Source organism: Tursiops truncatus, chromosome 20, assembly GCF_011762595.2.
Source record: "Tursiops truncatus isolate mTurTru1 chromosome 20, mTurTru1.mat.Y, whole genome shotgun sequence".
Taxonomy (NCBI): domain Eukaryota; kingdom Metazoa; phylum Chordata; class Mammalia; order Artiodactyla; family Delphinidae; genus Tursiops; species Tursiops truncatus.
The window spans coordinates 36,841,683-37,097,276 of NC_047053.1; the positions used below are offsets into that span (position 1 = coordinate 36,841,683).

At 47.8% G+C, this 255,594-nt stretch overlaps 10 protein-coding genes, 1 long non-coding RNA gene, 5 other non-coding genes and 1 pseudogene across 26 annotated transcripts; 7 read left to right on the plus strand and 10 right to left on the minus strand.

Moving 5' to 3' along the window:
* Nucleotides 1-19,332: 19,332 nt before the first annotated feature.
* On the plus strand, nt 19,333-40,192 carry MLLT6 (MLLT6, PHD finger containing). 6 transcript variants are annotated; one of them, XM_073798130.1, is made up of 21 exons: nt 19,333-20,202; nt 21,417-21,496; nt 21,985-22,039; nt 22,290-22,399; nt 23,391-23,494; nt 23,738-23,831; nt 26,103-26,258; nt 26,911-27,009; nt 27,159-27,299; nt 29,719-29,857; nt 30,477-31,091; nt 31,548-31,729; nt 31,963-32,071; nt 33,289-33,355; nt 33,561-33,700; nt 34,192-34,389; nt 34,494-34,582; nt 35,713-36,062; nt 36,494-36,584; nt 37,605-37,961; nt 38,564-40,192. In XM_073798130.1, exons 1-21 carry the CDS (start codon nt 20,094-20,096, stop codon nt 38,603-38,605), a joined length of 3,327 nt encoding a protein of 1,108 aa, XP_073654231.1. In that variant the 5' UTR covers nt 19,333-20,093; the 3' UTR covers nt 38,606-40,192. The 6 variants fall into 6 exon arrangements, with proteins under 6 accessions (XP_073654231.1, XP_073654230.1, XP_073654229.1 ...); XM_073798129.1 differs by having other exon boundaries at nt 19,335-20,202; nt 26,106-26,258; nt 29,719-29,938; XM_073798128.1 differs by having other exon boundaries at nt 19,337-20,202; nt 29,719-29,938.
* Nucleotides 40,193-42,900: 2,708 nt separating this feature from the next.
* Nucleotides 42,901-46,052, plus strand: CISD3 (CDGSH iron sulfur domain 3). Its single transcript, XM_033847733.2, has 4 exons — nt 42,901-43,140; nt 43,470-43,505; nt 44,074-44,193; nt 45,697-46,052. The coding sequence occupies exons 1-4, from the start codon at nt 43,102-43,104 to the stop codon at nt 45,874-45,876; spliced, it is 375 nt and encodes a 124-aa protein (XP_033703624.1). The 5' UTR covers nt 42,901-43,101; the 3' UTR covers nt 45,877-46,052.
* A 218-nt stretch (nt 46,053-46,270) lies between these two features.
* Nucleotides 46,271-57,669, minus strand: PCGF2 (polycomb group ring finger 2). 5 transcript variants are annotated; one of them, XM_033847732.2, is made up of 12 exons: nt 57,466-57,665; nt 54,525-54,759; nt 51,536-51,686; nt 50,788-50,884; nt 50,428-50,483; nt 50,287-50,337; nt 49,975-50,083; nt 49,748-49,802; nt 49,562-49,657; nt 48,466-48,546; nt 47,847-47,955; nt 46,271-46,848 (listed from the first exon to the last, which is right to left on the minus strand). In XM_033847732.2, the coding sequence occupies exons 2-12, from the start codon at nt 54,684-54,686 to the stop codon at nt 46,844-46,846; spliced, it is 972 nt and encodes a 323-aa protein (XP_033703623.1). In that variant the 5' UTR covers nt 54,687-54,759; nt 57,466-57,665; the 3' UTR covers nt 46,271-46,843. The 5 variants fall into 5 exon arrangements, with proteins under 5 accessions (XP_033703623.1, XP_033703619.1, XP_033703622.1 ...); XM_033847728.2 differs by having other exon boundaries at nt 46,271-47,955; nt 57,466-57,669; XM_033847731.2 differs by lacking the exon at nt 54,525-54,759 and having other exon boundaries at nt 46,271-47,955; nt 57,466-57,669.
* A 3,479-nt stretch (nt 57,670-61,148) lies between these two features.
* On the minus strand, nt 61,149-61,222 carry TRNAN-GUU (transfer RNA asparagine (anticodon GUU)). The gene has a single exon. It is a non-coding gene; the product is annotated as a tRNA-Asn (tRNA).
* A 778-nt stretch (nt 61,223-62,000) lies between these two features.
* Nucleotides 62,001-72,006, plus strand: PSMB3 (proteasome 20S subunit beta 3). Its single transcript, XM_019924977.3, has 6 exons — nt 62,001-62,155; nt 62,474-62,658; nt 64,779-64,886; nt 68,505-68,682; nt 70,875-70,969; nt 71,900-72,006. The coding sequence occupies exons 1-6, from the start codon at nt 62,153-62,155 to the stop codon at nt 71,946-71,948; spliced, it is 618 nt and encodes a 205-aa protein (XP_019780536.2). The 5' UTR covers nt 62,001-62,152; the 3' UTR covers nt 71,949-72,006.
* A 1,948-nt stretch (nt 72,007-73,954) lies between these two features.
* PIP4K2B (phosphatidylinositol-5-phosphate 4-kinase type 2 beta) lies at nt 73,955-100,796 on the minus strand. The gene is made up of 10 exons (XM_033848412.2): nt 100,526-100,796; nt 90,718-90,815; nt 87,558-87,654; nt 85,292-85,444; nt 84,257-84,403; nt 83,165-83,203; nt 82,513-82,626; nt 79,324-79,582; nt 78,754-78,857; nt 73,955-78,102 (listed from the first exon to the last, which is right to left on the minus strand). The coding sequence occupies exons 1-10, from the start codon at nt 100,682-100,684 to the stop codon at nt 78,022-78,024; spliced, it is 1,251 nt and encodes a 416-aa protein (XP_033704303.1). The 5' UTR covers nt 100,685-100,796; the 3' UTR covers nt 73,955-78,021.
* Nucleotides 100,797-101,724: 928 nt separating this feature from the next.
* CWC25 (CWC25 spliceosome associated protein homolog) lies at nt 101,725-134,926 on the minus strand. 2 transcript variants are annotated; one of them, XM_019924978.3, is made up of 11 exons: nt 134,763-134,926; nt 132,335-132,507; nt 124,613-124,849; nt 121,536-121,605; nt 120,709-120,836; nt 119,984-120,047; nt 119,150-119,361; nt 118,676-118,774; nt 104,396-104,500; nt 103,694-103,855; nt 101,725-103,213 (listed from the first exon to the last, which is right to left on the minus strand). In XM_019924978.3, the coding sequence occupies exons 1-11, from the start codon at nt 134,778-134,780 to the stop codon at nt 103,099-103,101; spliced, it is 1,383 nt and encodes a 460-aa protein (XP_019780537.1). In that variant the 5' UTR covers nt 134,781-134,926; the 3' UTR covers nt 101,725-103,098. The 2 variants fall into 2 exon arrangements, with proteins under 2 accessions (XP_019780537.1, XP_019780538.1); XM_019924979.3 differs by lacking the exon at nt 104,396-104,500 and having other exon boundaries at nt 134,763-134,922.
* Nucleotides 126,323-127,059, plus strand: LOC101331564 (mitochondrial import inner membrane translocase subunit Tim17-A-like; annotated as a pseudogene).
* An 18,795-nt stretch (nt 134,927-153,721) lies between the features above and the next one.
* Nucleotides 153,722-157,877, minus strand: SPMAP1 (sperm microtubule associated protein 1). The gene is made up of 3 exons (XM_004318343.4): nt 156,296-157,877; nt 154,840-154,939; nt 153,722-153,975 (listed from the first exon to the last, which is right to left on the minus strand). The coding sequence occupies exons 1-3, from the start codon at nt 156,500-156,502 to the stop codon at nt 153,818-153,820; spliced, it is 465 nt and encodes a 154-aa protein (XP_004318391.1). The 5' UTR covers nt 156,503-157,877; the 3' UTR covers nt 153,722-153,817.
* Nucleotides 157,878-158,021: 144 nt separating this feature from the next.
* On the minus strand, nt 158,022-163,088 carry RPL23 (ribosomal protein L23). The gene is made up of 5 exons (XM_004318344.3): nt 163,051-163,088; nt 162,409-162,492; nt 161,979-162,107; nt 158,265-158,378; nt 158,022-158,157 (listed from the first exon to the last, which is right to left on the minus strand). The coding sequence occupies exons 1-5, from the start codon at nt 163,061-163,063 to the stop codon at nt 158,075-158,077; spliced, it is 423 nt and encodes a 140-aa protein (XP_004318392.2). The 5' UTR covers nt 163,064-163,088; the 3' UTR covers nt 158,022-158,074.
* LOC117309860 (small nucleolar RNA SNORA21) lies at nt 162,242-162,377 on the minus strand. The gene has a single exon (XR_004524150.1). It is a non-coding gene; the product is annotated as a small nucleolar RNA SNORA21 (small nucleolar RNA).
* A 5,013-nt stretch (nt 163,089-168,101) lies between the features above and the next one.
* Nucleotides 168,102-168,173, minus strand: TRNAC-GCA (transfer RNA cysteine (anticodon GCA)). The gene has a single exon. It is a non-coding gene; the product is annotated as a tRNA-Cys (tRNA).
* Nucleotides 168,174-173,271: 5,098 nt separating this feature from the next.
* TRNAC-GCA (transfer RNA cysteine (anticodon GCA)) lies at nt 173,272-173,343 on the plus strand. The gene has a single exon. It is a non-coding gene; the product is annotated as a tRNA-Cys (tRNA).
* Nucleotides 173,344-174,975: 1,632 nt separating this feature from the next.
* On the minus strand, nt 174,976-175,047 carry TRNAC-GCA (transfer RNA cysteine (anticodon GCA)). The gene has a single exon. It is a non-coding gene; the product is annotated as a tRNA-Cys (tRNA).
* A 412-nt stretch (nt 175,048-175,459) lies between these two features.
* Nucleotides 175,460-216,136, plus strand: LASP1 (LIM and SH3 protein 1). The gene is made up of 7 exons (XM_033847691.2): nt 175,460-175,975; nt 182,983-183,077; nt 192,339-192,423; nt 199,839-199,946; nt 209,864-210,008; nt 210,364-210,467; nt 213,092-216,136. The coding sequence occupies exons 1-7, from the start codon at nt 175,907-175,909 to the stop codon at nt 213,263-213,265; spliced, it is 780 nt and encodes a 259-aa protein (XP_033703582.1). The 5' UTR covers nt 175,460-175,906; the 3' UTR covers nt 213,266-216,136.
* A 2,581-nt stretch (nt 216,137-218,717) lies between these two features.
* On the plus strand, nt 218,718-220,671 carry LOC141277306 (uncharacterized). Its single transcript, XR_012328443.1, has 2 exons — nt 218,718-219,408; nt 219,985-220,671. It is a non-coding gene; the product is annotated as an uncharacterized lncRNA (long non-coding RNA).
* A 3,299-nt stretch (nt 220,672-223,970) lies between these two features.
* Nucleotides 223,971-245,644, minus strand: FBXO47 (F-box protein 47). The gene is made up of 10 exons (XM_019925017.3): nt 245,095-245,644; nt 244,418-244,588; nt 241,471-241,547; nt 240,071-240,148; nt 238,367-238,475; nt 233,380-233,556; nt 231,695-231,841; nt 230,873-231,015; nt 228,399-228,570; nt 223,971-227,746 (listed from the first exon to the last, which is right to left on the minus strand). Exons 1-10 carry the CDS (start codon nt 245,273-245,275, stop codon nt 227,637-227,639), a joined length of 1,365 nt encoding a protein of 454 aa, XP_019780576.1. The 5' UTR covers nt 245,276-245,644; the 3' UTR covers nt 223,971-227,636.
* Nucleotides 245,645-255,594: the final 9,950 nt, after the last annotated feature.

Sequence of the window (255,594 nt, forward strand, 5' to 3'; positions counted from 1 at the left end):
TATTTTATATATAGTGGTTTGTATCTGCTAATACCATACTCCTAATTTATCCCTCTCCTACCTCCTTTCCCCTTTGGTAACCATAAGTCTGTTTTTAATTTAATTTAATTTTTTATACAGAAGGTTCTTATTGGTTATCTATTTTATACATATTAGTGTATATATGTCAATCTCAATCTCCCAATTCATCCCACCACCACCACCCCCACCCTGCTTTCCCCGCTTGGTGTCCATACGTTTGTTCTCTCCATTTGTGTCTCTGTTTCCGCCTTGCAAACCGGTTCATCTGTACCATTTTTCTGGATTCCACATATATGCATTAATATACGATATTTGTTTTTCTCTTTCTGACTTACTTCACTGTGTATGACAGTCTCTAGGTCCATCCACGTCTCTACGTAATGACCCAACTTCGTTCTTTTTTACCATAAGTCTGTTTTCTATGTCTATGAATCTGTCTCTGCTTCGTAAATAAGTTCATTTGTGTCATATTTTAGATTCCACATGTAAGTGATATCATATGGTATTTGTCTTTCTCTTTCTGACTTACTTCACTTAGTATGATGATTTCTAGGCCCATCCATGTTGCTGCAAATGGCATTATTTCATTCCTTTTTATGGCTGAGTAGTATTCCATTGTGTATATATACCACATCTTCTTTATCCATTCATCTGTCAATGGACATTTAAGCTGCTTCCATGTCCTGGCTATTGTAAACAGTGCTGCTGTGAACATTGGGGTCCGTGTATCTTTGCGAATTATAGTTTTCTCTGGATATATGCCCAGGAGTGGGATTGCTGGATCATACGGCAACTCTATTTTTAGTTTTTTAATGAGCCTCCATACTGTTCTCCATAGTGGCTGCACCAATTTACATTCCCACCCACAGTGTAGGAGGGCTCCCTTTTCTCCTCACTCGCTGCAGCTTTTGTTATTTGTAGACTTTTTAAGGATGGCCATTCTGACCAGTGTGAGGTAGTACCTATGAGGTAGATGCTTTTAATTTTTAAAAATTTACATACTATCCAGAGCCCATTTTAAGGTGTCTCAGTGATTTTTAGTAAATTTACAGAGTTATACAACCATCACCACAATTCAGTCTTAGAACATTTCCTAAGGACCCCTCATGCCTACTTGCAGTAAATCCCTGTTCCCTCCCCAGGTGACTAAACTACTTTCTGTCTCTATAGATCTGCCTTTTCTAGACATTTCATGGAAATGGAAAGGCCATATGCAGTCTTTTGCATCTGACATCTTTTACAAAAAGATAATGTTTTGAGGTTTATCAGTGTTGTAGCATATATTATAGTAGTCCGTTCCTTTTTATCTCAAGTATCCCGTAGTATGGATATACCCCATTTGGTTTATCCAATCACATTTGGCTTTTTTCCACTTTTTTTTTTTTTTTTTTTTTTTTTTTTTGCGGTACGCAGGGCTCTCACCGCTGTGGCCTCTCCCATTGCGGAGCACAGGCTTCGCACGCGCAGGCTCAGCGGCCATGGCTCACGGGCCCAGCCGCTCCGCGGCACGTGGGATCTTCCTGGACCGCGGCACGAACCCGCGTCCCCTGCATCGGCAGGCGGACTCCCAACCACTGCGCCACCAGGGAAGCCCTCCACTTTTTGATTAATATAAATAATAATGTTATGAACGTTGGCATACAAGTCTTTGCGTTGACATGTTTTCATTTCTCTTGAATAGATAGCAAAGAGTGGGATTGCAAGGTCATAGGGTAAATTTATGTTTAACTTTTAAAGAGACTGCCAAACTGTCTATTAATATCCATGCCACAAATGAGGAAAGTGAGGGACAGAGATTTTAAGTGACTTGCCCAAGTTCACACTGCCAGCAAGTGTCAGGGGCAGCTGGGTCCCAAGTCCATGCTCATAACCATGGGTCTACCCCGAGACGATGAATCTAAGAGGGAAGCCATTTCTTGGCCGCCGCACCACAGCCACCACCATTTTTATCCATCTTGCTTCCAGAATTCCCTAAGTCAACCTGTGTCAACCAAGAAGTCTGTATCATCCCTTAGCCAACATCCACTTTGGTCTGGAAATTTGCTGAGGTTAACAGCTTAAGTTCTGAACTCAAATGGGTCTCTTCATATTCCAGACTCCTCATTTTACCAGCGGTGTGACTGGGGGCAAGTTACTTAACCTCTGCTTTAGCTTCCTCATCTATAAAATAGAAATGACATCTTCTTTCATGCAGTTTTTAAAAATGGCTTCTGGGCTTCCCTGGTGGCGCAGTGGTTGGGAGTCCGCGAGCCGATGCAGGGGACGTGGGTTCGTGCCCCGGTCCGGGAGGATCCCACATGCCGCGGAGCGGCTGGGCCCGTGAGCCACGGCCGCTGAGCCTGTGCGTCCAGAGCCTGTGCTCTGCAACGGGAGAGGCCACAACAGTGAGAGGCCCGCGTACCGCAAAAAAAAAAAGATTTAAAAATGGCTTCTTATGGAAACTTTCAAACCTATACAAAAGTAAACAGAGAAGTGTAATGAACCTTCATGTACCCAACACTCAACTTCAAAACTTGTTAACTCATGGCCAATCTCATTTCATCCTTCTCTTCACCCATTTCCTTCTCTACTCCCATTTTTAAAAAACCAACTTTACTGAGGTACAATTTACATACAATAAAACGCACGTTTTAAGTGTACAGTTTTCACAAATGAATATACCCATACTAACCACAATTAAGATAGAGAACATACCCTATATTATCTTGAAGCAAATCCCAGGTATCATATCATTTCATTCCAAACTATTTCAATACATATTGTTACAGGATAAGGACTCTTGAAAATGAACATAACCCCAATGCTATTATCAAACCTAAACAGAATTGTCATCCTTTAACTTCATCAAATAGCCAGTCTTCAAATTTCTAATTATCTTAAAATATTTTTTCTCTACAATTTATTTAGCTTATTTGAATTAGGATCCAAGGAAGGGTTTCAAGGGATTGATATGTTTCTTAACTCTCTTTTAATCTATAAATTCCTCCTTTTTCTCTTTTTATTTTCTCTTTGCAACTTATTCATTCATTGAAGATACCCAACTGTCGTCTAGATTTCCCACAGTCTAGAATTTACTGGTTGCAATCCCACAGTGTTACGTAATCAAGCCACGTAAAAATTACTTCTCTGTAATTCAAATTTAACTGAACAACCTATGTTTCATCTGGCAGCCTTATCTATGTGCCTATGTCACGTTGGAGGCACAGTGGTGAGCAAGACAGACAAACTCCACCCCACCTCGAGAGTGTACGTTCTAGTAAACTAGGGGAAGCCAGGTAATGTACCAGCAGACAACATTCCTTCTGGGAATATTGTGAGGATTAAAAGAGAAACTCGTATATTTAGCACACAGTCCGTAGAAGACCTTGATAAATGCAAGTGTCCTTGGCAGTAGCTTAGCCTTGTCCCCTTTTCCTGTTTCTTCCCTTTGCCATCCCTGCTCCACACACCCCACCCCATCCCCAGGGATTACTCTGGGTTTGCCCTCCTCCCTGCAGGTCTGTAGTTAGTTCATTTATCTGTTCACCCAACATTCCCTAAGCACCTCCCTTGCGGCAAGCCCCAGACCAGACCCTGGGGACTCAGAGGCAAAGGGGACACGGTCTGGTGGGAGAGCTGGACATTCTAGGCTAATCTGAGAAGTGACAATAGAAGGATGACCATGGTCCCTGGAACGGTAGAGGCGGGATGACGGTAGAAGAGGGAAGTCTTCACAGAAGGTAGTCTTCCACTTAGGCTCTAAAGGATAGGCAAAAGTACACAAAGGAGACATGGGAGAAGAATTCCAGCTGAGGAAACAGTATGGGCAAGGAACAGAGGCAAGAAAGTGCCTGCCCTTGTGCTGCCAGATACCAGCCGTCACCATCTTTCCCTCCTGCGAAGTAGAGGGGGCCCTGGCATTGGTCCCGTGCCATCTGCCCTCGGAGAGTCATCCCTCATCATTTCCCTTACCAACTCCATCCGCGTGTCTCTCCCATTAAAAAGCCACATCTTCCCTTGACCCCACAGGCTCTAGCCCCATCCCTGTCTCCTCCCCCTCCCAGCCAAACTTCCCCCAAGAGCTGTCTACACACTGTCTTCCTTTTCGCACTTCCCACTTCCTCCTCAACCCACTTCCATCTGCTTCCACCTCCACCTGCCACTGAAATAGCTCCTGCTGTGTTTCCAGTGGCCTCCATCTCATCAAAACTGGCAGGCTCTCATCAGCCCTCCTGTCTTGACCTCTCAGCGGTATCCCACACGATTGGCCACTTCCTCTTTCTAGGAACTTTCCAGTCCCTCGCATTCTGGGCATTGCACTTTCCTGGTGTCCTCCTGCCTCACCAGCTGCTCCCTCTTGGTCTGCAGCCCAGGCTCATTCTTCCCTCCTCTGCCCAGACAAACATCAGGGTTCCTTAAGTCTCATCCAGAACTTCCCTCTTCTCTCTCTGGACACTCTTCTGTGTCCACTGCACAGGTACCATCTGGCCTCTTGGCCTCCACCTCAGGCATTTCAAAAGCCCCACAAACGCAACCTGTCTCAAACCATCAGCGACCTGCCTCCTCTGCGACATGTTCCCGGTTCAGGGAAAACTGTTCCAAGGCATGGCTCCTCCATCCACCCCCTTCCACAGCCAGAAACCCAGGCGTCATCTTGGCACCTCCTAGCCAATGCCTCAGTCGGTCACGTGGTCATTACATCCCAGGTCTTCTTCTCCCCACCTCCATTCTGGCCAACCCAGCCATGCCCTCTATCTAAGCCACAAACTGGATTGTGTTACCCCCTACTCAAAACCTTTTGGTGGCTTCCAATTGCCTTCAGGATGAAGAATGAAACCATCAACTTGGCTCACAGGTAGGTTACAGCAGTAGCCAGACAACCTCCCACAGGTTCTCCTGGGGCGGGGGGACAGGTTCCCTCACCTTCCACCTCCCCTGTGCTGTCCTCTCTCCCTTCAACCACTCAGGCCCCCTTTTAGCACCCAAGCATCCAGCTCCCTCCTCTCCCTCCCTTAGAACATACTGTTTCCTCTGACCGTACACTTTTCCCCCACCTCCCTTCCCCTGTGCCTGGCCCACGCCTGCTTCTATTCGGAGCTCCACTGATTCATTCCTTCCTGGGATAAAGCCGTTCCCCACCCCTCCAGACTGACCAGGTCAGCTTCCACCATCATCCCCCATCAAGATCTGTGTATCTTTCCTTCAAAGCACTCTCATCCGCTTGTCACTGTCCATTTGTTAGTGCAGTTAACTGATTATTCACCTCTCCCCCTGAAACATACCACACTCTGTGTTTCAAGGGCCACATCAGATTTTGCCTTAGCTCTGTGACTAGCACATAACTGGCACTCAAATACATTTTTTAAACACTTTTTTATTATGCATATTTCAACCTAAAGAGAAGTAGGGAATAGTATAAAATGAACTCCCATATACCCATTACCTAGATAAGTAATTATGTTAGTAATTAGTTTAAAGTTTTTTTAGTTGAAGTATAGTTAATTTACAATGTTGTGTTAGTTTCAAGTGTACAGCAAAGAGATTCAGATATATATATACACATGTATTCTTTTTTCAGATTCTTTTCCATTACCGGTTATTACAAGATACTGAGTATAGTTCCCTGTATTGTACAGTGGGTCCTTGTGGTTTACCTATTTTATATGTGGTACTTTATATATGTTAACCCCAAACTCCTAATTTATCTCTCCCCCCTCCTCCTACTATCTCCTTTTGAAACAGTAAGTTTGTTTTCTATGTCTGTGCATCTATTTCTGTTTTGTAAATAAGTTCATTTCTATCATTTTTTTAGATTCCACATATAAGTGATATCATATGGTATTTGTCTTTCTCTGTCTGACTTACTTCACTTAGGATGATAATCTCTAGGTCCATCTATGCTGCTGCAAGTGGCATCATTTCATTCTTTTTTATGGCTGAGTAATATTCCATTGTGTGTGTGTGTGTGTGTGTGTGTGTATACACACACACACACAAACACACACACATCTTCTTTATCCATTCATCTGTCGATGGACACTGACGTTGTTTCCATGTCTTGTCTATTGTAAATAGGGCTGCTGTGAACATCGGGGTACATGTATCTTTTTGAATTTGTTTTTTCCAGATATATGCCCAGGAGTAGGATTGCAGAATCATATGGTAACTCTATTTTTAGTTTTTTAGGGAAACTCCATAGTGGTCTCCATAGTGGCTGCTGTAATTATTAACATTTTACTATATTTATCATTTTTGCTGAAATATTTTAAAGTGGTTTCAAGTTTGCATGACAGTTTAATCCTTAAATACTTCAGGAAGTTTTCTTAGTACCATATTATAATCACCCCTTACAAAATTATAATAATTCCATATATCATCTAATACCCAGCCCATATTCAATTTTCCTTAATTGTCCCCCCAAAATGCTTTTTGGTTTGTTCCAACCAGAATCTAAATAAGGTCCGCACGTTGCATTTGGTTATGTCTCTTCCGTCTCATTTAAATCTAGAATAATCTTTTTTCCCCTTATGCCATTGAGTTGTTGAATTGCTAAAGCATTTTAGGTAAATTATAGACATCATGTCCCACCTTCTAGATTTCTCTGATTGCTTCCTCGTGGTGGTGTTTACCCTGTGTTTCCTGTAAACTGGAAATTAGATGTACAGGCTCCATTGGATTCAGGTTGACTACACTGGCAAAAACACTTCCTGGGCCATGATGCTTCCTCCCTCGGCCACTACATCAGGGTGTCCCCAGTGCCTGAGCTCCTCTCTTGCTGATGGAATGCTGCTGATTGGTAGATCCCACTGGGGACAGCCGATCCCTTTATGGAGAAGTTGCATTTTCTTCCTTTAGAGCCAGAAAGTAATCTATGGGACAATATTTTGGAATGATTGCGTTTTTAATCAATGAAGTAGGTCAGTGTGGCTGAACAGTGGTGAATACAGGAACCAGAATGCAAAGGGCCAAAGGCCTTGATAAGAAATTTGGACTCTATCCTGTAGGACAGGCAATTATGGACCACTTTCAAGAAAAGGAAATCACATGATCAGACTTGGCAACAGGGAGGGGTGAGGAGGCATAAAGGGAATAGGGAACTAGCACTTCCTGAATGCTCAGCTTGAACTGACACTATGCTAGGTGCTTGGCATACTTGACACAAGTGAAACCTTCCCTGTTTTTAAAAGAAAAAGGTTATTTTACAGATGAGGAAAATGGAGGCTCTGACTCATTCAGTCACTCACCCAAGTTCGCAGCAAAGAACTAGTAAAGACCGAAAGGAAGGCAGTGACCATGAGCGTGGACAGGGCTTGAAGGAGAATCATCGGTACTTATAACTAGCTGGGTGTGGGGAGGAGAGGAACTGGGAGCCCTGGCTGAAGCTGAGACTTCCTGCAGGTTGTGGGTGGGATGCCAGAGGGGATGGAGCAGGTTGGAGGGGAAGTTAAGGAGCTCAGACTCCCAGCTGCCCAGAGGTCTCCAAGCCGCTCTCTTGAGAAATGGTGTTTATAACAGGACAATGTCTATATTTGGCTTCCAGCATGACTCGATAATTAGCTTAAGATAGCCCTCATTGGCGTTTCATTCAAAGTAAGGAGACTCTTCCATTCCTTCTGACACGGTCTGTTTTCCGTGAGTGTTACACGGTGAGTGTGAATGCGGAGCTCTTCTCTCTCTCTCTCTCTCTCTCTCTCTGTCTCTGTCTGTCAGTCCAAATGGGCCAGAGACTGATGTCAGGGTGTGTGGGGGCTGTCTGCTCTCTCAGCTACAGTTTATCTGTCTCTGGTGCTGGGGAGTGTGGGCTCCCCCCTGGATAGGGAGCTGCTTTAGGGTGGGGTCCTGGGACCTGCACATTCAATGCCCAGCAGGGGTGTGGTCCAGAGGTTGGTTCCAGGAACCATGTGGAGGGTGCAGTGACAAGGAAGATGGTTCTCAGAGGTCAGTTGGGAGGAGGCTGCCAAGGTTGGCTACAAGGATGCTCAGGGCAGAAAAAGGGCTGTGTTTAGGGGAAACAGGGAAACTCTTCCATTTAAGAGGTGTAGACAAGGTAGATTTTATGGGACTTAGTGGCTGACTCAGAGAAGGAGGAAGAGAAAGAACTGAGAAGGACCCTCGGGGTTTTGTCTCAGGAGAGAAGGTGGAGGCTTTTGACTAAGGGGGGACCTACAAGAGGAGGGGCGGGTCCAGGGATGGTGAGACGTCGACTGAACCAGGAACCAAATCAAAGTGGGTGTGGTCTGAGGAGACCTGAGAAAGGCCGGCTGGGACTGGAGAGCCGTCACAGACCCACGGGGCCAAAGGAGAAACTACAGGCATGAATAAGCATTTCCAGGGAAAGTCATGTGGAACCAGAAGAGGACCCCCTGCCCCTGTCCCTGCCTCGGGAAAGGACCCCAACAAAAGCGGCTGAGAAACATGAGAGAGCGAGACATGCAGGGCGGTCATGGGGACCACATGCCATGGAGAGGTTTCACAGGACAGTGATGGAGGAGCTAACGGCCTTTGTGATTCTCAGATGAACCAGTCAAGGGTCTGGGAAACCGACTTCGGCTTCTTAGCAAAAACGAAGTGGGAGGGATCACCTAGAGATGGAGCCCGAGAAGCAAAAAGCAGAGCTGGCTCTCAGCAGGAACGGACACAGGACATGTCACCTACTGGGCACCAGGAGCAAAGCCACCAAGAGGGGACCACCCACTGCCCGCGCCAGCAGCCTCTGTTCTGGTCACTTGCTGCTCAGAGCAGAGCGTGAAGGCCTTAGACTGGCGAGGCTGTATCACATGCCCACATCTCAGTTCCCAGGGCACCAAGACGGAGGCTCAGAATTCCTTCCTTCAGTTCCTCCAGTAAATATTTACTGAGTGCCTGGTATGTGCCAGGCCCAGCTCTAGGCCCCTGAATACAGCAACAAAATCCACAAAGATCTTTGTCTTCACAGCACTGACATTAGAGGGGAAAGACTGACAACAACAACAGACATAAATATGTGAATAATGTAGAAGGTTAAGGACAAAGAAAAAGTATAAGGAAGATTGGGAGTGGTGGGGGAGGGTGCGGATCGCAGTGTACATAAGGTGGCCACGGAAAGCCTAACTGAGGAGGCAGGACATGCCTGGCGTGCACAGGAACCAGCAAGGAAGCGATGCGGCCTCAGCACGTGAGCCAGAGGAAGAGTGGAGATGAGGCCAGAGGCATGGGGGCAACAGACCGGTTAGGACCTTGTCGGCCCCTGTAAGGACTTTGGCTTCCCTCTGAGCACAGTGGGAACTCCTGGAGGACTTGAAGCCCAGGAGTGACCTGGTACAGTTTAAGGGGATCACTCTGGCCACTGTGTAGGGAACAGATGGCAGGGGCGAGGATGGAGGCAGGGAGACTGCTTAGGAAGCTACCACGAGAATCCCGGGGAGAGAATCATGGTGGCGTGGTGGGAAGTCATGGCATTCTGCGTGTACTGTGAAGGTAGAGCATCAGGACCTGCTGACAGAGTGGATGTGGGAGAGGAACCAGAACCGACCCCAGGCTTTGGGCCTGAACAACTAGAAAGATCGAGTTGCCATCAATCGAGATGGAGAAGGCTGTGGGTGAAGCAGCTGGCATGGGTGGGGTCGCTGGAGAGGTCTAGGGTGGATCACCCAGTGGGGCGTTCCCCTGAAATAGACAGGGGGACACTGGGCAGCCACAGCCTCCAGGAAACATCCGCGACAGGTGGTTGCTGGTGACCTTTGGCAGAGCAATGTCAGCAGGGGCGAGGGGAAGCCAGAGCGTAAATGTGAGTTGTGTAGTGGAGACCGAGCTTTCGGTCCGGCCTCCTGATTTACAAAGCAGAGCACGGATGGGAGACAGAGGGACGGAGAGACAAGGTCAAGGGAGTGGCCTTTCGGATGGAGGTGGCCTGAGCCCATTTGGACGCTGAGGGGAAAGAGGCAGCTGAAGGAGAGCTTGTAGATCAGGATAAAGAATCTCCACAAGGGACTTCCCCGGTGGTGCAGTGGATAAGACTTAGCTCTCCCAATGCAGGGGGCCTGGGTTCGATCTAGGAAACTAGATCTCACATGCATGCCGCAACTAAGAGTTCGCATGCCACAACTAAGGAGCTGGTGAGCCCCAACCAAAGAGCCCGCCTGCCGCAACTAAGACCCGGTGCAACCAAAAAAAAAAAAAGAATCTCTACAAGAAGGAGAGCAGAGGTTCAAGCTCAAGGGGCTAAGGGTCTGGACCAGGGTCAGGAAACAGGGAAGATTCCAGAGACGTCAAAAGAAGAGGTGGCTGGCCAACAGCAGATGAGAGAGAAGGCGGCGATAAGCATGACTCCAGGATTTTGAATCCCAACTCCCGCCATCCTAAAGGCCTTCCGTGTCTATCTCTGAGTCCAGGCTTCCTCATCTTCACACCACTACAGCCCCCAGACCTCACACTGCCCCTGCTATGACCAAGGTCTGCTGCATCCCCAAATCCTCAGCGCCCTGAGCATAGCCTCGTATCTGAACCCAAATACACGCGGCTGCTTTCCCCAATTCTGCCACATTTGGGGGACACTGCCCACTTGCTGGCCCCCTCCCCGCCTAGCCCTTCCATCCCCCAGACCCAAGGGGCTCCTCTCCTGCTTTCCACCTGAGCCCCCATCTCAGCAGTGGCTTTGCTTCCTGTTTCAGAAAGCAAATACAGTGGTGATCGAGGGAAGCTGAACACAGAAGAGAACAGTCTAAGGTTCCACTTTTATGAAGTTCTAGAATCCGCAAAATGAATCTATCAAGATCTATTAGTGATAGAAATCGGATCAGTGTCGCCTGGGGCTGGGGGAATGACTGCCATGGGATATGAAGGCACTTTCTAGGGAGATGGAAATGTTCTATATTTTTATTGGGGTGGTGGTTACACGACTCTATACATTTGTCAAAGGTCATCACTTGCACACTTAAGATGTGTGCATTTGACTACATGTAAATTATACCATAAAAAGCTGATTAAAAAAACAGAAAACTAAAAAAATTTTTTTAAGGAAAAAATACATGCTATCAAGCAGAAAAATCCCACACACACACACTCATCTGTCCCCATCCTTCACTTCCTCCCTTCTCTGGGGGAAGCAATGTGCCCCCTCTCGTCCACCTGAGCCCTTGTGCTGGAGACTGTCCAGTAAGCGGCAGGCCACCCCTCCCTGACCTTGCATCCTCCTCCCCTGCTGTCCTGTCTCTCTCTCGCTCCCAGCCCAGCCCCTAGGAAGGATGTCTACGCTCACACTCTCTCTCTCCCTCCTCACCCAATCTGCTGGCACCTCCTCCACCATGCTGGACCCGTTGCCCCTCTCTGAGATACCTGCCCTGCGGGCCACTCCCTCCCTCCTTCCTCTCTCCTCCCTGGTTCCTATGACACCACTTTTTCTGGAGGTCCTCCTCCATCTCTGGACATTCCTTCTCATGCTCCTTGCCTGATTCCCCCCGTCTACCCCCTCCTAAATACAGGCGTTCCCTGAACCTCTGGCCTTGGCTTTCTGCTCTCTGTACCTGCGCAGATTCCCAGCGTGATCTCACCCATGCCAGGGCTTCAGTTACCATCTATTGCTGACAACGCTCAAAGATATCTCTGAATATTTTTTCAGAGTATCAAGGATATGGCAGAAGAGGTAGGCAGAATATTACATATGCTTCAACAGCATTTTACAATTTTTAAAGTGATAAACATATCCAACCCTCTTCTGGGATGGTCCACTAGACCTCAAATTCAGCAAGCTCAATCTGAACTCATCAACTCTCTCCCAATTCTGCTCCTCCTCCCTTCTTCAGGAGTCCAGTTGTTTGAGACAGAAACCTGGGAGTCACCTTCCCACTCCATGATCACCAACTGTCAATTACCCGCTTCTCTCAATTTTACTCCCTACACATTCCCTCTCGCCATCCCCACCAACACTCCAGTCCAGGACCTCTTCCTCACTCTCAGACACGTTCAAGCACTCATCCATTCACTCATTTGTTCATTCAACAAGTATTAACTGAGCACCTACTATGTGCCAGACACCGATCCAGGTGCTTGAGTTACATCAGTAAACGTAACAGGTAAAAATCACTGCCCTATAGAAGACCTAAGTAGACATTTCTCCAAAAAAGATGTACAGATGTGCCAACAGGCACATGAAAAAATGCTAATTATTAGAGAAATGCAAATCAAAATCACCATGAGGTATCACCTCACACAGGTCAGAATGGCTATCATCAAAAAGTCTACAAATAATTTATAGAGGGAGAGGGTGTGGAGAAAAGGGAACCCTCCTACACTGTTAGTGGGAATGTAAATTGGTGTAGCCACTATGGAGAACAGTATGATGGTTCCTTAAAAAACTAAAAATAGAGCTACTAAATGATCCAGCTACCCCACTCCTGGGCATATATCCAGAAAAGACGAAAACTCTAATTCAAAAAGATACATGCACCCCAAAGTTCACAGCAGCACTATTTACAATAGCTAAGACATGGAAACAACCCAAGTGCCCATCAACAGATGACTGGTTTAAGGAGATGTGGCATAGATAGATAGATAGATATAGATATTACTCAGCCATAAAAAAAGAAATATTGCCATTTGCAGCGACATGGATGGACCTAGAGAATACCACACTTAATGAAGTCAGAGAAAGACAAATATTATATGATATCACTTATATGTGGAATATAAAATAGGACACAAATGAACTTATTTACGAAACAGAAACAGACTCACAGACATAGAAAACAAACTTATGGTTACCAAGTGGGAAAGGACCTGGGAGGGATAAATTAGGAGCATGATACAAACAGATATAAACTACTATGCATAAAATAGATAAGCAACAGGGATTTACTGTATAACACAGGGAACTATATTCATTATCATGCAATAAACTATAGTGGAAAATAATCTGAAAAAATATGTATCACTTTGCTGTACACCTGAAACTAACACAATACTGGAAATCAGCTCACTTTAATAGAAGAAAATCACTGCCCCATGGAACTGATATTCTAGAGCTAGCAATAATTTCAGAAGTCACTCTGTTTTCCACCTTTACCCCTCTGACCACCAATTCTGTTGTGGCTACCGAACTTTGCAATATGTACATCTGCTCAGCATCTTCCATAGGACCTCATGTTCCTGAGGTCAAGTCTGGGCCACAGGTAACGTGTCTTGATCCCTTCCCTCCCACTCCCTTTCCCGCTCCTCCTTCATGGAACACTTGTACCCCTTGAACACAGCAGGGCTCTCACGCTAGCAGGTATATTCGCTCGTCCTTGGCCTGTGATACTCTCCCTCGCCTGGCTATCCAGCAAACTCCTGGTCACCTTCAAGTCACAGCTCAGACCCTGCCTCCTCCAAGGAGCCTTGCCTGATTTCCCCAGGCAGACGCTGGGGCTTCTTCTCCACGGCTCCCTCTGTAAATGGTCCACCCTCCATCATAACACATATCACACTGCATGGTGCAGTTTGCCTGCCCCCACCAGCCAGCTTTTCCTCTCCACCCTGGACGCCTTGCAGGGCTGCAACCCGCTTTGATCCCTTCTGCATCATCAGTGCCTGGCCCACTATCTGGCGCATAGCAGGGGTCAACAAATGGTGGTGGATTAAATAAATGACAGTGAATTCGTAGTAGTGTGACTACTACTAGGGAGATAGGGAGAGGCTTGGTGAGAAGGGGAGAGTGAGTTCTGAGCTAGCCCCAGAGCAGCCCCCTTACTGATCATCTGGACCGCGACCCCATGGTTAAAAGCAGGATTCAGATCCCACTTCTGCACCTTCTGCTTGTGGTGCTCTTTGTGCTCTGAGCTTATTTCCTTCCCTGTAAAATGAGAACAGGAGTCAAATCTATCTCAGGGTTGTTGCAAGGAGGACGGTAGATGCTTAGCACAGTACCTGGCACATCAGCTCTCATCAGAAGTAAGCTGCTGCTGTTATCATTGCAATCGTCATCATCATCACCACCATCACCATAGGTGTCCATCCTTGCCTCCTGACCCACCCATCCCCCTAGTGCTGTTCTCTACTATTTCCTCCCTTCTCACCCCCCAGTCCATGTTTGACCCACTGTGGTCACCTTCCACTCCCACTACTGCCTGGAACTTTCCAGGCGGAAAGTCACCAAGGAGGGACCTCCTCCTCATAGAACACTTTCCTCCCTTGACCTCTCAGTGGCATCACTTCTTCCTTCTTAAATGTCCCTCCCTGACTTGCATGACATGAACTCCCTGCTTTTCAGGACACCCTTCTGGCCTGCTCACTCTGGTTCTCTCCAGCCCAGACTGCTGATCCAGACCCAATCAACTGCCTGCTGAGCATCACCACCCCATGTGTCACAAACACCCGATGTCGATGGCGATGGTACGTCCAAAGCGGCTCCTTGCCAGCTTTACCACCCCACCCTCACTCCTGAGTTCTACTGTGAGTGCAGAGATGAGCTCCAACCAGCAAATCCTCCAGGCTGCACCTCTGGGAGGCATCCTCCCGATCTTGCCTTACAAAACAGTCCCTGTCGTGGTCTTAACATCCCACTTCTTTACATCCTCATACCCTGCCCTTCTCTCATCCCCTCTGCTTCTGCCAGAGTCAAACCCTCATCTCTCAGCTGGGCCCTAACAAGTCTCCTACCACTTGCTATTCAAGTGTGCTCTTTGGAGCAGCAACACAGCATCACCTGGGAGTTTCTAAAAATGCTGGGTCTCAGACCGCCACCCCAGACCTACTGAATCACACCCTGCATTTTAACAAGACTCTCAGGGGATTCACATGCACTTTAAAGGTTGAGAATTGCTGTCCTACTAATCTAGAATCCCCCCACCCTAACCAATCCCAGACTTGGCAACCAGTGTGCAAATAAGGCTATGCACCGCTTACTTAAAAGCCCTTACTGGCTCCCCACTGCCCTCAGGATTAAATCCAAACTTCTTAGCAAAATATCGTAGGTCCCCTTAATCTGGTTTTTGGTCATCCCTCTCACCCTCCCTCCTGTTCTCCTACTACACATACCATCATGGGGTGTCCACAGTGTACAACATCGATACACACTTTGCTGGTTCCTACCTCTGTGCCTTTGAACAAGCTGTCCCCCCTGCCTGGAAAGCTCTACTGCCCCTTATCTGCCTGCAAACCCTCCTTCACTCATCTGGTCCCAGCTCAGGCTATCCCTGATCCCGTAAACATGGTTACTTCCTTCCTGCCAGTGTCAGCACTCTTCTTAGCACTGTCACAGCCCTTACGATCTTGAAGTCATTTCTCTATAGATCTGTCATTCCCACCATCCCAGGGACTATCTGTGTATCTCCTATGGCCTACCCATGATGATTCAATGAAGTGTTTGCTGAAAGATGGAATAATACAGCTTTTTGCAATTCTGTCCTGATGGCAACTGTAACAGGAGGGATGATTAGACTTCAGGAGGAACTAGTGGAAAAGAAGAACACAGCAGGGCGAATGTGCTATTCATCTGTCATCCCTCAGCCTGGAAATTTCCCCAAGAGCAAAATCATCAACCACAGAATGTTAACTCCAAGGGGATTTTCAAGATCCAGTCACCCAACCAAATGCCAGAGAGGGCAACTGCTTTGCCCAAGGTCACACAGCTGGTTAGGGGCAGGGCTGGGACTTGATTCCAAGTAGCTCTGGAAAAAGTTTGGGCAGATGGCTACCTCACCCCATGGACCTCTTCCCTTCCTACCCATTTTAACTCCCTAAAGGAAGTCCCTTATGTCCTAACATGGTCAAAGGGACCATGTGGGCTCAGTCACAGCTCTTAAAACACCTGCTGGGAGCTTGGCTGGCTGGAGTTGCCAAATGGAGGAGGGGATCCAATTATCTCCATTCTCCAGATTGGCAAACAGAGGCAGTGAGACTCTGTGTTACACTGCTAGCTAATTTGACACTAAGCACTGTGCTCTTCCTGTAGAAGGACCTGAAAAGCCAAAAATCCCACCGGGGCAGAGTCACTATTTACAATAATCATGACGACGGGCCTCCTAATGCTTGGGGGAATCCCCTCACTCCCACCAGTTCCTCTTTAAATCGAGCCTCTATCCCTCTTGCACAGGATGTCTGACTTAGGAAAGAACCTGTTCACCCACCCTCGCACCCCAACCAAGCCTACTGTAGAGACCACTGCAGAGTCATAACCTTTGACGGGGAAACCACCCCTCCCGCTGTACCAGGTACCTGACAGTGTCACTGCTCACATCAACCCTGAAGGTGGTACTACGTCCACATTCTGAGATGGGGAAATTGAGGCTCCCTGATAAGGCATTACTAATCCATGGTCAAAGCCAGTAAATGAGTAGGCTGGGTATCAAACCTAGGTCTTTCTGACTCTAGTGCCCGCGCTTTCCATTTGGCCATGCCAGACTCTCCCAGCCGGCAGGTAAACCACCTGAAGCCTCTTACTGGCTGGGCTACCTCGGGAAAGTAACTTAACCTCTCTGAACTCCCCCAAGGTCAGAATCTTTGCTTTCGGGGGAGAAAGTGATATGCAAACGAGACGCAAATAAAATGCAAACCCGCGGGCGCCGGCGTAGTCCTTTACCGGAGCCCGGGGCTTTCTAATGCGGAGGGCGCGCCCCCGGGGCCGGCGAAGCGCCCGGCCAGCTAGCAGAAGCGAAACCTCAACACTCTTCAGCCTCCCCCGCTCAGTTCCGGGAACCAGTGAGCAAGGTTTCGTGGAAATGCGATCGGCGGCAGCCGCCTCGGATCCCGGGACCACCCAGACCACAGCCCACAGTCCCGGGCCGGGAGGTGCGGGGGCCGGCGCGGTCGGGCCCGAGCAGCAGCGCGATGCGCGCTTCCGCCCCGCTCCGCTCCGGCGGCGGCCGCGGCGGCCCCACAATCCCCTTCTGGCTCCGGGGACGGGCGGGGCGGGGCGGGGCGGGCCGAGCGGGCGGAAATAATTTTCTGTTTGGTCCTCTCTGCCCCAGTCCCTTAGCCGCGGGACGCGCAAGGCGGGCGAGCGTGCCGGAGGCGGGAAGCGGGAGCGGGAAGGCGCTGCCCTGGCACGCTTAGAGGGGCGGAGAGGGGACGAGCAGGGGTTGAGCGCCTACTGTGTGCCCTAGTGCTTTACAAAAGGGTTTTCGTTAGATCTTCACTGCAGCCCTTGCTGGAGGGGGTTAACGCCCCATTTAAGAGGGACAAGCTGAGCCTCTGAGAGGTGAAGTCACCCGCCGAAAACTGCACAGCCAGGATCAGCCTGACACCCCAGATCAGTGCTCCGTTACACCAAGGAGAGCGCGATGAACTTGAACCACTTATTGGCCGAGTCCTGCTCTTGCTTGTTTTTCGTGGATCGGCACATAGTAGGTGCTCAGGAAGGTGTTGGAAGATGGAGAAGGAGCTTGACAGCTCAGCCCTGGGAGTACCCCTGCGAATCCAGCCCAGCCTGCGGGGCACCGGGTTTCCCCAGACCTCGGAAGGGAACACTTGCGATGGGCGGACATCCCAGTTCGACGCAGGCATTCAGCGAACACGTGGTGGCGGAGCCCCAGCCCTAGCGGAGGACGGACTGGGTTCAAATCCCCGCTCTGCCGGTTTCAGACAGTGTAGGTTTGGGCAAGTCACTTCACTTGCCCGGACCTGAGTTGCTCCATCAATAAAATGGAGGATATTAACATACACCCCAAAGGGTTGTGGGTGGCTTAAACGAAACAATGTTCCTAGTACACTTAACTAAACGCACAGGTGTGCAGCTACCCGTCCATCCCAGAAGCTTCGGGCGGTACACCTGTACGCGGTGAGAACCCGAACAAAAGTTCCTCTGCCCTTGTCCACAAGTCGCCCACTCCTGGACGGAGGGACGGACGGGTCTTCGAGTGACCCTCGTCCAGCGAAACCCGAAACTACGGTCGGTCACCTCGGCCAAGGTCGGTCGCGAAAGCAAATATTCCAAAACTGGCGCATGGCTAGGGCTAACATGTTTGCGTTTAATTTCCTTGATGTTTTACTCTTGTCAGTAAAGGTTATTCGTTAGAAACTCCTAAGTGAGACTTCTCGTCTGTGTCTTGTTTAACTTTTCGTATGAGCGAAGTTCACAAAGCAGACCAAGTTGCCGGCGCGTGGCAGTCCTTACGGGGATCCTGGCCCTCGGACCGGCCCCCAGCAATACCCTGCTTCTCGGCCCCCTACCCCAGGCACGGAAGCGGCAGAGACAGGCCTCCCCCACCCCCGGCCCAGCCAGTTTATACAGAGCCTCTACGACCTGGCGGCCCTCCGGATTCTTGTGTCCCTACAGGAGCAAGGGGAGTTGGGGACTGCAGCCTAGAACTTAGCTTCCCCGACCTCCCCAAACTCCAGTCTCGTCGGGATTAAGGGAGTAAATCCCTGATGCCACAGACCAGGTCAAGGACAAGTTCTCCCCCGCCCTACTCCCCCCTCCTGGGTGGGAATTCACCCCCCTTCGCGGATGAAAGGTACTAAATAGACGCGAAGGGAGGGGTGGTGGCGGGCCCCGGCCCCTTGATGTTCCGGTTGAACAGGTGCTGGTGAAAAGGAGGCGGACCCGGCGGAAGAGTCGGCCAGGGGGGCCTGCGCCGAAGTGGGGGTAGCCTCTTCCACGCCTCAGTCCTCCGGCCGGTTTTCCCCCCTCCTCTCGGTCAGCCCCTCCCCCGCAGGAAGCGTTCCCGGCCCCGACGCCTTTGAAGTGTCGCTGAAGCCCCCAGGGCTGCTTCTCCCCTCCGCCACCCCGTCTTACTCTGCGGGAGTGTGACCTTTGGTCCCTGCGGGTGTCCACCCCCCTTTAGGAAGTAGGGGGGTCAGGTTTTGTCCCCCTTGCCCACACCGGCCTTGGGGATGAAGCCTTCGGGTTGACGACGCCCCCTCACTTCTTCCCCAGACCCAATTTCAGGGACTTTAATACTTTGGGGTGCTGTGTGTGAGTCTATGTTTTGTGTTTGTGTACATGTATCGAGCTCAAGTGTAAATGCGTTGTTCGTGAGCACTTCCGCAGTAGTGGCTCTCTAACTCGCGTGGGTCTCTAAGCGCGCCTGAATGGCTGGACCTGGGGTGTGCCCCTCTGGGAGGGTAGGGTAGTGTGGCTGGATGAAGCTAAGAGTGAGTCTGTGTGTCTGTGGGTGCCTCGGCGTGCTTCTGAGGAGTCTGAGTCCCTGTGCGTGCGTGCGTGCCTGTGAGCTGGACCGGAAGCTCCCCGAGGGCAGGAACACCCGTTTGTTCACTGCTCTATCTCAACGACTGCACATAGTAAGCATTCAATAAATATTTGTTGAATGAACAAATGTCTGCGTGTAACACTGTCTACCCTCCAGACAGGCCTCCGAGGGAAGAGCCCTCGAGCGGCCACCCAAAAAGACCCCCGCACACCGAGGGGTGAGCAGCCCACGTCGCTCCGTTGCTTCTAGCTCCCCTTCCCCTGATCTCCACCTCCAAGTTTCCTTGGGGTTGAAGAACAGTCGCAGACGAAGACCTGGGCGGAAGGGGCTGGCGAATCGGAGACCCGGGGCCGAGACCGAAGGGCAAGCAGATGGAGGGCTCAGGAGCGCCAACCGAGAGCCATAGAAAGAAAAAGGAAGAGGGAGAATGAGCGCGGAGCGAGCGAGAGAAAAGCTCCCTACCAAGCCAGGCTTTGTTCCCTGAACCTAAGACTTTACCCGGCGGCGGGCGGCGGGCGGGCCGGGAGCGAGCGAGCGGAGGCGCGCGGCCATGGCTGCCGCGGCCGGGCAGGGGGGCCGGGGAGGCGGCGCGTGAGCGGGCGGCGCGGGGCGGGCGGGCGCCCGCGATGTGCCACTCGGCACCTCCCCCGCCGGGCCCGGGCTGCGCGGCGGCCGGGCGGCCCTGGTAGCTGGGCGTGCGGCGCGGAGGGGGCGAGCCCGGCGCGCGGGTCTCATTGTTGGGGGGGGGGGGCCCGTCGGGGCATGAGGGCGAGAGCACGGCGGGGGGGGCGGCCAGACAGAGCGAGCGAGGAGGAGGAGGAGGAGGACGCCGAGGAGGAGGAAGGAGGAGGCAAAGAAAAGAAGCGGCGGCGGCGGAGGAGGAGGAGGAGGGAGCGAGGAGGCGCGCGGCCCCCCGCTCCCTCCCTCCCCCCCTGACCCCCGACCCCCGCCGGCCGGCCCCCCGCCCCAGCCCCGGAGGGAGCTCATGGGAGTATGAAGGAGATGGTAGGAGGCTGCTGCGTATGTTCGGACGAGAGGGGCTGGGCCGAGAATCCGCTGGTCTACTGTGATGGGCACGCGTGCAGCGTGGCTGTCCACCAAGGTATGGGGGTGGCCCTCGGGGGGGCGGAGGGACCCAGGGGGCGGCGTGGGCAGGGAGCCCCCGGCCGCGCCCTCTGGAGACCTCTCGGGGCTCGGGCGCCCCTCCCCCACCCCACCTGAAGAGAAGGGAGGAGTCGGGGGGCTGCCCCCGCCCGGTCCTGGAGGACCGGGTCAGGCATTGTTTTCTTGCCTATTGTTCCAGTCCCGCGCCCCCCACCCCAAGTTGAGGGAGTTTGGGGACAGTCTAAGGGCCAATGAGTGCACTCAACGCGCCCCACACCGTCAGTGTCGGGGCTGCTTGGAGAATGTTTACCTGCGAGGTGTACCCTCCCGCCCGGTTATTTTGGTCCCGGCTCTCGGAGGGAGAGGTCAAGGGGGGGGGGGTCATCCTCCCCTCCAGCTTCCGGATACTGGGAGGAGCGGAATTGGGAAGGGAGGAGAAGGGTCCCAGGGGAGAGGGGACTCCTAAAATCCTCCGGGAAAGAGTTGCGGATAGGAGAGAGGTTGCGCAGGGGGCCGGGAATAGAGAAGAGGGAGGTTTGGAGTTTCCCCCAGCAGCACATGGTTCGGGAGTTAACTCCTTGAGGAATCTTACCGAGGGCGCAGACTGGCATCTCCCGCCTGTCTGGCACAGCCAGCTGCCCCCCCCCTTCCTGGGACAGCCCTTAATCCTGTCGCTGTCGGGTCTTCCCGCCACTCTCCTATTGGTTACCTGCACTGCACCTGCTCTCGGCCTTGACTTTTGAGCTGTACCTATTATAGTTAGTGGCAGAAGATGAGCTCCCTAGACCCCCGACTTCCCCGCCTCTAACATTACTGGCCCTTTAAGAAATGCCCCCCCCCAATAACAACAAAACGCGTTTGTCTATCGTAAATGTTGTTCCGCTGATTTTCTCTTCCTGATGATGAGGACTGGTCCTGGCAGGAGCTGGGAAACAGAAAGCTGGGTACAGAAAGGGCATGAGGGGAGGATCTTCTAGAAGTTTAAGGTCAAGGACTCAGACTTCCCACCTCTGCTTGGAGGACTTGGTTGTGTGGTTGAAAGCTGGCTGCGTGCTGTTGGGCATTCCTTGTGGTCCTGCTGTCTAGTGAGTGCCCCCCAGGCTGGGAACAGCCCCCTGGCCTAGTTCCTTAGAGTCACCCCCTTCCCCCAGTTATTCTGGGAACAGCCCCTGGTGACAGATTTGTTTGGTGATTCTCCTCCCTCATCCCCAGCTTGCTATGGCATCGTCCAGGTGCCAACAGGACCCTGGTTCTGCAGGAAATGTGAATCTCAGGAGCGAGCAGCCAGGGTGGTGAGTTTGAGACTCCTCTCTCCCCTCTGTACACCTGAGCATCCCCCCCCACTCCCCACCGAGCTAGGGGACTCTGAGGCTGAGGCTGGGGTGGGACTGTCACACAGGATTTCCTGTTTCCTGCACACCTATCACCAACCCCATCTGTCCCTCAGCTTATCCCTCACTCTGCGTCACCTCAGGCACCGGGCCTTTTATTTTTGTTTGCTTGTTTGTTTGAGCTTTTTATTATGGGAAGTTTCCAACCTGTACAAAAGTAGAGGGAATGCTCTAATGAACCTCACGTCGATGTGGATCACCCGTCTTCAACAATGATCACTCGTGGTCAATCCTGTTTTCTCTGTACCCCCACCAGTTCCTCCTTAGACATCTTATCATTACATCCTGGGGCCCTCAGAATGTGTTCAGGGAGGGCCCAGCTCAGCAGATCCCCCACCCGCTTTGGGAAAGCCCACCTCCCAAACCCCTGTGCCCCCTTTTATTGGCAGAGGTGTGAGCTGTGCCCACACAAAGATGGGGCATTGAAGAGGACTGACAATGGAGGTGAGAGGGGTGCTGAGCCTCAGGGCTCATCTACTGAGGTCGGCAAGGCCCCTTGAGCAGGGTCTGGGAAGGCAGGAGTGGTCTGTGGGTGGGGGTGGAATGCAGAGGCTGGTTTCCTTTCCCTTCCCTGGCTGGCAGTGGAGTCTGATGGGAAGGCCGTGGAGGAGGGGACCGTCTGCAGTATGGGGTTGTGAGAGGTGGGGGTCTTGGGCTCGCCATCGCAGCTGAGGCCAGCCCCACACTGCCCCAGGCTGGGCCCACGTGGTGTGTGCCCTCTACATCCCTGAGGTGCAGTTTGCCAACGTGCTCACCATGGAGCCCATCGTGCTGCAGTACGTGCCTCATGATCGCTTCAACAAGGTCAGCGGCCCCTACCGTGCCCCATACCAGTCCCTTCCCTAGCCAACCATTCTTGGGTCCCTCCAGCCCTTCCTTCATCCAGTGTAATTTGATTCTGTCCAACCTACACTTTCGGGGAACTCACGAGGAGGGTAGGCACCTTCCACTGATAGATTCACGCTCGTGCTCTGGAACTCAAGTGAAATAGTAGGCTCCCTTGCAGAAGTACTGCCTGAAGGTAGACCTTAGCGAGCAGTTCACTTATTCATTCACTGAGCACATTTTACTGAGTGCCTACTATGTGCCAAAACTGGGGCAAGATGCTAGACACACAGTGTTTAGATTGATCAAGACAGGTGTGCTCCCTGCCCCACGGAACTCACACTTCTGGGTGGGAAGACTATAGATATCAATAAACAGGCAAATAAAGTAAATGCAACTTGTGTTAAGTGCTGTAAAGAAAACAAACAAGGTACTGAAATAAAGGATACCTTGCGGGGGGGCGGGGGGGGGCTTACTTTAGATAAAGTAGTCAAGGAAAGAGACATTTTGGTTGAGACCTGGGGGATGAGAAGGAGCCATCCTTGATGAGGGGGGAGAGTTCCAGGTACCAGGCAGAAGGCATAGCATGTGCAAAGGCCCAGAGGTGGGGATGAGCTCACCGGTGAGGAAGGCAGACACAGTCCCTGGCCTTATCGGGCTCACCGTCCAAGGACTGCACTGTCCAGTATAGTAGCCACTGGCCACATGTGCTTATGTAAATTAATTAAAATCAAATAGAATTTAAAATTCAGGTCCTCAGTCACACTAGCCACATTTCCGGTGCTCAGTAACCTTACGTGGTCTGTGACTGCTGCATCAGACAGTGCGGTAGAGAACAGTTCCATCACCACCAACAGTGCTGTTGGATAGCCCTGACTTAGGATCACGTGGAGAGGATGGAATTGAGGGGGGAGACCAAAGGATCCCTCAGGTGGAAGGGAAGAGGGCACGATTGTACTGTATCCTGCAGACATGTTACATCTGTGAGGAGCAGGGCCGGGAAAGCAAGGCAGCCTCAGGAGCTTGCATGACCTGTAACCGCCACGGATGTCGACAAGCTTTCCATGTCACCTGGTGAGAGCCCCGCCTGCCCTGCACCCACCCTGAACGTTCTCTAGCCAGCTGTACCAACCCCCTCCGAGCTTTGCCATGGGGGGCTGCTAAAGAGGTTCATCCTAGCTGCTGTGTCTTTGGAGATGAGGGCAGTGCTTTCCTTGGGTGGTCTTGGCTTCACCCCCGCAGGGATCTAGGAGGGTGCAGGGGAGGTGGCCGGTCTGGTTTGTGGCCACGCTTCTCAGGCTGACCTTTCTCGGTTAGTGCCCAAATGGCAGGCCTGCTGTGTGAGGAGGAAGTGCTGGAGGTCGACAATGTCAAGTACTGTGGTTATTGCAAATACCACTTCAGCAAAATGGTGAGTTTCATCTGGGCATGAATGGGTCAGTCAGCCATGGTTTAGAGGGTATGGGCTCCAGGCCAGGCCAGTGCCTGGGGCTGGGAGGACAGACGTGGAAGGAACTATGTCCCTGCCCTTGAGGAGCTCGCCACTGGATGAGGAATAATTGAAGCACAGTTGAGGGGTGTGAATCAGAGCCGAACCAGGCTCCATCCAGAGGATGGAGCTCAGGCCCTGCCTGTCAGAGTCTGGGAGGCTTCAAGGAAGAGGCAGCATTTAAGCTGAGCCAACATTTGTGGGGCTCGCTGTGTCCCAGCCTCTGTACTAATCTCTTTATGTGTGTTTTTTTGTGTGATCGTCCCCCAAACCCTAAGAACTAGGTGTACTGCATTTCCCCGTTTCTATGGATGAGTAAGCTCAGACCCACTAAGATTCTGTTATTTATCTCCCAGCTGGTGTGTGGGATTCAGAACAGACAGTCTGAAGCTCCTCAGCAGCCTGCTAAGCAGAGACAGAGAGAAAGGAATCCCAGGCAGAGGGACTGGCGTGGGTAAAGTCCCGAGATGAGAAAGCATTCATAAGCGGCAGAACAGGGTGTGGGGGAGGGACAAGGCAGGAGATGAGGCGAAAAAGCCCAAGGAGGGCCAGAGCTGGACTTGCTTCTGCCCCAGGTTCAGGGGCCCAAGGAGAGGTGGGAGAAGGGGTGCTAACCCATGTTTGTGGAGAGACGTGCATTTCCAGAAGCTGTGGGGTGTCCTGGAGAGGTATGCCGTGGCCTGACTGGGAAGGCAGCTTGGACCTCACCCCCAGGCTACAGGCTTATAAGGCTGCTTGAAAGCAAGAGGGTAACACGATCAGATTTGTGTTTTAGGAAGATTACCCTGGCAGCCACTGTGAAGCCAGATTTGAAGGGCCAGGGCGCGGCTGGGAGACAGCTGTGAGAAAGGGGGGATGGAGGGATGAAGCTGGGTTCTAGAACCATTTCTAGATAGACTTGCCTACATGTCAGGGTAGCTGAGAAGGAGGAGTTGAGGGTGGCACGTAGGATTCAGGCTCTCAGTGCTGGGTGGATGAGGCTTGAGCACCTGAGGGCGCTGTGAACAGGTGGTGCAGTACGCTTCTGTAGGGCTAGCGTATGTCCTGGTCTGCCCCGGAGAGTCCCAGTTTGTGCCTTTTGCCCTGGTGTAATTATTAATAGCTCCCCCTTTCATTTTCAGAAGTGTCCTACTTTGGATCATAAGTCATAGGGTCATCTAGGTGCAGGGTTTGATATCAACTTAAGACAACGTAGGGAGCTCGGTTTGGTTCATAGGAGGTGCCAAGTGGGGATGTTCAGATTTGGTGGCTGTGAGGCCCCCAGGCAGGGTGGTAGTGGCAGCCCCAGGTGTATAAGGCTGGAGCTGGAATCCCCGGGTGCCCATCAGGTAGGGGGCTCAAGTGTGAAGAGAACCATGAGGTGGGGAGTTCAGAGCTCAGCAGAGTAGAAGCAGTGCCCACCGCTGGGGAGGGATGGGGTCAGACGAGGCCTGAAATTAGTGCTTGCATTTGACGGTTGGGAGGTAGTGGGTGGCCTTAGAGGGAACAGCTATAAGCCTAGGACAGGTGAAGCCATCAGCCCAGGCAGTGGGGAGTCCAAGGCCCTGGCGGGGGGGGGGGGGGGGGGGGGGGGGGGGGGGGGGGGGCGGGGGGGGGGAATGGCAGCACAAGTGTTGTCTGGGTTTTTCTTATGGATGTTTACTCCCCCCCCCCCCCCCCCCCGCCTCCGCTTCTTAAGGGCAGCAGGTCCTTTGGGACAAAAGGAACCACTGTGTTTGGTGGAGGGCCAGGAACAAAGGAGAAGGGGTGATGGCTGGAGCAAAGTGTCTGGAGGAGAGGATGGGGTATGGAGTACAGGGGAGCAGGGGCTCCCATGAGGGCTGTCCCGTATGTCCTCCACCCCAGGGAAGGAGGTGGTAGTGGGCCGTGGCCCAGGGCCTGAGAGGGGCCGAGAGGGCACCGTGAGAAGAGGTGGGCGGAGAGTGAGAGGCTGCCTCCATCCGTGCGTTGCTGGGCCGAGACGCCCCACCTCTCTGGGCCTCAGTTGCTGCTGAATCTTGTGCACTGGACAAGCCAGCGGGGAAACCAGGATTCCAGTCTAGGGAATGCACTTCCATTGAGCAGAGTATCATTAAGGACACAGGGTCCTCTTAGTGACGGGCAGTGTGGGGGTGGGGGGTCCCTGATCTTCAGGAACCTTTTCCTAGGCTAGTGGGAGGAGGTTATGGCAGTTCCTCTCGGTTCTCTCCCCAGAAGACATCCCGGCACGCGAGCGGGGGAGGCAGCGGAGGAGGGGGAGGCACAGGGGCAGGCGGTAGCGGCTTTATCGCTGGCCGGAGGAGCAGGTCGGCCTCGCCGTCCACGCAGCAGGAGAAGCACCCTTCCCACCACGAGAGGGGCCAGAAGAAGGTAAAAGTCTTCTCCCTCCACCCCTCCTGCCCACTCACAAACACCTGTTTCTTTCAAGAAGCCACCCAGGTCTCCGGAAGGCCATAGGGCCTACCCCCTTCCTTCCTCTGAGGCCACTGAGGGCAGAGAGGGGGCTGAGGAAGTGACATGTGAGGGTCACGGAGGGTGAGGTGAAGGCTTGGCTTCCCTGGGGCTCTTTGTATCTGTGTGGTTCCTCCGTGTCCTCCCCATGACATGACAGTGTCCCCAACATTTGCACACACGCCACAGTCTAGCCATGTGTCGGTCCAGTTTGTAAGTGCACACGCCTGCGTCCCCGCCACACGTCACGGTGTGCCCGGCCCCCGTCCCTCCGCACAGCTCGGTGTCCCGGGTGTGTGCTCACATGAGCGGTGCTCTGTGTCGCTGGCATGATAATGGGACGGGCTATTTTTAGCAGGCAGTGAGGAGGAGGGGGAAGGGCTGTCGGCTCTCAGAGGAACCTGCCTGGGCCACTCCTGTCCCGCCAAAGTCCCCCAGTCCCTCCATAGGGGGAGATGGTGCCCACAAAGCCTTGTCCTTGAAAGGACCCCACTCCCCACACGCATGTGCTGTGTTTATCCTGACCCAGACTGTTCCCCAACATCAGTTCCAGTCCCTTCTTCCTCCCCAGAGTCGAAAGGACAAAGAACGCCTTAAACAGAAGCACAAGAAGCGGCCTGAGTCACCCCCCAGCATCCTCACCCCACCTGTGGTCCCCACTGCTGACAAGGTACTGCTGCCTACACCCAGGAGGGATGGCCACCGCAGCGGGAGGGAGGCACGGGGCGAGGGGTCAGGGTGAGCACCCCTGGGAACCTCCTCAGCTTCATGTTAATATGCCTCTGCTCCCCACCCCACCCCGCTCTACTCCTCTTCTAGCCCAGGAGGGGCCTCTGCTCCTCAGCCCAACCAGGAGAGGTAGGGGTGGGGTGGGGGGCACCACCCTGCCTGCTGGCTGCCAGATGTTCACATCTGCCTCTGTCCAGACAGAGGGCCTCGGCACTGGGCTCCTGTCTGCAGGTACGGTACTCACGGTGCTTCTCTGATTTTCTGGGGCCCATTTCCCCAAAGAGAGGCAGAGAGGACCCCTTCACTCTCATCCCTCCTCCGCATCAGGAGGCTGCCCAGAGCCTGTCGCCTAACCAAAAGCCCGCTCCATGCAGGCCGGAGGGACTGAAAGTGTGGCCCCTGATGGCTTGCGGGGCAGGCCTGTGGACCACACCCTGAAACCCTCACCGAGCCCACCTTCCCGGTAGGGGCATGGCATGTCAGGCCTGACTCCAGAAACTGGCAACATCTGGATAAGCAACCAGCAGGCCCTATCCGAGGCCAGGGAATGGCTAATCCAAGCCAGAGCAGCCCTCCCTGCCCCTCCTTCCAGCCCGTCCTCCCCATGGAAGGAGAACAGGGGCCTGGAGACGCTGCCTCCTCCTGTCACCATTACTGCCCCATTCACCTCCACTGGCCTCAGGAGGTTGGCAGAGCTCTGGGCATCTTAGCAGGAGGCTCAGGTATCAGGTTTCCAGGGTGATGTTGCTGTGGCAACTGTCCCAGTAACCCTCTCCCCTCCCTGCTGCCCAGGGCTCACCTGGAAAAGCTTGATGTCTGCGCCCTCTGGTCTTTCCCTGGGGTTTGCAGGCAGGGGGAAAGAGAGGGCCAGAGATCTAGGAGTTATCCCAGTGGCTGGGCATCCCTTTGGATGTGTTGGAGCATTCTGCCCATCCCCCTCCACCCACCCCAGCATTTCAGCCACCCCTCCCCCTGGGCCCTCTCCTCCCTTGCTCTCATAACCACATCTGGCTCCCTTCAGAACTCCAGCTGTTGAAAAGAACAAAGAAAAAGACAAGAGACCAGGGCTCCGCCCAGGAAGGGGCAGCACGGGGTGGCTCTCATTCTCCCATCCATCCTCCCTCTGGCATTTGTTCATTTACTGAATACCTGGTCTCCACCAGGAGGAAAAGCCATCCCTGGTAGTAATACAAAGCCCTAACTCACTCACCACATGCCAGGCTCCCTTCTGGAACAGGGGGATGGAGGGGATGCCTGGGGGATTTGCTCATTTAATCCTCAAAATAATCCAATGAAGTAGGTATTTTATTAACCCCATTTAATAAATGAAGAAACTGAGGCACAGAGAAGTTAAGTCATTTGCCTAAAAGCACACAGCTAGGGAGTGGTGGAGTCAAGATTTGAACCCGGGCAGTCGGGCTTGAAGGCCTGTTATCTTAACCACCACAGGACACTGTCTCTGCAGTGTATCACTAGCAGCCATGCCATCAGAATCATCCTCATTATTGACCCCATACTATGTGTCTGGCATTGTGGTCCTCATAATTCTCCAAATAGGCATAATTAGCCCCATAAGGACACTGAAGCTCGGTGAGGTTGAGAGACCACACAACATAACACGGTGGTAACCGGCAGAACCCACCAGGCTAACAGACCCCAGAGACCCCGCTCTTCCAGCCACTGCTGCCACCCTCAGACGTGGGGGACCGTATCTTGCAGTACAGTGTGGCACCTGATGGCTGACGTGGGTGGGTACACGATACCCGGAAATAAGAGGACAGAAAGATTTGTTCCACCCCAGGTAGCTATAGGGTGACTTCACGGAAGAGGGGGCTCTCGAGCTGGCTTTGGAAGGAAAAGATGTTTCCCGGGAAGAGGAAGGCTAGGCTCTCCGGGCAGAGGGCTGGGCATGGAAGCTCAGGTTGTCTAGGAAGGGCATGGAGTGGCCGGGGAGCAGGCTGTCGGCCAGGTGGCTGCTTCTGGGGGTGAGCATGGAGGGAGTGGTGGGGACTGGAGGGCCCAGGAATGAGGCCATTCTCCTTGAAGTTCCTCTTCCCTGCGTACACCAGTTCCCAACACAAGTCCAGCCCTTTAGGCCTAAGTATTTCTTTTTTTTTTTTCTTTTTTTGCGGTACGCGGGCCTCTCACTGTTGTGGCCTCTCCCGTTGCGGAGCACAGGCTCCGGACGTGTAGGCTCAGCGGCCATGGCTCACGGGCCCAGCCGCTCCGCGGCATGTGGGATCTTCCCGGACCGGGGCACGAACCCGTGTCCCCTGCATCGGCAGGTGGACTCTCAACCACTGCGCCACCAGGGAAGCCCCTAAGTATTTCTTAAATGAGTGACTAAGAAGATACGTGCATCAGTACAGACTCTGAGACTGTTTTCATCTCTCGCCTGCCCGAGGTGAAGGACAGACAGTTTCTTGGGTTCAGAGCTCCCAACTCTTCACACCCAGAAGTTACAGAGCTGCCCCCCATCTCCCCGGTCTAGGAGCTCCTGCCACTATCCCCTTGCCCGAAAATCCTTCCTGAAGCTAACTCTGGGCTCCCCCAGTAGAGCCCTAGGTCCTGTGTCCTGCTCCGCTCCCAAGTCAGGGTGAGCCCAGACCCTGGGGGCCGGCCTCGAGCCTTCCTCTCCTCCTTCCCTCAGGTCTCCTCCTCAGCTTCCTCCTCCTCCCACCACGAGGCCAGCACTCAGGAGACTTCTGAAAGCAGCAGGGACTCAAAGGGGAAAAAGTCTTCCAGCCATGGCCTGAGTCACAAGGGGAAGAAGCTGAGCAGTGGGAAAGGTGTGAGCAGCTTTACCTCCGCCTCCTCCTCTTCTTCCTCCTCCTCTTCCTCCTCCTCTGGGGGGCCCTTCCAGCCTGCAGGTGAGTGTGGGCGTCCCGGAGGAGGCTGGGAGCGGGACGGTCTTTGGCCCTGAGCTTTTCTACCAAGGGCCTTTTTATGTTGGTTTGCGTCTCATTTGCTTCCTAAAGTGGTTGGGGTCGGGGGGATCCCCACCAAGTGACTCCCATCCACACCCTCCCCTCAGCCCTCTCCTCTCGAGGTGGAACTCCCCTCCGGTCTCCCTCAGGGCCCACCTCTCCAACCCCCATAACCATATTCATTATCCCCTGCACTTACGCTGTCAGGTACCACGTTTAAAGCACCAACTCTAATCTCCTGTAATCTCTGTAGTCATCGAGTGAGCTCACTAGGGTGGGAGTTATTCTCCTCCTACTTTATCACAGGTGGGAAAGCTGGAGGGCGGGGACAGTGTCCCAGGACACAGACACAGTGGCCGAGCTGGGACAGGAAACTCAGCTTCCCCATCCCCTGACCAGAGTTCTCTCTACTAGTGCACACTGAGTGGGAGGGAGGCAGGGGATCTGGGGTCCAGCTGTAATTCCGTTTCCCCCTCTGCAGTTTCGTCCCTGCAGAGCTCCCCTGACTTCTCTGCATTCCCCAAGTTGGAGCAGCCAGAGGAGGACAAGTACTCCAAGCCCGCAGCGCGCCCCCCTTCAGCTCCTCCCTCTCCCTCAGCCCCCGAGCCCCCCAAGGCTGACCTCTTTGAGCAGAAGGTGGTCTTCTCTGGCTTTGGGCCCATCATGCGCTTCTCCACCACCACCTCCAGCTCGGGCCGGGCCCGGGCCCCGTCCCCTGGGGACTATAAGTCACCCCACGTCTCGGGGTCCGGGACCTCAGCAGGCACCCACAAGCGGATGCCCACACTGAGCGCCGCCCCTGTGCCTGTTGAGGAGGCCCCTGAGACAGGCCTGAAGGAGAAGAAGCACAAAGCCAGCAAGAGGAGCCGACACGGGCCAGGCCGTCCCAAGGGCAGCCGCAACAAGGAGGGCACCGGGGGCCCGGCCCTTCCCTCCCTGCCTGGTGCCCAGCTGGCTGGCTTTACCGCCACTGCTGCCTCACCCTTCTCCGGAGGTTCCCTTGTCAGCTCTGGCCTGGGTGGTCTGGCCTCCCGTACCTTTGGGCCTTCCGGGAGCCTGCCCAGCCTGAGCCTGGAGTCCCCACTGCTGGGGGCAGGTTAGTGACCCTTGGGGATGGAGGGTATCTCAGGGCCCAGCCAGTCTAGTGAGGGGACAGAGGCACAAACATGCAGTTAGAAGGAAATGCGATAGAAACTGCTCCAGAAGACAAAGGATGCAGGTGACAGTCACCTCTGAGACACTCCCCCATACCCATTTTCTGCATGGTTGTAGCGGGAGAGATTGCCAACAGGACTTAACCAAGTTTGGGTTGGGGGATTAGAAAAACTGGGAATTCTCCAGGTTTAGCAGGGCAGTGGAATAAGCAGGCATGGCAAGCAGATGTCACCCAAGCAAGAAGTGACATCTTTGCAGCAAGAGGGTGAGACTGGTGTGTGGCCAGATCCAGGGGAGTGTTCTCCTTGGGGAGAGGCTGCTCTAGCCACCTGACTAAGGTGGGGCGTGGGGGAGGGGTGACTCTAAGCTTCCCTCTGTGTCTGTCTTGTGCCTGTAGGCATCTACACCAGTAATAAGGACCCCATCTCCCACGGTGGTGGAATGCTGCGGGCTGTCTGCAGCACCCCCCTCTCCTCCAGCCTTCTGGGGCCCCCAGGGACCTCGGCCTTGCCCCGCCTCAGCCGCTCCCCATTCACCAGCACCCTCCCTTCCTCCTCTGCTTCTATCTCCACCACTCAGGTGAGGCCTTACTCCTGGGCTCCGCCATCCCTGGGCAGGTGGGGGACAGCCTGCTGAGGACCCCAGCTTCCCATGGGAATTTGAGAGATTGGGCTTGCTCACCACCAGAACTTCTCCCTCTCTCTGGTCCTCTCTCCTCCCCAGCACGCCTGGTCCCCTCCACCCCGGTGCACACAGTTGTGCTCTAGATCCAAGAATAACCACCAGGCTGGACTCTACCTCCTTTCCCTCAGGTGTTTTCTCTGGCTGGCTCCACCTTTAGTCTCCCTTCTACCCACATCTTTGGAACCCCCATGGGTGCCGTTAACCCCCTCCTCACCCAAGCCGAGAGCAGCCACACAGGTATGTGAGTCTCTGACCCCATTCCCCTTTCTTCCCAAAGGCCTGAGGGGCCCCTGTCACCTGCTTGTCACCCCAGAAAGGATGGGAGGGCTTTCTGGCTGCCCGCACCCTCTGGCCATTGCCCACCCTGCAAAAAAACATTCCACACACGACAAACCTACACTTTCACATTAAAACCCCCGTGAGGAGGCGGGACAGGACAGGGCAGAATAAATACTGCTCCATCTCACAAAACAAAAAGGCAGAGAGATGAATGACTTGCTCAAGGCAGTTGGGGTAGGGAAAGGCAGCGCAGCAGCTGAAATTCTGGTACCCTGGCTCCAAGCCTCGTTCTCCTACCGGTGTAGCCTAGCTCCCTGCTGGCCTCTTAGTGAGTTCTTGGGATCAGAGTTTACAGAGATCCCACCAGCTGGACAGCAGCCTCTCTGGGTATTTAGGAGTTAAGGGGGCGGATCACAAGTGCCCCTCCCTCTCCCTGGAGAGTCAACCCAGCCCCAGAGAGCTGATTGGTGCAGCGGTACCACCTGGCCGGCTGGAGGGCGGGGCTTACCAGTTCAGGTAAGCCTTAAGGGGACCAATCTGATTCCAGAATTAAGAACCCTACAGAGTAGGTGACTGTATTTTGCCAAAACGCAAAGTGGAATTCAGTGGCCCAACAGAGGGTTTTGACGTCTAATGTTTTAGTTTATTAATATAAAGGTCATATAAAACTGATTATAATAGCTACAGTAATTAAGGCCTTGCTGCATGCCAGCTAAGCCGTTCAGATTAACGCTTCACATTTACTACCTCATTTTAATCCTCGTAACAATCACTTCAGAGAGGTTAGTTTCAAGCCCACGGTCACACAGCAGGTAAGTATCATATCCAAGTTCAACTCAGGACTGTGTAGGCCCCAAGTTTCTATGACTCTGAAGTTGTAAGTTTTCCAGGAAAAAAATTAGGAGGTGGATCTGAAAGTAGCCAGGCTGCAGGAGCCTTTCTGCCTAGAGAAGGAGGAAGGGACGAGATCTCATGGCTTTGCCTCCCACGGCGCTGGGTTTCCAAGCCAGGGCTCCCAGCGCCTTAAGAACTAGAACTGGCTATCTGGGGTTGGGAGATCCTGGGGAAAGGGGTCTGCGGTACGGTCCCAGATCCCGCACCCACTTCCCAGGCGGGGACTGTGAGGCCGACGGCACCTCTTCCTCGCTGATCCCTGCCCTCCTTCTCCTTCCAAGAGCCAGACCTGGAGGACTGCAGCTTCCGATGTCGGGGGACCTCCCCCCAGGAGAGTCTGTCTTCCATGTGAGGGAGAGAGTGGCGGCTTGGGGGAGGGGCTGGGAGCGGGGTGGAGGGACTGTCAGGGAGGAGAGAGCGGAGAGGCGGGCGCGGGGAAGAGGTTGGGATCCAGAGGGGATGACTGAAACCCCTAAGGCGGGAGGAGGAGGGCAGGGAGACAGGAGTGGGGGAGTGAGGTAAGCCTGAGCTCGGTTTTCCCTTCTGACCCCAGGTCCCCAATCAGCAGTCTCCCAGCACTCTTCGACCAGACAGCACCCTGCGGGGGCGGCCAGTTGGACCCAGCGGCCCCCGGAACGACCAACATGGAGCAGCTGCTGGAGAAGCAGGGCGATGGCGAGGCCGGAGTCAACAGTGAGAAGGGGTGACGTCGGGCTGGGTGACCTGTCCTAGGACACCCCCAGACTCGGTCACCTTTCTCTCCCAGGTCCCCAAACGTCTTTACGGTTCCGCCTGCGGCCCCGCCCCTGCCTTAACTCTGGCCAACCGCTGGCCTTGCCTTTAACCCTCGCTGGGTCCTGCTCCTGGGCCCGCCCCCTCTTCGCAGGGCTTTTGGCGCTCACGACCTCCTGGCCCTTATTTTACTAAGCCCCAACTTCCGCCCGCCCCTTCCCTCCCAAGCACTTGGACTCCACCCCAAGCCTCAGGCCCCACCCGTGGTCCTCGCACCTCTAGCTCCCCAGGACTCACCTGAGTCCCTCGCTAGCCGGCGCCTTCTCTGCTAGGTCTCAGTCCTATTTCCTCTGTCAGGCCCCGCCCCTCCAGGCCCCGCCCCCGGTCACCTGGCCCCGCCCCCAGCCTTTCCAGGCCCGCGGGGCTCAGGCGCTCTCGCCTTCTGTCTGCAGTCGTGGAGATGCTGAAGGCGCTGCATGCACTGCAGAAGGAAAACCAGAGGCTTCAGGAGCAGATCCTGAGCCTTACGGCTAAGAAAGAGCGACTGCAGATTCTCAACGTGCAACTCTCTGTGCCCTTCGCCGCCCTGCCTGCCGCCCTGCCTGCCACCAACGGCCCTGTCCCTGGGCCCTATGGCCTGCCTCCCCAAGGTAAGGGGAATCCCACCCAGCCCGGGGATGGGGGCTTCTGCTGTGCGGTCGGAACTGGCCCTGACTCCAGCCCCTGACCTCCTTCCGTGATCTCCCTCCCTCAGCCGGCAGCAGCGATTCCTTGAGCACCAGCAAGAGCCCTCCGGGGAAGAACAGTCTGGGCCTGGACAACTCGCTGTCCACGTCTTCCGAGGTGGGCGCCACGGGGAGGGGCACCAGGGACGGGCAGGAGTGGGGAGGTGCAAGGGCCTTCTAGTTGCATCTCTACCTTGCGGCTATTGGAGGCTGGACAATGGAGTGATTGGCTGAGTAATTGGTTGACTGACCCATTCATTCTTTCATTAAATAAGTAATCATTATGAGGTGCCTACTTAGCTCCAGGCATTGGCTAAGCAATGAGTGAGCAAATCGGACAGTCTTGCTCCTGGAGACAGGCTCAATCCAAGAAAATCAATAATTACAAATCAGGAAAATTACTAAGATGGAAATAATTTGAGGGCTATGAGAAAGAATGGAGGGTGGGGTTCTTCTCTGAATATAAGGTGGTTAGGGAAGGCCTCTTTGAGAAGTGTTTGTGAAGAGTTTATTATAGTTTGTTGTAGCTGCACACAAAATAATCCCCGTGTAATTGCTGGCGGTTGGGGGAGCCGTTGCTATTGTTATATTGTGGTTGTTTCTGGAAATCAAACAAAGTGGGTTCTTGTTCTCCCTGCTACTTTCTAAATGTGTGACTTGGGCAACAATAGTCATAATAGTAACCGACATTAATTGCATACTTGCCCTTTGTCACGTCTTGTGCTGAGACTTTTAAAGGGTGTGTGTGTTTTGTCTTCACAATAGTTTTATGGAATAGGTTCTCCTCTTACCCCCGTGTTATGAGTGAGGAAACTAAAACAGAGAAGCCACTCAAGCCATTAAATTGTGGACATGGGATTTGAGCCTGAATCTTTCACTCCAGCTGCCTGCAGAGTTGTTTAGCCTGTTTAAGAACCAGTGGTTTCACCCATAAAAAGGCAGTAACGAGTTAGTACAGGTCAGGCACTGAACCCTGGGTCTGGTTCACCAGGTGGTCACTACCGTCATCACTGTTCAGTGTTAAACAAGCATCGTGAGGGATGCTGGGCCCCTAGGAAGTGACTTGTGAAGACTGTTTGGATTCTTATCCTTTATCCCGGGCCTTGCTTCTTCCTGGGTGGCTCTGCCTGGGGGAAGGGGGGGGTGGCTGTGCTCTGTGAGAATGCTGGTGGGTGCCGGGCCGGGGGGCCAGAAAGGTCATGCTGGCCCCCTGCCCCTCTGACCCCTCCCTTCCCCCTCCCTCCCCAGGACCCACACTCAGGCTGCCCAAGCCGCAGCAGCTCGTCGCTGTCCTTCCACAGCACGCCCCCACCGCTGCCCCTGCTCCAGCAGAGCCCTGCTACTCTGCCCCTGGCCCTGCCTGGGGGCCCTGCCCCGCTCCCGCCCCAGCCACAGAATGGGCTAGGCCGGGCACCCGGGGCAGCGGGGCTGGGGGCTATGCCCCTGGCTGAGGGGCTGCTGGGGGGGCTGGCGGGCAGCGGGGCCCTGCCCCTCAATGGGCTCCTGGGGGGGTTGAATGGGGCTGCCGCCCCCAACCCCGCGGGCTTGAGCCAGGCTGGCGGGGCCCCTGCGCTGCAGCTGCCAGGTTGTCTCAACAGGTGAGGGAGAGCTCAGTCTGGGGAAGGGAAGGGGGAGGCTGGCTCTGGGAGGGAATCCCCCCAAACACCCACAGTTCCTCAGAAGGAAAGCTGTCCTCTGATCTTACAGGGTCTAGAATCTAGTCACCCCAGGTTCTCCTTAGATGTTAGATGTGAGTGCCCTCCAGATGGTAGCTCTCCGTGGACAAAGTCGTCTGTTTATGCCTTGTACCCTAGCTAGCCTAGGTTTTCCTTCTGGGAAAGTTCTTCCCTCTGATGTGCCTCCCTCCCACTGTCCTCTCTGAGCTCAGTCCGTTTCGCTCTAGTCCTCTAATATCTCACATCCCTGCCTCTCCCCACCTGGGTCTGAGGGAGTCTGGGAAGTTAGGGGAGCAGGCGAGGAGGGTTCCGCTGTCCCTTCCCATGGTCTGTGATTTGTCCCCCTGCCTCAGCCTCACCGAGCAGCAGCGACACCTCCTGCAGCAGCAAGAGCAGCAGCTCCAGCAGCTCCAGCAGCTCCTGGCGTCCCCACAGCTGACCCCGGTAATGCCCCTCCCTTCCTGGGCCACCTCCCCTCCCCCAGCTCTGCTGGAAGGGCCCTCTCAGAGGGTCTGGGCCAGCCCAGGGAGGGCAGCCCCAGGCTGGGTGGAGGTTGCCCCTAAGGGTCATGTGGGGTCAGAGGGCATAAGTGTTCCTCTCGGGGGGGCCCCTGGGCACTGGGGAAGGGATGCTGTAGTGGCCCCAGATCACATCCTAGCGAGAGGTTCTGGAGGGTGGTGAGTCCTCAGTTACTGAGCATTTCCAATTCCAGCCCCAAGGCTCTTCAGTGGGGAACTTCGGGGTCTGCGTAGAGCGGTGGCCAAGCGGGTGACAGACACCGCTTCAACCAGAGCAGCCCCTTTTGGGTCTTTCTTGTGTGTTGAGTTCTGCTAAAAATTCCTTTGGAGGAAAGGAATTCTTCCTTTTAAAAAGGAGGGAGTTGAAAAAATAGAAAAATATTCATTTTCATATAAAGAAATATGAGAAAGATACATAAGAAACCAATTCAATTGGTTATCTACAGAGGCCAGATGGCAGCAGGGGTAAAAGCAAGATTTCTGAAGATAAGCCTTAATAAATCACTTTGGGTTTTGGAACACTGAAAATGCTTTGCCTATTCAAAGCAAAAATAAATGACTCTTAAGGGAAAAAACAAATGAAAAAGAGGGGAGTTGAAAACTATTGACCTCATTCAGTGTTTCTCAACTTGGGGTCATACCATCCCTGGGGACATTTGTGGTTGTCATAGCAACTGAGGAATTGATTTAGTGAGGGGGGGGTGGGGCCAGGGATGTTAAACCCCCTGCACTTGGCCCCGGCTGTGCCAAGTGCTGACGACGGTGTGCAACCACTTTCTGGTCTGGGTGGGGAGACTGAGGCCCAGAGGAGGGAGTTAGACAGAACCTTGAGTGTCTCCCAGGTCTTTTGCCTCATGGTCCTAGTGTGATAGGATGGTGCCCAGGCCAATGAGAGCAAGATGACCCTGGGGACCACTGGCCAGTAAGCAATCTGGGCCCCTTGCAGGAACACCAGACTGTTGTCTACCAGATGATCCAGCAGATCCAGCAGAAGCGGGAGCTGCAGCGGCTGCAGATGGCCGGGGGCTCCCAGTTGCCCATGGCCAGCCTGCTGGCCGGGAGCTCCACCCCGCTGCTGTCCGCGGGCACTCCTGGCCTGCTGCCCACAGCATCTGCCCCACCTCTGCTGCCCGCCGGAGCCCTGGTGGCTCCCTCGCTCGGCAACAACACAAGTCTCATGGCCGCAGCAGCTGCGGCCGCAGCAGTAGCAGCAGCAGGCGGACCTCCAGTCCTCACTGCCCAGACCAACCCCTTCCTCAGCCTGTCGGGGGCGGATGGCAGTGGCAGTGGCCCCAAAGGAGGGGTAAGTAAGGGGTCCGGCTTGGGGGAGGGGCCGGGAGTGGGGCAGAGGGACCGTCCTGTCTCCCTTCTGGATGGGCAGCGAGGGAGCATTAGAAGGTACATCATCAGATGCATCATCAGAAGGAGGAAGGAAGCGACCCCTAGGGCAGCAGAGTGCCCTGCTCTAGACCCCAGGGCCTCTGCCAGCACATGGGTGCCCTCCTGCAGATCTAAGAAAGATACACTTTGCACATGGGCTAATAGCAAAAGGACCAATTAGAAAACGGCGTTCCTCTGGGGAGACCCATTAGGAAAGGCTGTTTCCTCTCTGATTGGACCATTTAGAAGAAGATGATGCTCTGGGTGGGCCATTTCAAGAAAGGCCCTCCCTTCTCCTTCTGAGGGCAAAGGGCCTCAGCTGGCGCGTGCCTGCTTAGCTGGGTGCCCTATGCAGGGCAACGCCCCCAAACACACACACACACAAGGTGACCCTGGTGTGCAGCCGCCAAAGCCCAGACCCTTACTGCACCCAACGTCAGCTTTCTTGACCCAGGAAGCTATTCTCAACTGGGTGTTAGGACCAGACACCTCCCAAAGCCCCAGTCTTCCTTCCTCTTTTTCCAGACTGCTGACAAAGGAGCCTCAGCCAACCAGGAAAAAGGCTAAAGCCACCCAGGCTCCTGCTGACCCCCAAGTGGAGGGGCAGATCCTGGTCTGAGGGGTCCCAGCCTGGAGCAGGCACCTGCACCCAGACACTGGAGAGCCCCGGCCCAGAGCATGTGCTGAGGCCCGGGGAGTGTGGGGCGCTCCTGGTGCCGAGGACTGAGACCGAGAGGGGAGCCCCTTCCATCTGGCCCCCCTCCCCCTCTGCACTGGCCCCTTTGTGAGGGGCTCAGAAGGAGGACAGGCTCCAAGCCCGCCTAGGAGCCCCCACTCTCAGCGAATGTTTTGAGGTTCCCCAGAGAGCAAAGTGGGCCATGGCATAAGTGGGGGGTTGGTTGAACCCGCCACGTAAAATGGATTAGCACTTGAGTGGGATAAGTGGGGGGCTAGGCCCTGGGCCTGCCCCTGTGCGGAAGTCTTTTATGGAAGAAGGGGTGGCCCTACTTGACCTGCAGTTTCTTCCCAACTTGGGCAGATGGCAAGAGGGCTTCCTTGGACTGTTTCTCGCTGGGCCCCTTCCCCTGCCCCCGACAAGGGTCACAAGCTGAGCTTGTAAAAGCCCACAGACTGGGGGGCCGAAGGGGGGTAGGATGGCATCAAATTTGGCCCAAGCCTCCCTACCTCTGGGGGGTGGGCCCCAGTGATGGGCTGGGGGAAGGCAGGGGGTGGGTGGCCCAGCCCCCTCGATCCCCTGCCCCTTGTTTGCACTATTGGATTTAGGAGTGCCGAGGGTGGGGAGATGGAGCTGCCTGACTCAGAGAGCGTGTATGCGTGTGCGTGTGTCTGTCCGTCCGTCTGTCTGTCTGTCTACCGCTGGAGCCCGGGCAGCTGAGGGCAGGGATAGGAGCAGTGCTCTGACGAGGCCGTATCAGAGGGGCGCTCCCAGCTCTTGTTTGCACCCTCTCACCTCACCAACTTTGGTCTCTCTCTGGGGCCTGAATGGTTAACAAAAACCAGAACCGTACTCCAATACTGGAGAGTAACTGGGGGCTGGGGGCTTTGAATCAGGGTAATATCCTGCCTTTCCTCCCCCAGACTCTACATGGTCTCAGTGCCCCCTCAGCGCTCCCCTTCCCCCACTGATACTTGGTCCTGCTTCCCTGGCAAAGGGGAGCCCCAGGGATTGGGGGATGAGGCAAGGGGGGTAAAGTGCCACTTCTTTTAGTGAAACCTTCCTCCCAGGATTAGCCAGCCTGCCTTCCCGCACCCCACCCCCACCCACCAGGGGAGACTTAAGCTTACGCTGACCTACAACTGTCCCTTCACCCACCAGCTATTTCCCCAGGGTGTAGTGGGCAATTCTCACCTTAAAGAGTCCCCACCTGCCCAGAGCTTTTGGTGGCCAAGGTTGAGGGCCGGTGGGACAGCCAGGAGAGGGGCGAGGTTGAAGCCTGTGTCTGTGTCGGGTGCACTGGGGTCGGAGCCAGGAGGAGCGTGGCCAGCTTCCCTGATGACCACGTCTAGTCAGTCTCTTTGCATGTGTGGATTTGTGTGTGTGTGTGTTTCTGTTTGGGTTTTTGTTGTTGTTGGTTTTGTTTTGTTTTTTAAATAAAGAAAAGAAGATGTGTATATTTTTGGCAATGACAGAAACGTAGTGCAGATATATTTTTGCCTGTGCTGCTCAACTGGTTTTTTTCTGATACTGAAAATAATATTAATATTCCTGTTGATAAGACTTTGTAAGATGTTAGGGAGCTGATAATGGAGGGGGTGGGTGGGATCCTTCAGAGGCAATTTCTTAGGCACTTGCAAGGGCTTGGGGGGGGAGGGGGGAGGCAGTTGTGATGACCTCAGAAATACTCACTTTTTATTAACGCTAAATATCAGTTAGAAAGAAATGATAGAATTCAGCATTTTATTCATCTTCATCTATTAAGCTGTCTAACTCCCTGCCCCCAAACCACTGAAAAGAAAAATAACCTTCAGAGATTCTTAGAAGAGTTGCTCATTCACACCCACACCGTTGCCCGAGGCCGGCCCACTTACAGCCAAAGTCAGCTTCTGTTCTGGACAGTGAGGGAAGTCAATCCACCCCAAGGCCGCTGTGGCAGAGAGTGAGAGGTCCAAATGACTTAGTGCACTGGAACCAAGACCTCCCCTTGCCTCCAGCACCCGAGAGTCTGGGGTTCTCATCTCCAAGAGTCTCTGTTTTCTGACTTTCCCCAGGCTGGGGTGCAGTGGCAGGTAGGCAGGTTAGATTTGAAGAAGGGACCCAGGCTGGCTATGGATTGGTGCTGTGCCTCAATTCGGGGCAGGGGGACAGGAGAGCGGTGGTGCATTTCCTCTTTCGAGGGAGCTTTATAATAGGAAAGGTGTGGAGCGCTTCAGGACGGAGTGGGGTCCCAGCGCAAGGGGTATGGCTACCGAGACCCCCCGCCCGCGCCCCTGCTCCCAGCCTCAGTCCCTTTTTCTAGGATGAATTTGGATGGGGAGTAGAAAGGGATGCAGATTTATATATGGCTCTGTCTAGGGGAGGGAAGGATGTGGTTTGCAGGGCGGAAGTGGAGTTTGAAAATGCAGAGTGGCGCTTAGTACGTCATCCCCCTCAGCGCAGAGGTGTGATTGCAGTATGCATGCAGAGCCGCTGTCTGGCCTTGAGGTCACAACTAGTGCACGAATGTCAGAGCTGGAAGGGACCTGTCTTTAGGTGTCTTTTGAGCCAGCTCCTTGCTTCACAGGTGATAGCTCCAAGCCTAGCAGGGCAGGGGCTCAGGGGCAGAGCCAGGACCAGCCCTCAGGACCTTGGCCTCCCGGTCCTCGGCTCTCCTGTCCCACTGCGCTGCCTCCTTGTGGCTGTCCGTCTGTCCCTGTGTGTGTGACGCGTGGTGTGAGTGCAGGGCTGTGCCGGGGTGGGGGGTATCTGTGAAGCACTGACTGTCTTAGCTCAGAGCTGATGGATCCTCTCCAGAGACAATGACACTTTAAAGGTTGCCTTTTCTTCTCTAAGTTTTTCCGATTTGTTTATGAGTTTTTCCCCTCAGACTCCTAGGTCTTTTGCTGCCTCCAGGCGCCCTTCCCTTGAGGCCGATGAGAGCACCCCTGCCCACTCCTGTCCTGACTTCTAGGGAAGTACTCCTAGGAAGGGAGCCAGAGCCTGGGAAAGAGAAAGAGCCAGCTCTGAGAAAGGGTGACCTTCTCCACACTGCCCTTTCCCAAACTGGAAATGCAGACAAGTTTTCAAAGGCACAGGCTCCCCCTGCCAGCTTCCAGCATCTTCCTTGGTATGTGGTGGGCCGGAGTTAAGGGTAGGCAGCCTGCTTCCAGTTCTCCTTTATCCCAATTTATTTCCTGGGGAGAGGTGCCTGGAGGGATTAAGGTCACTTCAGTTGGGAATTTGCAGGAAAGCGGGGCATAGTACCCTGGCTCCCTCCGGTCACATCAAACCAGATTAAAAGTGTGTCTGGCTCCCAACCACTTTGACTTGATCTACTGAAAAGTTGGGGACTGAGGGCGTGCCTTCATTGCCCTTTGGTCACGTCCTTCAGCCCAACTTGGGACTTAGGTGGTGGGACTGGAGACCCAAACCCTGGCTCCTCGCCTGTCCCCCCCTTTCCGCTCCAGCCTGTCTCAATGTAGTAGACCCTTCCTAGGGGAGCAGGGAGGGGAAGCTACAGTTTGCAAACCCAGGGGCTCCTTTTTAATTCTTTCTAAAGCCTCCTTTATATCCTCAACCCAAAAGGCAATGCCCCTACCCCGTCACCTCCAAGCCTGGAATTGTGCATAACTCGGATCTTGTATCTTTGTATAACGGATGTTATTTGTACGAAGGGCAGTTCGTAAACAGCACTTGTTCTTTTAATAAAAGAATGTTTTACAAAAAAAAAAAAAATCCAAAGAGATCCTGCTTTGTCTGGCTTTACTGAAGGGAAAGGGAGAGGGAGTGCCATCCGTGGGAGCCTTGGGAAGGGATCGGGGGTCGGGGGATGGTCAATGAACATTTATTTAAGCACCTGGAATAGTAGTTCACAGACCAAAATGCACAACGTACCCGAAATACCCTGCATATTGAAAACGCAGATACCTGTGCCCCACCCATAAGAATGTAATGTGTAGGCCTGGGCCAGGCGCGAATCCGATAAAACAAGCTCCCGAGGCGACGAGATGTGTCCGCACCGCGCTTCTAGAAGCACTGCCCTAAGGCTCCGCAAGAGAAAACGGTTCCGGTCAGGGTCCCCGCTCGCAAGTGAGGGGCCCGGGAGGCGCAGGCAAGGAAATGAGCGGCGATGCTCCGCGCGGGTCATTCGCAGACACGCGGGAACCAAAGGGGGCGCCGGAGAGCCCTCCACACCCCGGGGCCCCCTAGGCGGCTGCGGGGTCGGCTCCTCGGCCCGACTTCCGGCGGCTGGGGCTGGTCGGCTTGCGCAGGCCCGCGGCCCGCACCGCGCGAGCCCCGCAGCGTCTTCCGGGCCGAGGCGGGGCCGGGCCGCTGGGAGGCGGGGAAGCGGGAAGGTGACCGGGGCGCGAGGCGGAGCCGGCGCGCTGGCGGCAGCGGGGCCGACATGGGCGGCGCGGGGGCGCTCCTGAGGCCGGCGGCCCTGGTGAGCAGCCGCGGCCCCGCCGGCCGGCCCCCCCGACTCCCCTCCCGAGCCCGCCCCGCCCGCCCCTCGGCTGAGCGTCCCTGAAGCCCCTACGTCGCCTGGTCCTTCGCAGCCCTCCCTGAGCGCCCGCTGGGTGCCAGCACCTCCCCCAGCAATTCCCGTTCCTCTCTTGGGACCCCTTATTCTTACCCTCGTATTTCTCCCACTCGCCTAAGCCCTGTCGTCTCTTCCCTCCCAGATGACTTCCCTCTGGAAGTCTTCCGCTTTCCGTTGACTTTATATTTTTCTGTTTCCAAACCACCGTCTTGCGATGCCTGCTTGCGTTGCAGAAGCTGAACCAGAGACGGGACATCACCTCCTGGCTGGTAAGTACTACCCACCAATACCCCGTTTCCACTTCTCTCTGCCCTAGTCCCCCAGGCCCAGAGACCCCAAAGGTAGAGACCAGAGGAGGGAACCAGAATGGGTCAGCCCTGCTTTGTAGATTTCAGCCTGAGACTGCCTTGTCCATAGCTACCTTCCCGATGGCTCAGGGGAGACAGAGTGGCCAGAGGGCACAGGGCAGGGAGCAGGCTTCTGCCCTGAGAACAGCGGTGCCTGATAAACCCAGCCCTAGGTGCAGTTACCCCCGCCTAGGCTGGCAGGATCCTGAGCCTCCCGTCCCTTGCACCCAGGTGAGAGCCAGGGTTTGAAAGGAAGGCCTGGACCCCGAAACCTATGTGCTTGCATGGCCTTGAAATCTCTTCTCTGTCTGGAGCTCAGGGGCCTTATGGTGTCCTGGGGGGAGTGTCCTTGCAGGGTGGCATCAGATCAGCCTCCTGCAGAGGAAGCCTGTCACCAGCCAAGGCTCTTGGGAAACTGGACAAGGCCACAGGCGAGAAAGTGCTTCCAGGGCATGAGCTGACCCTCACTCCCTCATCTTCTCTGCCACAGGCCCAATGGTTCCCCCAAACCCCAGCCAAGTCCGTGGTGGCCCTGAAAACACCCATCAAGGTGGAGCTGGTGGCTGGGAAAACCTACAGGTGGTGTGTGTGTGGCCACAGCAAGAAGCAGGTGAGAGACCTGGGTCCCCCTTCCCGTTGATATATGACAGCTGTGGCTGGGGACGCTACATGTTGCCCAGGAACTCCCACCCAAGACGTTCCTCTTTTTCCCACACACACCTGAGGGACAACAAGGGAGACTGGTGGGGAGGGATACTCTCAGGCCAGCGCCACTCACAGCCCTGAGCTCACCGTTCTCTGCATCCCTCCTTCAGGATGCAGCCAGAGAGACAGAAACTCAGTCCCGGGGCCGGTCGGGTGGAGCCAGGGTTCTGTCCTCCTCTTCCGGTGCTCCCTCCTTCTCAGAGGCTCCGGGCTCTGCCCTGTCTCTCTCTCCCCTCTCTCCTTCTTCCTCCTAGGAAGCATCTGGGTCAAAGGTTCCCAGGCCTTGGACCCCAGCATTGGGCAGACTTTGCACAGCCTCTCTGGCCCTGTGTGCCCCTTCCTGGCATCTGCTCCTGAAAACCCTCCCTCAGTTTCTGTGACTTCCCTGGTTTCTTGCTGTCTTGTCAGCCTGGCGGCCTGCTCCCAACTCCTTCTCTCTTCTGCTCCAGGAGCCTTTCGTCCAGCAGGAACCTGCCCCATATTCTTAGCCTCCGGGGTCCCTTTCTTTCTTGAGCGGGCTCTGAACTGTGTTCCTCCAATCAGCATGGCGTGGTGTCAGCAGCCCAGGGACCCGAGTCCCGCTTTGCCACCGATTTGCTGTGGACTTTGAGCAGGTCCTCACGGGGGTGGCGCTGTGCAGCCCACGGGTGAGGCCTAGCACAGGAGGGCCCTCTGTGCCTCTCTGCCTCTTGCCCTCTGGGACAGGTTGCTTATTTTTATCTGCACACTTCTCTCATCCATTCTCCTATCCCACCCTGACTCCAAGGCCAAGAGGCCTTGGGTCCAGCTCTGCCATTAACTAACTAGCTAACCACCTCTCTGGGCCTGTTTCCATTACCCAGGAACACCTTCCGGGATGGAAGGGCATAGATGCTCACACCAGGCAGCCAGTTTGCTGTGGGATGTCCCCTTCCCCCCTTCCCAGTTATTTCCTGGAGCCAAACAAAATTGATACCCCAGTCTTAAAGCCCACCCAGAGAAGTTTTTACCCCAAGAATGTGGAGAAGGAAATGAATTTCGTGAACCAGTGGAGACTCAGAGCCATTAAAAAAAAAACAAAAAAAACACCTATCAGCGTAAACATGGCTGATACCTAAGGGCCCATTTCGCCTTGAAAATTGTTCTTGTGTCCTGGTCCTCTGGGAACCCCAGAAACTACTCCTGTAAAGACTCATGCTTACTGAACACTTTCTACAGGCAAAGTGCATGATAACCATAATGTATTTTATTTTCTTGGGATGACGCTACTCTTTTTACTGTCACGTTACAGATGAGACAGGTGTGGTAGCGAACACAGGCAGCATCACTTAGGAGTCTGGGCCCTGAGCCCCGTGTGCTGCTTCTCCCAGCCCTGCCCGGCCTCAGCAGGTGGGGTTGGGTCTCTAACTTTCTTTCTTTCCCTCACCAGCCCTTCTGTGATGGCTCCCACTTCTTCAAACGCACTGGCCTATCCCCACTCAAGTTCAAGGCCCGGGAGACCCGCATGGTGGCGCTCTGTACCTGCAAGGCCACCCAGAAGCCCCCGTACTGCGATGGCACCCACAGGAGTGAGCGGGTGCAGAAGGCAGAAGTGGGCTCCCCACTCTGAGGGGGCGGCTGCTGACCGGCCCAAGAAGGGGTCACCCCAGGGACCCCAGTACCCGTAGCTGGCTCGTGAAGGACTTGCTCCCGTAACCCGAGGTCTCCAGTCTGGGGTGGCTGGAACTGGCCCCTGCCCCAATGCCTGCTGGCAAAGATGGCATTAAATAGGCGTGCCGGCCCAGAGTGGCGTTCTTGTGGTCACTGGTGTGAGGGACGTGACCGGTCCCCCTTCAGGATCTTAACATGGGCTGGGGACACCTGACTGGCCACAGGGAGGGGGCAGTTGAGGTTCACTCCATATAGGGTCCCCCAAGGCAGGCTGAGCCCAGAGACAAGAGGAGGAGGCCAGGGCACCCAGCCACCCTTTCCCTGTCCCGTCTGTCCCAAAGAACTACAGGCTCTGAGAGTACGCAGCATTTATTACAAAGCCAGGAGATACAGATGTCCCAGGAGGAGGATACAGCCATGGCACCTCAGACACAGGACGAGGCGTGAACACAGACAGACCCACTGGGGGACACCTGACCCCAAACACATAGGCTGTGATAGTCTTGCCTCCTCCCCTCGTCCCGATCTGACCTATGTCCATTGGAGGAAAAACTGGTGGGCAGGGGTCTGTTGGGGTCTGCCCCTCAGGGGGAAGACCACTTGACTTCTTGGGATGGAGCTGAGGTCAGATCTCACAGGTTGTGTCTTCTTGTGCTTTTAGATGCCTGTTGTTCTTTCCTGACTTGGCCTCAGCTGCGGGTGGGGAGGGCACTGGAGGACTGTTTGCCTTTGGCAAAATCTGGGGTCTGTGCTTATCTGAGGTCAACACCCCCCCTTCCACCTCTCCACTACAGGCCCCGAGGTGAGACTTCCCCATCCGCCTTGCTAGTGCGGGCTCCTGGGTGGGGGGTGTGGAAGAAGGGGGTGAAGCGGTTTACAATGCTGACACCACAGTGGAAGTTCAAGGGCTGAGGTCTTCTGTGGCCTCAGTCTTCTTTTCCACAAGATAAATGATGCAAAGGCCACACACGCAGGGGAAAAAAAAAAAGGCAGAACTATCTATTACACAAAGTTTCTACTGCAAGAGGAGGAGGTAAGGGAGATGCCCTCTCCACTGCCCACTTGCTCCTCAGAACCAGGGGATAGGCTGCGTTTGTGAAAGGCACTGTCTTAGCAATTCTCTGGACATTCAACAATGGTGGGGGGGAGGGTACTGGTCAGGGTCAGGGCACGACAGCAGCCAAGATGGGGAGAGAAGCAGGGTGGACCTCATACACAGCCAGTTCGAGTCGTGCCTAAAGCTTTGGGGGTTGGTGGGGGCCCCTCCAACACCGCATATGCCTTGGGAAACAGGAGGAGGATGGGGCAGGGCTTCACCGAGCCTCAAGTGGCCCCACCAATCCACCTCTAGGCACCCCCAAAAAGAGCAGAGCAAATTACACAAGACCGCCTAAAATTGAGCACCCCATCCCCCACGCATACACACACACGTCAAGTTTGTTTCCTGTGGCATTTAAATTAATCTGGTTGGTCCATAGAAAATAAGTATGTATATTTGGTTTTTCCTATGTACATATATATATAGATTTATTTATAAAACCCATCCCCGACCCCTAAGGTGGGGGGAGCTGGGGAAAGTAGAAGAGGTGGAAAAGGGGGCCCAGAAAAAGTGGAGGGGTGGAGAGGCATAGCTGGAAAAGGAGGGAGAGGGTCCCTTTCCTCAAGTTAAGGGGGGCACGGGAGCTCCGTTGACAGTCATCTTGCGCCCCCTGCTGGTGGAAGGCGGTGTCTGCAGGCAGTTCGAGGTGCCCCCGTTGGCAGCTGTGGTGGCCCCACTGGCTGTGGCGGGGGGCGTGGGGGAGGTCGGGTGGGGGGCCGAGGGGCCATGGGAGCTGGGAGAGCCATGGGAGGGGGTAGCTGGGCTGGGCAGGGAGGAGGAGGTGGCCGGCAGGGTGGCAGGGCTGGGAGCCTTGTCGCTGACTGACTCACACTCAGACGCCCCGCTGGTATTGGTGCCCTCGGAGGGGGTGGGCGCTGTGGGCAAGGTGAGCCGCTTGCAGGCTGGCTGGACGCGATACTTGAGGGGGAGAGGGCCATTCTGCAGGGAGAGGGGAGGGGAGGGTGTCAGGAGAAAGAGGCTAATGGGGCAGCCACCCACCTTCACCCCACGGCACCCAAACAGGGAGAAGGGAAGGTCCGGGCCTTGGAGAGGAGAAAGACTGGAGAGAGAGGAGGAGACACGCGACGTGGGACTGACCAAGCAAGGCCGGAGAGACAGGGGCACACAGAGACCCAGAGAGGAAGAGAGCGCACGTGAGACCAGAGACAGAAAAAGGAGAGAGGGAGGCCAAAGAGCAGAAGGCAAAGTTCACTCCTCCACACCCAGCTGGGGCACGTGGGCTGCCCAGGGGTCCTTTTCTCCTTCTGAGTGCGGAAAGTCATCAGTGAGAGAGCGTCCGAAGGCGTACCTGGTGTGTGGCAGGCCACCCTGGACATGTCCAGCTCATGAGACGAGGGATAAACTGTGATGAGAGCAGGGTGGCCCACGTGATGGCCCCGTGTCCCCTTTCGGCCCTGTCCCCTTGCTGGTACCACCCCACCCACTCACCCGCCGCCAGGGGTAGATGTAGGCGATATCCATGAGGGTATAGTATTCCTTCAGCGGCTCGTCCTCATAGAGAACCTCAACCTGGAGGAGGAACGGGAGGACACAGCTCAAGCTTCCAGCTGTTTGGCAAAGAGGCTCCAAGCAGGTGGTCCCTCATTACTCTGGGGTTTCATGATGGATTCGACTTCCCTATCAGAGTTGTTCCAACATCACTCCTGACCAGCAGGTGGGAAGGGAAGATACCCACATCATCAACAGCCCCAGCCCCAGCAATCCACACGGTGGTCTGGGTCCCCTTCTATCTCTGGCATGTTCTCCAGAGGAGCTAACAGGCAAAGAAAAGGCCCAGGTGAGAAGGAACTTGTGGAGCAACGACTCTCACCCAGGCTGCACCGTGGAATCACACCAGTGCTTGGATCTCACTCCCAGAGATGGTTTTAACTGGTATGACATGAATCGAGTTTTAATCTCGATAGGCAACCCCTCACGTAATTCTGACATGTGGCAAAGTTTGGGATCCACTGTCCTAGAGCCTCAAGAGTCCATGGACCAACAGCACCGGAAGCACCTGGGAGCTTGCCAGAAATGCAAAATCTACTCAATCAGAATCTGCATTTTGGGACTTCCCTGGCGGTCCAGTGGTTAGGACTCCGCATGCCTCTAGGCACAGCCAAAAGAAAAAAGAACCTGCATCTGCATTTTAACAAGATCTCTAGGGGGTCACATACATGTTCAAATTTGAGAAGCGATGTCCTCGAGCTCCTTGGCAATTTCAAACCAGCATTCCCACAGCCAGCTGGCCCAGGTAAGGCCCTGCATTTTTACACACACGCCTCTGCCATAGTTCTAAACGTGCAAGCATGTACACACACACACACACACCATCTTGGTCTCCTGCACCTCTGCACGCTGGCTTCAGCAGACGCAGACTGCCCCACCCCAATCTAGTTTTCAGTTACCCTTCTACACGGGCTCAGTTACACAACCGTGCAGGCCCTCGGTGACACCCAGCCAGCCCTGAACCGTGGCTGAGACGCACAGATTGTCAGATACATCCACACACGGACGCGTTTTTCAAAAGGGACCAGGGACCCACCTTGTACTTGCTGGGCACGTCCATCTTGTTGCGGAGAAACTTGGCGAGATGCATGACCGTCATGGCTGCTGGGCACCGCAGGAAGCGCACCCCTGTCTGGTGGGGGAGAGGCACCCAAGGGCTGGGGTCCACCCCGGCACTCTCTCCCAGCCCACACCCCGCTCCTGGGCAGGCCCCAGCACTCACTTTCTCCTTGTCACCATCCCCATTTTCCAGGGGGCCCTTCTTCTCTTCCCGGTCCCTGCAGAAGGAGAAGGAATGAAGCAAGGGAGACCCTGGTGTAGGCAGGATCTAACTGCACACATCCGGAAGGCCCTCCTGGAAGCACCCTTTCCTCCCAGGGGAATGGGGATGGCATGGGAGAAGGGACCCAGCCTAGGACCCCAAAAGGACCAGGCACGGGCCAGACTTGCCTGACGCCTTCATAGAACTCGATGGAGAGGCTGACGATCTCATCGTCGCTCAGAGCCCCCTTCTCCTGTTCCAGAACCTCACCACGGTCCTCGTTGGAGCCATTGGGAACTGCGGAAGGAGAGAGCTCTGAGGCGTTGGCCTAGGAGGGGGGGACAGGAGCCCCACCAAGGACCCAGGGATCTCAGAGCTCAGTGCGGTGAGCCCAGCCACCCCTGGGCTGGGGAGGCCGTGTGCGGTGCCCACCGGCCCTCCATGCATCTGGCCCTTATACCTGGGGCAGCACCCACGCACACACACGTGAACACACTCACCTTCTGTCAGGGGGTAGGCTGCGTAGAAATCCCGCCTCCGTTTCATCTCATCTAGAAGAGAGGGAGCAGGCTGAGGCGGGGGGCAACACGCTTGGGCAGTGGGGGGCGGGGGGGTGGCAGGACAACGAAGGGTGTAGGTACCTTTAAAAAGCCCAGGGACCAATTTGTAGACGATGTCTTGAAGGGTTTTGTCAGATCTGGAAAGAAGCACATAGGGGCCTGCTGGCAACCACGTCACACCGACTCTCCAGCCTGGGGCCCCTTCTTCCCACCTCCCTTCCTGAGACCCAGGGCCCAGGCATGGGGGTCCCTAGAGGCCTTGCCTCTACCTCTCTAGAACTTCTCAGCTGGATACACCCCTGAGGGAAGGATGGGGATTCGGTCCATGCCTGGCGCTTCTCCTCCACCTGCCAGCCTGGCTTCAGGAAGCAAGGAGGGCTGGGGGACAGAGGGCAGCTGCCCCAGAGGACGGGCGGGGACAGGAGGACGTGCTGGGCCCACCTGATGCTCAGCAGCGGCCGGGTTTTGTGGACCTGTACGTCGCACATGGGGCAGTACTTGTTGGTCTCCAGGTAGCGCACAATGCAGGTTTTGCAGACTTGGCAGAAGGGTGTGGAGAGAGGAGGAAGAGTCAGAGTCCCCTTCATCCCCCAGGACCAGCCCCCATGCCCCCTGCTCGGGCTCAGGTATCCCCTCTTCTCCACCTTGTTCCCGCACAGATGGCAACTGTGCCCCTTATCATCCATCCCTGGGGGAGGACAGATTGTGTGTGTGTGTGTGTGTGTGTGTGTGTGTGGTGTGTGTGTGTGTGTGGACAGATTGTGTGTGTGGACAGATTGTGTGTGTGTGTGTGTGGTGTGTGTGTGTGTGGACAGATTGTGTGTGTGGACAGATTGTGTGTGTGTGTGTGTGTGTGTGTGTGTGTGTGTGTGTAAAGGTGAGTCCCAAGTCCCAAGCCCCGCCAACCTATTAGACACCCTATCGCAGGGTCCTCGACCCCCAGCCACAAGCCCGTGGTGCACACCAGGGCACCTGCACCTTCCGGGAGCGCAATTTCAGGCACAGAGATGCAAGGAGAGAACTGAGATTTCAGGTAAAAGTTCCCCAAATGAACTTCTGAGCTGAACCCTCCAGTATCCCCTCCAAGGCAGCTTCTCAGGGACCTGGGACCCTCACCAGACACATGGACGTATTTGCTCTTCAGGGCAGAGGCCACCCACCCGAGGAGCAGCCCCTCGACTCAACTCACAGGAATGCAAGCACTCCACGATGGTAGTGGCATCGATGAAGTACCCCCCGCAGAGGGCACACATGAGGTGAGGGTTCAGCTCCGTGATTTTAATCCGTGTGGTCCGATGCATGATGCCGGGGTGGGGGGCAGGGGACTGGGGAGCGTCACCCTGGGAAACAAACATGGAATCAGGAACCCACAGAGCCAAGAGCCCCTCCCACACTCTACTCCACCTGCCCCACAAGCGACACCGCTCCTGGGCCCAAGGCCCTTCCTTTCCCTTTAAGGCCGGACAAGGTGCACATGTGGGGATGGTTCTTTCTGACCCCCTGTGAGTGTTCACTGGGTGCCAGGGGCTCTGGAGATCTCACGACCTTGAGCAACAAGGTCAGGTTCTATCTCAGGACAGCAGAAAGACTGAGGTTAGACCACAGGAAGTACTACTCAACTCTCCAGAGGATGTGGGGAGGCATGAAAATGGAAGAGAATGGAGTTTTAAAAAATCTCCCTGATCCCAAGCCATATTCACTCAAGTGAACTCACTAAGAACTATGAGGAAACTTAGACTCCTGACTGGGTCTTTCTAATCCATCCTACTGTCCTTCCATCCCATCACTCCTTCTCCAGGATGCGTTCCCTGGAAACACTGGGGGCACATCCGCCCTAAGGCTGAAGGGGGCACCCCATAACTCATCCTTGCACTGCTGCATCCAGCCCCAGCCCCGGAGCAGCTCCCTGGAAATGCACCATATGTTGACCATGCAGGCTCTAGGCCTGGTGCTCAAGCAGGAAGTACTGAGGATGGTCCTTATGTGCCCAAAGTTGGGAACACACGGCTTCAACCCGCCCCCTGGCCCAGCCCTGGACTCTGCAGGTTAACTGCAAAGTCTGGGCAAAAAGACTGCTACTGCCCCTTCCACAGGAAGGCCACCACGGGCCCCGACAAAGAGCCTGCTGCACGCTGCCCCTCCCAGGCGCGCAGGAATCTCCCCACGTGGGCACTGCTACCCACCCGCCGTATCCTGTCTGCAAGCCGGCCACAAGCTGCCCGGTGACAGACCACAGGCTCTCAGAGATGCCTGCCAAAGCTATGCAGAAAGTTCTCCCCACAGCCCACCGAGTGCCCAGCCAGGCCCGGGCGGGGTCCGGGGAGGAAAGGCACAGCCCAGGTCTGGACTGGCTGACGTGCTTACTTCTTGGTGTAGAAATCCAGCCTGCGCCCAGGAGCAATGGTACCTCCCTCCTCTTTCCCAGAGTAGAAGCCCAAGGGGCAGGGCTGGGGAGGGCGGCCAAGTCCCGACAGCTCTTTTACAACATACATCCTTCTCTCCTTTCCAGAAAGATTTCTAAAGCCAACACGCTGGGTTTTCTAGGACCCAAAATTCACAGCTGGGAATCAGCAGTTTCTATAGAGACCCCAGAATGAGTTTGGCCAAGACCCAAACAGCCAACAGAGGCTGGCCAGAGACCGAAAGAGATGGAGAGACACAAAGGCCACATGTGAGAGAGACACCAAGTTGCAGGGCAGACGGAGAGGAACAAGCAAGCCCAGAGCCAGTGGAGACGCGGCGGCCAAGACCTGCAGACATGGCCCGAGGAAGGAAAGGGGTTCCCGCCTCCCCTCCGCCAGCTCTCCCTGCACGGGTCCCCTCTTCATAATTGTGTAGAAGCCTCGCTGGCTACTACACTGTTTGGTCGTTCCCATAGTAACCCCTGGCAAGATGCCCAAATATTATTACAACCATGCGGAGGAGGGAACAAACTCCAAGTGGCTGACTCGCTGAGCGTGTGTAATCTCCATCGGATGCGTACATGCTGCTGGACCCCCAACGGTACCTCATGTGACTACTTAACCCGTGTGTGCGCCTTGTCCAGATGAATCTCAGGGTGTGTGTGCACAGCCAGAAACAAAACGTTTGGGGGTCTGATAATGTATGAGGGTCCTGGTTGCTATTGGCAAATCTCATGCCTTCTTTTCTGTCTCTCTCTCTCTCTCTCTCTCACACACACACACACACACACACACACACACACACACACGCTCGCTTCACACTGCCTTAGCCACCTCATTCACATACTCACTGTGTTTTCAAAACAGACACTTGCTTTTAAGAACTCTCATGCAGTTCCTTCCAGGCCAACTGTGGCCTCAACGTGGGAGAGCTCCTAAGCAAATGGCCGTGACCCTCACCCTTTCACTTCTGCAAGCACTCAGACCAAGACTACCCCTCAAGCTCTGTTCTGGATGCACGGGTGAAGGCGAGAGCTGTGGTGCTTACTGGATGAAATGCTCCTCCTTCTCCCTTTAAGAAATGAGCCCCCTTGCCACACTCCCTGCTCCCCCTGCCCCATCCCCAGGGGCCTCAGACCTCTGGGGCTGGGGGTGGGGAGAAGCACTGATTGGTTCCTCACCTGATTGCCATGGTTACCTGCAGGGCCCTGCCAGCAGGTACCAAGAACAACTGTAAACAGGAGCTCTGTTCCCTCACCCACTCACCATCTCTCTCCCCCCATGAGGCCCCAGGGCCCCACACCTCACACTCAGCTCCTCCCCAGCTGCAACTGGCTGGACCTCCAGCTCCCATCACCTTAGGGAAGAGCCTGAGGGTGAAGGAGAGGGAGAGACAAGTCCCAAGAAGCAGAAAAAGGGAGACCAAGGGCCATTTGGAAGTGGCCCTGTGGAGCTCTGGAGGCTTTCACAGGTCAGTACTGACCACATCCCCACAGTGGACCTGAGCACTGTTTCCCACCCACAATACCTCCCCCAACCGGGGGGCAAGTCCTTCAATATCTTCTGTCCCCAAACCACTGTCTTTGCAAAGGCATCATGGTGGAACAGCCCTTGCTCCTGGCCCCTGGTGGCCCGGGTTTCAGCTATAGTGGCAGGAAAGGAGCTTGATCAGCACCCAACCCCAACTCCTCCTTGCCACCCAAGCCTGGCTTGTGTCTTTCCCCATTCTCAAAGCCCCCTACTTATAGAGATCACCCCCCATCTCTCCATTCTTACCAGTCTTTTTCTGGAAGCTCCCCCGTAATTTAGACTTCTCTCAGCGTTAGTTTTTTTTCTTTTTCCACTGCAGAAATAGCCAATCTCTGATAACCCAGAGGTTCCTTTCTGCTCCTTCAGATGCCCAGCTACAGAATTCTTTGCTCTGCTTTCCCTCCACATGAAATTCACCCAACTCCCTCACTAGAAAATCTCCAAGTCTTGGGAAGAGTCACTGAAGGTCACATCCAGACATCTAGAATGGCAGAGGTGGAAGGAATCTTATTAGAAAGCATCTTGTCGAGTCCTTTCATTTTACAGATGAAGAAACTCAGAAAGAAGTGACTCGTCTCAGGTCATGCAGTCACTCAGTGGCAGTTCTAGGACTAGACGCAGCCTGACTCCCGTTCCAGTGCTCTTTCCACACTGGCACCCAGGCCGGGCTTCCTACTCATCTAAGGAACCAGTAAGCCTGGCCTGACTCCATCCAGGCAGGCGGAAGGTAGCAGGACTCCAGGTTCCACAGAAGACCATTCAGTGAGCCATATGGGCCAAAACATCACCAACAGCACACATTCTCGCCTTGAAGTAGAAAGAGGGGGCAGAGGCAAATGGCCTCACCCGACTTTCCTGATACAGATATGGAAGCAGGCTCTGTGGAAGCTCAGTGAGCCAGACTGTACTGGGTCCCAGGAGTTCGGGTTCAGTTGTGCAAGCCTGTGTATTTGTGTGTGTGTAGGGAGAGTAGGGGGTGGAGGTCTGTCTGGGACGCTGTCAAACTCTCAATGTTCCCTGATCCTTGACCCTGGGTGGAGGATCTGCGCCTCCCACCAGCAGCATCAAAAAAGTCCTCTAGTCTCCTGAAGACAGGCTCACCCTACCTTCCCTCCCTTTCCCACCTCTCAGCTTCCTAAGATCAAACAAAGACAAAAATCCAAAATATACACAGATACACACACACATATGCACGCACAGCCAGACACACCCCCTCCGTTTCTCTCTCACATTCACAACACACAAGGCCAGACACTTGGCCAGACACACACACAGACACACCCCATCACACATACAGCCAGACCAGAGTCAGGCCCACGCTTGCCAGATGTACAAGCCGCCCCCACCCACCCCAGGAGCACAGAGTCTGACATCCCTGCCTGAAACCAGAGCTGCAAACACACACCACCCTTCTGCGCATCCCCGGTCTACCGAGGGTAAATTATAACATAAGTCTTCCAGCAACAAAGGCAGTGCAGCTCCCAGCCTTGCTCTGGGGGCCAGAGGCTGGAGGAGTGGGGTGGGCATCCAACCTGCACGAAGATGTCACCTCTTCCTGTTCAGGCTCTCTCCATTCCCATGGCAACAGCTCCATCAAACAAGATCTCCCAGGGAAGACCAGAAGCAGGAGAGAGCACCCCCCACAAAGACTTCAACTTGAACCCCACCCAGCTACACTCTGGATCCCAAGTCCCAAGACTCACCTCAGGCCTGTTTCCTGCCTCATTCCAAAGACAGCTCTCAGACCTCAACCCCCAACTCCAAACCAGGAAACCCCGGGGAAAACCTCCCCACCGAAAAGCTATAACAGAGCTGCCTTTATGCTCCTTCTCCAAGTACTAGCACCTTGGAACAGAGTGGAGAGGGGGAGGAAGAGAAATTATAGAGTTTCAGGAACAGATGCAAACTGCAAGAGGCCCAGAGAAGGAGGCTTAAGAACGGAGTGGGAGACAAGCAGGAGACCCGCCCCCCGCCCCCAGCGACAGGGAGCCCTGGAGACTGAGGCAGCACGGCGGGGGTTGGGGGGGCTCTCTGAGAGACAAAGACCAGGGGCAAGCGCGGGGCAACGCTTCCACAATATTTACAGGCAAATTCACCATCCCCAGGCCTCCTCCTTCCCCACCTCAAGCCATCCGGAGCAATTCTGGGCAGACGGGGGCTGTGGGGGAGGGAGAGAGGCATGCCTGGGCCCCCCGTGGAGACAGGAGGGGCAGGGGTGTCTGCTCGCCGAGGGGTCCCATCCTCTCAGAAATAGAAGCAGGAGGACCTAGGAAAGGAGGGGGCAGCCGGGCTCCCCAGTGGAAGACCGGCCAGTCCGCCAGCCCCCTCCTGCATCTGCGGGCGATAGGAAATATCGCGATAAATCTTCCCCATCTCCATTCTACTCCCTCCACCCCGGCATCCCCAGGAACCTGGGTCAGAAGATCAGAGACCCCAGTCACCGGGTGGCCGCTCCTACCTTCCCTAGAGCCAAACTTTCGGCGGGGCCCGAGGAGGGGTGTTCCGGAGAAAGAGGCTCCGCCGAGGTGGCTCGGGGAGGGGAGGGGGCGGGGCGCCCAGTCCCGGGATGGCGGGGTGAAAGGGACCGACTGGGGGGGGTGCCCGAGACGACCGGTCCCGGCAGGGAAGAGCGCCCTCCCCCGGCCCCGCAGCAATCGAAAAGCTCGTCCCCTTCCTCCCCGCCTCAAGTCCTCGCGCGTCCACGACGCCCCAGTGCCCAACGAAGAAACCGAGAGCGACCCCTCCCCAAACCGAAAGGAGTAGTGGGAGAGGTCCAGGAGCTGAGCTGGCTCGTGGGGAGGGCTAGTGGGGCAGAGATCCGCCCCAGCGCGGAGCCCCAAAGCCCTTGTGGCTGCCTCGGACCCTCCCCCTCGCTACCTCGGGAGCAGGGTCTAGGGGGGCTGAGGCACAAAGAGGTGGTGGTCGAGGGAGACGCCAAATCGTTAAAAGGGGAATGCACTTCGGCCATCTTGGAAGGGAGGAAAAGGAGAGAAAAAAGGGAGAAAGAAAGGCGGACGGGGCGAGCTAGGACAGGGGCCGGCGGGGGTGGGGCGGAGACGCGAGAAGGCCCGGCTCAGAACCTACCCCCACAGGGGTTTGTAAAGAAGGAGGTACCGGCTCCCAGTCCCAGTCCCCAGATGGTTACGGGGTAGGAGAAGGAGGGAGAGGGGAGTCCGCGTCCGCTTACCTGGGTTCGGGGTCCGGTGGGTCTCGGGGAGGGGGGGATGGGAGGGAGGGAGGGAAGGGAGGGGAGGGGGGCCGCAGCCGTGTCGCTCGCTCGGGCGGCGAGAGGGGAGAAACCTACGGTAAGAAAGGAGTTTGTGAAAGCGGTTTGGGGTGGGAGGGAGTGAGGGGAGGGGAGGGGAGGGGACGGAGGGGGGAGGGGAGGGACCAGAGTTCGGAGGCGGGGGGGAGACAAAATGGCTTTTTTCCTCCAGACAAGAGTAGGTCCCGCCCACCACTCACCCACGTGACCTCATTCCTTCAGGGTGTTTGCGGAGAGGGGAAGAGGAGGAGGGGGAGAGGCTAACAAGGCTGCGCCCCCAACCGGGTGCCGGGCCCCCCAAAACTAGACCACGACCTCACCCTTCCTCAACTAACCCCTGCCCCCAAAATATGTGTGCGCCCCCCCTACCCCCTGACCCTGCGATCCTCGCCCCTAGCTGGAGCGCCTGGAAAATGGTGAGATGAGGACTGGGCTGAAATGTGGCTCGCTCTGCAGCCCTCCACCCCTCGGCCGCGACCAAAGGGCAATGTGCTCAGGCGGGGGACGCGACGCTTCTGGCCACGAGTCTGGGTTATTTTCATTCACTTAAGTGACACTCCCTTGAAATTAATAACTGCATGGGTGAGAGCGAGCGTCTCCTCCCCACTCCCCTTGCCCTCTCGGCGGCCCGATCGGCGGCTCTGAAACGCTGAGCCCGAGACCCGGCCCGGGCGCTTCGGGGGAGCAAACCGCCGGGAGGACGGAGGCAGAGGCCTGGAGGACGTCTCGCGGCGAGGGCTCGGTTTGCTGTGGTGGAGGCTGGCGCCTCCGGTGTGCTCGGTCAAGATCGGAACGCAACCTGGACCGGGAGGCAAGCTGAAGACGTCAGCTCAGGCTCCGGGCCCGGGACACAGTAACCCGGCCTAACGCGAGAGGCCCGAATGCACTCGAAAACAAGGCGCCGGGGCTCGGAAGTGGGCCCGCGCTTTTTTCCTGCCGGGCACTTATTCCCGCATTTTTCGCCCGCGCGCCGATTGCGCCCCGACCTCTGCAAGGTTGGTGCGCCTCGCTCGCCCAGGCGGCGGGAGTCCGGCGAGCGCAAAGGCGGCTGATGCCCTCCTACTCCGATCGTTGCTCCGGGCTCCGGTACCCTGTGGCTCCCGCCGGAGGAGAAGACTAGGAGGGAGCTTGGAAAACCTTGGAGCAGCAGCTGAGGCCAGCGCCGGGGAAGCCGATCGATACTACGTTATGGAGACTAGCGTGGGCCCGCCTCATTAGATTAGGACGGTCGATTCGCGTATTCGTTATTCAGTATAGATTAGGGATGATCATTATGTCAGTCACTCCAAAGAGCTCGATTAACCGGCCAGAAGCGCCATTAAGCGCACTGGCGGTGGGTGGCTCAAGTTAGGAAATTAGGAAACGAATCTTCAGCAAGCATCCGACGGCCTTCCTCTTCCTCCTTCCCTCCTCTTTCGCAGCCCAGGCAGACCCGAAGCTGAGGCCACCGTGCTGAATGCTTTCACCCTTTGGCTGGCGACCAGAAGACCTGCGGACACTGGCCGCCAAGTGACCCCAGCTTCAGTCTTTGGCGCACACCCACCGAGTGGGGGCGGGGAGGAAGAGGAAGGGCTGGAGAGATTTCCGCCCAGAGGGGGTGGTCTGAGAACCCGCGGGAGCTGGGCCGGGGAGGATTCGGTCACCTGCTCTCCTTTCCTTCCGTGTGCGGGGAGACCGGGAGTTCGCCGCCCTTCACGGAAAGGGGGCTCTTGGCGTGGACACGCCCACTGTCCCTGGGGCAAGTGTGTTGCTGGCATCCTGGACTCTGCCTGGGAAGGCTAGCGCATCCTCTACGGTCCCCCAGTCACCCTGCGGGGAGGGGAGTGCAGCAGCAAGGACTCCTGGTCTGCCACTTCTTTCGGGCTAGAAGATCCCGGGCAAGAGAAACCTGTAGGGGTTTCGCGAAGGTCTCGGTCTCACCCATGATCCACAGAGGGCACCCAGGGGCTGTCTTGGATGAAGGTGGGAGGATATCAGCTACTGGGAAGAAGGCTGACGTCCCTCTGAGTCCCCACTGCAGCCCTTTAATCCTGGAGTGCTGCCCAAGGGGACGACCGTGCTCACTGGGAATCCGTTCATTTGTTCCTCAGACAGTTATTAAGCGCCAATCACGAGAAAAAACACAAGACAGAAGACCCCACTACCCACTAAAGCTTCATTTTAATCACTTCCATCACTTTCCAGTCCCCATATCCCTGGCCTTCCTGGCTTTATCAGGAGAACCTCTGACCAAACCTTTCTCACTTCTGAAGTTCCCAGGTTTCCCGACAAAGAAGTACCTGTCCTGTGCCATTGTCAAAGACTACACTAAGGGCAGGGAATATAAAGCTGATGAGCCGGGCTTTTGCCCCACAGGGTGCTCACAGGCCGGCGGGGGCAAGCGGGAGGGTTACGCAGCCTGTCCCGTTAGCTTTCATGGGCACTGTGTATCCTTCCGTTTGCCACTTACCGCCCCCCACCCCCGCCCCTGTAAGCTCGAGGTAAGGGTGGGTGAGCACTGGGGAAGGCTTTCAGAGAGGCTTCTTCTGAGCCCAGTCTTGAGGAGGCACCAAATGTGGAAGGGAACTGCTTGAGAGAGTCCTTAGCTTAGCTCCACTTAAAAGCGGAGCCTCCCACTCCCAGCCCAGGGAAGCACCTCTGGCGGACGTGAGATGCCAAAGCTTCCCCTCCATTGGGTTAGTTGTAGTATTTCAGGAGGTCACCTAGCTGACAAACTCTTCATCAGAAGAGTCACTGTGTGTGTCATAGACTAGAAGTTTCCAGAGGGCAGGAACTCAGGAATCTAAGTAATTATTTCCAGCACATATACGAAGAGATACTGCGAGGATAAGATCTCCTGGAAGAGGATGACAATGGTAGGAGAGGGCAGCTCCTCTAGTGATATTATGACTGTCTTTAACTGTGTTCTTTACTCTTCTCTCTCCCCAAAACAATGTCCTTTGTCAGATTCTGCTTCTATTTCCCCATCCGCTTCCCCACGTCTCTGTATTTCTAGAAAAAAACCTGTTTTGTTGTTGTTGATTTATTTTTCCTCATGCTTCTCATATTAACTGCTTCTCTTTTCCCTCTATCCATTTTTTCCGGGTCTTCCTTCCACTCACCCGCCTATTTCTCTGTCGTGTCCCCTCTTTCTGTCTCTCTCCGTATATCACAGCTGTGTTCTTCCTTTCTCACCTTTCTCTTCATCCCTCAATTTGTCGCTGCCTTTGTCTCTCGCACTACTTTATTCCTTTCCAAATGTAATATTTCGAGATTGTAACATTGATTGAAGCAGACAATGTAAAACTGTTCAACCTCCACTGCAAATTCATTCTTAATCCTACGAAAAATGCAACGTTAAACGTATTGCATGGTGAGACAAAAACCTGTCTTTGCCTTTCCTGCAATCCAGCTTGGGGGCGGGGTGGGAGGTAGGCGGAGGAGGGAAGTGCTGGAGACATTATCCCGTCATTAACGGAACAACAACGAATTTTCAGTCACAACGACCCTCTGATTAGCTATAGAAAAAGTGTTGTCCGCTATTTCAATACAAAATTTGGCTTTACAGCGGTTGGGAGAATAATCCATTTAGGTTTTCCTTTTCAGGGTGGAAAAAAAGCAGATAGCGTCCCTGGGTGGGCTCGAACCACCAACCTTTCGGTTAACAGCCGAACGCGCTAACCGATTGCGCCACAGAGACGGTGGCGACTATCTGTGTCGCAGTGAGCCGAGTCAATGGGAGTGAGCCTGCGACAGCGCAGAACTCGGAAATTCCATAACCGGACTAAAGAAGTCAAACCCAAAGAAGGGTCCGGATCTGGGGAGGGGAGCAGGCGGGACGTGCTCGCCTCCCCTCCATTGGCTCGGGGGTGGCGGAAATCGTCGCCTGCCTCCTCTGGATCTTAAAGTTGGGGAAGCCCGTGATGTCCCTCTTTAGGGTGATCTGATATTGGGGATACGTGAAGTCGACCTGCTGAGAGTCCCCCAAAGCAGAACCACCCTCGGCTTCCAAACGTCCCCTTTGCAGCCCAATCCCTGAAGCCGCTGAATACCCGCGACACCCTCCCTGTGCCCCTCCCTCCTCGCAAGAGTAAATACGCACTTTACGGGCACCTCTTAAATACTAGGCACATGCCCAGTGCATGTCCAGAGCCTAGCATGGTGCCTGGCATACAACAGATGTAAGGATTTCTGGAATGAATAAATGAAACAAACTTCATGAGTAATATGCCCGACCCACACAGCGTGCTCTTAACCAACCCCGTGGCCCTTCACTGGAGCCAAAGGGCCTTATCTCGAGTTTCACTAGCCCACGTGGGCGCAGACTCCGGCCGGCGTCTCCTGCGCCCAGAGACTGAGTCCACCGCTATACCAGCTTGCACCGCGACGCCGGGCTCTTCCGCACCGACAGTGACTTTTCACTTTGCGCTTTCCTCACCTTGGTTTTGGCTTCTCAACCAAACTCCCGTCTGATGACTGACAAAGATACAGAGCCAATAGGAAGCCAAATTGTCCCGGAAGGGTCGGCCTCCCAGCCAATAGAGACAAAGCAGCGAGAGTGGTTGCGCAGTGAGGCCCGTAGCAGGTTTCCTGGAATTGTGGCTATTGGAGGTCCTAATACGCCGCAATCATGGTGAGGTGGGGAGCAAGGAGAGGGGACACGGGGTAGGGATTGAGGAATGGGGAGGGGTGTCATGGGGAGTTTGGGAGGCGTAGAGGCCTGGTGGTCGATTGAAGGAAGCGGCTCCAGTTTGAAGGGGGAGCGGACCGCGGTGAGGACCGAGGCAGGGAATGGGGCTCCTCGCAGCCTCCCAGCGTTAATCTCAGAGCTGGAGTTCAGGGCATCCAGGCGCCTCCAGAGTGGAGGACGGTGCGTACAGGAGCCTCCGAATCAGGAGCTGCGCCGGGCCGCGTTTGGCCCCGCGCGCTGAGCCCTTCCGCTCTGTTTCAGTCTATTATGTCCTATAACGGAGGGGCCGTCATGGCCATGAAGGGGAAGAACTGTGTGGCCATCGCTGCCGACAGGCGCTTCGGGATCCAGGCCCAGATGGTGACCACGGACTTCCAGAAGATCTTTCCCATGGGCGACCGGCTGTACATCGGCCTGGCCGGGCTCGCCACCGACGTCCAGACAGTGTAAGTGTCGGGGGTCCCCACCTACACCCAGGCTTCTTCTTGGACCATTCTTGCCTAGCGGCTCGAGTGGCGTGGGTGTTAGTCATCTACTAAACAACATCAGTGAATCTGAGACATTGCCGAACACCATAAGCGATAGAGTGGTATCCTAACCAACTTAGCAGCATTTACTTTGTGCCAGACACGGTGGAAAGCACCTTACATCCATGGACTTTAATCCTCTTAACCACGTTACCATGTTGTCCCATTTTGCAGATGAGGAAACTGAGGGTCACAGAGAGTGTATTGCCCAAGATGTAAGCTAATGAATGACCCCCAGGATCCCAATCTCTGAGGCCAAAGCCCATGCTCAGCCCCTAAAGAACTTCAGGTCTAGCTGGGAGAAAAGGCAGGCATACAGAAAGATAACTAACCCATAATAAGATAACTAACCCTTATTAACTGATAGAGCAATTAACAAATAGAGCAGTTACCTAGTTGACAGTGGTTCTGTGAGAGAAGGGAGAGTCTGGGAGATGAAATAGGTGGCTCTTGTGATGGTCCGGGTGTGAAGGTTGTGGTTCTGATGGGGTGGTGAGGTGGGAAAGGAAAAGAAGGCATTTCTGAGAGTTGTTGCTGACCAACCTTAGTGGCTACTTGGATATTGTGAGGCCAAAGAGTTAACCATTGAAGTCGGGGTTCGTGTCTTTTTTATTTGTTATTAGTATCTATTCTAGTACTTGGCATGTAGGCAATCCAGAAGTGTTTTAAAGGTGATTTCTGTTTTGAGCATGTTGACTGAAATACGGGAATTGGGAAGACTGGTTTTAGGGGAAAGGTGACGACTTTGATTTTGATACCAATTTTAAAGGGACAAGGCAAGCCAAGTAGAAACATCTTCTGAGCAGCTGGGGTCTTGAGATTATATCTCAGGGCTGGATAGGCATTGGTGATTTGTTAAATCTATGGGAACAGATTCTGGAGAGACAGAATACACAGAGGGAAAAAGTAAGCTGCAGCTCCAGAGCTGAACTGTATATTCAGCAGTCAGTTGGGGAAGAAGAGAGGCCAGTGGAAAAGAGGGTCAACGTTTCAAGAGGGAAGATGTGGTCACAGGTGGCCTAAGGAGCAGCAGTTCCTGGACTTTGTTCTTAGAAGATTGATAGTTCACTAAGGTGGGTGGGAGCTTGTCAGAAAGTTTTCTCTCTCATTTCCCTTAAACCTCTCTAAAGTCTCAAGAACATATATTTTGGAAATTCTTCCTGAAATCTAACCCAACCAGCCCTTTTTTTCCATTGTTGGTGGAATCAGAGAATGACGGCTTAGCATTCCTGTCAGTATGAAGGCCCCCATCAGCCTTCCTCTCTCCAGTCACTGCTGTTCCCTTCACACTATTTCCTTTTCTTCAGGAGCCTCTTCTTACCGAGTTTGCATGTTTGTGGGCAGTAATTGCTACCTTTGCTGGGCCTCAGTTTCCTCACCTGTATGATGCTTAGGTTGTGTCTAAGGCTCTTTGTTCTGGTGTCCTGTTACTCATTGCTCTGCTTCCAGCATGTATGTCACTGGTCTGTTCCCTGCAGGGCCTATCCCCGGGCTCTGAGATGGGACTGGAGGAGGTGCGGCCTACTTTCTTAGGCGCCTTTCAGTCCATTAGCAGCAGCTGCTGCTTATTAACACCCATACATTATCTCACAAAATAAGGTGACTTATTTTGTCCCTATCTTAGGGATGGAAAACTTAAGTGGTAAGGTGAAGGCTTAGCCCAGGTCAGCTCTCTCAGTTCACTGCTCTTTCTACTGTAAGCCGCCATCATTATGTCTGCAGGCAGACTCCTACCCAGAGTGTACTGTATAAGCTATTCCTCAAAAAAGTGGGGGGAGAATCCACTTCTTAACTCCCCTTTTCTCACCCTAAAAAAAAGTATGAGAAAAAGGGTTAGCAGAGTGGCATGTTTATGGGTAGAAGTGTTGGACAAGACTGAGAAGCGGATGTGAGGCTGGACTTCTGGTAAGAAAATCAGAAGAAAATCTGGCAGATGGGGAGGAGTCTCGGCAGGGGCTGGGATTGTGTGTCTCCATGAGGCGGACACCAGGGGACATTCAGCAATGACATACTAACTCACTTTTCTCCTTTTACCACAGTGCCCAGCGCCTCAAGTTCCGGCTGAACCTGTATGAGCTGAAGGAAGGTCGGCAGATCAAGCCTTACACTCTCATGAGCATGGTGGCCAACCTCTTGTACGAGAAACGGTGAGTAGAAATGTAGCCTGGGACTCGGGGAATGCAGAGACCTTTGATTGGGCAAGTAGTATGGAGGGGGCACCCAGGAAGGAGATTCCTCCTCCTTGACTCATTTCTTATTTGCTGGATAGTATCCTTATTTTCTGAGTCTTTTCTGTGGACCTAACAACCAAATAGGAAAGAAAGGGCTACTTCAGAAGAAGACAGGGAATGCAAGCAGCAAGTGAAGTTGCTCCCAGGAAACAAAATTAACGCTACCAAAGTGTGCCCTGGCGTCTCCCAGCCACCCTTACCCAAGAGCTTATTCTGTTGTCATTAGATACTCTGGAATACACGGAACCTAGGAATTGGGTATGTTAACTTTTGACATTTGAGGACTTTATGATGAGAAAAGAAGGGGCTCCTAACTGTAGAATTCAGTGCAGAAGCTGGGATGAAATTGAAGGGAGAACCCTGTAGGTACTTTCCCCACCCACCTCTGGGCAGAACTGGGTGGCAAATGGGAATGTAAATTGATACAGCCACTATGGAGAACAGTATGGAGGTTCCTTAAAAAACTAAAAATAAAACTACCATATGAGCCAGCAATCCCACTCCTGGGCATATACGTGGAGAAAACCATAATTCAAAAGATACATGCACCCCAGTGTTCACTACAGCGCTATTTACAATAGCCAGGACATGGAAGTAACCTAAATGTCCATCAACAGAGGAATGGATAAAGAAGATGTGGTACATATATAAAATGGAATATTACTCAGCCATAGAAGGAACAAATCTGTGCCATTTGCAGAGACGTGGATGGACCTAGAGACTGTCACACAGAGTGAAGTAAGTCAGAAAGAGAAAAAGAAATATCGTATATTAAAGCATATATGTGGAATCTACAAAAATAGTACAGATGAACCTATTTGTAGGCAGAAATAGAGACACAGATGTAGAGAACAAACGTATGGACACCAAATGGGGAAAGGAGGGGTGGGATGAATTGGGAGATTAGGATTGACATATATATACTACTATGTATAAAACAGATAACTGAGAACCTACTGTATAGCACAGGGAACTCTACTTAATGCTCTGTGGTGACCTAAATGGGAAGGAAATCCGAAAAGGAGGGGATATATGTATACATATAGCTGATTCATTTCATTGTACAGCAGAAACTAACACAACATTGTAAAGCAACTATACTCCAATAAGAAAAGAAAAAAATGGCCATTAAAAAAAAAAAGACTGGGTGGCAAGAAGACAGGTTAAGCTTTTTTTCTTTCCTTTTTTTTTAACTTTTTATTTTGAAATAATTTTAGACTTTATAGAAAAGTTGCAAAAGTACTCTTTAGCTTTCAAAACTAAGTTTTTGCCATTTCCATACCTGGAGCAATATTACTGTCTTTTTACTATTAAAAAATAAACAAAACAAATGGTTACCTTTTTTTTAGGTTTATGTTAATATCCTCAGCTATGAATTGTCTGCCATATGTAGTAACCATGTTTATCAAAATCCCAAATTGAGAAAGGCTTAACAAAAGATCTTTTTTTTTTTTTTTTTGCGGTACGCGGGCCTCTCACTGCTGCGGCCTCTCCCGTTGCGGAGCACAGGCTCCGGACGTGCAGGCTCAGCAGCCACGGCTCACGGGCCCAGCCGCTCCGCGGCATGTGGGATCTTCCCGGATCGGGGCATGAACCCGTGTCCCCTGCATCGGTAGGCGGACTCTCAACCACTGCGCCACCAGGGAAGCCCCAAGAGATTTTAAAAAACTGGTTCATGGGGGTGGGGGGAGAGGTCTTTATTTTTCTTTCTTTTTTTCTTTTTTAATTTAGGTGTAATCGATTTACAATATTATATTAGTTTCAGATATAGGGAGGAAGTCTTACAAAGTTGTACAGATTAACTCACATTTCGGTATATATTTAATGGCTCATGTTTACTCATAATAAAAATACAGGACATTGAAGCTGACCTGGAAAATTCTAGATTCTCAGCTACTGTAACCAGGGGCTTTCTCTACAAGCCCAACTGAAATCATTGATTTTCCAGCAGGATAGGCTAATGCAGTGATTTGCAAAATTGAGCCATGTACAGACCCTTTTTAAAGTAAATAACTTCTCATGGACCCCAGAGAATCCATCCAAGCACCTCTGTGAAACACTGACCTTTAGGTGGTACCGTGACATCGACACGACTGGAAGTACAAACGCAGGCCCTGAGCCATGTTGTATTTAGTTTTAAGGTTGTTACCCAGATAATACAGGACATTCTTATATTAACTTTGTTTTCAGTTTATTGAGAGGAAAATACAAAATTTAAGATTTGTTAGAGAAATTTGATACCTAGGGATCTGTTTGAGAAATGCCAGATCAAAGCACGCTACTCCAACCTCTTCCTCCACCTTACAATTATTATTTTTTTATTTAGAATTATTTTTTTACAGAGTTGTAACTTAAGATCATGCCCGTAGAAATTACTGAGAGCTGATATAAGACATGGAAAATGTCTGTTTACTTACTGTTTCTGTTGAGGATAGTGGCTATTACTTTTTGAGTATTTTCTATTTTCTATTTAAATATCCCTAAGATTGATTCTTCTTAAAGCTCAGTGTCTAGAACAAGTTTCTGATAAGCTATTATTTCCTAATGGCAAACAATGAAAATAACCCAGCTCACTGAGTATCCTTCTTTGCTTTGTCTGCTGGGAGACTCAGAACAAAACTTTGTGTTTTGTCTGAGTGTCTTGTATTCTTGATTTTGGGGTTGTTTTTTTCTTTAGTTGGTGCATAGGAAGGACTTTTTTTTTTTTTAAATTAATTGAAGTATAGTTGATTTACAATGTTGTGTTAGTTTCTGGTACAGCAAAGTGATTCAGGTATACATATATATACATATTGTTTTTCATATTCTTTTCCATTATGGTTTATTACAGGATATTGAATATAGTTCCCTGTGCTATATAGTAGGGCCTTGTTTATCTATCTTATATATAGTAGTGTGTATCTGCTAATCCTAAACTCTTAATTTATCCCTCCCCACTCCCTTTCCCCTTTGGTAACCATAAGTTTGTTTTCTATGTCTGTGAGTCTGTTTCTGTTTCATAAATAAGTTCATTTGTGTCATATTTTAGATTCCACATAAGTGATATCATATGGTATTTGTCTTTCTTTTCCTGCCTTACTTCACTTAGTATGGTAATCTCTAGGTCCATCCATGTTGCTGCAAATGGCATTATGTTTTAGCTGTTTGGTTTTATTTTTCAGTGCTTTTTCTACAAACTGCTTCAAATCCTTTTTTGAAAGGAGTAAAGGTATAGGTGTATAAATAGAAGATTGAATGGTGATAGGACCTGGATGAGAATAGGGAGAGTAGGTTAAAAAAACAACAACAGAATTCCCAAAGAAAGGAAGAGGAAGAGAGGGTCGGGGTGAGGAGGATATGAAGGTAAGTGTCAGAGAAAAGAAGAAAAAGTCTTAGAGCATTGCTAGATGCCAGGAGAGGGGGAAAGGGGATTGTCCCAAACGGGCCCTCCACTTTCCTCCCTGGGTCTGGGCCGGGGCCTTGTCTGAACAGGCCTGAACAGGAAAGTGAATGTTCTTGAGCTCCACTTTCTCTCTCTGCTCCTGGCCCCCACAGGTTTGGGCCCTACTACACTGAGCCGGTCATTGCTGGATTGGACCCGAAGACCTTTAAGCCCTTCATTTGCTCTCTAGACCTTATCGGCTGCCCCATGGTGACTGAAGACTTTGTAGTCAGTGGTACCTGCACTGAACAAATGTACGGGATGTGCGAGTCCCTCTGGGAACCCAACATGGTGAGTTGGTGGCATGGAGCGGGGCTGGGTTCTCAGGTGCCCGCCCCTTGGCCATCAGGGGAAAATGTGTTTACCTGGCAGGTAATGGGAAGAATGGTGCAGGTAGGAAAGAAAGCCACAGCTGCTGAGCCTTGGAAGGGCATCCAGAAACTCCATCTGCCAGGGCCTTGGCTCCCAGGGAGAGCACCTTCCATGAAGAGACCTCAGTCAGATACAACAACAAATAATTCCCCACGTTGGGTTTACAGGGTTCTCATATCCATTCATTGAACACACATTTAACAAGGTATAGGGTTAGGGGCAGCTCAGGAGAATGGGCTGTGGAGTCAGGTTGTCTGGGTTGGAAACCCAGATCCACCTACCATCTCATTAGTTATGTTCAGGGTAAGTCACTTTACTTCTCTGTGCCTCCACTTCCTTAGCTGTAAAATGGGGATAATAACAGAATCTATTTTATGAGTGGTGGTGTGAGGAAATCACCTGGGAAGATTGGAACAGTACCTGACAGGGTCGGCTGTCGCGCCAGCTCTGCCAGGCTCCGGGGAAGCCAGATAGTCTGTCTTCGAGGGCTTATTGCAGCCTAATGAAATAAGACAGACCCACAGATACCTGCCGAAATGAAGTTTGCCAGGAACAGGAGGAAAGAAAGGGCCTGGCTGGCAGAAGGAGCAGCCTGTGCAAAGGTCAGAAGTACAGGAGGGGCCCAGTGTGTTCAGTGACTGGAGAGAGCTTGCTGTGGCCGCTGGCGTGTGGGCAGAATGTGGGGTGAGAGGAAGGAGGAGAGTGAAATCGGGATGAGACTCGGAAATGCCTTGGATGCCACGCCAAGCAGTTGGAACTTTTGTTTTTTGAATTTTATTTTTTATATAGCAGGTTCTCATTAGTTATCCATTTTATACATATTAGTGTATGCATGTCAATCCCAATCTCCCAGTTCGTCCCACCACCACCCGCCCCCCCACCCCGCTTTCCCCCCTTGGTGTCCATACGTGAGTTCTCTGCATCTGTGTCTTTATTTCTGCCCTGCAAACTGGTTTATCCGTACCATTTTTCTAGGTTCCACATATATGCGTTATTATACGATATTTGTTTTTCTCTTTCTGACTTCACTCTGTGTGACAGTCTCTAGATCCATCCACGTCTCTACAAATGATCCAGTTTCGTTCCTTTTTATGGCTGAGTAGTATTCCATTGTATATATGTACCACATCTTCTTTATCCATTCGTCTGTCGATGGGCATTTAGGTTGCTTCCATGACCTACCTGGCTATTGTAAATAGTGCTGCAACGAACATTTTGGTACATGACTCTTTCTGAATTATGGTTTTCTCAGGGTAGATGCCCAGTAGTGGGATTGCTGGGTCGTATGGTAGTTCTATTTTTAGTTTTTTAAGGAACCTCCATACTGTTCTCCATAGTGGCTGTATTAATTTACATTCCCACCAACAGTGCAAGAGGGTTCCCTTTTCTCCACACCCTCTCCAGCATTTGTTTTTTGTAGATTTTCTGATGATGCCTATTCTAACTGGTGAGAGGTGATACCTCATTGGAACTTTTTCTTCTGACATGGTGTCAAAGGCAGTAAGAGACCTGAGGCACCAGAGGCCTGCAGGTCGGTGTGGCACTGAGGTCCTGAGCAAAGAGAGTGGCAGTGGGGGAGCGGGGCAGCCAGAGTCTAGAGTACTTGGTCACTTAAAACAGAAGTGAGCGAGGTGGAGATGCTGAGGACACTTGAGTTTTCTAGCTAAGCCAACCAAGATAAGAGGATGTGGTGGATGCAACAGGTTTGGGGGGAAATGGGTTCATGGTTGGACAGGTTGAGTTGTGCAATACCTCTGAGCCACCCAGGAGGAGAGTCCATGAGATAGCTGGTAAAGCACATAGGAGCCACGGGGATTCTTCCCCCATTTTACAGAAGAGGAATTGAGGCTTAGCGAAGGGACATTGACTTGCTCAAGGTCACAATGCTGGTTAGCGGAGGAAGTGCAGGGCTTGAACTATATCTTACGTAACCTTGCTGCCTTCTGAGAAGGAGGTGAGGGGGCTTCTCGCATCCAGGGAACCATCCCTCACTCCAGACACGGGAGGGGCCAGAGCTGGGCACCTTGAGCCTAGAGAAGAAAGAGTTAATGGGCCAGACCAAGTGAGGGTCCAAGGCTCTGGGGATTGAAAGGTTTCTGCTCTGTCGGCAGGACCCAGAACACCTGTTTGAAACCATCTCACAAGCCATGCTGAATGCTGTGGACAGGGATGCGGTGTCAGGCATGGGAGTCATTGTTCACATCATGTAAGTGTGCACTGGGAGAAGTCTAGAAGCTCTGCAGACACGTGCCTCTCCCCTCCTGCACAAACACCCCATCTTCCCAGCCCCCTAGTCAGGTGTGAAATAAGAAGGGTGCTTGCAGCAGGCCCGGGATAGCAGAAATCCATGCTTCCTAAGGGTGGCAGCTAAGGTGGGAGCCTACCCAGCTTCCCCTGGCCTCCGTCTGGTGAGGCTCTGTGTCCCCGAGTCTCCTCCCCTTGCTCACAATAGACATTTCTTTCCTTCCTGAGCACTGTCCCCAAAGTCTCAGGGACCTTTGTGGGGATGAGCCCCAGCAGAGCTACTGCAGATTGATCAGAATAAATCCTGGGTGGCTCCTGTCCTCTCCCAGCTCACACCAGCATGGAACCCACAACTGTGTGGTGTGCTGAGCCCTGGGAGTGTTTTCCAACCCCCCAGCCGGATGCCTAACTGCCACCCTCTTTCCCTCTTGCTTATTTGGGGCTGTCACCAGGAACCTGGTATCCTCCCAACAGCTTTCCTTGGGAACCTCCCAGAACAAGCATTTGGACCCTTTTGTTATGGGGTAACCTGCTTAATTACCGTGAAAAACAGGTTGGGGCTAATACAGACAATTTACCACCCCAAGGATCTTTTCCCTTCACTGGAGTGAAACACCTCACACCTCCTTCCTAAGTTACTTGTTCTCTAGGCCTGGGGAGCTCCTTCCCTGCTTTGGAGTGCTTCACACTCCAGCCCTGAATCATCCCAACTCTTGACGGCTCCACCTATGGAAGTTTCTCCATTCTCCCCTTCCTCACCACAGGCCAGGAAAACAAGCTAACATTAGTGTAACGTGGGCAAAACAGTTAACCCCAGAGTTAGGACAGCTGTTCTAGTTTGTTCTGCAGTCTAGAATGGGTGTAGACGTTCTGTGACTTTCTCCCTCTGCAGTGAGAAGGACAAAATCACCACGAGGACACTGAAGGCCCGGATGGACTAACTCCGTTCTTCCCAGAGCCCACTTTTTTTCTTTTTTTTAAATAAAAGATTTTCTTTCACTCCTGCTTCTTTGAGTGTTTTACCACACATCTCTGTCCCCAGTTGGGCAGTTACAAATAGCTACTCGGGGTATAGCTCAGCCCTCAGGTTTTCTTGACTTGCAGCGTGCTCCACCGGTCCACCAGTGGGGATAGTACCTACAAATCACTTGTTGGGTACCTGCTGTGTGCTAGGCCCTGCACAAAGTGCTTTACACATTCTAAAATTTAATCATCATATTGACTCAAGGTAATATACATTAATTATCCTTGTTTAACGAGTTAAATAACTTGCCAGGGCCACTTTGTGATAGGGCAAAGATGTCAACCCATGTTCCATTTGACTCCAAAGCCTAGCATCCTTTTTACTCAACTCTCGGAAAACGCTTAAATCTTCTTTGTTTCAGGTAGAAATTTGGCCAAGTGTCCATAAGTAATATCCTTGCACATCAGTGTTTCTTTTTTGTGTGTGTTTTTTTTATTTTTTATTTTTGGCTGCGTTGGGTCTTTGTTGCTGCGCGCGGGCTTTCTCTAGTTGCGGTGAACGGGGGCTCCTCTTTGTTGCGGTGCTCAGGCTTCTGATTGCGGTGGCTTCTCTTGTGGAGCACGGGCTCTAGGCACGCGGGCTTCAGTAGTTGTGGCACACAGCCTCGGTAGTTGTGGCTCACGGGCTCTAGAGCACAGGCTCAGTAGTTGTGGCACACGGGCTCAGTTGCTCCGTGGCATGTGGGATCTTCCCGGACCAGGGCCTGAACCCGTGTCCCCTGCATCGGCAGGTGGATTCTTAACCACTGCGCCACCAGGGGAGTCCCCACATCAGTGTTTCTTAACCTTAGCTGCATATTAGTCACCTAGGGAGCTTCTAAAACACAGGTATTTTGATCCCATCCCTGATTTATCTGGCCTTTTAAAGGGGCTGGGGCACCTCTTTTTTCGAAAAGTTCCCCAAGTGATTCCAGCTTGCAACCTGTAGCAGATGCCCTAATAAGCAAGTAGTTCCTAAACTTTAGCCTCCATTAGACTCTGGGGGGCTTGTTAAAGCAGGGGTCCGCAGTGCCTGGGCCTCGGACCAGCGGGCGAGCGAGCGAAGCTTCATCTGCCGCTCCCCATCGCTCGTGTTACCGCCTGAACCATCCCCCACAACCATCTGTGGAAAAATTGTCTTTAATCCCTGGTGCCAAAAAGGTTGGGGGTCACTGTGTTAAAGCACAGTTTCTGATTCAGAGCTGCAGAAGGCCCTAAGAATTTATGATTCCCAGGTGCTGGTCCAGGACCACACTTTGAGAACCACTAGATTTCTTTTTTTTTTGGCTGTGTTGGGTCTTCGTTTCTGTGCGAGGGCTTTCTCTAGTTGCGGCGAGCGGGGGTCACTCAACGTGGTGCGCGGGCCTCTCTTGTTGCGGAGCACAGGCTCCAGACGCATAGGCTCGGTAGTTGTGGCTCACGGGCCTAGTTGCTCCGCGGCATGTGGGATCTTCCCAGACCAGGGCTCGAACCCGTGTCCCCTGCATTGGCAGGCAGATTCTCAACCACTGCGCCACCAGGGAAGCCCGAGAACCACTAGATTTTAAGCTAAACGTTTAGATGGAGAACCGGAGGCACATAGAGGTGACTTGTTAAGTCAGCAACATAGCTAGTCAAGGGAGAGCTAGGACAGGTGTGGCGGGTGTGTGGCTCCCAGCAAGTGTTGGTTCTACGCGGCTGGAGAAGTGAGGGGCTGTTGGTCCATTCCTCAGCGAGTGTGGTAATGGCAGCTGACAGGCAGATGGTCCGGTGCCTGTGCTCTTAACCATTGCTTATTAACTGCATCTGAGAGTGGGTGACCAAAGTCATTGACTGTTCTTTCCCCAAACTCAAGCCATACCCTGATTTAGCCCAAGCAGCCCCTAAAACTGGGACCAAAACCTTTTAATTATGAAAAAGATAGATAAAAGGCTTATTTCCGAAGGACTCATACATAACAGGTGTGTACACAAACCTTTTTTGAATTTTATTTTTTTCCTCGGGTTGGAGATTCACCTTAACATGCATGCATCTTAAAACAGTAACAGGGTCTCGAACTGTTCCGAGCAGACATTAGACAAGCACAGGGGGTTGAAAATTCCTATTTAAAAAAAATGGAAATTGCAGTGGGAAATTGAGAAGTCACACGCATATGGTGGGGTGGTCGTTTATCCTGCTCCCCCAAAAGCTGAATCTAAACTTCATTCACATTTTTTTATTACAATGACCCGACCTGATGCTTGGGTGTGCTGAGCCGCACCAGGCCTTCCCCCAAAGGTTGTTGGTTCCCACTTCCTCCCAAAATGGCTCTGAGTAAGGGGAAGGGGCTCCTCTGGAAGTTTCCTCCCCAGCCTCCAAAGGATTGCCCGCCGGGGACAGCCGATTCTCCTCGTCCCTCTGGAGACACTCTTCATAAGTGGCACGTTTCAGAAGAAGGCCAGGGCTGTGTCACAAAGCCGCCTGCAGATGGCTGGTAGATTTGGGGGCAGTTTGAATGTTTTCCCTTTGATTCCTGTGCTCAGGCTGGAGCCTCCTCCCCACATTTCTGCCAGAAAAAAGTGAGGTCTCTGGTACTGGGGGAGCCACAGGTCTAAGGCCAGAGCTTCCTAAGGGTTGTTTTAAACACACTGTCCCTTCTGGCCCCTAACACTTGAGTAGCCCAAATGCTGGGGATTGCTGAAATTTCTTCTCTCCCAACCTGAATTGGTAAAAAGACAATTAGGAGGGTGGGACTGGCTACTGAGAAAAGTCCTGGGTCTTTGGTCCACCTCCCTGGGGCAGGCCCTGGCAGACTGTGAAGAGGGGAAAGTCGGTAGGGCAGGAGTATGTAGTCCCAAGCCCTGAGCGCTACCAGGGTACCTGTTTGAGGCCTAAAGCACAGGCAAGAGAAACAGAAGTAGGAAGAGGGAGAAGGGATGACGAGCTGCCTGTGGAGGGAACCTAGGGAGTGCCACTGAGAGCAGCCACAGGGGCGACTCATAGCACATCCCACAGACCAGTAACCCCTGAGCTAGATAAGGAGACATCGAGCATTGCCTCAGGCTGTGCTTCTGGAACTGCTGGCTTCCTAGCCTGCCCCATAACCCCCAAACTGCAGGGCACAGGGAATGAGCTTGCACTAGGGGACAAAGACTCAGTGGTTCATTAATAGGAACAAGGGCCAAAGGCCGCCTTCTAGTGGTCTAGGTGGCGTTTTCAGAGAACCCCTTACTTTGGTGGGGAGACCTGGGAGACTAGAGTTTTCTCAGCCATAGACTTTCAGAAGAGGGGCAGGGCGGGAGAAGCTGTGACTGGTTAAATGGCAGAGGGAGAGAATGGAGAAAAATCCTGCCCTGTCCCCATCCAGGCCTCACCCAGTCAGCCACATTCTATTCTTATGCCTTTGTTCTTGGGAGACCAAATTATTCCGGGATGCCGTAAGACCATTCAGTTTTTCTTCATGGCTCCAAAGAGTGATGGTGAGGGTAGTCACTTCCCCTCAGACACCTGCCCAGAGAGGGCATGGTGGGACTTGGAGAAAAAACACAAAGGTTTGGGGATCACTTCACTTTCTCTACATTCAGACTGCAAACCAAATTTAACATCTTCATCGTTACAAAAAGAAGAGAAAGAACTTGTATAAAACCAGATAAATAGCTTTCAAACATTTGAATGCCAAAGGAGCTAAAGGACCACACCCAAGGTTTTGAAGATAGCACAGAGAATGAGCTTTAAACAAAATTTAAAATCCACCAAACCACAGCTTAAATGTTTTGACCCAGTCAACAATACTGTTAGAAAAACAAAAAGAGCATTTAAAACAGAATGCTACCTCTCAAAATGTAAACAATATACAAAACAAAAACAAAAGCCCACAAAAACTCGATGTTAAAGAAGTTAGATACCTGGTAGCTCACCTTCAACTGAACACAACTGGTTACACTTTTCGTACACATGATGGCGACATGATCAGCAGACCAAATGCAGGAAGCCGAGGGAGCCCAAGGTTGTGGAGGCTGCAAGAGGACAGCCTGAAAAGCTTGGGAGATGCTGGGCTCGCCTAGGAGCAGATCCAAACTTTCATTCTTGATTAGGAGGTGGGGAAATCAAGTCCAAACATTATTCCTACTAATCCCTTCCTAAGTCAAATTTGTTTTCTCCACGAGCCACTTGGTTCCAAGTTCTTCCGGTCACTTCGCGGTCTTGCTGCTGACGTTCAGAGCTACCTACAGCCCCTTCCTGGGGCCAGGGCAGTTGTTTGGCCCCTGTCTGCCTCTTCCAGAAGGGTTCCAACAGCCCCAGTAGAGTCCAAGAATGCGGTCTCCATTCCTCCCTGACCTAAATACCGTGGGTTGGGCACAGAGATGGTGCTTGTTCCTGCTCCAGAAGCTGAGCCTGGCCAGGTTTGCAGGGAGCCAAGGAAACCAATCCATTCATTCAAAATGGTTCCACACACTTTCCTTCCATTTGCGGAGTTATCTACAGGTTTTACCGTGTCTCATCCCAAGACCCCAGTTCCTGGTGAGATGGTGAGAAGACGCAGGAATGTACCTCCCCCAACACAGGGCTGTCTTCTCTCCTAGCCAGACCAGACTGCTCTGACGGCATCGCAGAAGGACACAATTCTGAGGCTTAGGTAGCCGGCTCAGAAGGTGGGTAGAGATCCTGAAGGAAGCTGCAGGATGCCACTCCTGAGGAGGCTTGCGGGTGGCAGATCTGCGAAAAGTCTGGGGGGCCATCGAGGAAAACCAGATCCAAGGTTGGGGCCAGGTTGAATCGCACATCAAGCCTCCAAATTGGATTTCCCAGGTCAGATCCTCAAGTGGCTCAGAAGCAACCTCAGGCTTGGGTGCCACGCTCCAAGGTGGGGGGCACCACTCCCTGCTGGCCACAACCATCCAGGTGACAAACCACAGGGAGGCAGATTACCTACATGGCAGCCCTGGGGGTTGAAGAGGTATCTCTGCAAGGAGCACCCCAGGCACATGGAGATCTGCCCCCAACTAAAAGCTCACCTACAAATGAGAGTGCCTGGGAGAAGGTCAGAAGGAAGTAAATGGATGGAGGGCATAGGACCTCATTCGATACTCATCAGCTTTGCTGGGCTTTCCCAAGGGGAAATAACCGTTTAATAAGCACGAGGGTCCTGTTATAGCCAAAGGTGCTTTCTAGTTCCTCTTGACTCAGTGGGAGGCTTTACAGAGAAGACATCTGAACTCCAGGAGCCGAGAGAGCCCAGGAGCTTGGGTGGTGATCATGGGGTTCTCTGAGAACCAGCTGTCCAAGAGCCCAGCAGCCCCCGACCCCTTACCATCCCATGAGGATGAACTCACTCCCCTCTGAGATCTTTGATTCTGATCCAAGATGCCTGATGTTGATCTGGAGTGTTCCTTCGGGAAGAACAGCACTTAGATGGAGGAATCATGTAACATTTCACTTGGAGCTGAGGCTGAAAAAGTGGAGGAAGCTGTGCACAATACTCCATGAAGTTAAAAGTTAACCTCGACAAGATCAAATGCAGCAGGGAGGGCAGAGGCGTCTAACCTCCTCTCCTGTGGCACCAGAGCGCTTTGCTCTGAGAGGACCCTTCGCTGGGTCTATGGGTGCTTCTCTAATCGAAGGGAAGTGAGAGCAGGTCAGGGATGGGGAGGGTGGATAGGGTGATGACATACATCGTTATAAATAGCAAATCTGGAGCAACGAAATTTCAGAAACAAAACCCAAATAAACCCACAAAGTCATCTCTAGCCCCAAGGTATCTTAAAAAGTTACAGGGTAACAAAAAGGAAACCCCTTTTTAACCTGGGTCAAATGGGGGGGAAATCAAGGGTAAGCAGGTGAGGTTACATCCTGTGAGCACGCGCACACACAGCACATCCCCTCCTCTCCAGCTAGTCTCTTCCAGTGTCACAGGCTGCAGTCGCATTGCTAAAGCCCTCCCCTACCCGCCACTCTGCTCCCCACCCTCCCATCCAGCCCAAATAACACCCTCTCCCTCTTCCAATCCCCGACCCCACATCCAGCACTCTGGCTCTGGCTGAAGGTAGAGGGTAACTACGTCAGGATGTTGGACATGAACTCGTTGAAGCGTTTGGAGTACTGCTCAGGGTTCACAGTTGAGATCTCCGCTCCCGCCTGTAATACACAGAGGCCCTAATCAGGAGGCTGTACCTAGGAGGGGCCTGGGTATTCAGGAGCCTCTGGCTCCACGTTAGAGTTGAATACTGCCCCCCGCCCCCAACTGGGCAGGCCACCTTGAGAAATGGTTCCCATGTCTCAGAAGTGCCCTGGCCCCGCTCCTCTGATTCACAATCCCAGGGCTGCTCCCACTGAAGCAGGAACAAGACAATGGGGAGACGGCAGAGGGGCCCCAGAGCTCTGGGGGGCCCCTGTTTAGAGAACAGTAGCTTGAAGCCCATGCGGAAACAGGCCTCTGGCGAGCAGTGTGGGCATGTAAACAAGGCTATTACTGGCGGTCAACAAGATGCATGACAGGCCCAGCAGCCCTGGGGGAAGGAGCCAGAGAACAAAGCAAGTTGGGCATATCAGCCAGCTGCAGGGAGGGGATGGGACGTAGATGGCGGAGAAAGAACACAAGGCAACCAGGCGGGCTGCTCTTCCTGGTCCCTGTCCTGGGAGAAGGGGCCACGAGAGCATCCCCTTCGAGCAGGAGGCCTCCCTGGGGGTCTGAGGCCCCACCCCCAGGCCCGGATGGAGACTCGAAGGACTCACCCCGGGGGTCTGAGGCCCCACCCCCGGGCCCGGATGGAGACACGAAGGACTCACCCCGTGTTTCACTGTTTTGGCAGCATGTGCAGCTTTCTTCTTAGCATCGTACGGCGTGAGGATATCGATGATGGCCATGAAGTAAACCTCCTTCTTGGGGGCACCTGAAGCGGGAGGGGAAGCAGGAAAGGAGGAAGAGCAGGGAGAAGAGCAGAAAGCAGCTGGGTCCATAACCCTCCAGATACGACACCCAGATTCATCCCTATCACTTTGAATGTGAGGAAAGGAATGACCCATGGAGTTCTTCTTAGAAGCTTTCATAGCTCTTATCTTATGTGATCTTCACAGCCACCCTGTGGGGTTGACGTGACACCGTTTAGGAGGCTTTGTCCATCCCATGAACCAGAGCCAAACCAGGCCTCAGCTATCCAGGACAAGCAAAGAGGTGAAGGAAGGCCTGACAGAGAAGGACCCCAGCGCCCCAGAAGACAGCGTTACTGCTGGTGACCCAGGATGGAGGCAGAAAGGGGCCAAAGTCAGCAGTTACTAAGATGGAGGCCCACTGAAGAGGGGGAGGGCGGGTAGGATGAGGGCTGGGGGCAGGGCAGGCAGGCAGAGGTGCCTACTTACTTTCATGGCTTTTCATGGCATAGACATCAACAGAGGGATCAAATTCCCCAGGACCAAAGAACCGGGGAAAGCTGAGGAGGTTGCCAGGGCTGTCCGGAGGTGTGCCGTAGGAGCAGAGCAGGCTGCCCCCCGCCCCGTCGTGCTCACACTCCTCATCCTCCGCCCGCTCCTCCACCTCCATCTCCTCCTGCTCTGCCCGGTCCACATCGTGGATGCCCACCAGCAGGCTGTAGTCCATGATCTTCAGCTGGGCCAGGAACTAGGGGCGTGGGGGGAGGAGAGAGGGAAGGAAGAGGTTACAGGGACATCTGGAGAGGCAAAGTGGCATCTGGAAAGGAGAGAAAAGGCATTCCTTTCAACTTAATTCTCCCATTCTGAAATACAGCAGAGAATAAGACATCAGAGCCTCTGCCCTCAACGAGCTCACTATCTAACGGAGAAGACAGTCACTCCACAAGGGCGAGGAGCTGTGGGAGTCGACGGCAGAGGGGAGAGGGCCTCCCTGAGGAAAGGAGTTGAGCCTGACCCAATGAATGAAGAGCAGTCAGGCAGGCAGAGGCTGTGGGAGTAAAAGTAGAAGGAGCACTGCAGGAAGAGGGAAGAGCCGATTCTGTCTGGGATCAAGAGGTGAGGTGAGGTGAGGTGAGGTGAGGTGAGGTGAGGTGAGGTGAGGTGAGGTGAGGTGAGGTGAGGTGAGGTGGGGTGAGGTGGAGGAAAGAAAGAATGGAACGCTGCACTGCGCATTTCTCATCCATATAACAAGTGCTGGGAGCAGGATGGGATCTAAGTCTCCTGAGCCAGGACTCAATGACTTGGAGAAGAACAAAGAGCGTGGGAATGATACAGGATGGAAATGGCCAACTGGCATTCCAGTTTAACTAATGTGACGCCACAGCCACTGGTCCAAGTCCTCTGTGAACTAGCCAGCAGCCACCATCAGCCATGTGCCAGGCATCCTGCCATGGTCACAAATGAACCTGCAGCACTGCAGGAAACTGTCTGACTGACTAGACGGAGAATCATAATAGGACCAGAGGGGCTCTATGCACAGGCCCAGAAGACAACTAAATAAGCATAAGAAGCCCCAGTGGTAGGAGATCAGCAGAATCTCCTCAGGAAAGAAAGGTGAGGGGCACCATTGCAAGCACCTCTGGACAATGCCCTCTGAAGGCCGAAGGAGAAGGGACCAGTGTCCCAGAAAAGAGAGACTCTGTGAGCCGCACCCCCTCCCGTCCATCTGCAAACATTTATAAAGTAACATGCAAGTGAAAACAAATGAATTGTGTTAACTGCCTTAAATTCTTCTTGAAGGCAGAGTAGGGAGAAAAGGAGGAAAAGGAGGAGAAAGACTCTGGACAAACCAAATGTCAGAATAAAAGCACAAACGTAGTAGGGGGTGGTTAAGGTAAAGCTTACTAACAAAAATAAGTCTGTTAAACCCATGTTCGCAGGAGCATTATTCACAATGAAGCAATCCAAGTGTGAGGGTTGATTTTATGTGTCAACTTGACTGGGCTACTGGGTGCCCAGAAATTGGGTCGAATATTATTCTGGATATGTCTGTGAGGGTGTTTATGGATGAGCTTAACATTTGAATTGGTAAATTGAGTAAAGCAGACTGCTCTCCCTAAAGTAGGTGGGCCTCGTCCAATCAGTCGAAGGGCTGAGAAGAATGAAAAGGCTGACTCTCCTGTGAGTAAAAGGGAACTCCTCCTGCCTAACTGCCTCTGAGCTGGGACATCAGTTTTTTCCTGCCTTCAGATGCAGACTGAAACATCAGTTCTTCCTGGGTCTCAAGCCTGCTGGCCTCTGGACTAAAGCTACACCATCAGGTCTCCTGGGTCTCTAGCTGGTCAACTGCAGATCTTGGGACGTGTCAACCTCCATAATTATGTGAGCCAGTTCCTTACAATAAACATCTACCTATCTCTCTACACCCCATTCTGTTTCTCTGGAGACTAGAAACTAGATTAATTAGTTAACCTTAACTAGTGACCAAGTGTCCATCAATGGATGAACAGGTAAACAAAATGTAGTATATTCATACAATGGAATATTACTCAGCCTCAAAAAGGAAGGACATTCTGACACATAGCACAACATGGATGATCCTTGAAGACATTACGGTAAGTGAAAATAAGCCAGACACGAAGGACAAACACTGTATGATCTACTTATATGAGATTCCTAGAGCCGTCAATTTCACAGAGACACAAAGTAGAATGGTGGTTGCCAGGGGCAAGGGAGAAGGGGGAATGGGGAATTAGTGTTTCTTGGGTACAGAGTTCTCGTTTGAGAAGATGAAAAAGTTCTGGAGATGGATGGTGGGGATGCTTGCACAACCATGTCAATGTACTTAATGCCACTCAACTTCAAAATGGTTAAGATAGTAAATTTTATGTTATGCATATTTTACCACAATAAAAAAAATAAAACATTTGCTGAAGTTTATAGAATTTGGTTTTAATGAACAGGCTCCCAACTGATTAAAATAGGAGACACTGGGACTTCCCTGGCAGTCCAGTGGCTAAGACTCTGTGCTCCCGATGCAGGGGACCCGGTTTCTATCCCCGGTCAAGGAACTAGATCCCACATGCCGCAACTAAAGATCCCGTACGCAGCAATGAAGCTCCGCGTGCCGCAACTAAGAACTGGCACAGCCAAATAAATATTAAAAAAAAAAAAATAGGAGACACTGAATTATCAGATATCACATTCATTATTTACCACCTGTCCTCCCCAAAGGAACTTCTCCACAGGAAGTCCTGTTCCAACCAGAATGCTGCTAGGTAAGTGCAGAATCAGAGCCAGAGAAAGGCACGGTTGGCAGATCTTAACAGCTGGTTTCCTGTCACTCTGACAGCTGGATGCCCCCTCCACTACGGGGACACCACCAGAAAGGAAGCTTGAAGAGGGGTTGGAACAGACTAGAGAAGAGATGAGGGAAAGCACTCCAAACCGAGTTACACACGTTCCACTGGCACAAATTGTGTCCCCCCAAATGGAATGTACATTTGCACTAGCTTTAGATGCAAATAACTACCTACATGGCTCAAATCACCACCCTTCCTCTTGTCTACACTCCTGGGAAGTGGTGAATTCAATTTTTCTTAAGATTAAAGAGGTTTCTGCTCTGGGGACAAGAGGAGGTCCTGTTTAACCAAAGTAAAAACGAGGGTAAATATATACCTCTACATCCCGTTTCAGTTTTTCCAGGAAGTTCTTTTTACTCTCTTCTCCCACGTGCAACTTCTGCCCTTCATTGAGGAAGTCATTGTCTTTGAAGGTTGGCAAGTCCTTGGCCTGAGAGAGCAATAGCAGTGTTAGGCTGGTGGCCTGATTTGTTCACCCCAAGGAGTCCTCTGCTGGGGGCAATGGTACAGGAAAGGGAAGGATCCTCAGCACAAAGGTGGCCAAGCTGCCAAATCAATAGCTCAGTCCAGGGGCCTACAGTCCCAGCTTCGGGCAGGCAGGGATGGCAAACATGTAGCACGAGTCAGACAATGAGGACTGACCAAAGGACTTCCTGCTGAGCCCTGAGACTACCTCAGAGCTCAAGCAGCCAGCCACCCACGGATTCAGGCTGGCCTGAGATGGAAACTGCTAGCCCCCCAGGACTACGAAGAACCCAGCAAGGGCAACGGAAAAGGCTGGAGGCCAAGGCCTAGGCCAAGGATGAGGACAGACACAAGCTCAGTGACACAGCATTTCACATCAACAGACCGCATGTCTGGGAACTAGGCTGGGGCGGCAGCAGAGGAAGGGACAGGATGGCCAACAGAAGGTGTTTTTGATTCCCAGCGACCCATTCCACAAGTGATCAGCACAGGCCCCAGCATACCTTCTCCTTGTCACTCGCTTCTCTGGCAACAGTAGAACCCTGAAAGGATAAGAGCCATCAGGAGGAGTCCAGCTGAGGCAAATTCCGTTGATCGAAAAAACATGCACCGGTCTTTAGGGAGAGGCAGCAGGTGAACTCAAGTAGGCTGGTTAGACTCCTAGAGGGGCCAGGAGGCAGCAACTTGTTCACTTCCTCTGTCACAGACCGCTTACAGAGCTCTGACTATATACCAGACACATGCTCAGAATATCGGGCTGAATGGAGGGACTCAGTCGCTGCCCTTAAGGAACTCTCCTTCTAACAGGGGAGACAGACAGTAAGCAGGAGTTACACGATTAATTAATCCATTAATTCCAATGGTGCTCAGTGGTACAGGGGAGAAGGCAGGACTCTGAGAGCATGTAGTACAGGGGCAGGGTCCAGACTGGGGAAGGGCGGTGGCCAAAGCCTGCTTCCTAGAAGAACTGATTTTGAGCCGAGCTCGGAAGGCTAAGTAGGACGTAATTAGGTGGGGGAAGGTGGAGGTGGAGAAAAGGGCAGGGAGAGAAAAGATCACAGGCAGCCTATGTGAGATCTGGGGAGGCGGAGAGCACGGGCACTGCAGGAACGGAAAGGAAACCAGTGCAGCCGCAGCAGAGAGAGGGAGAGTGGTGTGAGGAGACAGGAGTCAGGAAGCCAGGTTCAAGAACAACGGAGTGCTGTGGTTCACAGGCACACGTGTGTTTCTGTCCGTGTCTAGAAATGTGCTTGTGCTGTCAGTCCATGGGGCTTGGACAGCTGCCAGGGTGCCTGCGTCTGCACAGCCTGTCCCCGTACTGCTGCCCTCTGTGCGCACATCCCCCTGACAGGGGTGGAAAAACATCAATTGTTACATAAATATGGTACATTGGGGGCTTCAATAACCTCTTGTCACTGTCACCTGGACTTGAGACAGCCTTTGGCTCCTAAGAATTAGGCACATCAACTCCAGAGCCACTTGCCCATGCGAAAACATACACTCCGGCTTTCCCATTATGTGGAAGTTGGAGTCGTGGCCCCTCCAAGCCTCAGGGAGAGGGAGGCCACAGAGCTGGGAAACACAGGGCCCCTTACCTTGAGGTCATACTTGCGGTGTACAGTGAGCCGATGGCTGAACACATTCCTGGTGACCACCATGTAGGTTTCTACGCCGTCCACAGTCAGGCGGTACATGCCCAGGAACTGTGGCAGAAGGGTATTGCCGTGACACTCCACTATGAACTAGAAAGGAAGGCAGGGAAGGAACAGGTGAAGGTGCCAGGATGGACGGGGCTCTTCCTGGGCTAACATGCTCCCTGGGATTCTAGCCTCTAGACCAGTGGTTTCCAAACTGGATTCTGTGAAGTCATGGGGGTTCCTCAGACTTACAACAGGTAACAGCCGCCACCACCCCTAACCGGCAAGGCAGAGGGAGAGGCTGAGCAGGCAGTGCAGAGCCCCTTTGGTTTCATCCGATTGGGATTCTGCAGGAAAATCACTGATCTAGGACTTGCATCTTCTCTGCCAGCCTGAAATGGGAAAGCCAAAGGGCAGAGAGAGGATGCAGAGGCAGGGCTGTGATGGGGTCGCCTGGGAAAACTGAATGGCTTCGTACCCAAAGCTCTCGCCCATGCCAGGCCCCGGGGTTTTCTGCTGTAACTCCCGAAACACCAGAAGTCCCTTTCACCACCTCTCAGGTGGCCAGGGAGAAGCCAGCTTTCCCTGAAGACCCAGGCAGGCTTCGGACAGGCACTCCCTGCCTTTCTCATGGGCAAGTTCCAGATGAGAGGAGAATGGGAGCGGGAAAAGCAGCAGCCCTGCTGAGCCGACAGGACCTCTTTTAGAAGAAATGAGGCAGGTGCCAGAGTGTGAAAACTTTCCAACTCTGACGAGACACAGCTGTTCAACTGGGCCTGCATCCATAACGTGCCTTCATTTCTTTTCTCTTTTTCTCAAGTAGGCATTTCACCTCACAGAAACACGGCCCCGGGGGAGGGCAAGTGCTTGGTTATCAGGAGGTACCTGCCATTACCAAAGAGGACCAAGCCCTCCCCAAGAAGCTCTACCGGGGGCTCCTCTCCCTCTTCCACCAACCCATCCTCTGCTGTTGAGGCTCTTGACTCACCATACCTGGTGGTATTTCTTTAAGATGTTGTGCATCTCAGCCACATCCTCACTTGACACAGTCTTGATCACAAAGCGCCGGTCATAGGTGGTGAGAAAACGTGTGCCGCACCGGCCCTGGCTGTCGCTGTTGATGGGGGCGCTGCGCGTCACTGAATTCTGATGGACCAAGACAAAAGCTGGTCTTGGGAGGGGAATGAAGATTCTGACTTGTATTCTGAGTCTTCTCTTACGGGTCAGACTGCTCTAAGGCCAACAACACTGAGACAGATGGGACCTTACCCACCCCATTTCTCATGGGAAATTCACATCTTTCCCAAAAAGTCTTCCATAAGAGAGACAAGGGTTGTTCCTTACCACCTGCTCCTAATCCTTGACTGGGATGGGAAGAGGACTGACGGAAATATTTCTTTTCATTCTGATCCTAGAGAACTTGCTCTAAAAACTAAAACTCGGCCTCAGATGTTAGGGGCCTCGGCTCTAATCCTGATGCTCACGTGTAATAGGACCTTGGGTGAGCCACGGAACTTCTCTACTCTTGAGTTTCCTCACCTGCAACATGAGATGATTGTCCCAGTCTCTTGGGGGTGACGAAGACAAAGCTTAGGAAATATTCAAGAAGTCAAGCATAAAGGAGGAGTGGACACAGTCATCTTTATCTCCTGTATGTACCCTCATGCTGGAAAACCTTTCCCAAAGCAGGAAGCTGGTCCTCACCACTCTGCCCAACACCTCTCCCCTGACCTCAGACTCCTGTTTGTCTTTGCAGAGCTACGAGGCAGATCCGGGGAGCTTTTCTAGCTCTGTCCCTGCTCCTTCTCGGAGGCCCATTCCCATTAGGATCAGAAGGCAGGAGAAGCCTCAAGCGGGGAGGGAGTAGGGGAAGGTGTGAGTCAACCAAAGAGATGTGTTCACCGAGCAGATGCTGGGAAAAGACCTTCGGGAGGTCACAAGACAGAGGGTTGACAAGCATAATTCTACCCCTGCCTCATTTCCAGGCAGCATTTCCTGTCTCTTTAAGTCACTGGTAGTCTAAGAGCAGAGAGTCCCCTCCCTGAACACCATCTTCCCTGCCCCTATTTCAGTCTTGAGCACCATTATTTGCCCAAAAGTCTATTAGAGAAAAAATACAGGATGTGGCTAGATGGCCAAGGGGAAGGGAAAGAGCCACCATGGAAGGAAGATACCCGAGCAACCTTGCCAATAATGGCAAGAAGTTTTCCAAAAACCTCATGCTCCCATCAGGGCATGACTTAGTTCAGGGTCTGGTCCCAATAGGAGGGGCTGGAGGCCCTCCCAGCACCTCCTGGACACGGCTGGTCCTGACTGTGCAAGTCTCTGGCATCTCTTCCTCCTCTCACGTTCCCTCACCCTCCTCTTCAGGAGGCCCCCTGGATGGAGGACAGAGGAGAAGGAGACCCTGCTTCTCATGATCTACTCTGTGAAAGACTTCCTGGGAGCGGGATGGGAGGAATGACAGCATCTTACAAGATGTGAGCATGCATTTTAGATTTCACTAGGCTGTACTCTCCTTTTTTCCCCCAACAGACAACTGAAAATCAGCTGTATTTCTCACTGCTGCACAAGTGAAGTGGAAAATTCTCCCACCTTCACCACCAGGCTGTCTGCCAGGGGAGGAAGTCCAAGGAAGGTGCTGGGTGGAGAAGTAACAGAAGCCCCAGACAATGAGTCAGACTAGAATGTCCCTGATATTGGGACTGATTCCTCCCAATAGGCCAAAGGCCTCTGTGACATGATCACCCCCCGAAGGGGGCAGCTGCCCTGCCATGCCTAGCCCCCCTCCCAACGTTAGGACAGGGGAGTTTAGGAGGTGGCACTCATACCTGGCAAGAAGTTACACTACCCTTGAAGTCTTCCTTTTATAATCTGTCTTATCAGCTTTAAGAGGCCTCATCTCCCGCTGGCAATAATTCTCTCTTTTAAGTCAAACTACGAAGGAGAAGGGTTCTTCAGCCTAGACTGGGAATGTCAGACTAAAATGAAGCAGCTTCCGTAGACCCCTCTCCCTCCCACTGTGCTCCCTCCCAGGGAGAGGAGCCTGAGCCTGTGAGGCATCATGAGAAGCACTTCTAAGGCCCTCACTCCTCCAAGAGCCCACCAACACTGGAGAAAGACTGCCTGGGCTGGAGTGAGACATGACAGGAAGACGCAGCACAAGAACAGTAGACACGTTTGGTTCCCTACTTGTCCTGTGGCTTCCTGACCCCCCTCCACTCCCTAACCCCTACGATTTTGCAAAGACACCCCATACCTGGTAATCCTGATCATCAATCCCAAACCTCTCCCGGAGATTTCGGAACACCATGGGGCAGTACTCCTTAAACTTAAAGCGGCTGGGGAGGTTCTCTCTGGGGAAAAGCAGAGACATGTTCTTGTGAACTTCTTATTCCTCTAACTCATACACCAGGACTTCTCAAAGTGTGGTCCACAGGTCACCTGGATCGGAACAATCTGCAGCACTGAAAATGTAGGCTGCTAAGCCCTCAGCATTCTCGAGGTCAGTCTAGAAATCTGCATTTTTAACACACACTCCAGGTGATTCTGAGCATGTAAAAGTTTAAAAACCTCACATTCCTTGTATAGACTTTGTAAAAATTAATCTAGCTGTATTCTTATGATTTGTGTACTTTTTCTGAGTACATGCTATCTTTCAATAAAATTTACATTAAAGGGAAAAAAACCCTTACCTGCAGAGAAGTGAGACTGAGTGTTGGCCCTACTTCACAAGTGCTGTACTTGCTGCAGGTAGGTGGCCGCATGTGAAGAGCTGCTGTGAGGTAAATGTCAGTCTGACTGCTAAAGGGAAAGGCTTTTCTCATCAAAGGACCCCCCTCCTCTGGAGATGCTCCTATCAATACATCCTGAAGATGGTTACACCCAGCAAGTCCTGCCCTTGGCTTCCACTGGGATGGAAGGAGAGGGTGCTTTAGATTGAAGAGGTCCTCAGTCAACTGACTGGGATCCCATCTTTCCATGAAGCCTCGTTTGCTGGCTGCTGGCAGCAGTCTACGTCCTCCCCACTCCTTAGTCAATCCACAGACTCCCAGGAGGAAGGAGATCACCTTGAAGGGATGCCTCCTCCAAATCCTCCATCTTGACAACAGTCAACCTGCTTGGGAACTCCCTTTCAGAAACATGGCCCTCTGTTCTCATCACAAGGAAAACAATTTTTTTTCTATTTCTTTAATTCTGTGTCTATATGAGAGGATGGCTATTCACTAAACTTACTGTGACAATCATTTCATGACGTATGTGAGTCAAATCATTATGCTGGACACCTTAAACTTACACAGTGCTGTATGTCAACTATATCTCAATAAAACTGAGGGGAAAAAAAAAGAAATATGTCCCTCTGACTACTCCAGGATGGTAGACTTCAAGGAAATAAAAAGCAGTGGCCTCTCATGAAGGCAGGGGCCTGATCTTCTAGTAAACAGCACTGCAGTCTTATAACTAGCATGTAAACAGTTGTTGAAAAGACAAAAGGAATCAAGAAAGATGAAAAAACAAATAAAGATACTGGATGTCCACTTTAGGCCAAGATGTCAATGTGGTGGACACCATGGACCCTGGTACAATAATGGCCACACCTGAGCCCGGATCTCTGGCACAGAACAATCCCCTTTCCTGCCTCACAGGGTAGCACTGCCTCTCTTTCCTTAGGTGGTGTGATACTGGATATAATAACAAATATATATTTAGTCTTTGTCCTTGTTTCTGGCACAGAGCTCCTAAAATCTTTGGAATTTCCTAAGTGGTAAGAGTAATAAAGGTGTCTTGTTATCTGTAACAAACCCCCTTCAATCACACCTGAATTTATGTTAACGAGGTGACTTTTGTTAAGCCTCTAAGGATGGGTGCTCTTTGCCAGGGGAGCCAACCAGGACTAGAGGGTTGGAACTTTCAGTCCCATATCCCTGACTTCCAGGGAGGGGAGAGGGGCTAGAGGCTGAATCAGTCGCCAGTGGCCAGCGACTTAATCAATCACGCTGTCATAAAAAAGTCCCCATAAAAATCCAAAAGGACAGGGTTCGAGAGCTTCCAGGTTGGTGAACACGTGGAGGTTTGGGGCAGGTGGTGTGCCTGGAGAGGGCATGGAAGCTCCCTGCCCCTTCCCACATACCTTGCCCTATGCCTCTCTTCCATCTGGCTGTTCCTGAGTTGTATCCTTTTATAAAAAACCGGTAATCTAGTATGTAAACTGTCTTCCTGAGTTCTGTGAGCTACTCAAGCAAATTAATCCAACCCAAGGGGGAGGGTCATGGGAACCTCTGAGCTACAGCAAATTGGTCAGAAGCACAGGTGACAACCTGGACTGGAGACTGGGGTCCGAAGCGGGGTGGAGGGGCAGTCCTGTGGGACTCAGCCCTTAACCTGTGAGACCTGATGCTAACTCCAGGTCGAGAGTGTCAGAACTGAACTGAATTGTAGGACACCTAGTTAGTGTCCTACAGAATTGCTTGATGTGTGGGAAACACACACATTTGGTATTAGAAGTGAGTAGTGATGTGAGAGTAGAGGAGAAACAGTTTTTCTTCTATACAGGTGGCCACTTAGCAAGTAGCAGCTATGAAGACAGACAGCTTCTAGAATATGATGTTATTACTTACTATGGCAGAGAGAGGCCACTAATGGATTTTTTCAAATCAAGCTTCTCCTCTGGGCTAACAGTCTGGGAATGGTGGGGTGACAGAGCCCAGCTGGTGAGGTGGTGGAGACAGTGAGACAATGGAGAGTGGAACCAGGATTCAAATGCAGAAAGGAAGAGAGTGTGAGCTGCAAATATTTCCTTGGGTGACCCACAGGAGGATGAAAAAGCAAGGCCTCTAAAGGGCTTACAGCAAGCCCCAAACTGTGCCAGGTGAGGCAGCTGCGCCATCAAAGTCCGAGACAAAGACACCAGTGTTAATCCAAGAAGCCACAATGAGCAAAAATGGGAAGAATGATTTTAGATAGCGCCCCTGGGCACCATGCTCAGCCTGTTGTTCACACGCTAGTTGGAAAGAAAGAAGCTTGGCTGCATCCCAGGCCAGGAACATGCCTGGCAGCTTCTTGCCTCAGACTAAGATCAAGATAGGGCCACTGCTGTCAGCCTCGTACTAGATACCTCAGCTCCCGAGCAGCTCACTGTTAACTAAACTGGCCCTAGATGAATCACTCTGGGCTGAGCCACAAGCCCTGAGGGACACTGGAGGTAGGCTGATAAAGGACTGAGATGACAGGACGGCACAAGGGGGAGAGGCACATAACGAATGCATTTTCCCAGCCAGTTTTTCAGCTCTGTGAGCCAGGTGTTGCTGTCACACCCTGCTAGGTGCTTGCCTGTCCTCACCACGGTGAGGTTTGGGAAGCTCTCTGCCTTGAGGGAAGGAACTGCCACAAAACCTGAGCCCACTCAGCAGGCAACTTACTTATTGAAGAGATGATTGTCCACCTTGATCTTGCTGTATGCTTTGAAGTCATCTGGCATTAGCATGACAGGGACAGGGACATTGCTCAGCTCATTGATCTGCAAAGCAAGGGGAAAGTGAGGTTCTCAGCCAAGGCACCTGCCTCAGAGAGAAAATATGCTACACCGTGGATGCCACCATCTCACCAAACACATGTCCATGGATTCCCTCCTTGTCTTTTTTTTTTTTTTTTTTTCTTTGGCGGTACTCGGGCCTCTCACTGTTGTGGCCTCTCCCACTGCGGAGCACAGGCTCCAGACGCGCAGGCTCAGCGGCCATGGCTCACGGGCCCAGCCGCTCCGTGGCATGTGGGATTTTCCCAGACCGGGGCATGAACCGGTGTCCCCTGCATCGGCAGGCGGACTCTCAACCACTGCGCCACCAGGGAAGCCCCCCTCCTTGTCTTTATTTCTGTTCTTTTCTTCAAATAAGTTCCCAACTTCATCTCTACCTACTGAAATTCTCTCCACCTGATAAGGTCCAGCTCAAAAGGCACCTCCCCTATGAAGCTTTCCATGATTCTCTAGACCATAAATGTTCTTTCCTATCTCGGGATTCCTGAAGCATTGTTTGTATCCATCCTTTGGCCATCTCACAGCCTCCCTCACGTTGCAGTTAATGCTTACAAACCTCACAAGCCTGCTTGACTATAAGCTAGGCAAGATCCTATCACTGATCTTTGTAAGCAAAGATCATCTAATTGACCTTGGAGGCTCCACACATGGTACTTGGCACCACGATTTGCATATGGCAGGTACTATATATGTATTTATCAAATGCAATAATACATGGATCTATGAATAAATATCACCCAACCTATGTGAGTATTAATTGAGGGCTTTGAACATCTTCATTACAATTGGGGATCACTCAAGAAATCAGCCTGGGGCAAGAAAAAAGCTGGATGGGTTTATGTGGGTATGTAACTCTTATCTCCAAAGTAAAGGATTAAATTTAAAGTGAGCAGAAGAGGTAGACATCTGGCCACTGGCTCGTTCTTACTCTCCTAATTAAAGCAGGGCCAGGCCCTAAAGCCGTGTCCTCTCTTGTGCTGAACTGGGGGAGATGCGGGAGGGTGCCTTGCCCCCACTGCAAACAAACCTTCTCATTGTCCTTCATCCCCCCTTCAGGGAGCTGGAGGCTGCACAGGGAACTGGCTTCCCATTGGTGCAGAGCTGAGAGGGCAGCTCCTGCCCTTCCCCATCCCCAGTTTAGCCAATTAGTGGTCTAATTAGCCGCAGATGTCCTCTCCCATCACAGCAGAGTATTTGACATTTGACCCTCAACCCAGTTGCCACTAATGCATTCAGGATTTAGAGAGGAAACCTTAGTCCCGACTTAATGGATAGGGAGCAGGGGGAGCACAGTCTTGTGTCTCCTGGATACTTTCGTTGCAAATCCTATTATCTCAATGAGGCCCCATGTGGCAGTGAGGGAATAACCTAGTCATTAGGACTCCTCCAGGAGCATAAATGGGGGGAAATACCGTGTAATTTGCTGCTCCTTTCATGTTCCAAACCTTTTTTATTTAGAAATGTCAGAGGATGGAGGAAGTTCAAGTTAATGTAGTAACTGGGCTGGGGAAACCATACCTTCCTAGAACTGGTGAAAAACTCAATTTACTCACAGGGAAATGAAGGAAGGCATAGGAGCGTATGTGTATGGGGAGGGGCCGTAGGGTAGCAGTGTAAGTTGGCAGTGGGGCAGAGACAATAAACTGCTGGCATAACTGACTGGCATAAACGTAAAAGTACAGCGTGTATGATTCCATTTATATGAAATTCTATAATCTATGGTGACAGAAATCCAGTAAGAGGCTGCCTGGGTTGTGAGGGGTGTGGATGATTATAAAGGGACGTAAGAGGCGCAATTCTAGGCTATTAGAAACGTTCTATATGTTGTTTAGGATGATGACTACATGAGTACATCATTTTGTCGAAAGTCCTCAAATCGTACACTTAAAATTCCCAGCATCCAGGTCTGAGATGCCCACCACTGGCTCAACAGCCACAGAAAAAAAGTTCTGCCAGTTACCATTCCAGGGGGTGCTCACAGGGCAAGCTGGTTGTTTAGTGAGCGACTAGAGAGGAAACCATTTCGCATCATTTTTCTGCCAATAGAAACAATTCATTGTAGCTGTCCCACTTCCTTTTTCCTGGCATATTAAGCCTGGCTCTGAGAGTTTTAAAAAGTTAAGTTCTGCCTTTTCTAGCTTATTCCACCATGCTAGAAAGAACATAACACTGGCTCAAAGAATATGGTTTTATACCAAAAGGTTCTAGTATCTGCTACTGATTGATTTGGGTTAGTCTAAAATCCAGACTCTATGCCATGGCCAGGGCTTGTTACTGGGAGAACTAGGAAAGACTAAAACACTTGCTTGCGAGGGGTCAATTGCCCCTTAGCCAGGATGAATTATTCTAATAAGAGCTATTCAGGGATGTTCCATTCGTTAATTCTCTGTGTAATTCTAAGTGCAGCATAGTTTGAATAGTTGTAAGCTGGTCAGTTTTTAGTTCTCAATTCATCTCTATTCTTGACTATAGGAATTTCTAACAGATAATATATTGCTGAACAATCCATAAGCTGAACTACGTAGACTCACCCTCATTTCCACTGGGCCACATGCAGATGATTCACTCTAGGGATCAGCTGTACTATTTTTTCTTTTTTTTAGTTGTGCTAAATTTTACATCCCCAGAGAGTTCTATTCAATTTCAGTTGAACAAGCACTTACCGAAATACCTACTACATGCTTCATTTTATGTTAGGGAGAAGGGGGTGTGCAGCAAGGGAAGCGTTGTGTGCACTGTGCACACAAAAGTGGGAGGCTTATCCTTTTATCCGGGAGATGACACAAACCTATGATACAGTAAATCTGGAAGTCAAGGAGCATTTAAGTAAGTGAGAACACAGGGACGGTGAACAGAACAGCCATGTCAGAGGAGGGTGAGGTTAATATGGTCAGAGTCAGACGCCCAGCCCTTACACCTCAGGCTAGAAACGGAACCTAATGCCCCTCCTGGTATTGCCAAGAGCACTTGACACTGGAAGAACCCACAACAAGATCACGTTACACCCTGGCTAAAAATCTTCCACGGCTCCTCACCAACCTCAGGGTAAAGTTTTAACTCCTTCAGCCTAGCAATTAAGGTCTTTCCTGATCTGGCTCAGACTCTGCCAAACTTCTATTCAGTTAACTTCTACTCACACATAGTAAGTAGTAACTTACACATAGTAAGGCTCAGTGTAGCCTTACTATGTGCCAGAAGCTGGGGATACAAAAATGAAAAGATATGGTCTCTGTTTACCTGGGAAGACAGATAACAAATAACAAATACAACGTGATGAGTGCTATAGAGTTATGAATAAAGGTAGACGGAAAAGTAGCTTAAGAAATGACTGATTCTGCCTGGGCATGGGAGAGCTGGTGGCTAGAGGAAGCTATAGAGAAATACCCGTGAGAAAGGCCTACGAGGGTAGTTCTCCAAAAAAAAAAAGGAACAAAACACAAAACCCGAGGAAGGGAATCCCAGCTGTGGGAACAGTCAGAAACAAGCCTCAGAGCTGTAAAAGTATACTGCCCGTTTTAGGTAGGCGGGCGGGGGGAGAGTGGCAGGGTAGGACAGAGGTAATAAGTAGTGGAGGGAGACAGTACAGGAAAGACAGGTGAGCAGCCTCACATATTATCAATATTAGTAAATAACAGCTGCTTCTATTTATGGAATGTCTGTAAGTGGCCAGTGCTTTATATTATTATATATATCATATATCTCACATATATATCCTATTCTATATTTCTAATATTGAATGGTCACATTAATTATTATTAATCTGATTTTGCCTTTTGCAAAAGGTTCAAGGCACCTCGCTCAAGGTCACACAGACAATATGTGTAGAGTCAGGATTTGCTCCCAGGTCTGCTGGTGCCAAAACCTGGGCTCTGTTACACTGTGCTGTGCAATCCTTCTTATGGGCAGCTACCCTGGCTAAGGTAGTGTTTTCCATTCCCTTCCTCTGTCCTAATAATCTGCAAGGAAAGTGTTATGCTCATTTTATAGAAAAGGAAAATGAATCTCAGAGAGAAAAATTACTACTCCAAAGCTATACTAAGGGACATAGCCTGAATTTGAACTTAGTTTGTCCACTATATGATAAATTTGGACTTAACTCTGCAGGCAATGGGAAGTCCTCTCAGGTTTAAGTCCTCTCAGGTTTAAGTCTGGGAATTCACATGATCAGATGGGTGATACAGGAAGGTAATTCTGAAATCAAAATCAAGTAAGGATTGGACAGGGCAAAGGTAAGAAGCAGCAAGACCATTTACGGGGCTATTACAATAGTTCAGGTAGTAGACTATGGCAGCAAGACTAGAAGAAGCTTGAATAAAGCTAACAGAATCAGCCAAGATCTCACTAAATTAACACTTCTGTGAAAGCTTCCCTGTCTTCCCCAGGTTGAACTAGTTACTCATTCCCATGTGCATCTTTATATCGTAAATATCACATTCGCCTGGGTTATTGTTTGCTTACATGTTTCATTTCTCCACTAGACTGTGAGCCCCTAGAAGGAAGACTACCTTACCCATTTTTATGTCCCTAGCAGAATGGCTGGCACAATTAGTTATACAATAAATGTTGGTTGGAGGGATGGATGGCTAGAAAAGGGGGACTGAAAGATGGCTAACACTAGGATAAAAAGAAAAAGAGATAGCAAAGCTGCTGTGACCATGCCTAAGGTTCATGGCCTGGAAGATGGGAAAGATGATTAAGGTTAGCTACTGAGGCTATGACCAGAATGTAAAGAGTCTTAAATGCCAGGGAGAGGAGAATAAAGGAGAGTGACCAAAAGCTTTGAAGCATGAAAGGTTGTGACTAAAGCAATGTTTCGGGAAGACGTGCCTTTCCTTTACTATCTAGCACATTTCTCGGCCAACCTCCTTCACCTTCAGCAGAAGTGCACTTGCGGAATGCAAACTCATTGGAGTAGCACGATAAACAGAACATATTAGGATGGTAAATCTGTTGTATCTCACATCATGTAAGTGGTTTTTGGATTATCCACAAGATTAACTCTATGAGCCATCAGCATAAATAATGAGGAGGCTAAACAAGCTGAGTGAGAAACAACTTAGAAGCAGAGGGTTTACCCTGTGCTGATCCTACTGGACATGAGAATTCAGTCACTAGTTCTAGTCCGGTGAACTGCTGATTCCAGAAGCCTCCACTTCCCTCTGCGACCTTCATAGGGGTTGCTACCCAGGAGGCGCGCGTTGGGCATGCAGGCTTCCTGACATGTCCCAGGGTTCTGTGGGTGGCTCATCAATGGGCTGGCCACCACTGACAATCATTTGTTACCTGCCACCATCAGAAAACATGACGTGTTGGGGAACACATTCCCGAGACCAAGGAGGTCCAAGCGAGATGTGAAACTCCAGAAAGGAAAGGGGCAAGAACAGAGAGCCACAGGTGCCAACAAATCCACCCCTGGGTTTATTCCTCCTTTTTACACCTTGGTTTTTCTTTTCCTGTTTGAGTCCCCAGTGTTCTCTGTGAGGTGGGAAGGTGTGCTGAAGGACAAATTCATCCAAAGGCTTCACTAGAGCAGGAATATTTACTAAAGATTTTTTTTTGGCCACGCTGCACGGCACATGGGATCTTAGCTCCCAGGGATCAAACCCATGCCCCCTGCATTGGAAGCGCGGAGTCTTAACCACTGGACTGCCAGGGAAGCCCCTATTTACTAAAGATTTTTAAAGTAGCAGGAAAAGAGAAAAAGGCAGGGAAAGGAGGTTCTGGGTCTGCATTAGGCAAAGAAAATGTGTGGACAGAATGGGGGTAGAATGTGGGAGAGAACTGAGCAGACTTAAGAATAAATCTGTTCCTCACACCATTCACAAAAATTAACTCAAAATGGATTACAGATCTAAATGTAAGAGCTAAAACTAAAAGAGTTTTTCTTAGAAAACGCTGAGTTTTTCTTAGAAGAAAATATAGGAGTAAATCTTCACGATCTTGGGTTAAGCAAACCCTTCTTTGATATGACACCAAAAGTACAAACAACCAGAGGAAAATAGATAAATTGGACTTTATCAAAATTAAAAACTTGAGCTTCAAAAGATACCATCAAGAAAGTAAAAAAGGGCTTCCCTGGTGGCGCAGTGGTTAAGAATCCGCCTGCCAATGCAGGCAACACAGGTTCAAGCCCTGGTCCGGGAGGATCCCACATGCCGCGGAGCAACTAAGCCCGTGCGCCACAACTACTGAGCCTGTGCTCTAGAGCCCGCGAGCCACAGCTACTGAGCCTGCACACTGCAACTACTGAAGCCCACGTGCCTAGAGCCCATGCTCCACAGCAGGAGAAGCCACTGCAATGAGAAGCCCATGCACTGCAACAAAGAGTAGCTCCTGCTCGCTGCAACTAGAGAAAGCCCACGCACAGCAACAAAGACCCAACACAGCCAAAAATGAATTAATTAATTAATTTAAAAAGAAAGTAAAAAAGATAACCCAAAGAATGGGATAAAATATTTGCAAATCATGTATCTGCTAAGGGACTTGTATCTACAATATATAAAGAACTCTTACAAGTTAATAATAAAAAGACAAATAGCCCAATTTAAAAATGGGCAAAAAGTAATTGGCAAAGGATCTTAATAGATATGTCTCCAGTGAAAATATACAACTGGCCCAATAAGCACATGAAAAGATGTTCAATGTTGTTAGCTATCTGGGAAATGCAAATCAAAATCACAATGAGATACCATTTCAAATCCACTAGGGTGGCTGTAATGAAAAAGACAGACAATAACAAGTGTTGACAGGATGTGGAGAAATTGGAACCCACACACACTGCGGGTGGAAATGTAAAATGGTGCAGTCACTTTGAAGAACCAGTCAGGCAGCTTTCCAAATAGTTAAACATAGTTACCATCAACTTCCCCTATTCCTTCTAATCACTGGGATGAGGCTTCATACATACCCGGTTCCTAAAATGGCCAACAGGTTATCAAGCCAGGTCTGCCTCCTCTGGTCTCCACACCCCTCTCCCAAGCCACCTCTTCCCTAACTCCAGACCCTCTGGGCTGTATTTCATTCACTAAAACTCTGGTTTTCTCTCTCTATTAGTTCTCTCCTGACAGATCCAAAGTCTTCTGATTTTTTTCTCCCTGTTTCCTACACAGTCTTCCTCTGCAAAGTCCAGGGGCTGCATCTCTTGTCCACAAGAGGAGCTCCTGTTACAACACTGAGTTCAAAGGCCTCTTTTTCCACCCAGAAGTAAACCAACCACCTCATGAGAGAGTATGTAACTGACTTGTACTACAGATAAAGACATATCCATCCTTCATGTCTCATATACCATCAACCATAGACCCTCACAGCCTAAATGCTTAAATGGGTGAGAAACTAAAGAATCAAAGAAAAGGTGGTATCTGAAAACTTAGACTGCAAAAAGTTGCAACGATGGGCTTCTGAAGGAAGGTGACCTCCAAGAAAGGCCATCAATCCACCAAAACAATGTGGTCCTGACCCCCTTGAGAACTGCAAGATTTTATAGTCTTCTGGGGAGATGCTCCATTTCCCAAGGGGACCCACGAAGTCCTAGACCTTATTGCAGGCTAAGCGAAAGCAAGAAAACTTTTGACTAACTGAGCTCCAAAGCTCGGCCTGTCCAGGGCAGTGGTGCCCAGTGCATCTCCCCCTGAGGTGTTCGCTCATTATGTCCAGAGGCTTGGGTCTTGCTTAAAGTCAATGCCTTCCCAGCTAGCTCTCAAACAAACTTTCTTAAAGTTAGCAAAACTAGAGGGTGACTAGGAATCACAGATGCCTCTTCATCTGCCAGAGACTCATTGCCTATCAGAAAACCAAGCACCACATACACTCCTGGGAACTGGCAGGCACAGGCACACACTCCTGACCGTAACATTCAGGTTCTCTAACAAGACCATAATTCCCATCTGTCCTGGCACTTGGATGAGAGGCAGGACAAGGAAAAGGAGGCAAAGAAAACGAGACCTCCTATTCAAGCACCACCATCGGCCAACACAGCCCACAGTACTGGACAACGAGCTGCGTCTTTTGTTGTAACCACAGGCGACCTAATCCTCCATCCAGGGCCTCCATTTCTTCACGTATAAAATAAGGGGCCCGAAGTCCCTTACGACTAGCTGTAACATTCCTGACTCTCAGACCTCTACCAATTCTCCATACAGACAGGATGCTTTCTAGTGAGAAACAAGCTGCACAACAAAATCAAGGATTGATTTCAAGGCAGGGACACAGGGTTCACATTTTGATGACCCAGTTTCCCTTGCAATGTTGTCAGATGACCCCTGAGGCAGCAGGAAGCAGTGGCAACAAATGCTGCTGGACTACTGAATCAAAGCAGCTCCCAGAAGTCTAGGCATTAAACCAGCGGTTCTCCCTACCCTGGCCAGGATGTCCACCTCAGTGGGGTTACTGAAAACAGTAACCTGCCCAAGACCCCCATGTGCACTTCTGTATTAGCAGTAAGGATCTAAAACCCCGGCTCAGACTATGGTTCATCAATCTCCAGCCAGAGGCTCTTCTAGAAAAGCAAAGCAAAAAGTCCTGCTGGCCCTGCGCCCCTTTGTCATCATTTGGTCTTGTGGGCAATTTCAAGTGCTCAGAAAAGTCAGGGAGCCTAAAGAACTGATATTCACGGGAAACTCAAGCCATTAGCTTCATTTTTCTCATTCCAAACTTTTAGTTGGTGAAGCTGGCATTTCAGGTCCTCTTACTTCCTCTTCTCATTTCCGGTGTAGGGACTCAATGAAATGGTCAGAACGCAAGGAGCAAGTGGCTGGAAGAGAAAGAAGATCCCAAACAAACAGGACACAAACGAAGTCCTCCAGATCAAACACTGTGCGGGGCTCCAACTTCCTAACAGGAGCTGTTGGCCAATCTCAAAACACCCCAAGGATCCAGGAAACCTCTCTCTCACCTTAATCACTGTCCATTATCACATCCTCATGACCATACAGTAGAAAGCTCAGTAACTGAGAAGTCAACATCTTTGACAAGAACACCACAGTATTCAGGAAGACACATCATTTCTACTATGAGTGGTCCTCATAAGCAGGCCTCACCTTCTCTCAAATGGTTACATTCTCCCTTCTCCCTAACCCAGGAAGACCCTGGTAAAGTGTCTGTGGTCCAAGGAAGCCTGTGCTTCTTCAGTTGATACATCTCGTTCAAGAAGGAAAAAAGGAAACCCAAGGAGGATTTCCAGTCAGTGGCCAGGAGGTCTGGAGGATGGGGAAACTCTGAGCAGTCACACCAACCAAACGACCAGAAATAGAGGAATACTCAGGCAGGCCAGTGCCACCTGCCCTGTCAACTGGACAGTGAGCTAGGCAGCCAATTATAAGGAACATGGGGGAAAACAAATGCAACAAACGGGGTGAGGCGAGAAGAGAGGAAGAAGGGATGAAAGCCATTCCACCCCACCCAGGCCTTCCCTCTGCGCTCCAGGAGCTGCTCGAAGCCAGACGCAGGAAGCTTGAGGGACTGGAGAGGAGGGAACGACGCGACGGCATACCACCGACGGTGACACCAGGCCTCGCGTGGCGCGCGGGGAGGCACACCCGGCCGGGACGGCGTGCAAGGGTGGGGTGGGCGTGCAACTGGCTTGCCAAGGGGTTGCAGGCGTCACTGGCGGGGCCCGCCGGGCAAAGGCCCGGGACTGCGGGGGGCGTGAGCACGCGCGGGGCCGCGCTCGGAGGGGCGCGCGCCGGGGAGCTGGTTACCGTGTGGTTCACCCCCCACATCAGGACGCTGAGGATCGGCTCGCTGGCCCGAAATAGCTTCACTTTCTGGCACACGAAATGCTTCTTCTTGGTCTTGGTCTTGCTAGCGCTGAGCGGCGCCACCGCCACCGCCGTGGTGCTGGTGCAGTTGGACGACATGCCCGGGGCGGCGGCGGCGGCAGCGAAAGGGGGGGCGTCCGAGACGGCACACAAGCCAGCGGTCCCAGGCCTCCCCCGGACCGATCCCCACCCCCGCTCCCTCACCGCGCCATGGTCGCGCCCGTCCCGTTACCTCCCCACCCCGCCCCGGTGGTTCCGTCCGCCCCACGCTCCGCCCTTCTCGCCCCGCCCCAGGGAGCCGGCAGGCCCGCTCCGCACCCCGCCCCCGGGTGGTGCAGCAGCCCCGCAGTCACCAGGCCCTTTCCTCCCCGCCTGGGTGGTATCGCCCGTTTTGGGGAGGCAGCGGCCGCCAGGCCCGCTCCTCCTTCCCGGGCCTGACAGGAACTGAGCCGGCCTCCGCGCGCCTCAGAGCCCCGCGGCCGAGCGGGGAGGGGAGGAGGGCTGGGTAGGTCTCGCTGTCTACCGCGGGAGGGTCTCCCTGTTCGGGGCCCCAAAATTTAGCGTTTGGCTCTTTCCTCAACCTGACGTGCCAAGATGGCGGCGGCGCCACTGCTCCGGAGGGGAGGAGGGGCGGAGGGGCGGGAATGCGAGGAGGGTGGGACGTACCATCCCCACCCCGGGGGAGAGAGGAGGACCACAGCGAGGGGTAAAGTCCTGCCGGGAAAGCAAAGAAACGCCCCCTCGCTGCACCCAGGCGTGGATCTTCCCACTCCCCTGGGCCCCGGGGCTCGCTCCACCCGCAGGACACGCCTCCTCCCCCCAGGGCCAATGAGAGGAGCCAGCCGGGAGCCCTGGGTTTTATGAATGGGTCCCGCTCCCACCCACTGGCTGCCGACCTCCTCCCGCCAAAGGGTCCAGTTAAGGGACAGGCCGGCACCGTAAGACACCTATCCTTCGGTAGAGAATTATAATCATCTTACTCTCTGGCTCACTCGATGAAATCTTTGAGTAAACTGTCCACGGTTTGTTACATAATTCCTCGCAGACTAAGGCTCTCCATTTTATACTAGACACAAATTGCGGATCAATATTGTTCTGTATGGGAATTCGTTACTCAGCACAGGTGGCTTTTTGCACAGTTACAAAAATAAATGTAGCCTTTATTACCGATTAATAAAATAAAAGACATAATTAACCCCAGTATAGGGAAGCAGGATAAGGTGATTAAATGCATAACAAGTGTATGTTACTTTCTCTCTGGGGAAAGACTGGGTTTTAAGCATGACAGTGTCTGGCATCATAAGTGCTCAAAAATATAAATCCAAATTCAGTTTAAGCAGAGTTAGGAATGAGCAGAACAAGGAACTGGCCCAGCTAATGTGTGGGTCAAGAGTGCCTAGGACTTCCTGGGTCAAAGGAGGGCTTCTGATAAAAGAGAAGGGAAAGGGGTAAAGACAAGGAGATGGATCCCATGAGTCTGGGTTTTTTGTTTTGTTTTGTTTTGTTTAATACCTGACTAAAAAATAATAGCAAACAACTCCTGAAAATCTAGAATTGTAATAAGATTACTACATGATAAAAGGGAAGCCATGAAATAAACAGCTTCCATTATATTTTCTTTTAAGAGCCAGGGAGCATACTGGTAGTTTGGTCCTGACTACTAAAATCATTTGACTTCAACACGGCACTGCCCACATCAGAGGCTGTAAGCAGTGTAAATGGAGAGATACCCTAGATCCTATCAACAAACCCAGGCCCCTCCACAACCAGCCAGATTCCAAGAGGAAAGAAAAGCTGACCTGCCTTACTGTGTTACTGGATAACAAGATACAATGTGGTTCTATTACATAGTAAAGTCACTTACCAAACAAGATATTCTAACAAAGCTAACTACTTTTTTTTAAAGCATGTAAAAATTACACATTTCTACATATACACAATATACTTTACAGTTTGAAAGATAGTCCAAATAGTTCAACAGTTCATTTAGGGGTTTTTTTGCATTGTTTTCCCTTCCAGATTCTTTGTCACTCCCTTGGCTCTGCCCTAATCTGACATCATCTGTCACATTATCTACTAAATCAAGTAAATGTTCGTTTACCCTGGTAAGCACAAACTATCTGGGTGACTCTGGGGAGAGAGGTTTCTGAAAGGTCCAGTCTATTCTGCGGTGGGAGAATAGGTTTGTTCACACAGGTGGAGGGAAGAGGCATAAGGGAGCCTCCTTCCAGAGCAAGATGAGTGCTCACACCTTGATGTTCCAGTGCTCACCCATTTAACAACAGTTAAGACCTGCTCTGCACCCAGCAAGTTACTGAGGGTCCCATAGAGCAAGTCACACTGGTTCTCAAAAGAAGTGGGCTGTTTTTGGAATCCATAGAGGAGAGTCACTTTGAACAGTGGTGGTTTGACATCTGTGGAAGAAGCCATTTGAACTCTTATAAAGAGAATTTTTAAGGGATCAGCAGCCTCCCTGGAAATTTCAGGAAAACCAGCAAGAGAGGGGATGGCTTTCATCTTTTCATAAAGTTCTTCTCCAGAGCTACTGAGGTTCTCTGTAGAGAGTAGATATTCCGCTTCACCCGATCTTCCAGAGAGGAGGTAGATGCACTCTCTAGCTTCATGCGGCTGGGAAGAGAAGACAGGTGAAAGTTAAGTAACATGCACTTATCAACTGGTCAACTATCTGGCAGAGTAAGAAGAAACAGGTTGCTAGCCATAAAGCCGCTGTAGAAGCACAAGCTCTCTTAAGCCCATGTAGATAACTTTCGAGTGACTCCATCTGGAACTCAATTTTTTATAAATTTATAAGGGAAATGTATCTGTTTTGGAAAGTAAGTCCAAGCTTCATTTGAAAAAGGTTTCCTGAGCCATGAATTCTTAGGAGAAGGCCAAGGAGATTCACTGAAAATACCAACTCACTTCTCCCCTCAGATGAAAAACGTCCCACTGTCTGGCCAGAAGCTGGGAGTAGTAACAATGGTGTCTGGGGGCTGAGCTCCGCAGCGACACAGAAACACTGGGAACACAATGAATGAACCAGTTGCCCAACTGCCTCCTTGGGACCATCGCCACAAAAGCTGATAGGCAGGAAAATGATGCACTCACTGGATAAACTTCCCATCCCGGGAGTCTAGCTTTTCCAGCCTCTGCTCCCGTTCATCGTCCTTAGCGTGCCTCTTGAGGATGTTCAGCCTCTCTTCCTCCCGCCACTTGGCGTTTTCCATCATCTCTTGCCGTTTTCGCTCTAGCTCCTCTGATGAGAGCTTTCTGTTGAACACAAAAATCACCCTAAGGTCTACTTCTCTCCCAGCAAAAACAACAAATAGAGAAACACCACAGGGAGAAGAGAAACCAAGTAGGACCCCAGGTTCTCCAGCCCATGGCTCTCTTCTCTCGGAAATGCCCAGCCCAGTGCCACACTCAGCACGAGTTTCCTTCCTTCCTAATATCTTGTTCAGGTGGTTGCACTCAAATTTCAAAGACTTTTAGTGAAGGATTCCATACTCTCACTCAATAATCTCGGGAGTAATTACTCTGAAACAATAAATACAAAAAATAAACTGAGAACTAATCAGGAGCCTCAGGCTATGGCAATTATATTCCAGTTGTTTGCTCAACAACTTATAAAACAGGGGACTAAGTTCATCCATGTAACGGTTAACATCTGCCACCTACCCACTAGAGGTGCTTAGAAATTCATGGACGTAGTGCATGAGTATACCACTTTAGGACTAAGCTAGAAGCAAGATGCCTGAAGAATTCAATTTAGCCTCGGACAGTAATAGGTAGGTCTTTCCTGGCACTCACTGCAAATGAAGAGCAAGAAGAGGAGGTGATGAACCAGCTCGATCACTACCAATGTCAGACATCCAAATGCACTGCTTCTCAAATTTGTGTGATGTACTGATCCCCCTTTAAAAGGAAAAATAATTATCGGAGTCCCATAAGGGAGTGGGAGCCCAATTTTGAGAAAATTAAGATACTAAAATTTGACATTTAGTTATCTATAGCGAAACGAAAAGCCTCCCCTTCAAACACCCCACTAACTAAAATACATAAAAGCACAAGAAGATGGAAGAGGAAATAACACTAAATAAGAGATGTGAACAAACTGTCAGAAGATGGAAGTGGATGAAGGAGTAGTAACCACTTTAACAGATCAGAGGAAACTGAATCCTAAGTGCCTGATACTGATCAGAAGCAAGATATTCACAATGCAAAACCCAGGAAAGGTTCAGGGACTGCAGGAACCAAGCACTTTGGAGGGTGGTGCACAGGGTTGAAAACAAAGGGACTAATTTAAGGTCTGTATAAGGAGCAATTAAGACATTCTGGGGTCCTCATGCCTGACTCGGGGAAGCCTGTGACTACTCTCCCAAACATCTACAGCAGACCCTCTAGAAGGTAGACCCTCCAGTAGTTTCTGAGAAATTGAACCACACAGGAGAATGACACCAGACAGGTACATGTAAAAGAATGAAATTAGAACATTTTCTCACATCACATAACAAAAATAAACTCAAAATGGATTAAAGACCTAAATGTAAGACAGGAAACCATAAAACTCCTAGTTTTATGGACGTGGAGTTCATCTCTCTCCACGGATACATGAGGAATACATCTATAAATACAACAATTCTCACAGAACACTGGCTGAAAACTAGCAGAAGACCTTGGACGCCAGAAAGGACTATAAAGATCCCTGCATAACTGGGTAGGATGGAAAAAAAAGAAGGGAGAAGGAGGAGGAAAGGAAGCGGATGGGGACCTGCACTCTGGGGCGGGGGAACTGAAGCAGAGGAGATAGTCCTGAATTCGGGGAAACCCCCTCTCCGACGGGAAAATTGATTGGGACAGAAGGGAAGCATTTGAGGCTGTTGGAAGAGGGTGGAGTGGCCAATCTGTGGCAGACGGGACAGAGTGAGAAATACACAGATGGTCCATACCGCGGGCCTGCGTGCCCCAGACTGGGACATGTGTTCACAGGTGTGCAAGGGGGCTGGGAGCTGGTGCATGGGGATTGGAGAACGGGCCCAGAGTGAGAACCGCTGCTGGATGTGGGAAGATGAACTGAGGGGATGAGAGGGAGGAAATCTGCAGCAGGAAATGCCTATGCAGGAAGACTGGACGGCCATGAAAGCAGGCGCTACTGCTGAGTCACATGCATGGGGAGGAGCCACTACTGTAACCTCTCTCTCCCCATCTCCCCACACGGCCGGCGCCTGCCAATGACAATAAAAGAAGCCCGCTCAGGGCTGGCCCTCACACGCCTACTGCCGGATGCCAGAAAAACCCCGGCCGGGGCTGGCCTTCACGTGCCTTATGCTGGGCGCCAGAAAAGGCCCTCACTAGGGCCGTATCTCGTGCGCTCGTGGCCGCCGGCTTCCCTGCGCATTTGGCACTGTCCGGGCTCCTGCGATCCAAGCAGTCAGACCACCTCTGTACCCCATCCTCACAGGGGCAGACCCAAGAGCTCCAAGGCAGCCTCAGGACCAGACTCCTGTGGGTGGACCACACACAGAGGTGGGGATAAAACCAAAGCTGAACCCCAGGGACAGGGAAACTAAGGAAGAAGACTGAAAATCTTTCCATCAGCATACAAGCTGCAGATTAAATCCCCAGGATCAGCTAGGTAGACCCTGCATCTATGGAATATCTGAGTAGACAATGAGTGTTTCCCACAAATGAAAACGGTCTAGCTCTGGCAGCTGTGGACTTTGGGGGCAAGCACACACAGGCACTGGGCCAGATCAGAGTCTGAGTGGTGCTCACAGGGCCCACAGCAGGTCCAGAGACCAGCCCAGAGGCAGAGGAGCCTCTTGGGGAGGCAGAGGTGGGCTGTGGCTCATGGCATGTGCAAGGACACTTACAGCAGAGACCCCAGGGAAACATAATTATTACTATTAATTTTATTATGTTTTGATTCATTCTGTTGTTGGTTCTAGCTTTTTTTTTGGTTTCTTTTTCTTTTCTTTTTTTGTTTGTTGTTGTTTTAGTTTTTTTTCAGTCTTTTGGGATCTCCATGTTTTATTACATATTTTTATTGTTTATTTTTATTTTTTATCCAATTTTATTTTTACTTTGCTCTTCTGCTGTTCTGTGTTCTTTCCCCTTATTTTTTCCTTCCTCATTTTCTTTTTCTTTTTCGAATCTTTTCATTTCTACTTTGTTTTTCTGTCGTCCTGTGTTTTTTCCCTTTTTATTTTCTTTCATTATTATTATTTTTTAATCGCTTTTATCGGTTTGTTCTGTTTCCTTGCTTTACTCCTCAGCTGGCACACTGCTTTGGTTTTGTTTTTAGATCATGTGTTTTTGTTAGTTTTAATCCTAATTGTTTGATTTCATTTTTGAGTTCTTCTCTTTGTCTGGTTCTTCTGCTTTTTGTTTTATTGGGCTCTGTTTTTGTTTCTTTTACATGAGTGTTTCTGCTTTTGTTTGATTTTGTTTTTACCATTTCTCCAGGGTTTTGTCTTTTTCTTTAATATATTTTCTATTTTATTGTTTTGTATTTCTGTTTCTACGCTGCTTTTCTGTTGTTCTGCCTTCTTTCCCCTTTCTCTCTCTTCTTTTTTTTACATCACTTATTGTCGGTTTGTTTCGTTTCTTTGCTTCATTCTTCGGTTGGTGCTCTGCTTTGGTTTTGTTTCGGGGCTTCTGTCAGCTTTCTTCTTGTTTGATTTCGTTCTTGGGTTCTTTTGTTTGTCTGGTTGTTACCTTGCTATTTGATTTATTTAGTTCTGTTCTTGTTTCTTTTGTGTGTGTGTGTGTTTCCTTGTTTCTGTTTGTTTGATTTTACTGTTTACCATTTGTCTGGGGTTTTGTTAGTCTATTTTTTAATCCCCTTTATTGCTGGGATGAGCAACTTGTGGGGTCTTGGTCCTTCAACCACAAGTCGGGCCTGGGATTCTGGAGTGGGAGCACCAAGTCCAGGATGCTGGACCAGTAGAGAATTCCTGGCCCCAGGGGAGATTAATCGCCGAGAGCTCTCACGGAGGCCTCTATATGAATCCAAGGACCTGGCTCCACCCAACTACCAGCTGCTCCCAGTGCTGGATGCATCACACCAAACAACAAACAAGACAGGAACAAAAACCCACCCATTAGCACAGAGACTACCTAAAGTCATACTAAGCTCACAGACACCCCAAAACACACCACCTGACACGGCCCTACGCAGCAGAGGGAAAAGACTCAGCTCCACCCACCAGAACGCAGGCACCAGGCCCTCCCATTAGGAGGCCTACACAAGACAATGGACCAACCCCACAACCGGGGGCAGAGAACAGGAGCAAGAGGAACTACAACCCTGCACCCTAAGGAAAGGAAACATCAAATACTGTAAATTGGACAAAATGAGAAGACAGAGAAATATCGTACAGACAAAGAAGCAAGATAAAAACCCACAAGACCAAATAAATGAGGGGGAAATAGGCAAACTACCTGAAAAAGAATTCAGAGTAATGATAGTAAAGATGATCCAAAATCTTGGAAATAGAATAGAGAAAATGTAAGAAACCTTTAACAAGGACCTAGAAGAACTAAAGAGCAAACAAACAGTCATGAACAACACAATAACTGAAATTAAAAATACTGCAGAAGGACTCCATAGCAAAATAACTGAGGCAGAAGAACGGATATGTGAGCTGGAAGATAGAATGGTGGAAATAACTGCTGCACAGCAGAATAAAGAAATAATGAAAAGAATGGAGGCCAGTCTCAGAGACCTCTGGGACAACATTAAGTGCACCAACATTCGAATTATAGGCATCCCAGAAAAAGAAGAAAAAAAGAAAGGGTCTGAGAAAATATTTTAAGAGATTATGGTTAAAAACTTCCCCAACATGGGAAAGGAAATAGTCAATCAAGTCCAGGAAGCACAGAGTCCCACAAAGATTAAAGCCAAGGAGAAACACGCCAAGACACATATTAATCAAACTAACAAAAACTAAAAACACAAAGAAAAAATATTAAAAGCAGCAAGGGAAAAGCAACAAATAACATACAAGGGAATCCCCATAAGGTTAACAGCTGCTCTTTCAGCAGAAACTCTACAGGCCAGAAGGGAGTGGCAAGATATATTTAAAGTGATGAAAGGGCAAAACCCACAACCAAGATTACTCTACCCAGCAAGGATCTCATTCAGATTTGATCGAGAAATTAAAAGCTTTACAGAGAAGCAAGAGTTGAGAGAATTCAGCACCACCAAACCAGCTTTACAACAAATGCTAAAGGAACTTCTCTAGGCAGGAAACACAAGAGAAGGAAAAGACCTACAATAACAAACCCAAACAGTTAAGAAAATGGTAATAGGAACATACATATCGATAACTGGCTTAAATGTAAATGGATTAAATGCTCTAACCAAAAGACATAGACAGGCTGAATGGATACAAAAACAAGACCCATATATATGCTGTCTACAAGAGACCCACTTCAGACCTAGGGACACATACAGACCGAAAGTGAGGGGATGGAGAAAGATATTGCATGCAAATGGAAATCAAAAGAAAGCTGGAGTAGCAATACTCATATAAGACAAAATAGACTTTAAAATAAAGACTATTACAAGAGACAAGGAAGGACACTATATAATCATCAAGGGATCACTCCAAAAAGAAGCTATAACAATTGTAAATATCTATGAACCCAACATAGGAGCACATCAATAAATAAGGCAAATGCTAACAGCCATAAAAGGGGAACTCAACAGCAACACAATAATAGTTGGTGACTTTAACACCCCACTTACACCAAAAGACAGATAATCCAAACAGAAAATAAAGAAGGAAACACAAGTTTTAAATGACACAATAGACCAGATGGACTTAATTGATATTTATAGGACATTCCATCCAAAAACAACAGAATACACTTTCTTCTCAAGGGCACACATAACATTCTCCAGGACAGATCACATCTTGGGTCACAAATCAAGCCTCGGTAAATTTAAGAAAACTGAAATCGTATCAAGCATCTTTTCCGACCACAATGCTATGAGACTAGATATCAATTACAGGAAAAAAAACCTGTAAAAAATACAAACACATGGAGATTAAACAATATGCTACTAAGCAACCAAGAGATCACTGAAGAAATCAAGGAGGAAATCAAAAAACACCTACAAACAAATGACAATGAAAACAAAACAACCCAAAACCTATGGGCTGCAGCAAAAGCAGTTCTAAGAGGGAAGTTTATCGCAATACAATCCTACCTCAAGAAACAAGAAACATCTCAAATAAACAACCTAAGCTTACACCTAAAGCAATTAGAGAAAGAAGAACAAAAAACCTCCAAAGTTAGCAGAAGGAAAAAAATCATAAAGATCAGATAAGAAATAAATGAAAATGAAATGAGGGAAACAATAGCAAAGATCAATAAAACTAAAAGCTGGTTCTTTGAGAAGATAAACAAAATTGATAAACCATTAGCCAGACTCATCAGGAAAAATAGGGAGAAGACTCAAATCAACAGAATTAGAAATGAAAAATAACAAATGACACGGCAGAAATACAAAGGATCATGAGAGACTACTACAAGCAATTATATGCCAATAAAATGGACATCCTGGAAGAAATGGACAAATTCTTAGAAAAGTACAACCTTCCAAGACTGAACCAGGAAGAAACAGAAAACATGAACAGACCAATCACAAGCACTGAAATTGAGACTGTGATTAAAAACCTTCCAACAGGGGCTTCCCTGGTGGCGCAGTGGATAAGAATCTGCCCGCCAATGCAGGGGACATGGGTTCGATCCCTGGTCTTGGAAGATCCCACATGCCGTGGAGCAACTAAGCCTGTGCGCCACAACTACTGAGCCTGCACTCTAGAGCCCGCGAGCCACAACTACTGAAGGCCACATGCCTAGAGCTTGTGCTCCGCAACAAGAGAAGCCACAATAAGAAGCCCATGCACCGCAACGAAGAGTAGCCCCCACTCGCTGCAGCTAGAGAAAGCCCACGCACAGCAACGAAGACCCAACACAGCCACAAATAAAAAACAAATACATAAATAAATTTATTTAAAAAAACCACAAAACCTTCCAACAAACAAAAGCCCAGGACCCGATGGCTTCACAGGCGAATTCTATCAAACATTTACAGAAAAGCTAACACCTATCCTTCTCAAACTCTTCCAGAATGTAGCAGAGGGAGGAATACTCCAAAACACAGTCTATGAGGCCACCATCACCCTGATACCAAACCCAAAGATGTCACAAAAAAAGAAAATTACAGGCCAATATCACTGATGAACATAGATGCAAAAATCCTCAACAAAATATTAGCAAACAGAATCCAATAGCATATTAAAAGGATCGCACCCCATGATCAAGTGGGGTTTATCTCAGGAATGCAAGGATTCTTCAATATACGCAAATCAATCAATGTGACATACCATATTAACAAACTGAAGGATAAAAACCATAGGATCATCTCAGTAGACGCAGAGAAAGCTTTTGACAAAATTCAACACCCATTTATGATAAAAACTCTCCAGAAAGTGGGCATAGAGGGAACCTACCTCAACATAATAAAAGCCATATGTGACAAACCCACAGCCAACATCATTCTCAATGGTGAAAAACTGAAAGCATTTCCTCTAAGATCAGGAGCAAGACAAGGGTGCCCACTCACACCACTATAATTCAAAATAGTTTTGGAAGTTTTAGCCACAACAGTCAGAGAAGAAAAAGAAATAAAAGGAATCCAAATTGAAAAAGAAGTAAAAATGTCACTGTTTGCAGATGACATGATACTATAGACAGAAAATCCTAAAGATGCCACCAGAAAACTACTAGAGCTAATCAATGAATCTGGTAAAGTAGCAGGATACAAAATTAATGCACAGCAATCTCTTGCATTCCTAAACACTAGCAACAAAAAAATCAGAAAGAGAAATCAAGGAAACACTCTCATTTACCACTGCAACAAAAAGAATAAAATACCTACAAATAAACCTACCTAAGGAGGCAAAAGACCTATATGCAGAAAACTATAAGACACTGATGAAAGAAATCAAAGATGATACAAACAGATGCAAAGATATACCATGTTCTTGGATTGGAAGAATCAACAATGTGAAAATAACTGTACTACCCAAAGCAATCTACAGATTCAGTGCAATCCCTATCACATTACCAATGGCATTTTTCACAGAACTAGAACAAAAAATTTTACTATTTGTATGGAAACACAAAAGACCCTAATAGCCAAAGCAATCTTGAGAAAGAGAAACGGCACTGAAGGAATCAGGCTCCCTGACTTCAGACTATACTACAAAGCTACAGTAATCAAGACAGTATGGTACTGGCACAAAAACAGAAATATAGATCAATGGAACAGGATACAAAGCCCAGAGATAAACCCACACACATATGGTCACCTTATCTTTGACAAAGGAGGCAAGAATATACAATGGAGAAAAGACAGCTTCTTCAATAAGTGCACCTGGGAAAACTGGACAGCTACATGTAAAAGAATGAAATTAGAACAATTCCTAAAACCATACACAAAAACAAACTCAAAATGGATTAAAGACCTAAATGTAAGGCCAGACATTATAAAACTCTTAGAGGAAAACATAGGCAGAACTCTCTTTGACATAAATCACAGCAAGATCTTCTCTGACCCACCTCCTACACTAAGGGAAATAAAATCAAAAATAAACAAGTGGGACCTAACAAAACTTAACAGCTTTTGCACAGCAAAGGAAACCATAAACAAGACAGAAAGACAGCCCTCAGAACGGGAGAAAATATTTGCATATGAAGCAACTGACAAAGGATTAATCTCCAGAATTTACAAGCAGCTCATGCAGCTCAATATCAAAAAAACAACCCAGGGGCTTCCCCGGTGGCACAGTGGTTGAGAGTCCGCCTGCCGATGCAGGGGACATGGGTTCGTGCCCTGGTCCAGGAGGATCCCACATGCCGCGAAGCAGCTGGGCCCGTGAGCCATGGCCGCTAAGCCTGCGCGTCCGGAGCCTGTGCTCCGCAAGGGGAGAGGCCACAACAGTGAGAGGCCCGCGTACCACACACACACACACACAAAAACCAAAAACAAACAAAAAACCCCAACCCAATCCAAAAATGGGCAGAAGACCTAAATAGACATTTCTCCAAAGAAGATATACAGATTGCCAACAAACACATGAAAAGCTGCTCAGCATCACTAATCATTAGAGAAATGCAATCAAATCCACAATGAGAGGGCTTCCCTGGTGGCGCAGTGGTTGAGAGTCTGCCGGCCAATGCAGGGGACACGGGTCACCTCACACCAGTCGGAATGGCCATCATCAAAAAATCTACAAACAATAAATGCTGAAGAGGGGGTGGAGAAAAGGGAACCCTCCTGCACTGTTGGTGGGAATGTAAATTAATATAGCCACTGTGGAGAACAGTATGGAGGTTTTTTAAAAAACTAAAAATAGAACTACCATATGACCCAGCAATCCCACTCCTGGGCAAATACCCTGAGAAAACCATAATTCAAAAAGATACATGTACCACAATGTTCACTGCAGCACTATTTACAATTGCCAAGACATGGAAGCAACCTAAACATCCATCGACAGATGAATGGATAAAGAAGGTGTGGCACATATATACAATGGAATATTACTCAGCCATAAAAAGGAATGAAATTGAGTTATTTGTAATGAGGTGGATGGACCCAGAGTCTACCATACAAAGTGAAGTAAGTCAGAAAGGGAAAAACAAATACTGTATGCTAACGCACATATATGGAATCTAAAAAACCGGTACTGATGAACCTAGTGGCAGGGCAGGAGTAAAGACGCAGATGTAGAGAACAGACTTGAGGACACAGAGCGGGAAGGGGAAACTGGGACAAAGTGAGAGAGTAGCACTGACATACATACACTACCAAATGTAAAATGGATGGCTAGTGGGAAGCTGCTCCACAGCACAGGGAGATCAGTTCGATGCTTTGTGGTGACCTAGAGGGGTGGGATAGGGAGGATGGGAGGAAGCCTCAAGAGGGAGGGGATATGGGAATATGTGTACACTTATAGCTGATTCACTTTGTTGTACAACAGAAACTAACACAACATTGTAAAGCAATTATAATCCAATAAAGATATTTTTTTAAATAATATATAAAAAAAGAAACATAGGCAGAACATTCTTTGACATAAGTCACAGCAATTATTTTTTTAGATCTGTCTCCTCAGACAAAGGAAACAAAAGCCAAAATAAACAAATGGGACCTGATTAAACTTGAAAGCTTTTGCACAGCAAAGGAAACTATCAACAAAACAAAAAAAATGAGACTTCCCTGGTAGCGCAATGGTTAAGAATCCACCTGCCAATGCAGGGGACATGGGTTTGAACCCTGGTCCAGGAAGATCCCACATGCCGCACAGCATCTAAGCCCGTGTGCCACAACTACTGAGCCTCCACTCTAGAGCCCATAAGCCACAACTACTGAGCCCGCATGCCACAAGTACTGAGCCCACACGCCTAGAGCCCATGCTCTGCAGCAAGAGAAGCCACTGCAGTGAGAAGCCCGCACACCGCAATGGAGAGTAGCCCCCGCTCGCTGCAACTAGAGAAAGCCCGTGCGCAGCTATGGAGACCCAATGCAGCCAAAAATAAATAAATTAATTAACTTTAAAAAAAAAAGAAATACAACTGATTTTTTAAAAAACCTACTGAATGGGAAAAATATATTTGCAAATGATATGACTGACAAAGAGTTAATATCCAAATTACATAAGCAGCTCAAACAACTCAATATCAGAACAAACAACCCAATTAAAAAATGAGCAGGAGACCTGAATAGACATTTTTCCAAAGAAGATATAGTCTTCTATATCTTCTTGTGCATGTTGGCTAGTCTTCTTATAGTCAACATGTACATGAAAAGATGCTCAACATTGCTAATCATCAGGGAAATGAAACCAAAACCACAATGAGATATCACCTCACACCTGAAGAATGGCTGGTGTCAAAAAGACCACAAATAACAAAGGTCAGTGAGGACGTGGAGAAAAGGGAACCCTACTTACCCTGCTGGTGGGAATGTAGATTAGTGCAGCCACTATGGAAAGCAGTATGGAGGTTCTTCAAAAAAGTAAACATAGAACTACCATATGAACCAGCAATTCCACTCTTTTTTTCTGCCACGCCATGCAAGATCTTTGTTCCCTGACCAGGGATCGAACCTGTGCCCCCTGCAGTGGAAGCACAGAGTCCTAACCACTGGACTGCCAGGGAATTCCCAGCAATTCCATTCTTGAGTATATATTCAGAGAAAATAAAAACACTAATTTGAAGAGATACATGCACCCCAATGTTCATAGCAGCATTATTTATAATAGCCAAGATATGAAGCAACCTAAGTGTCCATCAACAGAAGACTGGATAAAGAAGATGTGGTATATAATGGAATATTACTCAGCCATAAAGAAGAATGAAAATTTTGCCATTTGCAACAACATGGATGGACTTGGAGGACATTATCCTTAGTAAAATAACTCAGACAGAGAAAGACTGTATGTTATTACTTATATGTGGAATCTAAAAAATGATACAAATGAATGACTATAACAAAATAGAAAACAGACACACAGATGTAGAGAACAAACTAGTGGTAAACAGTGGGGAGGGGGATGGAGGAGGAACAAGATAAGAGTAGGGGACTAAGAGGTACAAACTACTATGTATAAAATAAATATGATACAAGGATATATTATACTGCACAGGGAATATAGCAAATATTTTATAATAACTTTAAATGGAGTATAATCTATAAAAATATTGAATCACTATGTTGTACACCTGAAACTGATATAATATTATAAATAAACTACACTTTAAAAAAAGGTGTCTATTGGGGCTTCCCTCGTGGCGCAGTGGTTGAGAGTCCGCCTGCCAATGCAGGGAACATGGGTTCGTGCCCCGGTCCGGGAAGATCCCACATGCCGCGGAGCGGCTGGGCCTGTGAGCTATGGCCGCTGGGCCTGTGTGTCCGGAGCCTGTGCTCCACAACGGGAGAGGTCCGCGTACCGCAAAAAAAAAAAAAAAAAAAAAAGGTGTCTATTATTTGATCAAAACAATTAAAGAAATTGTGCCTTAATAATAGTAATTAATGCAAGAATAGTAACTCCATTTTCTATTTCCTATTGCCACCTTTGTTCTGGGCAATTTACAAGCCCAACAGAAGGAATTTTAGCCACTTCTGGGGTGTGACCTTATAGTAGTGATCTTTGTTAGTTTGTTTTGAGCATACACATTTTTTAAAATTATAAGTGTTGTGGGGCTTCCCTGGTGGCACAGTGGCTGAGAATCTGCCTGCCAATGCAGGGGATGTGGGTTTGAGTCCTGGTCCAGGAAGATTCCGCATGCCACAGAGCAGCTAAGCTCGTGTACCACAACTAGTGAGCCTGTGCTCTGGAGCCTGCGAGCCACAACTACTGAGCCTGCATGCCACAACTACTGAAGCCCGCGCACCTAGAGCCCATGCTCTGCAACAAGATAGGTCACCATAATGAGAAGCCTGCACACCACAATGAAGAGTGGCCCCCTCTCGCTGCAACTGGAGAAAGCCCACGCACAGCATGGAAGACTCAACGCAGTCAAAAATAAATTAATTAAATAAATTTTTTTAAAAAGTGTTGTGATATCGTGATATCTATCACATATAGAATGCATAAACAAGGTCCTACTGTATAACACAGGGAACTGTATTCAATATCCTGTGATAAACCATAATGGAAAAGAATATGAAGAAGAATGTGCATGTGTGTGTGTGTGTGTGTGTGTGTGTGTGTGTGTGTGTGTAACTGAATCACTTTGCTGTACAGCAGAAATTAATACAACATTGCAAATCAACTATACTTGAATAATTTTTTTTTAAAAGTGCTGTGTTGACTGTAAGAAATTTAGGAAGCACTGAAAGCAATGGAAAAATAATGTGGAATCCCTCAGTCCCCCAAAGAAAAACTTAAGAGAAAAAAAAAAGTCTTAGTCTGTAAAAATCGCTTTAAATTGAGAGCCTCACTGCTAAAGAAAAGCTTCATCCTTCAGCTGACAAAAAGTTGTTTTAGATCACTAATTAAAACAAAACATACATACAAAAGATAACTCAAAAAATTTTAAATCCTTACAGAACTCTCAGGCCCTTGAGGAAATATCCAGTGACTCTCAATCTGAGAAACCGTGGAACTAGTGCTAAGAAAGGTTTCACAGCCATAACTTTTCTTTTGTCTTAATTCAGCACCATCTTGGTTACATCTTTGGTGTTCAACTCCCTGGAACACCAAACCAAAACAAAGAGATATCATAGAATCCACGCTTTCAAGTTTCTGTGTTTCCATTCCTGGAAGACAAAAGTCTTGAGGGCTCTAACTCACTTTATTTATTTATTTATTTTTAAAAATTTTACTGGGACTTCCCTGGTGGCACGGTGGTTAGGAATCTGCCTGCCAATGTAGGGGACACAGGTTCAAGCCTTGGTCCGGGAAGATCCCACATGCCGCGGAGCAACTAAGCCCATGTGCCACAACTACTGAGCCTGAGCTCTGGAGCCCGTGAGCCGCAACTACTGAGCCCAAGTGCCACAACTACTGAAGCCCACATGCCTAAAGCCCGTGCTCCACAACAAGAGAAGCCACCGCAATGAGAAGTCCGCACACCGCAATGAAGAGTAGCCCCTACTAGCTGCAACTAGAGAAAGCCCGCACACAGCATCGAAGACTCAACGTAGCCAAAAATAATAAATAGATTTATTTAAAAAAAAAACTTTATTGAAGTATTGGTCTATTGGTCCTATACAGTAGGACCTTGTTGTTTATTCTAACTCATTTTAAACCACAAAATTCAACAAAGATTCTAAGGGCGATAAGAAAGGCTGACAAAGTGAGACAAATTTAAGTGATGGCAGATGGCAAAAGAGACAGAAAAACAAAGCGGGATCTGAAAAAGCAGACCTTGCGCTGACCAAGAGCCTTAAAATACATCAAAAAAAAAAAAAACACTCATGAGCATCCATCCCTAAGAACAGCATGAATTACAGCAGAAGAACTGACCCAGTGTCACCAATAAAAGATTAAATTATGCATAATATACCCTCCCTCTCTGGGAAGGCAGCGAAATAGGTACATGGGTATTTCGGAAAGTTGCCAGTGAAAATGAAACCTTAAACTTAGGGAACCAGGCAATTAAAAGTTAAAAGGGACTTTAGGGTTTGCCTCTCTTCTAACAGCATACTGAATAAAAGAGGTTGTTAGGAACTCTCAGTGGTTCTCAGTGCTGGTTGTGCACTGGAACTACTGGGATCCTTTAAAAATACTGATGTCTGGGCCCATCCCCAGAGATTGTGATGTAATAGGGCTGGGGTGCAACAAGGGATTGATTAGGATTTTGGTTTTTCTTTAAGCTTTCCAGGTGATTCTAATGTGCAGCCAACTGGGGGAGGCAGTTAAAGGAAATACACAAAAGTTGCCCAAGTCAACTAAACTTTTTTTTTTTATGAGATCTTCGTTCCTTGACCAGGGATTGAACTGGAGCCCACGGCAGTGAAAGCGCCGAGTCGTAACCACTGGACTGCGAGGGAATTCCCTCATCTAAACTTCTAAGAGCAATCGAGACCCCTAGGGACAGCCTTTCATGGGCACAGCCAACTCCCCTCAGGTCCCATGACTGCACACCCATGTTCTGTCTGACCCACACCACACCCAACTCAAACACAGAGTTTATCTTAGGGTGTCTGCCCTCAAGGAGACCACCTTCCTGCCTCCCTTTCAGCTGATGCCTCAAGAAAGGAGCACACTCTTAAGAAAAGCTTCCTGTAGAAATCTCTGTGAGAATAACATGTTTACAGGTGTTGAGAGACAATCACTTAGTGAATTGGTCATTAGTTCAATAGTTCAAAACTATTTACTTTGTCCTTTCAATGTGACTCGCATGGGGTTGGAGGCAGGGCAGATGGTTAAAAGTTGACCAAGATGAATAAAAGAGGGGTGGGCAAAAAAGGTGATATAGATTATCCACTTGCCCTGGTCTGAGCCATTCCAAGACTCAGGCCTGAAAGTCTGAAGTTAACCTACTGGGCTCTTGACTCACCTGGTGTACCCATGACCATGCCGCCTTTGGTAGATGTCTTTTTTAGGTGATAGGCTCTTACTTCGGCCTCTGTCTCTCCTATTTACCTTAGAGTTGTGCCTGTAACAGACACAGAGGGCAGAGAGGAGAAGAGCTTTTTCAATACAGTGGCTTGTATCATGTCCCTCAAATGATGGAAGAAAAGCTAACAGTTTTAGAACTATAATCCAAATTGAAGAAAATAGAGGGAAGAAGTGGAAGAAAAACAAAGGCATAAGGATACATAAGATTTGATATTAATCTCACTCTAGAGATTCCACATATATAAATATGTAGTTCTAGGGGTCTGAGCTTTACATTAAAAAAAAAAGTAAAGATAATAACAAAGCAAAGACATTTGGAAGAGCTGATGAACAGACATCGCTAAAAGCAAATACCAGCTGTAACCAGGCCCCCACATACACAGGTTATTTCCCGCTGAATTCCCATACTCACGGTTTGCTTGGCCTTGGGGACCGTGACCTTCTGCCCGGGGATCGAGACCTCCTGTCCCGAGACCCTGCTTCTCTGGTGCTCTTCTTGCTGCCATGTCTGGGAGGTGAGGGAGAGGAGCTTCTGGACCTGGAGTAATTCTTCAACCCACGCACTCGCTTTTGCTCAGCTGTCAGAGGACCCTGCAGTCCCTGGCTATGGTCAGAGTTCCTGACCTATATCATCAAGGAAAGGAAGAAAAGTTATTCATAGGAAAATCTAGCAGCTCAGGAGAAGATGCAGTGAAACAAGAAAATGAGTAAGCACTGAGGTTCTGTAAGGAGCCAACTGGGTATACCGATCCCATCACACAGTTATCACTGAGAGCTGTATAAACTGAGGAAAGTTATCCTCAGAACGCCCTAGAAGGATGTATCACCCAACCACCTAAATTGGCTTGGCTCTTTGCTACAGCCGAAGGAGGAGCAGGAGGCAGAACACGGAGGACAGGACCTCAGGTTAAACATACTCAGGGGAAAAAAGGAATCCAGAGGGATGTACATTAATCAGAAAGTCATCAACCCTTAACATGTACGCATTTCATGTAAGTTATATGCAGAGGGATGGACGGAATGCCTAAATGCCCACTGGTAGTTTAGCCTCTCTGCTCAGAGGGCCCTCAGCCATAGTCAGAGGCTCAGGGATAAGGAATGGGCCTGTTCTCCAGTCTGTGCTGCCCAAACTCCCTTCTTTCCGCACGTCTGATTGGCGGCTAAACATGCTCTGTGTCCAAAAAGGTACCCAGGTTGGCACGTTCCAGTCCCACAGTCACTCCCTTTGAGAAGCCCATATCCTTACCTGTAAGCCATATCCAGGGACTTTGGACAAAACAGGGGAAGAATTTGCCATCTTCTTTTGAGATCTAAGAGATTAAAACACATATTCATTGAAAAAGAAAATGCCTAAAGGTCCAGTTTACAGCTCTTGTGCTGAGACGTGCTTCCTGTTTCAAACGTGACCTCTCCCACCTCCCGGCTCTCACATGGGAGTGTGTTTCTCTAGCTTTGCGGGAAGATGCATCAGCACAGTCATGTTTTTACTGAGAAAAACCGTGGGCCTTGCTTTTCAGCCCCAGCGCCCGAGCACATTCTCCTCTCACCTCGTGCTGCTATTCTAGGGACTACGAGTGAGTCAGCAGAGACAGCATTGGCGGCTCCCGCAACGGAGACACACAGAACAGGTCCAGATGGGCCCATTAATGCATTTGGGGAAAAAAAAAAAAAAAAAGCCTCCATAAAACCCACGTAAGTCTTGCAGGAATCAAGAGCTGAGATGAAAGTCGTATCCAGGACGTCTGACCTAAGACTGACACAGCTACAGCCAGCTCCCCTGGGGGTTTCGCCAACTCCTCCGGGAACTCAAGTGCTAGCTGGCCAGCTCTGGGGGCAGAGGGCCGGTGTGCAAGTGTTCTCCACTGAACCCCCAAACCTGGTGGCTCCTGGCCCGGAGCAAGTATTCAGTTCGTATCTGTGGAATGAATGAGTGAGTGAATCCAGGTGCAGGACGCCGTTCCACACACTCACCTCTCCCGGCCGTGCTCATCCTCGCTGCTGCAACGATCGCTGCCTGAGCTTCTGTGCTTATGTTTCTTGTGCTTCTTTTTCTTCTCCTTCTTTTTCTTCTTCTCCTTTTTTTCCAGACTCATTTGCAACTAGAAAATGCCCAGAACATAACCGCGCAAGATTACTGGGACCCCTGTCAGTCCCTCTGAGGGGACAGGGTCATGTGTAAACTACCTGCCTCCAGGCCTCAGGGTCTACAGGGGTCCAGGACATGATCAGACGTCCCCTGTCGACAAGAGTGGAGGGTCTGGACCCTGGTTGTGCACAAACACCCCTAGACTACTGAACAGACTCTCTGGTGGGTGGGGCTGGGAATCTGTGTTTTCAAACAGTCCCCAGAACCACTGCTTAGGAATTCCCATTTGTCAAAAGACTGCAACTCTGCTGACAGTAATCAGGGACCACAAGATCAATCTTTAAATTTTCCTTACCAACTAATCCAAGGAACAATCACATAATATGTCACATGAGTGATGAATGGGCCCTAAAGGCTTGATACCACCTGATCTCCTGAACACACTGCATGATCATGCTTTCTACAGGCATATCCCAATACCCCTCTTTTTCTGGAAGAATGATATAACATGCTGTTTTTCCAACCAAAAGACATAAAAGAGAAAAATCAAGCATAATTAAGCTTTATATGTTAAGATTGCACAAAATCACCAGGAGAAGGTCTCTAAAAGACAAAAATGTTTAAAGCCATGCTGCTTTCCCTCTCGTAAGAGTAAATGGAGAGGAGTTTTCATGTTAAGCAGCTCTTGATGCTTATTTGATGTACTACTTACCAATTCTTTGATTTTCTTCATTTTCACAGGATTATTCAATACCTCTCTTTTTTTCTCTTCTTCTTTCTTCCTAAAGAGAAGTTATAAAAATCATGATTCTTTCTTTCGCAAAAGGGGATTAAACCATTCATTCTACTCTCCATAATTCTATACAGCAATCTTTTTTCTCAGTGCAGGCAGACAGGCCCCATGGTGCAATCTGCATGATTGTGTGGAAGCCAGAAATCTTTCCCAAATCTGCATAAGGGATTGACTATTGTGGGGAAAGCTCACACTGGTTCCCTGTTGTGCAAGAAAGTGAGTTTGGTCTGTTGCTTATTAAGCTTCATGCTCAGGGCTTCCCAACTGGTCAAGTAAATGTATGCCATCTTGTGTATCAAACGTATGCAACATTTCAATACTACCTCCACTGTTTAGCATGATAACCCCTGGGAAATAAACAGAATGGATACCTCTTTCAAGAAGTCTTACTCTCACATAGGGTTCATAGGAGGGTAAACTGGTCAACCTTCCCGGAGGACAATTCGGCAACATTTATCACAGCCTGTACATACTCACAAACTCTTTAGTCTTACAAATGCTTCCTCAAGAATTTGTTACTGAAAGGATATAATCAAGGAAGGTCACTAAAAAGGTGTTCATGTTATAACAATGAAAACTTGGAAACAAGTTAGGGATCCAACAGGAGAATATTAATAAATTATGGTAGAGACTTCCCTGGTGGGCCAGTGGTTAAGAATCCGCCTTCCAATGCAGGGGATGCAGGTTCAATCACTGGTCAGGGAACTAAGATCCCACATGCTGGGGCAACTAAGCCCACACACCACAGCTAGAGAGCCCACGCACCACAATGAAAGATCCTGCGTGTCGCAACTAAGACCTGATGCAACCAAAAATAAATAAATAAAAAATTTAAAAAACAAAACAAAAAAAAAGAAAGGGAAGGTGTCAAAAAAAAAGTTTTAAAATAAATAAATAAATTATGGTATATCCATACAATATAGATACTAAAAATGATGTGACAGAAGTATAGTCAGCAACACAGAAAAATGTCCCATATATATGACTAGGTGATAAAAAGGAGTTTATAAAATAATATGCACAATATTTGTACACCAATGTTCATAGTAGCATTATTCACAATAACCAAAAGGTGGAAATAACCCAAATGTGCACGACAGATGAATGGATTAAAAAATGTGGTATACACATGCAATGGAATATTATTCAGCCTTAAAAAGGAAGGAAATTTTGATACATGCTACAACATGCATGAACCTTGAGGACATTATGCTAAGTAAAATAAGCCAGTCACAAAAAAACAAATATTGAAAGATTTCAACTTTTATGAGGTTCAGAATAGTCCGACTCATAGAAATGTAAAGTACAATAGTTGTTCCCAGGGGCTGGGGGGAAAAGGAAATGAAGAGTTGTTGCTTAATGGATACAGATTTTCAGTTATGCAAGATGAAAAACTTCTGGAGGTTGGTTGCACAACAATTTGGATACCCTTACTACTGAATTATATATATACTTAAAATGGTTAAAATGGTAAATTTTATGTCATGTGTATTTTACCACAGTTTTTAAAAAGAAGGAAATTCTGACACATGCTGTAACACAAATGAACCTTGATGACATTATGCTGAGTGAAATAGGTCAGTCACAAAAGGACAAATACCATATGATTCCACTTATATGGGTAACTACAGTAGTTACATTCATAGGGACAGAAAGTAGAAGTGGCTGCCAGGAGCTGGGAAGAGGAGAGAATGGGGACTTACTGTTTAATGAGTATAAGGTTTCAGTTGTGAAGATGAAAAAGTTCTGGAGAAGGATAGGTAGTGGTGATGGTTGCACAATGCTGTGAATATACTTACTGCCACTGAAATGTACACTTAAAAATAGTTAAAATGGGACTTCCGTGGCGGCGCAGTGGTTAAGAATCTGCCTGCCAATGCAGGTGACATGGGTTCGAGCCCTGGTCCAGGAAGATGCCACATGCCACGGAGCAACTAAGCCTGTGCACCACAACTACTGAGCCTGTGCTCTAGACCCCACGAGCCACAACTACTGAGCCCACGCGGCACAACTACTGAAGCCCATGCGCTCTAGGGCCTGTGCTTCGAAACAAAAGAAGCCACCGCAATGAAAAGCACGCACACCGCAATGAAGAGTAGCCCCCGCTCGCCACAACTAGAGAAAGCCCATGTGCAGCAGTGAAGACCCAATGCAGCCAAAAATAAATAAATTTATTAAAAAAAACCCAAACATGTACTCATGATACAATGTGAGTGTGGGAAGAGTGCCTGCTCACATTTGTACGCTGGTGAGTTTAAGGAACTTGAAAAAAAAAAGAAAAAAAAAGTTAAGATGGTAAATTTTATGTTATGTATATTTTACTACAATTAATTAATTAAGACGCTAACAAAATGGGAGAAAATATTTACATATAAATATATATCTGTAATATATAGATAACTTTAAAAGAATTTTCAAAAGAAATGTAAATAAGAAATAAACATTTTTTAATGTTCAACCTTACACACTTGAAATAAAATAATGAAAATTAAAAACAAAAACAAAAAAAACGCACCACATGATTTCATTTAACACCCAAAATGCAACTCTACTTGATCTGTTACATATCAGGGTTAAATAAAATTCTAAAGTTTCTTTTCAAAGGGTTCTGCTGCAAAAAACAAACAAAAGGGAGGGGTAGAGGGGAGGGGAAAAGGCCTATTCAACCCCCCAGCCAACTCTACACATATCCCCCAATTTCTAAGAAGCTGCCAGTCTTTCTCACCTTGCTTCTACCTCTTATTTTTGTTTAAGCGCCAAAGGTAAGTGAATAAATTTGGTCTGGCCTGGTACATTTACCAATCTCTTCCCAAACAGCCTAGTTCAGGCACCCTTAATAGAGCCTCCTTTTCAACATCAGAAGCCCAAATGGAGACAAATCCTTTTACATGGCAGACAAAAGCCAACAGGAAACCAACTGCAAAGCGAGAGGTGAGATAACATCTCTGCTAAGCATCTCTGTAATAAAAACCCCCTTCTCAGCCGCTCATCAGTACCTGATGATGAAGAGCGGATCCTCCCGGATTTTGCTGGCCATGTCAAGAAGGGAATTGGCACCTGATGGGGCAAAGATAGAGCCTGGGAGGAGTCCTGTCTCAGAAGAACAGCCTGCCTCCTTCTCCTCCATCTTCTCAAAAACGTATTTGTCAATGGGACGCCCCAGCAAGTACTCATCACGGTTCACCATCCCACCAGGACCCTGGTACATCCAGTCCAATTTTTCTTCCTTTTTCCTAGTTGAAGAAAAAAAAAAATACAGTCAAAGAAAATGTAGACTTCTCAAACCTACACACAAAACCTGAACATGAGGGATAGATAAGCACAGCTGGGGGAATCCCCTGGCGGCCCAGTGGTTAGGACTCCATGCTCTCACTGCCAAGGGTGCAGGTTTGATCATTGCTGGTCAGGGAACAAGGATCCTGCAGGCCTCAAGGCGTGGCCAAACTTTAAAAAAAAAAAAAGGCACAGCTGGTCAGAACTGGACTCATTCTACAGGCCCCTTAGCAAGGGCTAAACACCACACTCCATGGGGCACTTGGGAAGAAACGGTAATTGCTGTCATGGAGTTTACATTTTAGGAGAGAGATCATTTCCACACACCTAAAGCAATTTCTGAGGAAAAAAAAGTTCCTCAGCCTGTGGCATGGATCTTTTGCTCAGGGTTTCTCAAGTCTCCTTTACAAAGTCTTTATGTTGTGCTTTCATTTCGAGGATAGTCTGAAAGAGCTAACATGCATGTTCTGGATCAGCTCATCACCAAAACGATTTCAGTGACCACATATGCAGTTGTGTTTACTGTGTGTTTTGGTGCTTATTGTCACCTTGGCACCAGTGGTAATATACTACATTCGAGGGGATAATGAGAAAAGACCAGCAATAACAAGTTATGCTTTCAAGCCAAAAGAGGGAAGCCAAATTATGTCACAGTATCATGCCAAATATTTTCCTGTGGTTCTAAGAGAAAAAAAGTGGTGAGAAAATTGAGCCTTCACACAACAGACAGTAAAGGTGTGCTGAATTCATTCATAAGAGCATGTGTTGGAGCAGCCAATATCACATTCACACTACAAGTAGCAAAGTAGGTTCATCGAAACAATATTATCTATAACATTAGGTGCAATGGTTTTTGACTATGACTTTTAAATTTTGTATATTTATTTTTGTTTAAGATTATATAACAACTATGAGCATAAATAATACCTTCCTAGTTATATCTTTGCATATATTTTTAATAAAAATAATTTAAACCAATAATAGAGGGTCTAACCCTTCAGATTTCTTTTCCTATTATAAGGATTGGCTTGAGAAACACTATAGTCTATGATTAAGAATTGATTGTGGGGCTTCCCTGGTGGCGCAGTGGTTAAGAATCCGCCTGCCAATGCAGGGGACACGGGTTTGAGCCCTGGTCCAGGAAGATCCCACATGCTGCGGAGCAACTGAGCCCGTGTGCCACAACTGCTGAAGCCCGCGTGCCTGGAGCCTGTGCTTCCCAACGGGAGAAGCCTCCACAATGAGAGGCCCATGCACCACAACGAAGAGTAACCCCTGCTCAACGCAACTGGAGAAAGCCTGAGTGCAGCAACAAAGACTCAGTGCAGCTATAAATAAATAAATTTATTAAAAAAAAAAAAGAATTGATTGTGGGCCACAGGGGTCAGGCTCCACCCAGCTTACCCAACCTCACTCACACCACTGGGGTCAAGATGGAGGAGCAAGAGTGAGAGCCGTGCCCCGGAGAACTATGTGGAAGACTGTGGTGGGGCCTTTATGATGGGTACCACAGGTAGTAGTGTCTTTTATGCAATTAAAGGTTTTCACCATTCTCCAGTGGGAGTAAACCAGAGACTACGTGGGAGTTTGACAGCTATTAAAACCAGGCCTCCGGGCTTCTCTAGTGGCGCAGTGGTTGAGAGTACGCCTGCCGATGCAGGGGACACGGGTTCGTGCCCCAGTCTGGGAAGATCCCACACGCCGCGGAGCGGCTAGGCCCGTGAGCCATGGCCACTGAGCTTGCACGTCTGGAGCCTGTGCTCCGCAACGGGAGAGGCCACAACAGTGAGAGGTCTGCATACCGCCAAAAAAAAAAAAAAAAAAGAAAGCAGGCCTCCACAGTTGGGAGGTGGCTTTGCAGTTTGGGGAGGTCTGTTTTCCATGATTCTTTGCTGGATGGTGCATGTTAGAAAGACCTCTGGAATTCTGTCACAAGTGCAGCCTTCACAGGAGTCACACTGGCAGCCAAAAGGGACCAGTGGCCACAGTTGTTGGGTCAGCTGTGACTGGTGGCATTCTCCTAGGGTTAATTGGAGGAGCTGGTATCTTACTGACAAGATCTGCCTCTGTGTAGTTTCCCAATGGTCCTCGGTTTGCTGAAGATCCCTCCCAGGTGCCTTCAACTCAGTTACCACCCTCACCTTTTGGAGACTATCAACAATATCAATGACTTCTTTCCCAGAATTTCTTTAACAGAATAAGCTGTAATTCAAGAAGGATTTTGGAAGATCAAGATACAATGTATTTTTAAATCACAGGTGAGACAACCATGGCCAAATAGGCTATTAAGAGATATTGAGCACTTTTTTCTATTTAAAGGAACATGGGGGATGGGTGTAAAAAGACAATACAGTTATTTATTCACAGTTGGACTGTATTTATAATCAAAATACATGTCTAACAGCCTTAAAAGAAACTGTAATAAGTGCTTAGAAGATGAAGAACCAAGGGACAAATAACAGTGAAACACAACCATCATTTCCTTGGAGACTTCTCTGCCTGGTTTTGTGTGTTCTGTTATTCAAACAATAAAAAACTCCTGGGGGTTGGAGGGAACTGACTGTGAAAGGCAGACTACATAAGAGCTTAAAGAGGTCTAAGCAAGAAGATCAGTGGTGACTAGAATATTCTGGCAAGCTCATTTTCCTGAAAGGCAGTATAACATAATGGTTAAGAGCACAAGCTCTGGAGTCAGGCAACACGGATTTGAATCCCGGCTCTAAAGCCAAGCAACTCATCTGAGCACTGGTGTCCTCACCTGTAAAATGGGGATAAAAGAGTACCTGCCTCATAGGGTTGTTGGGGATTAAATAAGTCAATGAATTTTTAAGGTGTTCAGAAGAGTGCATGGCACAAAGTAAGTACTAAATAAACACTAGCTAGTCTGTTTTGTTTCGTCTTTGTTTTACTTCAAGGGCAACTCATCAACTGGCAGAAGAAACATAAATGTATTGAGATAAAATATGTACTTCATAATTTCTTTGCCCCTCCTATCCCATAACCTACCCTGTAGTTCTGTCATGTCTTCTTACCCTGGGGATAATCACTGATGTTCCCACTAGCTAGTCTTTTTATTCTCTATGTATGTGTTTTGTATCTCCCACCAGGTTTTTTTAAACTCCTAGATGGCTGGAATGAATCCCAGACAGTTGCCTAATATGTTCAGTGTTTGACAATTCATGGGCAATGGGTCTGGAACTGGCAGTACTTTTTGAATGAAAAGCAGGTCTCAGTGATCGAGTAGGGGGGGATCCTAAAAGGACTTGTCAAAGATGGCTCAAGGGATCATGTCTACGCATGCCTGACACGAATGCAGATGGGGAAACTGGAAATAAATATTTGTTTATTCATTTGTAAACAATGACTTGGCACATTTCCTATGTGCCAGGCAGAGCAAGAAGGTCAGAAAGATGACAAAGATTCAGGCAGCTGAGTTGCTCACAGGCTACCAGATGAGGCACAGAGGTCAACTAATTACTGAACAGTGCTGCTGAGCGCTAAGTATGTGATGGGTAACTGTGGGACACTTGAAGCAGAACTGCCTGAATTAAAAAAAAAAAAAAAGAACTGCCTGAATATACAGAGGTACAAGAGTTTGTGTGGGATAAACGTGGGAGTCGTCAGCATGCAGCAGACACTGGTACCACAGGAGTGAAGGGAGAAGAACAGTGAGCCTTGGGAAGCAGGAGCAGTTACTGGATGAGGGAAAAGAAGCTAAGCAAGTGAATAAAAGAGAAGAGACAGTATGAAGAGGTAGGAGGGCCAGGAATATGCAGGCAAAGGAGCAAGACGTATCCAGAAGAAAGGATAGATAAAATGAAGACAGATACTTCTATAAAGTAGTATTTTCAGGGCTACAGCTACTCTTAAAAGGACTCAACTAATATCAGTCCTGCTCAGGCCCTCCAGTAAGAGAACATGTTGTATCGCTGAGATCCAGTGCCACTGGACTTGACCTGGTTCCGCCACTACCCAGGTGGGTAAACATGCAAATTACTTCTGTGCACTTCCATATCCTCACGTCTAAAATGGAGCTAAGTAACTGCCATTTCTCATCATTTTTAAAGTGAGACCCTCTCTCTGAGTTTTTAAATGAGAGAACATTTGGGGTAAAAGTCATATAAAAACCAAATGGTGTATAGATTTTTGCTGTTGCTATCACTAAGGATATAGAACAGGTTCTCAACTGAGGCTGCCCATGAGGATCACCCGGGGAGCTCTTAAAGTATCCAGATGCCCTCGCCCCAGACCCCCGCTGCTAATCTTAGAGAGTCTGCTTGGGTGGGAATCACTCCCATCTTCATTTATCTAATCTTCCAAGGACACCCTAAAGTGCAAGCGTTGAAAAATGCTGGTAAAGAAAACACAATTTTCTAATATTATCAGTAAATACTTAAACAACATTCTACTGCAAAGAGGGATTTGGATGGAGATCAAGGATAACATGCATATTGAGGTTTCTTCTTTGTTCTAAGAGAGCTGTATAATAAACACAGAAAAGATTATCTGAACCATACAAGTGAATTGTTAAATAGCAAAGGGTTGTATTGGATAAATGAAAAGCACGACACTATGCAAAGAACTACACAAACCAGTCAGCTGGACAAGCAGATCGTCTAAATACATCTGCAAGTAAAGACCAAAAAAAGGGACCTACGTGCTAACCTTTGAGTTTCATAACATTGGAGAATATGTGAGGGGGCAAAAAAATCAAAAGAATATAAAATCACCTTCCTCCCATTCCCAACAGACAAGAGAGCATGAGGGTCAGCAACAGGATATACACTGACTCCCGGCTCTGAAGCTGCTCATCTATACTCTGACCTCATTAATTAGACTCCGCAAAGCCCAAATTTCTGACGTATCAGGCACAGAATATGTAATGCTTGGCTGAATAAAAATTTCAAAATAATTTTTTACTTATGGTTAGTGGGAAAGTAAACTCTTATAACTAATGGCTATTCCGTCTAAAATTGACATTTGTTTTAAAATCAAGCGTTCAAAAAATCTCAAAACTCACATATAAAAATGTCATATAAGCTGCCCAGGAATTAATTCAAATGTGTGAAATTTATTTAGTTTAAATTATAAAGAATATAATTTATACAAAGTATATAAAGTAAAATAATTTAATGTGTATCTATGGTTAAAAAAAACTTATAAAATTTCATTATTTTACCTCATTTTATATATTAATGCCCTAAATATATTGTGCTGTACTTTAAAAACTCCAAGACTCCATTTATTTTAAAACATTTCAAATTTTATACTTAAGTCAGAATGGCCTTCTGCCAATCCTGAAAGAATGTATACATATATACAATGGAATATTACTCAGCCATAAAAAGGAACGAAAATGGGTCATTTGTAGAGATGTGGATGGATCTAGAGACTGTCCTACAGAGTGAAGTAAAAGTAAATCAGAAAGAGAAAAACAAATATCGTATATTAACACATATATATGGAATCTAGAAACATGGTACAGTTGAACCGGTTTGCAAGGCAGAAATAGACACACAGATTTAGAAAACAAATGTATGGACACCAAGCGGGGGAAATGGGGGGGGTGAACTGGGAGATCAGGATTGACATGTATACACTAATATGTATAAAATAGGTAACTAATAAGAACATGCTATATAAAAAATAAATAAAATAAACAAACAAACAAAAAGAAAGAATGTAATTGTTATCCTGCCTAAATTCCATAATGCCATTTCCACGAACTGAAACTAAGTCTCTCTCTCTCTCTCACAAACACACATGCCTCTGAATGTCACAAATCCTCCTGTCATGAAATTACTAAGGAAAAGTCCTGTATATCCAACAGGGGAAGTATGTCACATGTCACCCTGGAGACTTGCCCACTAGGATATGAACAAGGGATAGTACAGATAAGTCAATTTTAGTCTATCTGGAGTTTTTATTCAATTCTGATTTAGGAATGCACTGCATATTTTTTTTAAATTAAAAAATGCCGATTTATTGGTGATCGTTGCAGTGAAGACGTGGGTTTTCTCGGATTTGTTTTTTTCATACAGAATACAGTTTGTTGTTATTATATGCACATTTTACTGAAACTTAATCAGGAAGTCAAACAAGAAAGCAATAGCTCTTACCAGAAACAAAATTTCAAGCATATTAAAATAAGTCAGAGATTATAAATAGCTTTAGTATATTCACTACTCATTGCTTTTCACTGTTTTAAAAAAACAATTCCCAAAGAATAATTTTACATTTGATTTTAAAGCAGGTGATTTTTAACTATATTTTCTTACATTTAAGATTTACAAAAAATATGTATGTACAGATTGTTTTATGTTCTTGGGATAAAAAAAAACATATTGACGACTCCCAATTTCCACTGAATACTACCTGTACTCTCAAACATGACATTTGAAGACCTTCACTTTTCATTAGCTGCAGAAAAAGTACATTGAACATTTAGAAACAAGAAAGAGTAAAGAAAATAGAGATGGAAATTTGGATCGGCTTTAAAAAAAAAAAATTGGGGCGCTCTCACAACACCTAGCTTCTATCCAGTGCTAACTCCATTAGCGCCACCATAGACCACCTCCCTGGCTCAAGAAACCTCCCTCTGAGAACAAGTTAGACTTTGCTTTTGCCCTCCCTGGGCCGTGGAACCTCCGCTTGAGAGCACCCTCCCCACTGCGCGGCCACTTCCCGGTCAAGAGCCCCGGCTGGACCCGGAGCTGATCTCGCCTTATTAAATTACAGAAATCAGTAAAGAAGAACATTCCCACTGTCTATCCTCACACCCCAGATTAGAATCCCAGGTTCCGGGAAACCTGCACTGCATATTTTATGCTTTTAATTTTTCTCAGAACACATTTATTCCCATCCCCTCTTATGAGATGGGTAGAGTAATTATTGTCTGTTACTCCTATCCTATATTATACAAGAGGAAACTGAAGTCAGGGAGTATCGAATGAGACTGTCCACATTCACACAGCTTTTACTGACAGACACACCATCTACCTCCTTCCACGGGACCTCTCTGCCTCCCTAAAATGAGCCTGCAATCCATAAATAAACAAAAGCAGGACTGAGGCCTCAACACGTACTGAGAAGCAGGGTATAGGCAATCATCCTCAGCCACAGGTGTTTGGCAATCATCTACCATGAACTTGGTCTACACTAAGCCCTTTACATGTCATCTCATTTGATCCTCAACAAACCTTAGGAGTTGGGTACTCTCATTCCCCCGGTTCTACCAAGGTAACCAAGGCTCCCAAACTTGCTCCTAGTTACACAGCTAGGCTAGTCCACGCCATGCCAGCCTCAGAACCCAGGCCAGTCTGATTCCAAACTCACGCTCTTAACCAGCTATTATGCAACAACTGGACGATGCACCTGCAGGCAGTTCTGCAATTCCCCACACACCAAGACACCCCCAGGCCAAATCGCTCCAGCTCCTCACGTACTTGACAGCTCCAACGTCCTCCGCGTAGCGCTGCATCTCCTCCCGGGCCCTCTCCTCCCGCAGCTCGCGCTGAAGCTCCTCAATCTTTTTCCGCTCAGCCTCATGCTTCTGCTCAGCTTTCCACACTTTCTCCACATTGCGGAGGGTCTGCGGGTGCCAGCTCTTCTTCAGATTCTGAGGTAAATGAAAGGAGGGAGAAAACAATGCGGGCAGTGGGTGGGTGGTGAGTATAACTGGCCCTCCCTTTCCCACCCCTATATTCATGCCAAGGCAGGCATGTAAGGGCAAGACGTCTTTAACAATGGCAAGGTTGGCACCCAAAAATCTCACACATGGCGGGGTGGGAGAGAGGTTGTTCAAGTACATAAAGCTTCAGGATAAAACAGGCCCCTCCGAGATTCCCTTCAAATACTTCTATCCTTAAATGTGTGAGTCTGACTTCTACTGGCCATGCCTGAAGTGAGGGTTGGTGATGACAATACAGGAGGAATGGGGTAGAGAAGCAGGAAAGTATAGACTCTGAAAGGCAAAAGAATTCAAGTGCCTTTGGCACTGGACGTTCATTCTTATGAACACAGCCTTCTTTTCCTTGAGTCCACTTAACGTGCCTTAAACTTGCATGGTTTACAACCCCACCTAGTACCTCTTTCAACCTTCCTTCCCAAGAATCTCCCCCTGGTTCTGATCTTCCTCCTCACCCTCAAGGAATGCTTCTCCTCTCCCTCCTCCCCATGAGCCACTGCTTTGGTTCAGCTTCCCAACCAGGAAAGGTTTCCTGGAGGAAGTGACATCCAAGGATAATTATAAATTAGCCCAGTGATGCAGGAAGCGGGAAGGAGTGGGGTAGCTTTCCACACAGAGGTAACAGCACACACAACTGCCGGCCCAGTGGTGAGAAAGAACAAATAATTCAGCATGGCTGGAGATAGGAGAGCAAGCTGATGGGAAGGGGCTCAAGATGAAGCCAACTAAGAAAGCAACAGATTAAGGGCCTTATAAGCCATGTTAAGGGATTGGATTTTATCCTGTTGACAGCAGAAAACACTAAACATTCATATGCAGGTGGGAGGCATGACCAGCCTAGCATGTAAAGAATGGATTGGAGAGGATCAGGATTGAAAACCAGGAGACCAGTTAAGAAACCTAAATGAGGGAACTGCCTGGTGGTCCAGTGGTTAGGACTCCGTGCTCCCACTGTAGGGGGCAGGGTTCAATGCCTGGTCAGGGAACTAAGATCCTACATGCTGCTCAGTGTGGCCAAAATAATTTTTTTTTTTTTTAATGAGGGCTTCCTTTTCTCTCTCTATTCTTGTACTCCCTTTCCCCTCATCAGGTTGTTCAGTCCTTCCTCCCTTCCTCCCCAACCCTCCACCTTGTCCTAATGGTCCTCGTCTCTCGCCTTCAATATGGGTGATTTTGCCTCCCAGGGAACATTTGGCAATGTCTGTAGACAGTTTTGGTTGTCACAACTGAAGGAGAAAGGTGCTACTGGCTAGAGGCCAGGGATGCTGCTACATGCACAGGACCACACACACAACAAAGAATTATCTCCAGCCCAAAATGTCAATAGCACTGAGGTTGAGAAACTCTGGATTAGAGCTTTCCTATCCCTAAATGCAGCTACTTGAAGACAGTAAGTCAGAAGAACCTTGATGGTATCTTGGAACTCATTCTAACTGATAACACCTGACAAACTCTAATATAGCTACTGGACAGGTGGCTAAACGAATCTATTTGCTGATTCAATTAGCTACACTTTCAGGAGATTAGCATTTTTCTGATCTTGCACCATGCTCTTATGGGTACATTTGCCCAATTCGGAGGCTTAGCCCCCTACAAATGAACTATACAGTTTAAGAGAAATAGCCACACAACTTATATTAAGTGCTATGAATTCAGAAGAAAGCTCTGCCACTACAGATCAGAATGCAGCACTGAAGAAGGAGTGGAGGTCAGAAAAGTGAACATGAGGAAGATCTTCCGTGACCCCAGGACATGGCTCAGGGACGAGGAGAACGGGGGCACAAATCACCCCTACTACAGCCCAGGACATGACTGAACTCCTAGCTGAGGAAAGGAGATGTATCCCAAGACAAGATATACAAAACAAAGTGACACGTCCTCCATACCTGCCTCCTTTCCTAGCCATGGTTCCAACCGCCCCCGAGTCTTCCCAGAATTTCCAGCCAGAAGAGCTCCCTGTCAACAAACACCATCTCCCCTCCTTGGCGACCCACCTCACATATCTTCCCAAGTCTCCGCCCGGTCCCTCATGGCCTTAGTTATCCGTCCCCTGTCCAGTGCTACAGCTCCCTGTCCCCAACGGCTGCGTTGCAAGAATACCCACTGCCACCCCCACCAATTTCCGTCCCCAGCCTCAGTCGGTCTCCGGCCTCAGTCTTGCCCCAGCCCTGGGCTCCCTCACTTACCAGGTCTCCGCCCCCCATGATGGTGGAGAGCCTGGAAGACTCAGGAAGGATCGAGGCGAAACGCAGAGAAAGAGTTCAGCTACGACCTCCGGAGATCTGATCCCGGGGACGACTGGCTACCACTTTCACTGCCCAATCCAGAGACCACTTCCGGGAGGGCGTTGTATTAGAGCGACTGCGTCGCGGTACCATGACGTTTAATACTCGCTGTCGCGCTGCGTGGCGGTAGCGTCACGTGCAGCTTCGCAGGTTGCGGCCGTGATATCGCGGGATCTGTGGTTTCACTTTGGTCGCCTCGGGTTGGCTCCTCCCCTGATTTCTGGAGTAGTGAGTTAAAACGCTGCGGCTGTTTCGAGTTACAATTGGTCCTGGGCCTAGCCCGGCGGTTCGGTTGCCATGGCGACGCACCGCGGCGTCCCCCTCGGAGCTCCACTCGGGGCCTCCCTAGCGAAGCCCCAGCGTGGATCAGCCTGGGCCTCCCGGAATTTCTAAACGGCCTTTCAAATCCGCAGTCTCCTCAAACCTCGACTCACAGCCAACCCCCTTACTCCAGGCGTATTTTACGGAGTTAAATAGAAACCATCGAACCGAAATTCCATCAGCTTCCCTGCACCAAACCTTTAGAATCTGCCAGCTTTCCCCTTTCCTTCCCCTTCGTTTACGATGCAAGAAGCATCCCTCCTAATCTAAGGCACGGCGGTTCATCTGCTCGGATCCCACCCCTCGCATCTGGTATTACTCAATTCCTCCCTCTCTCCTCTATCTCCCTAAGTATTGGTTCTTTGTCATCATCATTTTAGATACGCTCAGTTGATCCTTAAAAAAGAAAAAAGCTCATGTCTTTCCCCCAGCTGCTGCACTCTCCTCTCCGTCTTTAGCGAACTTGAAACAAGTTGTCTCCACTTCGGAGACAAGATGCTTGCACTTCGGAGACAAGATGTTTCCGCTTCATCTTCTGCTTAACCTAAACCCTCCGCTCAACTATTCTTCCCGTGATCTTCAGTAATACCCCTGTATTTAAATCAAAAAACACATTTCATCCTCATCTGGACTACCCCTAGCCTTTGGTATTGAGGAGCACTCTCTCCTTATCGAAACACTTTTCACTTGACTTCTTCCCATCACTCTCCAAATTTTCCTTCTCTAGATCCTTCTCAGGGAACATTTTCTTGTTTTCTTCCTCATCCGTTCTGTCTTAGGTCCTTTCACCTAAGGTGAAAGGTGCTCTCCTTGGGTGATCTCATCTACTCACAGGGTTTCAGTTACCATCTATATGCTAATGAATCCCAAATTCATTAGCTCCACTCATAGCCCTCTTTCAAGATCCAGGGTTTTAAGCCTGGCTATTAGTCATTTCCAACTGGACATCTGGAAGTCACTTAAACTAAATGTGTTATCTCACCTATACTTACTCCCCCAATCCCCTACTACCACCGCTTCTCCATCCAGACGTCATTCTTAGATCTCTCCCTCATCTCCAACATCCAATCAACAAGATTCTAACTGCTCAACATCTCTCAAATCTGTCCACCTCACCATGACATTCACCACCTGCCTGGTTCAGGCCATCATCATCCCTCACCCGGTAGAAGTCCACTTCCCCGTTTTCAGTTTTATCCCTTATAGATCTATGCACTCTTTTTATAGCTAAGAGTGATCTCTCTAAAATGCAGATATGATTGTATCAACCCACCGCTTTAAAACGTTTCATAGCTCCCCATTATTCATACTATAGAGCCCGCGTTTAAAAAATGTGAAGTCCTGGGAATTCCCTGGCGGTCCAGTGGTTAGGACTCTGCACTTTCACTGCTGAGGGCTCGGGTTCAATCCCTGGTTGGGGAACTAATATCCCATAAGCCGGGCTGTGCGGCCATGTCGAGTTCTTTCATGATCGGACTCTTCTTACCTCTCCAGCTTCATTAAGACTCCCTACCTCTCACTCACTATGCTAGAGCTAAACTTTTATTTCCCTAGCCAAACACTCTTAACAACAACAAAAAAACATTTTTTAGTGGGTAATACATTGTAAATATGTTTTAAAAGATACAAAAGTCAACACAGTAGGGAGTTCCCTGGCAGTCCAGTGGTTAAGAATCCACGCTTCCACTGCAGGGGTCCTTGGTTTGATACCCAATCAGGAAACTAAGATCCTGCTGCTGTGTGGTGAGGCCAAAAAAAAGTCAATGCAGTAGAAACCTCCCACCATCCTTATACCCTCCTCAATCAGCGTTCATTTATCCCATGTTTCCTTTATAATTTTATATTACATATTTAAGTCTTTGATCCATTTGGAATTTTTTTTTTTTTGGTCTTTCTAGTTGAGTCACCTCAACACCTCTACAGAATAATCTTATATTTTCCCTACTGGTGTGAAATACATACATATATACATATACTATATTCCCATTTGTATCTGAGTCTGTTTCTGGATTCTCTATTCCATTCCATTAATCCATCTATTCATGTGGTCTTATCAAACTGCCCTAATAGCTTTATTTTAATGACGTAGGCCTACTTCTCCCTCACTACTCTTCTTTTTCTGGAGTTTCCTGGTTCTGTTTACAATTTTATTTTTCTAAATGAACTTTCAGGTCAGCTTGTCCAGTTCCAGAGACAGTGTTTTTTATGTAATTATTGAGAGATATATTAAATTTGTAGATTAATTAGGCGAATTATATTATAGCACTTACTCTGTATTATAATTGCCTATGTAAGTTCCATAATGCTAGAGACCTCCACCTTTGTGTCCCTTGTGCTTGGCACAGTTTCTGGCACATAGTAGTTGCTTAATTATTGTTAAGTGAATACATGAATGGATGGATGAGCCTTAAAGGCCCTGTGTTTTGAAGTCACCATTGACCAAAGTGTTTTGCTTAGGGCATGACTTCATAGAAATAATAATAACCATTAATATTAATAATTTCATACAATAATAATGGGGGTTATATGTTTGAAAAAGCAATGGCTTTGACTTGCATTTGAATCACAAGTCTGTCAGCTATGTTACGTGACCTTGGACAAGTTACATAACCTCTCTGAGAGTTTTTCCTCATCCTTAAAATAAGAGCAATACCACCTACCCTGCAAAGTTGTAAGAATTAGGTGCAATTACATTTGTAAAGCATTTCACATAGTCTCTGGTAGATAGTAGATGCTCAATAAATGATAACAATTCTATCCACAAAGTTACCAATATCCATAGTAACTTCTCTTCTAGGGCTGATTGACACTAAAGGTTAGGAGGAAGGAGATGGTTCTAAAAGTCAGTGGTGCCATAGTTTTGTGGTGGAAAGTACTTGAAAACAAGACAAGGCTATTTTTGAGGCAGAGATAACTGAAATTGCAGAAACTACATGAGCCAATTTCTTTTCACTAATGTTTCTCAAAGTGTGGCCTGGGGACTACCTATAATAGAATACCTTGAAGGTCTTCTTAAACATGACATGTTCCTGGACCCTACCCTTGAACCACTGAATAGACTTTCCAGGGGTGAGATTCTCAGATTCTAGAAAGTTCTTCATGTGATTCATGTGCACACTAGAGTTTGAAAACTACTGCTTTAGAATAAAGTTAGTTTTCAAAGATAAATAAATAAATGAAATAGTCTTGTCTTAAGCCAGGAAACCTAAAGGTTATTTACAAACACTGTAATACAGAGCTGTTTTCCCAATGAGGAGAGAGGCGTTATGAGAGGCAAATCAAGGAATTAATTGCCATGACTGATCTGTGTTGCCTTTCATCATCATTTATTCATTCATTTGTCCATTCAGTGGATGTCAGGCTCTGGACAAATTGTACTATAGCCATAGTCTGTAAACTGATAAATGCTCTTCCCAAGGTAGAGTCAGGTCTTTGCTACTCCTCAGCTACTCCAGAGATGGTTTTCCCAAATTCTGCTGCTTTGGAGCTTGTACAAGCCAGCCCTACAGTCAAGTAACCATAAATAGCCCCACAGCTGTTAAGTCAGGTTAACAACTATAGGCCCTGATCAAACGGTCTGGTTAGGCACGAATCCTGCAGAAAGTGGTGGAAGAGTACGCTGTTGAGATAGGTTAAGCCAGAAAGCATCATCCAAGTTAGAGAGCATTCCTTTCTTCCTTCCTGCATCCATTCAGCAACCTAAGGGAAAGATTATTATGTGCTAGTTAGCACTATACTAAGAACAATGCTAAGTATGGAGGCTACAAAGATGGAAACTTTCCCCTGGCCTTTATACCCCTTTATGGTATAAAAGAGGAGGCGGATGCCTAAATACCTGACATCACTATAGTGTAGCAAAGGCCATAATTGAGAAACATACAAAGTAATATATTAACCCGGGGAAATAAAGATTTTTTGCACAAACAGTGAAGCATAGTGTGTGCTGGAGTCCAAACATACCTGGGTTAATATCCTGGCATGCCACATTGCAGGTCGGTTAACCTTTCTGTGCCTTAGTTCCCCCATTACTAAAACAATGATTTTATTAGTACCTAACCGACCTCATAAAGTTGCTGTGCAGATTCAATGAAGTAACGTTCTACTTCTCCACTTCAGTCATTCAAGTACTGCTCTCAAAATTTTTGTCACATTCATAAAACAATGATATTTAATACTTTTACTTACATTGATTCACCTTTTTTAAAAAGTCCCCAACATTTTATTACAAAAATTTTTCATTCAACACAGGTGAAAGAATTTTACATGACACACCCATATAACTACCAGCTAGATTCTAGAGTTAACATTTTATTCTACTTGCTTTATTACATTTCTATACATATATCTATCCTTCTCTCCATCCAGTAAGTCCTCCTATTTTTAGTACTTTTTTTTTTTTTTTTTTAGCGGTACGCGGGCCTCTCACTGTTGTGGCCTCTCCCGTTGTGGAGCACAGCTACGGACGCGCAGGCTCAGCGGCCATGGCTCACGGGCCCAGCCGCCCCGCGGCATGTGGGATCTTCCCGGACCGGGGCACGAACCCGTGTGCCCTGCATCGGCAGGCGGGCTCTCAACCACTGCGCCACCAGGGAAGCCCAAGTACATTTTTTTTAAAAATTATTTATTTTATTTATTTATATTTGGCTGCGTTGGGTCTTCGTTGCTGCGCGTGGGCTTTCTCTAGCTGCGGCAAGCGGGGGCTACTCTTCTTTGCCGTGCACGGGCTTCTCATTGCGATGGCTTCTCTTGTTGCGGAGCACGGGCTCTAGGCGGGCGGGCTTCAGTAGTTGTGGCTCGTGGGCTTTAGAGTGCAGGCCTAGTAGTTGTGGCACACGGGCTTAGTTGTTCTGCGGCATGTGGGATCTTCCCGGACCAGGGCTCGAACCCATGTTCCCTGCATTGGCAGGCAGATTCTTAACCACTACGCCACCAGGGAAGTCCCTTTAAGTACATTTTGAAGTAAGTTGCAGACAAACAGTACACTTCCTCCTAAATACTTCAGCATGCATATCATTAACTATAATTAGATATTCAGTTTTTACAGTGTTTATGTTAAAGTTACATTAAATGAAATGCATAAATCTTAGGTGTATGTTCACTAACTCTGTGTAACCCAAACTTCCAGCAAGAAATGGAACATTGACATCATCCCTCATTCCCCTTCCCAGTTAATCTTTGTCCCTCCCCCCAACAGGCAACCACTTTTTTAAAAAAAAATTTATTTATTTATTTTGGCTGTGCCGGGTCTTAGTTGTGGCATGCGGGATCTTTAGTTGCAGCATGTGGACTCCTTAGTTGTGTCATTCATGAGGGATCTAGTTCCCCGACCAGGGATCAAACCGAGGCCCTTGGCAGTGAGAGTGCAGAGTCCTAACCACTGGACAACCGGAGAATTCCTGCTATGAATGTTTCTGTATAGGTCTTTTGTGAGCATATGTTTTCATTTATCTTGAGTAAAATCCTAAGAATGGGATTGCTGAGAGGTAGGTCAATATATTTTATTTTATATGAACTGCCAGACCTTTTCCCCGAATGGTATATACCATTTTACATTCCCACCAATTTGCTTGAGAGTTGGTATCTGATATTGTCAGTCTTTTTAATTTTAGACATTCTGATACATGTGGAGTGTCACAATGTGATTTTAATTTGCATTTTTCTGGTAACTAATGATATTAAATATTTTTTCGTGGGTTTATTGGCCATTTATTTGTATCTCCTCCTTTGTGAAATGTCTCTTCAAATCTTTTCTCTATTTCTTAATTGGATTGCTTACAATCTTTTTACTTTCAGGTAGTAAGAGTTCTTTACACATGCTGGATGCTAGTTCTTTGTCAGATATATATTTTGCACATAATTTCTCCTAGTCTAGACTTGCCCATTCATTTTCTTTTGATAGGCAGACACTTTAAATTTTGATGAAGTCTAATTTATCAATATTTTCTTTTATGCTTCTTGTGTCCTCTTGGTAAAGGAAAAATTATTCATGACACTTGTTAAAGAATAATGTTATTTAAGATTAGGGCCAATAGGGACCACTGCAATGGGGTCTTGTAGTGGGAAAGAGATTGGGCTCGACTCTGAATGAAACATGGACAAGTGGGAATTTACAGCCAAGCAGCAGTGCAGGGGTTAGTGGATGGAAAATCACTAAGAAAAAACATCAGGGGTAGGGATAGAATTCTGGCTAAATCAAACTAAAGGCAGGCCAGAATGATCACACATCACCTGCAGGATGATGGGGGATGAAGGACGAGGTCAGATATGGTGGAGGGAGGATTCTGATTCTAACTAAACTGACTTCGCAAGATTCTTGCTAAAATTGGACAATGCAGAGAGGAACACGGAAGTCCAAAAGTCAAGGCTTAGTTTGGAGAGAACTCAGAAGAGTGTGCATGCCTAAGTTTGCTCATGGAGAGACTCCTAGTCATGCACTAAGAAACCTTTGCCTAGCCTAAAGTCAGAGAGATATTTTCCTATGTTTTCCTTTAACATCTTTAGGTCTATGATCCTTCTAGAATTAATTTTTTTGGAGACAATCATTTATTTATTACACAGGATAAGGTCATTTAAACAGGGGGACATCATAAAAATGTGTTCAGCCTGGGGTTGCAAGCATCAATGCTCACAACTCCAATGGAAAGAGGCCACATACAACCAGGAAGGTATTGACATGCCACTCAAAAACAAGCCACAATGCTTAGGAAACTATTAGAGAGTGTTAAAAAAGTAAACAACAGGCCCCCAAATGGAGTCACTTGTGCTAAGTCTCACATCAGCAAACCAAGACTTAATACCTAATGTAACTGCAGTTTCAGCTTCTCCCAGGAATGTGACCAATCTGGAATTACCTGGTCAACACTAGTGAGGTAATCTACTTGATAGACCCCCCCCGCAACTATCCCCAAAGAAAGGTGACCTTGCCTGAAACAATCCATTCTTTGCTAGAATAACTTCCTTGCTCTGCCCCCTTCCGCCGATAAGTTTTCCATTTTTGTACAGCTCCTCAGAGCTCCTTATGAATTGTTATATAAAACCAACTAGATCTTCAAACTTATTCAGTTGAATTTTGCTTTTTAATAGGAGTCACAGAGCATAATAATAGTCTCCAGTTCACCAGTCTGCATTTTCTGTGGCTGGGTCATTAGCCCGTAGCATTTGCCTGGTGTTGTGGTTATTGAGAAGGAGACTTCCTGTATTCTAGAGAGCCTTGAAGAGTACACACTTCTGGATGTCACTGAAATCATAGTCAACTCTAGGCTTAACTAGCTCACATCACTACATTTTGGGTCTACCCTAGGTAGTGATGAGCCATCTCTGGAATTTATTTTTGTGTATGGTATGAGATTCATCTTCTTCCATATGGGTATCCAGTTATTCTAGCACCAATTTTTGAAAAGACTTCTTATCCCCATTGAATTATTTTGGTGCCTTGTTAAAAATCAAATGACCACATAAGTGGGATCTATTTCTGGGCTTTCAATTCTCCACCACTGATCTATTTGTCGATCCTTATGCCAGTACCATCTGTCTTGATTACCATAGCTTTATATAAAGTATAGAGAACAGGCAGTGTTAAGTCGCTCAATTTTGTTCCTTTCTTTGAGGATGACTTTGGATATTCTAGGAGTTTTGTATTTCCGTATAAATTTGAGAATCAGCTTGACAACTTAAAAATGCTGGAATTTGATTGGGATTGTGCTGTTTCTATGGGTCTGGAGAACTGACATCCCCTATCATTGCTGAGTCTTCTATATGTGAACATGGTATATTCTTTTATTTATTTGAGTGTTCTTTAATTTCAGCAGTGTTTTGTAATTTTCAGAATAGAGGTCTTGCCCATCTTTTGTTAAGTTCATTCCTAAGTTTTTGTTGTTGTTGTTTTGTTTTTGTGCAGTACGCGGGCCTCACTGTTGTGGCCTCTCCCGCTGCGGAGCACAGGCTCCGGACGCGCAGGCTCAGTGGCCATGGCTCATGGGCCCAGCCGCTCCACGGCATGTGGGATCTTCCCAGACCGGGGCACGAACCCGTGTCCCCTGCATCGGCAGGCGGACTCTCAACCACTGCGCCACCAGGGAAGCCCCCCTAAGTATTTTTTAAATATTTATTTATTTATTTGGTTGCGCCGGGTCTTGGTTGCGGCACGTGGGATCTTCGCTGCGGCATGAGGGAATCTTCTTTTTTTAGTTTATTTAATTTATTTATTTTTGGCTGCACTGGGTCTTCGTTGCTGCGCACAGGCTTTCTCTAGTACCGGCGAGCAGGGGCTACTCTTTGTTGTGGTGCACCGACTCTAGGCACGCGGGCTTCCGTAATTGTGGCACTTGGGCTCAGTAGTTGTGGCTCGCGGGCTCTAGTGTGCAGGCTCAGTAGCTGTGGTGCACGGGCTTATTTGCTCTGCGGCATGTGGGATCTTCCCAGACCAGGGCTCGAACCTCTGTGCCCTGCATTGGCCACCAGGGAAGTCCATGAGGGATCTTTTAGTTGCAGCATGCAGGCTCTTGGTTGCAGCGTGCATGTGGGATCTAGTTCCCTGACCAGGGATCGAACCTGGGCCCCCTGCATTGGGAGCGCAGTCTTGGCCACTGGACCACCAGGGAAGTCCCAGTATTTGTGTGTGTGTGTGATGCTATTTTATTTTTGATAGATTTTTTTTCTTTCACTTTTATTCTTTTTTTAGCAAGAAAAAAATTATTAAAAGAATAGTGAAGGAATTCCCTGGCGGTCCAGTGGTTAGGACTTGGCGTGGCTTGGCCAAAAAAAAAAAAAAAAAAAAGAATAGTGGAAAACTTACAGATATTGAAAATAAACTTATGGACACTAAAGGGGAAACGTGGGGGGAAGGGTTAAACTGGGAGATTGAGATTAACATATACACACTACTATATATAAAATAGATAAGTAATAAGAACCTACTGTATAGCACAGGGAACTCTACTCAATATTCTGTGATAACCTATATGAGAAAAGAATCAAAAAAAGAATGAATATATATATATACATATATAAAACTGAGTCACTTTGCTGTACATCTGAAACGAATACAACATTGTAAATCAACTATACTCCAATAAAATTTTAAGAGAGAGAGAATAGTGGAAATGACTCATATGTCCATTAATAGAATGTGTAAGTAAACTGTGAGAGTCAGACAATGAAAGATGACAATGAAAAAAACAAACCACTGATAGAGACAACAACATGAATATATCTCACAGACCTAATCTTGAGTTAAAGAACCAGAGAGTATGCACTGAGCATGTGCTGTTAATTCCACTTATATAAAGTTCACAACCATGCAAAACAGATCTATGGTGTTCGTGTCAAGACACTGGTAACCGTTAGTGGCAGAGGGACTGCAAGGGCACCTGGTGAGGGATGCTGCATGCTGGTTACCCAGGTGTGCTTGGGGTGGGATGTTCATTGAGTTGCACACTTGATATGTGCTCTTTTCTGTGTATGCATCAAAGTCACACAGAAAGTCACACAGAAAGAAATCAACACAGAGCTACTCGGTAAGGCAAAATGTCACCCCTAAGTGCTCAAGAAGCAGGGTTGGGGCTGTAGGTCCAAGCATGCTTCCCAAACCTGGCACAGAACTTGAATGAGCACCTCTCTGTTGCTGTGGCTGAGCACTAAATGCAGCTGTTTGCTTGGGGATGCCTCTGCCTGGGTTATGCCCATATCAGTACTTAACATTGGATTATTTATGCATTTGTTTATTTTCTGTCTCCCCAACTAAGGTGTGATCTCACTGCAGGCATGTAGTAAACACACAACAAATATTTATTGGATGTATTTGTCTCTATATCCTTCCTTCCCTGAGCAGAATTTGCCTTCTCATGGATGTATTCTTTCACCTATATTCTTTTCTTGCAAACATCCATCGTCTTATATAGATACAAAATAAAAGAAATAGAAGAATTTTTCCCTATGATGAGAACTCTTAGGATTTACACTTTTAACGAATTTCATATACAATACACAACAGTGTTAATTATATTACTCATCTTGTACATTACATCCCTAGGACTTATTTATCTTATAACGGGAAAATTGTACCTTTGACTACCTTTGTCCAATTCTCCCCACACCCCGCCTGTGGTAACCCCAAATTTGATCTCCTTCTTTATGAGTTTGTTTGTTTTTAATAACTACATTATTTTTCAGAATCCAGCAGCTTTTTAAAAATATTTATTTTTGGCTGCATTGGGTCTTTGTTGCTGCGCATGGGCTTTCTCTAGTTGCGGCGAGCGGGGGCTACTCTTCGTTGCAGTGTGCAGGTTTCTCATTGCAGTGGCTTCTCTTGCTGCAGAGCACGGGCTCTAGGTGCACGGGCTTCAGTAGTTGTGGTACACGGGCTCAGTAGTTGCGGCTTGTGGGCTCTAGAGCGCAGGCTCAGTAGTTGTGGTGCATGGATTTAGTTGCTCTGCGGCATGTGGGATCTTCCCGGACCAGGGCTCAAACCCACGTCTCCTGCATTGGCAGGTGGATTCTTAACCGCTGCACCACCAGGGAAGTCCCTGTTTGTTTTTGAAGAATAATTGACCTACAACACTATGTAAGTTGCTGGTGCACAATATAGTGATTCAATATTTCTATACATTTCAAAATGATCACCACTGTGAAGCTATTTTATTATTATTTCTTTTGTCCGCACCACACGCTCATGGAATTTAATTCTCCCACCTGGGATCAAACCTGGGCCCTGGTAGTGAAAGTGCTGAGTCCTAACCACTGGACTACCAGGGAATTCCCCACTAATTAGTTCTTGTAGCTGTTGTATACGGAGTCAATATTTACTTAAATTTATTTGAAAAAGAAACTTTAACAGAAAATCAACCCTTTGGAAAAAAGTCTAGCAGTTCCTCAAAAGGTTAAACATAATTACTGAAGCAGAGCAGGACCCTGTGGTCCTTTCCCGCCATAACCTCCGCCTGCCTTTTGTCTGTGAAAAAACTTTAGCCAAAGAATAAGTTTAATCAGAGAAATAAGATAGTTTAGTCATTAAGCATAGCCAAGGACCTTTAGTTCCTTCTCAAGGGCTATAGATAATATTCTGAGCCATGTCCTGTGAGCTGTCTTGTAGATACAGAACCCCCCCCAGAAGTTAACTATGTGATGACCAGACTGTAGCCATGACATAAGCTGCTACAATTCCGAGAACCGGCTTCAAGGAAATGGGAACAAATTGACCCTGGAACTGAAGATTAACTGTACTTACAACAATCAAGATGATGCTGGTCAGACCACCGCATGACCAATTTTAAGATAACTGTCAGAGCTTTCTGCATGTAGCCCCCTCCCTCCATCTATAAAGGCTCTTGCCCACTGATTGTCAGTGGTGGGGAGTCAGCCTTTGGACAGGAGTCTGCCTGCCCTCCCCCCGGTTTGCAGCATTCAAAATAAAGCAAATTTTCCTTTCCACCAAACTTGCCTCTTTATTGTCTTTTGAGCGGTGAGCAGCCGGACCCCACTTTCAGTAACATTACCAAATGACCCAGCAAGTCCACTCCTCAGTATATATGTAGGCTAAATGATAACATATATCCATACCAAAACTTGTACATGAATATCCATAGTGATGAAATAAAACTCATATTTTATAGCAAGAAAAATTTAAACAGAAAATTTGTCTTTGCCCATTTGAGCCTCCTCCCCCTCCCCTTTAGTGTGCATCTGCATTAACCAGATCTCTTTAGAGATAACATTCCTTCTTAATCTCATCAAGGGTCACAACTCCTTGGGAGATAACCTTCTTCTTAATCTTGTGACCCGTGACCCACCCACTACTTGCTTTGTACCTGTAGACCTGGATTGTGTAAACTGTCATTTAATGTACAGTCCTCAGTCTCAAAACCATATATAACTGTGCTTTGACCTCTAATGGGCAGAACAGTTCTCAGAGCTTTCTGAGAGACTGTTCCTGGGTTATAATTCTCAATTTGGCTTGAATAAAATTTTCCATTTCTTTCTTAGATCAACTATTGTTTTTCTTTGACGATAGCAGCATAAGAGCCAACACATGGAAACAGCTCAAATACCCATCGACTGATGAATGGCCAGATAAAAGTGGTATATCCACACAATGGAATATTATATGGCCATAAAAAGGAGTGAAGTCCTGATACATGCTACATGGATGAACTTTGAAAACCAGTATGCTGAGTGAAAGAAGCCAGTCACAAAAGACCACATGTTATATGGTTCAATGTATATGAAATGTCTAGAATAGGCAAATCTACAGAGACAAAAAGTAGATCAGTGGTTGCCTAGAGATGGATAGGTTGGAGGGAATGGGGAGTGATTGCCAATGGGTATGGGGTTTCTTTTGGGGTTGATGAAAGTGTTCTACAATTGATTGTGGTGACCATTTCACAACTCTGTAAATATACTAAAAACAATTGAATTGTACATGTTTGATAGGTAAATTTATCAAATACGAATTATATCAATAAAGTTGTCATTGAAAAAGGAAAACCAGTATCACTTGCCATAAATAGAATGGAAAATCAAATACAAATTATTAAACACTAGTTAGGGAATTCCATGGCGGTCCAGTGGTTAGGACGTCATGCTTTCACTGCCCAGGGCCCGCTGCGTGACACAGCAAAAACAAACAAATAAAAACCACTAGCAGGCTACCCTGGTGGCGCAGTGGTTGGGAGTCCGTCTGCCGATGCAGGGAACGCGGGTTTGTGCCCCGGTCCGGGAGGATCCCACATACCACAGAGCGGCTGGGCCTGCGCGTCCGGAGCCTGTGCTCCGCAGCGGAAGAGGCCACAGCGGTGAGAGGCCTGTGTACCACACACACACAAAAAAAAACCCCACTAGCAAGATAGTTACATTTACTCTCTGATTAAAAAAAAGAGAGGATTCAGAAGTGTTAGACAGTTGACACCAAAGAAAACTTTTCCCTTAAGTTACTCAGGAACAAAAAAGAATTGAAAAAGGAATCATTTTTTCACTCTGTGGTTCAGTGTTTTTTGTGACCTGTTGGCTAGCTGCTGTCAAATTGCACGTACCTGCATACCCATCCCACCCTTGGGACAGACTGAGGTACAAGATGTGAAGCCAAAGTACAGCACCGAGTGTGTGGCATGTACTCCATCCACTTAAGCAATTCTTACTAAATGGCAAAGGAAGGGACATAAAAGCATTTCAGCTATCAATGTACAAACAGGCTTCTAAAAGTGATGCCAATTGGGTTTAAGCTGTCTCTTAGAAATAGAGGGGGAATTTCTGGGAAAGAAAACTGAATTGAAATAGGGACCAGCTGCCTTGCGATGAACTATTCCACCACAGAGTTCTGACCTCCACCAGCGCATTGCCATCATCCAGTAATAGACATTCCTTCTGAATACTGTAAGGAAGTACTCTCTCCCCAGCTGGGGCCCTGTGAGAGCAAAAGGAAGGGACAGCAAGTCCCTTCTTCCACACTTTGATGATTAATTAATTAATTAAGGCAGTTTCAGCTGACCTTTCTCAAACACTTTCTCAGCAACACTGGGTAGAATTGGACCCAAAGCCCCCAGGTTTCCTGGAAACTACTAAGAGACAGAAAAGGTGCAGTGATTGCAAAGGGAACAGTAGGACTTGAGGTTGGGACTCCTGCTGGATAATGAAAGATTCTAGTCCTGCTGTAATAAGCCCAAATTCTGTTAAGTGTTGCAACACTTAATTAAAAGGGTGGGGGACTCCCCTGGTGGCGCAGTGGTTAAGAATCCGCCTGCCAATGCAGGGGACACAGGTTCGAGCCCTGGTCCGGGAAGATCCCACATGCCACGGAGCAACTAAGCCCACACACCTAGAGCTTGTGCTTGGGAACAAGCCACCGAAATGAGAAGCCCGCACCCTGCAACTGATACAGCCCCTGCTCGCCACAACTAGAGAAAGCCCGCGCACAGCAACGAGGACCCAGTGCAGCCAAAAAATAAATTAATTAATTAAAAATAAATAAATAGAAAAGTGACCTTTTAATTACTAGGGTTAAAAGGTGGACGTGGCTCAGTGTGTTGAAAGCAACTTCAAATATCATCCTGGCATGTGTCTATCAAAACAAAGACACAACAAAAAGGGCAAGGAACTGAAGACAGCTTTCATTTGACCAAATGTGTATGTTGGTAGAGTTATATCTGTTGTTTGGCCAAAAACTGCCCCTATGTGGGGCATACGCTGTGCGCCCAGCACGTGGTAGGTGTTCTGTACTGTGGCTACATGAACAAATGAGTGAATGAATGAATGGGAGAATGCAAGAAAACTGTTTCCTGGCCACTGTAAAGAAAGAGCAAGCACAGCAAAGCAGTCGCTCTTAAGGAATTCCAACTCAAGAGATAGGCCACATGTATGCACACTTTAAAATCCATATAAAAATAATTATCATAGAGAAACAAACATGGAACATGTATTTATCAATAGCTCCATCCCCTCCCAAAACTCTTCTAAAACAATAGCATATATAACTTGACAAGGACAAAGAGAACTGGAGACGGAACAGAAGAGCTGTGTCAAACAGTTTTTGAAGGTGGAAAGCAGTGTGGGGGGGTGTGATTTAGCTGAGAAGAGGAAGCTGAAACCTAAGTATTGGCGCTGACAGTGGTTCTTCATCTTGAGTGCACATTAAAAGGACCTGGGAGATAAAGAAACAAATCTGGAGACCTGGGTCCCACTAGGCATCAAATTTTAAAATATCTCTGGGTATATGGCAGTTCCTCAAAAAATCAAACATAGAATTACTGTATGATCCAACAATTCCGCTTCTGAGTACACACTCCAAAGAATCTGAAGTAGGCACTCAAACAGATATTTGTATATTCTGTTCATACTGTTCATAGTAGCATTATACACAGTAAGCAAAAGATGGAAGCAATGCAAGTGTCCACTGACGAATGGATAAACAAAGTGTTTATATATATATGTTTGTATATATATAAAATGCAGCCTTAGAAGGGAATGAAATTCTGACACGTGCTACAACATGGAGGAATCTTGAAGACTTTATGCTAAGTAAAATAAACCAGACAGAAAAGACAAACACGGTGTGATTGCACTTATATGAGGTACTACAGTAGTCAAATTCAAACAGACAGAAAATGGAATGGTGCTTTCCAAGAGTGAGAACTGTGGAGAGGAATAGAGAAGAGAACTGATTGATACGTGAGGAATCCCAGAAAAGCTGGGAACTTGGCACCGCCAGGTGGGCTGCAAATAGGGAATTTTGGTGAAAGTCTATATAAGGAGCAGTTAAGATCCTTAATCTCCCTCCCCAGTCCCAAGGGTGAAAGATCTGTTGGGGAGACTGAACCTGTGAGACCCCTCCACTTCCAACTGCGTGGCCAAGGGCTTTCAGAATGGCTGTAGGGATTAAGCGAAAGTCTGCTTATTAAAAAATGGCGTCACTAATTCCCTTCCTCCTCCTTGTTCTACTCCCCAGGCAGGAGATCTCAGAATTTTTCTATGGAGAAACTAAATGACCCAAGGAATAGGGGCATGGTGGTCCACAGATACAGACATTTGGAAGTTCCCAAATGAAAAGGCTGGCTCACCGTTGGACTCCCCACAAGGAAATCCATCAGTCAGCAAGCCTACTGAAGACTATAGAGCTTCCAATGGCCTTTACCCTATGGAGTGCCAGTTATTTGGTGAATGCTCTCAACACAAGAATCTAAAACCAAAGGAAACAGCAGCAAAAAGGACACTGAGGAAAAACAGACAGTACTTGGAGAAGAATACTTCAGAAACAACCATAATTTTAAAGAAACCAGAGAATAACCTGTATCCATAAAACTAGAACAGAATGTAATAGCAAAGGAGCAGTTGGAACTATGAGAAAACTGAAATCAAAAAGCTAACAAAGAAGTCGGAAGATCAAATGAGCAAATCTCCTAGAAAGTACGACAAAAAGACAAATGAAGAGTAGGGGGGAACAAAAAGACAAAGGAACAGTAGGGGAGAAAAGGTAAGTCCCCAGATGAGCAAACAATGGAGAACAAAGTATAAAAGAAAAATAAAACTTAAGATAGGATTTGAATCTCTAGATTGAAAGGGATCACCAGGTACATCATTGAAAAACTTCAGAACATCAGGAACAAAGATTCTAAGATTTTACAGAGAGAAGCAGGTCACATATGGAAATAAGAATGACATCAAACCTACCAAGAGAAGCTAGAAGACAATGATTTTCAAACTTCTGAAAAAAAAATTCTCAACAATAATTTTATTCCCAGACAAACTATCTCTCAAGTGTTTGGGTAAAATAAAAATATTCTCAGACATGCCAGGACTCAAGAATTTTGCCTCCCATATATTCTTTCTCAAGAAGCTCCTGCGGATTATTCTCCACCATATAAAGAAGGAAACTAAGAAAAAGGAAGACATTGCCCAGGAAACAGAGAGAATCCAACACAGAGGAGACAGAATGGGAATTCCCAAGGCACCCCAAACTGGGTGGCGGGTCTAAACAGCCTGAAACAGAAGGATGGAGGGTGTCAGGAGGACTGCCTTGAAAAATTAATTTGGTAGGTTTGGAGCAGGTGAATAATTGTACCGTGAGGCTGTTGAAGTTCAAATTACCAATCGGCACAAAGAAAAATACACAAATGAGAAAATGAGGTAATTTTCTTCAGAAAAATTTTCAAGAAAGGAAATACTATCACAGTATATATGGATAGACTCAATAATAAATAGTATTTACATGATCATGATAAAATGTGAACACGATTTAATACAAACTTTTGATTTAATTAATTTTAGCCAATGGGAAATAAAGGGGTATGAGAAAGCAAACCTTTGACTGCCAGGACTGAAATTTATAACTTATCATGCTCTCTCCTTACAGTAGTTTCTTCAAGGAGGAAAAAAGGTTGCATTCATTTTTACATCCAAACACCCACCCCTCCAATTCTGGGGTAATATCTCGTGTTGTCAAACCTGGTGAGGCAAGGCCAACCTTCTCCCCTTCCTGGAGGAAAACGACATGCATGTCTGACCACGGCTCGGCCAATCAAATGCTTCCACTTGGCATTTTCAAACTTGAGGTATCGTCCTGAATATGTGCCCAGGGTTCTTGGCACAAGCAGTGGACACTTCCAGGGACAAGACTGAGCTGGATCTCTAAATTATATCTAGAAAAAGTGGGTAGGTCTTTTTTAAAGTTTCTTAGCCACACAGCACCTGTGGGGTCTTAGTTCCCCCGACGAGAGATTGAACACACACTCCCTGCATTGGAAGCACTGAGCCTTAACCACTGAACCACCAGGAGAGTCCCTGAATAGGCCTTTTTAAAAGGTGAGAGTCCCTGAATAGGTCTTTTTAAAAGGTATCTCTTTCTTGAGCTACAGAGTGCTCTTCCTCTGATGGCTGTGTGTGAACGTGTCAACTTCCACTAGACTGAAAGCTCCCTGAGGACAGCTGCCCTCTTTCATCTTTTAATTCACTGCAGCCTTGTGTGTACTAAGTTCTCAACAATACATGTTGTACAAATGTCTTTATCTTTACTCTGTCATACATCATATTGCTAAATTGTGTTCACCGCGCTCAGATCTAATCTCAGACTAAGAATTTCCTCATGGACTTTGTCTTAATTGAAGCCCAACGGAGTCCTCCAGGGATCTGTTCTCAGTGGTCATTTAGAATGTCAGAGTAACTAGTAATTCTGAACAAGAATCCATTGAGAATTCTTGTTTCCTCCTCTAGTGACCCTGGGGCTGGGAGTGAAGAAATATTTACTCACTTCCACTTAATGGAAGTAAAAGGATAAAGGAGGAAGGGGGCAACCAGGATTGAACCAGAGACCTCTTGATTTGCAGTCAAATGCTCTATCTCTGAGCTATAACCCCATGGCCTCCTGGGACTCTCTTTCTTGTCCACTTACGGTGATTCAATACGAACAGGTTCCACCCACTCTGGAATTCCGGCAAGCTTTGTATTCTAAAGCTCCACCTCCTTTTCTATCCATCATCTGCTCTGGTTTTCCTCTTGGCCACCAATAAACCGGGTGGGGCACTTGAAAAATGACATGCTGGAAACTAGCTGAAAAGGAAGCTGACATAGCATTAGTAGAGAAAGCGTCCGTATACACGGTATTACTGTGTCAGAATCCTCGGCCCCAGATACACTCTGGTCGTCCCCTGCCTCTTGATGAGTTGAGGGTGGGAAGGAGAAGGAAGATGTCAGTTCTTTCGGATGGGATGACTCAGGAAAATCAGGAACTCCTTCTCAGGGCAACCAACGCCAATCCCTGTGGCCACACTGCCTGCTCCGTTCTTGATGGAAACGGTAGCCAGCTTCTGACCTGGGCCGTCCCGATGCCTGGGGAAGAGCTTGGATGTGGGCTTAAGTAGTGTCGTTCCTCCTTATCGCAGCGGCAGGGGAGACCTGAGGCCTCTCCTTTCAAGCCTGGCACTCCGTTTGCATGGAGTTTAAGGCACAGCCTGAGATGCCCTTTCTCCTCTCACCTCCTCCATAGGGTAGGGAAGCCGAGGACGGAGAAACTAGCTTGCCCCCTCCACCAGCCTCAAAGAAGAAACGGCACACTTGGAGACACACACACAAAAGTTTTAATATCAAATAACACTGAGAGTTCATATACACATCTCAGAAGTTCAGGTCGAGGAGTGTGAAGAGAAGAGCTGCTGTTAGAAGAGAGGGAATTGGGTGACCTCTCCAAAGACAGATGGGCGCTGGCGGAGGGCTGGGGTGTTCCGGCGATAGCCAAACCGACCATTGAACCCCTGGGTCGCATTCAGATTGGCATTATAGTTGTCATGTCCGGTCACCTGCTGGAGGGAATGCCCTTGCGGGACAGAGAGAGAGGCCTGAGCCTGTATTCAGCCCCCTCTTGCTTTCCCCACTCCCATTGGGCTGGTATAGGAGGCCAATCCAGGTGTAGTCACTGTGCTCCCATGTCCCAGCTGAACCCTCAATCCTGAAAAGCCAAGGGTTGGTGAGGTGGAGGAGGCAGATGGCATCCTAGAAACCAAGCCTCATCCTAGGACTAGCATGCAGGGGAGCGTGAATGGTACATGCTGGGACAGGAAGGGCCAGAAACTTCTGGGCTTGGCTGAACTTGCTTTGCTGCCAGGAGAACAGAGAAAATTTCCCCCTTGCATCTGACCCAGCTGGAGAAAATGGATGAGCTCAATTTGGCCAATGGTGCCAGGGGACATGTGACTAGAATGTGGCCAAAGGGTGGTGGAGTTGGGGTGGGAGGAGGGTTCACCCTGCCAGAAAAACAGGTCTCAACTCTCCCTTTTCCTGTTGCTGCTAAATGGGGCCTAGAGAGTGAGCAGGACACAGCCTGCTCTGGGAGCAGTGAGAAGAACACAGGCTTTCGTTGGAAAGAGGAGAATTCCAACCGCAGCTCAGCCCTTCTTAGCAAATCATTTTAACTCCCTAAACCTCAATTTCCCTGGCTGTAACCTGGGGATACTCTGAGGGTAAAAAGCACCTGACATACAGCGGATGTTCCATAACTAATAGGGAGCACTGTGACACCATCTGCTCATGTATGAGAAGAAGAGCTAGAGGATGCAGTCAGACCCTGGGTCTCTTCCCCCAACCAGGTCTCTTTATGGCCCAGTTTCTCTCTCTATGGAATGCACACCACTCTTCCTAGGTGGGACCATGGTGAGACTGGAAAGGGAGGTGTCGCACTTGCCTGCCCCTGACCAGTTTCTCCTGTTGAGGTATCTCTGTCCTTGCCCGAAGATATGGAAATAATCCACTATCCAGCCATCCCTTCCTGTACCGCCATGATCCTGAGAATGAGGGAGAAAATGCAGACTATATCAGTCATGATGCAGAGAGATGCACAGTCCAACCCCTGCCTCTGGGCTTGCTGGAGGGAGGGAGAGGTCACAGCCAGGGGTAACAGGGCCAGACAGATTAAATATACTTAGTGACTTATTGCCTTTCAGGGAGGGGCAGTGTAGCTTGGCAGTTAAGGGCTCAATGTCTAACACCAGAGAGACTGGTTCTAATTCCAGCTCTACCCCTAACAAGCTGTGTGACCTTAGGACAATGACACAGCTTTTTTGGACCTCAATTTCCTCATCAGTAAAATGGTGGGTTGCTTTGAAATTTAAGTGAGATATAAAGGGCCTTCAAATAAAGGGCCTGGCATATTAAAGTTTCAGTAAACATGATCTTCATTTAAATGAAAATAATACCTACCACAAATGGTGTCTGTGACGATTAAAGAATACTTACAAAATGGAACATAGAAAAATTCAAAAGTGTGTACACCATATTATTTTTCAAGCTTTTAAACTCTCGAGTTTTCCCCCAGATTCTGGCTCCTTCTGCTATAAAAATCACGAGTAGACAGCAAACACACACAAACATGGCACACACAGATGTGTGTGTCCATATGCATGTACTGAACACACATGTGCACACACGAACACCCGGGACCACAAAAACTCCCAAGATTTGTTCATAGAATAACCCGCATTAAGTCCTCCTCTCCCTAAGTCACTGACATGTATTATAGACACAAATATTGGAAGCAAAAGTGTTGAAAAACATTGGAGCTGAGCCTATAATAGCCTCAGAATCTTTGATCCAGGGGAAGTACTCTGCGGGGGAGGGGCAACATCCACGAGGGAAAAGGCCTGGGGAGAAGCGAGGGCTGCAGAACTTCGGGAGGTTTCCTTCCAGTCAGCTCACAGAAGGTCGCAGCGAGCGAGCCCTCTTGAACTATGACGTCACCGGACCGAGGGCGCCTCACCTAGGCAGTTCTTTGTCTTTTTACCGATTGTCGGGCTTTTTGAGAATTTGCGGCGGGAGGTCACCCAAAGGGTGGATCCGTGATGCCAAAAACGACAACGAAACCCATTTGTTTGGCAGAGGCTTGCAGAAACCCAAAATGAAATCATTCTCAAGTTCAGGCGTGGAAGGTGGTTCTGTGAGCTCAGTGAGCTCGCGCTCAACACCTGTCTCCCGCCTCCGCCAGTTCCCGGGTTTCATTAAGAAAACTGAGAGGGTGCGAGTCGGGGAGCCTCCCTGGTGGTGAGGGCGCTGCCATGAGACGCCCGGATCTGGGAAGTCGGCCCCGCCACGAGGGCCAAGCTCTGCGGGCACAAACGGTGGGGTCCTCCACGGCGCTCCTGTACCTGATCGGTTTTCCGCAAGATGGGCGGAACCACGCGGCTCCGGAAGTACCGGTGGGCGTGGTAGTCCTGCTGCGCGTTGTAGGGTGGAATCGCCGACCAGAGCTTAGGCCTCAAGTGCTCATAGGTGCGGGCCATGGTGCTCACGGCCACTCCATCCAAGATGAAGCGCTTCTCCAGCCACAGGGGACACGCGCAAAAATGCCCCATCCTAACCACCGCAGCCTCCGAGGACTTTTCTAGAGGGAGCGGAGGGTCCTAGGTGGGGGCTCCCCTGCGCATTGTTACGTTATGTCAAAGACCCCTGTGACACAAACCGTACTGTCCCCATCCTACGAGGTAGGCTCTCGGGGCTACGGGGGAAGTTGCTTAAATGGTCCAGAGGTGAGGGATGTCTAGGAGGGAACCATGCAAGAGGAATCAAGAGATTGAAGAGAAGGTGGGTTACTGAATGTGCGCAGTGTTAACGCAGTCGGGCCCAGCTCCCTGTTTTCCTTTTAAGAGCAAGGTTCTCTGCTCCCACTTTATTATATACATTTCCCAAACCCAGTTCCCTTGAAAAGCTTGTACCCACAAAGGATCAGAAAGAGCTCAGAGAGCATCTACGTCCAACTCTCGTTGTACAGAACTGGAAGTTGAAGCTCAGAATGTTGGAATATTCCCTAAATCCATTTAGTGGCAGATCCAGAACCAGAATTCAGATCTCCTGATTTCCAGTAAACCCACTTAAAGCACTTCTCCCCTCCCCACCCAATTCTTTTCATCAGCTATTCCTCCTCCCGTTAAAATTTAAAAAACCAACAGTAAAAGTTGTATACTTATCAATAAAACAGTAAGTACCATACTTCCCTCTAATATTATGTATGTATGATAGGATACAGCAAAACATGAACAGTGATCTTCCCTATTGTTGTTACAAGTGATTTTTCCTTCCTTTGTATTTTTTACTTCCCAAATTTCCCCCTTGAATAAACTCATGGATGCTTTACATATCAAAGTGGCTTATACAAATTATTCTGCTCCTCACACCAACTCTGAGGTGCTATTATCATTTTACAGATGAAGCAATAAATCCAGGAATTCTTTTATGTTATTATAATACTAGTAACATAAACATTATATATAATACAAAGGCACATGTATTAATTAGAAAAAGGTTGCATTATACCTACACGTAATAATCACCAATCCCAGCATCTCAATACTCAGCATATGTAATTTTTCTACACTATGACAGGCGAGCTCCTAGCAATCAAATTTGAAATTATAGGAAGTCTATAATTTGAGCCCATTCTATTAAAACGTGAAGACAACCTGGAAAGAACATGAGAGGACGAGGGGAAAAAAAATGACAGGCCCAACTCTCACCTCACATTTGAGGAAGGCAGGTGAGAAATACGCGTATACCTGGTTCCTACTCACATCACTCCTTGAACTCCATGAGTGTTCAGGATCTGACCATACGCTACCTTATCTCAAATACCTTTCTAACTGTAAGGCAGTCACCTGGGATAACCTGTCCCCAAGCGGTATCTACCACCTGAAATTTATTTTAAGAACTAAAAAACTCAAGTTTTTACAGCAGAAATTGCAAAGTCCCCAAAGTCTGCACGCTGACAGAAGTGCAAAGACTGTTTATCTTTTTTTACACATGCCCACAGAAAGTCTGCACTGGGTAGTTTTATTTTACAGAGGGGGTAAGGGTTAGGTGGTGTCAAGAAGAGTGACATGGAGCAAATAATTTTTATTATCATTGTTTTCTTTTACAAATACACCGAAGAATCATGCAATGCTGCCAGCATTGGATGCAATCCTGGGCCACAAGTCTGCACATTCCTTTGCAACTGGTCCTGTGATGGCAGAACCTGCATAAAAGAATGATGTGACACATAAGCTCAGAGGGCCCTTTCCTTGTACTCAAGTTAAATCATCCAATCTCAAAAGCCTAACAATGATGTGCATTCTTTATTACCTTTCATCTCGCCTTTATTGTTTACTATGACCCCTGCGTTATCTTCAAAATAAAGAAACACACCATCTTTTCTCCGGTATGACTTTCGTTGTCGAATTACCACCGCTGGATGTACTGAGGGGGGGAAAAAAAGCAGCTGTCATTTAACCTGCCAAGTTCCAGTGCCACCACGAGAAAGCAACTTACACCTTGGCTAGCTCTCCAACATTTCCCATTTGGACAGAATGTATACTCATTAGCTTTTCATTTCCTAAAATCAAGTGTGAAAGACAGTGCAAACACCAATCACCCCTTAAGGAAAGACCTTACTCATTTCAAGTCCAAACTGCCTGCATTTCCTTGCAGGTGTGAATCTGTACTTTGGGAGGATGATTAGCAACACACCAGCAGGAAACTTGCTAAGCACTTTCTATACTTTTCCTCACTTCACCCAAGAGGTGGGTACTATTTAAGATCCTAATGTCAGAACTTCCCTGGTGGTCCAGTGGTTAAGACTCTTTGCTCCCAATGCAGGGGGACTGGGTTCGATCCCTGGTCAGGGACCTAGATCCTGCATGCCGCAAATAAGAGATCCCATGTGCCACAATTAAGACTGGGCACAGCCAAATAAATTTTTAAAAGATCCTAATGCCATAGAATTGGGAATGGGACCCTCCTCACACTGAATGAGTGGAGAGGCCAAGCTATTAACTCATTATGCAATATTCCATCCCAATTTATATCAAAACTTCCAAGAACAAACCTTAACCTAAAAATTAGTACTTTATGCCTAACTGCAGGGCACATGTTGTTTTAAGAGCAAAACCTGGAATTAACCTAAATATCTCAGGACACATGCACAGAACAGAACCATTTTAAATGATTATGTACTTCTGTAATTTTTTAATATGCAAGACAATCATTTGTGAAGCAAAAATGGGTTATGGGAAGGTAATGGTCTCATTTACATTGGAAAGTAGGACATAAAATATTAAAAACGATCATCCCCTGGAGGTCTAAGAGCTGGGTAACTGAAATTCAACTTCTATTTCTTATTTAATTAACTCTAGGTTTAACTTTTTGAGGAAATGTTTTCCAGGGTCATAAGTAACTTTTAAATCCTGCCTGCTCCAGGGCTTCCCTGGTGGTACAGTGGTTAAGAATCCGCCTGCCAATGCAGGCGACATGGGTTCTGGTCCGGGAAGATCCCACATGCCGTGGAGCAACTAAGCCCGTGCGCCACAACTACTGAGCCCATGCGCTCCAGAGCCCGTGCTCCGCAACAAGGTAAGCCATCACAATGAGAAGCCCGCACGCCGCAACGAAGAGCAGTCCCCCCCACCCCCGCTCGCCGCAACTAGAGAAAGCCTGCGCGCAGCGACAAAGACCCAACACAGCCAAAAATAAATAAGTAAAAATAAAATAAATTTTAAAAACCAAACAAACAAAAAACGCTACCTGCTCCTAAAGTGAACATTTTTCCAGACATTCAAAGCATCTACTGCACTTAAAAGAAAACATGGATTCAAATCCTGACTGACAGTAACCTGGAGACCTTGAACAAGTTACTTAATCTTCTGGAGTTCAAGTTTTCCTCTTCTAAAGTAGGGATAATAGTTACATTTCCATATTTAATATCAGACACTAGAAATGCAGGATCTTCTAAGGACAGAGATCCTGGCTATCCTTGAAGCAAGTACTATCTATGTACATAGATGGTCTCTGAGTTTTTTAACAATGGGAAACACACTGAGAGACAGATAATATTGGCTGAGACCCTCCTCCATTGGACTCTCATCTACTTAGTTAAATTCTCACAAATGCATCCAGCAAATAAGGCCACACAAATACAGGACTCTGGATTTCCAGTCCTGCAGTCCTGCTCCTTGCCACATTTCTCTATGTTATAATTAAGTCTAAGGCCAGGAGATGTAGCTGATCCTTGAAAAATGAAGGGTTAGGGGCGCCAGCCCTGTGCAGTCTAAGATCCATGTGTAACTTATAGTTGACCCTCTGCATCCACCGATTCAACCAATCTCGGATAGCGTAGTACAGTAATATATTGTGGGGGGAAAAAAAAATCTGTAAATGGATGCATGCAGTCCAAACTCACGTTGCTCGTTGTTCAAGGGTCAACTGTATTCATTTAGAAGAAACAAGGACCAAAGAAAAAATTAAGAGTTGGCAAGTCAGAACTATTTTTAAAACCATGAGTGTCCTCTGGTCTGTCCCACAACTGACTGAGAGAGACAGCACACCCTGCTGCCACCTCACCCATAGTGATGGACAATTGTTCTGCCCTTCCCTGACAGCTCCCCAGGCCACACACCAGACCCAGCAAGTGTTCTAAGAGGAAAGCCTGTCTAGTTGCATGCTGATCCCAATCAACACATTGATTTATCAATGCTTACGCACAATGCTTATTCCTTGCCTACCAAGCCAGGTGAATATTAGAGGTCAACAAAGTACGATTTCTGACCAAAAGGCTAAACACCTGGGGATAGAGTAGGATACAGACCTTCAAAGAGTAACTGTGATACACGGCTGAGACCTGTCACACGTGTACTGTGCGTTAAGAGGACTTCTCAGGAAAAGCAAAACATCCCAGGCCAGGGACAGACTAAGCAGGCACAGGAGAAAAGTTCAGGAGCTGGAAACTCAAGTACACTGAGTATCAGAAGCTCTAAAGTCAGTCAAGTCAGAAGTGTCTGAGGCCCCCCCTCTAACCCATACATCTAGTAGGAAAACTTTCGGGGGTTGTCCACGATTAAGCAATGAGCAGCTCCCTGTTTTACTTTCTACCAGAAGACATTTAGAAGCAACCATGCCAAACTTTTGACAAGTCACAACCCTGAGTTAATCTCATCTATGTATAATTATTCCTTTTCAAATTAGTAGTTCCTGAAAAGGAAACTTGCCTGAGGTGACTTAAGTCTTAAGGCTGTGATCTCACCTGGAACCACCATGTTCATTTGTAGCCAAGGAGTCAGCAATTAATTAAAGACCTGCTCTCATAGAAGAGACAACCCTAGTAGGGGGCACAGCAAAAATCTGAGGCACAAAGGAAGGGATTTAAGTTGGAACAAAAAAACCAAGAACTAAAAGGAGAGCTGGGGAAAGAACTACGTGGATGGACTGTAAATCCCAGAAGGACAGAGCTTTTGTTTCTATCGGTATAAATATGTGAGGTGGTCTGTTAACTATTGGCTGAACTTGCTGGGAGAAATGGCAGGGTAAATATGAAAAGCCCCTAGCTTACGATGGAAGCCAACTAAGAACTTAACTGGGGGTGGGGTGGTGGTGGTGGATGAATTGGGAGATGGGGATTGACATACATACACTATCAATACTATGTGAAAAATAGATAACTAATGAGAATAACTAATGAACTGTACAGCACAGGGAACTCCACTCAATGCTCTGCGGTGACCTAAATTGGAAGGAAATCCAAAAAAGAGGGGATATATGTATACGTATAGCTGATTCACTTTGCTGTGCAGTAAAAACTAACACAACATTGTAAATAAAGCAACTATATGCCAATAAAAATAAAAGAATGGTCTTTAAGACAGCAAGAATAGAACTTCAACTGCAGGTTAACTCACACTGCCTCTCAAAGAAAATCAAGCTTTAAGAGGCCCTGAGAATGGTAAAACTACTGTTCTATTTTCCAATAGAGGGAGAAGTCCTTCAACTGTCCACAGATCAAAAGGAGGATTTGGTCTCTCTACTGACCCTTCTTTCTGAGCTCTGGTTTGCCTTTCTTGACTGTGGCCATCACCATGTCACCCACACCAGCAGCAGGAAGTCTATTCAGTCGTCCCTTGATCCCCTTCACAGAGATGATATACAGATTTTTGGCTCCTATACAAGGAAGTAAACAACAACAAAACGTTTTTCTTGAGAGCCTGTTAGGCAGTTCTGCATTTCTCCAACACCTCCAAGGCCTCCCCCTCCACACACACTCCCAAGAAGTTAGTCCTCCCCCAGGTGGAACACCTTGTCACACCACCGATTGAAGCAAAACAACACAACACGCTGCCGCTTCACCCAAAAGCGGTGTTTTCACTCTGCCCTTTCTTGACGGCTCAGTGGGTCATTAGCAAAAGGCCCACTGAGTGCTTTTAAAAGGGGCAGTTTGGCAGAGTGCAGCCGAAGGTCTCACCTGTGTTGTCAGCACAGTTGATCACGGCTCCAACCGGAAGACCCAAGGAAATCCGGAATTTCGCACCAGAGGACCCACCACGTCCTGTAAGTAAGAAGGGAATCAGGAGAGGTCCCTTCACATTCTTAAGCTATATAATCATTCGCATGTGCTTCGGGGAGCTGTACACCGTAGTTTCGCTCTCTCTAGGACTCCTTATCCCCTCCCCATGTGCCACCCAGTTCTCAAGGCAAATAGCCAATTCCTCACTCTTAGCACGTTACATTGAGATTAAGGGACCTGGACGACTCAATTCTCGATCCAACTTTTGCACCACGTAGTTCTTCCTACAAGGCGAGAGACCGCACAAGTCGCCCACTCTGGGGATTAAGCCAGTCTAACTCCAACCCCATTACTGAAGCGCTAGGCGCGGAGTGAACCCGCGGGATTCAGCCAAGAATCACGACTGGATCCTGCGAACTCAACCCTCCAGGCCCTCCCGTCACTTTCGGGGGCTCTCCCGGTGCTCTCGCGGTGTCCCTCCCCTCCCTCTCCGGCCCGGAGCAGAGCAAAGCGTCCCAGCTGTCCATGGCCGCCGTTCCCGGCGAGGCCAGCAGCCACCTCGCGACAGATGGCGAAGGATCTCCCAAGGCCAAAAATTACCTCGCTTCGACATCTTGAACGCCGGAAAGTGACAAAAAGGAAGTAGGGATAAAGGCCACAGAGATCTCAACCCCAACGCCCCGCCCAACATGGTCACGTGACCCGGTGTTCGTTCAATCCGCCTCTCTTCCCCAGGGCGCGGTCTTATTACGTCACAAATCCTGGACATAGCGTAGAAGTCTTGCTGTGAAGTGGGCGGAGGAGTGGTTGAGGGCTGCAGGAGTGTACGTGGTACCCAGTACGCCGAATACGAACTCGAAAGCAGTTGTTTGGGACACAGAAACATTGGTTTAATTTATCGGAAAACCTCTCTGAGCAATAAGTATGTGCCAGGGACTTGGATGGACGCTAGAGGTTCAGAAATGATTAAACGGTCTGTGCTGTATAGGGGCCTCCAAAGAACACACGGCGTCGGGGGCTAGAGGGAAAGAGTTCGAAACGGTTTCATTAGGTTGTGATATAACTGAGAAGTACCATTATAGCGCTACAGATAATTCCATATGTGTGTGCTTGGTCCCATACCCATCTGTATTTTAGATATCTTTATTCATTACTCCTTTCACTGCTTCAACTTCTCCCATTCTTCGGACTTCTTTCTGCCGATATATTCATTCAAATATTTATTAAACGACTACTTTATGCCAGATCCTGTTCTGGGCATACGCTAGACTACATGAGAGAACAAAACAGATCAACATTCATGCCCTGTGGAGCTTACATTCAGCCAGGGTGGTGGTGAAGGTGGGTATTAGATACTAAGCCATAGACGTAGTAATTGCAGTATATAGTATGTTAGATGGTGATAAGTACTATGAAAACAAAAGTAGAAAAAAGTAAGAGGGATCTGGAAGTGGGAGGAGAGGCAGATTGCATTTCAAAATAGAATGATCAGTGTGGGCCTCATGGAAGAAGTTGACATTAGTGCAAAGATTTTTAAGGTGAGGGAGCTAGCAATATGACTGTCTAGGGAAGAGCAGTCCAGATAGAGTCATCAACCATTGAAAGACCCTAAGGTGGGATTGTGCCTGAACAATGTGAGGACCAGCAAGGAAGCCAGGAGTGACTGGACAGAGTAAGTGAAGGGAAGAGTAGTAGGACAGAAGGTCAGAAGTAATGGAATTGGATCATTAGAGCTTTGTACACTGCTATGAACTTTGACATTTACAGACTGAAATAGGAAAACAATGAGCCATGAGCAGAGGAGGGACATGATCTGACGTGTCAGAAGGATCACTCTATTTGAGACTAGGCTGTGGGAGGGAACACAAAGATACAATAAGGCGATCTATTGGGAAGCTCTTGCAGTAACTCAGGAGAGAAATGATGGTGGTTTAGACTAAAGAGGTAGCAATAGAAGTAATGTGATGTGATCAGATTCTGGATATGTTTTGGAGGTAGAGCCAACAAAATGTGGGGTGCAAAAGAAAGAGAAGAAAATGTTTCCAAGGCTTTAGTTCTGAGCAAGTGGAAGATGGCATTGCCATCAACTGAGATGGGGAAAGCAATGGGAGGAACAGGTTTGGGGGTAAGAGTATGAGTTCAGTTTTGGATATGTTGAGTTAGATGTCTGTTAGACAACCAAAAGAGATTTAAATAGCAAGTTGGACATATTAGCCTGGAGTTCCAGAAAGAGGGAGATATAAATTTGGCAGTCGTCAGCATATAAGTATATTTAAAGACATGATAGTGGATGAGTTCACAAAGAAGCAAGGGTAAATTAAAAAGACCATGGGCTAAGCTCTGGGGTACTTCAACGTTAAGAGGTCTATAAATCTATACATTTATAAATTTCTCTTATCACTCTTAAATCCTTCACTTGCTCCTGCCAGTTTCTCTAGTTACCAGTTTTTCTCTCTCCTTCACTTCTCAGCCAAATTCCATGTGTTTCTGAATATATGATTTCATTATCATATTTGTCTCTGTTGATAAATGAAACTAGCATCCATCCAGGTGTCCCTCTGGGATTCCTGTTCATTTCTCTTCAGTCTGCCTTCTCAATGTCTCTCAAATATATCCACTTCCCTCCATCTCCTCTGCTAATGCTCTGGACCTAGTCACCTCCATCTCTTGCCTAAACTATTTCTGAAGCTTCCTAACATGTCTCTTGACCTCTATTTCTCCCCCCTCCATCCACTCACTCTTCATACAATGGCCAGAAATAATTTTTCAGAAACGTAAACATTACTATGTCACTCTCCTGAAAATCCTCCAATGGTTTCTGTACTCTTAGAATCAAAGTTAAAATCCATATCACAGCCTACGAGGCCCTGATCATTGTCCTACCTCTTAACCTCATCTTGCACTGTGCTCTGTCTTGCTCTGCAGGGTTGACGTTTTGGTACCAGATACCATCCATGCTCCTGAATACCCGTAGGCCTCACACATGCTTGGAATACTCTACCCTGCCTACCCGTATCACGTATTTCACGTGTACTGATTTTTCAGATCTCAGCTTAAATCTTTTCCTTAGGGAAATTCTACCCTGACCTCTCTTACATAGTATTTTTCCTTCTTACTATTTATTTCAATTCTTCAATATATATTTGATGACTTTGTTGAATAACGATCTCCCCCAACTAGTCTATATGCTCCATGAAAGGCTGAGTCCATGTTCTCCTTTGTGTTCAGTGGTATATCCCCAGCATTCAGCATAGGGCCTGGCTCAGTAAATACATGCTGAATGATTGCTGAACAAATGAAGAAGTCTACCTCTATGGTCTCCATACGTCAGCATCCTTGCGTGAAGGAATTTTTATTCATCTATGGCAAAATTAGAAATATTTGAAAAACACAGTTTCTTATAAAGCTCCATTTGCTCAATTTAAAGGACTGCCTATTATTCTGGGATTATCTTCTTTCATCTTTCTTGTTAAAAATGTTCCTTTTGGGCTTCCCTGGTGGCGCAGTGGTTGAGGGTCCACCTTCCGATGTAGGGGACACGGGTTTGTGCCCCGGTCCGGGAAGATCCCACGTGCCGCGGAGCGGCTGGTCCCGTGAGCCATGGCCGCTGAGCCTGCGCGTCCGGAGCCTGTGCTCCGCAACGGGAGAGGTCACAACAGTGAGAGGCCTGCGTACCGCAAAAAAAAAAAAAAATTAAAAAATGTTCCTATGTCAACTGTCAACTTTCTACCATCCCAACACTGCCCTTTTTTTTCTCTTTGTAATTTCAGTGGTCCATGAAAACCAAAGGTCTGGGAATGATCTGTCTCTATTTCCTTACTTCCTGCATGCACATGTTCCTTGAACCCCTGTAGTGTAGTTTATGTCCTCACTACATGACTGAAATTATACTAGAAATTATATATACTGAAAAATTATACTAGAAAGGTCACCATGACCTACTCTTTCCAAAATCCAAGGACCCTCCTCAGTCTTCATCTTACTTGACCTCACAACGTTTCACACTGGGGCCCTTCCCATCTTCTTGACACTCTTCACCCATGGTTTCCATGATGCTAATAATAATAGAAATTACTATTTTTGGAGTGCTACTAAGTACCAGTCATTGAGTTAAGCATTTTACAGGAATGTGGCTTCTTGAATCCTCCCCACAACCCTGTGATTTAGGTATTATTCTTCTCATTTTTCAGATGAGAAAACTGAGAAATAGAAAAGTTAAGCCATGTGTCCAAGATCACACAGATCATGAAAGGTAGAGATGGAATGGCACCCTGAGTCTGGCTGATTCCAAAGCACAGACTCTAAGCCACTCTGTTGTATTGCTCTCTCCTCCTTACTCATTGTCCCTTCTCAGTGTATTTCCCTGAGTGATCACACCACCCAGTAGCTTCCATTACCATCAATATGCTGAGAACTCCCAAGTCTGTATCTCCAGCCCAGACATTTCTGCTTAGCTCTAGCCAATGTATGGAACCAATGACTGGGACACCTCCACCCCACAGGCACTTCCAACCTGACGTCCAAAGCCGAAATCATGATTTTCCCAGAAATTTTGCTTTTCTGCCTATATTAGTTGTCTTGGTTGGTGCTACTAATTTTTCTGTCCGTGCATCTAAAAGTCTGCCCTTGGTTCAAAGCTATTGCAACAGCCTCCAAATGGTCTGACCATAACCTCTGGTTGCTTAAAAGCCTGTACTGGCCCTCTAGTGCCTATGGAATAAAGTCCAAGCTCCTTAGGATGGCATTGGAATCTCTTCCCGAAGTGGCTTACCTTCTCCCTGGACTCATCTCCCATCACCTCGCCTCTTACACTTCACGCTCCAGAAACACCAAACTGCTTAGGATTTCAGGACTCTTTCTTGCTTTATCCACTACATGTTCTTCAAAACTCTTTTCGATGTCATGTATTTTTGAACAAGCCATCTCTTCCCTGTGCCATTTCACAACCCCAGCATGCTCTTCCCCAAACCACCTCTTTACTTAGAGCAGTCATTCTCCAATATCTTTGTCTGAATATTCTTTACATTCTTAAGTTATTGAGAACTCCAAAGAGGTTGTGTTTATACAGTTATATCTATTGACATTTACCAGATTAGAAATTTAAATTGTGAAATGTTTAAGGTAATGAATCCACTGCCTGTTAAAAGACATAACATTTTAAAATGAAAAAGAACTGTATTTAAATTTTAAAAATAATGAGAAGAGTAGCTTTGCTTTACGTTCTTTTAGAAATTCCTTTAATATCTGGCTTAATGAAAGACAGCTGGATTTTCATGTTTCCACATTTAGTCTGTTGTGACATCATGTAGCCTCTGGAAAGCTCCACTGTACTCATGAATGGATAAGAATGAAACAGGTAAGTAACCAAGTATGAAATAAATTCTTTTTTCCTACGTAGAAAGTGTCTCACAGGCAGACCTCCAAGAATTCAACTCCCAAACCACAGACTGGGAACCACTGACGTAGAGATAGAGAACACAGAAAATTCCTTTGCGCGTTGACCTCATTGGAATATAAAATCTACGATGCTGTAGTTTATTACTTTTTGTATTCCCAGAAAACACTCAAGAATGACCAAATATTCGCTTGGTTAGTATCACCTTTCTTTTATACCATCTTTGGGATGATTTAAGGTTTAAAAGGGAAGCACAAGGGGGCACCCGGATTTGAACCGGGGACCTCTTGATCTGCAGTCAAATGCTCTACCCCTGAGCTATACCCCCTCTACTGGCAAATAGGAGATTACAGCTTATTTGTAGTGTTTACTGACCAGACAGTGCATTGGTGATTAACAGTAGTTTGATATGTATGACCAATTGCTTCAGGTTTCCTGGGGTGATGCTAAAGAATGAAGAGAAAAGGCAATTCGCACCCAGGTGGTAGAAGGGGAGGGCGAAGTCCAGTCTGAGCTGGGCTTGAAGGTCCTGTGGGGTGTGCGATGGGATTTCTCTCCTTCAACAACAACCACCTCTTGTACCTCTGGCATCTTGGAATTCTTTAAGTCTAATTTCCATACTCCCTGCCTGCACCCCGAGCTGCACTGGATCCCCAGCCTGTGCTTTGCACAGGAGAGGAAGTGCTTCCCTTGTCCTTCCCAAGACACCCCTGCTCTTGTACCAGACATGCCCGCAGTATCTCCATTCTCTCCAGTATCTTCAGTCTCTTCCACTCGCTTGGCTCCTTCAAACATCAACAGGCTTTCCCTAGACTGGAAAATCTTCCCTTTAGCTGTTATCGCCTGTCCATTTCTTCTTTCTCACTACCAATTTTTAAGAAAGCCTGTGACTTCATTTCTCTCCTTATCAATAACCTGTCTCCATAGTTCTGTTACTCTCTACATTTACTCTCTCGACTGTCAGGTATTTTTTTCCCTTTGGAGTATGTATCTTGTTTCTCCAACTAGACTGTAAGTTCCTTGAGGGCAGGGATCATGTTGCATTTCTTTTTGTATTCCCCACAGTGGCACAGTGCCTGGTTCACTATAAGCCCTGGGTGGTACCTATCAGCCAAACCTAATTAAACTCAACTCTGGCATTCTACCGAGCTTGCACCCAAGCAGCAAAATGTTGTTAGGGGAGAGCTCAGAAGTCTGGGTCGCTCCACCAATCTCAGACAGTCTCCCTGTTTATGACTCTTCCACCACTGACTGACTAGTTTCACTTTCTCACTCTCTAAAATGACTATTTCACATACGTTCTCCAGTCTCAAACCTTCTACACCTTATCTTTCCTCCTCAGAGAGTGCTGAAGAGCTGGCCTCTTCCTTTCTGGAGAAAGTCAGAAGCCGTCAGGAGCAGGGTTGTGCTGATAAATGGCTGACGACTGGCTCCAGGGGACCTGATTTTTAGCATTTGCCAATTCCCATAGTGCAAATTCGCCCACCTGTCAATTTCCAGTGAAGTCAACTGGCTTTAAAAATTCCTGAAAATTTAACAATTGGTTCTCACAAGGCAGTATGAGTCGAAGTATGAGTCGAAGCACACTTTTGGGATTGACTCCCTCTTTCACCAGCTACCAATTATACACTGACAACTCCCCAAATTATGTTTCCAACCTGGACATTTCCCTGAACTTCAGAATTAACTGGATCTCCACCTGCACACTTAACATCTCCACTTAAATGTCTACAGGGCACCTCAAACTTAGCATATTGACCTCATACTAGAATGTGAAGTCTATGAGGCTAGGAGGTTGTACTTTATTACATTCTGTTTCAGAGCTTTAAAAAGAAACTCTTGAGGGGTTTTTTTGTTTTTGTTTTTCCTAAACTTACTCCTTTCTCAGTTCTTTATCTCAGGAAACCACATCCACCCAGATAGTGAAGACAAAAAAGAAGAGTTATTCTTTTTTAAAAATTTTATTTTATTAAAATATAGTTGGAGAATTAAAGGGAGTGGGTGTCGGAGGCAGAGGTTCTGAAGTTCACGACTCCTAGAAGGGAAGGGGAATGAAAGGCTCTCGGTGAAGAAGGACTCCTCAGAGTCTTTCTATCCTGATGACAGCGTGACTCTTTCCAGAGAGCAGCAGTGACAGCTCTGGAATGTCTAGGGAGAGGAAGGGCTTAGTGACCAGAGTCTGCTGGCAGCACAGGATCCTAGGTCCAGAACCCTTCAGATCAGCTTACCAATAAGTTCACTATGTAAAACAGTTAAATTTGGTTCAAATGGGGAAGGATGAGAGTTATTCCAACCTGGCAACACTCCCTACCCCCATTTCCCCCCCTCCCTACAGGAGAGGCTCCAGGGAGTACTTTGAAAACCATTGGAAAAATTCTCCTCATAAATGACTTGAAATGCCATGTCTGTAATATGCTACATTAAATTTTTTTACCCATTCCAATTATTTTTCTGCCCATCTCATACTTTAATTAATTTAGAGCCTAAGAGCTTTGTAATATAACAAAGGAAGACACTGTAATGTCTAATAAGTAAAATAGCAACATGTTTTTTGGGGGGGCTGGCGTATTAGTGTATTTCTTTAAAATAATGTCTACTATTGGCAAGGTTTGACCAGATACCTTCAACATAGAGATTCACTTGGTAAAACTATATATTGATCAATCAATCAATAAATAAATATAGTTGATGTACAATTTTGTGTTAGTTTCAGGTGTACAGCAAAGTGATTCAGTTATACATATATTTTTTCATATTCTTTTCCATTATGGTTTATTACAGGATACTGAATATAGTTCCCTGTGCTATACGGTAGGACCTTGTTGTTTATCCATTCTATATATAATAGTTTGCATCTGCTAATCCTAAACTCGCAAGCCATCCCTCCCCCGCCCCTTGGGCAACCACAAGTCTGTTCTCTATGTCTGTGAGTCTGCTTCTGTTTCCTAGGTAAGTTCATTTGTGTCATATTTTAGATTCCACAAATAAGTGATATCATATGGTATTTGTCTTTCTGTTTCTGATTTTACTTAGTATGGTAATCTCTAGGTCCATCCATGTTGCTGTAAATGGCATTATTTCATTCTTTTTTATGGCTGAGTAGTATTCCATTGTATATATGTACCACATCTTCTTTATCCAGTCATCTGTCGATGGACATTTAGGTTGTTTCCATGTCTTGGCTATTGTGAATAGTGCTGCTATGAACGCGGGGGTGCAAGTATCTTTTTGGATTATAGCTTTGTCCAGATATATGCCTAGGAGTGGGATTGCTGGATCATATGGCAACTCTATTTTTAGTTTTTTGAGGCACCTCCATACTGTTTTTCATAGTGGCTGCAGCAATTTACTTTCCCACCAACAGTGACTCTAAAGAAGAGTCATTCTTGATTCTTCTCTCTCCCTCATCTTTCTCAAGCCATCCAGTGTACAGGAAGGACATGGCTCCCCTGCCATGGTCAATCTGGATGCCTGCTGTCCTCTCTAGTTCTGCTGTTGCCCCTGTGATAAGCTAAAAAATGGGCCTCCAAATATGTCCACATCCCAAGGCCCTTGTGAATATGTTACCTTATATAATAAAAGGGACTTTCTAGATGTGATTAAGGGTCTTGGGGTGGGGACATTACCCTGGATTATCTGAGTAATCAGAAGAGTCCTTATAAGAGGGAGGCAGGAGGATCAGAGTCAGAGAGGGAGAGACGTGAGGACAGGAGCAGAGATCAGAAGGTAAGGAGATGCAACCCTGGCTATGAAGATGGAGGAAGGGGCCATGAGCCAAGAAATGCTGGCGGACTCTCCAACCTACAAAAGTCAAGGAAACTGTTTCTACTCTAAAGCCTCCAGAAGAAATGCGGGCATACCAGCACCTCGATTTTAGTCCAGTAAAATTGATTTTGGAATTCTGACCTCCAGAACCGTAAGGTAATAATACATTTGTGTTGTTTTAAGCAAATAAGTATGTGGTAATTTGTTACAGCAGCAACAGGAAACTAATACGTCACTGTCGTCTCAGACATCGCTACCATCTCTCACTTGCACTGTTGCAATAGAATCCTACCTAACCTCTCTCTCTCTCTTTTTAAAAATTTTATTGTGTCCACTTTTCTTCTTTTCCTTTATTGTGGTAAGAACACTTAACATGAGATCTACCCTCTTAACAGATTTTTAAGTGCACAATACAATGCTGTTAACTATAGGCACAATGTTCAACAGCAGCTCTCTAAGATGTATTCATGTTGTATAACTGAAACTGTGTACGCATTGATTAGCAACTCCCAATTTCTCTCCCTCATCCCTGGCAACCACCATTCTACTCTCTGCTTCTATAAGTTTGATTGTTTTAGGTACCTCATGTAAGTAGAATCATGCAGTATTTGCCCTTCTATGATTGGCTTATTTCACTTAGCATAATGTCCCCTGTTGTTGCATATTGCAAAATTTCCTTCTTTTTAAGGCTGAATAGTATTCCATTGTATGTATTCTCTGTTTCTATTCTTCACTCCCTGTAAATCTCCCCCACAATAGCGTGAATGATGATTTCCAGTTCCTCTGCTCAAAACTGTCCAACGGCTGGCTTTTCATCCATTTGGAATAAAATCCAAACTCCTTACTTGGGCCTATAAGGCCCTCTGGCTACTTCTCCAGCTCTCTTGAATCACTCTCCCCTGTTTCCTGTTCCTCCAGCTACTCTGGCCCTAGGGCCTTTGCAGTGGCCATTTCCTTTAGCTGGAATGCCTGCCCCTGACAGATGGGCTGGGCAAATGGCTGTCACTTTCATATCATTCACATCTTAACTCCAAACTCACCTGCAAAGAAAAGTTTTCCATGACTATTCGCCTTGAAATACCCCCCTGGACCTCCCTAAGACACCGTCTTGTTTTTCATTTTAGTCACTTCTCTTATTGCTACTGGGCATTTCCTTGTTTATTCATTTGTTCATTTGTTTCTATTCTGACTCCACTAGATTTTAAACTCAGTGAGACTGAGAACCTGTGTGTCTTTCTATTTGAAAGTATGTTCTGCACTTAGAGTGGGGCACATAGTAGTTGCTTCATAAAAAGAGAGAGGGACCACTAGAGAATACAGCCCAGGAAAGTCTCTCAGTGGAGATGTCTGTTCAGCTGGTGTTTGCATTCTTTTTAGAGAGACCAGGGGAAAGGATTCTCTATTCAGTTTTGCAAGAAGCTCTTCTCTGACTTCTTAGGGTGAAGAGATGAGTGGGATTGTGGATAAAGAATTGAACCTAGAAAAGGCTGATTGGTACCTAAGTTCACATGTTTTCAAATTCCATGTTTTTAGTTAGTCTTTTTAAACTCGTTATTACTAAATTCAGTATCATGTAACAAGAAGAAACTAATTTTGGATGTTTTCAGAAGGAAAACTTTGGAATGGATTTAAAAAGAATTTACCAACATTTTGTCCATAGAGGGGGTATAGCTCAGTGGTAGAGCATTTGACTGCAGATCAAGAGGTCCCCGGTTCAAATCCGGGTGCCCCCTTGTCTACTTGTCTGTTTTTCACAGCCACTCAGGTTAACCCCGAGTAACTCAGGAGTCTGAGGTTTCTGAATCCAGGATCTAAAGAGGATCCTGGAGATCCTCTTGCACCTGGTGAATATTTTCTCTCCCCAGAAGTCACACGGGGTGACTCTACCATGTTTCAACTGAATACCCCCACTCAGTGGCAAGAAGCTTGAGCAGGCAGAAAGAAGGCTGAGACCATTCCAGTCCCTGAGACCCTTCAAGACTTACTGGTTTAATGTTAATAACAGTTTCTTTGCGGGGTGGGTGGGTGATGGAATGTTGGGGCGGGCAATATTATTTTGCCTAGTTCATACTCTGACCAGGCAGATTAGAAGAGAATCCAAGTTCAGAAGGTTTATATAGTGGCGAAGTTTAACGGGACACAGCATAGATGTAAGAAGGAGGGTGAAAAGTGGACAGCTTTCTCCTTCTTTATATGAGTTCAAAGGCAGGGCTTTGGCCTGTTACACCTACAGGTGGTGAGATTGAGGCCTGGTGTCCAGGAAAGGGGTGAAAAATTAGTTATTTCTCGGGTCTGGGCTTTGCACCGCACAGCAGATCTGTTTAATCGCCATGTCCAGCTTCGCGACGCATCGCACAGTAATGGGAGCCGTGGGGAAAAAATGCATTCGAGTAGTATTCCCCCGGGGCCCCGAGGGCTGACACAACCAAATTCCGAGTTTAAAATATCACAACTGCCCCCTGTCTGAAGAAGCATGCCTCTCCCACTATCCTTTCTTTTTCCTTTTTTTGGGCAAAACCTAGTCGAGAGGCCTTGCTCCCTTCTCGTTTTCCTCGGATCCAACAGTGATACTGTCAGTCACGCAGCCAATAGATATCTGTCCCTGTCTTTAGGTTATGAAACTTGATGGCCTTTTATTATTTGTTCAGTGGTTCTCAAAGTGTGGTCCAGCAGCATCAGCATTCCCTGGGAACTTGTTAAAAATGCACATTCTCGGGGTCCCACTCCAGGCCAAGAGAATTAGAAACCGGGAGGTGCTTTAACAAACTCTCCAGGTAATTCTGACGCAAGCTCAAGTTTGAGAACCACTACATTAGTTTATATCAGTTTACATCCGGATGTAACTTTATTTTTGTAAATGAACTTTTGGGTCGGCATTGGCCATTTCCACGTTCTCGAAGTGCTTTCACTCTGCCGGTGGCATGAGCAATAGGGAAAGGTGAACACGGCATGCGCCTGTCACCTGTAATAAAGAAAGTTTAAGTTGGAGAAAGTCTGTGTCTGTGGGTTTCCTTCCCTTGACCCAGCCCCACCCAAAACTGAACACGAATTTGGGGGAGTCTTGTCTCTTGAACCAGCTCCTGGAACTGCCTGACACCCCTGAGGCTGCCAGCGGTGACCGCAGAAATCCTGATACCGCTGGCGTGGGTAGTGGGGACCTGCAGCTTTTGTACCTGATTTGTGCCCGTACCCACCCCCTCCTCCTGCGGAGTACGAAATAAAGCCGAAAGCTTTCCGTTACGGTTGGAAAATGAGGAAGGAATTTTTAAATAGCTTTTCAGTTCTTTCTTTAACCTAGAACCCAAGGTTAAAATATGAGTCAAGAATGAATTATATTAGTTACATAAGTTTAGGAAAAAACTACGAGGGGGCACCCGGATTTGAACCAGGGACCTCTTGATCTGCAGTCAAATGCTCTACCACTGAGCTATACCCCCACGCCGTCCCTGGGCTTGGATACTGCTCTTTTGGGCGTTAAGTCAACGCTACACCAAAGGTGGAGAGTAAGGATATAGAGAAAGGAACGAAAGAGGAAAAGGGGCCAAGCAGAAAGCAGAAGGCCCCCGCATCCGGGGAACCACAGGAAAGCTGCACGGCAGAGGCGCAGGGAAGGAAAACCTAACTCGAGCTGCGAGGCGCTGAGTCCTGGCGGGAGGGACTGGTTCCGCCCTACAAATGTGGGAAAGGATGTTGCAGGGGAAGGCTAATGAGGGCGGAGCAGGGGCTTCCCGTTCGGTCCGCATGTTCTCGCCGGGTACCAACGGGTACAAAGGAAGTCTCCAAATCTGGAGAATCTGATTTGGTGTTCGGGTGGGCTCAAACCCCACCCTGGAGGGGTGCGAGGGGTTTGCCCGCCTCCTGCAGCCCAGACGCCCAGATGTGCAGCCAGATCGGCTCCGCCCCGCCGGAAGTACCCTGGGCAAGGTCGTCTGTCCGCGCCTAGCCTCCGGGCCTATCTCTCCAGGGCTCCTTCTGCTTGGGAGCTCACCTAGGCGCGTACCCCCGGGCCCGCAGTCGTCCCCGGAACCCGCCCCCGCGCAGCCCCGGGTCGCCCGGGGAGCGCGCCTCGCCGCGCGCGCCCCTGCCCGCGCCCGCGGCGCGTCCCCGCCCCGGTACAGCCCCTCCTCCCCGCTGTGTTTATTAGGGGAAGGAGGGCGGAGGCGGAGGCCAGTTCCCTAGCTCCAGCCGCCGTCGCCGTCTCCTGTGCAGTTGCAGCCGCGGCCGTCTCCCGCCAGCTCGCTCCAGGGGAGAACGTGCGCGAGCTCCGGCGTCCCCGCCCTAGCCTTTCCCGGAGCCATGAATCCCAACTGCGCCCGGTGCGGCAAGATCGTGTACCCTACGGAGAAGGTGAACTGTCTGGATAAGGTGAGACGCGGGACCCGGAGGCGCGTCTTTGCAGTCCCCGAACAGTGCTCCAGATCGGGGGAGGAGAGCGGGGCTGGGTCTATGCCGCCTCATCCCCGCGATCCTGGGAGGAGGGAGGGAGGGAGGGCGGTGTCGTGGGGTGTGGGGACAGACCCCAGTCTGGAAACCAGGAGATCGGGGCAAGGCAAGGAGTCCACGCGTGGCGGGCAGCCACTACTGGAGAAGAGTGGGCTCTGTGCCCAGGGGTTGGGAGGACGCGAGTGGAGTAGGGAAGCCAGGCCCCGGAGTGGGGGTGGGGAGTGAGGGAAGGTTAGGGGTGCAGTCCCGCCCCCTAGGGCCGGGAGAGTGAGAGGAGACGGCCGCTCCCTCTCCTCGCCTCGCCTAGCGCCAAGTAGGCGGAAGCGCTGGGCGCTGGGGGAGGGGGCGGCGGGGGGGCGGGGCAGAGGTTGGGGGCCCCAGCGAAACCGTCCGCTCCGGCGGCGAATGGCCGGGCTTCCTGGCCTGGAGACTGGAGGGCGGGGGCTATCAGCCGGCGAGTGTTGCATCTGGTGAACTGGCCTTCGGATAAGGCCCCAAGCCCCACTGCGAGACCCCTTTTTTGCACGACCTGCAGTTCTCTTGGTGGGTGAGCGGTTAATGGACTAGCAGACGTCCTCCGTACCTTCCCAGCCCCCACCTCAAATTGGAAGCCAACTCCCAGTGCTGGTCCGCCCAGCCGGACCGGGGAGGGGTCGCGTGCTGGAGTAGGGTGGGTGGGGGTCGCTTCACAGAAATCTCCTGAAATTGTGCTCAGAGGCTGAGTCCAGCTTGTAGAACAAAGAGCTAACTTTTCAAAGCAGGTTTCCCCAGTGGAGGGTGGGGTTGGCTGAGTTCAGGGGAAGCCAAGAAAAGGGGGAGGTGTTAGGGGGATGGGAAGGTGGCCTTCTGGAAATTCACTGTCCCCTGGGGGCCCTTACGCGTCTTCCTCCTCCCCCCGCCCCAATCATGCTGGACTCGTTCATCTGGTTGCCATTATACTTTTGGAGGGGGGCGGAGAGTAGAACTGGGTATTTCCGGCAGTTTGGGGTAGGATCCTGGCCTCTTTTAGTCTCCCGAAGACCCTAAGGCCAAATCCACCTCCTCTCTGCATCCCCTCCCCAGTCTGGAGGAGCAGCCTGTGCGATTTTGTCCCCCTCCTCATCGTGCCTGTCATCCACCTCCTAAAGCCTGTTCCAAGTCCAAAGATTCCCTCCTTCCTGTCTGGACCGGCAGGGGCTGGGGGGCATGGGATGGAAGAGGGGTGCAGAGCCCACCTGGAGCCAGGTTTTGTTTGGGAAAGCGCAGTTCGTTGGATACTTTTGTCTTTCCCCTCCACCTTGGGGTTGGTGCTTCCTCAGTGACCTTTGGTCTCTGAGTCAGGGTGAAGGGGTGGGGTTCTAAGGTTCTGAGATGCATTTGAAATTGCTCTTGGAGGAAAGGGGCATATGGGGCTGCTGCTGTTTCACAGTCCTGGGCCTGGCTGGGCAGGTGGAGGGGAAGGCCATGTTATGGGTACAAGGGTTGTGGGTACTGACCTTCCTCCCAATGACCATGCCGGAAGGCAGGATTTGAGCTTGCAGGCAGGACCTGAGAGCTCTCTGTCCTTGCACACTGGGGTTTTTGCCCTTCCCCGGTGATAGGGATTTTGGTCTCTGCATCTTGAGTTCCCTGTGCGCTCCTTCTTCTGCACGGTTATGAACTGGGAAGAGGCTATGACCACTTTCCACCCACATAAGGCAGAAGCAATATATGATGGAGGGATTGCTAGCCTGGGAGTTGGGAGACTTGGTCCTGGTTCCAGGTCTGCTCCTGCCAGCTCTACGAATGGCTCTAGGCCTCAGTGTTCACCATCTATCAAATGGGTATGGTAATGTCTTTTCCTTGAAGGTGGGGAAGTGCACTAAAGTGCCCGGAAGGGGATGTGGTATAGGCTGTGCCCTGCCTACCTTGCTGGGGTACTCTCTCCAGCCCCACACCTTTGGAGTCAGAGCGGAGTGGTGCAGGGATCCTTCAAGGTGCCCTCCCCAGCTGTTCTCTTGCCCTCGCAGAAAGAGGACATTCAGGTGGAGGTTGCCCTGGGAAGTGAGAGTTCGTGATTCCTCTCTCTTTTTAGAACTCTCCTTACAGGAGGTGGCCCTGGGGACACCTCACCCCTGCACTGAGCAGGAGGCCTGGAATATCCAGGTATCAGACCTATTCCTCCCAACCCCCTTCAGGTAGTAAGGGCAGGCACTTGGAATGGGGACCTGGTGCCTGGAGGACTGAGACCTGAGGGGGAACCTTCGGTCCCATAGATACTGTTGCTAACCAACTTCGCAAGGCTTCCCCTTTACAACAGGAGAGAGTCAAATTAGACTTGCCTGTTTCACTGCAATTTCCCTACGACACGACATGACCCAGAGCACAAGCTACGTCCTTGGTGTTAGCCTTTTCTCCTCCCTGAAAGACTTAGCTGGGTTAAAAGCTATGTCACCTCTGATGGCCACCCTGCCCTCAACCTGCCATACCTAGTGTGCTCTGTGTGCTGAATAAATATGTATTGCTGGTGTCTGAGGTCGAGATTTGCTTCCCCAGAGGACTTATGGGATCAGAGTTGGGGGAGAAACAGGGTGACATCACTCATTCATTCAACAAATATTTATTGAGCATTTACTTTGTGCCAGGCACTCTCAGGGGCTGCTGCAGGGCCTTTGGGGAGGGAGAGGGGCTGTGTCTCACAACGTCCTCTACATTTTGAGGGAGGTGGAGTTTTGTCCTAGACCCTGTGAGGAAGCAGTCGTATCTGGGGACCTGCATTGTCAAGAGTCTTGCCATGTCCGTCTGCCCTGGCTTGCTTTCGCCGGGCTCCTGAACACAGGTGGAGGCATTTGGGAAGGGTTGAGGATTGGTGAGCTGCTAGTTCCCCGGACTCCCCCATTGGGAGAGTTCTCTGCCTCTGGCTGTCTGAACCACCCTCCTCTCAGCCCCCACAGGTGGCAGCAAGGTAGAGGGAAGCTGGGCTGGACACAAAAAAGGAGAAAAGGCCTTGCAGCCCTGGTGCCTCATTTCCTAGCTGAGAGCACCGCACGATCATCCCGTGACCATCCATTCATAATAGCTACGACTCATTGGAATGTGCCAGGCTCAGTCTTTGCAGGAGCCTTACCAAGCAGATGTGATCGCTCCTGTAAATTAAGAACCCCATAATCAGAGGCTCAGACAGGTCATGCAGCTCACTCCCCTTTCTGCCAGAGCTGGAATTCAAATCTAAAGTTCTTCGTGCTCAGCTCTTCTGCCTGTTGTGTTTGCAAAAAGTACTTTTATTTACACTATCTCATTAATAGTGGTCCCTCCCCTTCCTGACCCTGGCCTGAGGAATGCTCTGGGCCTGGGCTCTTGAACCAGGAATCTGGGGTGGTGCAGCCACGGTCTATGCCTTTAAGCCAGCCTCCCAGGTGGCCAACTGAGCTAGGCTGGTGACCTGGCCAGGGTGGGGCTAGGGTTGCCCCTGGAGGAGTGAGAAACTGTAACCCTGGGTGACAGGAAGGGAGGGAGAGGTCTCATACTCCAACCCTGAGTCATAGGCAGCCCGGGTGCAGAGGGCAAGGTACCAGGCTGCAGGCACAGCGACCCGAACTTCACGCATCCCCCTCACCCAGAGCTGTGAGCAGCCGCTTCCGCACCTCCATGGCGATTCCAGAGAGACAGGGCTGGCCTCACCCAAGTGCAGGGGATCTTGCTTCTGTCCCATCAGCCTTTGTTTGCCTTTCTGTGGAGTTGGTGGCAGCTTTGGAGCTGCAGGCAAGGGAGAGTTGAGGGCGATGCTGGAGCCTAGGAGATGGGCTGAGAGGCTTCTCACAGGCACCAGAGGTCTGGTTTTTGGTGAATAGGGAAACAGTGGACTTCTGGGGCAGCAGGGAGGATTCAAGTTGCATGCCTAGAGGTAACTTTGCTCCCTGAGTCCCGGGATGCTTCTCTGAAATCTTCTTACCTGTGGCCTCCAAGAAAGAGGGGACTCTTGAACTTCCCTGGTGGTCCAGTGATTAAGCCTCTGTGCTTCCAAGGCAGGGGGCGGGGGTTCAATCCCTGGTCAGGGAACTAAGATTCCCACATGCCGCATGGTGCGGCCAAAAAATACAAAAAAGATTTTTTAAAAAAAATTGAAAAGAAAGAGGGGACTCTTGCTCTGAGACAGGGCTCGTGGGGCAGGGGAAAGAGGCAGACAGAGGCTCATTGTGGGGTTGTATTGACTTATTTCCCTAGACCCAACTGAGACAGGGATGGGTTTTTTTCATTTGGGGTCCCCTCAGAGTTCCCAGCCCAGGCTTGGCCCAAAGGGGCTGTTGAATGACTTGTCATTTTCTGCCCCTGCTCCCCTCGCTTTCCTACCCCAAAAGGACACAGCGGCAGGAGCTGCTGGACTTTCTTGAACCTTGGAGCCCTCCTCCAGAGAGGGGAGGGAAGTGATGAGAAGCAGCTAGTGTGCCAGGCTTGGAGCCTGTGTCATCTCCCAGCACCTCTTTGGGACCAGGAGTTTTAGTTCCTCTTTACAGATGCAGAGACCGAGTTCCGTAGTTACCCTGAAGGTACTCAGTCCACTCGTTTTCATTTTTCTGTTCCTGGACCCCCTGTAAGAGAACAGATGACCACTGCCTCAGCCTCTAACATGTGTAGCTGAGAGCAAGGCGGGTGGGGGTGAGGTGGGGAGGAGCTACCGATGGAAATGGGCACCGTTCCCTTGTACGGGGGCTCCCCTTCCTCCCAGTGGCAGCTGGCGTGTGTGTGTGTGTGTGTGTGTGTGTGTGTGTGTGTGTGTGTGTGTGTGTGTGTGTCTTGTGGAACCCCCGGATTGGCTGTTGGCCCTGTACCCCAGCCTGGCCAGTATACTCTGCCCCCTTCCCAAGGGGCTTGGCTCCGGAGGGGGGGACCTGGCTGTCGGCTAGGGTGCAAGTGTCTGTGTCTCTCTCCTTCTCTCCCCCAAGTCAATCAGGGGGCAGCTTCGGAGGTCCCCAGGCCTAGGACAGTGCGGATTCCTGCCTACGTGTGTGTGAAAGTGGGTCATGGTCTGGATTCCAGAGAATGTTTTTCCTGGCAGGCCCCTGCGGGGGTAGGGGCCCAGGCAGGGACATGTGCAGCTAAGCAGGCAGAGGCCAGCAGACTGGGTGGTGACAGGGCTGAGGCACTCTGCCAGTGCCTCCCAGGCATTGGGGAGGGAGAGGGGCTTTCATTTCGCGGGCTGGTGGGGGCAGGGACTACCCCATTCTAGCTTTCTGGTGGGTCGTCTGTGCTGGGGTTTTGCACCGGGAGGAGTGTGGGCTGGACTCAGGGATAGGCCCCGGTTGGGGTGGAGGTCCTTGCTTCCAGATTTCCTGCTGACCTTCTTCCCAAAGAGCAGTTCTCCAGTCACTTCGTTTACTGTTCCACCACTGGAGAGTCCTTTGGGTCTCCTTGATGGGGAAAGTACCCTGTTAGAAGGTGATTATCCCCCAAATTACCCTGTCGTCTCTGGTTGAAGCGGGCCAGGGTGAGGGAGGTAGTATGCCAACGTCTCAGCTTCCTTTTTTCTGTCCCCTTCTCCGAAGTGTCCTAGAAGCACCCCTTGGTTGGGAAACACATTTTGAAAAGCACCTCCTTGGGGGAATTTCCTGACAGGTGGCCAAGAACTGGGCGTGTGCTGGGCACCTTGAAAGTCTCCCTGTGCCCTTCCCTGGCTTCTGGCCTCTTTCTTTGAGGGGTCAGGAGTGTCTCCCTTGGCTGCTGGGAAGTGGGGCAGGGACGGGCCAGCTGGGTCACCCCAGCAGCCCGGATTCTGGGGTCCTGGAAGCTGGACTCCTGGTGGGTGCTGATCCGGGGGCCTCGTCCTGGGCTGCCAGGGGCAGATTTCTCTCATTTGCTTGGGTTCGCGTGAGCATCAGTTTTCTCAGGGTGGGCTCACCTCTGTTGCATCAGTTCCCCTGCCCTTACGGTCTTTGACTCTCTTCCCCTCCCTCAGCCACCCTGGATGGATCCCTGTTCTGTTCTGGGTCCCTGGGCTTCACTGGAGTCTTCCCTGTCACGCATTCTCACTCACACGCATTGTAGCTGTGGTTGGGCACGGCAGAGCCCCACCTGTACTCCAAGACACACCCACCTCCCGCCAAGCTGCCACGCCCCGCCCAGCACCTGACACCCGAGTAAGTAGGGATGCCACGTGCTACGCTGAGGGCTCTGTAGGTGATTTCTCATTGAAACCTCAACAATCCCAAGAGAGATGGGTATTGTGATTTCCATTCTACAGACGCAGAAATGGCTCAGAGTAGGTCCTGACCAAGGTCACACAGCTAGTCAGGGTGGGGCTTTGATGTCCACTATGGGGGGGGGGGGGGGGGTCGTCCACCTCCAAGCAGAGGAGGGCGGTGCCTCAGAGGAAGACCAGCTGAGGGATGGGGGAAGGGTGTGGGTGTGGTGGCTAGAGCCTGGGGCACCCACACCCAGTCTGGGCAGGGGTCACTCAGGAAGCGGGGAGGCATTGGGGCTGGCGCATTGCCCAGGTCCAGGTGTGTCTGGAGGTCCAGGTGTGTCTGGAGGCCCTGGTGTGGGAGCTAGGAGGGACTGGGTGCATGGGGGCTGGGCCCTCCTCCTCTGTCAAGGCTGAGGAGCTGCCCCTCACGTTCAGCACCGGCTTCTTAGCAACCCTGGCGCAGCTTTGCATAAGCAATGAGGCTTCTGCTTGGTCAGAGGGAGTGGTCTGGGGGAAGCGGTGCAGACCTTCTGGGGGCTGCTCGCCACTATTATAACTGGCTTCTTCCCCACTCAACCTTGCGTGTGCCCTTGTCCCCCTCCGGATAGCTCCAATGGGACAGGGGAGGGTGGTGTCATCAGCGGCCAGAGCCTGTGACCTGAGATGGCCCCAGCTCACCTGGGGTGTGGGTGTGTTCCAGTCCGCGGATGGAGTGCTCCTTCCTGGGGCCTGAGCCCCTTTCCTGAATCCTGGTGTCTGACGGGTGTCCTCCCTCTGCCTCTGTCCCCAGTTCTGGCATAAAGCATGCTTCCACTGCGAGACCTGCAAGATGACACTCAACATGAAGAACTACAAGGGCTATGAGAAGAAGCCCTACTGCAACGCGTGAGTCCTGCCTTGGGCGGGGGCTGGGCGGGCATTGGGCTCCCTCCTAGTGCTTCCTTGACATGGCCCAGCATTTCCACACTCTGCTCCATATGTTTTAACCATGTTGAGTCCTCCTCACCACAGCTGGATGAAGTTAGGGCTGTTAATATGCCCATTTTACAGCGAAGGAAACTGAAGCTTCAGGAAGGGAAGGGGCTTTCCCAAGATGAAGGACTAGTGACAGGCCAGTTCAAACCTGTAGTAGAGCAAGCTTGTTCCTTCCACCGCACTCTGCTGTGAGAGAGGGATCCAGCATGGTCTTTCAAGAAAAGGTCCTGTTCTGCTCAGTTGTGTTCTCCACTTCGCCTTCCACATTTCTTTCCCCATGACAGCACCTGACTGTTTCCTCTCCCCTGCCCGCTACCAGCCGGTCTGGGCACTAGGCCTGGGGGTTCCTGGCCACGGCCCTTCCCAGTAGTCATTTCTTGAGAAGTGGGGGCAGCATGAAGGGAGCGGCCTGGCCCCAGGCAGATCTATTCCCTGCCTGGTGGGAGGTGGAGACCTTCATGTCTTTTCCAGTGGAGTTTGCTCTGGTCTACTGTGCGGAGGTGGGGAGAGGTGGGTTCCCCCATTCCAGGGGGATACCCCCATCCCATCCCGTGCAGTTTCAGGTTGATTGCGTTCAGCTCAGGGCTCACGTAGGACCTCACAGCCACGCTACTAGGCGGGGCTTCAGAAGGTCAAGTCACTGCAAGTAGGCGGCAAGATCAGTGTTCAGAAAGATTCAAGATCTGACTTGAGTCCTTTTTCTTTTTCTTTTAAATTCTCAGTCAGGAGGTTTTCTGCAGCTGAAGTTCACCTGGGAGGGGAACGTTGGGACCTGTCTAAAAGGAGTTGGGGCTTTAAACCCCTGTGAAAGGCTGTCTTCCCCCTTACTGCCCTCCCCTCCCCTGCACATACCACAGCCTCATCTCCTTGGGGCTGGCGCTTACTGCCTGCCCTGCCGCCTGCTAGATGCCAACCTGTGCCAGGTGCTGGGGAAACAGATTTTCTGATAAAATCTCAAGCCCAAGAAGCACCATGAATCATCACCTCCCTTCTGGGAGGGATTGGGACACTGGGAAGACTGCCTGGGGTAGAGGGAGGGTCACAGCTCTGTCCTGGCTTCTCCTTCAGCTGCCCCTTCTCCTCTATTAGCTTCCACTGGTCTCCTTCCCCCTACTGACCCCTCCCACCCCCCCCCAAGGGAAATGGGACATTCTTCAAATTCTTAAAGGCTCACACAAGCCCTGATTCTCTGCAACTTCCTCCCTCTGTTGGGGAGTAGGGTGGGGTTCAGCAAAGCCAGAGGCTGGGGCAGTTAACCCCTTGATTGCCGGCCCACTTCAGGCTAGATTCTGGGCACCTAGGCTCCTTTGGGGGCAGCTTCTGCGCCTCGGGCCCTCCAGGCAGAAGTCTGGCTGAGCCCGGAGCCCAATGGATGGCAGGGACTAAGGCTTCTTCACGTCTCTTCCTAAGACCCCGGTAGCCTAGAATGCAGCAAGCACTGGGAGTTGGAAGAAAGAAATCGGAGGCTTGTCCTTGTTTTCTCTGCCTGTTCTCAGTCTAGTGCCAAAGTCCCAGCTTACTTTTCTCACCCTCTTCTAGGGAGGCGGCAGCAAGTAGGGGTGGGTAGCTCCTGCAGGGGTTGGGGGGGGCTCCAGGAAAGGCAGAAGGTGAAACACCCCTCCCGGGATGCTGCTTCCAACCTGCCGAGGGTGAGATGCCCCCGTCTCTCTCCTGGCCTCCAGCCAGAGAAGCAGGTTGGCCCCTCTCCGTTCCCTGAGCCTTTACAGTCCTTATTCTTCCGCGCCTAGCTGACCTTTGGCCCAGCTGGGATGTTACCTGGGAAGGACCCTGGTTGAGGGGCCAAACACTTGGGGGATTTGTGGCCCAGCTGTGTTTCACTCGCGCTGTGGTAGCACCTGGCCCGAGGCAGCCACCCTCCCTCAGCTGGAGTCTGCTGAGCTGCAGGTCCTTGCCAGCGAGCCAGACGTGGGGATTCCGGGATAACCGAGAGGCAGGCCCGGCTTGCTCGGGGCGCCCTCCGGACCTGTCCGGGCCTCAGTTTTCCCGTGGTTAAAAATTCCTACCCAGGGATGCTGGAGCCTAGACCAAAAAGTTTTGTGCACCTGCGATGTGCCAGGCACGGGAGTTGAGTGTTCACTCTCATCCCTTCCTGTTTTCTTCCTGCCTTTGGCTCCATCCCCCAGTGACATTCCAGTTCCTGAATCCTGGAGTTTCCAGGATAAGGCCAGCCTGGCCTTCCTTTGTGAAGCTCAGGCCTGGCTTTTCAGCACGTCCCGCTCAGGACCCAGAGGGACAGGTGATCGCTCCCGGCCCCCGGCCCCCGGCCCCTGGCCAGGGAGTTGAGCCCACCCAGGGAGGGAGTGTGCAGGTTTGGTGTGCAGGGGGGCCTCTACGTTCTGCCGATCTCTGGTTAGTCCCTGAACCAGAGTCTTGCAGGAAGGGTGGGCAAGAGAAAGAAGAAAGCTGTCTGTCTCTCTCCAGTGGCTTCCCAAGATTGAGATTTAAGTTCTGGAAAGTGACTGAAAGCAGCAAAAAAGGCCTCTTCTATTTCTCTCTTTGCACCAGACTTATCTGGGCTGAGGCTGGGGAGAGAACATAGGCCAGAGCCCACAGCCGGCCTTCTGGGTGGTAGTGGACCCCCAAGGATGTACATTTACACATGTGCCTGTGCATATCCAGACACACACGCTGCCACCAGCTGTGGGGCCAGGGAGAAACGCCAGGGTGTCGGACTTGTATAGGCTGTGTTTGTGTTCACACTTCCCAGGCCATAGGCACTCAGCCTTGCTATGACAAGGTAGAGGGGAGCATGCCTGCTTTTGCATAATAGCCAGTGGGGGAAGAGCCCACTGTTAATCGAATTCTCCCTTGAAGCTTCTGGGTAGGTGGGGTGAGCCTATTCCAGTTGTTATAGGAATATTTATGCCCTCGATGATCTGTTTTGTAAACTATTCTTTCTGAAAGTGGGGCAGATGGGTCCACGAACAAACCTGGTCCTTTGTCTCCACGCAAACAGTTGAGGAGCCTGGAGGACAGGGGGGTGGGGGTGGGGGTCAGGGGGACACGTGCCTGTTCCTTTCTCCTTGGGGGCCATGAGTCTGTAGCGGCTGCAGACCTGAGGCAGAGTTGCAGGCCAGGGGAACCAGCTTTTGGGGTGTCAAGTAGTGGGTGGACATGGGCTGGGGAAGAAAGCGGGGGATGCTCAATTGTACCTTTCCCCTCCTCACTGACTGCAGTGGTAGGGGTCTGTCCTTCAGTTGCCTTGAGCTGTGGGTTTAGGGGCTGAGGAGGGTGGAGGTGTCCCTGGTTCTGGGGAACAAGGGACTGGTGTCCTACTCCTTCCCCAGGCCTCAGAGAGTAGAGTGGGGCCTGTGCTGGTGGGGCTTGAAGTATCTCTGGGTTCTAGCAAACTGTCTTGAATCCCAGCTGCTCTTAGGGGATGGGGCAGCAGTGGGCAAATCCAGGAATAGGGACTGGGGCTTTCCCACCTCCACAGAGTTCTCTGCCTCTGACTGGGAAAAATGGGATCAGATGTCTTGGGGAGCTGGGGGTGGCACCAGGAGAGGGCGTGGGACGGGTGTGTGTGCTGTGTTTGGGAGCGGGGAGTCCAAAGGGGTATCCACAGCGAGCAGTGTGGCCTCTAGGCAGCCCCTACCTCTCTCTCACCCCCAAATCCTTATACTCAGATGTCAGGGCCTCAAGGAACCTCAGGGATCACGTTGCTTCCTAACAGCCCATTTTATAGATGAGGAAACTGAGGCGCAGTGTTTCCATGCCTTTCCTGACTTGGCAGAATCATTTCTGTTTGTGTATTGCCCTTTTTCATTTTGTCTACGACCACTGAGGGCTGGTAAGTTCTTCTTCATGTCTAGCCTTGATCTTTTTGGCTGCTCATTTTTTTCCCTCTGGTCAAACAATACCTCCTTGTTGCTTCCTATCCCCACCGTTTCAGCCCCTTTGGCCTGGGGAACTGGTGAGAAACTGGGTGAGAAGGGAGCCCTCCCTGCCCGCCTGCCCGTGGGCAGTGTTCCCAGCAGGGGAATCAGCAGCTCCTTCCAGAGGCAGGATGTAGGGGCTGTGGGTTTTTTTCCTCCCCCTTTTGGTGAAACCAAAGGCTCCTTGTTGCTTTTGTTGATGTATTTTTGTTCCTCCTTGAACAAAAAGCTGTGGTTTTTGAAGGGATCCAAGGCTGGAAGAGATGAGGTTGCCTGTAGAAAGGGGGAGCTGGGCTTCCAGGATATCTGGTCTGTTCTTGTTCTGCCTCTGGAACACAGCTGATGGCGGGACTGGGAGTGGGGCTTCCTACAAGTGATCTCTGTCCCCAGTAAGCCCATAGCAGGAGCTCTGCAGCTTCTCAGCATCCTCCCTGTCCTCATTGCCCCTCCAAGCAGGAAGGTGACTCAGAGGTCCTCTGGGGCAAGCCCCCCTTCTCCTGCATTCCCGCAGGTCATGTCTGGACTCTTGAGACACCTGCGTTAGAAATGTCTTAAGGAGTAGGTGGCTTCTGACTGGGGGTGGCTGAGAGACCCCAGAGGGTTCTCTCATAATAGCCAAGCTTGGAAACTGGTTGGGTTTAGAAGAGGAAGTTCTCTACCGACCCAACCAAGCATATCTTTCCGCAGAGCTGGGAGTGGGCAGGTGTTCACCTGGTGGGGGAGGGATGTCAGCCTGCGCTTAGCTGGCTGGGCAGGTGTGGTATAGGGGAGAGTGCATTGGGCCAGATCTCTGTCCTTGACATTGAGCCTCAGTTTCTTTTTTTTTTTTTTTTTTTTTTTCGGTACATGGGCCTCTCACTGTTGAGGTCTCTCCCATTGCGGAGTACAGGCTCTGGACGCGCAGGCTCAGCGGCCACGGCTCACAGGCCTAGCGCTCAGTGGCATGTGGGACCTTCCCAGACCGGGGCACGAACCCATATCCCCTGCATCGGCAGGCGGACTCTCAACCACTGCGCCACGAGGGAAGCCCCTCAGTTTCTTTATCTGTAAAATGGGCACAGTGATAACGCCTGCCTTTTTTAGCCCAAAGCCTTGTGGCAGGTTTCAGGAGAGAATGTGCACAGGATACGGTGTATCCAGAAGTCACTTTATGTGACTCTCAGTTTTCCTAGAGGCCTGGGCTGCTGCCAGCAGCTGCCTGATTGTCCTGTCCCCCAGACTTCCTGTCCTAGTGGGCTCTCTCCATGCCTCTCTCTTTCCCAGAGCAGCTGATACTGCCATCGAGGGTGGGGAGGGGCATCGGCAGAGGGCCCACCGCTTGGAATGATTAACAAGGGGCCGGGTGCAGGCTGGCCCACAGAAGGGACAAAGAAGAGCTGTGCTCTGGACGCGGCTCCAGCCCAGGGTTGGGACACCCAGTTCTCCCCACCCTGGTCCCTCGTTCCCTCACCATGGCCCAGTCTGTTGGTGGGGCTGGGGTTCCAGTGGGGTCACTAGCTGGGGGCGGGGGGACCCCTCTTCTGCCTTTGCGCCTGCACTGGGATACGCATATATCCATTCATCTCAACTGGGATCTGAGGGTAATGGGTTGCGGGGGCACTTCAACCTGAGGATAGAGAGGGAGGGAAAAGGTAGAATTCCCAGCAGTTGTTTCTGGAAGGAGGTCAAATCGATTGTAGCCCTCTTGGAAGGCAGTCATGTGGATGGGGGAGGGGCACAGCACTGGCATTCTGGCATATCCTCCCTTCTAAAAACAAACCCGTGGCACCTGTCTTCCTCAACTAAATTGTCTACAAGGATCCTGCAGACACAGCCTCCTAGTTTTGCCTTCGTGGGTTCCTCTGCAGTTGAGGACCCTGGCTGTCTGTGTCTCTTCCCCCACCCCCATAGACTCTCTCTGCCTGCTCTCACAGCTCTCCTGCCTTGAGCCGAGGATGAGGTTGCCATGGGAACCCGAAGCGCAGTGAGCAGGGGACGGGAAAGGCAGAGTTGTCTCGCCAGGGCTGGGGGCTGTGGGTAGGGGACAAGGTTGACCCAGCAGGAGGAATATAGCCCGTGCTCATGGCTGCCTGCCGTTTTTGGCCTGGGGTTGGGGGTTAGGAGGCAAGGGTAAGAGACTGGAGGCTTCAGAGCCCCTCTTTAATCTGTCTTAATCTGATGCAGGCTTAAAATCCCCCTCCTCCTCCCACCAGATTAAGCTGAGTTGACGACATCTAGGCTGGTCCCCCCCTTCCCTTCTGATGGAATTAGTGTTCTGGCTGTGGGGGGCTGAGATCTGGGGGTCATGATGGCTCCAAAGAGAGGATGAAAGACCCGCCAGCCCCATCCAGAGGCACCCACTGCATGTTGGGGGGGGTCTCCTGAGACCCTTCTGGTGGCGTGTAGGAGGTATGTGAACGTGGACCTGCTGGCGTCAGTGTCTCGGAGAAGTGCATTGCTGCAGAGGGCTCGTCTAGATATTCATCGTGTGTGAGGATTAACGCAGAGTGCACAGGAGCCTCGGAATTGCAGAGTGGGGATGCATCTGGCTGACCTTGGGCCATGGGACCTGGCGTTCCGTTTTAACCCTGTACATTCAGGCAAATGGGAAACCATGGGTTTGCAGACTGGCTCCTGTGCATATGTGTTTTCCGAGCCTGCCAGACACCCTTCCCCACCAAGGGCTAACCAGAGCCACCATCTCAGAACTGACCCTTCAGGCTCTGGGTCAGAGCTGCCCTGAAGGTCTTCTCCATCCCCCTGCTTCAGGACCTAACCTCCCTCCTGTGCTCATGAGCCCCTACTTACAGACGCTCTCCTCACCACACTGCCCACCCCTTGACACCTTCATAATGGCTCTGATTCGGTGGGAGGGTCATCTCCAAAGCCCTCCCTCCTAGGACCTCAGGGCCCGCCAGTTCTGCTAGAGATCTTACTTAGATCCCTCCTGCTGTTCTCTTTCTAGTCTCCAGGAACAGACTCCCAGTTGATCCTCCCTTTTCGTGGAACTGCTCAGGGATTTTGAATGGCGCACCTCAGCTATAGGTGGCCCTGGCTTTGCGGAGCTGGGCCAAGCCTGGGACTGGACCCACAGCCTTAGCCCCACGTTCATCTATGGGACATTTCTGTTGACGGCCGCAGGCACCTGTATTTGCTTTTTTTTTTTTTTTTTTTTTTTTTGCGGTATGCGGGCCTCTCACCGCCATGGCCTCTCCCGCCGCGGAGCACAGGCTCCAGACGCGCAGGCCCAGCGGCCACAGCTCACGGGCCCAACCACTCCACGGCACGTGGGATCTTCCCGGACCGGGGCACAAATCCGCGTCCCCTGCATCGGCAGGCGGACTCCCAACCACTGCGCCACCAGGGAAGCCCTGTATTTGCTGTTAAGTCTCTTGCCTTGCTCTTCCCTCTGCTCGGGGAGCCCTGGGCCTGGACTGATCTGGGAGGCAGGACTCAGGTGGGGCAGTGCAGGCTACGAGTTGGGACACAGCTAGAATCACCTTTTGTGCTTCTAGGTCCAAGATGATGAAGTTAGCTCAGAGGGAAAAACGATTTGCCAATCACCCTGTGAGACAGTGGCAGGGCCAGCACCCAGCACTGTGCTCCTTCTAGCCACCCCCCACCCTCCCCCCCCACCATTTAGTTGAGTTCTCCAGCCCCCGAGTCCTGCCCTTGACACGGGGAAGTCTGTGTGTGATTACCAATAGCTCTCGCTCAGGATGGGCCGGGCAGCTGGAGAACATGCCAGGCTTGGTGAAACACAGAGGTGGAGGGCTGCTGGTGTCCAGTTCCGGGGCACGTCAGCCGACCTGGCTGGCTGGAAGATGGCGATCCAGCTCTTACCTGGGGACAGGCTGTGCGTCTGGCATCGGCTAGTGGTCATGGTTGTGGTGGGGTGTGGCCAGCCAGAGCTCAGAATGGCTGGCTTCTGCTCAGAGAAGCCACCTGCCAGTCCCTGAAGTCACTGGGGCCTATGTAGCCCCCCAGCCCTTTCACACACCAGCATCTACACACAGACCACAGTGACTCAGGGCTGCCTCTCCTCTAGCTGGTTTGCTGGGGGCCTTTGTGATGACCCAGGGGAACGGAGGAGACCCGAGTTCTAGTCCTGGCTTAGCTTCTACACCTGGTAGGACATTCGTTTATTCAACAAATATGTATTGAACACCAGGTATTATTTGGGGAGCTTGGAATAAACCAATGAAGGAAAGACCAAGAATCCCCTCACCTCATAGAGACCCAGTGGAGAGAGAAGACAGTAAACCGATGTGATAAATAATTATGAAGTCAGCTAAGTGCCTGACACCAGCACACGACTTCCTCCTCTGGGAGAAAGGAGAGGGGTGGACCGGATGGTCCTGGAGGTCCCCGCAGGCTTGGCTCTGAGGGCTGAACTGGTTCCTGCTACCTCCAAGCCAGCCCTCTTTCTGGGGGACAGGACCGTGGTCTGTCCTGTGTCTGGAGATTAGAGGGTTTGGTTCAGGGTGTTGGGTCCTGGGAGACCGTTTGGGTACAAATCTGGATGCCTCCAGTTACTGGCCGTGTGCCTTAGCCACATTGTTTAACCTTACCAAGCCGCTGTTCTCCAGTCTGTCAAAGAGGGATAATAGGGCGGTTTTAAGAAGTTGATGAACTAAGGCATGTACACCCTTAGCACAGGGAAACATCAGCTGTTGTTACAGTGTTCTTATCTGTCACCCGTGGTGACCTCTTCTCGGCCTCAAGCTGATCTCTCATCTACCCTCCAATTATGTTGGACCTTGTTAGCTGTTTGAAACACCACTCTGGATGTGTGTGTTTTTTCTGTCTCACTGCCTTTTCCTGGAAGCCCCCCTGGATATGTGTATCCCTTTCCCCTTTACTTCTGTCTCTGTATCCCTCCTGCCCTTCCTCTGCTACATTGGTCTCCACTTCTGGTCTCAGCTGAAAACTTTGTCCTAACCCCATGAGCATCTTCCTCCCAGCCTGGCTAGGCCCTCCTGGGTGCCTGGCCCCCTTGACCTTCCTGTGCCATAGACATGGATTACTTGGGTGATCTGAAACCCTTAGAGAGTGTCCCCATGTCCTCCCTTTGGAGTTCTTGGTGGCCAGCCAGCCACTCAGGCCTGATGTGTCTTCCCAGTTCAGCCCAGGCTGAGTCTGAGAAACGCTTGCCTCCCCTTGGCCATGGGCAATGGGCATTGTGGTTCTGATGCTGGGACAGGGGCAGGGGCTGCCCAAGGATAAGAGAATGGAAGCCCAGAGGTTCCCGCCCCTTCCCCCAGAATGACCCCCTTTTTTCTTTTCTGTCCTGCAGACACTACCCCAAGCAGTCCTTCACCATGGTGGCCGACACCCCGGAAAACCTCCGCCTCAAGCAACAGAGTGAGCTCCAGAGTCAGGTGAGGGGGCGGGGCCTGCCCCTTGGGGGCGGGGCCACCCCTGGATTTGGCAAGGGCTCCTTCCTTCTGTGGTTACTCCGCAAGGCCAAGGCGCTGAAATCCTAGCAGTTACCAATCTCCCTGCCCCCACCCCGCCCCCAGTTACTTCACATTTCCTGACTTGATCAGAGAAGTGGGCGAGAGCGTACCCCGCTTCCTACCTAAAGTGGGTGGGAGGGGTGTGGGCGTTGGATTTTTTCTGCTTCAGGAATTTTGTGGGGGACCCCGAGAGCCCACCTCCTCCAGGACGCTGGTCCCCTCCCCCTCCTCTCCACTCACACCCACCCTCAGAGGGCAGGCTGCGAAGGGGGCCTGTCCTGCCTGTGTCTCCTTGGGCCTGATTTTCCTGAGCGCCTGCTGGGTGGGGAGCCGCCCTGCGTGTCACCGCAGCAGGGGAGGAGACGGGCTTCCTGCGCCAGGGAGAACCCGGTCTTCAGGGGACACTGAGGAATAAGCAAAAGGTCCAGAACCTTTAGGCCAGAACGACTAACCCTGCCTGGGGGTCTGGGAGGGCTTCTGGGACAAACCTGGCCTGGACTGTGGGGTGGAGCGGGGCAGAGCGGGGCTTCATCAGAGACCCCTTGGGGAACGTAACCAAGTGGGCAGGGTGCCCAGGGCCAGGAAAGTGTCTTGCAGGATCCACCAGGGCCCCCGAGGGGGATCTCTCCTGATCCCTCCGGAGTGGGGCTCCTGCTGCCAGATCTCGATGTGACGTCTGTGGTCACATGAAGGAGAATCAGCCCTGGGCCATCTACACGCATTCTCTCGTTGAATCTTCCGAGCAATCCTGCGAGGAAGGTGCTGCTTTCCCATTGTACAGATGAGGAAACTGAGGCTCAGAGACAGTAAGGGACTAGCTAAGATCATATATGTAGCCATAGAGGTAATAAATGTATTAATGTATGGAGTGCTCAGTGCTCTGGGCGTATTAATGTTCCATCCTCACAAGAGCCCTGTGCAGTTGGCAGGATCGGTCTCACTTTATGGAAGAGGTTCAGGCCTCCCGTGTGTCCCACAGTGATGGGGAGCAAGTAGGGGAAGCTGATGTCAGCAGCAGCTCACATCTGCCAGCCCAGACCCTGCCCCCGCTATGGTGTGAAAGCCACAGTCACTGGGGGAGCCGGTGTGGATACCAGAGTCTTGCCAACTGAGGAGGGCTGAGTAGCCCAGCTGGCAGGAAGTAGGCTTGAGACAGCGCTGGGGCCTGGGCCTGATCTGCACAGGGAAGACCCTAGCCAGGCCCTGACCACCGCCCTGGACTCCCCATCCTGTCTGGAGCCTACTGGGGCCAGAGGTGGAAGGGGCTACATGGGGCCGGCAGACCAGAGCACCATGGGGTGACCTGTAGTCACCCCACAGCTTGAGAGGAGTGTGGGAGTGTGTGTACACACTCAGGCAGAAGCAAGGGACACACACACACACACACACACACACACACACACAGGCAGAAGCAAGGGACACACACACACACACACACACACACACACACACACACACACACACACACACACACACACACACACACACACACACACACACACACACACACACACACACACACACACACACACACACACACACACACACACACACACACACACACACACACACACACACACACACACACACACACACACACACACACACACACACACACACACACACACACACACCCTACTCTCAGAAGGAGAAATTCAAACCCTGTTAATTCCCTCAGCCTTTGTTGGTCCCACAAAAGCTGGGCTGCAGCTCTTTTTGCCCCTGGAACTTGATCCCTGCGGGGCGGGGTCTGTGGGAGGAAGCAACCCCTGCTTCCTTCAACCCCAGGGTCTGAAGGCTCTTCTGACCTGTACCTGTCCCCCTGCTGTCCCCCAGGGGCCTGGCCCCACTGCTCGCCTCCTGGGTCCTGGGCTCCTGGCTCTGGGGCCGACTGGGGATATCATGAGAAAGGCAGTCACTCTTCATAGGTTCTCACTGCGTCCTTCATAGGACCTCATTTAATCCTCACAACCACCTGATGACGAGGAACTCTTGTCCCTGTGGTGCAGATGGGGACACAGGTGAGAGAGGCCATGCCCTTTGCCAGAGCCCCGTGATGGAGGCAGAAGTCAAGCCCCCCTGCAGCCTGCTGTGGCGCCTGTGCGCTAACGCCCAGGATGCTCCAGTCACCCGTGGGGACAGGGGGCCTTTTAGAATGCAGAGTCCTAGGCCCCGCCCAAGGCGTTTCTGTTTGGCAGTTCTGGGCAGGTCCAGGAATCTGCATTTTGGTGGCCCTGGTGATTCTGATGAGGGCTTTTGGTCCCATAGACATGCTCTGAGAGGCTGAGCCAGGCTGTGGGGTAGGGAGGGAGCTAAGGAGCTGCTGGGAGGGGTGTGAGTTAGGGCTTTGCATTGAGGCCGCTGCTGCAATCTGCAGTTGGGCTCCTGGGGGCTGGGGCTGGGATAGACGGAGGGTGGAGACCCCGGTCCTGCCCTCTTTGCAAGCCTGGTTCTGTCTCCTGCCTCCCCCCAGCTGTGTGGTCTGAGTCTGGCCCCCTTGCCTCTCAGAGTTGTTTTTTTTTTTCCTGCCCGGTAAAATAGGGACAGCAAACCCAGTTACCTAGAGGTTGGGGGCTGGGCCCGATGCTCTGAGGCTTGAAGGGCTGAGCAGGCCTGGCTGGGGGTGGTGATGGGTTCTGGTTCCCTTGGCCACTGTGGAGGCAGGGGCGGCTGGCGTGGCCTGTGGCTGACGGGAAGGGAAGTGGGAGCCTCTTCTACCTCGTCTGCCCCACCTCACCCGGGTGTCAGCTGGTCTCTTTCCAGGCCCCTTGCTGGGCCTGCATTGGTGTGTCTCTTCTCAGTCTCTGGGAAGTTGTCCATGCTATTTCAACTTTGTTTTCCTGTCTCTAGATTGGTTCCCAAAGTGGTGCTTTGGGTGTCTGGGACACCTGGAGCCTCCCCTGTGGGGGCAGCGGCCACAGAGCTGACCAGAAATGACCTTCTGGGTGGTCCTGCCCAGGCCTGGCTGAGGCAGGGCACTGGTGGCTGGGCCTGGTAGCTCTCCCACTGCCAGCCCTGCGCTGAGAGGCAGCAGCCTTGGGGTGGGGCTGAGCTGGGGCGGTGTGGGCCCCTGAGCCCAGGCAGAAGTGCAAGAAAAAGGTCTCTTTCATTTTTCCCTCCTCATCCATGGTGCTGCGCGTGGGCTATGCCACAGGGCACATGCCTCAGGGCACAGGAGAGTGTAGCAGAGCCTCATGCTCTGCCCTGCTCCTGGCAGGGTTCCCACTCTCTTATCTTGAATCTTGTGACCAGCAAAGCAGGCAGCATACCTGTGTCACTCTTACTGGAGCTGGCTGAGGGTCAAATGCTGGATCTGCCATCACTAGCTGTGTGCCCTTGGGCAAGTTATTTAACCTCTCTGAGCCCTAGTGCCTTCATCTGTAAAGTGTGGATTACCTCTCTCCAAAGGTTATTGTGAGGATGTTAGTATATATTAGGCATTTAAAAGAGTTCCTGGCATACAGTCGGCACTCAATAAATGTTCGCTGTTACTATTCTCCTGGAAAGGAGAGGAGATGGAACTTGGGTATGATAAAGCTGAGGAATTCTAGACCTTCTGATGATTGCTTCCAGAACTGACATTCCAGAACTGGGAACATTTGGGGTTTTTTTCCATTTATGTTATGAACTCATCACAATCCCTCTTTTTTTAATGTTGTGTATTTTCTTTCTTTATTTATTATCTTTTCTGGCTGCGTTGGGTCTTTGTTGCTGCGCGCGGGCTTTCTCTAGTTGTGGCAGGCAGGGGCTACTCTTCGTTGCAGTGCGCGGGCTTCTCACTGCGGTGGCTTCTCTTGTTGAGGAGCATGGGCCCTAGTGCGCGCGGGCTTCAGTAGTTGTGGCTTGCGGGCTCAGTAGTTGTGGCTTGCGGGCTCAGTAGTTGTGGCGCACGGGCTTAGTTGCTCCGCGGCATGTGGGATCTTCCCAGACCAGGGACTGAACCTGTGTCCCCTGAGCTGGCAGGTGGATTCTCAACCACTGCACCACGAGGGAAGTTCCTGTGTGTGTCTAATTTTAAAACGATTTCTTTTTTGTTAGAAGGGGATGGGTTACACAGTATGTGGGTCCAGCTCACAGTAGGCACATAATTGGAAATTGTTGGTATGTTTTTTGCAATAAAAGTTTCTAAAGTTGTGATCTTTTCTCTTATGTTGGGTCAGCAGGGCAGTTTTTTTTTTTTTTTAAACATCTTTATTGGAGTATAATCGCTTTACAATGGTGTGTTAGTTTCTGCTTTATTTTTCAAATTATGCTGCCTGTTTGGAGATTTGACGTCTGCATTCAATTCATTCATCATTTACCCGACAAACACATGTTTATACCTACTGTTTGCTACAAGAGTGATGAATAAGATAGATCCTGAGAGAATAATTAATAAATTTACATATTAAAAAGTAGAGTTTCTTGGGGCTGTGGTTGTTCAGGCCTGAGGGGCCTCAGGCATCATTCCCAGCCCTGCCTTGGGAGTTTCCAGGATGGGAGGCCCAGGCAGCATCCAGGCTTCAGTTATCTAGCTGCAGTGCTGAGTTGTATCCTGAATCTACCAACAAAGCAGGTTGAGTGACCTTGGGCAGGTAACTTCCCTCCTAGAGCCTCCTGTCCTGTCCTGGTGAGCCATCCCGGATGAGGGCAAACACTGCTGCTTCGGTGCTGAGCGAGGCTCTAGGCAGGGGCCTCCCCGCGCTCTTGGTTGCCCCCCTTTTACCTCTGCCACACACTCCACCTCCAAACAGCCTCCTGGAGAATCTTCCCCCCCTTGATTCTCCATAGTCAGGGCCTGCAGGTGCTTAATAGATATGGTCACACACTCCAGAGCTGGGAGGGCTTTTAGAGATCAGCTGGGACCCAGACAGGGGGACTGACTAGCCCAGGAACATACAGCAAAGTAGTGGTGAGCCCAGTCCTCCATCCTTTCTTGCCCCCACTCCGCCCAGCCCTGCCCTCTCTGGGCCGCCTGTGCCAGGAGTGAAATGAATTACCCTCCCCAGCAGGGAGGGAGAGGCAGTTCCTGAGCCTGGGAACCAGCTGATGTCATTGTAGTGTTGCCATGACAATTATTCCCCTGGATTAGGGGCCTGACAGCTCCCGAGGCCAGGAAGTAGAGCAGGAGTGGGGGAACTGGCATTTGTTCAGCACTTTAAGGTTGACAAAGCACTTTCACACCTGCCCTTATCGGCACGCATTGAGCCCTGCTGTGTGCTCCACAGTGTGTTTGCTGCTTTAGAGCCACTGTCTGTAATCCGCACCGTTCATTGGAATGGGTCCATCGTGATCCGCATTTTACAGATGTGGAAACTGAGGCCCGAGAGGTTCAGTCAGTTGCCCAAGATCACTCAGCAGGTGGGAGACAGCCTATGTTCATACCAGCTCCCCCTGGCTCTTTGCCTATGCTTGGTGATAGGAAGCCCCCTCCCCCTATTTTAACTGGTTCCTATGACAGTCCTGTTATAGGGGAGGAAACCGAGGCCAGAGGCCGTGGATCTGGGCTTCTGCATCTGGAGCTACCCATTTTTTTTTTTTTTTGGAATTTTGGAATTTTATTTTATTTATTTTTCTATACAGCAAGTTCTTATTAGTTGTCCATTTAATACATATTAGTGTACGGAGCTGCACATTTCTGACTCTAAGTTTCTTACCTTTCCTGATGCCCCCTTCCCAGAGGGTTCTCTCCACCCTGCTACCCCCAACACTAAGAGTTGCTGTGCTGGCCCAGGCCTTTCTGGAGGAGCTGATGCTGGGCAATTCTGGGCCCTTGGGGTGGGTTGGTACCTGGACCCACTGTGTTAACTTCCAGTCTGATGGGAACTAGCACATCCAGGCCTTTGTTTTTAGTCTGGATCAGAACAAAAGAGGTTCTGAAACCTTTTGGGCACAAGAACCCCATGGATGGGTAAGCTGGGGCTCGGGAGACAAACAGGGACCCCAGCCCCTGGGGGATGTGCAGAGGACCTGACAGGTATGTATTGTCAGTCGGGTCACACGGGTGCAGCTTGGCCCTGTGGCCAGATGACTCCACGCCTGGGAGCTGCCTGGAGATTCCCAAGGTCCTGGGCCTCATGTCCTGGGCTGACCTGCCTCTAGGGCAGTACAGCTCCCATGGAGGGAATCCAGGCAGCTGGTGGGGTTTGGAACAGCTGGCGCCGAGGTGGATGGTGAAGACTCAGAAAGCCAAGGAGCAGTTCTCTGCCCCAGGGACATTTCCAGCCTCCGTTCTGTTCCTCAAAACCCCAGGGAAGGACAAGATAGTTTTCATATTTCAATTCTTTTAGTGCTTGGGAAGTCCTTTCTGACGTCTGACTCAAGTCCCTCTGGTACTCAGGTTTCCATGGAATTCTCAGAAAAGAGGGGGGCAGTGGAGGTGTGGTAGGGGACTTCCCCGGCGCTTGGAAACCCGTTCTGAAGTGCTCTCTGTCCCCCGCCAGTTTCATCCCCTCCTGTGGCGTTGACCTCAGAAGCCAGCCTGGCAGCCGCCGGGGCCTGTCAAAGGCTCATTGATTGAGTTTTCCGAGCTGCTGTCTTACCTCCGCCCTTTCTGGGCACCAACTTTGTCCCTTGGTACAGCCCTCACTCAGCTGGTCACTTAGAAACTCCCTCGGGGGCTTCCCTGGTGGCGCAGTGGTTGAGAGTCCGCCTGCTGACGCAGGGGACACGGGTTCATGCCCCGGTCCGGGAAGATCCCACATGCCGCGGAGCGGCTGGGCCCGTGAGCCATGGCCGCTGAGCCTGCGCGTCCGGAGCCTGTGCTCCGCAACGGGAGAGGCCACAACAGTGAGAGGCCCGCGTACCGCAAAAAAAAAAAAAAAAAGAAACTCCCTCGGGCTTTCGGCGGGTAGAGCCACATCCTGGCTAGGGTGAGGGCTGGGCCCGTCATTGGAGCTCTGGAAAGAACCTTCTTCCTCTAGCTTTCAGGCAAGATGGGCCAGTGGTGAAGGAGCAGGAGTCAGGCAGATGAGGGTTCATCCTGGTGGCTCTGGACATGAGCTCCTAAGCTGCATGACCTTGGGCGTGGGACTTTGCCTCTCTGCGGCTCAGTTTCCTTGTCTGTAAAATGGAGCTAATGATAGTATACAGCAAGACTTAGATGAGATAGTTCATGAAGAGCGCTTGGCACTCAGGATAGACTGAATACATATTAATGGTTTATTATCACGAGTCTAATACTTTTTGGCCAAGGCTTGTGCTTTGAGTTGGGGCGTGGAGGTGGATGTCACTGCAGGGGGGTTTCTGGTCAGGGTCTCTCTCCTGGCTGGTTGCTGCCTTAGAGATGGCTGCAGGCTGGGGCCCTCTCTGCTCCCCGTGCCTCGACTCCAATCCCTCTCCACCCTTTGGTCCTCCAGGTGCGTTACAAGGAGGAGTTTGAGAAGAACAAGGGCAAAGGCTTCAGTGTGGTGGCAGACACACCCGAACTCCAGAGGATCAAGAAGACCCAGGACCAGATCAGTAACGTAAGCTTCCCTGCTCCCTGGGGTACCATACTGATGCCCTGCGCTCTCTTCTCGTCCCCTCCCCGCCCGTCTGGCAGACATGCATGAGGCCAGTTCTCCGCTGCTTCTGCTCTCTTAGGCGGGCCTGGCTGGCGGCTGCTTGAGCAGAGGGAAGGGAAGGGTTTGGAGTTCCCAGATGCCTTTCCTCTGTGCACCCCCAGATTCCCCCTTTGATACCCTCTGCCCACATAGTATTTCCGCCTTAAAAGGACTGGACTTTTGGGGGGTGTACAGGGAGGGCCTTTATGCTAAATCACCCCCGTACCCCTTACTCTCTCTGAAAACCCCCCCCCCCCGGCTGTGGTGAGTGCCAGGGTCCAGACTGGCTGTTTCGTCTGAGCACAAAGGTCAAAACTGGGTGGCAGAGGTGGGGGAGGAGCCGGCCTCCCCCTCGTCTGCCTCTGGGTGCTGATACTGCAGTCATTTCCGCCCCTCCTCTGCCTCCTCCCCCACCTCGGCTTGCTCTTCCTTCCTGTGTAAAAACCCCAGCCGGTTTTGCCTGCTGGCCCCGGCCTGGCACTCCTGGGCCCAGGGCGGTGACCAGCGTCTGGCCACGGCAGGGCTGGGTGTGGAGCGTGGGCAGTGGATCGATGCGCCCCATGGCGCCTGTGGCCAGGGAACAGGCCTCGGTTCCCTGCTTGGTGGAGCCATGGGCCAGCAGCCTGAGTGGCTCTGGGCTGCGGGAAGGCTGCCTAAGGGGCTTTGGGCAATGTGAGGTCATGGGAGCACCACTGTGAGCCCCAAGCACAGGACGTGGGCCGCAGACCCGTGTCGAACAGGGCCCTACAAAGGACCGGGCGAGCGGTTGTCTTCATGTCTGGAACAGGAAGAGGTTGACAAGTTGCCCATGTCACTGGGCTGAGGGACTGGAGATAGAGGCTGCAGGGGGCCTGGGTGTTAGCTGGTCCACCTGGCATCCAGCCCGCAGCCCTCCACCCGGCCTCCTTGGTCGGGCACTCCTTCTAGAAGTTGGCTGGACCGTGCTTAGGGTGGACTCCGGCAGTGGTTCAGGTGGATGTCAGAAGCCAGGGCCCAAGCCGTCAGAACCTGCCATGCCCCAGACCATGGCTTTTAGGCTTTGACAGCAACCTGCAGTATGAAATACATGTCACATCGTGACCCACCCAACAGGCCTGCTGATTTATTTAAGGGAAACAGAATCAAAGCTTCCAGGAAAGAGGGCTTTACCGCTTAAAGGGCATTCGGATATCTTCTGTTCTATTTTAGTTTGTGAAAGACGCTGGTTGCCGACTTAACTAAATGGGTTTCGCAACTAGGTTGTTGACCAGCAGCTTGAAATTCATGGCTTGAGGAAATGGAGTGCTTCCCTTGGGCTAGGATGCCTCTGAGGGCTGTAATCCCTACCTGCTCCCCTGCTCCTCTGCCTCCCACCCCCGCCAGAAAAAAAAGCCTGTCTCAGTTGCTTCTTCATAAGCCAGGGCCAGACCTCACACCCTAGAGCTTCCCTGCCAATCGGTGGCCGGACCTCCAAAGGGTAAAGCCGGAGGAAAGAAGGTGTGGGTCTCAGCTCTCCACATGGAAAACGGGAGGGAGGGGAAGCCACGGGAAGGGACGGAAGACCCAGTGGGCTCCCAAAGCTGGAATCTTGAGTCTTCAGCCTCTGTGGCTTTTCACTGTGAAGACGGTCTTATCTTGGATACCTGTTCCCCCCCACCCCACCCCCGCCTACAACCCAACCCCCAGCACATTCACTCATTGCTTCCAGCCTGGGGCTTTTAGAAGAAGGGAGACAAGCCCAGTCATCCCTGCCTCCCTTTCGGAGAGCCTTCCAGAATACTTCACACGCAGCCTATTGCACCTGCACGCACGCCTCCCCCCCTGCCCTCCCCCCAAACTGGTTATTGGAGGTGTTAATGTCTGAGGAGCCCTGGTAACAGAGCTCACCCTGGCCAAGACACTCACACCTGAGGAGATAACATCTCATCATTAACCACAGGGCTGCAATTAGCTGATTGTCCTCTGCTCTGAGGTGGGGGAGGTGACTCGAGCCTGACCTGGTTCTGCTTTTGCAGCCTGGAACCTGTGACTTGTGACCACAATGCTGGAAGACTCTTGGTTTTAGCAAGTACAGTTAGTCTGTCAACTGTGGGCCTCCAAACAGCTGGACGAGAATCACTTGCAAAGGTTGATTGAAAATGCAGGCTCACAGGCCTCCTCCCCAGGCCACCTGGGAGCAGAACCCAGGAACCAACATTTTCTCTCTCTTTTTTTAGGAACCAGCATTTTATTTTTAAAATTATTTTTGTTGTTCCTTTTTATTTTTATTGAGCTATAATTGGCATACTGCACTGTATACCTTTAAGCTTTCCAACATAATGATTTGCCTTACTTACATCATGAAATGATTGTCGCAGTAAGTTCAGGGGACAGCCATCATCTCATACAGATACAAAATTAAAGAGATAGAAAATAAAATTTCTTTTTCAGGAACCAGCATTTTTAACACATCCCCTGGGTTACCTGAAGTTTGAGAATCGTCACCAAGAGCCTGAAAAAGTTTCACCAGAGGTGCCAGGCCTGGCCACATCCCAGAACCCCCCAGGGAACTTTAAACCATGTTGTTAACTTGTCCCTCCTCCAGAAGAGTTTTGGGAAAGATGGTGTTTTGAGCCACACCTTTTGTTTTGTATCCAAAATAGTGTTCCTGTATGTAGCCTGTCACTCACTTCCCAGGTTAACGTCAGATGACTCCTCATTTGCGAGGAAAATGTCAAGCACTTAGCATGTGATAAATATTGTCAGTTGCTATTAATTTAAAGGCAGACTCCTCTGCTTTCTATACTGTGGCTAAAGAAGGGACATGGACTAAAGTTTGGCTGAAAAGTTAGGCCATTGTCTAGTACTGAGAATGTCTGGAAAACTGAGGGGGCAAGGTGCTAGTTAGACATCTGTGGTGAGTATTTGTGTCTTTTTTTTTTAAATTGAAGTCTAGTTGATTTACAATGTTGTGTTAATTACTGCTGAACAGCAAAGTGATTCAGTTATACATATATATATATATATATATATATATATATATATATATCTACGTTCTTTTTTTTATATTCTTTCCCACTGTGATTTATCATAGGGTATTGAATATAGTTCTTTATGCTATACAGTAGGACCTTGTTTAGTAATTGTGTCTTCATTAAAGGCACCTGAAGGGGTGAGAGGCCAGGACCGCAGGCTGTGAGCTGAAATTTATCCTGGCCTTTGGTCACCAGCTGTGATGGCTGTAATGGACGGGAGTCTTTAATTGCTGAGGTCCCTATATGGGAGCCACAGCCCTCAAGCAGAAAAGCTTTTATTTATCTACACATCTACTTATATACTGACTTTCTGTGTACAATTTTGGGTCTTTTAACTTTTCCTTTTTCTGTGAAGTGTAACACATAAACACCTGTGTGTGTACTCACCATGCAAGTCAAGAAGCAGAGCGTGACAGCACCCCTGTCAAAATAGAGTTTTCAAAGTGTTAAAAAAAACAACAACAAAAAACGTAACTCTCATGCAGTGAATACCTATCATATAATTACCTTAATTATGAGGAACCAGCTGGAGCATCTGACAGGCAGAGGTGATGCCTAGTCTGTGAAAGAAAGCACTGGATATAATTAGATACAGAACTAGTTAGTGTTCTGCCATTAGCTGCAGAACTAGTTAATGTCCTCCAGGACTATAAAACCATAAGCTTTGGGCTTCCCTGGTGGCGCAGTGGTTAAGAATCTGCCTGCCAATGCAAGGGACACGGGTTCGAGCCCTGGTCCGGGAAGATCCCACATACTGCGGGGCAACTAAGCCCGCAAGCCACAACTACTGAGCCCACGTGCCACGACTACTGAAGCCTGGGCGCCTAGAGCCCGTGCTCCGCAGCAAGAGAAGCCACAATGAGAAGCCTGCGCACCGCAACGAAGAGTTAGCCCCCCGCTTCTCAACTAGAGAAAGCCTGTGAGCAGCAACGAAGACCCAACACAGCCAAAACAGACTAATTAATTAATTAATTTATATAAAAACCCAAAACCATAAGCTTTGGAGATAGCCTTGCTACAGGCAGAAATCCTTTGCGTTTCTTTCAGTCAGAAATAATTAGTAGCTTATATTCCTTAAATAAGCTTCATTCCTTATAGTCCAGGCCTAATCAGTAGTAAATAGTAAAGTCAAAGAAAATTCTAGCCCCAGAGTCAAATACCCCAGAGGTGGGCTTGTTGGACAACCCTGTAGTTTAATTTTTGAAAGCGTGTGCTGTTCTTTCCTTTACAATTTTAAAATGTAGCTATGCTTTCTTTTTTTCACTATGTAATTTTTTTTCTTGTTTTTAAATTGAAGTATACTTGGTTTACAATGTTGTGTTAGTTTCAGGTGTACAGAGAAGTGATTCAGTTTTATATATACATATTTTCCCCCAGATTCTTTTCCCTTATAGTTTATTACAAGATATTGAGTATACTTCCCTGTGCTATACAGTACGTCCTTGTTGATTATCTCTTTTATATTTAGTAGTGTGTCTATGTATCTCAGACTCTTAATTTATCCCTCCCCCGCAACTATGCATTTCTGAATACTATAGTTTTGTTTTTCCCAATTTTGAACATATCTGTTCTTTTGCGTCTTGCCTCCTTTGGGCAACGTTGGGTTTAAAGAATCATGTACGTGTTTGCATGCAGCTGCAGTTTGTTCTTTTTTGTTGTTGTATAGCATTCCATTTAAGATGCTTATATTGATGCTGGTGTTGATGGTCATTTGGAGTGCTTCTACGGCTGTGGACAGCTTCATACATATTTCCTAGTGTCGATAATGTGGAGTGGAATTGCCAGATCTCAGAGCGTATGTTCCTTCAGCCTTACCAGATGACACCGAACTACTTTTCGAGCGGTGGTATTGATTTACCCTCTCGCCGGCAGTGATGAGAGTTTCCGTGCCTACATCCTTAGACTTGTTCCTTTTAGCCATTTTGATTGTGTGTAGTGGTATCTCATGGTTTTAACTTGCCTTTCTCTGATTCCTAATGAAATCGAGCACAGATTTACGTTTGTTTTAAAAACAAAATCGTGTTAGTCTCTCACAGGGAGCACAGCGTAACCTGGTGGTTGAGAACTAGGAGCTGACGTTAGGACTCACCCACCCCTTACCTACCTCCTGAGCATTGGTTTCCCCATCTGTAAAATGGGGATGACAGCGATACCTTGTTCTTGGGCTGGCTGAGAAAAGGAAATGAGTTATACATATAAGGGCACCACAGAGGACTGCAACAAACGGAAACACTGTTAGAAAAAAACAGCCCCTGGCTGGTGAGTTGACTATTCCATTCAAAGCCTGATGTTCCCTTCTTGGTCATGATGTAGAATCATGTGGAAGCAAGTGTGGAGTCAGACCTTTGTTTTCCACCACAATCAGGAGAGCAGGGGTTCAGAAAACGGAACATCAGCTAGCAGAAAAAATGCATTTTTCTTAGGTTTGGAATGGACCCTCAACTAGTCATCCTGGAGTCCTGGCTGGCAGGGCCCTTGGATGAGTGAGGAGGGTCCTGAGGCCTGGGTCCCTCTACCCATGTGCACTTGGATCTCATGGGCACAGTTACAGCCTGGCATCCTTCCATGGGCTCCCAGGACAGTTTTTAGACCAGGGCTCTGCTGACATTTCTGAGCTTATGGTGACACCTTTTCAGGGCATTTAGACGATTAGAACTTTGCTGAGCTTGGAACAGGGAGGGATCAGACAGGGCCTTGGCCTCTGAAAAATGTTCATTTTCCTTTTGAATGTGCTAACACCCTTTAAGGTGCCTCTTTGCTTCTCAAACCATTAGGTTGATCAGCAAAGTAATAACAGTTTCCCCGCTTGTTGGGCAGGGGAGGGAGAGGAAGTTGAGAGGATTGAAATTTTATCAGGTGGGGCTGGGCAGAAGGGAACTGCAACCTCACTTTTTGCAGTCCATTTCCCCTCTGTGCTGCAACTCCTGACTTAAGTGCCAGGCACCCCTTCTCTCAGTTAGGGTGACCTTGTGATTATCATCCCTTTTGAGAGTGAAAGGCAGTGCTATTCACATCTATTCCAGAAGACATGAATTGGTACTAGGGGCAGACTTGGGCATGTGGTCACCCTGACCCAGGAAAGGGCCCATCCAGCTGTGGCTTTGTCCTTGTGTCCCCAGCCTCAGCCCTGACTGAGTAATGAAAGTCATTTAACTTCTGAGCCTCATTTACTTCTGTAAAATAGGAATTAAAGTGTACCTATCCGACTTATTTTTTAAGGGTGATTATTGTCAGGGCCAAGGGAGATTATGTGCAGAGAACTCAATGTGAAAAGCTGAGCAAAGGTCAAGGTTATTACTATTAGATTAACCGGTGGTTCCTGCATCGATGGTGGGGAGGCTGCCACGACGCTGTCCGCCTGAATCAGCTGGGCCTAATTTTATAGGTATTTACCCATGTGGGGTGGCTTTTTAAGGAGCAAGATGGATCCCATCAGCCACTTGTGGAAACGCACACACGTCCATACTTGCTTTCAGCTCTAGAGTTCGGCTAGGTCCCTAGAGGTAGTCGGGAGCCTCCAGACCACGTGGGAGCAGGTGGTGCCGTAACCTCTTTTTAAGATGAGGAAACTCAGGCTCAGAGGGGACGGGACTCTTCCAAGCTCACTGAGCAAGTGAAGGGCTCATGACTCCAGGGATGAGACGTGGGAGGGACACTGCAGCTCTCGATGAAGGACTAAGTCTGTGGGACACAAAAGGGGAGATGGGTGCCAGGCCTGGGACCCAGACATGCCTCCTTCCTCAGAGAGTCACCCCTTCACTAATACAGACAGAGCCGTACCCAGAGAAGTGGGCCGTCAGCCGGGACACACCTGCCCCTCAGCTCACCCCCTGGCTCCCTCAGGGCCCGGTGCAGGCCTCTGTCGGCCTCCACATGTACACTTTCCCTCCCCTAGTCATCGGCTCCCAGAGTCAGGCCTCTTTGAATTAACAGACAGTAAACAAGGGAAGCTGACCTTTCCCACCCCCCAGGACAAAAGTCAGAAGGCCAGTTGCCTTGGGAGCCTAGAGGCCTCTCCTTGTCCCCACCCCCGACTGCTCACCAGAGGCCGGGGTCACCAAGGGAGTGGGGCTAAGGGACACTCACCTTTTGCCCTTGTCTTAGGAATTTGAGAGCAGGGCACTGGCCCTGTGTCTTTGAACTTCACCCCTGGGTGCTCCTCCTTTTGGGAGTTCAGGGATTCGATGAGTTTTCAGTCTGACCAGGATCAGCTGCCTCCCCTTCAGGAATGGGCTCAGTTTATTTCACCATTTGGTTGTGGGTCCCTACTTGGGCGTGAAGGGAAGGGGCAGGGGGAGGAGGGGGCTGGTCCTCCCTGCCTCCAGACAGGGCCCATCCTGGGCTTTGCTGCTGCCCCACCTGTTCTCCCAGCCTGGGCTGCAGTGGGTCACCGTCAGTTAACAGCTGGAAGAGCAGCTGAACGATGTGGGTGGAACGATGTGGGTGGTCCCAGCCCACCACCCCTGCAGACCTTTAGCCCAGCTACTCCTGTGTAAGGCCTGCCTGGCCGAGTGTTAACTCTTGCCCTCCTTGCAAAGCGGATACGAGAAGGCAGCAAAGAAAGTGGGAGGGGGTGGCCCACGGGAGGTCCTGGCTGGGACAGCTGGATCAGGCCTTGGTAGGGGCTTCCGGGGCACAGGATCACTCGTCGCTTCTGCTCCGGGAAACAGGGCAGGCTTTGCCCCCATCCGTTCCCTGTCCCCTCACCCCACCCCCTTTTTCACTGGGAGAAGCATGGGGCAGGATCCTGGTGAACAGGAAGTGAGAACCGGCTTCTGGTCCGAGGCCTGGAGACAATTCAGCCCCGGGTCTGCTCAGGACAGGACCAGTTTTCTGTGTCCTGCTTTCCAGGTTTCCTCTGGGGGGTGGGGGGGAGCTATTCTGTCACTCTCTGTCCCACTTCCTCCCCGAGCCCCGGCCCAGCCCAGCGATCCCGGAACACACAAACCACGGGCTTTCCACCTCCTCGGTTGCTTCCTCCCCACCAGGGTCCTCTCTGAAAAGTGAATAGACCCCACTAGGGGTCCTCAAGGTGGGGTGTGGGCTACATGCCAGTGAGAGTACAGGGAGAAAACCCTAGAACTCCTGGAGGTTGTTCTTTTTCATCTCATCCTTTGTTTTATTCATATTTTTGGTGTGAGTTTTACAGGAGACATTCCATATTTGTAAAGTGATGCTTGTGTGTAATTGATAAAATAGATGCAGTTTGGGAGGATTGTGTAAAACAGATTTTACCAGCAGGAATATGCATTCGACATATTTGGGCAAGCAGGGGTCAGCAAATTTTTCCTGTAAAGGGCCAGATAGTGAATATTTTAGGCTTTATGGGCCGAAGGGCCTCTGTCGAAGCTACTCAGCTCTGCAATGAAAGCAACCATAGGTAATGGGAAATGAATGGTGAGACTGTGTTCCAGTAAAACTTTATTTCTGGACACTGAAATTTGAATGTCATAGAAATTTCACATGTTACCAATCTTATTCCTCTTAATTCTCCCCCCACTCCCCCATCCCTATCCTCCAAACATTACAAAATGTAGAAACCGTTCTTAGCTCGCAGGCTGTGAGCAAACAGGCTGCAGGCCCGTGGACCAGAGTTTGCCAGCCTCTGCTCTAGATCACTGGTTCTCAAACTTGAGCCTGCTTCAGACTCACCTGGGGGAATCTTTTAAAAGTGCATAGTCCCGGGTTTCCCTGGTGGCGCAGTGGTTGAGAGTCCGCCTGCCAATGCAGGGGACACGGGTTCGTGCCCCAGTCCGGGAAGATCCCACATGCTGCGGAGCGGCTGGGCCCATGAGCCATGGCCGCTGAGCCTGCGCGTCCGGAGCCTGTGCTCCGCAACGGGAGAGGCCACAGCAGTGAGAGGCCCGCGAAAAAAAAAAAAAAAGTGCATAGTCCCCCCCACAAAAAAAGGAAAGAAGGAGAGAGAGAGAAAGAAAGAAAAAAAAGTGCATATTCCAAAACCCTAGCCCTGATTTTGTAGATTCTATGAAAGGTCCTGGAACCTGCATTCTAACAAGCAGCTCAGGTGGGTTGGGAGCAGACAGTCTGAAGACCAGATCTTAAGAACGCAGCTCTGGGTCCCGGTATGTTCAGTTCAGCCAGCCCTTGCTGAGGACCCTGGGGTGTGTGGCTTCTCTAGGCCTCTTTTTGCCCATTTTTGGAACCTGAGGAGAGAAGGAACTCATCTTCTAGATACCAACCCACCCTCAAGGGAGGGCCTGGCATTTCTTTGCCCTGCAGGCTAGGGTCCTCAGCAGAACTCTGCGAGGTCATGCCCACAAGAGGCAGAGTCGCCTGCTGGTTAAGAGCACAGCCTCTGGAGTCTCCGTGAGCATGGGTAACTCATGCTGCTTGTCGGTGACTTAGTTTCCTTCTTGTCTGTTAAATGGCGACTATACTGTACCCCCTTGTAGGTGCTGTCAAGGTAAAACGAGCATGTGATGCAGAACACCTAGCACAGTGCCTGGCACCTAGTAGGTGCTCAATAAACAGGAGTTGCTGCTTTTGCTGCTGTGGACCAGTGTGAAAGCAGGGTAGCCCTAGCCGCTGCCACAGGCACAGAAAAATGACCACTTACATTTGTCTCGTGCTTTAGTTTACGTGGCCCTTTTACATCCATTATCTCATTGCATCCTTCAGCAACCCCTGTAAAGTGGAAGTGGAGGTGTAGCAAGGTTAAGTGCTTGTTCAGGGGCACATAGCTGGTACATCCCCAACAAGAACCCAGCTCTCTTTGCCTGGAGACCTCCAGGAGTCTCTCCCGTCCCAGGATCTTGAGTGGCAGCGGAAGGGGAGCTTTGGCTGGTTTGCTGTGGGTCCTTCACCCAGCACTTTCTGCCCCCGCAGATAAAATACCACGAAGAGTTTGAGAAGAGCCGCATGGGCCCCAGCGGGGGTGAGGGCCTGGAGCCAGAGCGCCGAGATCCCCAGGACACTGGCTATCGGCGGCCCCAGGAGCAGCAGCCTCACCACATCCCAACCAGCGCCCCAGGTGAGCATGAGGCCTGTGCGGGCAGAGGACCTGAGGCCAGGCCGGCTACAGGGTTGGGAGGAGGTGAGAGGGAAGCCTCGTGTACACACACACACCCAGGTCTCATCCCTACTGAGGGCACAAGCACCAGGGTCAGGGCCCGTTCTGGGCTCCCAGCGCCATGGGGGGAGATGCAGCCCCTGCTGCAGAATTCGTGGCACCGGCAAATGTGCACACAGAGACAGAAGCCTTTGAGCAGCGTGGCGGTTGAGTGAGGCGATGGGCGGTGGAAATACATGGCATGGGCTTCGTGGAAGAAGGGAGCAGGCTGGCTTTGGCAAGACAGTTTCTGAGCCCGTCTCCTGCCGGCTTCCAGTTTACCAGCAGCCCCAGCAGCAGCAGGCAGCCCAGTCCTACGGTGGCTACAAGGAGCCTGCAGCCCCGGTCTCCATACAGCGCAGTGCCCCAGGCGGGGGCGGGGTGAGTAGCCCTGGCTGCGGGGAGAGGAGGTGTGGGAGGTGAGTGGGCCTCGGGGAGACGTCCTGGACGTAATTCTTGCACTTTCCTTAGAAAACCCACCCAGGAGGGCTGGCCTCCCCTGACCTTTGACCCCAGCTCCCTTGCCACCTGCAGATAATAGGGGTCTCAGCCTCTCGAGAAGAAAGCAAGTGTGGTGTAGGGGGCAGATTGGGACCCTGTGTTCCAGCCATAGCTGTACATTGGGCGAGTCTCGTCCACCCAGCTCCCGGCCCACGTTTCCTTACTCCAGCTACCTGGGAGCACACAGAGCACCTTTCTGCTTGGGGTCCTCCAGACTGCGCCCTGCTCCCCAGTCTCCATGACGACGACCTGCCAGGTCCTTCAGATCTCAGCTTGCCCCTGCCTCTGAGGCACCCTCCCAAACCACCCTGTGGCGAGTGGGTCTCCCCTGACGTGTCTGTCCTTCCGCCCCACTGGTTTCCTTCAGAGCACTTTTTCCACCTTGAAACAGTTCTCTGGGTTTGTCATCTTCTGACTGTGACCCCCACTGGACTTGACGCTCCATGTGGGCAGGGCAGTGTCTCTTTGGTTCACCTACTCTGAGCCAGGCTCAAAGCGGGAAGTCATCAATTTAGTGAATAAATTAACGAGCAAAGTGGGAGGTGGGGTGGGATCAGGCTTACCAGCCCTCAGACTAGAGGTTTGGTCTGTAAGTCCTGCTACTTATCCCAGTGACGGTGCAGCCAAGCTCAGCTCCTCTGTGCCGGGTGCCTTGGAATTCAAAGTAGCTCACGTAGAAGCAGGAGGGACAATACTCCGAGAAATAAAGTAGCTTGAGATAAGTGGCCTGCTCGGGCCTCAGGCTCTGGCCACACAAACGAGGGAGTGATTGTCAGTGCTATCTGGGGTGTCAGGTGGGCCGGAGAGGTCGTGTGAAGGATAAGGTTCCAGATAGACCAGCCAGTCCTTCCAATGCTCACTAAGCCTGTTCTGGACTGAAGGGATTTGGCTCTGAATAAAAGTCCACCTTCCTGCCCTCTTGAAGCTTACATTCCAGTCGGGAGACAAACACGAAAGCCAAGAGATAAGTAGGTAAGTAACAAAAGGTCAGAGAGAAGCTGTGAAGAAAAAGACAGCCGAATGAGAAGGGGAGAGAACAGCAAAGTTCTCAGTAAAGTAAAGGAATGAGTGGTGGAGGAGAACAGCAATTGCAAAGGTCCTGAGGCAGGAATGTTCTAGGAAAGTTCAGGGATCAGCAGGAAGGCCAAGGTGACCAGAGAGGGGAAGAGGGCAGGGAATGAGGTCTGATCATGCAGGGACTTGTAGGCCATAGGAAGGCCTTTGTGACTGGTGAGCTGTGCAGAGTAAGGGGTTTGACTTGTGTTTTTAAAACGTGGCTCTAGCAGCTGCGTTGAGAAGCAGCAACAGAAGATTGAGGGCGGAAGCAGGGAGATGAGTTAGGCGGCTATTGCAGGATGCAGGCTTAGATGTGGTGACTTGGCCCAAGAGATTAAAGGCAGAGTTGGTGGTAAGAGACCGAGGTCACTTCCGTCATTTCTTGAGGGTTGTGACCTCTTATTCCATAGCCTTCGGGGCTGATGAAGCTGGTTTCTGCTGCGGGGGTGGGGGCGGGTTTTGAAATTTCATGCTGAAGAGGTTAGGGGGCCCCTGAAGGATTTAAAGCCAGGGAGGAACATCCTCAGGTTTGCATTTTGGAAAGTTCCCCCGAGATCACAATGGATGAACAGTTGGAGGAGGCAGACCAGAGGCTGCAAACAGAAGGTCTGAGCAGGGGTCCTGGTGGTGGGGCGGGGCAGCGGGGGCAGATCCCGGAGGTTTCTAATGGGCTCGTCCAGCCCCGGACCCACACTGATCCCAGAGCCTGGCCTGGGGCACCGTAAAGCCTGAGCTGACCCCCGGAGACAAGTCGATGTCAAGGGCAGTGAGGGTCAGAGGACGTTAGAATCTTGCCTACTTTCAAGATCACAGCTAGAGTTCATGTGTTTTTACTGGACATTTCCTAGAGCTTAAGCACAAGACTTTGGCTGAGGTTGGAAGGTGGGACCTGACAGATATGTCTTGTGTCACCTGGAGGTTTTTCTCACAGGAATTGGTCTTTGTCCTGAATTTGGGAACCAGCTTCATCAACAGCTTCAAAAAAAGAAGAAAGACTGGTGCTTATAATAACACAGATAGGGACTTCCCCGGCAGTCCAGTGGTTAAGATTCCGAGCTTCCACTGCAGGGGGCACGGGTTCGATCTCTAGTCGGGGAACTAAGATGCCTCATGCCACGCGGGGCGGCCAAAAGAAAAAAAAATGCAGATAATAGAACACATGTCATATTTTTAACCTCTACCCGGCATGGTGTCCACCGGACATTACTGCGTTCCTGTTCCGAGAGACAGGGCAGAACTACTGTAACCTCCGTCCCTGTTTATGCCTGGCCCTTGTTAGACGCCAGATGCATTATTAAAAAGGTGGTTGCTCTCAGAAGATGAGACACAGAGGTGAGAAAATTCATGGCAGAGCCCAGCCCTTCCGTGTCTCCCAGCTCCTGGTCCACTCTGCTCTGGGGTCCCAGAGAGTTAGGCACCCCTGACTAACCGCGCCCCGACCCCTGCAGAAGCGGTACCGCGCCGTGTATGACTACAGTGCCGCCGACGAGGACGAGGTCTCCTTCCAGGACGGGGACACCATCGTCAACGTGCAGCAGATCGACGACGGCTGGATGTACGGGACCGTGGAGCGCACCGGCGACACGGGGATGCTGCCGGCCAACTACGTGGAGGCCATCTGAGCCCGCCGGGCGCCGCCCGCCCCATCCGTCTTCAGTGCATTCCACAGCATCGCATCCGTCCTGGGCGTGACCTGTCCACCCTTTGGTGTCTCTGTTTTTTAAAATCTGCAACAGCTTGTTTATTCTCCCCCTCTTCCAGCTTCTTTTGCCAACCGAAGCCTTGTTCTGCCACTTTCGCGGCTCCTTCCTCTGGCAGGTTTTCCCCTTGACCAACTCCTTGATTTTCTCTCTGGATGGAACAGGTGTGGACCTCTCTGAGGGAAGCCGAGGCCCGTGGGGCTGGTCTGGGGGGGCGACCCGTCAGCTCCCAGGCCTCTGCCTTCTCTCTTTTCTTCCCCCTCAGCCCCTCCTGCCCACCTCCTCACACACCCAAACATTCCAGGCTGGGGTGAGCCCCAGACCCCCAGGACTCCCAGGGCGGCTGGGAGTTGCTTCACACACTCCCGGGAGTGGGACCCACCGCCCTTGCCCCTGGGATGGGGACAGGGGTGCTGCCGTCGTGCAGGGACCAGTGAGATGGGCTTTGCCTCTGCTTCTCAAAGATGGGGCTGCCAGCCCTCCAAGGGGCTCCCTCACCCTTCTCTCCCCAGCTCAAGGGCAACAGAGGAGGGTGCAGTTCCTGCTTTGGGATTCATTCTTCCCTCCGGACACGGTTCCTTTTCACACTGTGATTTTGCTCAGCTGCCCACCCGAGCCTGGTGTGGGTGAGCAGCTCCCCAGGAAGCTCGGCTTGGGTCCGGTTCTCGCCTTTACTTTAGGGACAGCTGCAGGAAGGAGGGGAACGGGGTGTTCTCTCTGCAGCCCTTTTCCCTCACTCCCAGCCCGGTCTCCAGGGTCCCTGGCTTGCCTCCTTGTGAAGGGTGCACCAGGGAAGCCTCGGGCCTCTCGCCCCTGCAGCCCAGCCTCTCGCGAGATCTAGTTAGGCCGCTCCTCGCCGCGCCTCCTGGCAAGGTGTCTCCAGGCGTTCCATGGCCTCCCCCTTCCCCACTTCCCACCCGACCCCAGGTGGACTGTGCGAAACCACAGGACCCTCTGTACCTCCAGGACTTTGTTACGGGGGAAGGAGCGAGTGTCTGCAGGTGTCCGTGACAGGCGAGGGTGAGTGTGAGCGTGAGAGAAGCGGGCGGGGTGCGGGCTGTGTGCGCAGAGCTGTCCTCCCCGATATTTTCCTCAAAACCCACAGTGAGAGGGGAGGACGCTGGGGGAGAGAAATTCCTTATGTTTTCTTTGGAGTGAAAAATCCCTCCTTCTATGCCCGAATGGAGGAAGCCCACCCACCCCCTTTCCAATGTGCCAGGCGGAAGTAAGGGGGGGGGGGTGTGCTTGGTGGGGGAGGGGTGGGGGAAGGCTTTGTGGCTCCAGGCATATTCTCTCCCCCATCTCTGTGTCCTGGGCCGCAGAATAGGGGGCCAGGGGACCCTGTGTCACCCGCACTGTCTCCCCCGCCACCCTGCCCAGGCTAGCTCCCCATTTACTTAAAGCCTCCTTGAAGCAGAGGGGAGGGTCCCAGGGCTACAAAACTGGAAGCACAGACCCAGGATGAGGAAGGGAAAGATGGTGCTATCTCCAAGTCCCTTCTCTTGCTCGTTGGTGGCTGTGACGACCCTCACCTGGCTTTATTCATCTCTGGGCTTTCTTGTCACCCTTCTGGGTCACCCCTCCCACCTTCACCCCGAGTCCGCTGACTCAGGCCCCACAGGTGGACATCCTTGCATCCTTGTGCCCTGCAGGCATATTTAGCATCAAGTCCTCACTGCTTGTGAGTTGACTTGGGAATATTTACCCCAAATCAGAGGCTTGAGCCCCTGCCTGACCAATCCCTTTCCCCCTTGGCCAGAACCAAGGTGAAGGCAGGTGGAGTGTCTTATGTTGGGCCATTTGGGGGATGAGGGAGGCAGAGAGGGAACAATTTTGGGAGCCTTGAGGCAGGCGCTGGTCCATTTTGTTTCCTCTTGATCTCAAAGCACAATGTGGATTCTGGGACCAAAGGTCAGAGACACATCCTGTTGGAGAGCCTGCGGTTGGCAGGGTGGTGAGAGGGTGGGAGGAGGACCTGGGGGAGCAAGAAGTAGCCTCTTTTCACTCGGCTTAAATTTCCTTCCAAAACAAGGCAAGCCAGCCGCTGGAATCTTGCTGCCAGCCCTCTGCTCCTCCCATCCTAAAAATAGGGGACCTTTTCTTACACACCCCCAGAGAGAGGAGGGACTGTCACACTGGTGCTGAGGGACCCAGGGGCTGCTGGGAGTCCTTATTCCTTTCCAGAACCATCCATCCCTAGAAGAGCACAGAACCTGAGGGCTGGGCCAAGTCCTGGTCTTTTTTTACGTTTCACAGGTTTTTTAGCTGATCTAATCCCAGGAAAGCAAAGCTAGAATGTGAATATAACTTTAGTGGACCAATAATGAAATGCAAGAAGCCCAATGGTGAGAAAAGTGAATTCTCTCAATATTGCTTCCTGTTTTCTTTCTCATGTCCCTCCAGGGAAAATTGTTGCTTAATTTCCGCCTTTTCCCCCTCACATATGCACTTCTGGGCCTTTTTTTTTTTTAATAGCTGGAAAAAAAAAAATACCACCCCACAGACCTGTATTTAAAAAGAAACAGAAATGACCATGTGAAATTTGCCTCTGTCCAAACATTTCATCCGTGTGTGTGTGTGTGTGTGTGTGTGTGTGTGTGTGTGTGTGTGAAGCCGTCGTTCATCTTTTTATATGGGGTGGATGTCTTTCCTTGGTCTGTTTTGGTCCCCTCCCTCGTGGGCTTGTGCTTGGGATCAAATCTTTCTGGGCTGTTATGATTTTGAACATTTGACTAGGACCACAAGTGACTCTTTCTCCTGGTGACTCAAATAAAAGTATAATTTTTACCTGCAGACTTGGTTATCTCTCTGGCTCTGAGGTGCTGCTGTGTCTGTGTGTCCCGTCTGCTTGGGGGGCATTGGCCCATCACCCTCCTGGGAGCTCTGCTGCCCTTCAGGGGGAGAATGACCAGCCTGGAAGCTGTCACCCTGGGAGGAAGGGAGCAGTGGTGTGTCTGCTCTGATGGGGGCCTGAGCACCTACTTCCTCCTTGTGGAGAACTCCTCACCGGCTAGCTCCTGGCTACATCCCTCTGCCCAGCTTGGTGACACTCCCAGAAGTTTCTTTGAGCTCCCATATTCTCGTCTTAACTGTCTTACTTCCTTTGTTCTGCACCTGTCTCCCCACTAGCCAGTGCGCTGTCAGGGCAGGTAATGGGGCTAACTCATCTTTCCAACCCCGCTGCCTGCCCAGGGCTGGGCACATAGCTGCTCAGCAAATGTTTGCTGAATTATTGAATGAGCTCAGCTTGGGGGTGGGGGCAATTTTGCCTCTGCCTGACACAAAGGAGGAACTCAGCACGTGTTTGAGGAATGAAATGACAGATGGCCTGGGACAGTCTGCAGTGGGATGACATGGGTGAAGCCATCCACAAGGTGCTCTGGCAACCCGAAGCGGCACTCACAATGTCTGATGAATGGATCTTAAACACACATTTTTTCCCTTTGACATTATTACCAGCTCTGTGAGAGAAGTAGCTACTGTGATGTCCATCTTACAGATGGGGTTCACTGAAGCCCAGAAATGCAGAAATGTTTGGTGGGAGTCACACAGCTGGTGGCAGGGCTGGAGGTGTTAGGACCCCAGTGTGATGCTCCCAGCCTCCCGCTATGACCTTGCCACATGCCCTTTGCCCCTCTCCCGGCAGTATCTCCCTTGCTCCATTCTTTGCTCCAGGTGACCTGGGTCTGACCTCTGACCAGGCACGGCAGCCAGCTTCCCCTCTTCTGCAGGGTTGGGAAAGGGACAGTGGTAGAGAAGGAATCCAGATCCTTCAGCCCCAGCGCGGGCCCACCAGTCAGGCTTTGTGGAGAGGAGCATTGCCCACTCGGGCTCAGAATTAAGGCTTTCCCTGGCTTCCGGATAGCAGCAGGCTGGAGAGGAAAGGCCTTTCCCCAGAGTAAGCCTTTGTAATTAGGGGATGAGGCGGCTGCCAGGCTGCAGCGGTGTAGTGAGTGGTGAGGCAGTACTGGGTAGGATAATTAAAGTCAGTACTGACACCTGCTCCCCTTCCGAAGGCGCAGGCTGCCTAATATTGCCCCAATAGCGGGGAATGAGTTGGCAACTCTTGCCTCCGTTGGCCTGCACCCTGTTGTCTGTGGAGCCTCTTCTTCCCAGGAGCTTCAATCACCTCCAGAGTGATTTCAGGGCTGGTCTGCTTGGGAGGGAACCAGCGCCAAGTCTCCACTCCCTAACAGCTCTGTTCCCTGCCCGCTGGAACCCATGCGGGGAGATTCTGAACCCCCTTCTAGAAATGGCCTAAGTTCCTGAAGCTTAGCATGATGAAGGGGTTGCTAATGCCCTCGTCCTGGGTCCTTCAAAAGAACTAGCTGGGGTGGAGCCAAGGACACTAGACCTCAGAGGTGACACAGGGAGGTTTTTTTTGTTTTTTGTTTTTTTAGTAGGAAATAAGACAAAAGGCATAAAAATTACATAAGACATAACTGACTACCCGCCACCCAGCTTAAACTATAAAACACCAATTCTCCTTTCCCCTCAGAAGAAGCCACTTGAAGAATAGGAAGAAGAATATATATATATGTATAACTGAGTCACATTGCTGTACAGCAGAAATTAACACAACATAGTGAATCAACTATACTTCAATTAAAAAAAAGTCACTTGAGTTGCATTTCTAGACACCTACTGCAGAGGGATGGGCCTAACCGAGAGTTCTTTAGTGCCCTCTCTGGGTATAACACTGCAATGAGTTCTGAAGAGGATATAAGAGGGACAAGGATGTGGGAAATGACCACGAAGAGATAAGGAGTCAATGGAGGAGAGACCTCTGGGGCTCACACTGTAATCGGAGGGATCTGAGCAACACGCATCGCAAACTGAGAAGTGCAGGTGGGGCTGAGGGGGCATTTCAGACTAATAGGGTGGGCCAGTCTGGAGCGAGAGAAGAACGTTGGACTCCGGAGTGGACAAGCCTAGTTTTTTTTTTTTTTTTTTTTTTTTTTTTTTTTTTTTTGCGGTACGCGGGCCTCTCACTGCTGCGGCCTCTCCCGTTGCGGAGCACAGGCTCCGGACGCGCAGGCCCAGCGACCATGGCTCACGGGCCCAGCCGCTCCGCGGCATGTGGGATCTTCGCGGACCAGGGCACGAACCCGCGTCCCCTGCATCGGCAGGCGGACTCTCAACCACTGTGCCACCAGGGAAGCCCACAAGCCTAGTTTTGAATCTTGGTCTCTACCCTTTCCAGTGAAACATTACGCAAGTTCCTGACCATCTCTGAGCCTCATCTATAAAAGACTTGTAGGGAGGTTGAAATTACACCACGTGTGCAGTATCTGACACAGTATAGAAATCCCATAAGTGTTAGCTCCATCCCCAGACATGTCATCTGAGACTCACATGAGAACTTCATCCATGTCCCTCCATAACGTGACTTTACAATGTGCCAGTGGCCCACCCAGCTCCCAACCATTATTTTCTGAGCTTATTTGCCAAGGATGATGGGAGGGAAAAAGGAGAAGAAAGGCACTCAGGCGTATTCATTCCTTGGGCACCTGGATACAGATCAGATCTCTTCCTACTTCCATAACATTCAGACTCCATTTAGATACAAAGGGGTAGGATTGGGTTCCTGGGGAGAAATTGAGCCTCTTCACTTCTGCCTGGTCGAAATCGAGCAGTTCCTTGGTTACCCGCTCCCGGGCTTTGTGATTGGTTGGCTGTGGGGTGAGGGGGGAGAGTAAGCTGCTGATGGAGATGCAGCATCCCTTGGTCTCAGGCCCTGGGAGGGGGAGGGGAAAGGAGGGCTGAGCAGTGGAGGGAAGAGGGAGCCATTTCTCTCCACTGACTGCAACCTCCGTGCTCACAGCTCACATTTCCCCGGGACCCAGAGGCCTCCTCGGCCAAGGACTCCACAATGCTGGATATTTTCATCCTGATGTTCTTTGCCATCATAGGTCTGGTCATTCTGTCCTACATTATCTATCTGCTCTAGGGGCCCGCAGCGGCGGCGTGGAGCCTACAGCTCAGGGGGGAAGGATGAAGCTGACTGGCCGAGCATCCTGCTTGCTGACGCACCGGTGGATTTTTGCTTCTGGCCATTATTCCGGGTATTGATTCAAAAACAAAATTACAAGAGATCTTGTTTTCCTATTTTTTTCTCAGGTGCACTGATGTAGCATTTCCCAGACCACTCTGAAAAGAATAAGAAATGCCAACTTCTTTCTTTGAGACCTAATTTAAAGTAACAATTTTAAAAATGAAAAGTAAAGCCCACAATGCGAAGGATTTTTAAGTAGAATGTGTTGGGAGTGGTGTGCGTGGTGGGAGAGACTATATTTCCTAGTTTTTTCTTCAAGTTAGGTGCTCAAACTCCAATTTGTCCATTTTCTCCTGGTAATTAAAGGTAAAAAACATCTTTATATGTCAGCAGGGTGGCTTACAATCATGCTTGCATAATTGCATTAATTAATTAACTAGTGACTCATTCTAATTTGAGGATGATACAGCAAATCAAATTTACTTGGGAGTGGGGTTTTGCGGGAGATGTCAATTCTTTCCCAACTGTGGGGCTTGGCGGAGTGGCGAGAACTCCTAATTCTTGTCTTAGTCCGTGACTAGTATCGGAAGCTGATACCTTTGCTGCTATTCCCATCTGAGCCTTGCTGTTTCTGGGTTTCCCACAGCTCCTGGACTCAAGTCCAACAAGAAGCCTCTCATCAACAGCAGTCCTGCTGCCCAGCAGACCTCTTCCAGAGCCTTCCGGATATGGTTAACCCCTGTCAAGCAAGGGGCTTTTTGAGCTCAGAGGCAGAGGCACTCAGCTGGGACATCAGGAATTCATGGGCATGGCTGGCAGCTGCTGCGTGCGTTTGAGCTGTAGACAGAGGTGTTGAGAACACAGAGAGCTGAAATGTAGACTCATTAAAGTTACTATGGAGAACTGCTCAAAAATTTATTTGATAGCCTTTCCTTAGGTCTAAGTGCAACTGCATATTATGCTAAAGTATGTTCTTTCCTTTCTCACACGAGGAGGTTCCCTTGTAGGTCCAAGAGCATGTTGTCTGTCTTCATCTATGAAGTAGTCACTTTATCACTGTCTTTAGAGATTGCACAATCTGGGGTCGTGTGATTTCCCATGTCTCACTCTCTAGAAGGAAGTTGTCATTTGAGTTTTTAAGATTTATCATATGTTCCCCACTCCATACCCCTTGTGCTCCAGCTTCTCATTTAAAGAAAGAAACAGTTATATAGTCCTCATTCTTTCTGAATAGCTGAATTATAAATTATTGAAATAAGATGACTACACTTATCTTACTTGTTATTTGGGGAAAATCTGTCTCTTACCCTCAAATAAATGTTTTTTATATGGTCATATGTTCCTTTTCTTAAAAGCAAAACAAAACAAAAAACTTTCAACATATTTCTCTCTCCAAGTAGGTTGAAGAAACCATGTATTTGAGGGTCCAGAGTAGACTTGGGCCCCAAATCTGTGGTATCTATTCCTTTGAAAAGTCTGTCTTGATTGTTCTACATTGATTTTTATTTCTACCTTAAAAATAAACAAGGAGAAAGATTAACTTAATAGTTTTTATTTATAACATTGTGTTCAATTTCCATGTTTTAAAAAGAAAGAAAATTGAGGCAGTATATGTCAAACTTAAGATGGAAAACTTTCATTTTAAAATACTGGCCAAGAAAAAATACTGTTCTAGGAGCTTGTCTAGGCAACAAATTATGTGGCCTTCAATAAGTGATTTAACATTCAGGGCTTCAGTTTATTCTGACAAATGTAATGGTTGGACTAGAAAATTGTTAATGTCTCTTTCCATTTCAAAATTCTATAATTCTAGGATGAAAACTACATCTTTGAAAACAGAATTCCCAGGAACAAACTCTTTAACAGTTTACCAGTAGTCCACTTTTCTGCTCTCCCCAAATGACACTGTATAATGAAAACTCAACTTCAAAGTCTTTTTGGGTACCAACCACCACATTGTGAGGAGAAAATGAAAATATTTATTTACCCCAAACATATATCAGTGATCATTTGTCTAAGCTGCTTAGGGAATATTAACAAGTACAATACTACATGGTGGTACATAACAAAAAGGGGTAATCTGACAGATACACTAATGCAAGAAGCATGGCTCTGAACATTAATACATTCAGGGATGATCTTCTGTTTTCTGTGGAGTCCGTGACGTAACATTTCCCACTGAAACATTCCTCTTAACTCTTTGGTATAACTTGTGTTTCAAACTAAAATTTTGTACTTCAGGTCAAGAGAGCAGCTCTATGTCCTTACCTAGGTAATTAGGGCAAGTGTCAGTATTTTGGAGGGATCCAAGTTACACAGTTAATTATGGTGGTGTAGATCTTTGTGGTATAGTCTCTAACCGAGCTCCCTCTGAAGTCTTTTATGAGGTCAAGGCTCTTCAGTCTGTATCCATACAAAGTTGAAACAACTAATCAATTCAGCGAAAACAATCCGCCAATTTCAGTTATCCACCAGTGATATGTACCACTGGTATTGGGCACAATGTAAAGACAGATACCCTTATTTTCAATTACTTGTGAAATATTATGGTTTTAAAAAATAAAGTTACATTTTGGAAGAAACTTTATGACTTTGTACCTCTATCCATGCTATAATATGCCAGTTTATTTTTTATTTTTTTTAATATTTATTTATTTGGCTGCATTGGGTCTTAGTTGCGGCATGCAGGATCTCTTTTTTTTTTTAGTTGTGGCGTGCGGAATCTTTTAGTTGCTTTTATGGGATCTTTTGGTTGCGGAATGTAGGATCTTTAGTTGTGGTACGTGGGATCTAGCTCCCCGACCAGGGAACCCAGACCCCCTGCGTTGGGAGCATGGGGGTCTTAGCCACTGGACCACCAGGGAAGTCCCAATATGCCAGTTTATAACAGAGTTTTACTGGGTTCATTTCGATAAAATTTTCTAAATTTCACATTTAAACTATTTGTGTATTGCCATCCTAAAATATAATAAAACACTGAAAAAATTACTTTTGTATCAATATTATAGTTTTGTGTAAATTTTATAAATCTATGTCATAGGGCAATCATGTCCTATAAAAATGAGGATTGTACTTGGCCCACATCAATGTAGTAAAAACATCTCTAAATAATTGCAGATTACTTAGAAAAAAATTAATGTGGCACAATGCTAAGAATCATTATATTAATACCTGCTTTCTTGGTTAAAAAAAATAAGGGGTTTGGGTGGAAAAAGGATTTTTTTTTTTTTTTTTGCGTTATGCGGGCCTCTCACAGTTGTGGCCTCTCCCATTGCGGAGCACAGGCTCTGGACGTGCAGGCTCAGCGGCCCAGCAGCTCCACATGTGGGATCCTCCCGGACTGGGGCACGAACCCGTGTCCCCTGCATCGGCAGGCGGACTCTCAACCACTGCGCCACCAGGGAAGCCCCAAGGATGTATTTTATGTTAGGAGAAAAAGAATATATTTTGGGAAACAGTTAAATAATGGGAAGATAAATGTTACTAAGTTGGAGCCACCTAAAACTCATTGTTTGGGTACTTTATATGGAATCAAATCCAAACTTTGAGTTTGAAACTTGGCATGACGTGATTTATTAAATTTCCGAAAATTTCTTTTCTTTTAAAAGGCTTAAAATTAGCATTGTTCAAACTTCAAAATCCCTTAACAGTATCATTTTAATTTTAAATTATTAAAAAATAATGCGAATGTCCCTTAATAAAGGACTTAAACATAGTTGAAGTGGGAAAATTGTCTTTGTAAATTACATGCTTTGGCTTTATCACAGACCAAATGCTTACTAAGCCCAGAATGGCTTCTTCTAAGTTAGTTTTGCTTCCATCTATTTTAAGTAAAAATAAAAGCAAAGTCATATATAAAGGGGGAAACAGAAAAAATCACTGACACAACTTCCATTATAAACTAAAAAAAAAATCTGCTAAGGCAGACATTTTTTAGAAATATTTAAGAACTCTGTTCATAGAACTACACTGTAAGATCTTGTAGTCATGGGAAATTGCAGGTAATCCACAATACTTAATCACATATTTTGTTTTTTGAAACTGGTGTTAAACTATGACAATTGTAGTATATTAGCAGCAATCGGAATATTAATTGCTTGGGAGTTTGGTCTCTGAATTAAATAACAGAATAGTATAGAATACTGTTCTGCTTATAGATTTATTGTTCAATTTAACAGTTGTTGCTAGTAAATGAAATTATTTATTTATACACTAAAATATTAAGCATAAAAATATACATAAATATATAGCTAATTGAAACATTATTTTGTATTAAGACATTTAGTTTTTTGATCATGGTAGGGCTATAATTAACAGCTTAAATAAAAATAAGTTCTTCCACAAGAAATAATTTAAAGGAATTACATAGCAAATATTTTATAATAACTATAAATGGAGTATAACCTTTAAAAATTGTGAATCTGTAATTTATATAATATTATACATTAACTATACTTCAATTTTAAACATTTAATTTTTAAAAATACAAAAAAATTTAAAAGAATCACATGCTCAATGATTTGCATCATGACAAGCTCTGAACAAGTTAGCAATGTTTCCAATTTTAATTTTATTTTATTAATATGAATAAATAACAAATAAAATTAGCAAATATTTTAAATATTTAGGTATCAAAGACAGTTCACCAGAAATACAATTCTTTAAAAATAACAATGAATACTTTTCAGTTTTGTGCACCTTTAAGAAAGCAGTGATCTTAGAATTGTACAACTATTAATTTTTAAAAATTTAAAAGCCTTTCAAGGGCTAAATTAAGTTTTTGTTTTTAAGTCTAGTTACTTGAGGAATTTTCTGGAGTTGTATTTGCTTTCTTGATGAAAAAATATATATGTTCTTAGTCCTTTGGCATTTTTTTTTTTTTAACCTAGAGAAGACTGTCCAATACAGCTGTCTTTCAGGTCATCTTTCCTACCTTAGTGATGTCTCAATAAGCCAAGGAGCATATTTCCATCGCCTGATTTCTTACAGGTTTCAGAGCTACCTGCTAGTGGAATTGGTAAAGAAGTCACATTGCTAGTAAGGTGTCCAATAACCAAAGAGGTTTTTGTGGTAGCATTGTGTTCTTACCCTTCACAATATTTATTGACATGAAAATCTGTAATCATATAATTGAGTACTATTCACTTAAAGGGGTTAACTCTTGAGGAATCATCACACAAAGAGGCTCACGTTTGCTTTTTACTGATATAAGGTGGTTCTTCCGTTGCACTTTTTTGATGGATTCCTCATGCTTGCTCTAATCTGCAAAGGTGAATAATTATCCTGGCAATAAAATCTTTGTTATTAACAGAAGAACTGGAAGCACCAACTAAGCCATGAAGGGATGGATAAAGGTGAAATAAGGTGCCTATTGTTAATGCTATGGGGAGCGGGCCTGATAAACAACTGCTTGAGCTTCCTGAATGCTTGAATGGCTTCCCAAGTACAGTAATGTACTGCCTGCATCATGAAGATGATATAGTTGAGGGGTCAGCAGGGCATGAGAAGGAATTATCCAAAAAAGTATTAACGATACACATTCTGTAGTTTCATAAGGTATAGAGTATTTATCACAATATATAAACTTCAGTTTCTAAGGCGTGTCATTAGATTGTTATTAGTGCTATTGTGGTGTGGTGTGTGTATTTCGAAACAATAGTAAAAATAAATATTATGATGTGCTGTTGAGCTTGCTTCTAGTGGAAGTAAAAATCATCCTACAAATCAAGGTCAAAAGAGACTGAGGATATCATTATCAAAAGGGGAGAAAAGCTAGAAGCCCAGGTTAATCTCCTAGTTTAGAAAGACGTACAGGTGAGATAAATTATCTGACCTGTTGGTAGTTTACATCGTTATTTTATGACTGTTTTAGAATGAATTAGAAGTGGACAGTCTCCCAGTGTTTTTAGCCTATTTATTTTGCAAACGTTCCCTTTTTTGTGGCAATATGACTGCCTCTACCATCACTTAAACATCAATACTAATGATAATATATACTTGTGCAAGTTAATTTCCCACCTTAAAAATTGATTCACACTTTGTTCCTGATGACAAATGTATTCAGCAAAAAACTGCCAAACTGAGGAAACTTCCAATTTGGTCTCCAAGGTTATTTTATCTATTAATAATTGAATGAAGAATTTGTCAGTTTATTTTTTAGTGGTAGCAAGATGATATCATTTATCTACTGTACCCAAAGAATGAATCAGATTTTCTTATGTTCCAAATTTCTGGGGAGGGTGAGATAATAATCTCACAATTATTAAGAATAATGAAATAAGGCGAGTTTTAAAAAAATTTACAGCAGCAGTCATGTCAATTGAAGTGTGTGATGTGATTCACAATCCAGATAATCAATCCAGATAATCAATGTTTTAAATCAATGTTTTAAATTTAAACCATGCTTCTTTTGTAAACCTGCTGAAAATAACTGGTGTGGAGACTTGGGTAGTTCAAGGTTCAAGGAGATTTCACAATGCCAAATTTCTTTCTCTAAGGGAATGAAACTTAACATTTATTTAGCAAAATATTTAAAATATTCACTATTTATATGAAAATGTTTACTTCTTTCCTTTATTTTTCTATTTTCCCCCATATAATATTCTCAATTTGGAGTCACCAGTGTTTTGACAAAGAAATGGATTAGGCTTTCCAAAGCACATATGGAAAAAAGGTGAAAGAGGGAAAAGAAAAAGCTAATTAAAGTGTTATTTTTGTATTCTGGTATCTGCCAACTTTTAATCTTTATAATTTAGTTGTGGGTGAATCCTTAAATTGAAAAGAAGAAAATGAAACTAGGATAAAAGCAAGAATTTTGTACATAAATATGTAAATACTAAACTCTGGAGAAAAAATTCCTGCCACTGATGGAATTACAGTTGGACAATCCATCAAAGAAAGACAGTTAATTTCTGACCCTCCAAAAATAGAGGTAAGTCCTTTTGCTACTAAAATATAGTAAAACCTTGTTATTACAATTCATATCTTCTCCATAATTTTCACTCTTTCTCAATCCTATTAAGGTGTGTCATTAGATTGTTATTAGTGGAAGTAAAAATCATCTTTTTGCCAAACTTGAGAATTTCCCACAATTTGTACCCTACTCCTGTGGGTAATTTCTATATCTTCTAGTTCTTCTTCCCTTCCTCAATTACAGAGGTGAGTTAAGTCAAGGGCTTAGGAAAACAAAAAGTCAGCCTCTGAGAAGTCCAGTGGGAAGGGGTGTGTCTTCAGCAGAAGTAAAGTGATTAAACCCAAGGAGAAGAAAATAGGAGATCCAGGAGGGCTCCAGCATTATTTCAGCTTGTTAGGCACTATTTTTTCTATTTTAATAGTAAGAGTGGCAGTGGCAGAAGCTAGTCAAACTGAAATAGTCCTGGAGCTTCTTGGAATCCATTTACTTGAATGAAGATAAACCCCATTCTCTCATGGGCTGCTCGAACCATCCGTGCTTTCAGTTTCCTTCAAGTCCTATTTTTTAAGATAGGGAGAAAAGCTTTAGGAGCAGAATAGCTACTTTCTTTCATTTTATATTTCTCCTTACTTGCAACATTTTAGTCTAATCCCCAGGAAAGAATAAAAGATGATTTGATTGTATTAAGACAATATATGCCTTCCTCTATTTATATACTTTTTAGATTGTCTTAGAGAAGGAAATATATGTGTGTGTGCATGTATGTGTGTGTGTGTATATATATATATATATATACACACACGTATGGATATATACGTACACACACACATACTTCCTTTGGTTTTTGATCTGCAAAACATGAAGCAAATAAAATGTTCTTTGTAATCATATGCCAAGAAGGTGGTAAAAAAAATGTGATTTATATCTGCACATTCCAAAACATCATACTGCAAATCTTCACAAAACATTCTAAGCTATGTTTACACAACCTAAGCAAAGTGAACAGATACACACCATTTAGTGAATTTGGGTCTGTTCTAACTATGCATCAGAATTTTCTCTTGCTTTGAAGACCCACACATACAGGTTGGCTGGCCCCAGATTCTTGAACACTAATGTTCCATTTTAGCTTTGTGTTAGGTTTACCAAAATCTAGAGCAGCTTGTTTTCTAGAGAAATCTTAATACATTCTTGGGTTTGCCTGAAAGTTTTATATTAATAATGGTATAAGCAGTTGCTTCTAAATTTTTATGCAGCTTTTGAATTCTTAGGTTACTTAGGTGATAAAAAGTCCCATGGATGCTATTCTCTGAGTGTGGAAAATTAGCACTCTTCTAATAGTTAGTTCACTGAGTTATTCTCTGAATGCAAGGCTTTCTGAGTATTTAGGTAGAGAGAGTATTCATGGTCAAACACAGGACCTCCTTATGGAAGTTAGCCTGAGCATGCACAAGATGGAACAAATTCAGAAAGCTTCTGTTGTCTTCATCATGGTCTTCCATATGCCATACACAGGAATAGACAGTAGGGAAAAGAAAATGACAGTTAAGTTTCTAAATATATGATTTATTTGAAACATAAGATGTTCCAATTTCCCTAATAATATGTAACAGAAGACTAGTTAGTGATTTTCCCTAAGTCAGACGTTAACCATTGAAATCATGGAATTATATTTAGAGCTCTGAATTAGAAATCAGAAGAAAAAGATGCTGGTCCATGCTTTATTGCTTCTAACTTCATGACCTTGGGCAAGTCAGGTAATTTCTCTAAGCCTTAGTTTTCCCATCTGTAAAATAGGGTTAATTATCCTGTTGGGCACCTAATAAAACTATAAAAATTTATATGTGTAAACTGTACAAATAAAGAATATTATGATGATTATGATAGTTGGTTAAATAAGCAAGTTAAAATTTTTTGCTGTGCAGAATTGAAATTAGTTCCTTTCAGAGCAGACTCTTCAACTTTACATTTTCCATTAAAACTAATACCAGATTTAAAAAGTGACGAAACCAGGAACTAAATATATCTCATGGAAAAACAATGTCTGATTTTTCTATTTTTAGCTTGGATATAAAAGTCTACACAGAATTATCTATATCTTAAGGGGAGACTAGAATGCACTTTACTCACAACTGAGCACCATCTACATGCATACTCACCAGACAGAACTGATTGTAGCATTTCCATTATCACATACGCAAATGCATTTGCCACACTCTGGAGGAAGTTATTTCTTTCCACTGGAGTGCTAAAGACTTTACAGACTTTTTGCATCATTTTAACTGCCCAATCCATGCAGTATAGTTCTTTCTCACATACCTGATTTAGACATACAAAGCATTATGGTAAATCCTTATTTGAAGAAAGCGGTAGAATTTGAAAATGGTATTAACAATGACCGTTTATAACTTTACAGAATTTAATACATATAACATCATGTTGAATCTATAAATGGGAAATGCTCTTATATCTAATACTTCTTTGCTTTCAAATGGTATAAATTTAGTGGGGAAAAGTGTGAAGTAAAAAAAGCCTGGTTCAAGATTATCATAGAAAAAAAGATTATCATAGAATATTTGTTTATTAATGTAAGAAATAATATTGAAAACAATTGTTAAACATATGAAAAATAAGGCTCCTGCTCATTCATTCAATAAGTGTTTATTGAGCACATGCTAAGAGCTGGGGATACAATGGTAAGCCATAAAGACATGGCCTCTATTTTCAAGGAGTCCAATGAGGGTGACAGACAAACAATTTCAACAGGCAAGAGAGCCCTATGGTGACACCAACTTTCCATCTTGAGAGTAGTAGGGAATATTTCTCTATTATTTAAAAGATAGATAAAGTGAAAATTACATGTTTATAGGTAAAACTGACTGAAAGGAAAAAGGTTTATTTACTAATATCTTAAATGGTCAATTTAACTCACATAGCCAAATAACATAGAGCATGAAAATAAACTATATAGTACTGTAACTAAATAATGTTAACCTGACAAGAAAGATATATTGCCTACTTATTATGTGTAAAGCACTGTACAAGGCACTATGAAAGAAATAAGTGGCATAGTCCTGGATTTCAAAGAGCTTGCAATCTATTTTGGGAGATGACTTACCCCATACATACAGTGGCCTTAGAACACCACTGGTAAATGAAGATAAAGAGAAGACAAATCTGAGGCCATTTAGAGAAAATTAATGACCAGAGTTGAGATGTTAAACAGAGAAGGCTTTCCGGAGAAGGTTTCTCCACCCCTAGCGGTTTCCTCTCCATTCCTTTTACTACAGTGTGGCCAAACTCACCTTCCAAAAACGTAAAACTGACAATGTCTCCCTGCTTCCTAAAACTTGTCAGCAGTGTGGCTCCTGTGGTTCAGGCTCCACAGAATGGTCTACCAGGCCCTGCCTTACCTAGCCTCTCCCTTCCTATCTAAACTTACCATCTCCTCCTCTTCTGCACATTTTTCCCTTCAGAAATAATACTGAACTGCTTATAGTTCCCTGATATAGTCATGCAGTTCCAATTCTCTCTTTCCTTTTTTTTGTTTTGTTTTGAGGGCCTCTGCTTATTAAAATAAACATTTACATTTAGAATACAATTAATTTAGTAGCTTTCTTCACATTTTAAAAGAGCCACAGAGATTTCATTCATGTTTTAAGCAGTTGAGTTGGTGAAGATCCTGTCTCCATTTTGTAGAAAATGGATTACATTCAATTATTCCTCACAACAGCCAACTGAAGATTATTCCATTGCTTTTGAAGCACTGGTTGGGCTGGCATCTGTGATGGAAGCCAAATAAATGAGATATCTATGCAACACATGCAGGTACATGCTTGAATAATTGAACCCCTCTGTCTGGTGAACACTTCCTATTCATTTAAAAAACTTATATCTACTGGAATTGGGGAAGCCCTCTCTGTACTCTATGCCCACCCAATATTGACTCCTCTCTGATACCTTTGTATCTTTTTTTACATATTTTTGCACTTATCACACTGAATTTATTTATATATACTTTGATATTGCTTAGAAGACTGTAAGCAGCTTTTGGTCAGGGATTTGTTCTATTAATTTCCACAGTCCTAAAATCTCTCACAGGTATGGCCCATAGTAAACACTCAGTTTGTGTTAAATACATTTTTAAATGTTTTTATTTTGAAAAACATTTTAACTATATAAAAGTAAAGAGAGTAGTATTATGAACCCCTAGTATCCATTCCCTAGCTTCAACAATTACTAATCTTGTTTCACTTCTACCACCACTCACTTACACCTTCTCTCCCTGCTGCCCAGGGATTATCCTGGAGCAAATCATAAGGGATGCTTTATTTCTAAATGGAATTTAAGGGAAAAAAAAGAATATAACTTGGCAGAGCTGTATAATGACAATCCAGATATGAAGTGGGGAGAGGTTAACACAAGGAATGATTCCAGATATGATAGTTTATCATATAAATTAAAAAATTTTTTAAATATATAAAGTATATATAAAAATATATACTTAAATACTTATTCTTTCAAAATGTTTCGTACATATTTCAGTTCCTTCAGGGCAGCTCCCTAGTAGGTCAACTATAATGTTAAACAATTTGCTAGAAAAAACTTATTTTATACTTACCAAAGCCAAAAAGACTATCAGCCTTGCCAGTTCAATGGCCCGTCCATTCATAGCTTTACTAGCCATGAAAGTGAAACAGACGCTGTTCCCACTTAGGATTAGGAGATGCGCATTATTCTCTAGAAGCCACTCACGGGGAACCACTTTTATTAAAGAAAGAACAGTTATTTAATAAGAAATTACACAATAGCTATAGTAAACATCATTAAATACATGCAATATTATATTACTTTATCGGAAATACAATCAGTGCCGAGGGAGAATCTCAGAAAAAATGCTTTAGTTTTCCGATTACAGCATTCAACCGGGGACAGAGATTATTTATTGCCAAGTCACAGCGACTCTCACAAATATACTAGTAATACAGTCAACGCATTTCTCCTACACATAGGTCAACAGACAAGGTGGTGTAATCCTGCTAAAGAAAGAAATCTTGTAAACTTTAGAATCTAAAGGATTATGCAGGAATGGGAAACATTGTTTCATCTCGCCAGTACCAACAGGAAAGGGCCTTCTTCTTACCCAACATTCGGACGTGTTTCTGAGAACTTCAAAATGGGAATAATTAAGCTAATTAAATTATGAAGCTTTCAAATAATAGCAATAAATACATATTTATAAAATTGGCAAGGAAAATGGAAGGAAAGTAAGTTGATTATATGCATTCTCTTCAAACATAAAGACAAACTTTAAATATTTTAAAGCATTTAGTGATTTCTAATAGGCAGTTCTTTTGTTACCTATAGAGTTGTCCTTACAATTTTATAACTGTATTCTAATAACAAATTTCTATTACTGTATGTGGTAAATAATTCCTTTTACCTGATAGTTCATCTACAAGACTGATAACATCATCTGCTGTCCATTCTTTGGTGCCTGTATCATACAGTAATTTAATGGCATCAGCCAAACCTTTCAGACTGGGTTCATCTGCAGGTCCTTCTATCATTTTCTGCCAAACCACCTGTCCTGAATGATAATTGAAACAAAAGCTAGGCTATGACAGAATAGTTGGCTTTGTGATAAAGACTACACAGATTGTTTAAAAAGGAAATTGGATTGCATAACGGAATCCATTACTTATATATGCTACTTTCAACTTTCATAATGAAAGATCAATTCCGATAACAGTATAAATTTTAATGTCTCTGACTGATGTGATGAAGCACAGCAACAATAGCTAAATGAGGAAAAGAAAAGGTAGTTTCACCAAGCAAAACACTGTTTCTGGTTCAAAGATAATGCTACCCCATAACAGAAATTAAAATAACAATTGATGTAATCTTACTAAAATGAAATAAAACCTAGTGATAGACTTCCAAAAAGAGAGCATGCTGTTTCTGAGAATTTTCCAGACATTTATATCAAAACAGAGTAATCCAGTCAATTTTTTATTATTTACCTCTGACCAATTTCTCTTTGTGAATTACACACACAAACAAAATTTGATCCCAGATTGGCTTCCTGCTGCTACTCAACACACTTTAAACTAGTTAACTCCTAATATAAGGCTGTGTGAACTAAATACATGCTTATTTTAACATTCATCCAAGCAAAACTTAATTAGAAAGGCCAAAAAATTGCAAAAAATAATATGATGCACCCCAAATTAAGTAAAACATCAATTCTGACTACCACATTGCTTCCCTTGCATTATTAGTCCCCTACAGCAGCAAATATAATCTTGAGTTAAGATAATGTTTAAAGGGTTTCACTGGTGGCACAGTGGTTGGGAATCCACCTGCCAATGCAGGAGACACGGGTTTGAGCCCTGGCCCAGGAAGATCCCACATGCCTCAAAGCAACTAAACCCATGCACCACAACTACTGAGCCTGAGCTCTAGAGCCTGCAAGCCACAACTACTGAGTCTACGTGCCACAACTACTGAAGCCTGTGCGCCTAGAGCCTGTGCTCCGCAACAAGAGAAGCCACCGCAATGAGAAGCCTGCACACCGCAAGGAAGAGTAGCCCCTGCTCACTGCAACTAAAGAAAGCCCGTGTGCAGCAACGAAGACCCAACACAGACAAAATAAATAAATAAATATATTTTAAAAAATAATAATAATGTTTGTTTGCGGTACGCGGGCCTCTCACTGTTGTGGCCTCTCCTGTTGTGGAGCACAGGCTCCGGACGCGCAGGCTCAGCGGCCATGGCTCACGGGCCTAGCCGCTCCGTGGCATGTGAGATCTTCCCGGACCAGGGCACGAACCCGTGTCCCCTGCATCGGCAGGCGGACTCTCAACCACTGCACCACCAGGGAAGCCCGAAATGCAGTTATTTTGGGTAAATCAGAGATGATGAGAATATATTTGGAAATGGCCTGCAGCAGAACAATTTCTGTCTTGATGCTTAAGTTATATACAAGTCAATGTAGTATATACATTTATGAAACATGGTTTACTTATTAGGAATGATGAAACTAAGCAGGTACAAAAAGATATGTTTCCTAAAGTGAAAGTAATTAACCAATTTTGTAACATACATCCCAAAGAAATGGATGCTCACCATCTTGAGGAGCTACTGGTCCGAAGATGATATACAGTAATCTTGCCTGATTCACCATTGGCCATGGTTTTAATATGCACGTCAACCAAAATGCAGAATCACTTCGACGGGTCCAAGGATCAAGAAAAACGTTCCTACAGAACAGTCTGATCCATAACTCCAGTTTTGTGGCAATTCCTATGAAGACAAAAGCACTGTAAACAATTCTTCCTAGAAAGATTGATATGCATATTGGATAGGTCAAGACACACATCATTAAATGCTTTGTACTGAGAGTGTTACTTCATTTTACTCTGTAAAAATTTGAGATTATCAAGGAACTACTTTTTTTAAAACAACTTTATTGGGATACAATTTACACCCCATAAAATTTACCAATTTAAAGTGTACAATTCAACGTCTTTTTTTAGTATATTCACAGATATATGCGCCCATTACCAAGTAAATTTTAGAACATCTTGATTACCTCAAAAAGAAACCCTGCTCTTTTAGCTATCACTCTCCTATCCTTCTGCCCTTTACCACACCCAGCACTAAGCACTACTTGCCGTCTCTATAGATTTTCCTATTCTTCATATGAATGAAATCACGTAGTAGGTGGTTTTTTGTGACTGACTTCTTTCCTTAGCATGTTTTTTTTTTTAATACTTATTTTCTATTTATTTATTTGGCTGTGTTGGGTCTTAGTTGTGGCATGCGGGATCTTTTCATTGCAGTGCATGAGCTTCTCTAGTTGCGGCGCGTGTGTTCCAGAGTGCGTGGGTTCAGTAGTTGTGGGCTTAGTTGCCCCGTGGCATGTGGGATCTTAGTTCCCCGACCAGGGATGGAACCCACGTTGCCTGCATTGGAAGGCGGATTCTTAACCACTGGACCACCAGGGAAGTCCCCTTAGTATGTTTTCAAGGTATATCCATGTTATGGCAAGTATCAATACTTCATTCCTTTTTATGGCCAAATCATATTCCATTGTATAGATATACCACATTTTTTATCGATTCACCCATCGATGGATATTTGGGTTGTCTCACCTTTTGGCTATTATGAACAATGTTGCTATTAACATTCATGTACAAGTTTCTGTATGGACATATGTTTTTGTTTCTCTTGAGGATATACCTAGGAATGGGATTGTTGGGTCATGTGGTAACTCTATATTTAATTATTGAATAACTACCAGATTGTTTCAAAGGTGACTGCACCATTTTGCATTCCCACCAGCAATGTATGAGGGCTCCAAATTCCCCACATTCTCACCAACCCTTGTTATCTAACTTTTTGGTTCTAGCCATCCTAGTGGGTATGAAGTGGTATCTCACGTTTTTTTTTAAACAGCTTTATTGAAATATATATAATTTACATACTGTATACCTTACCCTTTAATGTATATAATTCAACAGTTTTTGATATATTACATTATTTTCCTAAATTGTGGTAAATACATATGATATAAAATTTGCTATTTTAACCATTTTTAAACTATACAATGCAGTGGCATCAATTACAGTCACAGCGTTGTTCAACCATCACCACTGTCTTACACTAAAATTTTTCATCTCAAACAGAAACTCTGTAACCATTAAGCAATAACTCTGCATTCCCCATCTTCCCACATCCTGGTAACCTCTAATCTACTTTCTGTTTTTATGAATTTGCCTGTTCTAGGTACCTCATATAAGTGGAATCATACAATATTTGTCTTTTGTGTCTGACTTATTTCACTTAGCATATATTTTCTTTTTTAAATTAATTAATGTATTTTATTTTACTTTTGGCTGCGTTGGGTCTTCATTGCCGCGCATGGGCTTTCTCTAGTTGCAGTGAGTGGGGGCTACTCTTCGTTGCGGTGCGCAGGCTTCTCATTGCGGTGACTTCTCTTGCTGTGGAGCATGGGCTCTAAGCGCACGGACTTCAGTAGCTGTGGTACTTGGGCTCAGCAGTTGTGGCTCGCAGGCTCTAGAGTGCAGGCTCAGTAGTTGTGGGACACAGGCTTAGCTGTTCCATGGCATGTGGGATCTCCCCGGACCAGGGCTCAAACCTGTGTCCCCTGCAGTGGCAGGCATACTCTTAACCACTGTGCCACCAGGTAAGCCCCTTAGCATATATTTTCAGTGTTCATCCATGTTGTGGCCTGTATCAAAACTTCACCCCTTTTTATGAGTGAATAATATTCCATTGTATGTATATGCCACATTTTGTCTATTCATTCGTCTATTATGAACACTTGGGTTGTTTCCAGTTTTTGGCTACTGAAAATAATGCTTCAGTGAACCCTGGTGTACAAGTATTTGTCCTTGTTCCTGCTCTCAATTTCCTTAGTTATGTACCTAGGAGTGCAATTGCTGAGTCATATGATAACTCCACCTTTAGCTTTTTGAGGAATGTCCAAACTGTTTTCCCTGGTGGTGGTACCATTTTACATTTTATATTTTTATACCATTTATGTTCTACTTACTTGTAGATAAGACAAGTGTAAATGGAAAGTCTGCCAATGCACTAAGGCCATATGTAAGTGTCTCCTGATGTGTTAAGTCAAGTAACACAGAAGTTTAGAGGAGAGAGATTATTGCAGGTCTGGGAACATCAGGAAAGGCTTTACAGAGGAGGTCAGGTAAATTGGGTCTTAAAGGGTAAAAAGGAGAGATGGTATTTCAGGAAAAAGAGAGAGTGAATAAAAGGTATGAGGTAGAAATGTGTAAGACATGTCTGAGATACAGTGAGTAGAGCAATATGCCTATGTCAAACTGATACAGAGGTAGTAGGCAATAATTTTGAAAAAGTAAGTTAGGATTAGAATATGAAGGCCAATATAAACAGTTTGGGCTTTATTTTGAAGATATAAGGAAGCTAATAAAACTTTTTGATCAAGAGAGAGACATGATAAATTAATTTTGTTATTGTTTCATTGGGCTTCTATGTCTGCCTTTAAAATAAAAATCTGCCATGATTTGTTTCATAATGAAATATTTCAAGCTGACAGAAAAGCAGAGATACTATAACAAACACTGTGTACTGATCAGTTAGCTTTGTCAAATCTTTAGTTTTTTGCTATATTTGCTTCAGATTTTTAAAAATAAATAAAACATTCTGATATAGTTAAAACTTCTTGTGTATCAGTCCCAATCACCTTCCTCCCCAGAGGTAATCACCATCTTGAATTGGGTTTTATCCCTCCTGTATTAGTCAGCTTTCTCTAGAGAAACAAAACTAACAGGATGTGTGTATATACATAGAGAAGGATTTATTTTGAGGAATTTGCTCATGAGGATTCTGGAAGCTTGGCAAGTCCATAATCTGCAGGGTAGGGTGGGAGGCTGCAGACAAGAGAAGAGTTCTAGTTCAAGTCCAAAGGCAGTCTGTTGGTAGAGTTCTTTCTTGTTTGGGGAGGGGAGTCTTTTTCTGTTAAGGCCTTCAAGTGATTGGATGAGGCCCACTCACATTATGGAGGGTAATCTACTTTACTCAAAATCTACTGAGTTAAATGTTAATCTCATCTAAAAAATAACTTCAAAGAAACATCTAGAATAATGTTTGACCAAATATCTGGGTACTGTGGCCTACCCAAGTTGACACCCAAAATTAACTATCATACCTCCCAACTATGTTTTTATACTTTTTTACATATGTATATAACCATAAAGAATATATAGAATTGTTTTGCATGTTTTTAATATGTATATAAATGGTATCATATTAAAAGCATTGTTTGGTAACCTTTTTTTCTCAAATTATATTTTGAGATTTATCCATAGTAAGACACATGGCTCTAGTTAATTCATTTTAACCACTAATGTTTTTTTTTTAAATAAATTTATTTTTTTATTTTTATTTTTGGCTGCATTGGGTCTTCGTTGCTGTGCATGGGCTTCTCTCTAGTTGCAGCGAGCGGGGGCTACCCTTTGTTGTGGTGCGCAGGCTTCTCATTGTGGTGGCTTCTCTTGTTGCGGAGCACAGGCTCTAGGCACGTGGGCTTCAGCAGTTGTGGCACGTGGGCTCAGTAGTTGTGGCTTGCAGGCTCTAGAGCGCAGGCTCAATAGTTGTGGCACACGAGCTTAGTTACTCCGTGGCGTGTGGGATCTTCCGGGACCAGGGCTCGAACCCATGTCCCCTGCATTGGCAGGCAGATTCTCAACCACTGCACCACCAGGGAAGCCCACTACTAATGGTTTTAATTGTATAAATATGCCATAATTCATTTATCCATTCTCCTGACAACAGGCATTATTTTGTTTGCAGCTTTCCCTGGTTACATGCTGCAATGCTCATTCTTATACGTCTCCTTGTGCATACTGTGGGAGTTTCTCAGAGTGAAATTGCTAAATTGTAGGGTTCTTTTAATTTTTTTTTTTGCCTGCACCGTGCAGCATGCAGGATCTTAGTTCCCCGACCAGGGATCACACACAGTGGAAGCATGGAGTCCTAACCACTGGACTGCCAGGAAAGTCCCTCTTATAATTTTTGTTTGTTTGTTTGTTTGGTACGCGGGCCTCTCACTGTTGTGGCCTCTCCCGTTGCGGTGCACAGGCTCCGAACGCGCAGGCTCAGCGGCCATGGCTCACGGGCCCAGCCGCTCCGCGGCATGTGGGATCTTCCCGGACCGGGGCACGAACCTGCGTCCCCTGCATCGGCAGGCGGACTCTCAACCACTGTGCCACCAGGGAAGCCCTCTCTTATAATTTTTAAAATATGAACTATTTCAGGTATATATAGAAGTTTAAAAAATACTATAATGAACACCTTTGTATCCTCCACCAGCTTAAGGAATAAAATATTATTAATGTGGTTGAAGCCCTCTGAGAGCTTCTCTTTCTCTAATCACAGGCCACTTCTGCCTCACTATCTGATTCAGTGTTTATCATTCCCTTACATCTCTTTGTCTTTTTACCACAAACGAATGCCACAATTTATTTTGAAATACACTTTAGAACTATACTTTTTTTTTTCTATTTTAATCTCTGTATAAGGTTATCTCTGAATTTTAGTTCTTTACCTGGTTTGCTGCAGACAACTGTCTGCATGTTGCGGGAGAGATTAGTCAGCTCACATAAGAAGTTATAAACACGATGGCACTCAAGTTCATCCCATCCTGCTGTTAAGGTCTGAGGACGATAAAGGAAACATTTCAGATGTTCAAACTATCAAATCAAAACATAAGTCACTATTGCCTTATGACCATAACTGCTGTAGTATAAAATCGAGGCAATGTGCAATTTTTATCCACTATGGAACTGTTCAAATTCATAGGAAATTTTATATAAACAAAACCTAGAAATGCTCCAAAATCCAGTTTCTTTTTGGTTGCATAGGGAGTATCTTTTCAGGGAACTAAATGGTACTGAATCCTGAACTCTGACAGTATAGATAGAACTTTAGACATCTGACTCACAACCATACTGTGGCTTAGTTTTAGACTACAGTAGAACTCTTTTGGTCCCCTCTAGCTATCAGTTATGATATTGCTTACAAATGATAATGACCTCATTTTAATGTGACAATCATGAGCATTTATTTACGACATTTGGGTGTGAACAAAAAACAATTTTTATTAGGACCAAATATAGTAATTATCTTTGAGGAGACCAGAATGTACAGTTAAACATATATGAAAAATTCAAATGGTATTCAACTATATGTAGATTTTGAAAAAGTTGATTAATCATATCAATTTTTCTTAAAATAGTTGAGCTATATTTCAGTAGTTTGAAAATGAATCTTATTCTCTTTGGAAGGACATAATAGAAACTGCTCACAGTGGTTACTTCTGTTGAAGGGAACTCTGTGAACAAGGAACAGGCCTGGGAGGAGACTTAATATTCACTTTATACCATTTTGTACCTTTTGAATTTTATATGAATACATGGGCTCATATTACCTGTTCCAAAGGGAAAAAGAAAAAGCAGAAATCTATCTATCTTGGAAGAGGGCTAGAAGGAGGGCCTATGCCCCTGGAATCTGTACATGCAGATGGTGGCTGGCTGGCAGGATGGGTTATAAGCAAGACTGTTGTAAGATTGTTGTAAACCTCATAAGGTTGCTGTAATATTTAAGTAAGTTAATACATGTAAACTGCTTAGAACAGTGCAATATATTAATAATATATTGAACAGCATTAATAATAATGTTATTATTATAATGTTTATAATAAAATAGTAAAAAATGTTCTTAAAATCATGCAGTTGATTTCTTCCCCCCTCCCAGGTTTACTGAGATATAATTGATGTATAACATTGTATAAGTTAAAGACATATAACATAGTAATTATATATATATAGCAAAATAATTACCACAAAAAGGTTAGTTATCCCTATCATTTCCTATAGTTACTATTTTTTTTATACAGTTCATTTCTAAGATCACATCTTAAATAACTAGCCCAAGACTTAAAACTCATTGCACACACACACCCTCTACCCCACAATATTTCTAGTCATTACAATTGGCTGGAAACTTCAAGGACATTGGTATAGAGCAAATAAGTGTTAAACATTTCTTACCAGTGAGAAATCCAAGAAGAAAATCTGAGGTGGCAAACATATTATTGGATTAACACATTCTCAAACATTTACAATGTTACTTTGTTTTCTTTTTAGATCATTATTACTTTTATTATCCTATAGAAAGACAGATTACATGCTCTACTTGATAACAGTTCAAAAAGAATTCCTTTTCTTCTTTCACTAAAAAAAAAATGTACCTGTAAAAACATGCCGTAACATGGTAATCCTAAACATTGCAATGGAGTTACACAGCCGTTAAATTTAAAACAGGAAACCTGTAAAGAGAACAACTGTTAATTCCTCCTTTTCACTGCAACTGTGCAATGATTTGACATTCAAATTTAATGGAAATACGCAAGGATTGTTTTCAGTCTAAACTGAAAATAAAACACTAAATAACTGATTAGTCACATGTTATATAGGTGGGGATTATGAAATATAAAACAAAGTCTTTGCCTCAAGGAGCTCACACTTTATTTAGAACAATAAGATATACATACATGAAATTAATTTTATATTTCAGGATAAAGTATGTATAAATGCTAAAATGACCAAATAAACATATCAGATACAATGAAAGCAGGGAAAGGATAATTTTGAGAATGATTAAAAAAGCTTATGAAGGATGTGAAACAAGCAATGTCTTTAAGTAGGATTCAAATATAATCAATAGATAGTATTGGTGAGGGAAACAATAGGGCAAAATGGTATAGAGGTAAAAATTTTAAATATTCATTTGGACAGAAAGATATGAGCAGCTTAATTAGGCTCAAAGTAGTAGAAAGTAAGGCTGCACTGTCAGGGGGAACCCCCTAAATACCACCTGTGGACTTTGGACCTTATCTTGATGAAATTGAGTAGCCACGGAAATATTTTTAAAGCAAGAAAATTAATTTGATGTAAGTGATTCAGCATTTAGAATGTCTTGGGAAGTGAAGAAGTGAATGGCAGAAAGATCATCTTGGAAGCTGCTGCGATAACATACAGCTGAACTCAATGCAAACACTGACATGAAAAAAGCCAGTGGATCAGAAACAGTTTGCATACTATTGAGTGTAAAACTGAATCAGCAGTATTAGATATATATTGGGTTTATATAGTAAAACTCAATGTCTAACAGAGATTATGCCCAAACATATTGATACACATTTCCAAGTCATAAATTATCATAAAAGGTTTGTCATTTTATGTATTAAAAATAGTTTTAACACAAATATTTAAATAGTAAAATGTTAACATTTGGAAATAATTTTCATTTTAATAAAATATCTAAATCACCACTTTAAAACAACCTCAGAATTCCCACATGAGGTAAAAATACTTTTATTACTCCGATAAACCTAATAAACTTGAATGATGTACTTAGTTATATGTAAAAATTATTTTATAATAAGTAAAATACTCCTATACTACATTTTGGTGTTTTATAATCTCTGAGCACTTGGTAAAGTATTAGATTATCATCAACCAACTTTTTAGTACCAATTCATGAAATTCCACTAATTAAAGATAGATTTAAAATGAGTATAAGACATTAATAATAAAATATATTTACTGGAAATCAAGACTGTGAGCTAATTCAGAAGTATGATCTTACTTCTGCGAGTATCTTGTGAATGTACTTCAGTCTTTCCTTTGTGGGTAGCAGCAATGTACATCTTTTAAACAGTAGACCTGAGAAAGTAAAGAGACATATGAAAAAATGACAACAATGTAATTAACTTAAGAATATCTATAACTCACAGCATAATGTTTCCTGAAAGTCAAGTATACGATAGTGGATTGTGAGCTGATAGAGTTTTTAAGAGGAAGTTTGGGAGGAAGGGTGCAAAACACATATATGGTGTTTACCAAGTGACTCTGGTGTCCACCTAAGAGGCTATGGCATAAAATCTTACAAAAAATTGTGAAATTGATGGTATAGTACAGATATGAGAAAGTATTCAGATTTTAAAAGATACAATAACCAAACACAAAACAAAACAGGGAAACTCTGCTGTCTTTATTCCATAGAAAACATATTCCAATACCTCTTAAAATTAAGCTCATGTCCACCATGAAAAATGTTTTAAGAGTTGCTAATGGAAAGAATGAGAAAAGAGATTTTTGTACTCCTTTCTCCAAATACAAAAACTTGAAGTCGTAAGTATTTAAAATTTCAGAGATTAGAAGTCGGTTTTTCTCTCACAGAAAGTATCCAGTTCGGATGAAATATTTATCTCTTCCTTCAGAGATATCCTTTTATGGGGCTTGCATGTTAAGAATGTATAGAATTTTGTGTTTAGATATTTAAAAAAGAAAAAAAAACCTTCAATTTCCCAGTGAGATATGTAACTTGAACTACAGTGACAGGAAGTGTATGGTTATGATTTATTTCCTCTAAGTGTTCTGTTTTCCTAAAATGGCAATACATTGTTAACATTCCTATAAGGCCAAATGTCCTCAAACTAAAAATAAGATACATGGTAGGAAAATATATATCTGAATATCATGACTTTCTTCAGTTTTCATCTTCTCTGCATTTACTTTTTTACATAATATAATAACTACTTTATATATAATTCTGTAGACTCTATGGGAATTGAATCTATTTTTAGAAGTTGCTATGTTTGGGCAACACATGACCAGAATTGAGTTTTAAACATAAGCCCTCCTTATTATGGTACATAAAAAGACATTTTCAGTGTTTAGTTTTCAGGCTGAGTTCTCTTCCTTTCATGTTTTGGCATCCAGTCCCATGGCATATCATAGCTGGGGAATTCTAAGCTATAATTGTATGTTGGTTGCTTTTTCTAATGTAGAACGCCTATTTTTAAGGGTTTCAATTTACCATAAAAACCAATTCTGGCTGGGCTTCCCTGGTGGCACAGTGGTTGAGAGTCCGCCTGCCGATGCAGGGGATGCAGGTTCGTGCCCCGGTCCGAAAAGATCTCACATGCCGCAGAGCAGTTAGGCCCGTGAGCCATGGCCAATGAGCCTGCGTGTCCGGAGCCTGTACTCCGAAACGGGAGCGGCCACAAAAGTGAGAGGCCCGTGTACGGCAAAAAAAAAACCCCAAAAAACAATACTGGCTGACTTATTTATTCTTTTAACACAGGTGCTCTGCTATACCCTTTAGTGACTAACTTCTTTAATTTCTTCCCACTAAAATAGAGTCAGATGTAATGTTCTTTCCACACTGGCCATCTGCTCTGTTTTGTATGAAGAAGCAAATTAAAATTCATAATCCTTAGAATGGAGAATTCTGAAAATGTTATTTTAATGTCGGAAAACAAGAACAGATCAGATAGGAATGGCAACATGAGGAAATGGTAAGTACATCAAACATTTGTCTAAAGAATTAGTCATAAGCTAGGTGTCTGCACAAAATTTAAATGGAAGGTTGAAATCATTACATGAGTAAAACCATTTTTAAAAGCTAGCTTTTGAGATCAATACATATTTGTATTTTTAACTGAATTATCCACATAATTGTCTTAATGCTATTTTGTTTGTTTATGCAATTGAATCTGGTCAGGGAGAAAAAATTCTTTCAAATTAAAACTAAAGAATAAGTTTTTCCCAAGTAGCCTTCCTCAGCATCCGATGATATTGGAAAAAAAGATATTCACAATAACAAGAAGCAAAAAGTAATTGCCGTATTCTGTTACAGGCTTCACAAAGCCTAATAATAAATACTGAAACCAATAACATTGTAACCAGATTACAGACCTTTCATTTAGCCTTACTAAGTATACCTGTCAAATACACTTTGGTGTATTTACATATCTATATAGTCTTATTTTATTATCTTAAAGCTAGGCATCCTTGGGCTACTAAAAGGTAACTTACTCTTATGCCTTTATTTACATCTCAACATCACTCTGATATTTAATTTTATTGCCATGTTTTGGTTAATTATAAGTAGCTTCATAATTAAACTGGTGTCATTAGTCAAGTCAAAATTAGAATTTTTTTTCAGCACTCTTAGGGAGAATGAAATCAATGAATGGGGTAAAAGACATAAATGATTACAAATCAAGGGAAGAAATTGTCCAGAATTTCTTTTGATAAGGTTAATTTAATAATAGCATTATGATTTATTAGTAAATATGCACAGTGCTTTAAAAAAAAAGAAAACCACTGTTTCTGATAAGAGAATAAGTGATTTTTCACAATAATATGCTTAAATTTCTATTTTAAGAACTAGATTATGGTTGAAAGGGAAAAGCAGTACAGAGATAAAACTCATTAGATTCACAGGAAGTAAAGCATAGAAAATACATCAATTTCCTAAACTGGCAAGCCACCTAGACAATAAGCACAGGTGACATTGTATCCACATGAAATCACAAGGACTGACACTTTAAAGTGCATTCTCTCATCTTTAAATATAAGTGTAAGGGACTGTTATTAAGGGAAAGTCCTTACACTGAAGAGTAAAAGCATCATAGAAATAGGAAGTATTCCATTTCGCACAGGCCTTACAGAATTGTATAATAAAATCCCCTTAATTAAGTATAGTTCTTTACTTGTTACAATTCTCATTACATTACATAAATTACCTAGAGATCTGTAGTGTTCCAATATAGTGGAGTTTTGTCTCCTGTCAGGCAGCTCAAGGTTATGAAAGTCCTGTAGTAAAAGTCTTTTGCTTCCTGATGAGGTTGAGATATAACTAATAATGTGCTGGCTGACTGTTTTGGACACCATGCTTAGCACGCTGATATCCTTCACTATCAAAAGAAACATATATATATATATATATATATATATATATATGTATATATATATATATATATGTATATATATATATATACACACACACACACACACACATATATGAACGGCTTAAATACAAGAACATCACTATTAGCACAATCTATTAATTTATAATAGATTAATAACAATAATATTAATACTAAATAATAAATAAATAATAAAAGTGGGGGAAAAGGAAAATCTTAAAATTGTTTTAAATCTAGTTCTCAATGAATTAGAAACATTGGGGATGTAACAGTCAAATTACCATGTCATTATAATTAGAAGCATGTTTTAAAGCATTTGAGTATCATATTTTCTTTAAGTAGCACTTACCTAACACTGATGAAATTTTAAAAATAAACAATGTGAACACCATCACCATTAACATTCTAGCAGGGCCTAAGATGACAAACTAGTTCTTGGGGAAAATAAAACATTCAATTGTCCATGTAGCCTACTCATAGTCCCCAAACCTCACCTGACAAACATCTTAAGATTATTTGGAATATTTCCAATGGCAAGGCTTTAAAATTTCCAAGCGTTGATAAGGGCTGAGAATCTGGGTCAAGGATGTTGGAAAAACGGTTGGATCGATGATTACGACGTCTGTATTTCTGGTTGGGAATCAAAGTGAAACTGGTATTTACTCTAGATGCCATTTTTTTTCTTATCTCATGAATTTATCCTGATTAGAAAAACAAAGTAAAAGAGACAATGAAGAAAGGAAATCAAAACGGTGAAGAGCTGTTGTTTTTTAAAATGGAGAGGTTCATACATTGAAGGGCAACAGCTGTCTCTTTGTATTTACAAAACTTTTAATGTGATGTCCAATTTATGGAGTTCCAACCAGTAGAGTCTATTTATTCATCTCAGCATGATATGAAATACTTAAAAATCTTTTCCCTCTTAGCCAAATATTTTAGATAGAGCTTTAGCAGAAAATGAGATGTGTATTTGGATGAGATATATTCTAAGAAAAGAAATGTGACGTTTTTATGTGACATTTTTAAAGGGGCTTCCCTGGTGGCACAGTGGTTAAGAATCCGCCTTCCAGTGCAGGGGACATGGGTTTGAGCCCTGGTCTGGGAGGACCCCCTATGCCGCAGAGCAACTAAGCCCGTGTGCCACAACTACTGAGCCTGCGTGCTACAACTACTGAAGCCCACGCGCCTAGAGCCCTTGCTCTGCAACAAGAGAAGCCACCGCAATGAGAAGCCCGAGCACCGCAACAAAGAGTAGCCCCAGCTCGCCGCAACTAGAGAAAGCCCGCGCGCAGCAACGAGGATCCAATGCAGCCAAAAATAAATAAATAAATTAAATTAAATTAAAAAATAGAAATGTGATATTTTTAAAAAGTAAAAGATTTAACACAAAAAAATAAATTTAATATTCAATATTTGTCAATTAGTATGTTGCTTTTACAATCTTTACATTCTTAAAAAAATCTAAGTATTACTGTAATATTAAAAATTTGTAGTAATGTTTCTCTATTTCTTTAAAACTGAGTACTGACATGTTTTGTTAAAACAATAAAGACAAAAGAGATTAAAAAATAGAGATTTTAGTTTACAGCTTTTAAAATTTACTAGCTCTAACAGATTAAGATGATTGCATTATGATTACCAATTATGTGCAATGAAATCAAAGTTTTGTAAAACTAATAAGACTAGAATAAATTAATAATTGCTCCTTCAATTCCACTTTTGGTTAATAGTAGATACTAAATAAGTCTTAGGAAGGGCCTACACGACTTATTTCAAAATGAATATTTCCTAGAAGGAACTTTGTTAAAATTACTGATAATTTACTTACACGAAACAATAATTCTTTTAAAAAATGTTATTCATCACACACAGTGACTTTGTGTCACTCCTCCTACAATTCGGAAAACACTGTCCTTTGTATATATACATGTATAGGTACATATGCATAAGTACAACTCCAATCTAAGGCTCCTTGTTTCTGAAGGAACCACTAAGACAGCTCATCAAAGAGTTACAATACATCTGACGAAAATGCATTTTCTCCTTTTGTCAGAAAATTTCTAAGAATCACATTGTTACTTATTCATCTAAAAGGTTACCTGTCAACTTATACCAATTTAAAATCAGCTATATATTTGAAAATGTGGCCAAGAAACTTAGTGCTTAGTGAAAAGCATACTGTGAACCTCCTTTAAAACCATACTATACATAGCGCTCTGCTTCAGCATTCAATGAGCATTGAATTTAGCAGATATTTTAAAATAATCATTAAAATTACACAAGTAACATGTGCATTGTCAAAATTTTACAAAATACAGCAAAACAAAAAGAAGAAAATTAAATTCATTTGGTTTTTAACATTTAAAATTAAGCACTTTGGTTTATCATTCAGAATTTTACATATACATTTCATTTTTACAAAAAAAGAGGGAATCTCTGTTCACACTATTTTGTAATCTGCTTTTTCAGTTTTAACTGTAATTAGAATTGTAATTTCTTTCCATGCCAATAGATACACTTCTGCAAGTACATGTACTGATATTTTAAGAACTGCATGGGATTCCATCAAATGGAAGAATTTTAATTTATTTAATCCATAAGATTGTTTTTAACTTTTCACAGTAGGCATTTTAAATCATTTTCATTATAGGAAAATATACATCTGGCCTAGGATTTGTTCTGTTTCTCTGAGGACCAGGTAACCTGGGACTTGGGTGGGGGCCTGTGGGCTCTTCAGAGACTCACTGACATCCAATACCCAGGGGACTTCAGTGTGTCAACTACACACTATATATATTTTTAAACCTCTGAGAGGATTAAAACACAATAACCCAAATTCTTCTAAAACTGAACTCTCCTCTTACAATTCTTTATTTTCCTCAGATCTGAACGTTTTGGGGGAGATAGCAGGCTTTTCTGAAAACTCTAAAGGTGTAATTCCAAATTATTTCTGGTTTCCTCTCAGCCCTCTAGAGAATGAGAATCACGAGCCCAAATAATCCTAATAAGATGATGTTTCGGGCTTCCCTGGTAGCGCAGTGGTTGAGAATCTGCCTGCCAGTGCAGGCGACACGGGTTCGATCCTTGGTCTCGGGGTATCCCACATGCCGCGGAGCAACTGGGCCCCGAGGGCCATGGCCGCTGAGCCTGCGCGTCTGGAGCCTGTGCTCCGCAACAAGAGAGGCCGCGATAGAGAGGCACCCGCACCGCGATTAAGAGTGGCCCCCGCTCACCACAACTAGAGAAAGCCCTCGCACAGAAACGAAGACCCAACACAGCCATAAGTAAATAAATTTAAATCATATGGGATTCTAAGAAGACCTCTGCTTTAAAAAAAAAAAAAAAAGATGATGTTTCTACTCCACGCCACTCACTCTTGTCCACGTATGAAAGGCTTTGAGGGCCCTCTTGGATGAACTTTTCCCCCCCTTTTCAGAGAAAACCGTCCAACAGCAATTCACTAGGATTTCTACTTTGTTTTAACCTAAGAAAATCCTTTGAAGAGACCCACCCCCATCTGCTCGGAAAGTAGCCCAAAACATCTCCAAAGAGGTAAACTAGGGAGGCCATAAAAGAGAAACTGGTCAATATAAGAGTCAAACCACACTGTGGTGCATTTTTGACCCTCTTCAGCCCATGTAAAGATGAAACTATCTCCAGAAAGCATTGGGGGAAAAAATCTCTTTTTACCACAGATTTTGACAGTTTTCCGGCTAAAGGGTCACAGGAAAATGGGACTTAATCGTTTTGCCCTACCATCCTCAAATTTCTTAATGTTTAAAAAAAAAATTTCCTCAAGGTTTTGCCGCCGTGAAGAGGGAAGTTCCGGCTCGTGTCAGCTCCAGCCTCTCAGGCGCCCCCTTAGCCTCGAGAATATTTTAGAATCCTCCCAGGAGCCCCTTCGGGAAGGAGGCCCCGCCCCCTCATGAATAGCAAGAACCTCGGCTCCCATAGTACCCTCCTTCCTCAGGGATATTTTAGAACCCTCCCAGGAGCCACAGCGGCAGGGAGGCCCCGCCTCTCATGAATATTTAAAAGAACGACGCCCACAGTGCCCGCCTACACCATGAATAATTAACGAGGACGAGGCCTTGGGAGCCTGAGCTTAGCCCAAAGCCACACTTTGCTTCAGGCTGATGAGAGTAAGGGTTGGTGCCGTTAGAGACGCGGAGCGGAGGGTGCAAAACGAAGAGCCCCAACCTGGCGCAGCACACATCTGCTCCAAACCACTTCCTTTCCCTTTAACCTAGTTTTTCGCCGGTATTTAATTCCTCCCCCCACCCCGACCCCCCCGACCCAGAAGAGGGTAGGTTACAAGAGCTTTCATGAAAACTTATGTTGGGAAAAACCTCCAAACGTTCCTTTTTAAACCTATCTGGGTGCCTAGAATTAAAGGAGGGTGAGTGCCTCTGGCATCTCAAGATGCGGTCCAAGACAAATCTTCCTTGCAAGGTTGAGATGAAATTTAGGATTAATTGACATATATCATGCAGTTACAAATATTCATTAATTTTGACTTACAAAGTTTTTTTGGAGCCAGTTCCTTTTTTTCTCCCCTGTCTCAAGCATTTTTTATTAGGTCTGTGACAAGGTCTCAGCCCCTAAGCTGTGGGCTATGAGTGCCTAGTGGATACCAAGGTACAGAGTGATGAGAAGTTTGGATTTTATTCAAAGTGTCATGGAAAGTCATGGAGGAGTTTTAAGCAGTGATACAATCTCATTTACATCACTTAAAGATTGCTCTGGCTTTTATGTGGAGAATGAACGAGGTGGGTGAGAGCAGAAGAGGTAAGATATGTTAGGATGTTGTGCAGAGCTGGAGTGGTGGCCTTGGAGAGACAGGTTTGAGATATATTTTGGGGATAAAACTAACTGAATTTGCTGATGTATTGGATGTGGGAGGGAGGGGAAGGAAGGAGATAGGGATGATTCCCAGGCTTCTAACTTTAATAAGTGAGTGGATCGTAATCTCATTTACTGTGATATGCCAGTGGGGAGGAGATTTTCTAGCCGAAAATTAAAAGTTTAATTTTGCAGATGGTAAATTTGATATGTCTATGAGACATCCCAGCGAGATGTCAAGGAGGCAGTTGAACTACATCTGGAGGTTGGAGGAAAAAAATCTGGGCTGGATATATAAATTTAAGAGTTTTCTGCAATAGAAGAATAGTGACCTTCAGAGACTGGGAAAAGGAAGACAAGTTCTCCAAGGAGATTGAAAAGGAGTATCTAGTGGAGTAAACTGGAGAAAACCAGGAGAGAATGTAGTCACAGAGAAGGCTTGAAAGGGAGTGCTTCAAGAACGAGAGTGGTCAGCTGGGCCCGGTGCTGCTGATTTCAGCCAGGTGTCCGCTGGATTAGCAATCTAATTTAGGTAGAAGTACTGTGTGTCCACCTTGTCATTCCCCATCTCAGGAACCTATGGTGACTTTGCCTTGTCAGCCACATCAAACTCAAATCCCTCTGCCATTTCTTCAATGTCCTCTATAATCTATTCCTCCTCTATTGGTTCATTCATTATTTATGATCCATGCTCATTTTCTGCCAAGCCCCGTGTTAATTGCAGGGTAAGTATTGATTCTGTCTTCTTGTGGCTCATGGTCACAAGCACCCATCCTGGAGTAACATGTAGCAGGAATCAAATCTGCTATTTCAGCGAGGATGGGGGGGAAGGGGGAGAGGGATGGGAGGAGGTGTCTCTTCTTCAGCAGATTCACCCCCACTCTTTGTGCTGAACCTTCCATCAAAAATGACTTCCTTTCTTTCTAAATCTTCCTCCAGGACCCACTTTAAGATTGACACCCTGCGTAAAGCTTGTTTCTTCAATAAGTATGCTTTCTCTCCTAAACCAGGCTGTAAACTTCTTGAGATGCCGTATATCTCTTTTGTATCCTTCACAGATGAAAGAACAACAGACACAGAGATGGAGCTACCACGGGCCTTTGGAAAATTAAGCTTCAGAGCCTCCTACTTGCATAGGTCCCTTCCAAGGCCCCATACTTAATTTTGTATTCATAAACAGTAGGTGAAAATTGAAGACATATTTGCTGATAGTCTCTGAATTTACTAACTTCAAATATTTGTTGATTTATTAAGCTTGTTTTATTTATAGGACTCTATATGAGAATTGTAGTTACTGCTTATATAATTCCCTTGCACAAAAGCCTTCAGTGGCTCCTTACTGCCTTTAATTAAATAAAAGTTTCCCAACCTGGCCTTCAAGGACTGCTTACATGTGGCCAAATTCTATGTCTCCAGCCTTATTTCCCCCAAACTGAACCCCTCGCTGTCACCTTGGTATTGTTTTTCATACTGATTTCTCTGCTCGGAAAGGTCTCCTCCAACTCTACCTTTTGACTTCCTAAGGTAGCCTTTAGGCCCTTGCTCCTGGAAGAGAGGTCCCTAGATGAACCAAGTGACCCGAGAGCTTGTTAGAAATGCAGAAACTCAAATGCAGCCCCAGACCTACTGAATCAGAAACTGTATTTTAACAAAATCCACAGTCAAGGTTGAGATCTACCGACTTAGGCCATTTCGAAGGCCACCTCCTCCTTTTCAACCCTTTAAAATCCCTAAAGTGAGACATGTTTTTCCTCTTTTGCACCTTCTTCATTCTTTGCTGGTACTTCTCTATGGTCACTTCATTCGGCCTTGAATCGTGGTTAATTATGTACAACTCTTAGTTTTCCTGTTAGATTGTGAGCTCTCTGAAGGCTGTAACAGTGGAACTCAATTTAGGGATGAGTTAGTTGACTTGGTCTTTCTCTCGCTGCCCTTCTACATCCCCATATACACGTGTAAACCTACCCAAACCTAGGTGGTGCTAGTGCTGTTTTAGTTGTTTCTCAGAATTTTGCAAGGATCCATATGTAAATTGACTCTCAAATGTGCCATGTGTGGGAGGGAAAATCTGTTGCAATTATTTTTACTTAATAAAATGAGCATTTAACTATTATTTTATGTTATGAAAGCCTAAAATATCATTCCCTTTACCTTTGACTGCTGCTGAGTGATCAAATTATATCTTAATCCCTGAATTCCAGAGTAGGAGGAGAGCTGATATAAATTATTCAAAAACAGCTCGTTACTTGTAACATTACACAAAAATTTTAGGTAACGAAATTCCACAAATTTCTTTGATTAAAACAATATACAGGTTTCTTTTCCTTAAAAATATATATTTTAAATTCCTACAAGAAATCAATGTTTATTGCAGAAAAATGTAAAAATATACATATTTTCCCCCCCACCCCCCCAAAAATCAACCTAACCTTTCTACCTGGAGATAACCACTGATATCACTTTGGTACATCTCCTTCCTGTTGGAATCTTTCCTGGCCAATAAATATAGATCTATATCACCCCTTTTACTAGTTACATGGTATTTCACTATAAAGATATATCGTACATTTGTTTAATTGGTTCAGCATCAGTAGTTTGTTTCCAATTTTTTAATATTAAACAGTGCTGCAAGGAGCACTTTGTATATTCATCTGAGGGTAAACTTTCTCAAATTCTGGTTTTAAGAAGATAGCACTTAAAATTAGGATAAGCTTCAAGTGATAGAAAACTCCAAACTACAGTAGCTTAAACAAGATAGAAGTTTATTTTTCTTATATAAACAACGTTTTGAGATAAGTAATCAGGACTGGTGTGGCAGCTCCACAATCATCTGGAACCCAGGCTCCTTCTATCTTGTTGCTGCACATCCTCAACCTGTGGCTCCCACCTCATGGCCCAAGATGGCTGCTTGAGTTCAAGCTATCATATTCACATTCCAGTCAGCAGGAAGGAGGAAAGGGGGAAGAAGGGACTTCTCCCTGACACTTCAAAGACTCTTCCATTGACATGGATTTGGCCAGAATTTAGTAACATAGTCAGTCCTAACTGAGAAATATTTTGGAGGGCCCTGTGCCCAGCTTAAAAATAGAGGATTCTATTACTATATAAGAAGGGAAGAGCAGATATCAGAGTACAACAGCAGTCCCTGTACAAAAAGTAAGCACATTTTCCACATTTTACTTTCTGATTTCCCAACCCTTAGTGAACAGTTTTTTAATGTCCAAATTAATCTAAGAGGCTAAATCAATTTCCTGTTGGTTCTTGATAGAGAAAACACATAGTTGGCTTATATCTCTTATATAATTGAAAATAACTAAAGCTACTTCTAAATTCCCTTCTTTAGACAAAGTAATTTCCTTTCTAATTTGATTTCCTTGGCATTTCCAAATCCTATTCCATCCTTCTGATATATTTCTCATCTTCTCTTGATGTTGCTTTATTTTGGTCCCTAAGTCTGTTACCTTTTCTTCTGACTAAATCATAATTGGTTGAATTGAATTGAAACAGTTATTTGTCCTTTACTTTTGTGCATTTATTTCTTTAAATACTAAGAGTAAAGCCCACAGACCGAAGACTTTTTATCTTCTCTTTTGTCCTCATTTTTTTTTATGGAAAAGATGGGTATTTTCTTTTTTGACTCTTCATGTTTAAAGACTAGTCAGCTGAATCACAAAAATTGCAAGCAAAAATAATAAGGCAGATTCAAGTGATTGTATAGGGCAGTCAGAGAAAAATATACAAATGAGAATAAAAAGATGTATAAACTAAGGGCATGTGGAACCAGGGACTGTTACATAGAGTCCTTAGGATGTAACATGGTGACAACATTTCATCCAATAAAAGGCTTTGGCAGGAGAATAGCAAGAAATTCTTCACTTTTCAGACAAGGACACCAAGGCCCAACAAGTTGTGTCTTTCCCAAGATTTTCAACTCCAGTGTCCTTCCCGGCATGAAGCCAGTTTTAGTGATTACGTTTGGGTCATGTCAAATTTTGCCTGGAAAAGTGCTATGTTAAAAAGTCCACTATATAAAAAGAAGGAAAAAAAAAAAGAGAGAAGAAAAGTCTATTTTAAAGTAATGTGTGTGGTATTATACTATTTTAAAATGAAAAAAAACGTATATATAAGTATATAAAATACTGGAAGTGTAAGCTGATAGGGTAGGGGGGTCCCCAGAGAAAGAGAACCAGATACAGCCTTTTGACACGAGAAGCCATTTGAGGCTTAAGTCATTTTGCGATCTAAGTCTGGTCACAGTGCTTGCCCTTGAACAGGTCTCGGTAATAATGATCTTAAGGGAACAAAAGAACAAACTGTTATCAGGCAAGATAAGTAGCAATATTAAAGATAATAAATCAGTTGTAAATACTACAGGTTCTGTTTCAAAGGTAAAGATTGGCCTGAAGCACTTTCTTGAGCTGTTTTGCAGAATTCAAACCCTGGATTCAAACCACCCCCACCACCCCCACCCTCCCCCATCAAGCGCTCATCAGATCAACTGGAATCTTAAGGGATGATGATGTTGACATCTTCTGACCCTCTTGGCTTTAATCAACTAAAGCTTGAACTCTGTTGACCTTTGTCCCAATTCTATGCTGACTTCTCTGCTCAGACCCCTTCATGAATATGCATGTACCCTTAGCTTAAACTCTTACCCAATTTTGCTGTTTGGGGAGATACTGCTTTGGGAAAGATCCCTAGTGCTCTCCACTTGCTGCAAGTAATAAATCCCTCTTTCTCCCTATCTTTGGCCTGGGTGTGTCTTTTGGCTCAACACCCACTAAGAGGCGAACCCAGTTTTCAGGTACCAGGAGGAATGACACTAGTAATATGTCTGCAGTAGTTTTTTGGGTTTTTTTGTTTTTTCTGCGGTACACGGGCCTCTCCCGTTGCGGAACACAGGCTCCGGACTCACAGGCTCCGCGGCCATGGCTCACAGGCCCAGCCGCTCCGCGGCACGTGGGATCTTCCGGGACCGGAGCACGAACCCGTGTCCCCTGCATCGGCAGGCGGACTCCCAACCACTGCGCCACCAGGGAAGCCCAGCAGTAGTTATATTTGCATGGCAATATTAAGGGAGATTTAAGTAAGTTCTTTTTTGTTTTGTGCATTTCGGGGTTTTCCAAGTTCTCTGTATTGAGTCCATATTATTTGCATTATTAGAAAAAATATTTAAAATGTACACTGTTGTATATTACTGTAGCACAAATGGAAGAGATGGAGAAGGGTTGAAAAGGTGTTTTGGATATTTTTAAACGAGTATTGTCATAAACTGAAATATAGCAATAAATAAATGTACTCAAATATTTAAGCCAGTTGATAGCTCTGTCTGGGAAATTATGAGGTGGAGGAACAAATAGCACAGCAGTTAGTGGGCACTATGCCCTTTTCCCAAAATTTTTTTCTGATCTCCTTTCAAAAGGAGCCCTCCCTCAAGATTAGTTTTTAGAAAGGTGTAGGATTCTGAATTTTTTTTTTTGGCCTAATGGCTTGTGGGATGTTAGTCTGGGCAGTGAGAGCACAGAGTCCTAACCACTGGACCACCAGGGAATTCCCCAGGACTCTGATTTTATTACCCCTTAGATTGCATCAAGCTCCAGGCAGCTATACAAAAAAACCCCTGAGATAGTGAGAATTCAGATATGAAGGGACTAGCTATTGGCTCCCACTCTCAGAAACCAACTCAACCCCAACTGGCAATAAATTTTTTAAAAATTGAAGTATAGTTGATTTACAATATTGTGTTAGTTTCAGGTGTACAGCTAAGTGATTCAATTATATATTTTTTTTCAGATTATTTTCCATTATATGTTATTAAAAGATATTGAATATAGCTCGCTGTGCTCTACAGTAAATCCTTGTTGCTTATCTATTTTATATATAGTGGTGTGTATCTGTTAATCCCATACTCCTAATTTATCCCTCCCCCGGCTTTCCCCTTTGTTAACCGTAAGTTTGTTCTCTATGTCTGTGAATCTGTTTCTGTTTTGTAAATAAATTCATTTGTATTATTTTTTAGATTCCACATATAAATGACATATAATATTTGTCTTTCTCTGACTTCACTTAGTATGATAATCTCTAGATCCATCCATGTTACTGCAAATGGCATTATTTCATTCTTTTTATGGCTAATATTCCATTGTATATAT

Excerpts from the sequence above, each read along its gene's own strand:
- MLLT6 (XM_073798128.1), top strand. The coding sequence starts at position 20,094 with ATGAAGGAGATGGTAGGAGGCTGCTGCGTATGTTCGGACGAGAGGGGC. Across the intron at positions 29,939-30,476 it reads GGGGCCCTTCCAGCCTGCAG|TTTCGTCCCTGCAGAGCTCC; the intron begins GTGAGTGTGGGC and ends CCCCCTCTGCAG. Across the intron at positions 33,356-33,560 it reads CAGGAGAGTCTGTCTTCCAT|GTCCCCAATCAGCAGTCTCC; the intron begins GTGAGGGAGAGA and ends TTCTGACCCCAG.
- CISD3 (XM_033847733.2), top strand. The coding sequence starts at position 43,102 with ATGGGCGGCGCGGGGGCGCTCCTGAGGCCGGCGGCCCTG. Across the intron at positions 43,506-44,073 it reads GGGACATCACCTCCTGGCTG|GCCCAATGGTTCCCCCAAAC; the intron begins GTAAGTACTACC and ends TCTCTGCCACAG. Across the intron at positions 44,194-45,696 it reads GTGGCCACAGCAAGAAGCAG|CCCTTCTGTGATGGCTCCCA; the intron begins GTGAGAGACCTG and ends TTCCCTCACCAG.
- PCGF2 (XM_033847728.2), bottom strand. The coding sequence starts at position 54,686 with ATGTGGAGGGAAAGCAGAGCAAAGAATTCTGTAGCTGGGCATCTGAAG. Across the intron at positions 50,084-50,286 it reads AGCCTACCCCCTGACAGAAG|TTCCCAATGGCTCCAACGAG; the intron begins GTGAGTGTGTTC and ends CTCCTTCCGCAG. Across the intron at positions 48,547-49,561 it reads ACGTGCCCAGCAAGTACAAG|GTTGAGGTTCTCTATGAGGA; the intron begins GTGGGTCCCTGG and ends TTCCTCCTCCAG.
- PSMB3 (XM_019924977.3), top strand. Across the intron at positions 68,683-70,874 it reads CCCTCTGGGAACCCAACATG|GACCCAGAACACCTGTTTGA; the intron begins GTGAGTTGGTGG and ends CTCTGTCGGCAG. Across the intron at positions 70,970-71,899 it reads GGAGTCATTGTTCACATCAT|TGAGAAGGACAAAATCACCA; the intron begins GTAAGTGTGCAC and ends CTCCCTCTGCAG.
- PIP4K2B (XM_033848412.2), bottom strand. The coding sequence starts at position 100,684 with ATGTCGTCCAACTGCACCAGCACCACGGCGGTGGCGGTGGCGCCGCTC. Across the intron at positions 82,627-83,164 it reads AAGCGAGTGACAAGGAGAAG|GCCAAGGACTTGCCAACCTT; the intron begins GTATGCTGGGGC and ends TTGCTCTCTCAG. Across the intron at positions 79,583-82,512 it reads AACTGAAACGGGATGTAGAG|TTCCTGGCCCAGCTGAAGAT; the intron begins GTATATATTTAC and ends CCACGCCCCTAG.
- CWC25 (XM_019924978.3), bottom strand. Across the intron at positions 121,606-124,612 it reads GATCCGCTCTTCATCATCAG|GAAGAAAGAAGAAGAGAAAA; the intron begins GTACTGATGAGC and ends ACTTCTCTTTAG. Across the intron at positions 103,856-104,395 it reads CTTCTTGCTCTTCATTTGCA|AAAGCTCTCATCAGAGGAGC; the intron begins GTGAGTGCCAGG and ends TGTGTTCAACAG.
- SPMAP1 (XM_004318343.4), bottom strand. The coding sequence starts at position 156,502 with ATGGGGCATTTTTGCGCGTGTCCCCTGTGGCTGGAGAAGCGCTTCATC. Across the intron at positions 154,940-156,295 it reads TCTTGCGGAAAACCGATCAG|GATCATGGCGGTACAGGAAG; the intron begins GTACAGGAGCGC and ends CCTCATTCTCAG. Across the intron at positions 153,976-154,839 it reads GAGAAACTGGTCAGGGGCAG|GGCATTCCCTCCAGCAGGTG; the intron begins GCAAGTGCGACA and ends CTGTCCCGCAAG.
- RPL23 (XM_004318344.3), bottom strand. Across the intron at positions 162,108-162,408 it reads CAACTGTGCTGACAACACAG|GAGCCAAAAATCTGTATATC; the intron begins GTGAGACCTTCG and ends TTCCTTGTATAG. Across the intron at positions 158,379-161,978 it reads ACCAGAGCTCAGAAAGAAGG|TACATCCAGCGGTGGTAATT; the intron begins GTCAGTAGAGAG and ends TCCCCCCCTCAG.
- LASP1 (XM_033847691.2), top strand. The coding sequence starts at position 175,907 with ATGAATCCCAACTGCGCCCGGTGCGGCAAGATCGTGTACCCTACGGAG. Across the intron at positions 192,424-199,838 it reads AGAGTGAGCTCCAGAGTCAG|GTGCGTTACAAGGAGGAGTT; the intron begins GTGAGGGGGCGG and ends TTGGTCCTCCAG. Across the intron at positions 210,468-213,091 it reads GTGCCCCAGGCGGGGGCGGG|AAGCGGTACCGCGCCGTGTA; the intron begins GTGAGTAGCCCT and ends CGACCCCTGCAG.
- FBXO47 (XM_019925017.3), bottom strand. The coding sequence starts at position 245,275 with ATGGCATCTAGAGTAAATACCAGTTTCACTTTGATTCCCAACCAGAAA. Across the intron at positions 231,016-231,694 it reads TCTTGTAGATGAACTATCAG|TGGTTCCCCGTGAGTGGCTT; the intron begins GTAAAAGGAATT and ends CTTTAATAAAAG. Across the intron at positions 227,747-228,398 it reads TCTGTCTGGTGAGTATGCAT|ACCATGATGAAGACAACAGA; the intron begins GTAGATGGTGCT and ends GGCATATGGAAG.